Source organism: Globicephala melas, chromosome 12, assembly GCF_963455315.2.
Source record: "Globicephala melas chromosome 12, mGloMel1.2, whole genome shotgun sequence".
Taxonomy (NCBI): domain Eukaryota; kingdom Metazoa; phylum Chordata; class Mammalia; order Artiodactyla; family Delphinidae; genus Globicephala; species Globicephala melas.
In genome coordinates, this window is record NC_083325.1 from 44,448,493 (window position 1) to 44,732,152 (window position 283,660).

Consider the following 283,660-nt stretch of genomic DNA (forward strand, 5'->3'; position numbering starts at 1 on the left):
CGTCATGGTGAGATAAATGGCCTTGGGTGCTTGGGGGGGTGGGGTGCAGGTGGGGGTAGGGGGAATAAACAGTGAGGTCTCAGTTCACCTGAGGGCAACAAAAAGCCCTGATGCTAGTCAGCTGTGAGGCCCAGGACTGATGTCATGGTAGGCATGTCCTCTGCGGAATAAACTACTGAAAAGTCTATAATACTGGCACGTGTTGCTCCTTTATGTAAGAAAACATGCAAGTGGTATGGAGTCGATACACACAGATAAACTAGGACGAGTACAACACACGTATCTAACCCACGATCCTACGCTGGCATCAGCAAACTGGCCCACGGGCCACACCTGGCCTGTCATCTGTTTTTGTACAATCTGTGTAAAACTGATTTTACATTTTAAATGTTTTTAAAAAATCAAAAAAGAATATGGTGTGGCACATGAAAATTATACGAAATTCAAATCTGTGTCCACACATGAAGTTTTACCGGAACACAGCCGCGCCCACTGGTTACACATCATCGATGGCTGCCTCTGTATTACACAATGGCAGAGTTTCAACAAACAGAATACGGCCTACAGAGCCTAAAACATTTACTCATCTCTGGCCACTTACTGAAAACGTTTTCTAACCCTTGCCTCAGAGCTCAGGTTTAGCGAGCTCTCTGGTAACTTTTTTATACATAGAAGATAAAATCTGGATGTAGAGCTGCAAAACATTCCATATTTATTACTCCGTTTATTGTAACTTTCAAAGCTGGGGTACCAGACACGCACAAGAATGCAAAATAGGAACCCAGATGGACGGTCTAATGTTTCCCGTTTGCTATTTCTCACTTTGCAAATTCCCTACATGGCGTGCACGCAAGGAGAGAAAAAACAACAATTACCCACCGTGCTAGATTTAAAAGCTTTTAATGACATAGCATATATTTAACAGATAGGGCAAAAGTCGAGAGGTACAGGTCATAACAACTGAGCACCGGGCCTGAGTGACCACCTCCCTGCTCAGGCCCAGCCTCTGGAGTTCATTCCTATCAATGCCATTTTGATTGTGCAGTAAGATGAAAATTTGTCATTACAATCGTTACAGTGACAGAGAAATGCACACTATGTATCAAATAGCAAGGTAATGAAGCAAATTATAACACAGTGTGGCAACGCACAAGCAAGTAACCATTAGGGTAACAGGACTTTGTCCAGTAAATGCTTCAGTTCCACTTGTACACTTACCAATGATTTAAAGGGTTTATTATACATCTAGTTTTATTATACTTTGTACTAGAATTATCTCAAACATACAATATAATGTATTTCAGCAAAAAAAAAAAAAAATTGAAGTTGAAATTACAGATTATTTAAAACAGTATCAGTTTTCTATTCCTTCTTGGATCCTGACATTCTTAACCGTCGTCCAGGCTGATGCAGAAGAGCCGCATGTCGTGTGTTAGTAAGTGATGCCAGATACAAACGGTTTGGTCTGTAGAGTTAACAATGGGGCTGCACTGTGGCTGCAGCGAGATCATAATACACAATCTGTTTATTCCAGGTTAGACCCAGCACTTCTAATAGTCAAGACTCAAGGTAACCACTGGAAGTAAATGGAAGAGAATGGTGTTGGGAAGTTGGTACATTTTGTCTGTGGTGAGCACAGGACGTACTGTTTAAGCACCGCTGCCTTGCATACCAACAGCACTAGAGGCGGGTTATTTCCAACACAGCCTCACAAAATTGAGGAACCGTTTAAATATTGAGATCTAATCTATATAATTTCGTTAAAAAAAATCTGGTCTTCCCTCTGCACCTCAAGCTTTTTTGTAACTTGGAGATAAAGTGTTTAGGTGTATTTTCCCCTTCCCACCCCCCGAGAAATGCTCTATAAATTAAAAGAAAAAAATCAACCACATTGAGGAACATTTAGGCACAGAGAGTAATGTGTTGGTTCTGAGCTTGCATGCTGGAATTTCACTGAAAAGGTTAAGAGAAGGGCAGGAGGTGACGGAAAGGAGTTCACTTCTTTTTGCCAAAAAGGCTGAACCTCTTTTCTTTGTCTTTCTCTTTGTCCTTCTCCCGTTTGCCGGGACTGGACTCGCTGGTGATGGTGACAACGCTGGTGGGCAAGGTCTGAGCCCGGCTGGATGCTGGCGTGCTCTGGGTGCTGGCAGACACCTCGTGTTTATCGGAGGAGATGGCAGAGGAGATGGCCTGGATCCATGTGTTCATTTCCTCCTGGATGAAGGAGGGGACACAGGTGAGACTCAACTAGGAGGGACGGGCATGAGATGCTCTCGGTCCACCTGGGTGACCGTGTGAGCCTCTGTGGGCTGGAAGGCTTGGGAACAGTGTGTCTGCCTGAGAGGGGAAAGCAGTTCCCAAACGAACCTCTGCTTTGTCAGGACAGTAGTGAACATGATTGAACGCTCACCAGAATTCGGTTTACGGTACCTGAAGGTCCCCACTCTAGTATGTGGCCCTACAAACGTGGACGAGCTGGAAAGACTGGTCTACAGTAGGGTGTCAGGTCCCACCCTAGAAGATGCTTTTTCTTTTCCTTTTTTAAACTGAAATATATTTGACACATAACATTGTATAAATTTAACAGAAGTTGCTTTTTTCGAATTTAAAGCCCTGCATACGTGTTGTTTTCCCATCGGCTGACCCTCTCTCCTCTCAAGGAGGAGCACAGCCATGCAATGGTTGGTTAAAGGCAGTGGGGTGCAGTGGGTACAACGGGGAGGCTCCTGACTGGGCTGCAGGATCCACACCCAGTCCTGGGACCTGCTCCCTGTGCTTCACCCACAGTTCTCCTCCGCGGACTTCAAGGGACCCTGCACTAGGTCTCCTGCTGCGGCGGGAGGGCAGTGAGATGACATTCACCGCCTCTGAGAGATACAGGAGAACTGAACACCTGCCAGCGTTCATGACCGTGGAGGCCAGAGGCCAGAAGCCACCACTGGATCATGACTTATGTGAAGAACATCGTAAATAAAGCTCATCGGGCCACCAACACTTGCAAACGTCTAAGTATCTGAAAAAATGAAACTTAGAAACTTACATCGTCTTTGGCTTGGAAGAGGTACTCATTGCCGTCATTTAGTCTGTAATTTGAAGGAAGAAACTCAGTCACGATATAACTTAAGGAAGAAAAAAGAAAAAAAATCCCCCAACTCTCACGTGGGATACAAGCAGGCCGCGGGAATCACACCAGAAATGCCTGTGGGAACCCTGCACACGTCGCCCACTGTGCCGGGGGCCTGCACAGGCCCAGCAGCCGCGCCCCGGGGCATCAAGAAGTCATATAATTGGGCCAATATGCACAGGTAATGTGGGTGTTTCAATCACTGGAAGGATTCAAAAAGCTCCGAACATGTCAACACCTGGATCTGTTGTGGCAAAGACCACTGGGGATGACTGATCACTGCTCTAAACTGAACGCAGAAGAAAGCTCTTTAAAACCCACGGGCCCTCCTGAAATTCTGCCACTGGACTTACATCCCCCACATTAACAAACACCAGGCTTTCTGAACTGACACCTAGAAAAGTTCTTCTAGACTTCTCTTCTCATACACCTCTCAGAACAAAAGAAACTGCCCTGGCCGGGCTATCGCTGTGACACGGAGAGGACGCTGGCTGGGAGGGCCCCTCCTTCTCTGCTGCATCGAGAGGAAGCTGGTGTTGCCGGTGCAGAGGAGGTAAATGCCCTCTGCCGATATCCCGACGCTCTGAAGCTGCATCAAGGAAGTACAAAGTGGGCGTGCAGCCAGGGTGGGTGCCAGGCTGGCCACGCCTGGTCTTACAGCGTGTAAAGCGTCCCAGGTCCCTGGGGCCTGCCTCCAGTGCCCGTCCAGGCTCAAGGAATCACCCCATTTGAACTGCTCTCGTTTGTGGTCCTTGGCCTCGTCCAGCTGGCATGAGGCTCACGTGTAACTGAGGACCAAAGTTTGCTTTTCAAATCCCAAAGCAACAGATGAAGTTAGTATCAGACTAAGTATCGTCCTAACCACTAACATGTTTACTTTTCATGCTTTTAAAAGAAAAACAGGTTTTTCCTGCCCATTTCCAAGTACAAGCCGAACTTCAGAGCTTGGATCCACTCTGTTGGGAGTCGTATGTGTTGTACAGGGTAGAGACATTTGGAACTGAATGGTTCCAGAGGCATCTGGAACATCCGCCGGGTGAGTCAGGGGAGCACAGGGCCCCTCCCGCCCCTTCCTGTTTGTCTCCACCTGGCTCCGGGATGACTCACTTGACCCATCTCCAGATAAGTCATGAGCTAAGAACAGCATCTCCTGCGTCTGGATTAGCTGCAAAGACGGGGAAACTATTTTTCTAAGCTCCCCTTAAACTGTGAAATGTGACTAGCTCACCTTGTCTCAGGAAACACTAAGTTCCAGCTTATAAAAAGGAAAGTTCCTTTTCTTCCATGTTCAGTTGTGCCGTTAATCGGCCACAGAGCCCAGAGATCCTAACCAAGACGTGTGCCTATCCAGTTTGTCACTTTGTTGGTGATTTTTTAAACAGCAGAGGAGGGGAATCAACCGATCACAGCATCTATCTAAGAGAACCAACCCCCAGAGTGAAAATAAACACACACCCACTCTCTGGCAACGCTCACCTTAGCTTGAACACGTGTTTCTTCTTTTTGTAATCAAGGGCCACTTCACAGATGGCTTCTTTCAAACTCACAGGGACCTCGCTGTGGTAGGGAATTCCGGAAGCAGCTGTCTTTGCATCTTTGTAGAAACCCATTTCTTGGTTATTTATGACACAGTAAACATTGTGCCAGGACCTGAGTAGTAAAGAAAGGAGTTTCAAGTTTCTGCCCCACACTCCCTTCAAGAACTAAGGGTCTGATTAACACGAAAATGATCCTCGCACAACACGGCATGATCCCCTGTTAAAAAAGCCCTTCCTAAATCCTGCTAAAAATACGCAATGGAACAAAATTCCTCTGTGGACTCCCAAGACAAGACACGTACTGCTAGTGGCAGGTTTTTTGTTTTGTTCTGTTTTGTTTCGCGGTACGCGGGCCTCTCACTGTTGTGGCCTCTCCCGTTGCGGAGCACAGGCTCCGGACGCACAGGCTCAGCGGCCATGGCTCACGGGCCCAGCCGGTCTGCGGCATGTGGGATCTTCCCGGACCGGGGCACGAACCCGCGTCCCCTGCATCGGCAGGCGGACTCTCAACCACTGCGCCACCAGGGAAGCCCTAGTGGCAGGTTTTTGAGGGCCACTTCTCACTCTGAGTTTGAAGAAAACCACAGTGCCCTCTTTCATTACATAAAGGTACTCTTGGCTCTGACGGGAAAGACTTTTGCTGGTGTTTGGTACACTCTTGTGGTAACAGGGTACAGGCCAAGCTCCCTACTGGAAACATGCCTGTCCTTAGGCAGCTCTTCCACCTCAGCTTCATTCTGTAATGAAGTGGCCTGGCAACGTGACAGGGAGGGGGAGGCAGACCCAGGGCCACTAGCACTTACGGTACACTGGCTGAATTAGAATAAGGTAGCCTTTCCCCCCAGGGTACAGCAAACTGTCCTAATATACCGCTTTTATTAGAACAAGACACTTTACTGCCACCTGCCTGTATTAACAAATAAATCTATAATGTCCCCAATGTGGATGGCAGCTCTTAGATGGGATTCCCTTGTACAGTGTACAACCTGTACAACCGTACATGGTGGTCCCAGGCAGTTTAGTTTACTGGTTAAGCACACGGGCTGTGGCATCAGATGAGTTTTACCCTAGCTGTGCCATTTACTAGGAAGCTACACTGAGTGAGCTTTCTTAACCTCCCAGAGCCTCAGTTTCTTCATTTGTAAAATGGAGATAATACAAGTAGGGCTACTGAGAGATAATGAATATAAAGACTGATATGGAGATAAGGTAGGGGAAATGGTGAATGTCTTAAAACATCCCACAGGAGGGAAACCACAGTGAAATCATTTCACTCTAGGGAAGACTCCCCCACCTCAATCTAGCGATATTCCTTCTCAGGAGGAACTACTAAGGCCTCTTTTGGCTGTTCCCACACACACACACGTAACTCTTCCTTCTCTCGGTGAATAAAAAAGCACTCTACTGCCGCTTCCCAACGTCAGTCCCGAGAAGGATATAACGCCTGGGAAGCTACAGAACAAATCAACCACATAAACACACACTCCCCTTTCGATCAGGAGTGGCCCACCCCCAGCTCTTAATGGGCCGGCTCCCCCCCGGGACCGCCTCAGCCTCTGTGCTGTTACCTGCTTGAGGCCTTCTTATTGTGGGCCTCCCACTCGTGCTTCCGATTCAGGAAGCCTTCCATCTGGGCCAAAGGCGTCTCCTGGGTCCTGGCCGGCAAGGTGGCAGCACTCTGGGCCGGGAGGGCAGTCTTGGCTTTGCGCTCGGAGGTGGGAGAGGGGATGGGGCTGGACTCTTTCGAGCTTGTCCTCTGTTCTGCAGCGCCATTGACCATTTCGCTCGTGTCCACCGTTTCTGCCATCTAGGGACAGTGGAGAGGCCGTTCAGCTAACCCTGTGAGCCCCCGGGGTGACCACATACGCTCTGACTCGCACACGTGGCTGTGTATAAATGCCTGGCACAGATCGAGGCAGTACAGTAAAACCGTTGCACATCCCACAAAGCCAGCGGGACACCAAGGACATTAGAAGGTGGGAATGGATTAATACCCGCCCGTTTCCGGGGAAATGAGAAAAGCGAAATGCCAGGATGAGTTTTACTGCACTCTGTTCCTCTGATCAATCCATTTTCTCTAATAGAACTCAGATCATTTCCTCTTATGGTTACTTTAAAACAAAAGGACAACAGTTAACAATCACACATATTAAATATGAGAGAGTGGACGTTATACAGCAGCCACCTTACAACCAAGGACGCCACCAGAAGGGCTGGAAGTTGAAGCGAAAGGGCATTCACAAACAGATGGATAGACAACTCTATCAGAACTACACGGCATTCCCCCAAAGTCAGACAAGAAAGACCTTTGGTTTCTGAAAATGCTCTCCGGCTCTCCTCCCACCACCCCTCGACACATCGTCATAAACACATGCAGAAATTAGGACGGCAATCATGCATTTCACATCTACCATCCCCGTTAGACTTTGGAACTTAAGAGCTGGAAGGAAATGAGGCAAGTCAACGAACATCAATTTAACCACATCTGCCGAAGTTGTATCGTGAGTGGGTTGTAGTTTGTGTTAAAGGAGCTGGAAAAGCCAATCACAGTCACTCAACACCACACGGCTATTTACCCCCAAACAAAGACAGAACCAGGGCCTTCCCCATCACGTGTTGGTTGATCACGGTGCCTTGCTGCACTGAGACGAGAAAGCCCAGACAGCCAGGCTTCCAGCGGCTCTGACCCTTCAGGCTGGAGACGTCTTCGGGAGCTGTTCCTTCCCAAGCTCACTTATACTGTAACCCTCATGGCTTTCCGGCTTGGGAAATGCAGTAGGGTCTCCATTCATTATCGCTTTCAGCCTGTGTGCCATCAACTGTGTACCATGAACTGAAGCGGCCCCTGGCTTGGTACACCCAGGGCGTGGGATTAGCGAGTTACTAAAGCTGGGTGTGGCTGACGCTTTAGTGGATTACAGACAACCTGCACCCTTCGTACACGGACAAACACGGAGGTGTCAACGGCACGCTCATTAGATACGTCCCCCACCTCTGCTGCCCAGAACCACGTGACAGCAAAATTAGCAGCGACAGCCTCAACAGGATCAGTGGGAGACTGGCCACCACCACTTGAACATCCGATATGTCAACTCTCAGGAACTGGGATGTCTCCGTTGGGCCTTATCTAAGTGGTGGGCTGGGAGTCAACTTTATACTCTGTCTATACAAACTATTACTGTCAGCAGCGGGGTTTAAGGTAAGACTAGAGGCTATGCACTTGAAGGGTGTTTGTGATTAGAACCCTTTATCCACACAGCAACGTGGAAAAAGGATTCTTAGGGCAGAATGGCCTAGGGAGGAGATGCATGGTGATTATCCTGGCCTTGCAAGTGACGGCCTGTCGACCAGTGCTTATAAGGAGTAGGCCACTTAAATATCTCTCTTGCCTTTCCCTTTGAAAGGAGAGACAAAGGGGAAATAGTAACCAAAAAAACAAAGCCCCCGAGTCAAAAGTGAGTGAGTGGATTTTAAGGCTGACACATCTGTTCTAGTGTGAGATTTCAGGAAACTTCTGGTTGGGAGGAAGTATGAGATCGGTCTGGAAGGCCTGTGCCAGGCATGAGTCCAGGGAGACATGGGGTTAGTGTCTATAGAAACCAGGTTAAACAAAAAAAAATTAGTGCTGCAGGTGTGACTCAAAAACTGCTAGTGACAGCAGTGACCTGGATAGAGGAACGTTTACTGGAAAAAGGCTAAAATTTATCATACTTGGTCCAACTTCAAGGTAGGTGACAGCCAGGGGAAGCCCCTTCTGGGGGACATTCTGCAGCAAAAATTTTTTTCTTTAGAGTTAGAAGGAAAGAGAAAACCCCAAACCAGTAGGCAGAGATAATTAATGTTTATGCAAATGAATCACTAACCAAGAAAACAAGGAAAATAAAAGGAACAAAATGAATTTTAATGGACATGTGCTTAAGCATGCCAACAGACAACACGCCACTAGAGACAAACATCAAAAGCAAATCGTAGTGCTGTGACCAAACAGTGGGTACATGTGGATACACCCCTACCCCCACCCCACGTTGCTTCTCTTTAGCGATTAGTGGCTGCGTACACCTGAGATACTTCAGTCAGGAGGTGAACGTAAATGCAACGTGACAACTAGTAGCACAAGGAACACCTGATTGGTTTTCTAAGTGCAAGAAGCAACACTACCTTCAAGTTCATTAACTTGAGTCTCTGCACCGTAACTCAGAAGAACGAAAAGAACTTTTCTTCTTCTGATACAATCCAATTTCAATTAAAACTCTGTCTGGCAAGCTACAATTAAAAAATCTAGATAAAAATAGGCATGAGAACAAACGCCGAAAGCATCACAGCACTCCTTTCTTTCCTGTGTGCTTATGTGGCTTTGTTTTGTTTTGTTTTGTTTTTGGTCTTCTGAATACGAAAGGCATAAAATTGGGTATTAGCCCTCATGATACAAAATTTAAACATATATATATGGACACATCACATATATACATATAGATCAATGACACATATCATTTGGAGCCAGTTAACACATGTCAGGGCTCCCTAATCACCAAAGATGAAGCAGTAGTTTCTTTTCTAAAATGAATTTTGGTGAGTTTGAAGGCAGAGACCCAATAATGGTGCATACTACTCCCAGAACATAAGAAGCTTGGCATCTATCTATATACCCATCTACGGTCGCAAGTAGATAGATATGTACATAGAAATGAGGAAAAAACAAACAAGATGCTATATGATGTTATCCTGACAAAAGAAAAAAAAAAGACATGCATCATGAAAAGACAAATTAGACTTAACTCATGGAGAACACATATCAAAACAGGTTTTCTGATTCCACTAACATCTAAATATGGCAAATGAGCAAGTGAATGTCTCACAAGGCTTTGATGTAATATGGACTTGGTTTGGTGAATAGAATTTCATTAAAACATTTTCAAATCCCTGCTGGTGGTCTGATAAATGTCACCCTAAACGACTCTTTATTAGAGAGCTTCACAGAAGGACTTAGGAAAACGAAAAATGAATCAGAAGATCTATACGAGACATACTACAGAGACGCTGAAGGACTTCTGGAGCCTGGAGGCAGGCAACAGCTCCTGGGGGGGTTCCCCCAAGTGCGTCGTTCAAGTAATCAGGGTGAACCAGAATGGCTTTTGTTCCATTTGTTTGCAAAATTTAAACAGTTTGACACCCTGAAGTCATCAACTGAACGGAGAGGCGTGGAGAAGTCTGGTAGGCAGGCTTCCCCAACGGGCCGAGAAGCGCTGCCACACTTGCCACATCCCATGTTCCGGCGGTGCCGACAGTGACCCAGACAGAGGCGGTGGCAGCAGTCAGTGGGCCCCTGACTCCTGAGGCCGGCTGCATTATCTGCTGCAAGCGAGCCTACAATTCTCGGTTCAGGACTTGGCAGAAAAAAATAAAGAGAGGACCTGGTTTGTAAAAAAGTAATAAATGATCTGAGGGTCTCAAAACTGTTCAGATTCTGCACCTAAAGTTTAAAAAAAACCTTCCCAAGTAGATTCAACCTTTTTTTTTTTTTATCATTTTCAATAAATGAATGTATCCTTCATGGAATGTTACACAGCTGACTCTAGGTTTTAATCTTAGTACTGGAAGTCTCCCTCCTCAATTCCTAGTAAACTACTGCAGGTTAATAACTCTGTAAAGGGGGCTACGTATAGTGCAGGACTGCACCCTGTTAGTATAGCTGGATGTGTCATACCTGTCAGATTCTAGTTTTCTTCTTCATTTTGCTGTAATCTCATTTAATTTCAATTACTCACGTAAGGCTTTCGCTGCAAAATCTTAATAAAGTAAAAAGCTCACGATAAATAAACAAAAAATACGTATGTTGCTTTCAGGCAACTGAGCATCCATCAGTTAAAAAACTCAAATAAACATGAATTAAACGCAAACAAATAGGAAACCAAGGAAGGCTATGAATTAAGTAAAATTTTTAACACTGTGGGTGAAGTGGAAGCCAAAAGGTCAAACCAACAGGATTTGGAAAGAGTGGTTCTTGACAAATGGTAGTGAACTTCACAGTCCAGACCACGGCTGGTCACTGGCTGTCCGTCTGCTATTAAAGTTTTTGTAGTTTTGGTAGGTTTGAGAGCGGTAACTAACCCGTGGAGATCCCTGTTCAGCCGGCAAACCATTCTGGGAAACTTGCTCTCCTTTTGAAGCATCCCTGTTGGGGAAGGGGGAGAAAGAAGACAGAGGAGAGAAGAGGAGGAAAGGGGGAAGGAGGGAGGGGAGAGGGGAAGAAAAGAGGAGGAGAGAGAGAAGAAGATGGGGGAGAACACAAGTCAACTTCATTAGAGCCCTTCTCTCAGGAAAACATATGCAGCCCTCTTTCACATGACGTGATTTCTTTCTAAAAACTCTTTGTTTCAAATTGACTCTAGATAGAGAGAGTAAGACCACAGGCATCCCTACCCATAAAGGTGGCATTCAGGGTTGTCATGGAGCTTGGACCCCAGCAAAATAATCAGCCTTTCAGAAATACAGAGTAATTTCTGCCCTTCGTGTCAAAGTCACCCAGAACTTTCAGAAAGCATCACCACCCAGTCACTGGCCTGAAATCTGGGTAGTTCACTCCATCCATTTACTCATGTGGAAATTCTAAGTGTGTGTGTGTGTGTGTGTGTGTGTGTGTGTACACACACGTGTGCACAGCAGAGATGGTTGCTGTCGACATTCCACTCCCGCTGCCAACATTGCAGTGTGACTGTGGACAAGTCACTCTCCTCAAATGTTACCCAGGGGTGACCGTACGGAGTCTCAGTAGTCTTCAGAAGTGACTAACAGGAAGGGCACATCAGCAGGGGCTTAGAAAGTGTGCTCCCTAAACCTCTCTTGTCACTGAAGCTGAGACTGAAGTGGGCGGGCTGCCCGTGACTCACCACTGCTGCTGGGACTCGGTCTCCTCGGAAACCTTCGAGCTCGGCTCAGGAGAAGGCGGCCGCCTCTTCCTCTCCTCTTCCTCTTGCTGTCTGCGCACTTCCAGTAGCTCCAACTGAGGGAGAACACGCTGATGTGTGGCAGAACCCCAAACTCTACCTCTTTTAAGGAGAGGGCTCCAGGCAAACCCTCCCGTCTGAGTGGTCTACGCTGGATCACGCGGGACAACCAGAAGCTCTGACATCCTAAGCAAAATCTCGTTAAGGTGACAGGAACTGCAGCTACAACCCAGAACCACAGGAAACAGAGGCCTGAGTGATGAAACAGATCCATTCTACGGGATGGCAGAAGCCCTGCGAGTTGTGTGTGCCCCTGGGATAGCGGGTTTAGTTTCTAAACGAACTCTGCAGCTCTCAACTTTGCTGAGGAAGAAAGCACCTGAGCATGAGGGTCTGTGCTGGACTTCTCATCAGAGGTCAGACCAACACCACTGAGTCAGAGCTGCAATAATTCCCACAGAGGCTTCTTATGCTGTGGTAGGGATTCAGGTTCAGCCAAACCTCAATAACACGTTAATAAAAGCCAGGAGACAAAAAAAAAAAAAAAGCCAGGAGACAGACTAACTGGAACTAAGCCATTTCATGAGCAATGTATGCATGTACCCAAAGTATTCCGTTTTAACACACATGTGTCCAGGTACATTTCAGATGCCCACGACTGTAGAAATCGGGAAGCACACCATAAAGAATCAGCTTTCCACCAGGAGTGCAAGTGTCTTGGGAGAGAAAAGACCAGTTGAGCAAGGCCTGTCCTGAGGCCTTTATTTTGGCAGAAGAGATTATCAGGACTGGGGAGAGTTTTCAGTGGTCTAAGATCGAGCTACTAGTGCTTGACGGGAATTCTAATCCTGAAATCGGAAGAAAACTGTAAGGCTATGCTCCCTAGAAACCACGGCTTCTATGAGGTACAGGAAGAAAAGCAGATCAAAAGAGAAAAGCAAATCCCAATCGATCAATCCCCAGACAGGAAGTGACCACAGACCTAGGTGCCCAGGAAGTGGTGGTTGAGGGGGCAGGAGCCCCGGACCATCTCCCCACGTTCTGTACCAAGAGAAACACCAACTCCAGGAAGATCCTTACTGCTTTTAAAATCAGAGCGATGGCCTGAGCTCCCTAGCCTAGGAGGTGAGCAGGAAGGAGAGGCTGCCCACGGGAACCAAGGCAGAGCACCCCGGCTCCCAGGGCCCACTTACTGTCGTCAGCCTTTCCAGGGCGGAGAACCTCTCGTCCCAGGTCGCTGCAGACTTTTCAAAAGCCTCGTGGCGCTTGATGAGCTTCTCCACCTCGTCCACGCTCTGGCCTATTTCTCGGCTGGACAGGTAGGGCTCCTGTCCGAGCAGCCAGGCCTCGGCCACACTGGCGTCCCTTGAGAACTGATGGACCTCCAAGACTGCACAGGGAGCCAAGAGTGAGTGTGGGGGCAGGGTGACTCGGGAGCTCAGGGAGGTGCTGCCCTCTGCTGGCAGCTGCCGGCACAACCAGCTTACAGTCCAGTCTAGATCTGCGCTGTGCCCATAAACGTCATGTGAGCCTCACGTGTACAGCTGTAACCTTCCCAGCAGCCACATTCAAAACAGGTGAAGCTGATTTCGAATGCATAATTTAGACAACCTGATATAGCTGTTATTTCAACACCTAATCAGTATAAAAATTAACTGAGTTGTGTTACATCTTTTTTTTTCTCCTGTCTTTGAAACCTGACACGTGTTTTATAGTTGGAGCACATCTTAATTTCGACCAGCCATGTTGCAAGTTCTGAAGAGCCCCATGTGGGCCGTGGCTACTATATGGCCATGCAGGGCCAGGAGGTATGCTCTGCTCACTCAGCCCTACTTCAGTGAGGTAAGCCCCAGAGCCCTGAAGAATTCACAATTTACATATAACCAGGTTACTCTGATGGGACAGCCATTCACCAATCACCCTCTCTGGGGTGGCAGTGCCATGTTTTACTTTGGGGGGTTGAGAGGCAGGGAAGGATCTGGAAGCAGTAGGGAAAGTAGGGACAGTATGGGCTAAGGCTTCTGCTTTATTCATTCTATTCCTCCACACGTGAGGAAACGCAGCATGACCTCCACCCACTGCAGCTGTGAGAAGGCAGGCCAGACCTCAGCTCTGCCTGCGCTGTGGCTGGCATTTTCATTATACCTTAAGCAGCAAAGGTTGGGGTCATTCAGGTAAGAAGACAACTGCGGGCAGCACTGGTGTCACCCTGGTGGCCTCCAACACGGCACAAGGAGATGCCCCCGCTGCTCGAGAAACTTGTCACCTCATCAGGAATGCCCAGCATGCAACCTGGTGCCTAGCTCACAGTGGAGTGTAATCTGGGTTTTGCTGAACTGAACTGAACTGAACCTGCCCTGGGGGCTGGCAAAATTTACAGACCAAACCCTCATCCAAAGGATGATCAAAAGTGGGATTTCTTTTTCAGAAGAATTGAGATGCCTCCACTAGGTCTCTTATACACCGTTCAGAAAAGGCCCCTTGGATTCTGCTTCTAGAAAGCACTCCTGGTGCCTGAGAATAAGGTTATAATATAATATAAGGACAGAGCCCGGAGCCCCAAACACAGAATGGCAAAGTACGGTAAATAATGCTTCAGTTGGGCTACCCCTGCAGTTCATACCAATCATAAATGCTCTTCCTGATACTGTATATTATGGACTCTGTGTTAGCTCACATATTCCTTTATAAAATGAGATTAAAAATAGGATCTACCTCAGAGGGTTATTGTGGGAAGTCAATAAAGAAAAACATATAAAACACTTAGAATAATGCCCGGTTCACTGCAAAATCTTTATGGTTGTAAACTTTCATAAGACCTAACAAGCAAACTTTCCATCTTCTTGACTCCACAGTAACAATTCTCCTTAAAGATAACTGGCGGAGAAGGGGCTCCTGTCTGCACTCTCCCAGAGGGATGCCACATCCTGTCGTCCCCATACTGTTCCTACACACTCAGACCCCACTCACAACACTGAGGCCAATCATGAGATGAAAGATAATGACTATGTCACAGGGAACTACTTAAAAATACTTATTAGCATGAAATGGTGAAACAGGATATTAAAAAAGCAGCATTCAGAAAGACTCCAAAAATCATTAAGGGATAACATCATATCAAGTCAATTAAAGCAGGTAAATAAACTGGCTTGCTTTCAGTGGGGACCCAAAAAGAACAGAGAGATTAGGTACATCCTTACTCAGTCTTAACCATTCCCATCGGTCTTCCCACTTGTCAATCATTTCTTTCCTCTTTTCCGTCAACTGCAGTAACTTCTCCTTGATCTGTGAGAAAAGAGGACCCCAAGGACATCTTAATAGAGTAGATCACATCCTCCTAGTCTGACCCTTGATGGGCCACATTGCGGTACGCGGGCCTCTCACTGTTGTGGCCTCTCCCGCCGCGGAGCACAGGCTCCGGACGTGCAGGCCCAGCGCCCACGGCTCACGGGCCCAGCCGCTCCGCAGCATGTGGGACCCTCCCGGACCGGGGCACGAACCCGTGTCCGCTGCATCGGCAGGTGGACTCTCAACCACTGCGCCACCAGGGAAGCCCAAGAAAAACACTTTTTATGTAGAGACCACCACTAAGGCAGGAAAGCTCTAAGGACTGCTCAGTTTATCTGCGTACTGGGAGAGGAGAGAAAAGCATGGCGACGTTCCTTCCAGAAGGGGCTGGGAGGAAGGCCGGGCTCCACCCAAAGCTGCTCTGTCGTGAGGAGGCCAACAATGCACTGAGCCCCCTCCAGACTCCGGGGCTCCCTGTGGCGAACACACTCAAGTTAAGAGCGGGGGCCGGCGAGAGGGGCAAAGCCCTGAGCTCTCGGAGGCCTCACACTGATAACCACTCCCCTCTGTGTCACCAGCATCCCAACTCGACTTAGCAACCACCCACTAAAGAGCAAACAGATCTAGGGCACAGGTGACAGAGAAGGGGTGACACCTTCTAGAACTGATGGAGGAGGTGAGAAAGGACGAACCCTTGACCAGAGGCCCTCAAAAATTGTCTTCGGTGCCATGGATTGATTGGCTCTATACCTAGAGACTTGCCTGTCTCATTCTACACATACAGGAAAGAAGCAAGGAGTTCTGAAACACAGGTAAGTGTGTGCGTACGTGTGTGTGAATGTAAGCATAGATTTCTCTGTGTGTGTGTCTATATATGCCCCCCCACACATACACACACGCTCACAAGAGTGAGTCACTTTACATCTGAACACCAGCTGCGCTCACCACAGGGGCCCCAAAGCGTAAGCGGCATCCTACCTCCTCTGATGCATAGTGCTTCCTCGCCAGCAGCGATTTCCCAAGTTCAATGCAGGTAGTGAAACTGTCATTACGAGCATCGATTTCTGCTTTGATACCTTGATGATTATTCATTAATAGTTCAACAGAGGACACATCCCTAAAATTACACAAATAATACTTCCTTTAGGAGACCAAGCTTTTCAAACAAATGTGTAGGTTTCAAAACACGTAATTAATTTGAAGGAAACTGGCGGCACAGTATCTGATTCACAGTTTGAGCGCAGGCTGGGTCACTGAGCTGCAGCGCAACGATGGTGTAACTCAGGCACAGCTTCACAACCTAACACTGAGAATAAGGCTACTTTTATTTTTGTGTGTGCGCTGAAACAATTTTTCTAGGTGGAGACTAGAAAAACCACTGGATCTCTGTTCAACCTTTTACTCTGAAATGCACCTCAGACTCTTCAAGAAGGTACAGAGGCAGTCACAGGTGTCCCCAGTTGTACCCCAGTGAGTTAGCTGCCGAAGGTTCAGGACATGTGTGTTTTAAAGAGCAGCAAATACTGTCTCCTTATTTAGACATGAAGACACACAGAGCAGGAACCAGCCAAGCAATCAGCGACTGGCAGAGCTGTGAGAACGTCTCATCCATCAAAACCGACTGACTGGAGAGTCCGGACCTAAGGAAACACAACTGCTTCATGTATGTAACAACCGTATTTCTTCTTTTGGAGCACAGCCCATCTCTCAGGTACGGTGAGGGCTGGAGCCGGCAGGGGTGAACAGGAGGCTGTCTATGTGCCTGCTTGTGCACCCACGAGCTCCTCTTCACCGCTTTGCATGAAACGTGGCCAAAGAGAAGACACAGAACAAATACTAAATACGAATCCCGAGACGCCATTAAAGCAGATGCTAGTGTAAGAGGCACCTTTGGTAATATGTCTGAAAAGGGATAGAGTGGGTTTTGATCTGACAGACATAGAAAAAGAACTCAGAAAAGCCATCTCATTCCAGCGGTGAGGTAGAGCTAGTCCGGTCCCAGGTATGCGGCTGCTTTGAGGCATGAGGCCCACAGATGAGAGCAGGAGGGCCTGGGTGAGCGTGGACCCAGGGGGACAGGGTCGGGGAGAAATGGCGAGGGCTCCACAGGGCTCGACTACACCGGGCCCCTCGTTCCCTGACAACCGTGTGCAGGAGACAAGTGGCTCCCCCCAAAACCCCTCCCCGCCCCCGCTCTGGCCTCAAAGCTCTGGGGCAGGGCCCAGCCGGGAGGCCGGCAGCATTACCGTGGCTTCTCCTGGGCTTCGATCTGCCGGATGACATCCTCCATCCACAGCATGAGGTCGCGCACCATGCTGAAGAAGCGGAACTTGTCCCCCGTGTCCACCAGCCGCACCCTGCGGCCCTCGCAGGCGTCCAGCAGGGCCTTCCAGGCTTCCAGGACCTCGTTCTCCCGCTTCTGGATGTCCTCGGCCTTGTCGCCCGCATAGGCTGCCTGGAGGCGGGCTGCATCCTCCTGCAGCTGTCTCACCTGTGAAGCCGCCAGGAGACGAGACGGGTCGGAGCTGGGCCTCTGCGCCACCACCCGGCCTCCCACTCCCCCTCTGCACACTATTCTGCCTTCGCGCTGATGGGAGCCCTGGTCGGGAAAGGTCCCCGGAGGTGGCCCAGGATGTGAAGACGGCACAGAAACACACGGTATGCACCCAGATACAGTAAAGGATAAACACCTAATCTGCTCCTGCATGGTACCGACGGTGTCTCTGTAAAATCAGGAATGAGAGACTGCCATCAGGAACTCCTGTGGAAACACCTTTTCCATTAGCTACGTGATGCTGCTGCTGAAAACAATGTACGCATCACCGGTAAGAGCTCCCACAACGGCACTTTCCAACGTGAAAAACAAAAAGCAGCATTTAATGCAGTTGAAAATGCTGATGCCAAAGAAGGGAAAATCTTAACCAGCCAAACACTTCAATAAAAACTCTGGAGAGCAAGAAATGCCCGTGAGCCTTATGAAAATATGCTACGTGGAGATACTGTAATTTGTCATCTCCTAGTTGGCAAAAATTCAAGCTTGATGATGTATATATGTCAGTGAGCTGATTCACTGCTGACGGGACAAAAGGTTACAGCTCCTGCAGAAAGGTGCAGGCAGTACCCACCAAACTCATAAATGCATGTGCCTTTTGATTTCATGATTCCACTTGGGGGAATTTATCCTACATATACGCTTGCACTTTTAGGAAATGAAATACACATAAGGTCATTTATTGCACCAATGTCTGTAAGTGCAGAAGACTGAAAATAAAAATATCTGTTCGTCCAGGAGGGACTGGTTAAATTACACTGGCACAGTCATACAGGAGGCTCCCATGCAGTCATGAAAAAGAATGCGGAAGGGCTCTGTGTACTCATATGAGAAGTACGCCAAGATGACGGCTATGTAGAGAAGGCAAAGCACAGAGAGTGTACATAATATCAATACTTTCTGTGTAAAAAGAGGGAAAAAAACAAGAAAAGGCTTTCACCCTCTTGTTGGGGGCGAGGGTGGTGGTGGAGGGCAGATACACCTTTACAAGAGAAACTAATAACCGTGGCTTATTTTGTATTCAAAAATTTCCATCTCTTATGTTTTATATAAAGTACGTGTTAGTAATGCCATACTCGTGCACAACATCTAATTTAAAATATACGTGTATGGGGAGCGCACACTCAATCTTCATTTACTGATCAAAGTCTGAAGACAATAGACATCCTGAATGATAGCAGCCTTCAGATGTCCGTGAGGGGAGTTATGTGGAGAAACATCACGGTGGGGGGGATGGACACTGGGGCTTGCGGGGAGGTGTACCGACCCCGATCACTCAAAAGGCTCTAGGTGGTGGTAGGTAAGGAAAACAGATTTCTGCAAGAGATGCAAAGAAGAATCAATGGGGTTTGGTTTCCCTGGTGATTTGATTTCCGTATCCTAAGAGACTTTTGGAAACATTCTTTAAATATGGCTCAGGTATTAACTCAAATCACGATAAGCAAGTTCCTAGGAAATTATTTGAAAAGCTTATCTCCTATATGACTAACCAAATCTTTCCAAACAAGTTAAAAAAAAAAAAAAGTTTCCTGGATCTCTAGCTGTTTTTAATTTGTTCTCACAACAACAAACAAGGTAGACGAGGAGAGCGAAAGCAGAAATTCCCGCTAGAATTAACTACTGCTTTGAGGAGTCACTGCAGACCATCATCAGGTTCCCTCATGTCCACTGTTCCCGCACTGAATAGAGGATGGCGGCGGGTCAGGCTGGCATTAAGAGTAAAGCAGCCAAGGAGGAAACGCCATCGGCTTCTGGAGCCTGCACCGAGAGCCCTCCCTTCTGCTCTAACTGCAGGAGGGGCATGCATACTTTTGTGGCTGAAATGGCCTGGCCCAGCGGGTATGGTGAGGTGCAGACTATCAGGCTTGATGGAACAGATTCCTGCCCTGGACGTTCCTGGACTCTCAGTGGGCTCTCCTGCATCTCTCTGAGCCTCACAAAGTGAAGGGATTTAATGAATCAAAAAATGAAGGAGCAACTCTACCATCTCTGGAGTCTCCTGAAGTTCTAAAAGTAAATGATTTTACAGGTGCAGAGGAAAGACCTGCTGCTAATAAGGCTTCCAGGCATTCCAGAAGTTCTCTCAAGCTTTTTAAAAACTGTAACAATACACACTGCAATCCTTAAAGCATCAGGGAACCGAAGCTTAGGAAGGAAATTAAAACTTGCAGCGATACAGCGTGACAGGCTCAATTCAAGCCAGGGTCGGCCCTTCTCTGGTGGCCACGCTCTAACTGCACGTGCATGTCAGATTGCATGGTTCAGGATCCTTACACGCTCACCTGGTGCTCCAGGACCTTACACGCAGTGAGAGCCACTGAACAGGAAGCTGACAAGCTTTGGAATGGAGAATCCGCCAGCCGTGGAGGAAAGGCCGGAAACCCGCACAATGCATGGGGGGCGCTTTTAAATTCTGCCTGATGCAGACCCTCAGCCACTCCACAAATCTCTTACATATTCCCTCCACACCTTCTACCTCCAAGGATGGAAAAGGGGAAGCCACTTAACGTGAATGGAGCCCCAGCTGTGCGCTACCTTTGCTTTTAGAAGGGGCAAATTCAGGGGAAAACAACAGCAGTAAAGGTGGTCCTTCCACAGAACAAACCCCAAAGCACACCAAAGAAGGCTGGCACACTAGATCGGGGCGGGCCCACGGCAAACCTGGGCTCCCTGTTTTTATAAAGCTTTGCTGGCACACAGCCACGCCCTTCGCTTTCGGATTGTCCGTGGCTGCTTCATGCTACGATGGCGGAGATGAGTAGTTGTAACGGACTGTATGTCCCACAACACCAAAACTCTGTACTGTCTGGGCTTCTACAGAAGAAGTCTGCCAACCCCTGCAGTAGATCACTGACGTGCTTCTAAAAGGTAAAAACAAACCTCCTGATATCCTGAGGGCTGATATGTTTAAGAAAACGGACTTCTTCTCTAAGATCTTGAAATTTAAGGGAAAAGACAGATACAATTTATTTTTCATCTAACAGGCATAAGACTAAGCAGTAAACTGTGCAGGAATGAGAGTGTGAATTAGAGAGTGATTATACTACAGATCGTTACTGTTATATTGTTATCACTTTGCCAGGCAGCTCTTAAACAAAGCCTTAGTGTTAACTACTTCATAGCGGGGAGGGCAAGAGCGGGCATAGTAAAACGGTAGAGTCTTGTTTTCTCTCTTCTCCGATACATAACTCAGACTCTGGTTGATGGAAAATAATGAGGTATCATTTTGGAAATTATTCCGGATGGATATGCCAACGTAATTCAAATTCTTGTTGAGAAGGCCTAAAACTTGTAAATGTCTGTGTACGTGTCTGGGTTGTTTATTTTAATCATAAGTACTGTTCATCCAACAGTGTCTGCAAAATGTGGCACACTGAGAATGTTACGGATTGGTAAGTTCTCCCAGATGGAGCGTTACAACAGTGTGTGTGATACACGTGTGTGCACACGCATGTCCGTTTGATTTGGGCAATTCTCTGAGGCATGTTTTGCGGAGCCAAGGAATGGAGAGAGGTGCTCCGAGAGGCATAGAGACACTACGGAAAGAAGCCCTCCCACCACCGCTGGGCAGCGCCTCACCCACCTGAGTGCCCAGAGCCTGGATGTCGTGCTCAAACGTGGTGTGCATTCTCTGTAAGGTCTCTACTGTGTTCTGATCTCTCCCGAGCTCCTCGGGGAGTTTCTTGTGCTTGTCCTGGATGCGCCCAAAGATCTCCTTGGCATCATGGTAAAACTTGTGCAGTTCATAGGAGGCAGCGAGGATCTGCGTCCTCGTGTCGATGAGCTCCAGGAGGTCAGCCCAGGCTTCGTTGAGCCCGTCCTTCCACTCGGCGATGGTGGCGGCATCCGAGTGTCCAGAGTTGATGAGTTCATCTGCCATGTGATTGACCGTGTCCACGCGCTCCTGCCCAATGTTCCCTGTGTCCCGGGCGAATTCCCGGAATCGTTCTTGTAGCATCTGAAACAGGGATGCGCACCAAGAAATCAGTGAGACTACTGTGAACACTTTATTTCTTGATCACACGAATGTCCTTTGGAGAGAAATGCCTGACTTAACAGATCTCAGCTCCAAAGCCTCTTTATCAATCAGGCTTCCTCCTTGCTCACTGCCGCCGAGTAAGGCCCGGGCTCCATCTCCTCTGACCAGAGGAGGACAGGGCGCAGCAGAGAAGTTCAACAACCCCCAAGTCACCCGGTGACCAAAGTGTCAAGCTGAAACGAAACCCCGCCATCTTTGGCTCGAGTCTGGGGTGCGTTCTCTGCTCGCAGAGAGGCGCGCAAGGGGCCTTCCGCAGCCCGCGTGCGCCGCGCGGCCGCCCGGGCCCTGCCCACGGTACTTGCCGTGACGTGCTCGTAGTCCTGCCCCAGCTCGTGTGACCCTGCGACCACCTCCCTCTCGGCGATCCACTGCTCCAGGTCGTCGACCTCCCGGTTGAGCTGGAACAGCCGGTGCCTCTCGTCCAGCTTGCCCCTCCTCTCCTCAGCCAGGTCCTTGAGGCCCGCATACAGCTTGTCCACCTTGGACTGCCGCATGCTGATGCGCTCACTGTGGGGGGGGGGGGCGAGACGAGGGGGACATGTTCTTCAGGGAGCCAGTAAATGAGGGGAAATGCCAGGAGATCACGTTTTACAACATTTCTCAAAGGAAACCTCAAGTTAACCTATTTAGCCTAAAAAATAAAACTCTGAACTTTGACCTCAAGTAATGAAGAGCCAACGTGTAACAAAACACAGTGATTGAGGACAAAGGCCATCCTGGCCGTGATGACGGAGGGAGGGGAGAGAAATCAAAACACTGCACTGCTGGCTCCATATGTCAGGACTTCCTCTGACATTAGAAGTCAACCCAGGATCCGTTCTCAGGTGCCATGCTGTCGAAGGGACAGATAACATCCCCATCTGTGCACACCTTGACCTTCTCTGGGCTGCATGCTCTTCCCTGCCAGGAGGGCGGGCCCTGCGGCTCCCCTTTCCTGGGTCCTGGGGGTGCAGCATCCACCCCCTCCCTCCAGCTTCTCCCAGAATGACAGTCTTCCAGCATGAAAGCAGTTAGACAAGGACTTCTTGATGCCTGTCCTTGGGAGACGAGGAAGGCCACTTTCCTGGGAGTCCTGATCACGGACCCCTGAAGGACCCCCTGTACCAACCCAGCCACTGACCTCATCTCCAACTGGCCTCGGTTAATGCACAAAGCCGATTCTTGTCTGTCTGAGCCGTAACAGGCAGTTCCAGAGAAAGCCAAAAATGACTGCCACTGAAGTGAGCGTGTGAGCCTGGTATGTAACAGTGCAGGAGTACCACACACACTCCTTTTTCTTATTCCCGAGACATTCTCAGGACTCAATGTATAAGAGTTCAGAGGCGGCATCATTTTCTTCTCGGTACAGGCCCAATTATCCTTATCCATTGTTCTATTAAAACTAGTAATTACTTTCCTAAACTGGGTGACTTTTTAAACCCAAGGGTAGGTGCTTTTATCACCTGTATATCCATGCAAGTCAATCGGTACTTCTGACGCACGACACCAATAATCTTCTCTCAATAGGGCTTGGCCAGCAGGAGATAATCAGCCCGCAAGAGTGAGCTCCTGTAATGCAACCGTTCACCCTTCCTGTTCAGCACAGGCCTACTTGGGTCTGTTTTAAAAATGCTTCCCAAAGATCTACATTACCAGTTACTCGAAAAAGAGGCCCTGACTGGGGAGGAACTGACAAACCAGTCTCATCTTCACGGAATGGCACTCACCTTTCGGGATGGCTGTCAGCCACCAGGGCCCGGCTGGTCTTGGAGAGCTGATGCACCGTCTCCGCGTAGTCCTCCACGGCTTGTTCCAGAATCTGGTGCTTCTTCAACATGGAGACGGCGCTCTGCTCATCCTGCTTAGAGAGGGGGACGTCACAACCACAGCCGTCCCCCCGCCCCTTGACCCAAAACCCCCCGGAAGAGGTGGTGTGGCCGGAGGAAGACTTGGCAGAAAGAAAAAAAAGCCACAGGTGTGATATGGGCGCTGGAATACGGAGAGCTCCACGAGCTTCAATGTGGACTGGACTGTGGGAGCCTCTGAAAGACGGACATGAGGATGACGCAGGGTGACGAGCACCCGCTGGAGTATGAGGTAAAGCCCAGGCCAAACCAAGCGTGTCCTGGCTGGCTGAAAACCTCTCCACGGTCTAGCAGATGTAGATAACAGCATCCTGGTGAGAATACTTTCAAATGCTGCCAGACTGTCTCAAAACAAAAGCATCTAGTATATACTGTAAAAGGCAGACTTCGGAAAATTTCTATTTAAAAAAGCAGAGGGCATGGCGAATCCGGTCTTAACGACAATACCGGTATTCAGACAAGAAAACTCTGCGTCGAGGGGCAAAGAGCCAGGTTCCAGCCACCGGTATGCACCACGCTGCCCCCACGACCAAGGCGACAACGAAACGTTTCACAAGGACGTCGCCCCCAGCGGTGCACAAGCTCAGGCTCTGTGTCTGAGGCTCTCCGGCGGCAGGGGTGGGGGTAGGGGGCTCGGTCTCCCTGCCTCACCTTGGCCTTCTCCTCGGACATCATGTACAGCTCCTGCTCGCTCATCCACGCCTCGGCCTCGGCCGCGTCGAAGTAGTACTGCTGGGCCTTGTGCGCCTCCTCCAGCCGCCGGTGCCGCTTCTCCGTCTCCTCGATGAGGAGGCCCCACAGCTGCTTCAGGTCGGCCAGCCTCTGCCGGATGGCCTCGGCGTTCAGGCTGCTGTCCGTGACGATGTTCTGGCTCCTCTCAAAGATGTCGTCGATGCGGGGCTGGTGGCCCTGGATCTCCTTCTGCAGGGTCTGTGGGAGCCGGGCATACACGCCGGAGGCTCGCTAAGCCGCGGCAGCTCGCTGCTTGCGCCGCGCCTCGGGGGCCGAGGGGAAGCCGCCAGCCCTCAGGGCTGCCCCGCTCACCGCCCTGCCGCGTGGCGCCGATTTGGCGGGAGGAGCCAGCCCCCCAGCAGACACGCTTACCTGATTTTTCTTTATTAACAGCTGCACGGTCTGGAGGTTGTGGCCGTGATCCGTGGAAGTTGCCAAAGGCATCCTCTCTCCAACCCACAACTGGAAGGAAGTGTAAATAGGTGGTCAGGGCCACTCAAAGAGAACAAATATTGGATGCAAACGAGGGCAGGAGGGGAGAGCAGGGAGGCCAGCGTGAGAGAGGAAGTGTGTTCAACCCCACTGGGGGATAAACGACAAGGGCCTGCTGTACAGCACAGTGAACCATATTCAATATCCTGTGATACACCGTAATGGAAAAGAATATGAAAAAGGACATAGACACGTATAACTGAGTCACTCTGCTGTACAGCGGAAATTAACACAACATTATAAATCAACTATACTTTAATACAATTTAGAAAAAGAAAAAGAATCCCACTGGGAAGGGCGGCCTGGGGAGTCTGCCCTTCTTCTCTGATACAGGGCACGGGCCAGTCTTCCAGACCTTACTTCATCCTCAATACCGGACTCCCCGTGAGTCCTCATTATTTGTTTTTAAAACTACGGTTCGAGGGGCATTAAACCCTTGAGTTATGCTTAGAAAACCCGACAGAAAAACAGAGTTACATTTTGTGTGGATACACAGAGCAGGGCTGGGACGGCTCAGCCCACTGACGTGACCAAGGTGGGTCGGGCCCAGCAGTGAGAACACGGGCACCAGGCTGGCCAGGCAGGGAGGTACTCACGATCTCGTCCTCCACGTCCCTGTTGAACTGATGGATCTCTCTGGAGGCCAGCAGGTTCTGCTTCCTCTCATTCAGGGGCTCCAGCAGCGCCATGAACTTGGTCTGCACGGTGAGGCGCTTGCTGTCCACCTCGTCCGTGCTCTTCCCCTCCTGGCTCAGGGCCTGCGCCTGGCTCTGGAGCTCTTCGATCTCCTTCTTCCGCACCTCCATCTGATTCTCCAGCATCTGAGGGCGAAGACAGACCCACCTTCACACCCGAGACGAGGGACACACGGAGGGTGCTGTAAAATGTTCCCCTGTGGCACTGGCCACAACGGAAGACCCAAGAATATTCACTGATACAGGGGAGAGCCCAAGAAATGGTTCCGCACGGCCAGCGAACCAGCAATTAGCGCTCCACTTCGTCAGCTGATCTTTCAAAAAAAAATCCCTAGAAAGATTTTTTTTCAACTTGGGAGCAACTGTCAAGTTTACCCAGGAACTTAGGAGGCAAATGACAGGGGAAACAAGAATTAATTATGGGGAAAGGAAAGGACAGCCTTCATCTGCCTGTTCAGAAGCCATAACGACGTTGGAAACCAGCTGAACCCCCAGGAAGGAGTCAGGTCTTCTGCTTCCAGTTCTTTTAGGCCAGAAGGACGGCCAATGTTACCATCTCCTCTTGATTTCTGCAGTCAGAAAGCTGATTATTCTTTTTTAAAACACTGGATAATGGCTAAAAACATCCTAACTGTGTATTTACATGAGGAAAACGAGCAAAAGCAGAAGCAGAGGTCTCTCACTCAGGAAAGACCACCCCGGGAAGCCCACACACTGCCGGCTTAGAGACAAGGGCTGGCATCTGAGAATAAACCGACTCTTTTCTTAGGTAGGGGAGGACTCGGCCACACACTGCAAACCTGGCCCAGGGAGCCCCTGCCAGGTTCTGCCGCCAACCTGCTTGCTCAACCTCACCAGAGCTGCTTCCTCCTCGATTCAGAGTAAATTCATTGGCCCTTAGATGGGCTTTACTGTGACGCAAAAAAACCCAAATTTCTTTTATTATTTATCAAGTGCCCTGAACAACTCAGGTAACTATCACATACCTAGACGTTATACAGCCAAGTATGCAAACACAATGACCTTCCTTCATGTAAACTGCAGACTAAATGAAATGAATATTTACTCAACTGTTAAGTGGTGATACTATCCATCAACCAAGATGATAATGAAAGAATATTTCCATGCATGGACACCCAGCACTGCTACTGTGTCTTTCCAGGTGATTCTGGAAATGTCCCACAATGCTGTCAGAGCCCGCTGTGCTGGGTTAAAATCCCTTCACACACCAAGGGGATGTCTGAGAACACGGTGGGCGAGTTAAGACTATCAGGACCACGGCAGGGAAACAGCCACTTGCCTGTTGCTTTTTCAGCAGGATGTTGACACTGGTGAGGTCTTTGCCATAGTCGTCAGATTGAATCTGACTCTCCAGGCCGTGCAGCCATTTGTCCAGATCTGCACAGCTCTGGGTGAAGAGTTCAGCTCTGTTTGCGTCGAAGAGCCGCTGGGCCTTGGTCTGCGTGGTAGACTCAAGGACTTCCCACATTTTATGTAAACCTGTGAGTTTCTCCTTCACCACGGCTTCCGTCTCTGGCTTTTCTGAAATGAGCTGCATTCCTTCCTGGAAAACACACATACATGCAGTTTGCAGGAGAATAGGTGCCACTGTGAAAAACAAACCTGAGATATTTGATCTGTGAGTTTCTTATTCATTCAACACACACACACGTACGTACGCACGCACGCGCAGCCTTTCCACATAGAGTTAACTGCTCAACAAAATTGACAATGGCCTGGCCTACTGTGGTTTTCACAGGCGTGGAGCACCAAGTGATTGCTGGGGCTTAGGGACACTTGAGGCCAATAACCTAAAACTCCATCCCCTCCACATCACCCCCAAGAGACCGTAATACATTATTTTAACCGTTAAGAGTTTGAAACAATATAGAGTGTGAAGGAAGAGAAGGGTGGGTGGGGAATGTCACATTCATGTTCTGTTGTGCTGCAGAGAACCTCCCTGTGCCAAAGCAACACATTTTAGATTATTTAAAATACATAATATTTCTAAGTTCCATGGATCCGCTCAGTCTCTATCGCAGTCCAGCACACATAACATGATCAACAGAGTGAGGACGCCGCCCCAGGGGCTTGCGGTCCATCAGGGGCAGCAGATGAGACACGGGACTGCTCCCGGCTGTGTCACTTCTGTATGTGGTCAGATATGACTCAAATATGCTGGAAAACGTGCTAAATACAAAGGAGCTCATTTCCACCCAGTTCGTTTACTCACCACGGCCACACCGACAGAGCCCCATCAAACATCTTAACTCACCTTCTCAATTTTGTCAAGCCATTCTTTGTTGGATGCGAGTTCTGCCATAAAGGCTTGATGTTTTAACCATTTACTGTGCAGATTTCTGGCTTCATCATAAGACATGTCCTGGGCTGTAAGCATCTTTTCATTGATCCAGAGAGACAGCTAGGAAAGAAAAAAAAAAATCAGGAACGTTTCAGAGACTGTAATCACAGTGACATCAGCCTTTCTTCTGCCCGGAAGGAGCCATCAGGTCGTACTACACACACTCCACGTTTCCACGTCAACAGACAACCAAACGTTCACTTTACAACTCTGACCCGTCACAGCAGGTATCTCCACCGTACGGACACTGTACCGGAGCCTTGCTCCCGACTATGTATCTAACATTAAATCCAGGAGTACAAAAGTGCTCCGAGCCAGCTTTCAAACTGCTTGGCACCCTTAACCAGCTATTCCCCCAAAGGCTTGTTTAAAATTCTGCCCTAACCAGGCTAAGTCACAACCTTCTTTCTCCTTCAAAGAGCCGTGCCAGCTATACCGTGTTAAGCATGATTAAGTGTCTTCTACTCTGTTCGGTAATCCTTTTACTTTTAGTTCTTTTATTTAAAAAAGCCAAAGCCCCTACTCTTTTATCCCTCCCTTTTCCTTCACAGGCCTATCTATGGGGATGCCAAAAAGCGTAAGTAACTTGCTCACTATAGGCGTAAGGCAGCAACGATGCCCTCTCAACGCTCCCTTCAGGTCTGAGTCACCTGCGCCTTTTCCTCCTCTGTCTGTGAAGAACCTTCCATTCAGACCAAGAAACACTTCACAGGACTTGATTTTGAGGCCCAACATGTCTTGCTTGGATCTGAACTCTAGGAAGCCTCTTCACAGAGCCTGCCAGCCACTGACAGACAGATCTGAGAAGCCTGGGGCAGGAGTCAGCCCAGTCTGGCTCCTGGACACACTTCTCCTGCTGGCTCTCATCCTGATTTGCCTGGCTCCTCACTGCCTGCCTGTAGTTGGCCACACCAGGGTCCTAATTCCTACCCCATCTCAGCACTAACCAGGAGAGCTTTTGTTTGCCTAGGCGAAAGATACGCAAACAAACGCAGGATCAGCCTGGAACCAGAAGCAAACGTCTTCAGGGGCTGTGCCCTTCCTCCTAATGTGACCACAAGGAGCCACGCTTACACCAGCTGCTGCCACGACGAATCTGCACCCAAACTGCTTCATGGTCCCATCACCAAAGGTTTAGAAATGGTGCATAAAACCAACAGAAACGCTTACAGAATCAACAATTCCGAGGCCATTCACTTGCACCCTGGGCTGCTGCTAGGAAAGGCTTCCCCGTAAATTTGCTTCAACAATACAAAGTCTGTTCTTTGAAAACAATGTCAAGGAGGGTGATGCGGGTCATGGGAGCACCCCGGCTCTGCACATGGGTGAACCCCCAGGCACCATCTCTACTTTCCTCAGGATACTCACCCACCACACAGGAGGGAGTGGGGTTGAAAACAAAAGGTCGTGAGATCTTTGATGTCACGCTTTATTAAGGGAAAAAACCCCAGTAAATCTCATAACGCCCTTTGTAAGCAAGAAGCATAGATCTGTTACACAGCAGCCGAGACACTAAATTTCCTACTTTAAAAGCATTACCTATTTTCCTTCCAGTTACCTGAGTAACTAAGATCTGAAATGCTATGGCCGTCCAATCTAAGGAGAAAAGAGGTTAAAAGGAAACCAAATGGTAAAGCTTTCCCCTGTACTCTGTACACACACACTAAACACAATAAAAGGCATTTATCCGAAGTGCAAAGGACATTCACATATTTGCGCTATTCATAAACACCTACCCAAGAGAGATTTTTAAAAAAAGAGCTACATAAAAATCAGAGGCTTATAAACAAATCTGCTCTTTGCTGAACACATCATCCTACAGATAAAGCAGCGTGCAATGCAGCACAATGAAATGGAGCTTTGGAACTTGCTAGTTTATCAGCCCTCCATCAGCATTCTGGAATCAGAACCACAGTTATTATTTGTGGGCATTTGCAAAGGTCATTTAAGAATATACTCATTCTCTGCAGAACAGAACACTGTGCAGACTGGAAAAGGATAGGAAAAAATGCTTTGATCACTGGATTAAGCTCAAAGCAAAGCACTGAACTCGCTATCCCTGTGCCACCGCGTCTAGTTATACTGTCCTCCTGGGGAAAAAAAAAAAATCAATCTCAGAAAACAGGAGGTATGGTGGGAGGGAACACAACAGAAAAGCAGTACCTTTTAAATCATTCATTTTTCAGGATATCACATTAAAATAACGGTACAAAAATTATGATGCTCTTTGTGTCGCTATCTATAACTGGGACTAGGTGGGCCCTGCTCATTCTCGCGGCACTGCTGCGATAAATTTCCCCATCCAGGAAGTGTTTCTCGGCGGGTAGCAATGATGGCAGAATTCACAACCCAGCCCCCTCTAGCCTCTAACCCACGAGGAAGGGAGCGTGACAGCGAGACAACCTGGATTCTCCAGACCCTGAACAATACCAACAGCCAGCAATGGTATTAAATCTGACCTCCGGGTGCTCTGTAAAACTCCACCAGCACAAGAATAGATAGGTTTTCAAATGCTGGGCTGGTGCACACACAAGCTCCATTCTCAGAGGTTCTGGCTTAAAAGGGGGTGTATTTTAATGAGGCTGAATTATGGAAAGTTTACAGTCAAAGAATAGTATCTCTTAATAATAATATCACCCCTTTGCTTGTACTGCTACACTGAGGGTTTTGGAGCCCCAAACCTGACCTAAATTCCGTCACTATGCGGAAACTATATATGCTGATGTGGTACCCCCAGCAGATCCTATGGCTGTACTAACTCTTAATGAGGTTCAAGGAGAGAAAGATAAACCAGGGAGACTTGGCCGAGCAGACACAAGAGACCTGCGAACCATCTCCAGGACAACAAAGCCCAGGCAAAACCTCTCTGCCTACTTTGAGGGGAAATCGTGCAGGGCGGAGCCCTCTGGGCGTGCCTAACAGTCGCTGGTGTGTGTTAAGGAGGGAACTCCTTGTAACTAAGGATGCTCGTTTGGAACAAGCGTTAACAAGATCTAAAACTCTACGAAAACTATTTCCTGTGATTCAACTTGGAAGGACTATCGTTTTATCTGCTTAGTTTTCCCACACATTTCTATTCGAATCCACACGTATGCAAATGGAAAATGGGGGCTGGAAATTTCAACGGAGCTTCTCTCAAAGGTTCCTCCGTCCTCTCACTTCCTGCTCACTTCCTGGCATTCTTTTCCCCAAATTTAGTCCAGGTTTCACCACGCTCAGGTCAATGAATTTCATCTCAGTAACTTGTCCTTTAAGCAAGGGTATGGAATCCCACTGATTTCCCCAGCACAACACTTCCAATATGTCTTGAGGTTAAAACAAGTCACTGGTGGTGCTTCAAGGCAAACATCAAGGTACTTCAGGGACCTTCGATCTGGGGAAGGCACAGCCCAGGCTGCAAACGTCTCCCGACAACTTTCACTCCCTCCAGTGCTGAAGGGCCACTTGGTATTCACTGCAGCACATCATGCAACTCTACGCAGCTAACCTTGGAGCCCATTACTCTTCCCTATGCCTTGTCTGGGGACGCGGATGCCTCTTTAAATGAGCATCCTATTCAAATAGGTTATTAATGCTCAGGTGTCACTTGAAGAGGCACTCCTGTCCTCAGCCTGTCTGGCTCTAGGCAAACCCCGAGAGACCTAGGTCCATCAGTGTGGCCCTGAAAGCCAACAGACCCTAAGCCACACAGTTGAGGGGCTTTCTTCCCTTCTCAAGGTTTAGCTACTAGAGCATATTTTAAGATTCACAGTAAGACAGCAGTTTAATGGACATGAAGGATCGCTTCTGTCACCGACTCTCTGACTCAGCTGTTATTAGAGCCACATTTCTTTTAACACATAGCTATAAGTTTGCACGTGAGGGATTCGTGGTGAGTCCAGTCATATTTTTAGCACATGACCTCGATCCTCTCCCCACCCCTCGAACTCCCCGTCCCCAAGGTCCCTGCAGCTTCACTTGGATATTCTTCATCCCATGTCTGCCTCCAATGGAATTTAAAGTCTAATAAACCAGAGAGGACCGGGTCTCACTGTGGTTCTCTGGCAGACAGTGAAATACGACAATGTGCTCGTGATCTCACCCATGTGAAGTCAGCTAGATGCTCTTTTCCAACTAGCTTGCAGAGAGAGTGCATTTTTCTGGCGAACTTTAGTTTCCCCAGTTTGTTTACGCACGTATCAGGGGAGCATGAAACAGTTTGAGAATCCTCAGATTCATACCACATGCTAAAACTCAAGAGTTTGAAATCAGGATTACTGCTGCTCTTGGCGTATCAGACAGACACCTGAGGAGCCTGAAAGGTAGATATGTCACGGTCTTCAGTGAACAAGAAAGTCAGTTTCTATGTTCTTAAATCCTTCTTCTTACCTGGGTAGCCAACTGCAGTTCCTTTTACTTCTTTCCTTCTGTACTATTCAATGTGCGTCATTGTAAATAGTTTAAAATATACTATCAGATGCTTTTAGGTTACAGAATACTTGAGAACATCACTGTCTTTGACGATGGAAATGTTCTAACATCTGCATTGTTCATGTGATACGGCAGCCATGAATCACAGGTGGTTGGCTTCTGAGCACTTAAAATACAGTGATGATGGAGGAACCACACTCTTAATTTCATTTGATTTAAAATGAGACAGGCACATGTAGCTAGTGTCTACTGCATTGGACAGCACAGTTGTAGCCTACAATATTCTAGATCGTAATAATCTGGTTACTCTAAGTGGTAGCTTGTAGGCTGGAGAACTGACACTGCCCCACCTGCAAATTATATACGTGATATGAATTTCTGGCCTCAGTTAGTTCTATAATCCCAAGGGCTCTTATGCCAAATGCTCGGCTGCTCTTGTGAGAAGAGAGGAAAGGAGGAGTTAAAAGGAGACGCACCTCCTGACAATCTTGCAGGAATTTCTGAAGATCCCTGTTGTCCTTCAGTCTCATCAGAAGCTCACTGGCTGCCTCACGATTCTTCCTGTGTCTGTTACAAAGATAATAAAAATAATTTTAAGAAGAGGAAGCAGGGAATCTTGAAATGCAGAATTTACAACTCAGCTTCTTTCCTGGGTCTCAACATACGCTGAAAACAGTTTGCTAACAGTTCTCAATCATGTCAAGGAGACAAGATAACCCGACCCAGAGAGTTTGGCATCCTCCAAATGAGTAAGTCATGGTACAAGAGACCATCACACCTGTCCCAGCCACACAACAGGCCAGGATGCAGGCAAAAGAGCTTCATAAATCTGGTGTTAGGGGAGAAAAACCCTGAGCATGTGCTGAGTGAGGCTCTCCATTTTAGGAACTATGTGAGAATATGAAATTGATCTCTAAGAAACTCATACCTGGGTGACAGGCCATGTACATGGCTAAGAAAATGCATAAAACCATGTAACTGGCTTAAAGGAACCTTCCCTGATGACGAGATTCTCGTCAGGAGAAAAACTCACCCAAATCAACAATAAACCAAGAATGAAAATTTTCAGACCTGTGACATCACACACCTAACTCAATCCCACTCTTCATTAACAGATAAGGGTCACCAAGGTTTAAAGAAGTTAAAGCACAAAACCGTAACCGAAAAACTGAAAAGAACTGGAAGGAGCTGCTGAACTTGGGGGACGACAAGGCGCGTGGATGCTGGGCACAGGGCTTCCTGGCACACGCTGTGGAGGTGCCAGAGCTCCCCTGCGAGCCTCCTTTACGCGCCCAGGGGCTTCTCCACCAGACTGTGAAGAAGGGCCACGTGAATGCTGTGAGTGCCATGAGTGCCACGGAAAGGGCTACCTCCACGTGGTCCTACTGCCATGGGGCAGAGCCGTACCACACTGAGCATTGAGAAGCATCGCCGTAACACAGCTCTCCCATCTTCCCAAGGAGCCCAAGCGGCAGCCAGCCAAAGCGAAGGGTGCGAAGAAGGGCAAAGGAAGGGTGCAGATGGGGAGGTTTGGTTTTTCATTCCAATTCCCAAAGCGATTTCTTGCTGCAGTGCCTGGGCAAGGTCTCTCAACCAGCCCTGCCTGCCCCCATGGCAGGGAGGAAGAACACGACCTCTGATTCTCTACAACACCAAGAAAGGGCAGCTCAGGGAGCACCTCATGCCAACTGGCTTTTAAAGAACCTTCTTCAAGGGCAAGAAAGACCTTACAGTGAAGCATGTGTCACACGGGCCTGCAGTGGCTGCTGGCAACAAGGGACAGTGGCAGCACTGTAGCTACCATCTTGCCTGGGGACCAAAGGGAAATGCCCTCTGTTCCTACGGGTACCGGCGACTACAGAACACAGCAATAGCATGAATGGAAATAATGCCGTCAGGTATTATTGTTTATTACGATATGTTTATACCACTTAGGCAAAATACAACAACAGAAAAGTACTTCTCATATAATGCTAAATGAAGAGAGTTTATGCACAGCCAATGATACAAAACTCCAAGGCACAAATTGGAAAAGCAAAAACTAAAATGGCATGTGCTGAGGGTGAGATTAAAAAGTAGTAGTTTCCACCTCCCCTCCGAATTTTTAACATTGTGGCTTTTATAATAAAAAATAAAAGGCCAAAGCCCCTTCACTTCATTGCTATCCTTTCTCAAAGATCAAAAATTTTAAAAAAATGTGTTTTAAAGATTGTTAGTGATCTCGGACTAAAGCAATTAGTCATCTAAAAATGTGGGTGGGGAAGGAATGTCAAGAAAAGTTCTTCAAGTTCCCAATCCTCAAATTCCAGTCACTATTTGTAGGGGGGGTTTAAGAGAAAGAGAGCAAATAAAGCAAACCTTCAGGAGGAAGGTAATTTGAGTTGGAGTTAAGTCACAAAATGCAAGAGTCCTGCCTTTAGCCAAAGGCCTTGGATGTAAGTTCCCGTTCCCTTCCCCGGCGTCACACAAAAATGCTACGATGGCAAGGAGAAAACAGAGACATGGGCAGTTAAACCAGGACATGCGACTTTGAAGCTCGTAGAAATAATAGGAGTAAAAATAACTTCAAACGCTGGGAAAATTTACTAAGAGAGAAATACCACCGGACGGAATCTTGAATGTCTCTCTTACATAATCAAGACTCACACGTGCCCGGTGGACTTCTGCCTGGACAATTTTCCTCTTTCGGTGGGTGCATGAAGGAGGGAAAGGCCAAATGGCGATTTAAGGCCTCAGGTCCAAACAACACAGATCAGGGGGGCATGAGGACGGCCTCTGAGCGATGTGCTCTGCGGGATGAAAAACAGCTACACAGGCAGCTGAGGTGGTCGCTGCTTCAGAAAACCCTCGAGAGAAGTGAGCACGGCTTAACTGTGCACTAGTGGTCACCAACGGTATTCACGGGAAGCGAAACTTGGGAAGGTCTTTCAAGGGGTGATTGTGGATTTAATTAGAGGGAAGGACCTTCTTAAACTTGGCCGTAGCTTCCCACACTCCTAAGAGTGCTCTTTGGGGCAAGGTTAAATGTCTTGCTTTCTTTCCATCTCTCACCACCTACCCCTATAATGAGACTCAAAGGCTCCTCACCACATGAGGCAGATATTGGGCTTAACTGTGGTTCTTACGGAAAATAAAGAACCACAGGTACCTAAGTAAAGTGGGTTGGTGATTTTTAAGCTTTTTCTCCCATGTGAGATCAGGTCTGGCTTTATGAAACTGGACACTTTTCCTTTTCTCCCAGGACTGCACTGGGGCTGGAATTTGCCTCTGAGCCAGGAAGCTCACCCGTTCACACCCCCCTGAGCAGGCTTGGACAGCAGGCTCCTTTCCACCCAGTCACAAGCCCTTTAAAGGCCACTCATGCCCCACCCACATCTGTTAAGAGTCAGCGTCTCTGTTCTAGTACTTCTTCTTCTCAACAAACTTCAGTGGTAATCGACGAGATTTCCAGAATGTAAGCAGGTTATGATGATTCTGCTTTCTACAAAAATAGCTTCACGGGAGCGTCAGAATGTTTCTGGACGGGGATCAGATCCGAAGAGTTAAGATATTTACTTAGCATGTGCCCTGACACCACCTGGAACTCAGATTTGTATATTTTTTATAACAGACCAGTGTCCTCTGGGGTCAAGTTTCAGATCTTGAGGCCTCTGGGGATATTAAAGTGAAACCAGAATTCGGTTAACACGTGCTGAGGAAAATAAGAAAATGTAGTCCTCCTGAGGGCAGATCACCGGAAAGCCCCGTCCCCCTTCCATCTCTCTTACGCTTACGGATAGCAGGGAATCTTCTTCCCAATGCTTTTTTAACAACAGAAATCCCCAGGAGGCCTTGGAACCCCACGGGCCCAGGCTCTCAGTCAAGGACAAAAGGAAGGTTAAGCCGCACTTGAGAGCTGCTGAAGCATTCCCTCACATCCAGGAGCCTCCGGTCTTGACAGAGTCACCTGCTTCCAACAAGCCCTTGCAGCTGCAGCATCAGGGGACGGATAAACACACTGAGGAAGCTGCCAGGCAGCTGCACGCCTGCCTGAACACAAGTGTCCTCAGCGGCCCGGCCTGCCTTCAGGAAACCAGCTGTGTGCACCTAACATGGAAGAACATGGTGTATCATGTTTACAAAACAACATGAGATTTAGCATTAAGAGAAAAGAAATTCCTTCTCCTCCAGGTTAAGCCTGTCTTGCCCAATCCTTGTTTCTCACACTTATTGAAGAAGGGCTTGGTGGAGGGATTTTTTTCTTTTTCTTTTTCGTAGCTGTTTTAAAAGCAACAGATACAAAATTATAATTAATATACCTTACATCCTATTCCATAGTACCAGCCTGAGAGCATACGGTTTAGGATCCGAATCAGTGCAAAGCACAGACTGGTTAAAGGCAGGAGCTCAGTCTTTACAGGGCAAGAGTAATTCCCCTCTCCACTGCACACTGTAAAACGTTCATCTGGCCCAGGGTCCCAGGAGACCCTCTCAGACATGGTAAGAAGGTAAGTAAGGAAACGCTCTCAGCAAGAAGTTCTTCCTCTTCACTGCACTTGAAGGCCGGAGAACCCTTGAGGAAGAGGCTGTTTCTCGGTGACATCAGTCTCACAACGAGCCCTTAAATCTGGCCCAGGGCTCCCTGGCACCGGGGAAGATCAGCTGCAGCAGAGGCCAGTGACTGACCCAGATGGGCCACACCCAGACAGAAGTGGCCAGTCCAGAACCAAGCCAGATCTGCCCAGACCTCCTACTTCAGTAATAACCAAGGCAGAGTTAAGAGGCAGGCGTGAAGGTCTAACAGAGAACACTGGCCAGGGAGAAAAATCTTTTGGAACGGCAAATAAATAAATAAATAAAAATACAACAAGAGCATCTCATCTTGGAGAGGCCTTGGCAGAAAAGGAGGAAAAGTCTTTTTTCTTATTATGAAAAAGATCCTATTACAGCATCACCCAAGTCAATTTTCTAAGAAAGGCCTGATGGTGTTCACTTTTGCCTCTGCCAGGTACTCGGGACAAGCCAACTTTGCCCTTCCTCCCTGTCCCCTCCTGAAAGGCCTCAGAGGAGTCTTGTGTGGATGAAGGCGAATGTGGGCTTGGCTGGGGAAGCGTCTGGCTTTCGGGGTCCCACTGGGTGACACGCTACGTGTCACCTCTCACAGGGCAAGGCTCACACCCCACCGCTACTCAGCACTCTGGCTCTCCTAAGTCTTTGGTTAAGAATTAGTCTGGCGTCTCAGGCTTTCTTTCTTTTGTAGATTAAATTTTGCTAGGTGCCCACGTCCTGCCCACTGGGGGAATTTATACCCACAGCCCCAAAGACGTTGGCCAGTGACTCAGAGGCTTGACAGCCCCAGGGTGTATGACTCCCTTGAGAACCTCAGGACACCGCACCTGTCATCGATAGAGTCCACCTTCTCCTGGATGCGGTCCGAACTGATGTTCCCATCGCTCACCAGCCTCCGGCCCGTCTCCACGACCGCATTGATCTTCTCCTCGTTGGCGTCCATGGTGGTCATGAAGTCCTCTTGTTTTTTAATAGCTGCTTCAGCTCCTTCCAAGGTGGTGGGCATTTCAGTATGGGCCAAAACATACTCCTTATTTAAAAAGGGAAAAACAAAATCAGAGCACGACGAGAAATCACGAAATACAACTTGCTTTCAGAACAACAACAAAAAAGCACTCTTTCCTACATTCTGCACTTCCACGCAACATACTTTGCAACAACTGCTTCGTCACACTTATATGAAATTATCTATGGAGTCAGTTAACACAAAAAGTTGGGCAGGGGAAAAAAATCCCAGTGGGACACTGCAAGTGACTAAATTTCCCTAAGTGGTTAAATGCTCCTATTTTTTTCCCGAAGAGTGAGGGAGGGAACAAAGGTCTGTGCATCAGCCACAAGGGTCCACTCATGTGCCCATAAGGTGACAGCAGCAGACGTTCAAACCCAATCTTTTAAGAAGGATTATCAACCACAATGTTGGCGACCATCCTTAGCTCTTTCTCTTTTTCTAATCACTGCCCTTGGGTCATTGGGTCAAGTCCCTGACCTTTCTAGAGCAACGAAGACAGAACCATTCAGAAAAAAAAAGAAAGAAAGAAAGAAAAGAAAAAAATCCCCTAAAATACTGGGTTGGCCAAAAAGTTCGTTCGGATTTTTCCATAAGATTACGAGAAAACCCGAACGAACTTTTTGGCCAACCCAATACTTTTGAGATTGAATTAACACCTCTCAGAATGTCGCTAATTTAACGAACTACTATGAGGACATACGTACTATGAACACACTAAGAGGTCCTCGACCGTCACTGCAGTGGAACTGTACTCTGCAAGGCAAGAGAGCCCCTGTGGACATCTTCAGCTCTATCCCCTACTACGTTGTGATGGGTTTCAGTGCCTTAGATGTCAGGAAAAAACAAGTGTCTTTGCATTATTCTTCTCACTTCCCACAGGTGAGGTTGAAACCGGCAGCCCTGGCAGAAGTGCCTCCAAAGGCAGCCAGGGCCCCTGCTCCGACAGGAAGGGAGCCAAGGCAAGGAGGGACGTTACCTGGTTGTTCAGGAAGGCTTCGGCCTGCTTCGTGTCCCGCAGGAACTGCTGGTAGGCGTGGGACTGGGAGAGAAGGTTCTGCCTGTTCTCCCACATCTTGTGGAGCTCATTCCACCCAGTGTCCAGGGCCTGCAGGCGCTGCCGCAAGAACATGTACTGGGCGTCGGTCTGGCCCTGGGTGACCATCTCGCCCATGTCCCTCATCTTCTGGTAGTCCTCCTCATAGTTGTCGATCTCGTTTTTGATGTTCTCGTGCTGCGTGAGGAGCTTCTCAGCCTCGGTCAGGGTGTTGGGCATGTCCTCCGAGGCAATGGCCGTCTGGGTCCTGGAGAGCCAGGACTGGAAGTCGTCCAGGTCCCGCAGGAACTGCTGCAGCTTGCTGGCCTCTCCCAAGGAGGCCTCGCGGTTCTTCAGCGTGGTCTTCATCTCCTCCCACACGTCGCTGATCTCGGCCAGCCGAGACAGGATGGCCTGGGCCTGGTCGGGGTGCTCCGACTCCAGCTTCTCGGCCTCCTTCTGCAGGTCGCTCAGCTTTGCCTCGATGGCCACCAGGTCCCGCTCCATGCCGGTCAGCTTGCGCTGCAGGGCCATGACTCCTGCCAGGTCGTTGCCCAGGTCCTGGGTGGATTCGATGACCTTGGTCTTTTCCCGAATCCAGGACTTGGTTTCGTTGCACTCGAGGTGGTAGTTCTGGATGCTCAGGGCGGAGAGGAGAGCGTCCTTCTTCCGGTCCACCAGCTCCCTGAACTGACTCCACCTGTGGGTGCAGGGGCGGAGGAGAGAGCAGAATGGGAGAGAGGCCGGAAGCTCACGGCTGGACGAGGAAATTAACAGTGACGGTCGAAGCTGCGACTCCCCCTCCAACTTTGCTTTGACTACATGCGTTTTGGAAAATCATCTCCCTCAGTATATGGACACCTAATATCACCATCGAAACAGCTCAGAGACACACTATAATCGGGAAAGAGCCTGACAAGAGGGGGGACTTGTCAAAGGAGCTGCAAAGTCAGCAGTGACAACACACCCGTCCCCCAAAGAGTCACTTAATTCATGTCTGCGATGCACATTTTACTCATCTCCGAGCGGCACCTAATGAACGTTTCCCACACCCAAGGCCTCAGAACCAAGGCCAGCTTGCCACCACGACCTACTCAAACGTATTTATTCAACAGAAAGATAAGACCAGGACAAAGGTCCACCTTGATAATCAGGACTTTCGTCCACCAATTACATCTCATACATGCTAAAACCCTGTTCCAGAAATCATTTTAAAAGACACAGGACAGGTGCCGCCTTGATGCCGTGATCCAGCAGGCTGGGCACAGGTCTCACACCCAGGCCCTCGCTTCCCACATCGGGAGGGGCTGCCCCGAATGATGTCACTCCCCCCCCCCCCCGCCTCTTTCTCAGGGACACTTCTTGAAAAACCAGGGTGTGTCGAAAGGCAGATGCCGACATCATGACATCAGCGCCACAGTGTCAGTGACCCTGTGCAGGAAATTCCTGACCGCAAGGCTCAGCAGGCGGCCTGGCCATTCCGGCCTGGCTCACAGGGAGCTGGCCCGCCCCCTGTCTCACGCTTACCTCGTGTTGAGCTTGTCCTGCTGGGCCTTGATCTCCTTCTCGCTCGGGTGGCCGCTGTGCATCAGCTGCCGGGCGATCTGGTTCACCACCGCCACCCGGGAAGCCTGGTTGTTCATCTCTGGCTCTAGGCTCTCGAATCTGCAAAGGCAATTCAAGAGGGAGGTCACCTGCTCGGTCACCTCGGCTGCGAGGGGCGGGAGGGCCGGTGTCCCCGCGGCACCCGCTCACCTGTGCTGGATGACCTCCAGGTCCTCCAGCTTCTCTGGGATCTGCATGTTGTCGAGCCACTGCTCCTTCTCGTCGATCCAGAGCTCGCAGGCGCCGGCCTCGCTGAACATCTTGTACAGGGCCAGGGTGTCCTGCAGCGCCTGCTTCCGCAGCCGCGTCAGCTCGGCCACCTCCTTGTAGCGCTCCTCGATGCCCGCCAGTCGGCCCTGCACGTCGGGAGACTCGGCATGCTCCTGGGGGAGGGCGCCGGCCTGCTCGTGCAGCGAGTCGATGGTGGGCCGGTAGTTGGCGATCTCCTCTGCCACGTCCTTGTGCTTCTTGACCAGGGACTGGGTGGAGTACTCGTCGTGGCCCACGTCGCTGCTGGAGACGATCTTGAGGATGTCCAGCATCCAGGCGTCGATGTCGTCGGCGTCCGCCTGGAACTGGTGCAGCAGCGAGGCCTCCTCCAGGCGCTTCTTGCGGATGGCCGAGAGCTGCTCCAGGTGGGCCCACTGCTCGCGAATGTAGGCGATCCGCTCCCGGATCTTCTCCGACCCGAAGTGCTCCTCGGCGATCATGTCTTCGCCCTCCTTGATGGCCTGCTCGAAGTGGCCGCTGCGGCCGCTCATCTCGTCCTCAAACGCCCGGTGCTTGCTGAGCAGCCGCACGACACTGGTGAGGTCCTTGCCGTAGTCGTCGGAGGACAGGATCTTCTCCTTCTCCCGGATCCAGCCTTCCTCCTCGGCCATCTCCCAGAAGAACTTCCAGAGGCGGCGGGACTCTTCCAGGCGGGCCCGGCGCTCGGCCGCCAGCTGGCAAAGCTCTTGATAACAGAACTCCATGTGGGCCACGCGGTCTCGGATCACCTGGGGGTCGCAGGGCTTGTAACCTGTTTAACACCAAGGCGGGCACGTGGGTGTGACAGCGGCAGCACAGGCTCCTGCGCGTCTGCAGGCAGTCGGCTACACCCCCGTTCTCCCTCCTAGATCACCAGTTTACGCTAAGGGCAGGGCCACGTTATGGGGCAATGGAGTACCTTCTAAAACCTTGACTGGATGAGGAGGGAGAGGCAAGGATAACTGCTACTTTTTTTTTTTTTTTTTGCCCCAAGCATTATTTTTTTTGATCACTTAGGAACCAAAAATAGCAGGTAAATTGTAAGAAAGAAGGCAGCTGCATTTAATTGTTTCTAAAACAGAACAAAACCAAATGCTTCCAAACATCCTTTAAACAAAGATATGCACAGCCAGGTGTGAAAGCCATGAGGTGTCTGAGAGACACACCAGGCTATCGGTGTGCAGAGTGTGGTCTGGCAGATTTCAGTGGCCAACATCAAGCCACTAAAAACCAACCAGCACTCGAGTATGGAAGGAAAAGACAGGTCCATTTCAGAATGGCAAGACAGAGTTAAAACGTAATGGAAGGCCACCCTACTGCATCTCATTATACCCACGACACGGCCCACTGGGAACCCACGATAGCAAGGTAACTTTAAAGGTCCCACTGCCACACATAACCCATCTACATCTCTGGAGATGGACTTCTGGTGACCAGGGGGTAACATCTGGAACGGTCTGTCTTTACCTTCCCCGTCTGTTGCAAACTTCTGGGCGGAGGCATTGACACCTCTCACCCGCTCTGCCTGGATGCCAATGTCCGCTTCAACCAGGGCGTGCTTCTGTAACAGGTCTTCCACGCCGAGCAAGTGTTTGCCATAGTCTTGAGACAATAATAGCACCTGCGCGCAAGAGGCAACAAAAAAGGCATCCATGAGTACAACCTTGATGTCAGCGTCTCATAATCTTTGGATGGGATGGGAGCCACCAACCAAGCTGCACCCTCCCTCCAGCCGGCCATCCTCCCCATACCTTTAGGGGGAGATGATGGCATGCAAACCAGAGCAAAACAAACCCAGAAGACTGTAGCAGGAGAGAGGTTATAAACTAATGACCAATCTACCTTGGAATAAGAAGTCAAACCTATACTAAAAAGTAAAGAACAGAAAAAAGAAAAAAAAAAAAGAGAGGAGAAACCAGTATGAAATATAAACTGAGCCTCCAAGAAGGAAGTGCCTGCAATAACAACCATTCAAGAAGATAAGATAAAGGTAACAGAGCTGTTTCATGTCAGAGTTTAAAGACGTCTCCTAGAAGTTGCTGACCCCTCAACTGGATGCTCTCCTCACCTGCGAGCTCATTGGTACACCTCTGCCATACTTACACAATCCACGGGAGAAACACCTAGTTGAAAAGCTTACAAACTACATCTCTAACCAAATAAGAACAGGGTCAGGTGACTGTCATGCTTAGGAGGTCCCGAGCAACATCTCTGGTTTAAGTTTGGACCCACTAATAGTTTCTTTCATTTTTTTCCATCAGCCCAATTTGGGGCCCTCATCACACATCCTCTCCAGATGGAATTTCTACTTCATTCTTACTTATGAGGAAGTCTCTGGCCCAATTGGAATTATAAAGTGCATGACGAATTCTAAAATGAAAAGCACATCTCTGCTAGATTTTATGAACATTTCTATTTTAAGAGCTCAAGACAGACCATACATGAGAACATCATAAACCTGGGACAATAAGAGGGGAAACTCATGGTATGAAGTGACCTTGCTCCCCCTGCCAGGAAGAGCTCAACAGGTAAGCAAAGGACAAGGGCTTACATCCCAGGAAGGAAATCCCTCGCATGAGGTCAAGGCAGGGAACACGGCGTGTTGAGATAAAGGAGGCTTCACGGTACGGCCTGAAATCGGCCCTGTTCTGTCCTAGCTATGTGGCTAAAGGCCTGCCAGCTGGAGAACTGCTTGACACGGATGAGCTTCCATCAGAGGCTTGCATCAGAGGACACGGACAGGCACAGGACTACGGCACAACGGCAGGCCTCTTCCTGGGTTGGGGGAAAGCTGGGAACACCATGCCCAGAGCTGCCAGTAAAGGAAGGGGAGGCACAAATCGGCACTGGCAGCCCTCTCCAACCAGCGCGCCGTCCTGTGATACACACACACATCTTGCACTTAATTCTCGCTATAACCGGATGAGGTAGATGCGGCAGATGGTAAGTAAGCTCTCCGCTTACAGGTGAAGGAAGGAGGCTCAAGGAGATCGGGAAGCTCCGGCGCTCACCATCTGAACGCTGGCTGCCTGGTTCCCGGGATGCGCTCTGTTCACACTGCCTACTACTCTTCCGTACCACCCGCCTGGCCTCTCCCCAAAGCAGAGCCACTCACACATAGACCAACGAGACGGAAAGGTAGCCCCAACTCTAAAAAGTTAAAACCACAGAAGACCACAATTTGATTGACCCCCTACCACGGGATATTCCTAAATCAGACCTGAGTCACAGCAGCAGCCCTCCAGCTATGGAACTGACCTTCGTCACAACTTCTTCTCACTTCACGTCTCATTTAACTTGTGAGCTAACAACCTTTCCGTGGGTGACATGGCCCTTCTCCGGCTATAAGTGGGCGATCAGACCAGGGGCATGGCTGTGTGTTGGGGGGTTAGTGGGCGGATCCCAGACGAGAGAGGCCTGACTGGATGGGCTCGGGCCTCCATGCAGGCACGTTTTACCTTCATTTCATCCATCCAGTCCATAATGTAGAGCATTTCCTGGAATATCTTCTGCAGCCCCAGGTTCATCTCGAGGCGCTGCCGCCGGGCCCTGAGCAGCTCCAGCAGGTACTCCCAGAGCCGGATGACGTTGTCCTTCCTCGCCGCGATGCGCTTGATGTCGTGGTAGTTCTCCGCTTCCAGCTCCCTGGCCACGGCCACCACGGCCTGCACGCGCTCCTCGTACGCGGCAATGTCCGTCTCAATGGCCTCGTGCTTTTTCGTGGCAGCCTCGACTGCGGGAAGGTCAAATCCAAAGTTGTCCTAAGAGAAAAGGGAACGAAAAGAAAAGAAGCACAAAATTCAAAAGCCATCCAATTTGGAACAAAGAAACAGAAAACGGAGGTGGATTCCTGGGCACACCCCTTAATCTTTGGCGGGGGGGGGTCCCAAAGCCAAACGCCGACTCCCGAGTCCCGACCCCCGCTGATCTCCGCCTTCCTGAGGGCCCTTAGAACTGTGCTTGGGCTCAAATGCTGTCCCCAAAGCAAACCAGCAACTTCTCACTTTACAGAGGGGTGCAGCACATAGGTAGCACCCGACTTACAAGACTGGAGCAGGAGATGGCTTTGGTTAAGCCAAGTAGAAAAGAAGCCACTTACTTATTTCACGGCCAGTCTAGCTGCCTTGAAGGCCAAAGACTGGGAGAAAGAGAGAAATTTTTAAATATGAACGGTTCACACACACTCACTGGCTCTAAACAAACTCTGAGCTACTTCCAGATCTATAAAAAGTTAGGTAAATAGAAGAGAAAATGTATTAGAAATTATAAACATCCTCTTCATGGGAAGTGGGTGAGATGACTTGACAGCTGCTTCAGGATACTGGATGTTGACAAACAGCTGTCCTAGGGCCCCTGAGTGTGGTCTAGGTTCTAGCGGACCCTGGGAGCAGTCTTCTTGAACACTGTTCTAGAGCAGTACCTGGGACACCAGACGCTGGTTCTCGCTCAGCCAGGTTTCCCTCATAGCTGCCTTGCGGTCAAATCTGCGGGCGAGCTGTTCCAGTTTCTCCTGTCTTATGAGCTCGTTCCGCAGGGCCAGTTCTCGCTCATGTTCCGCTTTTTCCAGTCTTTCCCAGGCCTACAGAAATGAAAGAGAACAGTTTCCTGCTACGTTCAAGGAACAATCCTAGGCTGCAGTTAACAGCCAGTGCTTCTCAAAAAGACGTGAGAACTTAAAAGGGAAATCCCATTCCCAACCTCACTGACTCTTAAGCCTTGGGAAAAAAATCATTTTCTCTCAGTTGAGCCCCATGGGAACACTCTCCCCTATCTAAATCTAAAGATCCTATGTCACATCTGGGAAACAAAACAGTGTAGATATGGAGCAATGTAACTAAGTTACAAAGCCCTTAACTTTAATTGAGAGGAAGCAAAGTATCTTCAACTGCTCTGATGTAAAAAAGATAAATGACATCTTCTAAAAAATCCTATTATGAATCTCTCATTCACCCCACTCTGAAGTAACTTTTTTATTTTTTTGCGGTACGCGGGCCTCTCACTATTGTGGCCTCTCCCGTTGCGGAGCACAGGCTCCGGATGCGCAGGCTCAGCGGCCATGGCTCACGGGCCCAGCCGCTCCGCGGCATGTGGGATCCTCCCGGAATGGGGCACGAACCCGTGTCCCCTGCGTCGGCAGGTGGACTCTCAACCACTGCGCCACCAGGGAAGCCCTGCAGTCACTTATTTTATTTTTTTTTTTTTCGGTACGCGGGCCTCTCACTGTTGTGGTCTCTCCCGTTGCGGAGCACAGGCTCTGGACGCACAGGCTTGGCGGCCATGGCTCACGGGCCCAGCTGCTCCGCGGCATGCGGGATCCTCCCAGACCGGGGCACGAACGCGTGTCCCCTGCGTCGTCAGGCGGACTCTCAACCACTGCGCCACCAGGGAAGCCCGAAGTCACTTATTTTTAATTCACGTATCGGAGTATTTTTTTCCAAAATACTCACCAATTAATAAATTCATTCCTATGAAATATATCTTACTTCACATTAAAAAAAAATTCCACTTAAAAGAATCTAAATGTGTACAACTGACCACAGTTCTAGATTTTTCAGATTTCTGCTTGGAAATAATGCCCACCATGAAATTCTGTAATTGCAGATGTAACAGGCATGGAAACAAATTTTTTGACAGCTTCTTGACGGAAGGAGTCAAAATCCTAAGACCTAACCTCTAGGGATTCCAGATACAGGAAATAAGGTTTTGAATTCTCCCTTCTGCAATTTAAAGATGTTTGAGCCAATTGCCTGAGACAAATGACAGGTAAACTGATTATGTATCTGAGTGACAAGGTACACAGGCTGAACCTGGTTTGATAAAATCTAACACACACACACACACACACACCACCAGCCACCTGCCCCCAAACCACCACAAGCACTCCCTTGACCCTCAACACTATGTGAGCAATGACTGCCGCTTATCAACTCAGCAGGCCAGGATCTCTTAGCAATCAAGACCCACTGATAGAACCTGAAAACCTACAGGAGGCTGGTGCCCACACAGGAGGGCAGGGACCATGAAGGAGGCCAGATGGATCGGTTTTACCTTGTTAATGTCAGAGATGAGCTTCCCCTCCCGGGGCATGTAGACCTTCTGGTTATTGGCCCTCATCTTGCTCTGAATAGTGAAAAGCAGGACTTCCAAGTTCCCCTTCTCAGTAAATCTAAGCAGAGAAAACCAGCCATAAACATTATACTATATTTTGTCCTTTCAAAAGGAAAAATGCATCTACTTCTAGAGAAAAAAATAAAATAAAATAAAATAAACACACTTCGTGCAGCCTCACAATTTTAAAAGGCATTTATCTCCGGTCTGACTCTTATGTGAAACGCGTGTGTGTCAGAGAAACAGCAGTGGGTTAGTTTTTGGGTACTGAAGACCTCAGTATGTGCCAAACTGTGGGGTTTTTCTTGTGGTTCGTTGTTGTTGCTGAGATTTACAGTCGGGGGCACAGAATGCTACTCTTTTGTTAATCAACTCAATCAAGATTTAGACCCCAAGCCGCGGATGATGAACTTGCTTCATTTGGAGAGCACAGCTGAATGCATTCAACAAGGATCATTTCAAATGACCACCTAGGGTCACTGTCAATGGGTTGTGGAGACCTCAGCCAGGAATTCACAACTGAGTGGAGTTTTCAGAAAAAGGAGGGATGACTCTTGTCATAATAAGCAAGAGATAAGGGCCACAATCTTTACTGGACAACTACGTATCTTTAAAATATGTGAAAAATCAGACTTCTGGGGGCAGCAAAACCTGATCTGAACGGATATGAAACTATTGTTTTTTTAATTCACACAGTGTGAATAATTACATGTTTTGCTACAGATATGTGAGGAGGCTTGATATGAGTTAACTGCCTCAGAGCCACCTGGCATGTACCCTGTTACTTCTCTAAAATCCAGAAACGATGGAATTCTGAAACACATTAGGCACAAGAGCTTTGGATAAGGAACTGGGGACCTGCACCGTTTCTTGGGATTCTCACGTATCACACATACCAGTGGCACATTTCTGCTAGAAAGGGCTCACAGAGGGTATAATCTGGAATACATCTTGGCAACACAGGCTCAGATTAAAAGGAGTAGGACAGGCCGCTGGCGAGAGGCATTCATTGAGAGATGAGACCATGCAAGTCAGAAAACAGTGGTCTGCGGCTGCAATCACCTCTCTCCCCACAAGAAGGGCAAGGCATTACACTCTGCATCTTACTTGGGCGGCTTCTCCACAGTGCGGTAGGTGTTGAAGGCCTGGAGCTGTTGTTGAACCCCAACCAGCGAGTTGGCAAATTTGCGGTTGTTCAAAATAATGATGGTTTGTTCAATCCACTCCAGAAGGTCAGAGGCGAGGGATTCATACTTTTCAATCATTTTTTCTGTTTCAATAGCATTGTCGAGCACCTGTAAACAAGAGTCAGAAAAATGGAAAAACAAGATCGTATCCCTACGTAAGGGAGACATGACTGCAGCCCTACGGGAGCCCGCACACACTTCAGCACTGGCTCTGAAAACGGTTCTATGAGACTTTGGCACAACAGTTTTTAAAACTCCGAGAACCATGTGCTAATAAGCACTCAGACCGTGGCTATCATTTGTGAGCAATGACAGCTTAACTCAACTGTAATTGGTTCTGTAACCTCCCAACCCCCAGGCAAGGGTTTCAGATCCTGTATGACTCCTGATGCCTCAGCTCCGAAATTCCTAGAGGAACAAAAACGGCTCTATTTTGCTTGGTCCTGTCCCATGAACGCCCACGGATTTTCTATTCCATTGCACTGAGAAGACAATGTCATCTGATCTGCGGTGTTCTGAAATATATGGCAGGGGAACGTCAGCCAAACAAAAAAATGAAAAAAGCGTGACACTGATGAGGCCTTTCCAAGCGTGGTAAGTAGGACTTCCACGTCCATGACATCAGGCAACTCAATCAGATCTTCAATACCCAATTTTCTGGCAAGGTTGAGGGGAGGGGTGTTTCCAGGTCTGAGATCCCCCTGAAATCCCTTCCTGAGTATTTTAGCCACCCACCACTCCTGCCTCCTAGTACTCTTTGGGATCCAGAGGCTGCTGCCCACTTCCCTGCCGTGTGGCGAACCTGCCACGAACTCCCAGTAGCTAAACGTCTGAGTGCATGGTGGCGGCATATTAAGATGTGAACCTTAATTATGTCTCACAACTTACAAAAGTGGTGTGAGCTAACCTTTCCAATTCGTTTTCCTTCAACAGCCAAGGCCTTCATCTTTGAGAAGTAGTGGTAATAAGTCACCACATAAGTGATAATGGACTTCTCATCGGGGTGGTCCACACTGATATCTGCAACCCAGAGAAGATTCTGTTCAGTACTCTGCTCACGGCACCGCCAACCAGGCAGCAGGAACAACCTGGAACAGCTGCTCAGCACTGCACAGGCCCGTATCTTCATTTTTTTGGGCTTGAGAGTTCTGTCATCGATGTGTTAATTATAAAGTTAACTAACAGGGATGAAATCACCTCCCTGGCTCTTTTATTATATGAACATTCATAAGTGCCTTCTACTGCAATAAGAAAATAAAAGTCTTTTTTTCTTTTAACATCTTTATTGAAGTATAATTGCTTTACAATGGTGTGTTAGTTGCTGCTGTATAACAAAGTGAATCAACTACACATATACATATATCCCCATATCTCCTCCCTCTTGCGTCTCCCTCCCACCCTCCCTATCCCACCCCTCTAGATGGACACAAAGCACCGAGCTGATCTCCCTGTGCTATGCGGCTGCTTCCCACCAGCTATCTATTCTACATTTGGTAATGTATATATGTCCATGCCACTCTCTCACTTCATCCCAGCTTACCCTTCCCCCTCCCCGTGTCCTCAAGTCCATTCTCTACATCTGCGTCTTTATTCCTGTCCTGCCCCTAGGTTCATCAGAACCACTTTTTTTTTTTTTAGATTCCATATATATGTGTTAGCATACAGTATCTGTTTTTCTCTTTCGGACTTACTTCACTCTGTATGACAGAAGGACAAAAAAGTCTTAATAGACATGATCTTTTCTCTAGAGGACCCCAGGCCACCGAGATGACAAAATATATACAAAAGTACTAAGCAGAAATGAAGAACATAGTAAGAATTGAGTCAGATATCTCACTGATGTGGCTACCACCCAGACACACCACATCCACCTCCCTGCCTCCCCGACCCCTAAGCTGGTCTGTGTTTCTCTGTGGTCCTTATTTCTGCCAGTGGCACCAGAATCTTTCCCGGCCACTAAGTCCATGGACATCTTTATCTCCTTGTTACCCATATATCTGGTTAGTCACCGGGTCTGAGACCTGATGATTCTATTTATGGAATCCTTATTGTCACTCTCGGGTCCAGCTCTCACGGTCACATAACCAGACCTGAAGCAATGGCTTCCTCACTGGGTCTCCCTGCTACTCGATTCACTTTACACACCTTGCCTAGCTGATCTTCCAGAAGCACAGCTGTGAAGCACAGCTTCCTCCCAAGCCCAAATTACTCAGAAGTGCCCTGCAGTCTGAAAAATAAAAGTATAAACCCCAAAGGCCTCTACAATTTGCCCTAACTTTCTTTCCCTCCCTCCCTTCCTTCCATCTATCCATCGAATATTTATCACACTTCCTCTAAGTGCCAAGTGCCATTCTAGACATTTCTCATTCTGCAGCCTACTGGTTCTTCTAAGGCACTATAGATCTAAACCAAACTGGACTATTTACCACCCCTCAATTCCCAATATTCCTTCCAGTTACAGCCTCCCTTTGTCTGAAAGGGCCTTCCCCAGCACATCACCTTCTTCCTACCCTTCAGGTCCAGCTCAGAAGCCACCACTCCAACACAGCCATTTCCGATCCCTACAGCTGGAATGACTATCTCCTCGGGCTTTGTTTATCGTTTGCTTTCTGCCAGGTCCTATGATTACTTATGCACATTTCATTAGTCTTACAAGACTGAGTTTCCAAGGCAGGAACCCAGTCTTGGGAAGCCCTGTGCCACCGTGCCTCCCCACCTCCTAACGCACTGTCTATATACAGGGTGGGTGGTCAATAAATATTTATCGAGGGAGGGAGCAAATGAATGAAGGTGGTCAGTCTTCAGGGTATGGCAATGTTGAGGGAAGTACTCAACTCGGGATAGACGGAGGAGAGAACACAGATGGCTCTCTGATGACGTATGGGGCTCTTTTTTCAATGTGCCTCCGCACACGCGCCTTCACTTCTATCCTTCCTGGCAGCCCTGTGTGAGGCAGGTTGCCTCTCTTGTTTTAAAGACTTGACTACCAGGGCACAGGGCGGGAAAGCTCCCTGCCCAGAGTCACTGAGGCAGCTGATGGCAGAGGGGGCCACCGCTACTGTTCCCACCCCAGGGCCCCTGTGGCCAACTCCTGTGTCTGTTTGGCCCCATCAAAGTGGGCCCCGTGGATACAGAATTGCAGGAAGGCCAGGAAAAAATGCCATCCCTGTATGCAATTTAATAAACATAAAATGTCGACATAACTGGGAAGGAGTGAGCAAGCAAAACCTTTTCTAACTTGTTTACAATTTTATTGTAACTGATGCTCTCTGGGGCACCGGACAACTAATAGCAGCTAAGGACAACTAATCATCAAGATCAAACCCACAGAATAAGTGACATCGACTGCTTCTTTTAGCTCCTTGTCTTCGAATGACCTGGGGAACATCAATCCCCTTTTCGTAGTGGGTGGTGATTAGAAAGATTAACTAATGAGCAACTTATTAAATTCCTTTTTGTCATAGTGATTAAAAAAAAAAAGAAGATTCTTTATCTAAGCACAAAGAGCTCGGGCTCAGGGAGGATGCCTTTCCAGAGTAAGGCAGGGGTTAAGCACAAAGATTTATCACAGTCCAAGGAATTTTAGTTTCGTGTTTATATTGAGAAATCGTTTAATGGGCTAGCACAAAGATAACTTTATCTCAGCTTCCTGTAGTGAAACTATCAGTGCATCTGATGCACTGGAAAATAGCAAGACGCCTGCCTGGTAGCCTCCTGACCTCGATCTGCCCTTGGGGAGTTCAACTTCCTGTTCTATATTTATAAGAACTTTAAACTTTCACTCGCATACAGTTTTTTCTCTCTAATATCTGCTAACAGCTGAGACGGTCTAAAAGGCTCCAGCCCTACAAACAAATCCTCTTACGTCTTCAATGCTTCTCGACATCAGAAGACGTTCCTGTGATAGCTCATGCTAAGATGAAGCCTACAGTTAGGATTCTGGTAAGCAAGGGATTTACAACCTATGGGACTGTCCCACACAGGTCTGCTCCACGTCACCCGCAGTCAGTCTGCAGGGTCCTGCTGCAGGGATCCGCAGAGCAGAGAGGTTGGTTCCGTGCAGAGACTGGGCCGCCAAGCAGCCAGCCACGAGGAGGGGCTGCGCGTGCTACTCCTCTGCCACCCACACGTTCCGGGTGCACCTTCCTCACTGAAGCTCTTCATGCTCAGGAACAAACACCGCACAGCCTCCTAAGGAGGCCCCTGCCCCTATCTCTACCCAGGCCAGACCACGCTCTTGCCACCGTGGGATGAACGTCAGTCAACAAGCATGTATGGAGAGCCTAAGGCAGGTTCGCTTCCTTGAGCACACAGGCTAAGAGGCTTCAATGACTCCCCAGTGCCTGCTGAATAACCTCTAAAGACTGTAACCTGTTGGGCCCCCACCCACCTTTCCAGTTGTATGTTTCCCAACAACACGCTAACACCACTCCCAATAAACTGTTAGTCCCCGGTCACACCTTCCTCTTTCGCAGCTCCTTTGCTCACACAGATCCCTCTGCCTGCCACGCCCTCTCCTCTGGCACATGTGTAAATCATACTCATCTCTCAAGGCCTTTTCAGACATAATCCTTTACACAAATCCTCAAGTAACTCCCACACCAAAATTAAACTCCTCTTCCTTAGATAATTCCCAAAGCACACTGTACAAATGAAACAAACTGACACAAAGCAGATTTTATATTTACTCCGCAGTGCTAGAGATGCCGAAGGTCCCACCTCTTACCCCTGGAGTCCTTACCTTCGGGGTCCAACAGTTTAGTGAGGCCGAGGTGCTGCTCTGCAAGGTTAAATGCATTCTGCAGATTGTAGTGTGCATTGGATTTCTTTAGCTTGTCAAAATCTATCAGGTCAGGCCTGTGTAGAACAACAATGGAAAAAAGATTTATCACAGTGGCTTGAAAACACACCGTGTGACCAGTGGGACTCGATTACTACTCCAAAAGTGTCCACTTAGCAGAGTAAAAGCCTATAATATTAGTTAATCATCAAACAATGAAACCCGATTTTTGAATAAACAACCTCAAAGTTTATGAAGACAATGGGTTAAGTCGTTTCTCTGGTTTGGGAGAATTTACACATTCTCTCTCACCTTCCTCACGGGGAAGGCAGGAATTTCCACCATGATGCAACAGCGAGGGCAACGGACATGAGGACCGAAAGTCACCCAGATCTGCTACACAAGGATGTCAACATTCCACCCCCAAATTGTTAGCATGACCTCTAAGGACTCACCGGTGTTTGTGTATCAGCGCATTGAAGGCCATGCCGTCCCTCCAGCTAGTGGTGAAATTGTGAATGTTGACGTTGGGGTACCTAACAAACACGAGGCACAAGACAAGAGCGACACAATCATCAAACAAAGGTCTGTGCTTTTGCTAAACACAGTGTTTAAAAAAAAAAAAAGTCTGTAGGCACTGCGAAAATGTCGGGCAGTGAATGTCAATAAGGACAATCAAATCCAAGCTAAGATCCGCCTCAACTTCTCCTTGTTGGAAAATAAGAATAAAACACACATCCACATGGCTTTTCTTTCTTGGTAATTCGATCTGTGATCTGCGTCCTTGACTGAAAACACCAGGCTTACTGAGAAAAAAGTGACCACAACTAGATGCCTCTGAGGCCTCCTTGCTTCACTGGCTTTCCACGCCCCCAGCACAGCTATCAGAACCCTGCAGACACCAAGACCCGAGTTCACACGGCACTCCGGGCGAGGAAGTAGCTGGGATTACCTGTTCAAACACTCAGCTCTCCTTCTTCCTTATCCCACTGAACTGGATGAAGTTTTGTAAATCTAGTACCTCCCTGAAACACTTCCCTATGTTTGAAACTTACCCGCAGTCAATCAGCTACTCTACACCACATTGATTATTAATAACTTTCTACCTGTGGTTGATTAAAAGTTCATTCCTAACTTGATCCCCTTACTAAGCCTTACACTCTTCATGGTTTCCATAGTTACCACTGACTGATCACGTCCATTACAACGACAGCTGTCCTCCAAGTAGTCCTGACTTGGTGCAAAATTAACCCTGTACAAAACCAATTCTCAGTACCTAGGAGCTCCGAAGTTTCAGTGAGCAATAAGCAAGATGCAATTCTCTAAAAAATATCTTGACTGAAATTTCAAGGAAAGAATAAAAGAGAGGGAAACTGAGATAATGTACAAAGACCACCCACCCTTAAGTTTACTGCACAGAGCTTCCCAAAGCAACAGAAATTAAAGAGAGGAGAAAACCCACAACATTTTACAAATATCCTGGATGAGATTCTTAAACATGGTTTCAGGGTTTTAAAATTCAAGATTAACTTCTCTCTGGAACTTCCTTCATAAACAGAGGGAAACTGACTGTGCAAATGACAGGTCCAGGATATAAATCAACTCCTGTTCTGAGAGCTAGCTGAAATGCCAGTGCATCCACTGCTTGCGAGTCAACAAGACGTCTCAGTGAAGTGGTGGAGAAGATACTCGTCAACACCTTGTAAGTGATGACTCTGGTAGAACGTAGTCCTGGGAGAAGCAGCCCCTAACCCCCGAGCTTGTGCTCACCCAGCTGTCTTCATCTGGCACCACAACAGCAACGCATCCTTGGCAGATTTCTTCTCTTTGTTGTCTTCAGTTTCCACGCTGATATCCTGGATCTAAGATTTACGAAGAAATATTAGACCAATAGATGCATTAGCTTCCTAATAAGAGCCACAGAAGAACAGGTCTGCATATACATAAAGAGTAAACTTTAGATCAACAGCTAGCCCTGCAGACTGCCTACACCAAGGGTCAATGAGAACTGCTTTCTGAAGCCAGGGTTCACTTCTTAGAAACACCAACCAGAACTAGGTTCTCTACTTTGCACAAAGATAAGACTGAAGTGAAGACTAGTTACCTGCCTGACTTCCAAGAAACGATTAGGGGTCTTTTCTACCCCCAACATAGCCCGTCCTCTCCAACTACAAGCTAGAACGGTGGTTCATACGGCTTGAACCTCAGCAGACTCTAGAAAAATGCCGTTTGTTTTCTCACAACCAAAGATTTTTTTACACCAGGGTGAGTGAGTCCTTCGTTGATGAGGACAGTGCGTGCACCATTTCCTGAAAACGGACCCAAACTCTCAGAGAAAGAGTGCCCTTAAATGCTGTGCTTCCATGGTCTGAATGCTTGTCTCCCACACCCGCACCAATTCTTACGCTGAAATCCTAAGCCCCACAGGTGATGCTGTTAAGAGGTAGGGCCTCTGGGAGATGCTTAAGTTATGAGGGTAGCACCCTCATAAATGGGATTTGTGCCTTATAAAAGAGGCTCCAGAGAGATCCCTAGCGCCTTCCACCATGTGAGGACACAATGAGAAGTATGCAACCCGGAAGAGGTCCCTCACCTGACCATGCTAGCACCCTGATCTCAGACTTACAGCCTCCAGAACCGTAAGCAATAAATTTCTACTGTATGGAAGCCACCCAATCTGTGGTACTTTGTTTTAGCAGCCTGAATGGACTATGAGAGCCTGTGTTCATCAGCTACTCAGGCCGCTGATTCTCAACAGGACACAGAGCCTGGTCTACTGGCACCAAAGTCAGACTCTCTGGGTCCGAATCCAGGCTCCCCCACCTATCGCGTGTCCTTGGGCGAGTTCCTCGGCTTCCCCTCTGAGGGGTGGCTATCTCGTGCTGTACACTTGAACAAATGCAAAGTACGAAGGGCTGGGCTCTTAGTAAGGATCCATACATGTCAGCTCTTTGGCTCACGGGCTGCCTACCAGTTACGTGATTTTAAACAAATGCTCTAAATACCCCTTTGCCTTTAGTTCCTTGATTATAATGATAAAATGTGGAATGGAGTCAGGGGAAAGGGTGTTGGCCTCTCTTTCAGCTCTAACCATTCCAAGCTTCCCTGTCCTGGCCCCTGTCAAAGGTCTTTCCATTTAATCTAGAAACACGCCCCAGAATTCTTTTTAAGAGAAAGTGGTAGGAGGAGGATAAAATACATACATGTAAGATTAAAAAGTTAGAAACTTTCAACTAGGAAAAACACCTAGAAATTGAAATAATTACACTTCTAAAAAAAATTCTCCATTTTTAACTGTTGTAAGTGAAGTCTGAGTTTGCATAAACTCCAAAGAGTGTGTAAGAATAACCTTCGCTCAAGGAGTAAGACACAGACCCACCAGGAAAGGCAGGTGGAATTTTACACATTAACCCCCATCAGCTTTCCTATGCCTCAGTGTGAAGGGAATCTGTTTCCAGACTTGTTCTTTCAGAAACAATATCTACCCTTCTGAAATGAAGACAGCTCCCTATGTGGACCAGGCAAACTCGACGACTTTCATTCCAGTTTCCTCACACCATCTTTTACTCTCTTTTAAGGGAAAGCGGCATAAAACCTGTCTGTCATCATCGGTATTTAATGCACACCTGCTACACACATCAGGGCAGGCCACGTCTTGGGGACTCTGGACACACACACACACACACACACAAAATGTAAGACAAGGTTGCACATTCAGGAGCTGGGGGGCGGTGGGGAGAGAGATCTTTGTAGATACATGGGATGCTTCACAGAGGACGCAGAATGTGAGCTGGGCCTTGGCTGGTGCAGAATCGATACATGTTTGTGGAGCGGGGGATGATTTGATAAAACTGCTGTGGGAGGCGGGGTCATGTCAGACACCAACCCTGCAGGCCATGCAGTGACATCAGCCTCAAAGGAAAGGGAGAAACTACGTATCAGCATTTACAGGTTCAAGCACAGAAAAAGGCAAGCTGGCAGGAAGCAAATTAGTCAATGATGCAACCCAATTCATGCCGAGAATCCTGGAAAGGGCTGTGTGTGCCAGCTCCCCGTCATGGGCACAAGACCCGCTGTCAAGAGAGGCCACTGTCAGGATGCCCTTCCACGCTCTGATTACTACAGGCCAAAGGCAAGAGAAATAGGACTTTTTACTCTACAGAACTGAGGCGATGCTCCAGGAGAGTCCTGTTGGCCTAAGGCCCAGAGCAATAGTTAGTGAACACAATGGTATTCACTCTGTTTTCAAATCATTCAGGAACTAAATGACAGAAACGTGCAGAAGAGTTCTGTGTGCAAAATAAAGTCACTGATTGTTGCAATTAAATCTCCACTAACATGTCACCTTCACAGTGGTTCCCAGCCTCAGACCTATTTAATTAGAAGCGCTGGGGCTGGGACCAGGGAACCTGAATGAGTAAACGGCTTTCCCAAGGCAGGTCCAGGCTTAGGAACCCCCCATGCAGGGAGTGTCTCTGTACAGCTCTGCTTTGGTCCCCTACCCCCTCCCTACTCCCACATACCCACCCAGACCACTAAACTAGAGCTGCCCGATCCCGAGGGGAGCACAAGGGAAATGATTGGTTAGAGGTTGATTTCGGCATTTTAGTAAGAATACAAAGAGAGCTATAATTTGATTTCTGACATGACCCTTTGTTGGTGAGATTTTTATTTACCTAGGGAAAAAAAAAATCAATCAAACTTCATCAAAGGGGCTTAACAGGAAGGGAAGACACAGAGAACACAGCCACGGTGGAGACAGGACGGTTCGGACTTTTGTCTGCAGAGTAACCTGACACTATGGTAAGAAGTGTTTCCTGAATTTCAGATTTTAACTGAAAAGCAGGAGCATGAAGCAACAGCCTGGAGAAAGAACCAGGAATCAGGCCGGAGCTGCTTCACAGACAAGAAAGGCTGCGCTCTCTTCCAAGGGGCCGGAAGCATGCGCAGCAGCCCTGACTGGCTGTGTGATCCCTGGCAAGGCTCCTCCCTTCCCTCAGAAAGTGAAGGAACTGGACAAAATGACCTTGAGAGGACCTTCTGGCTTACAGTATTTCTATACTTAGAACCTTTCGCTCGGGTATAACAAACCCATAAAATCGTCACCAAGTCAAACAAGCATAAGGCTCTTTTGCACACCCCCCTGAAAACTGTTTCCTCACATCCAAAGGAGAAGGAGAAGGTGAAAACAGAGCCCACACATGTGTCACGATCCTAAGCAGCTTCGCCGAAAAATATTCTATGACGCATGCCACAACCTGGCGAAGTTCAAACAGCCCGGTGGTAGTCACCTAGCATCGACCACATCCTTACACCTCTGCTCCTGAGAGCTGAGCAGCAGACACCAGACGTTTACAGTAGGTGTCGGTGAAGTGGTGGGCCGAGACGCAGCCCAGGAAACCCTCTTATTTGCCAGGAGAGTCAAGACTTTCAGGGGCTGGCAGAACTGAAGGAGGATGTGATTAGCTGCCACATGCCTACAGGGCAGCCAAATGTGACCCGCCGCTCTGCACACCTGACTCTGAGACGACATTTCAACCTGGTCTTCCTAGTCCCTCTGGAATGGGGGGGCCAGTTTCACAGGGATGCTCACCTCCAGGAGGGAGGCCGAATTGCCGGGCCAAGTCCCTTACCTGGAAGCGCAGGATGATGGTCCAGATAAGGCCGAGGGTCAGCCGGTGGTTCCCATCCACGATGTCGTGGGACCCCATGTTCTCAAGATGGACTCTCTGCTCCTTCAGGAACTGAAGGGCCTTGTCCACGTTCTCCAGACAGTGGATGCGCATTCGTCCCTTGGTGGGTTTAGGCTAAAACAGATGAGCAGAAGGTGGAAACACATCATCCAAGAGGGCAGAAACCAGCTCAGAACTACAGCCCAGAAAGTGCACACGTGCCCATTCATGCAGCGCTTTCCGACCCATACCAAAACGTTAAAAAAACGTGCTCATTCAGTCCAAGGACAGAGTTTATCTAACAGCCTTAGAAAAGTTTACTTAAGGGATGGTAACCGATCACTCTTCAGAGGTTTTTGTTTAATCACGGAAGTGACACAATTTACAAATGAGCACAGAAGCTGGAAGCTTAGAGAAAAAGGAACCCAATTTTCATAAAGAATTTCAGAGCTACTACTGCCACCCATATAATTTTTGCAGATGCACAGAGAAACACCTCTGAGGATTTTCTAGCTGCTTTAAACGTAAAAACAGGCTTGCCACCTGCTGGTTCGGGTTGTTTCCCAAGGTTGGCTCAAAATGAAAAAGGGGGGACACTCCACCAAATCCGCAGAATTTTCAAGTGCTGGTTTTGTGAGGGTGATGGAGGGGGGTTGAGTAAAAGGGTGTGACTTACTGGAAAGAAAGGATAAAGTAAGAAGAATATGAGAGTAGTCTAATTTGACTACCTCAAATGTCTATTCCTTTTAATCAATTATATCTAAATCAAAAAAAGGCGTTTTCAAGGTGAGCATTTTAAATAAACAAAGCAATAGGTAAAGATACACACACACACACACACACACACACACTCGAAATTTTCAACGGGTCTCTATCATCTCCTGTGTCAAGAACAAGCTCATGCCTCCATCGCCCGCCTCCATCCTTCCCACCCTCCTCTCTATCGCCCGTTACTCCCCCTTCTAGCTGAGGGTGCACCTCCGGCTGATCTCATTACTCCACAAAGCTGCCACCAGGTTGCCCACACCCCCCTGGCCAGAAGATGAACCTGGCCTGGCTGCCATCCTACCTCCTCAGCCAACTCATTGTAACCCACCCACCTTTCAAGGTTCAGGTCAAGGTACATCTTTCCTTCTAGGCGTCATTTCCAACCATTCCAGTTCTCACAGGTCTCCCCTTCCCCCCCAAACGTATACATCTGTGGTCTCTGTCTGGACCACAGAGTTCAGGAACTAATCACATATCTTATATTTTTGCTGTTATTTCATATGTGTTGTTCTTATTACTTCCAACTTGACTACTGGCTTGAGAGCAGGGATAATGCTTTATATTCCTGCTATATTCTCGGTGGCCTCTGGTTCGGTTCAGAGCCCAAGGCCTACATGGAGTGACCTGAACGCCCACAGATGGACTGGGCAACGGTGTGTGCTATGAGCCGGCCTCACAGAGGAAAGGCAGCCCGGTGTGCAGCAACCTGAGCACACGCAGGTGTGGGCGTAGCTAGTCCTACGGTAAGGTCTTGCCTGCTTCCCACTTTACCCTCTGTAGCCGAGATCCTCAGTTAAGTGCTAGACGGAAAACATTTAAAGAGAAGATAACTTGGCTAACAAGTGACCACTTTAAGTACCCAGTCTCAGATTACGTTATTTTTTTTCTTGACTTTCTCTTCTACAAGAAAGGACTGGCAAGCATACAAGAATGTGCCTTGACCCCGAGGAAATAAGATTATGGCCAGAGGCCTTACCACAAGTGGCAGATTTTTTCAAATAATAGCAATGGAAAAAGAAATGTCTCTAAAAGTCAAGCTTTTCATGCTCCAGTCGGCCCTCCGCACCCGCGGCAAGTCCTGGAACCAATCCGTCTTCGGGCATCGAGGGAAGTCTGCACTGTAAGAGTTTACTTACAACCTCCCCCAACCCCCACCCCCCGCAAAAAGGCATCGTCTCTCAGAAACGTCACAACTAATACATTTCAGGTATGTCAGAAATGCTAGGATTTGTTATTCATGTTAGGTCAAGTGATAACATGACATCAAAATCAAGCAATATGGCGAGGTAAGAAAAAGGCCAGATATTTAAAACAGAAAGCGGTGGACTCCATCTAAGATTCCGTGAGCGACTGCGTAGACACAGCCTGAGGCCGACACTGGAGCCGCCTTCTTCCAAGGCGCGCCCAGCAGCCTCCTCCCATGGGTCCCCTCCTAACAGGGGAGATGGCCCTGATGGAGGGGGGTGTGCCCAGAGCCCTCAGGGGAGAAGTCCCCGGACTCGGCACCTGGTTCTCGCGGGCCAGCTTTCGGTTCTCATTTTCTCTGGATCGGCGGTCATTTCTTGAGGTTGACAAAGTGACCACCACAGCGGTTCCTTCTTCTTGTGTCCAGGTGGCTCCTGCTGAAACTCTGTTCAGAGTCGAGGGGTGGGGATTAACTGCCTCTAAGGAAGCATGTGAATTCTGGGGCAGGGGCTCCTGACATTTCTCATTGCTCTACAGAGGCTTCTTCCTCTTGTCTCTTTAATGCCTGTGCCCTGACCAGCGAGCCTGTGAGCAAACAGCGTGTGTCAGGCACCATACGCCCAGGACTGCAGAGCAACAGGGATGGAAGCGTTCTCCTAATGGCAGCAGGTATCTGCGAGGCCAGAAAGGGTTTTGTCCTAACTGAGTGTGAGAGGAACAGTGTGGATGGAATTAAAATTGGTAAAGTTAATTTGAGTACCAGGACCCACAAAAGAGAGGCCACCCCAGGGGCTCGGCCCACGTCACAAACCTAAGTCAGACTGCCCTTGAGGGAAACAGCTGTCAAGGAGCCCCAACACACACCCATCACAGTCCTCCAGCTCACCGCGCCCCAGAAAACAGGACCCGCTCGCCTCCCAAGGAAACCTCCAACCTCCTAGCCAGTCACGCCCTGTTCCCGCGCTGCCCCTTTTCTAACCTCTCGCCCCAAATCCCTAGGGAAGCATCCTCCACCACTTGTGAGGCACTGCACGCCTCTGTCCACGGACTGTGTCCCCTTGAATAAAGGACATCAAACTCTTCACTAAATTGTTTAGTTCTGTCATCTGACAGAAGGGCCTGAGCAACAGGAGAACAAGGAATAGGCTGAGGGCTGCCAGGACCTTCCCAGGTTGCAGCAGGCATAACTCTACAGTTGGTCCTCGTAGACTTTATCTTGAAAAACTCAACTTCAAACGCACGTGAGACACCGCTCAAGCCTCTGTTCTCTCGTTACAAAATCCCAGCCGACTGTGTGTTCATTTCCACGTGAGTATGGGGTGCAAGGGTGTGGGAGGGGGAGGACTGTGAGAGGGGTCCAAACGCTGTCCTGCAGGCTGGAAAAGCCCAACGCCACGTGGCAGGGGCGCCGTGCTGATGCTGACTGGCCATGCCAGGTGGGATCTGAGGATGGCTCACCCCAGACCTGGACACAACGTTAAGTCCCCTCCAGCACCAGCCAACAGAAACACTAGTGCATGGGAACACAAAGGAAGGAACTAAAATAAAAACGGCAAAGAAACATCTCTGGGTAAATGATCAGACTTTTCAAATGGTTACAAAACAAACCTCACCAATTTCCAAAAGTCAGAGGAAATGGCAAACTTTCAGGAGACCCCCTCACCCCACTTGGGTTTTTTTTGCAATTCTCCCAAAAATCAAACCAAGATTTGGGGGGATGATACTCTGCTCTTCTCTCCCTAAAGTTTTTTTATTTTTAATTTTCCTACTGCTCCCGGCCTTTATATCTTTTAAAACATAAAACGTGAACAAACTGGATCTCTGCATATACTTTTGTTGGGCAATTCAGTGTAGAAGATGACGTTAATGTTAAAATGCCCACATTTAAGTTACAATTTCCCCACTTTCTAGCAAATCAGTGCCTTACTTCTCAAATGTCTGTTTATCCATAACATGGGGATAATATGAATAATTATCTCAAAGGGCCGCTACATAAATGAAATGGTGAACTAATGATTATGGTGTTCTCAAAGCCACAAAGTGTGTCTACCAACAGGGGTGCCTCAAGGATTTTCCTCCCAACGATTCTACTTAAAAGAGGGGGCTCCCCCTCTCCATGCCACTTGGGCTTCAAACTGTTTAGAAATAGGGCTTCCCTGGTGGCGCAGTGGTTGAGAGTCCACCTGCCGATGCAGAGGACACGGGTTCGTGCCCCGGTCCGGGAGGAGCCCACATGCCGCGGAGCGGCTGGGCCCGTGAGCCGTGGTCGCTGAGCCTGCGCGTCCGGAGCCTGTGCTCTGCAATGGGAAAGGCCACAACAGTGAGAGGCCCGCGTATCACAAAAACAAACAAACAAACAAAAAAAACTGTTTAGAAATAACACACCTCTCTGTTAGACAACAGGAAATGTTCAGGGTCTAGATAGAACTCTCCCACTGAGAGGCAGAGAAGTTGGTATACGTCAGCTGAAAGGCAAATTTAATACCAGAAGGGAATGTGCCCCCAAATAATGGTAATGGTATTACTCTTCTAATCCTGACACCCCAAATTAAACTCTGGACAGAAATAAAAGGAAAAGGTGGTAGAGAAAATTTATGACTGGCTGGTGCCTGGAGGGAGGGGAGATAGGAGGAGAGAGCGGAAAGGATGTGAAAACACCCAAATCTCAACACTTAAGGCCTCTATACACAGTAAGACCTCTATGACTCAGAGCTTACTAGGAAACAAGGCTGGAAAGCATGATTTACAGAGATATTTTAAACATTACTGTTATGCTGCGCAGCTAGTAATTCAAACTAGGCTAAATGTTGTGCAGTGAAAGTTGCTTCACTGCCTCACTATACCTCTCCTCTCTCTGTTTTTCAAACACTTTCCCACATTTCATCTCAATTGAAGCTCACTCATCTTCGGTGGCATATTAACCCCTTTTTAAGCCAAAAGAATAAACCAGACGTGGCGTGATTAGATGATGTACGGGCAGCACAAGGAGGGGGAGTAAGAATCAAGACTAAAACTCAAGAATACCAACTCCTGGAACTCATGTTGTATCTGCTTCAGAGAGGGCTTCCAAAGTGTTTTAAGGCACGGTACCTCGGCAAGTTTAGGGGGCAATCACTACAGGGAATTTATTTTAGAAGGGTTAATGACTGCACAGAACTATATACACTGAAACACACTGGGTCATCTAAATGGCAAAACTCCCAAGATCTAAAAATTCTTAGCTGCCATTTCCTGTGCCACTGTGTTAACCTGTTAGGTGGTTTACATTTAGTCCTCACACTAACACTGCACAGCAATAATTATTACTATTCTTGTCATTTTGCAGATGAGAACATGCCGGTTTAGAGGGGTGAGGTGATGGCGCACGGCTGGCTGGTGTGCGGTGAGCCGGGATTCCAGAGCGCGTCCTCTTCCTGCTACACCGGGAACCGAGGGCAGTACACACACGTCTACGTGAAAGGAAATTACGAGGCTGGGTTCCCATCTGGCAGACAGTTTTCCCTTTTTTTTAAAAGAGCTATTTTTATTTTACTCAACTTCCATCTTCTCAAGAGGAAGAAGAGATAACAATGGAGAGAACGGAACACAGTGCACCTGGGGGAGGGGTGCGTCGCTCAGGGATAAACACAAGCCACGCCCCAAGAGTGGCTCGCTCTGCCAAGAAAAGGAACCTTCCCCGTCTCGTCTCCACGAATTACTGTCAAGTTCCTAGTACGACACAGGTCCGTTCCCACGGTAACATGAGCATTTCTGTCCTCTGGGTCCTTTCTGATGGGGCAGTTTGAGATGCCACTTAGGAGGCAAAGATCAATACCAGACTCGTGTGCAACTCAAGCAAGGGGGGCTCTGCAGGCGTGGGCTCCTCTGAGGAAATGCCAATTTTTACGGATCCTCCTTCAAATCAATCTAACAAGTGTCCCTGCTCTTCCGCACCAGGGCCTGTGGGCCTGTGTTTTGCGGGTGCTTTTCCTGTTTCCCCTTCCCAAGGTCCCTTCTAGTCCCAAATCTTTTATCAACCACAGCTCTAACCCATCTGGGCCTTACTCCAGACCCATCTTCTTTCCAACTCCAAAGGAAGAGTGGGAATTACAGGGCTAACTAACCAACCTCCAGAAGCTGACAATATAATCCTGATTGCTTATTAGAGCAGCTAGTCCAAGCCCTGCCCCTGAGAAGCGATGTGGTCCTGGGCAAATTCGCCAAGTGGGCCCAAGGCCCTTAGAAAGGAAGGAGGGAGCTGGATGCTGTCCCACCCCCACCCCCCCACGGCTCTGCCGCAACTGTCACTCAGCCTGGAGTCTGGATCGATTACACGCTGTGGGGCATCAGGATTTGCAGAACTGTGGAGTACTCACGATGGCAGGCTTTTTGCCAGAGTCTAGAGATGGAAAAGAAAAAGCAAATGTTTCCTGGAGCCATTTTTAGCCTCCTTGAATAGAAGAGGAAGACATAAGGGAGGATTCCTGGCAGGGTATTTTGGGGGGACCCTGGGGAGCTGGGCCACTCTTCTACCCTGGTAAGCCCCACTCCTTCTGATTTTCTTCATGGGTATCCAAAGCCACCCTGAAGCCACCTGGAGCAACAGCTCTCCAAGGGTTGCAGGGTAGACAGAACACCAATCCTGGGAACTGGGAGAGGCCGACTGCCATATGCCAACTGGATGGCCTTGATGGCCTACAGGACCTATGAAATAAAGGGATCTAACTTAGTGGCCACTCAAGTCCCTTCCAGCTATGAAATACAACCTATGTGTTGCAGGGTGAAAGACTCACTAGCATGCCAGGTGAATTCTAAAGTGCCTCCTGATCTCTCGTTTAGGTGAAGAAGAAATAGAGAAAAGACACTACTGGTCTCAGTATATCAGAGCAATGGATACTTGCTTATATTTTTGTCTTTTAATAAAAAATCAGTGTTTGCTACACACACACACACACACACGCCTCTACTTAATACAGAGGGTAGGATGGGATAGGGATTTGGGGATAGGAACTCCAAAATCTCCTCTGATACAACAGCCAAACTCATTTCACATTATGTCCCCAAACACCTCCCTACATATCACACTTTGAGCTTTAAGAATAGTATAAACGATTCTTGCCCAATTAAAATTAAACAGGAAACAACATACTTTGTTCCATTAATTCCTGCCCGTCTCCTTCCTGTTTGGGACCCACCCCCAAGGAGAATCTTCTCCTTTAGCAGGGCTCAATGAGAAAGGAGGGGACCAACAGACAGGAGAGTAGGCTGCAGTCCAAGTTATATTCCTCAGTAGTGATACTGGCCTTGGGCGAGGCCCTGGTCACTCACTGCCTGTTTCTCCTATAAAGTGTAAGTTGTCCCCGTGATTAGACTGTGAGAACTAAACACATTATGCGTGTGACAGAAAACACTAAAAGTGACTGACCATCATCACTCCTTCCAAAAACAAACTCCAATTCAGCCAGAATGCTTTCCCTACGCCTGTTCCCTCCTGCCACCCACCCCCAAGCGCTCTCTTCACTCTTCCTCACGGCTGACACGCGGCCCCTCCTTGACACCCCATCCAGAAGGCCCGTTTCCCCTTCTGAACTCTAGGGCTTTGGAGCCATTCATTCAGTACTTTATCACATGGTATTACTATTACCTGTTACTATTAATTCACTTTTAGTATTTGTGCAACTAGACCTGAATTTAACAGGGGCATTCTTCTGTGTCTGGTTGTTTAGAACAAAAGCAAATTCTCCCACACAAGAGACATTACAAACAACAGGAAGGTTCTGTGGCCAGTTCATAAAACCCCGTTTCTACAACAATACATGCCAGCATGTTCTCCTAACAAAGGCTCTAGGTAAAACGCACTCAGGGTAGTTCAACGTAGGATTTACTTAAGGCTTAGCAAATCTCATGGTAAATCTATCGTCTCCACCTAGCTCAGCCTGTTTTGGAATTAACGGTGGTAAAAAAAAAAAAAAAAAAAAAAAATCCTCTTTTTGTTGCACTGTCTTCTTTGAGATTGATTAACAGAATAAGAAGACAGAATATCAGGAAAACATCAAGCAACCCCAAATTAGTGATACCTGCTATTGGAAATGGCAGGGGCTGGGGGGAGGGTAGAAGTGTTCAGAAAACCTTGTCCTCTCGGTCAGAGGCGAGGGCTCGGTCTGGCAGGAGCAAGGCAGTAAACTGTCTTATTCAGACCCATCCTTCATGCTGAGGCCCACAGAGGGAAGGGGGCAGGCACTGGCCAACTTCGAACCTGGATGAGGAGCCGTGGGCTCCACTTCACCCCCGAAGTCCAGAGGCCCCACTCCCTCCAAATGTCAGTGGGTTGTGCAGGACTTTACCCCTCAAGTCCCGTTTCTCATCTGGCCCTGGGGCCTAGGACAAAGGGACCAGCACAGTGACCGCTTTTACCTGGTCAGTCGATGCTGTAAAGGGTAGTCTATATTCTTTTTTCTTCTTCTTTTTTTTTTTTTTTGCGGTACGCGGGCCTCTCACTGTTGTGGCCTCTCCCGTTGTGGAGCACAGGCTCGGACGCGCAGGCTCAGCGGCCATGGCTCACGGGCCCAGCCGCTCCACGGCATGTGGGATCTTCCCGGACCGGGGCACGAACCCGTGTCCCCCGCATCGGCAGGCGGACTCTCAACCACTGCGCCACCAGGGAAGCCCCGGTCTATATTCTTTATGGAACTTTAAAGCAAGACATTTATGAACTTATAGTACATGGTAATTTCAGAGTAACACATTGGAAAGGAAAGGTTTTCTCTGTCATCAACCCAATCCCGATTAGCAGCAGCTTCCGGGCTCAGCCAAAGAGTTTCCTCACTGCTCCAGGATCTGACATACCTTGCGGCAAAGAGAGCGACAACTTCCGGACACAGATTCCGCCCAAGTCAGGACCAGACGTGAGGATTCCTGCTCTCTCATGTTCCCCAGTACATTGGAATCAAGTGCCTTGATAACCCAAAATGCCTACCCAAAACCTGCTCAAATCTAACTCAAATTTTATTAAGCCGAAATGCAGGGCGGGGTTAGGGTGGAATGCTCTGGATCATTAAGCTAATGTATTTCTTTGAACTTCACTCAGTAAAAATAAGACAAATTTCCCCCTCTGTAAAGAGGGATGAGCTGCCTCCAAGAATCTATTAATAAAATAAATTTAGATACTGCAGTCCCTCAAACATTTATCTACTACCTACTGTCAAGCTGGTGGTAAATGCTGGCGCTGAAATGCCGATGGAGACATGGCTCCAGATGGAGTGCAAGTGTTTATGTGACCCAGGGCTTTGGATCACTGGTGCAGAAAGCCCAGCGCTGACTGAACGTTATCTGATGACACAACCGTTTAGCTGTGGACATTAATTTACCCAGGCCTGGAAGCTCTAGCAACCTCATTTGTTTTAGAATCTGAAGATGCAAGAATCCTTTGGGGCAAGCCCTCATGGATGGATGTCCTCTCCTGCAGGGAGGGTCTCTTAACGTTGAGTCCCTGGCAGCCTCTGCAGCCAACAGCAGAGTGTGGTCTGTGTCCCTTCCAGAAGGCTCCATGAACCAAATAAACCACGGGGCCAAAGAGGCCGAAAATCTCCAGGACAAATGAACAAGAGCTGTAGCTCACTCTATCTATGGTATCCTTACTTTTGGAGTAAGAAAGATTAATCAGACTGCCCAAAGTATAGTCACAAGTTGGCTGTGAGGAAAGGATAATAAAAGAAGTCAAGGCTCTTGGGGTTTTACAAAGTGGTAAGTCATGGCTAAACACAGCTTCTGCCACTGACTGCCTGAGAGGATGGAGATGGCAGCCCTCTCATGTTTCTCCATCTCTACTCTCCCAGGCCTCTGGGTCACTGCAAAAAAAAAAAAAATATATATATATATATATATATATATATATATATATAAAAAAATAAATATACAGACCACTGGCAGCAAATAAACAGAGGAGTGGGAGGTATCTGCAAACAACCAAGAATTATGCTTTGCTGGTTGCTTTTTTTCTCCCTAATGCTTTTTTTGCTGCCCTTTCCAGAATAAAGGGCAAAGGGTCTGATCCTGTTTATTATGTGGACATTATCAAGGACACAATCTCCTTGGTATGAAAGAATTATGGACCTTCCAGGGTGAACAATTTACTCCCCACAGCCCTGAAGACGGGACCCTGTTGGGACAAAAATTAATGTTCAAACTAATTTCTAGTTTCAGGTGACCTTTAATGATTTTTTTTTTTTTTTAGCTACTTTCAAAACATCATTCAAAAAAAAATCAATAGACAATCATACTAGGTTAAACATTAAAAGGGAAAAAAATGTGGGGCGGTTGAGAAAGTCTGGTTACCAAAATTGTATTTAAAGATGAATATCACAATAATTCTGGCCTAGACTCACGTCAAAAAACAAAACAAAATGACCGGCCCTCCCCATGTGGATCCACTGTTCCCACTTCCACCTTACAAACCGCCTTCAGGGAGGCATCACAGTCGTGGAGGCAGAAGCCTCCTTTGTTTATCCAGTGTGTCTAGCTTGACCCACAGCCTCTCAAGAAGACGAGGCAACAAAACGTGCACGTTCAGGGAACAAAGAGCATGTGGACAAAAGGCACTGAGGATGAGACGGGGCTTCACTGTCTCTTAGAGGAGGCTGTTCTTGAACGGAGGGGCAGGGAAAGGGAAACCTGACTGTTCTTACCCGGGTTCAAAGGGGCCATTCTGTCTGTGGGCTAATGACAGGACAGGGTACAACTGCAGCCCCTTGCCTGTGGTCGGAGGTGTGTGGGTTGGTCTGCATGCAGACCCACCGCGGTTGTCAAGTTACAGGGTGGAGCTCGAGTTAAAAGTAAGGCTTTCTGGCAGCCCTGCCAACCACCAGCATCATGTTTTCCCGGTGATGTCACTGCAGATGCGGGCTCGATCCCTGGGCGTCAGCCTGCCTTTGGCTGGGCCCCCACCAGCACCTATGGAACTGCCTGTGCTCCGGCAGATGACAGCACCCATTTCCACACCAAGGCGAGACAAAACCTGTTGGGTCAGTTACAATGACTGGTTTAAGATTCCTCAGTTTAAGGTCCACAGACAAAAGCCACATCAGAGACAGCCACGGCAGCTCTGGGAAACAGAATGGGGAGAACGGTTTCAGTGGAGGCTGACAACTCCCCTGCCCAAAAAGGCTTGGAGGAATTCATCAAAGCTCCAAGTCTCCAAGGAGACACAGCACCAGCCCCTCCCTCCACCCTCAAAACAAAAAGTGTGCACGGAAGAAACCAAAAATACACCAGGGACCACTGAAGTCAGTTCCTGCCACCTTAAAACAGCAGCTCAGATTTTCCAGAGGATCAGTAAGACACAAATTTAAAATTACTCCGTGATCTCAAGGGATACAGGTACACCCTGGAGCCAGCACCCAAGGCCGGCCCTTAAATTCCCAGCACCATGCCCTGTTCAGCCAAGATCTTTCCGACCAAAGGCAGTGACCTTGCAAATAACCAGAATGAAGCCTCTTCATTACAGCTCAGGAAAACCACCCAGACTCAGAATGTCACCCTGGAGCTTCCCCCAGCGTACTCATCTCACTTATCAAGAGTCTCCTCCTCAAAAATATCAACCATTAACCGCAGAAATCAACAGGAGACAGGTCCACACGTGATTTTTCAAAAAAACATTTTCCCGCCCACAGCGCCCCACACTTCACATCCCCTCTTACCAGTCTCTCTCCGGAGAGGACCTCCAGCAGCTTGATGAGCATCCGTCCATCCCGGAGGTCAGTGTACAGGTCTGTGATCCGGCAGGACACCCGGGCGAGGTGGGAGTTGACCCACTTGGTGAAGGTCTTCTTCTGCACGGCTTCACGTTCATCTGCAAGCAGAGGAGAGCTCGCTTTACCACCAACCACAGCCTGGGCAGTGGTGGGCGTGTGCCAGCGGGGGCATGAGACCCTGGCCAAAGGAAGAAGAGCAAAAGTCAACTGTAATGAACCTTAGCTCCTCTAAAGCACGGTCAACAACTCGCGAACAGAGGAACCATACAATCCCTGAACGCTGGAGCCCCTGAAGCACAACCACCAGCAGAGCATCCTTTGCTCACACTCATCTCATTTCCTCCCACCTCTGCTGAAGAGGCAACACGACGGAGAAGGTCACGGTGGGGTCCTTTGCAGCCCTGCCCAATAGTATAATACTTGACTGGTAAAGTTTCTAACGTGGGTGTCAGCTATTATTCCTCCCCAGTGTGGGGGACGCACACAGTACACAGAAGGACCTGGGGCAGAAGAGCTCAGGAGACAGCCAGAAATTGCTTCCCTCAGGTACAAAGGATCAGGCAACACCTGATGAGATAAATTCACTCATGACCTTGATCTGCTGAGTGGGATGTTCAGTGAACAGCAGAGAAAATGGTGGGCAGCATAGCAGAGTACAAGGAGGCCTGGCCAGGCACCGGGAGAGCAGGGCCTGGGCCCGAGGTTGAGGTTTCGTCAAAAACGTGCTGAGACGCTGGGCTCAGTATCCCCTTCCGTAAAGTGAGTGGACGACTATCATCTCCAAACTTCAACCGTTCCTTGAAAAGGCAACTGCTGGTTTATGGTCCAAAGTGGGGTAGTTGCACGTCTAAATCATCCAGGAAACAGTATTAAGTTTTCCAAGCCTCAGGGATCAAGTTCTGTCCAATTCAAAGCACAAAACTCTAGACACATGTGCCTAGAACCGGCCCTTCACATTTCATACAAATAGGCTTCCCATCTTCTTGCCTCTGCAGAATGTTCTAAATGCAGGCTGTTGAAGGTCTTCGACAGGGATCCACCGAATGTGCCCTGGACCCACCGACTCACACTCCCTGACTGTCCTCTACTGAGCTACCCTTTGGTCACATACTCACCCCACTTCCAGTTCCATCAGCATAAATCTGTCCTAAAAAGGACCCAAGACTTCCTCCTTTCAGCGTTAGGCCCAAACCCACCAAGATGTTTATGAGCCAATCTACAAAAAAGGGAGCAGACTCCAACAACTTTTTGTGTATTTCAGCCACTGAGTGACAACTAAAAAGCCACCCTTGCTGATGGGGCACGAACTTGGTGGCCTGGGTGTACTGGGTTCCCAGGCTGGCCAGGGTATCCTGGGAATATCTGCCTGGAAGGCTCTGCTGAGGCCTCCACCCACCACAGAGAGGGAATGAGGCAGAGGCAACAAGAGATGAGCCTTTACCGCTGCCAACCTGGCAGGTGAGGCCACCGGGCCACCTGCCAAGACAGCCGCCCACCTTCGAAGCCAGCAGCTCCTCCTGGCCCAGCCTTCCCCTGAGGGAACAGCCCGCCGGAGGGAAAGAGGGCCTTGCCTTGCAACAAAGGCCAACTGAAAGCAAGGGATCAGAAAGGGCAGAATAGGGGGAACAAGGAAAAAGGCAGTGAGGGGCACAGTGCAGACTGAAAAACGACCTGCACCAATAACATCATGATCGGTCGCAGAGAAAAGATCCCATGCATTATTCATCACACAATCATCATGATGGACGGTAACTTTATGACAGCGACACAGAAGCTGTATTTTTTGGCCGAAGGTTGGCTGTTTTGAAAGAGCAGGTCCAGAGCAGAGTACACAGAGACACATGAAGCTTCTCCTAGGGACAAGTCACAGATGGCGAGTAACTCGAGGTTCAGGTGCATTTAGGGTCAACTAATTTTTTTCTAAATTATAATATCTTTTTTGTGCTACCCAGTTGGAAATGTCTCTAATAAAGCCCTTGATGGGTATCCTAGGTTGTTATTAAAGGGTCTGGGGCTCCAAATCACTACCACACCCAGCCTATCACGGGAACAAGGTCCAAATGAAAACCTGCTTGGATTAAGTTATTTAAACAAGTACCAAATGTGTCCCCAGCCAACTGTCACTGCTTCGGGTGAATCTCACATTACAGAAACACCCCCGGCTTCTTTCAGGTTCTGAATTAACAGGTTCCTTTACGAGGAGATTCGAGGATCTCCTCCTAAAGACAGTGCGCTCCCACAGCACCCTGTCCTGAAGAGCTGGAGGCTAACTCCAACCCTCCTCCCCATGAAGACGCAAGCAAACAAAGAGGTTACGGGCGGAGCAGAGGGAACTGAGTGGAAATAGGACACGCTGAGGATCTGTGAGGGGACGGCTCCCCAAGGCTGCTGGGGTCCTCAGAACCTCCTGGAAGAAGAGAGGAAAGAAGAGAAGGAAGAGAAGTTCAAAACTAAACTTAAACAAGGAATGAGAGCTTGCTCTCCTGCTCCCCAGCTCTCTACTCTGCCCCCGGCCTCAGGAGCAGGCTCCAGGTAGCGTGAGCATGCTAGAAAAATCACGGAGGGCTCAAGTTCCTCGGGCTTACTGGAAAAGGCATGGAAGATTCCATCCAGGGACTGGACCAGAATCAACACCCTTACGACACACAAGGGGCAGGAAATGGGCTCAGTCGAGAGACACAAAGCCCGGCCAACGCAACGTGTCCTCTTACAATGGAGCACTTGGTGGACAACAAACACTTCTGAAACCGGAAGGAGGGAAAGGGAGGGAAAAAACCTACCCAGCGGGCCAGCTGAGGATGAGGCTGCCTGTCCTTGGGGACTCTGTCCTTTGTTCCACCCTTCCTGGGAAGGCGCAGTGACATCACCCCTGCCCTCCCAACCCAGGGAGGCCAGGCCAGACGCCTGCCCGAGGAGCTGGAGGCCCTTGACGCAGACAATGGAAGACAGTCCAGAGGCATGTTCCCAACTTCAAGCTGCTGTCACTGTGCCCGAGCTATGTGAGGAGGTGGTGGGAGCAGCTGAGGGAAGAGCGCCCACTTCTAGTTCTACAAGTATGAGCAGCTCTGGGAGCCCTTACAGGCTCCACGTGATCGGGTTATTTAGACCAGTGGTTCCCAACTGGGGGCAATTCTGCTCCCCAGGGGACACTGGGCAATGTCTGGAGACATTTTTGATTGACTGTCACAAGTGGGGGGCAGGTGCCACGGGCACATAGTGGGTAGGAGCCAGGGATGCTGCCAAACACCCGACAGCGCAAAGGGCGGCCCCTCCAACAAAGGGTTAGGCGGCCCCTCCAACAAAGGGTTATCCAGCCCCAGACGTCAGCAGTGCCTGCGCTGGGCTGGGAAACCCTGGTTGAGACGTCCTGGGCTGACGCCAACTGGAGTTGACATCAGGACACCCGCGTTGGGGTACTGTACATTCATTCCTCCCTATGCCTGCATCAAAGGCTTTTTGATCCGGATGGTGTGCTAGTGGGCTGACGGCAGCAGAAACTCCCTGCCCTCAGGCCCACTCGATTCCACAAAGAGCTGGCTCCTTCCTTGCAAGGCGGAAGGACAACCGCAGGGGTGGGCTCCGTGTGACACGGGCGTTTCTGTCCCCCGTGCCATTTCTGTCCTCCTTTTCCCTTTCGGGGCCTTGTAGTGCTGTTAATCAAGCCAAAGCACGCCCGCATCTCCTCCCGAGAATTCACCTGGATGAGTCTGATGCTGTGGCAGGTTCCCACCCGTCTCTGCCCCAAACTCAGCAGCGGTGCCTCCAAGGAACAGGGACCCCACCGCTGCTCCCTGTGCGCACCCTTCAGCTGTACTTATGTGGAGGGACTCACCTAAAGCTTGCTCTGGCGTTCAATGCGAGGACATCGAAGCGCCCGGCGTGTTGTAACTCTCATACCTTGGTTCCCTCTCCCTTTGCCCAGCAAAGCAGCCCTTTCAACAACTCAAACTGTTCAAGACACTTACGAGGGATCATGGAATCATATCATCTCGGGGTGGAACAAGGCTTTACAAGTCATCGGAATCAACTTTCTTTCAAAAGCAAAACCTCCCTTCTACTGTACCTGGACCAGCTATTTTAAAATTCCAAAAAAGGAGGGGGGGGATCTGTGTGTGTACACAGCAGGAGGTTAATAGTTGTATGGAAAGAAAACGACTTGTTCTTCCTTATTAAAATAATAATAGCACACACAGCGTACTTGCTACGTCCCTGGTACTGATCCGTGTGCTTTACACTCCTAACTGCTCCATTAGTTAGGATCTGTTAACTCTCCAGGGCAGGCTGGCTCCAAAGCCCAGGTTCTCAGTCACTATGCAATAATGTCTCTACCACAACATTAAAAAAAAAAAAAAAAGTTTCAATGACACAACATATAGAATCACCCGTAATCTCACCATCCTAACCCAAGTCTTTATTTTGTGAAAGGGTCCACTCCATCACTGGGTAGCTCCAATTGTTGGGATGCTGTCTCCATCGAGACGAGATCTGGCTCTGTGGCCTGCCGAGGAAGCTTGCTCCACCTTTGAAGCTACAGAGAATAGGTCTCCTCGCTCCTCCACGTAAAGGCCTTCAGGTGTGAACACTCCTCACCGACCCCTCTTTGCACGACTGTCACAATGTGGTGGGCAGCGTGGAATCCAAGATGGTACCTGAAGACACAGCCACCTCTTGGGGGCCTACCGATACAAGCCTACCTACTGCACACCTCACCGATACAAGCCAGGACTTGCAGCAGCCGTAGCAGCAGCAGTCCGGAGGCAACAAAAGTGGGGAATCACGTGAGGAAAGGGCAAAAAGAACCCAGCAGCCCTCTGCGGGAGGGAGCCTGGGGAGGCAGTCTGTGTGTCAGTGCAGGGGTGGTAGTCAGGAAGGGCTCTTAAAGCAGCTCTCAAAAATAAGTTTGCCAGAACCACAATTTCTACCAGAATGTCCGTGGAACCCCAAGAACCTAGGAACCAGCGTGGTTCCAAGTGTGAAGACCCAGCCAATGAAGTCTTCTTAGCTCCACAGCCTCAGACATGAACTAGCCAACCACCTGGTCAACGAGGACCACTGGGAAGCAAACAAGAAACCCAACCTTGAATGGGTGACAACATCTGCGTTGGCTTCTCCTTGGAAGGACTGAATTATAAATGGCTTTCTATTATGGTGCTCTTTCCCGAAAACAGAATTTTACAAGATGATGTGCCTGCAATGCACCATCATGCATCTGAAGAGCAATTTACACCTTCTCAAAGCTCACTAGATCTGCACACCAACCCCATCAGGGAGGTGGGACACCAGTGTGACCTCCAGCAGAGCCCAAGGCTTAGTGAGGCGGTGGGCTGCTCAGTGTCACCAGCCAGCAGTGACACTGGGAGTGCTGGCTGGATGTCTTTGGGTGTTCTGTCTCTTCCACTGTTTAGGTTAAGCAGGATTAGGATCCTTTCCTCTGAGTATCTAGACTCACTGCCTTTTGTTTGTGACACATAACTTGAAATTTTCAGAAGACGTCTTACAGAAAGAGGAGGAGGTATTCAGAACAGAGAACCGTACTTGCTTAGTATCAACCAAAGGGCTGTGAATATCCTCTCCATCCTCCCCTTCTAGAAGCACATAATCAGCTTCCTTTCTTTTTAGGGAATGACTATGGTCAATATTGGAAGGCTGGAACACTTCAAAACTTCCTTACTCTGGAGAATTGGCTGTAACTGGAAAAATGAACATTGTGTTAGCATGAGTTAAGCTACAGGATATAGAAATAGCACTGATGAACAGAAGGGCATTGTGTTATGGAAATGATTGTACAGTATCTTTCTGCAACACCCTCTGTACAGAATGCTAAACATAACCACATTCACCATATGCCACAGCTCCAGCTATGGAAAGGGACGGGGGCCAGGGATGAAGAAAGGCCTGAAGGCATGTAACCATCTCTGGATGGAAAATAAGGGAAATACAGAAACGGGAACTGACCAATGACCCCATTTATTATTCCCTCAAAGACGGAATTTATACCTGGCAGAAGAGAGCAAATCTTCTTCTACTTTTCAAACAGTCTGAACCTGCTGACATAACCCAATAATGTTTTCTCTCAGGATCTTCCTCAATTGTGCTAAGGTAAATGGCCTATCTTAAGTAAGGGCTGGCAATCCCTTACTTTTTTCTCCACATAAACACATAGCTAAATTAGGTACAGAGTTGGGTTCATAGAAGGAAAGGAGGTACAAGGATGGAAGCGGAAAAGACATCAAAAGGAGATGACAAAGCAAGTGTCCCATGAACACATCCCCACAAGTGGCTATTTAAATCAACAATATTCCAACATTTTACAGAGCGCATGCTGCATGCAGAACTCTCTATGTAAGACAAGCTCTCCTGCACTCAATGAACTAGAAGTCTAGCTGGGGAAACTTTCTACATGGAAAGTTAAAGAAATAACAAAAGATATTACAAAGCAGTACAGGATTAGGTGCCAAGAGAATGATTTCAACAATGTATTTTTGGGTGTTTGGAAGAAAAAACTCACTACAATTAGGATGGTTTCAGGTCCCGTCATCCAACAGTTACTAAAATCCCCGGCCTTGTGCCTTTCCCATTCTTACTCTGCTGAAACATCACTGCCATAGTCGTCCTCCCCCAAACAGTGGTTTTTCAAAGTTATACCACTGAACCAATACCTTCAAAGGACCCCAGCCATCTACAAGAGGGTCCAAATCTGAGCCTGGTGTTCAAGGTTCCTCAGCAGCCTCCTCCAGGGCACCTGCTATCGTCTGGGATCTTCCCTGACACCCACCCACCTCTGTGTTCCAATCCAACCCAACAGATCTTCTTATTCATCGTGTTCTCAACTCTCACCTTGCACATTCCTTCTTCCCACCTTTGCTTACACCATTCTCCTAATCTGGAACGTACTGTACTTGCTCTTCTTTCGCCCTTCTTTTAAGACCCAGGCCAAGAGTTGTTCTTCCAAGAGGATTTCACTTGGTGGAATGAGGTCTCTGTCCCTCTAATCTTTTTATTATGTATCCTGTGTCCTATCTCCTCAGCTAGCCTGTAACCGCCTCCAATTCTATATCCATTTAGGGCCTCAGCATGTGCCTGGGGACTGTGGGGCGGGGGGCGGGTGCACAACACAACACACGTTTGTTGAATGAATAAACAAACCTCCAGTGCCCAACAAACAGGCTCTCAATAAGTCTTGCTGCTGATGGTGGCCCCCATTGCTAACGAAGAAAGACATTTTCCAAATCACAGAGACAGGCCCTAAGCAGTTAAACGTTATCACTGCATGTCACTAAAAACTTTTAACACCTGAACTGTAATTGCTCTTCAGGGTCTGATAAATGATAAAAATGCAATTTTGTGGTACTGTCTTTCAGATTCAACGGGGTCCAAAGCTAACCTGAAAAGTTTCACAAAATTTTGTTTGTTTTTATTTTGTTTTGGGGGCAATTGCCACCACAGGCCCATACAGTAAGAGTGAAGCTGCAAAACATATAAGGGTGTAATTATAACATTATTTTAACATGACCCAAACAAGCCAATAGTCACAAGACTTAATTTATTCTAATTTTAACAATTTATCCATTAAAGCTCAATTCTTGAGTTGTTAAAAAAAAAAAGAATTCTAATTCAAAACAAAAGAATACAGTAGGGTGGAGTCCCCATATGTGCCTTGGCTTGAAAAAATAAATACATCATTTCCCAAGAGCAACATGCAAAACACACAGAACAGGAAACCGGAAACAGGCAACTGGCTGTACTGATAATAGAGAATCAAACTGTTATCCTGAGGCAGCAAAAGGAAGGAAACTAATCTTTTGACTGAAGGCCCTGTGACGGATTAGTCTGGGGGCCTTTAATTTATGTTTGCTGATTTGTATATAAATAGAACTTGAGTTGAAATACTTTTCCTAACAGTTTAGCCAGCTTCATGGACAAAACACATGTAAACATCTGTTCTAAATGCATGTGTAGCAAGTATGCAATTCTCTGCTAGTACTTAGCACTCTGATGTGCAGACTATAAAACAACCATGAACTCCCTGTAACCCGGCACCCACGGCTTACGTCAGTTGAGCAGGCCCGGCTCACAGCTTCCAGAGGGTCTTTCTTCTGAGCAGCACAGCCCCTGCTTTGCCAGTGTGGAAACCAAGGCACTGCATGGGGAAGCTCTGGAGGAGAGCCTGCAGTGATGAACTGAGAAAGCAAGCCACGTTCCAGGGCCCCCGCCGCCCCTGCCACGGTTATCTCCTCAAGGTCACAAACCACCAACGCCGAGGCCGTGGAGGGGGTGTAGGTAACGACGGGGGCCAGCTCCCAAAGCACACGGAAGAGCAACAGCACTGAGCCCTCTGCGATGAGAACGAGGCTGAAGGAGGTAGCGCACAATGCCAAGACCAGGAGGGGAGACTAAGCGCCTTGAAACCCGGAGTCAGGACCCCAGGAAGAAATATTCAGAAACCGCCCGCTCCATTTGCCTGAAAATGGGTGGCATGCTTCAAAATGCCTTCACAGACAGGAAACCATGCCATGAGCCCGCTGCCCTGCTACTCTCCACCGCTGTTGCACAGGCCAGCAGGAACCAGCCTGAAAACGCAGCCAAGGAGAATCAGGAGGACGAAGGATGATGTCAGTCCTCCTCTGCTCCTACGCACTGGTGGAGGCCGTCAGTTCTAACTAGACAAGGCCCAGAAAGGTTCTAGGGATTCTCCTGAGGGCGTACAGCCAGCAAAGGCCCACCCGGGAGCCGAACCCTGCAGGATCCCGAAGCTCCTACGCACATCCCATCCCACAGTGCCTGCGGAATACAGGATGCCACCTCCCCACACAGCACAGAAATCACAGCCATCCATCTCAGCCCAGTTTCTTCATGACTGAAATTTAAAACAGGCATCAGCAAACTCGGGCGTTACAGTCTGTTTCTGTACAGGCTGGGGGCTAGAGGGTTCTTCCTTCTTTTGAGGGTCGGGCATGAGGAGATAAGATAGAGAGCCCCACGTGGCCCGCAGAGCCTAACACAGTTACTATCTGGCCCTTTACAGAAAAAGTTTGTCAAGTCCTTGCTTAAAACGTAATGTCATTGGTCCCACATCCTATTTCTTAGCTTCCATTTTCAAGGACATGAGGCCAGGGTGACGTGCTATAGCCACATGCGCTTTTCTTTAAGTTATTTCACTAGGACGTTGCCCACGTGTCAGGTCAGTAGGGGCAGGGGGTGGTGTGGGGGACAGCTCAGGGCCCTCTCAGCTGAGGGGTATTTATCTGGTTACCACGACACAACAGGATTAACAGCGCTACCCCAGCTGTCAGGAGGGACAAAGCATGATGAGCACCACAGGCTCCTGCAAGGCCACACCTTCTCTTCCCTTTCAAAGGATGAGGGAGAGCCAGGAGGCTGGAGACCAGATTCCCCACCCGCCTCTCCAGGTACACAAGCTTCAGGTCCTCAGTTCTTACCCTGAAGGACATTTTATTCACCACCACCTCTCCTCCCCAGTCCTCCCTGGAAGGAAGACTGCGAACTATTAAGTCAAGGTAGACTGAGGGTTATTTGTCATATCCTCAAAAGATGGAAAAGGCTTGGCCCTAAACAGATACCATATCCTTAATTACTAAACTTATATGGCAGAATGCTCACATTAATACAGACTAGGACAGAATTTTTTAAGGGACAACGAATATAATAGGTACACTAAAAGTAAGACTTTATGAAAGTACTTTCATTGTTAACATATGAAGGTGTGTGTCTGTGTGGTATTACTTTTTCTAAGCAACAACTAAAAAAGCAGTAAATAATACATTCTAAACCAGACTATTATGTGGCACCCAAATTCACTGGTAAAGACAAAATCCTGTATTTCATTTTCAAGGGCTTAAAGGTAGGTTTTTATTATAGGAGTCTTGGGATTAAGAGCAGGTGGTGAGGTGAGAGAGAAGTTTACTATGCCTCTTTTTTCGTGCAATGAACAAAAAAGGGAGCATTCTGTTCTGTGGACTGTATGTAGTTGGTCTAAACCAGTACACTAAAAATCAAAGAGTGTGTGCCCTGGCCCTTGTTTATGATTCTTCTATCTTTTCCAGTTTTCCAGAATTCTTAAGGTCAACAGTGCAGGGAGGAAAACAGAACTCTCTTTCATACGCTAGAGTCACATTACTGTCAGACACTCAAGATACAAGAGGACACTTACTACTCAATGTTTTCAAAGAGGCTGAGGCGGCCAACAAGATGACTGCACCAACGGCAGCCACTCAGGACAGTTCCTGATGACTCTCCTGTATAATGAGGCTGTCCAAATTAACTGTAATTCACGGAGTCCAAAAAGCTCAGATCCAAGGGACTCTTTTTTTAAACTAGAAAGACACACAAACAAGAAGGAAGGAGCAGTCAAAGATCTAAAAAAAAGTCACCCTAAAGCTGTCTGCTTTTCATGGATAGTGTTTACTAAAATAATCATTTCTGAATGAATGGATTATGGAAGCACCTATGTAAGAAAATCTAAGATATCATGGAAGTCCTCCAAATAAGGCTATGTGTGTAAATTTAATCTACAAAGGATTGGCATTTTGGAACAAAGAAAGCCACGGTGATGCCCAGTTATCACTTGGATCTATATAATGATGACAAGGTTCCACTTAATGAGAAGAGAAATTATATTTAAAAACAAATGAAACAAAAGAATTTTAAAACTGGCTTCTGCCCTAGAGAGCATTACAAATTAGTCACCTAAACCCTTCTTGCCAATAACCATGATGCACCACAAAAACTATGAGGGTTGAAATGGCAGAATAAATTAGGTAAGACTGTCTCTCAGTTTCAGTGCCAAACTCCAAAATTAAATGAGCCCAAGCTTTCATGTGTGTTCGGGAGAAAGGTGTCCAAACTCCACTTGGATTTCAGAAATAACTAGCAGTTGTGCCAAGATGAAAATACAAAATGCACAATGTTATAAAGATGAGCTGCCCTCTGGACTGAACTAAATAATGTTAGAGCTTAGCACTACTTTCTAAATGATATCACAATGCACCAAACCAAAATTTCACTTCTCACGATGCATATCCTTCATCCAAGAAGTCATTACTGAATGATAAATTCGGACCCAATCCTCGATTATATATGTAACTCAGCCAACTGCTTCACTGGAAATTGATTCCATACAGAAGAGCACATGGTCTACACACTAGTATTTGACATTCAGCCACACAGGTCTACTGTCCTTTTCTTCATCTTGGATCAATCTATCAACCAATGAGCAACCATTTATTGAGTAAATGGTATGAAGGCATTGGAAAGAGCACCTAAAAGCATTAAGAGTTCTTACCTTACGGTGATCATTTCATAATATACCCAAATGTCAAATCATTATGTAGTACACCCAAAACTAACAATACTGTACATCAACTGCATTTCAGTTTTAAGAAGTTCACCAGCAATTTTCAATTCCTTGAAAATTCACAGCAGTAGATAATTGATACCCATACTCAACTACTGTTTAGTTATTTTTAAGGTGTCAAAATGAAGAGAAAGTTATCACTCAGAGCATCAAATACGCAACAATTCTGCTAACTTCCTCTGTGGCTTTCCTCAACCCCACACATAGAATAAATGGTTTCTTACAAAGCCAAACGGCACAGAGTTTTGGCGGGCAGATTCTGTAAGTACACAATGTACAGTACCTTGTTTTAACAAAGGAGGACAGAAAAACTGGAGGAGGAAACGACCTCAGAGTCAACCCCTGTAATGACCTAGTCAACAGGTGGGTGGCCCCGAAGGAGCCCTCACACTAATCTAAGGAGGGCAGGACAATTAACAGTTGATACTAGCTTTTTCTTTTTTTTTTTTTAAATCAGTACCTATTTCTCATTGATGGGAACCCTCATCAAAGATTTAAGCATAGCTTTACAGAAGCTAATGCACAAGGTGTGCCCTGTATCACACTGAATCTTCCTAGCTTACAGCTGGTCATCTACCTTAATTTAATTTTTTCAAGTGAAAAAGCAAAAAGGGGGCGTAAATGGGGAGATCAGTTTTTCTGCTGTTCTGTTTGATTTAGAAACTTAAACCTGCTGCACAGTGCCGCTTAATTTAAACGTAAGTGTCTTCCCACAGAACCTTTATAATGTCCCAAAGCACAAAGCCCCCCGTGCAGGCCCCCATCCCCACTAACAAGGCATTAACTCTCACTCCACAAAACTGGGAGCTTTCAACAGGTGTGCGGAACTTGGCTGCTGCAGGGTTCTTTTTGTTGTTTTTTTTTTAAAGATTTTTTTTTTTTTTTTGATGTGGACCATTTTTAAGCTCTTTATTGAATTTGTTACAATACTGCTTCTGTTTTATGTTTTGGTTTTTTGGCCCTGAGGCATGTGGGATCTCAGCTCCCCGACCAGGGACCAAACCCATACTCCCCGGCATTGGAAGGCAAAGTATTAACCACTGGGCTGCCAGGGAAGTCCCTGGCTGCTATAGTTTTGCCCGTCTGTAGGGAAATGGGCCTGTCACAGGGTTAAGTATTACTCCTATTACCTGGACATGGCCTGGGAAGCCTACTGCTATAGCTGATTTGTTCTTTGGGACATTTTATTGCTTCATAAAGTCCTTGGCAGTTCCTCCTCAACAGCCTCTATGAAGATAATAATCTTGGAACTGAGCGGGAAGGGCTAGAGGCCCAGAGGGGTTCTGTTGGGGCATCTGACAGCAGAAGTTCCACTTCCAGGACTAGGTGAAAGTAGGTGAAAATAAACTCTGTTCCTTGAATTTGAAAAACTATTTTGTCTGAAGACACAGAGAAATGGACACACTAGTATGTAGCTGGTGGGAGGGTAAGTGGGCAATATCAAAATTATTAAAATGCATTTTCTCCACCTACCAATCACACCTTAGATACTTTCTAGAAATACTTGCACATAAAGATGTACAGGATATGAAGGGAGATAGGTTCAAGATGGAGGAGTAGAGGGACATGCACTCATTCCCTCTTGCGAGATCACCAGAATCACAACTAACTGCTGAACAATCCTCGAGGGGAAGACACTGGAACTCACCAAAAAAGATACCCCTCATCCAAAGACAAAGAAGAAGCCACAATGAGATGGTAGGAGGGGCGCAATCACAGTAAAATCAAATCCCTTAACTGCTGGGTGGGTGACTCACAAACTGGAGAACACTTATACCACAGAAATCCACCCACTGCAGTGAAGGTTCTGAGCCCGAGGTCGGGCTTCCAGGCCTGGGGGGTCTGGCAACGGGAGGAGGAATTCCCAGAGAATCAGACTTGGAAGCCTAGCGGGATTTGATTGCAGGGCTTCAACAGGACTGGGGGAAGCAGAGACCTCACTCTTGGAGGGCACACACAAGGCAGTGTGAGCATCAGAGCCCAGGGGAAAGGAGCAGTGACCCCATAGGAGACTGGGCAAGACCTACCTGCTGGTGTTAGAGGGTCTCCTGTGGAGGCGGGAATTGGCTGTGGCTCACCGTGGGGATGGGGACACTGGCAGCAGAAGTTCTGGGAGGTGCTCCTTGGTGTGAGACCTCCCAGAGTCCACCACCAGCCCCACCAAAGAGCCTGTAACCTCCAGTGCTGGGTCGCCTCAGGCCAAACAACCAAGAGGGAGGGAATGCAACCCCACCCATCAGCAGACAAGCGGATTAAAGTTTTACTGAGTACTGTCCACCAGAGCAACACCTAGCTCTACCCACCACCATTCCCTCCCATCAGGAAACTTGCACAAGCCTCTCAGACAGCCTCATCCACCAGAGGCCAGAGAGCAGAAGCAAGAAGAAAGACAATCCTGCAGCCTGTATAACAAAAACCACGTTCACAGAAAGAAAGACAAAATGCAAAGGCAGAGGACTATGTACCAGATGAAGGAACCAGATAAAACCCCAGAAAAACAACTAAATGAAGTGGAGATAGGCAACCTTCCAGAAAAGGAATTCAGAATAATGATGGTGAAGATGATCCAGGACCTCGGAAAAAGAATGCAGGCAAAGATCGAGAAGATTCAAGAAATGTTTAACAAAGACCTAGAAGAATTAAAGAACAAACAACTAAAAGAATTAAAGAACAAACAAACAGAGATGAACAATACAATAACTGAAATGAAAAATACATTAGAAGGAATCAATAGCAGAATAAAGGAGGCAAAAGAACAGATAAGTGACCTGGAAGACAGAATGGTGGAATTCACTGCCACGGAACAGAATAAAGAGAAAAGAAATGAAGACAGCCTAAGAGGCCTCTGGGAAAACATTAAACGTAACAACATTCGCATTATAGGGGTCCCAGAAGGAGAAGACAGAGAGAAAGGACCCGAGAAAATATTTGAAGAGATTATGAAGTGATTACAGCCCAAAACTTCCCTAACATGTGAAAAGAAATAGCCACCCAAGTCCAGGAAGCGCAGAGAGCCCCAGGCAGGATAAACCCAAGGAGAAACACACCAAGACACATAGTAATCAAACTGACAAAAATTAAAGACAAAGAAAACTTATTAAAAGCAACAAGGGAAAAACAACAAATAACATACAAGGGAAGTCCCATAATGTTAACGGCTGGTTTCTCAGCAGAAACTCTACAAGCCAGAAGGGAGTGGCACAATATATTTCAAGTTATGAAAGGGAAGAACCTACAACCAAGATTACTCTACCTGGCAAGGATCTCATTCAGATTCGATGGAGAAAGCAAAAGCTTTAAAGACAAGCAAAAGCTAAGAGAATTCAGCACCACCAAACCAGCTCTACAACAAATGCTAAAGGAACTTCTCCAAGTGGGAAACACAAGAGAAGAAAAGGATGTACGAAAACAAACCCATAACAATTAAGAAAATGGTAACAGGAACATACATATCGATAATTACCTTAAACGTGAATGGACTAAATGCTCCAACCAAAAGACACAGGCTCGCTGAATGGATACAAGAACAAGACCCATATAAATGCTGTCCACAAGAGACCTATGTCAGACCTAGGGACACATACAGACTGAAAGTGAGGGGATGGAAAAAGATATTCCATGCAAATGGAAATCAAAAGAAAGCTGGAACAGCAATACTTATATAAGATAAAATAAACACTAAAATAAAGAATGTTACAAGAGACAAGGAAGGACACTGCATAATGATCAAGGGATCAATCCAAGAAGAAGATATAACAATTATAAATATATATGCACCCTACACAGGAGCACCTCGATACATAAGGTAAATGCTAACAGCAATAAAAGAGGAAACCGACACAATAATAGTGCAGGACTTTAACACCTCACTTACACCGATGGACACATCATCCAGAAAGAAAATTAATAAGGAAACACAACCTTTAAATGACAAAATAGACCAGCTAGATTTAATTGATATTTACAGGACATTCCACCCAAAAACAGCAGATTACACTTTCTTCTCAAGTACGCATGGAACATTCTCCAGGATAGATCACATCTTGGGTCACAAACCAAGCCTCAGTAAATTTAAGAAAACTGAAATCATATAAAGCATCTTCTTCGACCACAACGCTATGAGATTAGAAATCAATTACAGTGGGGGAAAAAACATAAAAAACACAAACACATAGAGGCTAAACAATACATTACTAAATAATCAAGAGATCACTAGGGATCAAAGAGAAATCAAAAAATACCTAGAGACCAATGCCAACGAAAACATGATGATCCAAAATCTATGGGATGCAGCAAATGCAGTTCTAAGAGGGAAGTTTATAGTAATACAATCCTCCCTCAAGAAACAAGAAAAATCTCAAATGAAAAACCTAACCTTACACCTAAAGGAACTAGAGAAAGAAGAAAAAACAAAACCCAAAGTTAGCAGAAGGAAAGAAATCATAAAGATCAGAGCAGAAATAAATGAAATAGAAACAAAAAAAAAACAATAGCAAAGATCAATAAAACTAAAAGCTTGTTCTCGGAGAAGATAAACAAAATTGATAAACCTTTAGCCAGACTCATCAAGAAAAAGAGTGAGAGGACTCAAATCAGTAAAATTAGAAATGAAAAAGGAGAAGTTACAATGGACACCTCAGAAATACAAAGCATCATAAGAGACTACTACAAGCAACTCGTATGCCAATAAAATGGACAATCTGGAAGAAATCCATAAATTCTTAGAAAGGTATAACCTTCCAAGACTGGACCAGGAAGAAACAGAAAATATGAACAGACCAATCACAAGTAATGAAATTGAAACTGTGATTAAAAATCTTCCAACAAACTAGAGTCCAGGACCAGAGGGCTTCACAGGTGAATTCTATCACACATTTAGAGAAGAGTTAACACCCATTCTTCTCAAACTTTTCCAAAAAATTGCAGAGGAAGGAACACTCCCAAACTCATTCTATGAGGCCACCATCACCATGATACCAAAACCAGACAAAGATACTACAAAAAAAAAGAAAATTACAGACCAATATTACTGACAAATATAGATGCAAAAATCCTCAACAAAATACTAGCAAACAGAATCCAACAACACATTAAAAGGATCATACACCATGATCAAGTGGGATTTATCCTAGGGATGCAAGGATTCTTCAGTATACACAAATCAGTCAATGGGATACACCATATTAACTAACTGAAGAATAAAAACCATATGATCATCTCAACAGATGCAGAAAAAGCTTTTGACAAAATTCAACACCCATTTATGATAAAAACTCTCCAGAAACTGGGCATCGAGGGAAACTACCTCAACATAATAAAGGCCATTTATGACAAACCCACAGCAAACATCATTCTCAATGGTGAAAAACTGAAAGCATTTCCCCTAAGATCAGGAACAAGACAAGGATGTCCACTCTCGCCACTATTATTCAACATAGTTTTGGAAGTCCTAGCCATGGCAATCAGAGAGGAAAAAGAAATAAAAGGAATACAAATTGGAAAAGAAGAAGTAAAACTGTCTCCGTTTGCAGATGACATGATACTATACATAGAGAATCCTAAAGATGCCACCAGAAAACTACTAGAGCTGATCAGTGAATTTGGTAAAGTTGCAGGGTACAAAATTAATGCACAGAAATCTCTTACATTCCTATACACTAACAATGAAAGATCAGAAAGAGAAGTTAAGGAAACAATCCCCTTTACCACTGCAACAAAAAGAATAAAATACCTAGGAATAAACCTACCCAAGGAAGTAAAAGACTTGTACTCAGAAAACTATAAGACACTGATGAAAGAAATCAAAGATAACACAAGCAGATGGAGAGATATTCTTGGACTGGAAGAATCAATATTGTGAAAATGACTATACTACCCAAAGCAATCTACGGATTCAGTGCAATCCCTATCAAATCACCAATGGCATTTTTTACAGAACTAGAACAAAAAAATCTTAAAATCTGTATGGAGACACAAAAGACCCTGAATAGCCAAAGCAATCTTGAGGGAAAAAAACAGAGCTGGAGGAATCACACTCCCAGACTTCAGACTATACTACAGAGCTGCAGTAATCAAGACAATATGGTACTGGCACAAAAACAGAAATATAGATCAATGGAATAGTGCAGGAAGCCCAGAGATAAACCCATGCACCTATGGTCAACTAATCTATGACAAAGGAGGCAAGGATATACAATGGAGAAAAGACAGTCTCTTCAACAAGTGGTGCTGGGAAAACTGGACAGCTACATGTAAAAGACTGAAATTAGAACACTCCCTAACACCATCCTTACACAAAAAATAAACTCCAAATGGATTAAAGACCTAAATGTAAGACCAGACACTATAAAACTCTTAGAGGAAAATATAGGAAAAACACTCTTTGACATAAATCACAGGAAGATCTTTTTTGACCCACCTCCTAGAGTAATGGAAGTAAAAACAAAAATAAACAAATGGGACCTAATGAAATGTAAAAGCTTTTGCACAACAAAGGACACCATAAGCAAGACAAAAAGACCACCCTCAGAATGGGAGAAAATATTTGCAAACAAATCAATGGACAAAGGATTAATCTCCAAAATATATAAACAGCTCATGCAGCTCAATATTAAAAAAACAAACAACCCAATCCAAAAATGCACAGAAGATCTAAATAGACATTTCTCCAAAGAAGACATACAGATGGCCAAGAGGCACATGAAAAGCTGCTCAAGATCACTCATTATTAGAGAAATGCAAATCAAAACTACAATGAGGTATCACCTCACACCAGTCAGAATGGGCATCATCAGAAAACCTATAAACAACAAATGCTGGAGAGGGTGTGGACAAAAGGGAACCTTCTTGCACTGTGGTGGGAATGTAAATTGATACAACCACTATGGAGAACAGTATGGAGGTTCCTTAAAAAACTAAAAATAGAATTACCATATGACCCAGCAATCCCACTACTGGGCATATACCCAGAGAAAACTGTAATTCAAAAAGACACATGCACCCCAATGTTCATTGCAGCACTGTTTACGATACCCAGGTCATGGAAGCAACCTAGATGCCCATTGACAGACAAATGGATAAAGAAGATGTGGTACATATATACAATGGAATATTCCTCAGCCATAAAAAGGAATGAAATTGTGTCATTTATAGAGACATGGATGGATCTAGAGACTGTCATACAGAGTGAAGTAAGTCAGAAAGAAAAAAACAAATATCGGGGCTTCCCTGGTGGCGCAGTGGTTGAGAGTCCGCCTGCCAATGCAGGGGACACGGGTTCGTGCCCTGGTCCGGGAAGATCCCACATGCCGCGGAGAGGCTGGGCCCGTGAGCCATGGCCACTGAGCCTGCGCGTCCGGAGCCTGTGCTCCGCAATGGGATAGGCCACAACAGTGAGAGGCCCGCATACCGCAAAAAAACACAAATATCGTATATTAACGCATATACGTGGAATCTAGAAAAATGGTACAGATGGACCAGGTTGCACGGCAGAAGTAGAGACAGAGATGTGGAGAGCAGGTGTGCGGACACCAGGGGGGGAGGGCGGGAGGGTGGTGGTGGGATGAATTAGGAGATTGGGATTGACATATATATACTAATATGTATAAAATGGATAACTAATGAGAATCTGCTGTATAAAAAATAAAATAAAATCCAAGGGAAAAAAAACCAATGAGGTATCACCTGAAAAAGTAAAAAAAATTTTTTAAAAAATTGAATTATAACTCACATTCAATAAAATGCACCAAATCTTAAAAAAAAAATGTACAGAATATGAAGTGCAGATTTTTAAAATAATTGTAAAAAATGGATAGCAAAAACAACATAAAAAGACTGGAAATGAGTAAATATATTAATATGCTGATTTATTAAAATATGATGCATTCAGGCACTTCTCTGGCAGTCCAGTGGTTAAGACTCCACGCTTCCACTGCAGGGGGCACAGGTTTGATCCCGGGTCAGGGAACTAAGATCCCACATGCTATGCAGAGCAGCAGGAAAAAAAAAAAAAAGATGCATTCATATGAAAGAACAGTGTGTACACTCTAAAAAGAGTAAGGGAAATGAATAAAGAGTTACTTACAGAATAGTGTGTGTGTATATATATATATATTTAGTATGATCCTATGAATATTTATTTATTTATTTAAATGTAAGTAATCGCATAAAAAAGTACAGGAGGCTACTTTCCAAACTATAAACTCTAATTGTCCCAAGGGAGTAGGAGCAGAGGCAGAAGGCATTTCCGCTTCTGTATTTCTGCACTGTTTACTGTTTTTTTTCCTTTAATGAGCACATACCATTTTTTAAATATGTAAAGGGCATTTCTATTTGAAGGGAAAACACACAATTCCTTTTTATTTGATAAGAGAACTAAGGTTCACCAGTGGGTCTGAGATTGATGAGCACGAATAAAAAGGGCACTCACTGGAGGAAAACAAAGTCTCCCAGGGCACCACAAGAGGTCATATGTGAAATGCTGTCTTCAATGAGTACTCTAAAATAAATAAAATGTCACCCTGAATTTTCATGTCTTTCTTCTGGAGAATACTAAATCAGTATTTAACCTTATACAACACTTATAAGCAAAATAAGGCAAACGACTATTAATACTTCCTTTCAATAGACGTGGAACTGAGGATATTAATACAAAAATAAGTGACAATCACTGAAGAAACACTGAGGTCTAGGGAAGCAGTTTTCAAACCAGATTCCTGGAGGTCAGGCTCCAAGTACCACCTTGTCACCTGTACTTTGGTCAGAAACACTTCATTTTACACCCTGTATTTACTGGAATCCCACCTCAGATTTAATCTAGGGGAAAAACAAATTCCATTTTCAAAACATGTTTGTAAAATCGCTGTACTAAGCGATGGGAAATAGAGAGATGCTGAAGCAGTTTACAGTTTAATGACGCGCCACCCTCGACGACAGGTAATTATATTGCGTGGTAATGAGGAACAAGCCAAGCACAGACGGATCGACCAAGCGGAGGTGAGTCAAGCGGTCAAAGCTTCACAGCTGAGATTTGACTCAAGAAGACATCATGGATCAGCAGCAAGGAGAGGATCAGAGCCTACTGGGGTTGGTCCACCAGTACTCCAGCTACACAAAGTGGCAAGTTCCACGGACGGGACCCTGAATCATGGGGAATTCCAGCGTCATCTCCCATACCCACCCGCATACTTAAGAGTTTATGGAGTGGGCTTCCCTGGTGGCGCAGTGGTTAAGAATCCACCTGCTAATGCAGGGGACACGGGTTAGAGCCCTGGTCCAGGAAGATCCTACATGCCACGGAGCAACTAAGCCCATGCGTCACAACTACTGAGCCTGCGCTCTAGAGCCCGCGAGCCACAACTACTGAAGCCCGCGTGCCTCAAGCCCGTGCTCCTCAACAAGAGAAGCCACCGCAATGAGAAGCCCGAGCACCACAACGAGGAGTAGCCCCCGCTCACCGCAACTAGAGAAAGCCCGCGCGCAGCAACAAAGACCCAACGCAGCCAAAAATTAATTAATTAATTAATTTAAAAAAAAAGAGTTTATGGAGCACTTACTAGAAGGGGCCAACACCCTTCTAAGCACTTCACCCAAACTTATTTAATTCCCACAACTGCGCTGTGCAGCAGGCACTCTTGCCGTCACACGTATCTTGCCTAAGAGTAAATGGTAAGGCTCCAAGATGTTCTGTGGCTTGCCATGGCCACAAGGCAAGCGCGGCCCCAGAAGTCTAACCCAAGGTCTGACGCCACAGCCCCTACTGCTCCAAACAGAATTCTACACTGGCACGGACCTTGCGGTGCAACTGATATGAAACGGGGCTCAAGCCTGAACAGGGAGCACGTGGAACTAAGTCTCTTAGTTCCAAGCACCTTAATTCCTGACAATTCCAAAACCAAGAGTTTTACTTATAATTCAGTGATAGCAGAAGGCCTCATCAGAAAGCCCTCCAGCTTTTCAACTGTTCTTTCAATTCCATCAGGGTCTCTCTGCAAGTCCCACCGAGGGAGGTGCTCCTCTCCCCTGCCTCACACCGGGGAGAAGTGTAATTCACCTTGCTCCCAGTCACCACCAGTTCAAACCCAAGATCAACACTTTCCTTCTCAGACATCACCTTTAGCCACAGCATAGAAATGTCCATGACTCTCTCCTATCCTGACCCCCGTTTAGATTATTTTTTAGACTCTGGAACCATTGAGGCAAGAAAACTAGCTTTGTAATTGTTTCACCATCACGTATTTTAACGAACAGATGAGATCATTTAAGATTGTACCTATTTATAAAAAAGCATCAATATCAATTGAAAACTTTGAACAAGCCTAGGTTATACACAGCCAGACTGCCAGGTATGTTTTTCTTTTACCTTGGTTTCCAGAGCCACCCTATCCTTGGCCCTGATAATTACAGGCACTCCATGTACCAAACCACAGAGCAGCGCCTCTGCAGCCAGGGGTGAGTGAAATGCCTGTTGTCTGGCATGGGGAAAAATCTTCATTCAGATTTGAAAGTAAGTAGAGCAATTAATTAATAAAATATATATATATAGCTTGGGGTAATTAGCAGCACCAAAAATGTTTAGCTGAGTGTCCCCTTTTTATCTTGAGGCAGTTCCAATAGACAGATGATGCTCAGGATTAATGAAGTGTAATGAGACCTGCAGCAGCTGGCTAATTAGTCAGTGAAGAGGAAGCAGTAATGACAAGGGAAAAAGGGTTTTACTCTTGTTATGAGCTCAGGCCTTGGACAGTTCTCCTAAACGGTGGGGCTGTGCCCCCAGGAAAATTCCTGAAAAGCCTCCAAGTGGTCCCAGGGCAAATAAAATTTTTTTTAAAAAGGCAAAGAAACCAACGCATGAACGCTGGCTTCCAGCTGAGCAGGAGTAACTGTGGGGGCGCAGAGGCTGTGGCAGCTCAGCGCCAGTACGGTTCCCTGGGGAGCAACACCAAATTCTGTTGGCATCAAAGGATGACCACATCCTGGGCAAGGTGGACAGTCACCATCTTGTGTCTCACTGAAGACCTTACTGAGAATTCTCAGCTCTGAGCATCTCTTCCTCCCCAATACTAAGAATATTTAGAAGGTTATGAATTATGAAGGAGAAGCACTTAATGACAAAGGACAACTCTTTTTGCTCTACATCCTGCACTTGGATCATCATTTAAGAACTGCACGGTAGGAACCCAAATTCTTTCAGAATTAACTAGTTACTGGCAGCAAATTTCTCATTCTGTCAAGAAACCGTGAGGGAGGGAAGTTTGTCTGTTCAAAGAGAAAGCTGACGATACTGGGATTATAATCTCTCCCCTCCACACAAACACACAAATAAGCAGCTGATGGCAATAATATTGATCTTCCCAACTGACAAGGCCTGTGCTTCAAATTACTTTCCCAATAATGTGGATGAATCTGCTCTGTGCGTATTCAAGAAATAGGCTGTGAAGAGCCAGTGTAGGCCTTAAAAGTGAAAAGTGCCCAGCCAAAGTGGGCCAGAAGCCTCCAGATGTTGCCGGTTTTCTAAAAGTTTCAGGTGCCTTGTAGTTCCACACAAAGTTCTACCTTTAACCTCCACCACTCAGCACACCAGCAAGAGACAAAAATCTACTCCTTAAGTAACAATAAAGTCACCCTAGAATAACCTTCACACGCTGGGTTTTTACTTCAAAGAAAAGAAGCCTTGCAGCCATCATTGCCATGAAGAGGATATTCTAGGGGGAAGCCTGCAATTTTTTCAGCATTAGCTTCCTTTCCCCTTGGGCCAGAGGCTGTCAGAACCAGCCTGGAAACCACTTTCATATATGGCCGTCACGTAAATGAAAATATTCCACTGTTAATTATTGACATGAAGAAGGTCACACAGGCTTGTCCTAGCGACACCAGAGAGCAGGTCTCGCCAGCAGCTTTTACTCCGGCCCGGAAAGAAGAAAGAAACTCTCATTCGTTCAGCAGAGCTTTGGGTTTATAACCTGTTTCCAAACTAAATACAGTTAAACTGCTTGAGGCTATTTACTTTTCCAGTTTTAGGATCTCTGTCACATTGTATTTTCTCAAAAGCTCTAACACACAATACAGTCATTAAGTCTCCATGCAGTGGCCAGAAATGGTCCCGACATTCTCATCAATCCTCCCAGACTGACACTCTATCTACACCCAAAGGTCAACAGTCAGGAGTTAGAGAGACTCACAAAGGTGCGTTTCAGAACCCCACACAGCAGATACGTGTTCCCAATTCAAAAGCAGAACTGGGCAGCAGCCCTCAACTCCCCTGATGTGACCCAGCCAGTGAGGATCTGCTCCATCCAGAGTGTTGGTATTAAGAGAGCAGTAGTTTCCTGTCTACCGTGCTGTTCCTACTGTAAAGAGAAGCAGCAACCCTCCTTGGGTGCTACAGACCCTCCGTGTGAAACGTGAAAGATGGCGGGTTAGGTGTTTTCAGAAACTCTGGTTTGTGATAATATGATATGGTCTACCCATACAGCATATAATATCACAAACACAATCACAATCACAATCACAAACACACTGGCTGTCAACTCCACAGAATCAATCTCAAAAAATGGTAACTGATAATCCTGTATTCTCTCCCTCTGGGTGACATTCTTATAGCTGTGAGGCACCCCATGCTGAATGGAAGCTATGAAAATTCATTCTGACTGCAAGCTCCTTCTACATTTTAAGTACACTGCAGCTCAAAGAGAAGGTGAAAGAGATCAGTCGAACTATAAAAATCATAAAAAAAGCTTTACTCTCAAAAGAGATCAGAATGGGAGTTTACAACATACACACTCACCATGAAGGAAGGTTCTTCTACAGTACCCTCTACAGAAAATTTCTTGGGGAAAACACGTAGCAGTGACATGGCACCTTTCAGTCTCATAATGTCAGACCTTCCCAAGAAAGATGAAAGACATTCACATTTCTCTAGATAGAGGCGCCCAGGGAGAGAACAAAGCTAGAGTTCACCAACCCAACGATCCCATGACAAGTCTTGTGATTCCAGACTCTGCCGCAGCAGAATTATCATCACACACACAAGCACAACACACACACATGCACACAAAACCATCAGGAGACACTTGCCTATGCCAAATTAAATCATTTCTCGAACGAGATGGGATATAAACAAACATAAATTACTTGCTTCTCTGATGCCAAATTCACAACACAATAGATGGCAAACAAAATCAAGCTTGTGTTTTTTAGGGTATAACAACAAGTAAGGATGAACAGGTGCCCCTCTTAAAACCTATTTTTCTATCTATCTGCCACGGGTAAACTCAAAAGGTGGCCTGGAAAAAAATTTGAATAGCAGCTGGAAGTCTTCACATGTTCTTGGCAGCAGCCAAACCAGGAACACGGATTATCTACTTTATTCACACGTTGGATATCACAGAACAAAAGGCAACTTGGCCTAAATACAGCAGCAAATGCTCCAGCAGCTGAAAATGTTTAAAGTCAAGAAAAATCAGCAAATTCCAGCAATGTGAACTTAAAACGTGGGTTTGGGCTCAACTCCATGCTCCTAGGTAATGCCATCGCTGTTGAAAATTGCTCCAGGGTTGCCTTCTGTATAGCCTGTACCAAGGAGTCAAGATCAGACTTCTAACTCCAAAATTCTACTTCAGGGCTGGTCCCCTTCATTCCACATTCTCAAAGTTCCTTTACAGATAATTTTATACACTAGCAAGATACCAGGCAAATACAAACAAAAACACCACGACCAAAACCAAAATATCTAAACAACAAAAAACTCAATACTGCGAGAACAGAAATGGTGAGTTTACAATACGGTGACAAATAACTTGTACCACTGGGGAAAAAAATCAGAGTCTGCACTGTCAGTTCAGTCCCTTATTCTGCCAGAATTGCCAAAGTAAACTACCATCAAAGAAAAGGAAACAAAGCCTTCCAAGATTAAGCAAGGCTTGAATTTTACAGCGCATCTACCATGCTGCCCCTCACCATGGCTGCCAATTAAGAGCAAAAGTCAACAAATCCATTACAGTTGGAATAGGACCAGGAATTTCCACTTCTCGGCAATGGCTTTCACCAAACCAAGGTTTCCCAGGTCCTAACAAAATGCTAATCCAAGATCTACAAACACCCAGGCCGCCATCATCCTGTGGGAAATACTCTTGAGAGGCAGCACAGCAAAGTGGTTAAGGATTCAGAGTCCAGAAGCAGCCTGCCTGGGTTGGGATCCAAGACTCTACCACTTACTAGCTATGTGTTCTTGGGCAAAGCATCCCTTGTATCTCAGTTTCCTCACCTCCACAATGGAAATAATTCTTATTTCACAGGGATGTTGTGAGGAGCATTAGAACAGCACTGGCCCAGGGTTAAGTATCAAGAAGTTTCAGCTGTATTACTATTACAGCCACTACCACTTCTGGGCTAGAGTTTAAGGAGGGACCTACTTTCCTTCTCTGTTTGCATGAGGACATGCTTCTCTTTTGCTTTCCCTCTCCTTGCTAGCCTGTTAGTTCCACCGCAGGACTGGTTCTGTGAGCCCAGAGACCAGAGGAGCCATTTTTTTTAGCAGTGGGCATCTACCCAGCAGAATCTCATAGAAGCGTTTGGTGAAATGAAAGTTACCGAAGATGGCCAGTAGTACCCTCCATGCATTTATTTGAAGAGGTCCTTAAATCTGCAACCAATGATGATCTAAAAACCCTTCGTAACAGGTAACAGAAGTGATATACAAGGTGCTTGTGCAAGGTCATTTCACCAACATCAGCTGCTCAGCACCTGACTCCCTGTACCTATGCCAACACTAGCTGAATGCTGGCTAACAAAAAGGAGGCAAAAACCCCAACTAATAATAATAAGCATTAATAATTGAAATGGAAGGGAAAAAATATACATCATATCCTAGCCAAAGTCTAGCCGTTCCCCCAGCGTCCCTCACGGTTCAGCAGCCCCCTCTGGTCATATCCCATCCCCACCCCCAGGCACCCACCATATCATTACCTAATCCTGGTCGCACTTATTAAAGTTGCAGCTCAAATGTCAACTCCTCCAAAAAGCCTCTCTCACATCCCACAACCCAGGAATGTTATGTGCATGTCTTAGAACACCTGCCACTTTCTACCTAGTATTCTCTCTTAGAACGTAACTTCAGACAGTGGCTGCCTGTTACACCTCTGTGTTTCTGATGTGCTTATTAGCATTGCAACTTGCTCACCTGTGCTTGTTGAACGACTGCATGGGTGGACACATTTGATGGCTCCTTTAGAGATCTTAGAGCTATGAAGATATTCTAAACACATACCCTGCCTTCACCCACAGCACTTATTCTTCATTACTGAGGAGGTGCAGGCTATTCTAGTCCAACAGCCAATATGAACTGGGAAATCAACTACAGCATATTATAAGCAACTGACTTCCAGATTTTTTGACAGTTGAGTTTTTAAAAATTTATTTATTTTTGGTTGTGTTGAGTCTTCATTGCTGCGCATGGGCTTTCTCTAGTTTCAGCAAGCGGGGGCTACTCTTCGTTGTGGTGGGCGGGCTTCTCATTGTGGTGGCTTGTCTTGTTGCGGAGCACGGGCTCTAGGCATGCGGGCTTCAGTAGTTGTGGCGCACAGGCTCAGTAGTTGTGGCTCACGGGCTCTAGAACGCAGACTCAGTAGTTGTGGCGCATGGGCTTAGTTGCTCCACGGCATGTGGGATCTTCCCGGACCGGGGCTCGAACCCATGTCCCCTGCACTGGCAGGTAGGTGGATTCTTAACCACTGTGCCACCAAGGAAGTCCCCCGACAGTTGAGTTTTGAAGACAAGTTCTAGATAACAATATTTATCACCAAAGTGAAGAAACTAGAACCAACAGTGAAGAAACTGGGCCTACGTACACCTCCCATCAACGTTGTAGCTTTAAGTCATTACTTGAGCCACGGGAGCAGCAGAAGTAAGAGACAGATCTGGGTGATGACAGGAATTAACACAGACCATCACCGTACCCACCTTTCCCTCTAACTGTGCTGCCATAAACTAAACTGAAGCAGATTCTAGAGGCTGCCCTAAGCACCCACCCAAACATGTTTCTTTTGTGCTACAGGTTAATTCCTGTCTCACCCAGGATAAAGGAAAAAAGACAAGGTTTTCATGATGGCCTAAGCAGAGGTGTGTTGGGACCCAGTTTTCCAAATGTAGGTAAGCACATTTTCCCTCTCCTTTTGGTTCAGAGGCTTGAGGGCACGTTCAAATGAGTCGTTGGTACCTAGAAGCCGAGCAGTCTGGCTGTCACTGAGTCACCACCACATCACTGCATCAAGAGATGCTCGGGGCTTCCCTGGTGGCACAGTGGTTGAGAGTCCGCCTGCCGATGCAGGGGACACGGGTTCATACCCTGGTCCGGGAAGATCCCACATGCCGCGGAGCGGCTGGGCCCGTGAGCCATGGCTGCTGAGCCTGCGCGTCCAGAGCCTGTGCTCCACAATGGGAGAGGCCACGACAGTGAGAGGCCCGCGTACAGCAAAAAAAAAAAAAAAAAAAAAGAGAGAGATGCTTGGCTGCAGGTATTTCATATCTCCAACAATTTGGGATCCAGCACCCTCACAGTATTAGCAGTGGATCTATATCCATGTCTGTTAACTACGTTCCAAAGGATCCTGATATGCCAAGGCTCAAAATCACCTGAATTTAGGCTATTACACGGCTCAACATCCCCCAAATAGCCTAACTGCATTTACCAAACACTGTATCTACATGTGGGTGAACGTCTGCTCTGTCCTTTAAGGTACGCAGATACGTTACCCATCCCCACAATATTATGCCCCTTGCAATATCAAAGATAAGCAAATAAGCAGATTGCATTGTTTTTAATGGAAGGATTTCCTCAGCAATACCAACAGTCTTATCAGAAATTGGCACGTGAGAAACCTATTGGTGAGCCTTCCATTTTCAAGCCGTGTATTCAATTTGTTGCTAGGTTAGATGGTACACTTTTTTTTTTTTTAATTAATTAACATTGATTTTTGGCTGTGTTGGGTTTTTGTTGCTGCACACGGGCTTTCTCTAGTTGCGGTGAGCGGGATCCACTCTTCCTTGTGGTGCACGGGCTTCTCATTGCGGTGGCTTCTCTTTGTTGTGGAGCACGGGCTCTAGGTGCGCAGGCTCAGTCAGTAGTTGTGGCTCACGGGCTTAGTTGCTCCGCGGCATGTGGGATCTTCCTAGACCAGGGCTTGAACCTGTGTCCTCTGCATTGCCAGGCAGACTCTTAACCACTGCATCACCAGGGAAGTCCCTAGATGGTACACTTTTAAACACCTGTGAATTTGGCTAGACGTCAAATAAGAATAATTAAATACACGTTTTAAACAAAATTTAAAACAAAAATTAAAATCAACGCAATCCACACATGTGCTGACAGACACGTACACTACATGCCTCCACCTATTTAGAAAAAGCACATGCTCTAAGTTCAAAGAAGTGTTGAAAAAGGCCCCTCCCTGCTGCAGAGTTTCACAAAGTCACCCATTTTGTCACATGCTGGCTAAGAACCTTGCCACCTTACTTCACCTTTCTGATCCTCAGGTTTCTCAATCCACAGAGCAGACGTTATACCACCTACCTCACAGGGCTACTGAGTGGATAAATCATATGTAGGTGAAGGTACCTGACTTATACCTAGAGCTCAGGCTGGAAAGCCCACAAAAACTTTTTTAAAAGTCACGCTCAGGCCAAGAGAAAGCAGCTTGTGGTTTCACTTTTAGACACAGGCATCAGTAGCTTCCTGAGCAGTGTGGTGGAAAGGGTGTGACCTGCAATTCCAAACCAGACCGCATTGATCCGGCCCTCACAGCACCCCCGGCTTACCGCGTGGTGACACAAGCATGACCTACCCTGAACACAGGGCGGGCAGCAACTCCAGCAGGGCCGGCTACCAGCAACCAAGGGGCTTTCTGACCCTGGGGGAGAAGAGCTGACCTCCAGAGGGAGGAGGAAGGAAACCACATCATAAATCTCACCCCCAGAGGGGAGGATGCTTTCTGAGGAGCTAGGGCTGAGGGAGATGCTTCAAAGCAGACAAGACACTGCGCAGGCTGCTGCTAGCAGATGTGGTCCAACTGCTCCCTCCACACCCAGCCACACCTAGATCCTCCCAGGAAGATAAGCATCTAGGAGAGGCAGTGTGGAGCAGGGCTCGGTGAACACAGCCAGGCGCGACTGCCAGGCCCGGCCCACCGCTTACTAGCTGCCTGCCACTGAGCAAGTTGCTTCATCTCTCCAAGGCTTAGTTTCCTCATCTGTAAACAGATCTGTGCCCATCTCTAGCATTCTCCCGAGTATGCAGTGAGGTAATGCATCTAATAAATGGCACAGAGTCGGGTACTGAAGAATAAACGTTGGCTATTGTTATTGAAAGGTCTCTGCTTCCTTCCTCAGTGAACACCATACCAGCTGAGTGTACCTGAGCACAACCACAGCCTCGCCATTTGTTTCCCCAACAAAAACTTCTTAGAATCGATCATGAATTTGTATTTTTCATAGGGCTTTCACGAATCATGATGTAACCGACTGTCACAGCAAACCAGGAAGAGAGGCGAGAGCCGGCGTTCTTCACTGTGCAGGTGTATAAAGCAGCCCCCCGCCTCATATATACCCATCCAAATCCTATTACAAAAACTGTTTTCCTGTCTCTTGACTTGTTTGTGAGCTTCTTGAGGCAGGTAAAGAAACTGTATCCCAGTGCCTAGCAAAGAGCTACAGACAGAGGCCCTCCGTCAGGCAGAATGTTCAACAGGGGTTGAGTAACACCATTCATTATTCCAATGATCAGGGCTCCTACTCCAATAGGAGTTTTGTTTGTGGGTTTTTAAGGCAGGGAACCTTAGAAGATGAGTTACAGTGTGAATTCCCACTGGGGGAGGGGGAACAAAGACAGAAGATCCCAAATCAACTGCTGCATCACAGAATGACCTGGGCCTCGCTTTACTCTCCCAAAAAAGCACTGAGCAGAAGAGCGGCTCCTGATCAAACAAAGAGGGAGCCAGGACCCAGGACACAATTTATGTGTGCAGACAATTATGAGCTCGTAGGAAAACGAGGTAAGAAAGGTCATTTCAGAATCCCTGGAATGACAATGGCTGAGATGAACATCGGGGTCCGCCCTCCCATCTGACCCCCCAGCACGCCAGGGGCAAACCCTCACAGAGACAGCCAGCGCCAGATCTGGCCCAGCTCTAGTGCCCCTCCCTCAACTCCAACCCTCTCCCTTCCCCAAAAGCCATCAGAATTTACTACCCTGATAAACAGTGCATGTGGTTCTGTGGCCAAGAACTCCTAGTCAAGTCCAGCTACAGGCAAGCCCACTGCGGAATGAGTATGACTTTAAAAAACTGTTTCCTTGTGTTTCAAGCGAAAAAATAACCTCCCGTCTCAAAATTGAAATCATATACATTTGCAGAGGAAACCCAGAGATTTTTTTTAAAGCGGGGGGGGGGGGGGCGGGGCGGGGCGGGTGTTGGGGTTGGAGACTGTAAGGCACTGAGGGCTGGTAAGTAGTAGTTCTTGAGCCAAAATTAGTTTTCTCCATGGCTGTTTCTTCAGTTTAAAAGACCAAGCTTGCACATTTAGCTGGTATCTAAACTTCTGAGCCTGTGCCTTTATTTGCTCAGAGTATTATTAACTGCCTGGCTTCCAGAAAAGCATTACTCATGCGGCATCACTCCGAGTAAACGCATATTCACATTAGAGAAATCTCATTCATTTTATTCACAGCCACACAATATAAAGCTCTGAATGGCTACCACACCTAGAAGAATGGATTGCAGTTTCACGGGGTACACTTTTACCTCTTTAGCTATGTCCTAGTGTCACCCTTAAACTTTTCTCCTGGTCCAACTACTCTTGCCCACCCACTCAAAGGACAAAGAAAAGCAACAAAAATGAAGAGACAACCCGGGCCTAATTAACTTCCAAGGACCGGTTCCTCTCTCTGCAAGTACCGTAATGCCGTGGGCTCCCCTCTCCTCTCCTTTCCACCAAAGTGAAGTCAATTCCCCAGTGCCCTGTAGGGTACAGGGACTACATGAGGGAGGTCCCTAGGGTCCTATCAAAATTTCATGTTATCAAAAAAGGAGACAGACTCAGATAAGCTCTTCCTGAAGTTAAAGTTTAGCCACATCATAAAGCCAAAATCATTATCATGAGTGATTCATTCTTTCATTCAGCACATTATTTACCATGTGGCTTGTGAGGCCACCTCTTCTCAGGGAATGAGAGCCAACAAGGAAGAAGAGGCGCTAAGTCACCTTAAAACAACTCTGTATGTGTTACTACTGCCTTCACTACTTTACTCATTCATTCATACACTCCTTTATTTATGAGACTTTTATTTATGTGCCAAGCACTAGGAAGGAATGCAGGGGTGAACTAACACATACAGACATCATCTCCGTCCTCTATACACAGTAACAGGTGCTTTCATATATAATTAGGGTGACCTAGCGCCCAGCTTGCCTGGTACTCTAAGAGAGATTCTCTCTCTCCTAGAATCTGGGAGATTCCCTGGATGTGGGACAACCAGTGCTAAACTGGGGAAGTCTCTGTCAAACCAGGATGAGTTGGTCACCCTATTTATACAACATACGAATTTAAGCTTCCCAACCACTCCCCAAGGGCTATTTATCCTTCCCAGTTCGTACAGATGAAGAAAATGGGGCTCAGTGAGGTCAATGGTGGAGCCAGGATTTGAATGCTGGCTTATATGAATCCACAGCCCATGAACTTTCCACCACCGTTGAGTTTCTAAAATGAGAGATAAAATATCCTAATTCTGAATACAGCCCTTCTCACGACCGCCTGCTGCTTCCCTGCTCCCCTGGTCACTGCCACCCACTCTCCACCACAAACTCTGTGCAGCTGGAATTTCATCTGCTTGGCAGTTGTTCGCAGATAATACACAATCTCCCTCTACCACTGCAAGACTGAATTTTTTTGATAGCAAGTCGTTTAAACCTCTGTAGGAATAAATGTCTTCCTCAATAGAAATCAGGGCACCGTTTTCAAGCACCAGAAACACACTTTGCACTAGACTTGTATTCACCTCTCAACTACTATACAATCAAGCTAGCAATCTACAGAAACTCACTGGCACTTAACAGTTCAAACAGACTAGGCAGATTTTCAAAGGCTCTATCCACTTTAAACCAGACCTTCAAAGTTTCTCTTTAAAAAACAAACCTAATTCAAAATGCCAAGGCCACATTCCAAGGGATAACCACCATTTGCTTGTCAGTGTGGCCAAAATAATGTCTATGGTTTGTATAAGGATTTCAGGCAACACACACACACACACACACACACACACACACACACACACACACACACACACACACACACACCACTCCTGCAACTAGTCGTGCTTAAACCCACAGCTCTCACTTCAAAATTCCAACACAACTGCACTCTCAGCGGGGGCGGGGGGGGGGTAAAATTCACCCAAATAATGACACAGCCTATGTAATTTCCTTGCCACCAGAGAAGAACAGAGCCTCCAGACGTTTTATGTTTTGCTCACATTCTTCATGAATGAAGCGTGCCTCAGTGATCCTCAGATTAACTCTCCACCTGCATCATTTAAGCATTAAAAAAAGACTTTAAGGCCAGCTCGTTCACAAGGCCTTTGTGAGACCGAATATAGGCCAGCCTGTGTCTCCATGCTACTGTGTGTGATTACTGGATTTGCTACTCAAAGGTCCTGTGCCTCTTGAAAACAAGGTTGGGGGAGAGAGAGAGAGAGAAAGGCTAAGAGAGGCCTTTCAAAAGCAAACACAGTAGAGGCATTCTACAGAGGGCAGCTAATGTGAGTCTGGCTACAGTAGTCTCTTCTGACGACGTGCTGGACGCTGTGGCTGCAGCACTAAGTGCTCCGCACGCTTTTTGTGAACTTGGGAGAGGCACCACCACTGTGTCCTCAACCAACATCAAAAGGCACCAGGCTCAAGTGACTGCTGCCAACCCTGTGTACTTTCTAAAGCGCAACATAAAAGGGGGTGTTTTCGGCTGGGTGCATTTTCAGGCAAACTCAACGCTCTTCTACACATGCTGAAGGAAGCCACACCCAGAACAGGTTTCGGGGGCGGGGGCGCGGTTGAGGCATTCAACTCAAGTTCAAAAGACTTGCCGCCGCAGGGTACTGCTTTGCCTTTTAACCAGGACCTGTAATAATAAAGGCTGCTGTTGACTACTGAGGGCCCACCGTGTGCCGGAACAATTTCCACGGAGAATCTCGCTTACTCTTCCAACAATCTTATTACACAGAAGTTGTATTACCCCCATCCCACAGAAGAGACAGCAGGTTCAGGTTGGTAAATAAATTGCCCGGATCTGGAAAGCCATTTGACAAGAGGCACAGAAAATAACCACATGTGAAATGTTTGTCATATAACGTTAAGTGAAAAATAAAAACAACATGCCAAGACAAAACTGAATCTATATAATGACTATAACACTGTTAAACTGTATATAAACAAGAACTATCAGAGAGTTAAGATTTGTGGGGACTGCGGGATTTTACATGAATTATTCTTTCATTTTTATTTATTCTGGAGATGACCTGATACGGCTGTGAAATAATAAATATAAAAAATGTTGGAGTAATACAAAGAACAGCTGGAAATTTAATTCTTGTCTATTAATAACCTTCAACCTTGCCTTTGAAAGAACACCATCTGAATACTACTGCTTTCATTACCCACACCCCTTCCCCTGTCAGAAAGGTTCTGGACTGATGCCAGTCAGAACAGAAGTCACTTATCTCCCCACCCCTTTTCTTTCTTCTAAGGGGCCAAAAATTCTGGCCAACAAGTTTCAGCAGGTGCTTTTCCTCCCCTACCTAATCAATAACCAGTAATTTTAAAGCTTCACCTGCAGACTCACAGGAAATGAGCGCTTATCAAGTAACAGATATTTAATGTATTTCAAATCCAGCTTTAACACCAAAACCTGAAGGCACTTGCTGGGTAAGTTTGATATATATGAAACCGGACTGAAGTCTAACCAACTGCAAGAACACCAACATTCATTTAATTAGGATCATTTTAGTAAGATGGAGTGTGGGGAGGAGGGGGTATTTTTGCTTTAAAAAATAGTTTAAAAGTATATCAAAGGTTTAAGTCACGAAGCAAGTATGGACTTAATAAGCCTCTACTTCCCAGAACACCATGTTGAAATTCTGGAAGAACTTAAGAGAAAGTAGCCCAGAGTATTTTTGTAATTCTCCATTAATACCAAATGGATAGATGAAAAGAAACTGTGTTTTTTTAACTTCACAAATTTCTAGAACTGCAGGATTAGCAAGTAAGAGAATCCTAGCCAAACTCTACAAAGATTTATAAAGCTAGGAATTAACCAAACATGCTTTAAAGCCCTTGTAATCTCCTAGGGTAACGCTAAACTTTCTTTAATTAACTATTACTCATTTGGATACTATATTATTTTTACAGTTAAAATGATCCAGTTTACTTCACACACACACACACACACACACACACACACACACACACACACCTCCTTCCTTTAAAGCAGACTCTATATGAAACACAAACGTTAAACCTCAGAAAGGTCATAGCCTCTTTAGGACTATTTCCTTCTCGGCTCAAGGGGTAGGGGAGCAGGCAGAGATTATTTCCAAGGCAGCACTTCTTAGACTTGTCTGTGCATACAAACCACTTGGGGATCTTGCTAAAAGGAAGTTATGACTTAGTGGGTTCGGGGCGAGCCTGAGATTCTGCATTTCTAACAAACTCCCAGGTCATCTACAGACCACACTGAGTAATAAGCTTCTAAGTACCTTGCAGTTCCGAATTCAAGGAGCTTATGCTGTTTCTGTTTTTCATCACAACAAATGCAACAGCCTCCTAAGTGGTCTCCTGCCTCTTCTCTTGACCAGCACCCACCTTCCAAAACAATCATTATACTCAGGAATCAGACTGGCCCTTCCTTAAGGAGAAAAAAATCAGAACAAGTCACTCCCATACTTAAAATCCTTCAGTAGCCTCCCACTGCCTTCCCAACTCCTTAACTTGATTTACAGGACTGTGCATCCTCTGGCCTTTGTTTACTCTCTCTTCTAGTACCCCTCCTACCGACACTTCCTCACTCTGGACTCTAAGCTCCGGCCACCCTGGCCCTGCTTCAGTTCCCCTACCTGGGTCCCCACCTGGAACAAGTTTATTTCTCCACTTGCTTCTACTCATCAGTCAGCTCGGCAGCATAGCGGAGCCACGCTTACTCACACACTTCCTAACCAGAGGACAGCTTGCTTACTGAAAAGCAGGCGACCAATAAATATGTGTTAATAAACAAAGAGGACAAGAAAGCATGTCCTATACTGCTTAAAACACTTTTATCATTTTATTTCTTAGGAGTCCTCTCGCTTTAAAATAGCCTAGATTAGTAACCAACTACTGAGCTTTTGAATGCCAAGTCCTTTGCACCCATGATATACAAACAACTGCCAGATTTTTAAGTAAGCCAATCAAGCAAAGAATACTGAAGTCAGAGGAAGGCTTTACGACGCCCCCATCATTTATTTCCCCCTGTCATTAGTTTTTCATGGCTGGGGCTTCTAAGAGTTGATAGAAACTTGTCAGGCAAAAGGGAGAAGAGGCACTAAGATCTAAAAATGGCTGGGATCTACCTGGCGTATTTTTGATAACATGCACAAGTATGATTCCAGTAGGAACGGATGAATGGCTGTGAAGCTCTGGTTCACTGGAAACTTGAAGCTCTGACAGATTATTGACCCCATTTGGCAGTCAGGAGTTGGCTGAGGCCTGCAGATGTTAAATGGCTCCTCTAGTTTAGCAGGGTAGAGCTCATTCCTGACTGGCTAAATACCTTTTCCACTACTACACAATTTTGTTCTAAAACATACTTTTCCCTATCTCTTCATTCTTCAGTAAGAAATCAGATACAATATCTGCTCCTATCTGGGAGCAATTCACGCAATCTGTTCTTCCCAAATCCTCCCACCCCCAAATTGCAAAGAGGGTACAAATGATCCAATAAGGGAGCGTTTCTCAAACTTGAGTGTACATCACAGTCACCAGGCATGCTAGTTAAAAACCTGTGGCTAGGCCTCACCCGGAGAGTTTCTGATTCAGTAGGTCAGAAGCAGCGCCCGAGAATTTACACTTAGAGCAAGTTCCCAGGTCAGGATGCTGCTACTGGTCTAGGAACCTCATTCTGAGAACCACTGAAACAAAGTATTCCATAATACTACTTCATTCATTTACTCCTTAATAAATGCTTAGTGACTTCTATGGGTAAGACAGGCTGTATCAGATTTTTGTCTTTATGCTCCCAGACTTTGTGAAATGTAAGGAAAGCAGAGAGGCAGATACTCAAACTCTAACCAAAGGCAGGATGTGAAAATCACAGGAGATTGACCAAGGGCTTAAACTTTAAATCTTAAAGGAAAAGAATCCAAGCAGAGATTCTGATCACCTCTCCCTTGAATTAAGTGGCATCTGAACTGAACCTCAAAAAAAAAAAAAAAAAAAAGATCCTGACACAAGAAATAATTCCCAGGGGGAAGAAAACAGGAGAGCAGGAAAATGCAGGGTAGGTTTAGGGACTCATGAGTACCGTGGAGTAAGGGATAGCAGGAGCTGGAGGTGGGCAGGTCAGCTGGAGTCAAATCCCAAGTTTTTGCAGGGAGATCTCTTATCAGAGCCTGCATTTAGGGAGGCTGGGGCAGCTGCATGCGGGGGAGGGGGGCATTAGGAAACCACGGAGAGAGACTAACACAGAGGAGGCAGCAGTGGGGCTGTGAACAGACCCCTTTCTAGGCCCAAGGCACGAGAAGAGATGAAAATTGGGAACACAATCATCTAGAAAGCTTCCTCAGTAGCCAGGACGGTTTAGAGTCCCATTCTTTCACTACCGTTAAGTGGTATCTTTTGCTCAAACGGAGTAACTATCTCCCTCCTCTTCTTCCTAACTGGTCTCCAAGAGTCCTTTTTACAGTCATCCCAGTCAAACATTGGACTTAAGCTAAAAGAATCAGTGTTCCCTTGACTGTCGGTGCTCCAGACCACCAAACACTGAGGGCACCGCATGTCCAGAAATCTGAGCAGTTCTGCGCTCGTTAATTTTCCATGCCGCCAGAATGTATTCATGATATCTGGGTAAGGGGTATGATGGCTCATACCTAACCTACACTTTGTGGTCCTATAGGAGAAGATCAAGTTTGGAGTCAGAAAACCTGGATTCTGGAGAGGAAGCCTCATACTGGTTGATCTTAATCCAATGATCTATTTCTTTATAAAAAAGGAAGAGAATATTCCACAGGATTATTATTAGTACTAAGGAAATGCCCACTTATTTAGAACCTACTGAGTACTGGCTCCCATGCTGGGTACTCTGGATAATCTCATGTAGTTAATCAAGCAAGATGGTACATATTCAAGTTAAGTGTTATAAATATTAATAATAATAATTAATAGTAGCACATCACTCAAAAAAGATTCTAATTCACAAATCTGCTTGGAAGTTCTAAATTTTGAGCTGAAACTGTGGTAAACTGGTGAAAAGAGTTTTTTTTTAAATTGGTGACTTATCCCACAAAGTTATCTGCGCTTAGAAAAATCTATAGTATCATAGTACAGCATTGGCAGGTATCCAGACCAGAACCCAGAAAATGTTCTTATAAATCTTGGCCACCCCAAGAAAACCAGGGTTATCATTTGTCACCAACTCTTTTCACTGCCACAGTGGGAAACATTTGAAGGCTATTACTTTATATCTAAGAACTTAAAGTTTTCTTCATGACAAGCAGGTGTAAACCCAGCAATTTTCTCTCTCTGTGGTTTATGAAATTACACAAGACAAACATCTAGGTACCATAACAAACTGGAAAGTTCTTTTTAAACACTTAAGAATGCATTTTCCCCATGATCTGTGGGTATAAATCCAGCAAAATTCTTTCCCTAACAGTTTAGAAATCAAAACCAAAAAAATGAAGAAATTCAAGGAGGCAACCCTGAGAGAGCACGTAATAAACTTGAGTGTAACACATTCCCACAGCCTGCAAATCTTTAGTCTCCTTCTATGTCCCAATGAAGACAGGTGACTCCATGATTCCAGAACTGAGCCAGAACAGCTAAGAGAAAGCACCTTCTCCAGAAACACCAGGTGCTAGATGTCAGGGTCAGGCTGCAAAGAAGGCAGAGAAAGTTCATGTTGGTGTATTTCAACTAGATTCTGTCTTCATTATAACTCCACTGCCAGAACTGATAGAATCAGTGCTGTGAGGGGGCAGGTAGGAAGAAGAGAGAAGCAGGTTGGGGCTGGCATTTCACAAGGTCACCTTCTCTCTCTTTTTTGCAGAAATAAAATAATATTAATATCTAGAAGTCTTGGAGGAGACAGTTCGAGAACAACAATGTTCAACCTGAGCTCAACACAGTGCCTGGGACCTGAAACAAGCTATTTGACTCTCTACCGTTTCATCTTTAAAACCTCGGGGTGGGGGGCAATATAGGGGCAAGGGATTAAGAGGTACAAACTACTATATGTAAAATAAGCTACAAAATAAGCTACACAGGAAATAAGCCAATATTTTATAGTAGTTATAAATGGAGTATAACCTTTGAAACTGTGAATCACTATATTGTTCACCTGTAACGTATATTGTACATCAATTATACTTCAATTAAAAAAAAAATCTCCTAAGTGTGCTATGAACACAAGATGAGATATAGACAAAGCTCCCACTAACACGTCTGGTGCATGGTGAGCACTCCATGAAATCTTTCTCCCACTACCAAACAGAGGAGACAAGGAGAAGCTTTCTGGAATAATGGAATGTAAGCACAGTCTTAAAAAAAAATTGTTGGGGGCTTCCCTGGTGGCGCAGTGGTTGAGAGTCCACCTGCCGATGCAGGGGACACGGATTCGTGCCCTGGTCCGGGAAGATCCCACATGCCGCGGAGCGGCTGGGCCCGTGAGCCATGGCCGCTGAGCCTGCACGTCCGGAGCCTGTGCTCCGCAACGGGAGAGGCCACAACAGTGAGAGGCCCGCGTACCGCAAAAAAAAAAAAAAAAAAATTGTAGGAAGGATTCCTATTGGTGAAATGGAAGGGCAGAGCCTTTGAGGCATGAGGTAGACAATGAAGGAAAAACCCAGGGCTGGGTTTCATGAGGAGCTGCAGGCCTGCCCACCTGGAAGATTTATTTGGTTGGAATGTAAAGAGCTGGAATAGGAATTTCGTGTCTGGGGCCATTTGGGGGAGGGTCCTGAATGCCAGGCTAAGGAGCCTGGAATTTAATTTACGCAAGAGGCAGGCACAACAGCCTCTGAGTAGAGGAGGGGCAGGAGTACCGTCTGATAAGGGGTGGAGCTGGCTGAGGTGAAACTGGAGAAAAGGTATCATCATGAACTTCTCCGTTACTACAAGCACATTTTTTAAAAACATGTGAGGTTGAGTTTTGTTGTGTTTCAGCAGTCCTCTCTTATTTAAAAAAGAAAAACAAAACAACAAATCTAACTGTGTAAGATACACGAACAGATTCTGAGGAAGGTGGTAACTTAATCTTGCAGGTGAAATTCGAAAGAGATCTCGAGCGCGCAGTGGATATGCCTGTCAGGTGTGTGCCTGTCAGGTGTGTGCTGGGCGTCAGTGGTTAATGTCTGAAGCCATCAGAGGTGGAAGGTCCTATCTCTTACACCAGGAGCATCAGTGTGAAAGACATCACGCTGCACCTCGGCCCCTCAGTGAGGTTTTGTTTCTAATCACACTTATTTACTTACTGATAAATCTCTATAAACTATTTTATCTAAAAGACCAGACTCACTTTAACATTGTATTTCCCTTAAGTAGAACATTAAAACTCTGCCCCCTCCTGAGATTTTTAGGATCCAGGGTGAAAATATTTGAAACCAAGAAAACTGCAGAAATATCTCCTAAAAATCACAGTACTCTCAGACTCTAAGGTGTAGACGCTAAATAAATAAGTTCATATTAGAGGCACTAAAAAAAAAATCGATACAGATTCAGAGGTGTCGTTTGCCAGTATTGGGTTATAAGTACTAGGAAGGATTAAAAAGAGGAAAAAGGCAGCTTAGTAGGCATGTACGAAATTAAATCAGCAGACAATCTATATGTTATCAAAGATGTGATGACTGCAAGCACTACAAATACTAAACAGTAAGTAACAAATACCAGACGGGGGTCGGGGGTAGGTGGGGATGGGAAAAGGTTTTATCAAAAATATTCCTCAAGTTTTTTAAAATGCAATCAATTCCATGTGTAACTAAGGATGAGGCCAACTGTTTGTAATTCTCCTGGGATCCACCATACTTGAGACTTAATTCACCCTGGCTCAGTTCCCCAACACGGGTGGTTTTCTGTTATAGAAGAAATACCAACACTAAACTTGTGCAACTTCTAAACCGCAATATTTAGAAATAAGAAAGTTATCTGCAACTAAATTAGGGGACAAAGGTCATTTAAGAAAATCACCACACAAAATGTGCAGCTCACTCCTTTTGAAGGAATTTCCTTGGGAAACACGAGGTAAAATATCAAAGGCACGCAGTGATTTTTTTTAATTTAAATTTTACTTTTCCAGAGAGGACAGTTTAAGACATTTCCTGTGTGTAAGCTCCACCCTCCTCAGTGAGCAGTTTTACAACCGTCCTCAAACCTTTCAGAGTAACAGCCTTTTGTTATGGGTGGGCCTGTGGGCACACTGCTCCCCACACCTTCTGGTATTTTCTCCTTGGTTTTCATTTCTTCTGAGACTACAGGAGGGGGCTGACTGGACCTCAGTAATAGGTTTTCAGATCAAGGATCCTCCTTGGTGCTTTCTCCTTGGCAGTATGATACAATGAGGTGAGGAGCCTGGGTCATTTGAAGAAGAGGTGCATTCTGAATTCTCAGAACCTCAAACCTCAAACTGTGGGCCTTTGACCACACACCCAGAAGATAATGGACACACCCCACTCCTCTATTTACCATCTTCAAGTCCCCACCCTGCCACCAGCTCTGGCCCCCCCTAAGTTTTCCATAAAAGCAAATTCTACCTTCGAAGAGCTCAAGAGGGATGAAGCAGACACACAACCATTCCCTAGAGAGAATGGAGCTTCCTCTTAGCTAACTGCCCGAGGAATGCAGCACAGCCTAGCAAATGTTTAAAATCATGTCCTGTTCTGCCTCTTGTTTTCCAGAAAAGTGTCATTACTGTCAACTATTTCACAAGACAAATAAACCTGTGAATGAAATATAGCCTCCCCGTCTCCCCAGTGAAAACATTCTAAGACTGAGCTGCTTCCTTCCTTCCTCCTCCTCCTCCCAGGATCCACATTTGCGGCACCAAGAAGAGTTAAAATAAGAAACATACACCGTCTGCAAAGGCTACTTTTTCACAGCACTACAATCATTCCCAGCCTATTACCGATTCCAGGGGCTTCCTAACGGAAGGAGTTCTGTTTTCAGTTACAAATCCTTTTTCGTGTATAAGCTCCAAGACACCACCGGCCAGGCTTGCTGGCTGGGCAGGGACAGCCAAGCGAAGGGGGCTGCAGGGGCCACTTCGGCCGCAGGCTGCAGGCCCATCACCCCACACACTGCTCTCCATAAAAATATTAGATTCGTTCAACTGTTTGAGATTAATACAGACTCCAAGAAACCTGTAATTGATCCAACTAATCTAACCCAATAGCACTGGAATGACAATAACTGGTTTTCATTATAAATTACACAGCTCACTAAATTGATGGCAAGGCTCTATCCCAACACAATACATCAAAAGGGTTAAAACGAAGCTTCGGAATCAAAACCGTAATTTACCCAAGGCTTAGGAACAAAAAGCCACTCCCTCCTTCCCTTTGCTATTGTTCTACAGGGTGTCCAGCAGTGCACTTTACACCTTTAGGCTTCCCAGAGGTAAAAGGCTGGGTGCTGGGAGACGGAGGCGACCCGGAATCAAATACTTGCATACTAATAGGTCTATTATCATTGATCTACTAAAATGCAAAGACAGCTAAAAAGAGAGAAAATGTGTGTGCAGTGGGCAGCAGATACCTGACAACCAAGAGAGCCCAAGGGAAACTGGAGATAGAGACTCCAAATGGTGGCTTTTCTGGAGTGAAGAGTGAGAAACTGTCTCCTTTAAGTAGTGAATGGGGTGCTCGCAGCCAACCAGAGGCTTTGGGGCCGGGCGCGCGGCCGCCGGTCTTCATTAGGGTCACGTACCATATGGCACAAATAAACCCTCAGAACCACTGGAGGCAGCACGGCCCCCGGGCAGGCCCGGCCTTTGAGACGGGAGTTTACCTTGTAGCTGCTTGAATCTCCCTTCCAGCTGGTTGTAGTTGTAAGGCACCTGCCCCGTGTAAGCCGGCGACAGCGGCCCGGAGATGCTAGCCGTCCTCTGCAATTCCATTATGCCCAGCGTAACGCCCCGGCGGGCTGCACGGTGGAAATCCCGCTCCAGCCCCCTCCTACCCCCATCCAACACGCAGCAGCTTCCGCAACGCTTGGCTCCCGGCCCCGGCTAAAAGGGCTGGACCTTAGGCAAGCCCCATCCCGGTGTGAAAGTCCAGCAGGCAGATCTGATAGGAAGTTGGCCGCAGGAGAGTCCACCTTAGCCCGGCCACTCACGCATCTAATTCCTTGTGGCTTTCCTTCCTTTTGTGGCCCTTGGCTCTAGGCTTGAAATAAATTACCGAGGAGGGGCGGGAGGGCGGAGGGAGGGAGGAGCAGTCCTACTTAAAATTTTTTAAAAATATGGCCAATCCTAAACACGCCTCGGTCGCCGAGCCCGGGAGCTCGCGGGCACAGCGCGCACACCTCCTCCCGGCTGCCCTTGGCGGCCGCCGGTTTGTAATTTAATCGGGAGCCACTCGCCGTGCGCTGGGCGGTGATGTCACCTGATTAGCATAACCGCATTGTAGAGGAAACGCAGGCTGTACCACAAGGGGCGCGGGGGAGGCCGGCCGGCCGCGGCCCCCACCCACCGGCCGCCGCGGGGCCGCCGACCCCCGGGTCGGGCCCAGGATGCGCCTGCCGCGGTGGTACCTTCCCAAACAAAGCTGCTGGAATTACAATCTTTTGTTGAGAGCCTCACGTAACGGAAAAGTCTCCGATTACTATCTCATGAAAAGGAGGCGGCCCAGTAGGGTAAGGCGCCCCGCAGGTCCCTGGCCGGGGCGGCTCCTCCACTATTTAGCTTCAGGAGCTCACGCAGCCATGCGGGCCGCGCACCTGGGCGCTCAGCGTCCTCACCGCGCGGGCACCGACCAAGCGGAGGCGGCCCGGCCGTGCCAGCGGGTCAAAGTAAAAGTCCCCCTGGGCGTTGGGCAAGGCCACAGCGAGGGGGGCGGGGGGGAGCATGTAAGTTCAGGCTCACGGAAGGATATTCTCAGCCGACCTGCCGCTGCCAGTACGAGACGTTAAACGGCGGTTTTCCGGGATAACACCGGCCCTATAACAGTAACTCAATGCAAGCTTTACGGGAGCACTGACTTGCAAGGCATTGTGGGAGAAAGGTACACAGGTAAACACCTCCAGGATCCCTGACCTGGATGACTTCAGGAACCAATGAGGAGAGAAAAGAAATCACCCTGAAATCCTACTGTGATTTGTAAAACAAAGCCTTTAAACTTGAGTTCTTCAAAAATTTAAAACTCTCCTCCCTAACTTCTCCCACCAGCCTCAACCAAAAACAAAATCCTCTACATAGACAATAACAGTGATCAAAATGTGTTCTTGGGAAATAACTGACCCTAGCTACCCACCCACCCACCCATCCTCTTTCTCAGTAACTACAGGCAGACAACAAATTACAAATTTAGCGTTTCAAGTGTGTAGCCTTGCAGCCATACTCACTGAAGAAGGTAATTTCATTCCTAAGGGATTCCAATCTGCCCTGAAGAGATGGGCCTCCACCACAGGTTTACTTTAGTCCCCAGGGCACTTGTAATTCAAGCAACTGCATCCTGTTCGGGGCTAAAGTTAAAACAAACCCAGAGTCTAGCTAACTGCTCAACTCGGAACAACCCCACTCCTTCCATCCACACCGCTGGGTTTTTTAATGCATCCAGTGTCAACCTTGAGCTTTCTAAAGCCAGGCCCAGGATTCGAAGATATTTCTCCACTTCCAAGATGTAGAGCACTTTCTAAAGCCCCTCTACTGCAATTCAAAACACTGACAGCAAGGTGGCAAAATGCAGGGTCTTGGAAGAAGCACTTGACTAGGATTCCCAAGACCTGGCTTTCTAGTCCTGGCCAAGCCTCTTAATCACTTATGACCTTAGAAGAAACCCTGGATTCTTTCTAAACCTCTGCTGTCAGACAGGGATAATTCATGCCTACCTACAAGATTACTGAGGGGATGATGTGAAAATGCCCTAAAAATGGTCATACTATCCAAAATTAGAAGTATGTTTTGCAAAATGCACCTCTTCTTGATTTTTCCCCCACATATCACATCAAGGCTACAAAGAGGAGAATGGAGAATTTTCTCATTTGAGATCTTTTTAACGGGCCCCCTTCACTATTAAATATACTGGTGATATGTAAGTCTCTAAGTGTCTAGCTATGGGCACACAAAATGAGACTGCAAAGTGCTTGACAATTTACAACACATTTTTAATCTTTAAGCCACTGAGTGAACAGAGTATGAGTCACCACTCTTAGTCTCCCTTTCAGTTCCCTCTGGTACAGGAAAGTTGGTAAAATAAGCTTTCTAATTCACCAGGTTACATGCGATGTGATGGAGGGAGAGGCTGGGGCTCATGTAGCCACGTTGGATACTCAAGAGCACACTTAGAACAAGCCAGGTGAAGTGGACACATGTAAATATGAGAAAGAAAGGTTTTGAGGCTAGGAAAGGGTTTAATAACCCCACAGGGGCAGGGGGTGAGACGTGGGAATGCTGTGGTGTGATGGGGCCAGGGAAGAAGAGGACCCAACCCTGATGGCTCACGTGACCACCTCCACCTCAGCAGCGGGAGGAGGTAAAGGACGGCCAGAGCGCTCATGCTTTGTTCCACACAGTATTTCCTGGATGCCAACTGTATGCAGGGCACACTGCCTGGTGTTTTGGAGGAGTCAAAGATAACTGGGAGAGATGGTAGCCAAAGGAGATGGGACAGATACGCCAATAGTCCAAAACCAGAACAGAGTGAGGAGTAGGTAGGGGAGCTGCACAGGCAGGCAGGAAGAACAACCCCAGGAGGGAGTGGCATTTGACCAGACCTTGAAGCACAGGTAGACTATCAACAGTCTGGGATGAGGGGGAAGCTCTTCTCCTCGTTGGGGGAAAGCAGCCCAAGTAAAGGCACCAACTGGACTGTCGGGAGAAGAGTACCAGCGGGTGCTACCGTTTGACTGAAACGTAAGGAACTAGGGTCAGGCGGGAGGAAAGCCGAGAGAGGCAGGCTTGGAACCACTGGAGATTTTTGAGCCAGAGGAGGACGGGTTCTGGGTTGGGCTCTAGGGACGATTAATCTGGCAGTGGTAGATTAGAATGGGTTGAAAGGAGAGAGACATTGAAGGCAGCAAGGTGGTCACTGCAGTTGTCCAGGTCAAAGGGCTAGTCAGGGTATGGCAATAGGAGCAGAAAGGAATGGGATGATGCAAGAGTTAATCCATAGGACTTTGGTAACCAATTCAAGTCCTGTGGGACTTCAAAGTCTTTGGGAGGTTCAAAGGCTAGGGGTGAGCTTCAGACTCTGGGGTTTTTAGAGCCAGCTGTAGGGTACGGGAGGGAATGAACATTTTCTTCCAGACAGGCTGCAACTCCACAGGGTGACATGTCCAGAAGCAGTCAGGGACGTGGAAACAGAGCTCAAGGCTGAAGATACAGCCCGTGCACAGACTGAGAGTTGAGACTGCAGTGGGCTGAAGCCTAGGAAGGGATGTAGGAGGCAAGCGGCCGAGCAGAGAGCCCTAGGGAAGGCCAGCATCTGGGAGGAAGGAGAAACAACAGTGGAGACACCAAGGGATTCATAGAATGAAAGTTCAAGAGAGGGGAGAGACAGTCAAGCAGGGAAGGTGGTAGCCGGATGGCAGCACGTGCTGCAGAAAGAACAGGGAACAGAGAACAATCAGAGAACAGGTGATCCAGTGTGTGAATTAGGAGGTCACGGGGATAATACAAGCTCAAGTGAGGTCACAGGGAGTTGGAGAACGAGAAAACAGAAGATGGAGGACAAGAAGGTAGAGGTGGTGAAGGCCAGATGAGGGAAGGGAGCTACAGGACCAGGGAAGGGTTCGCGGGGCGGGCCGAGCCGGCATGTCCTCCGCGCACAGGCTTCAGCCCCGAGGTGGCACGGGCAGGAAAAGGCCGGTGGGCAATGGCTCACCGGTGTGGCTGGCACAGGCAGCTTCAACCAAGAGGAGGCCCACTAACCTTCAGAGGCAGGCGGGCAAGGACGGAGACGTGCTGAGGAGGAAAGGAGGAATTGAAAGGAGCCTGCCCAGCTCTAACTCAATAGGGCAAGAGGCCAGGGGTCCGAGGCACAGTTTTATTTCTAGTGATCTGAGAAAGAGAATCCTGAAGACACCTATGACAGAAACACGCAGCGTGTGAATGGGAACATTAATGCGGGGGGCGGGGCTCAGAATGCTCAACACTCAAGCTTCCCCCAGAAACAGACCCTGCCATCTCGGATATCAACACACGTGGCCAACCCTGCTAAGTGGCTGTGCCTGCCTTCAAGCTGCATTCCAAGGCGTGAGAATTCCCTGGCAATCCAGTGGGCAGGACTTGGTGCTCTCACTGACAAGGGCGCCGGGTTCAATCCCTGGTCAGGGAACTAAGATTCCACCAGCCGCACGACACAGCCCCCAAAAAATAGAAAATGATTCCAAGGCGTAACGAAAGATGGCCACGATTGACTGCTCAAGTCAGCGATGGGACTGAAGCAACTGAAGCCCAAGTAACATGTATCTGCTATCCTTGTGATGCCAGAAAGGTAAAGCCAGGTTGCTATGGTTATCTGTAGACAGCACAAATCAGAAGTGCTGTGGTGTGGTGGAAAGACTCAAGACCACAGTCAGGTTCTCAGGCTCACCCCAACTCCTGAGGGCCACCAAGGAGCTAAGTAACTGCACAGGTGCCTTACCTCCCTGGGCCTTGCAATCCTCGCCCACAAATCAAACAGGTTGGAATCTCTGGTCATAAAAACTCCTTCTGGTTCTAAATGTATGAGTGATTTGAGTTTTTGAGTGATTTGAGTTCATCTCCACATAAACTGAATGGCCACAATAACAACATCACATTATTACAGCACCCTGTAGCTTTCGTATACATTTTCTCAAGTGAGGTAGGTATTGTGTCCATTTTGCAGACAAGGCAACAGAGGTTCAGAGAGATACAGTGTCTTGCCCAGGGCCGCACAGCCGCTGAGGCAGAGACACACCTGGACGGCAGACCTACCGGTCTAGCGATGTTTCTCCTATGTACTCAGAGTATACTATCAGCTTACTAATGGTGTCTACGCTTTTCAGAAAAACCCTAAGACTCGATAAATGGTATCAAGGTAAACCTAAAACCCAAGCAAGCCTCCACACGAACCTAGACAACACTGAGTTTGGGTCAGGATCAGGCATGTTCTCTGCTGGTTCACACAGAAGTTGCTACGTGGAGGGTTCCCTTGTTGTGAATGGGTTTTGTCTGGTCTTGTCTTGTTCCTTTTGTCATACTTGGTGGACCTGTAACTAAGATTCTGTATGATTTAGCATGTAGCACGTGAAGGGGAACACTAAGGGAGCGAGATTAAACCTCTGTTTGTTCCAAGAGGCTTTATGTAGTCTGGGAGGTCAAAAGAAGAAAAAAAAAAGATTGCTTTTCCTGCATTACAGCAAGCTTGAAAGGGTAAACCGTGGGGTGTTCATTTCCTGAACATCTGAACATTAGCAAGACTGAAATGTCTGGGAGAGGATGGCCAAAATGCTAAGATGCGATGGGATTTGTACACATTCGAGGACTTGACAAGCCAACCCAAAGAGCTGGGAAGGAAGTTGTAGGAACAGGGAGTGAAACGACAAGGTTTCACATACAAACTATCTTGCCAAATTCTCTGCCGCTTTCTACTGCTGTTTCCACATCTGCCTTTCGTGTTCATCGCGGTCAAATCCCTTGACAGTTGGACGACCACAGCCAATTTCTCCTGAGCCTTTCTTTATAGGAAGCCAAAATGCTACTACTAAAATAATCCTCTTCCACCCATGTGGCCAAATAGACAAGCGGGCTCCAAACCGTACTGCTGCGTTCATGCTCCCTGCAGCTGAAACTTACATTATCCTTCTGTCTCGTCTCCCCAGTTTTCCTTGTCTTCCCTCTCTGGCCCACCCATTCCCTCCTCCAGGAGCCTCCTGCCCACCTCCCCCAGTCTTGAACCTTAACTGTGATCATTCTCCTTCTACTTCTACTATACATAATGCCTGGAGAGCCTCCCACCCGATAACTGCCTAGTTACTGCTGGCCTTACTCCCCAAAGCCTGCCTCAGGATGCATCTTCTCTTAGAATCCATCCCTTTTTCAATGGAAACGGCCCCACTTACCAGAAAACCCAACCAACCAAGCATACAACCACGAAATCCAGCCAAAACCAGAAAACAAGAAATTCTCTGAAACCTCCTTTTCCCACCCCGAAGAACAATTTTCACAATGTCCCACTGGCAGACACATCTGTGACACGGGCATTTCTGTGCCTGCCAAGCTCTCCAGAATGTCTCCGTTCTCAGGGCCTACGGCCTGGGCGGTTGGAAGCAGTCGGCAGTACTTCCCCTCCCCTCACAACCCACAGGACTCCTAGATCAGGGCTGAGACCACCCCCATATTTTCCCCTAGAGCACTGCCCACTGAGTGTCTGGGTCAGGGTTTGGAAATGCAAAGCTAGAGGAGGAAAGGTGGTTACAAAACAGACTTGGAATCTAGGAAGCTGGCTCTGCCACTTTCTAGAAAACTTTGTGATTCTGAGCCTGAAACACTGGCCCAGTAATGCGACCAACCTCAAAGAGTTTTTCTATAATTGACTTAAATGTTTAGAAAGATCTTAGCACCATCATAGCCGCTATGATTACTAGTCTTTAAACTTCTCATAGAGGAAATCTCAAAAACGAATTCTGCCCCACCTCTTCCCCAAGGAGGCTACCAGCTGGAGGGTGTTATAGGTTCCACGTGGAACCACTGTCCTCAGGCTGGGAGCCCCTTTGGATTTTGGGACAAGGACAGTTCGGAATAGCAAGACCAGTCCTCCACCTGGGAAGTACTCACAAACCCCATTCCCTCTCTGTAACTCACCCCGTTATGCACTGGGAAAGGCATATTCAAAATCGTATTTTATAGTCATAAAAGTAATAATATCTCAGAGATAGCAAGAACACAATACTCACTATGAAACAAGTTATAAAAGGCCTATGTTTTTAGAGAGGCCAATGTTTGTTTGAGGTGGGGGTATCAGATTTGATACTTTGGGACTCAGAGTAAGTAGAACAAAGATTAAAGGGAAGGCTAAAGGTATTCTCCATCCACAACAGCCACCACAGAGGTGCCCTGGAGGATATGGATGGATGGATGGACGGACAAATGGATCTCTCTCTCTTTACACACACACACACACACACACACACACACTCTCTCTCTCTCTCTCTCTCTCTCACCCCTCCCACAAAATCTTATAGTTTTATGGCTGAAATACTGGGGCAAATCTAATTTTTATTCATATCCTTTTCCTGTTTCTTGTTCCACTGGTCACAGCAGAACTGAATACAAAGCACTGACATCTCTGCTGAGAAGGAGAAAAAATGGCAAGTTACACTCAGTAACAAGCACCCAAGGTCCCAGGGGAAGGAAGGAATGCAGTTTATTGAACCTTCTACCCCAGCCAAACCTTATCCTGCATTCTTATCTCATCTGTTATCTGCACATGCAAAGCTTCCCCACAGAGGCAAAAGAAATGCTCCAGTCCAGAGGCCCCACCTTTGGCAAACAGGTGTTGCTATGCCTGTGAATATGTAACACCAGCCACAGCCAAGGCTGGGCTCCTCCACACAGGTAGAATGGTTCAAAGGAAAGAACATCTGAGGAATGCAGCTGGGGCCAGGTCTGCTCTTGCCCAGGAGTTTTGATTCCGCTCCCCACCTCCAACTTGGAGGGAAAAGGCTGACACACACAGGGATTCAGAGCCATCGGGCCAGCGTTTTACAAAGGGGCAGATGGAACAGTGACAAGACGCTGTTTCCTGGTAGCACGGCTCATGGGAAAGAAATGGGAAAAGAGGAAATACAAACCTATTCTTTGTGAAAATAGGCCTTTGGACCCTGCCCACAGGTATCCACACCCAGGTTATCTTTTCCAGGGGCTTAACACAGACCGGCTGTAATGAGAAAGGGTGAAAAGAGCCAGGTTCAACAGGCACCTGGAGAGGAAAGGAAGAAAAGGAAGGGAGTGAGGGATGCAAACCTCATCATCAAGACACAGGCCCCACCGCTCCTGGTTTGCACAGAGCAAAAGCCAACCCACCCAACAAGTTCTCAGCCCTACCGTGTTCTCAGCTCAGGCCATCTGAGGGACCCACAGCGTCATAAGAGGTGATTTCTTCTCTGCAGGCACTTTCGGCCCAGAGGAGGAAACAGGACACACAAACGCACACAGGCATGTACACACAAATGCAAAGATGTGGTAACGCATGACAAGTGAGGTTAGTGAGAGCTGGTGTGAGTACCACTCTGCATGGATCAACAACAGCATTCTTCTCCTTGGCTGAGAAAAACACAGAGCAGAGTGGGGTTCCTTCCACCCGGATGCTCTCTGTTGCCATACCATCCTATCTGCAATTTTAATGCGGCTTCTCACCAAATCCCTGACAACACGTGCCATGCTAACACAAGTGTGTAGCTTACTGCACGTATTAATTGCGCGTGGGGGACGTGATTTCTCACTCTGAAAAACAGGCCCCGATTACCCAGCTGCAGGGCCATGGAACAGTGCACGCAGCCCCGGCATGTTAAAGCGTGAAATATTTTAAGGGTGCAGTCATTTCTTCATCCTCTGCACCTGAGCCTCTGCTGATCCCTCAATGATATAGCACAGGGCTTGGCCAGGCAGCCACTCGTTGGGTACAGGCCCTGAATAATTCATGGTCAGCCCAGTCACTCAGGAGCGCCGAGGCCCGCCAGCTGCCATTAACTGGGAGGCAGCCTCCAGGCTTACAGTAGGAGAATGAAATACTATCAACGGTCTCAGAGACTTCTTTACAGAACCTGACAATCCTTCCCCGTTTTCTTTTTCTCCCCATTTGAAACCAGGTACTTTCCCACCAGATCAAAGTGTAACCGACTTTTACTCTAAGAAGGACAGGTCCCAAGTACAGATGGGGAGGGGAGAAAGTGACGTCCTCAGGTGAGCGCTTGGTCAGGATGTCAGTCCCCCACTCAGCATGCTGAGACGACACAGGTGAAGGGCCAGACATTATGCCTGACGCCAGACACATGCTCAATAAATGTCAGTCCTCGTCCCCTCCTCCTTCCTGTCTCTCCGCCCCAGCCAAACTGATCCCCACCTCCTGTCTCGGGCTTTCTCATCTCCACGCCTCTGCTCGTGGAGCTCCCCTCTCCTCTCCCTCTCCGGCTAGAGTCCACCCATCCTTCAAGCCCAGCTCAAAACTTCCCTCCTCAAGGAAGGCTTCCCAGATTATCCCAGCTGGAATGATTGCTCCTTTTCAGAAACCCTATACCCATACTGTCAGCCCCGCATCGTCTGGCACCTTTTGTGTGCTGCCTTGGAGTACTGCTTATCTCTTCTTGGGCACCAGTCTTATCTACCTAATTAAAATAATGGAGAATGCACCCCTTACAGACTCAAGAGAAGTGAAAAGTGGACTCCAGCCTCAGCTTCTGACACTGACTGGCTTTGCTGACCCAGAGCCCGGCCCTTGGCTTCTCAAAATGCTCTCCCTAAAAACGAAGAGATCTAAAATAGAAAACCTCCAGGGTCCTCTGGATATAATGCTCTTGGAAATACATCATGATCTGTTTTAGGGCAGATGCAAGTCTTACATAACCTTCACCCCACACCTAGCCCAGTATCCTCTAAGAAACAACTGTTCAAAAGCGACTTAGGCATTTCAGAAGCCTGCACACTGAACAGAAGCCTGAACACAGCAGGGGCTCTGTGAGATAGTTGACACCATATGGTAAACCGCAGGGCCTGTTCCACCTTATGTAACACCCCCCATCCATACCTTAATCCTTCACAAGGTGATGAGAGCTAGAACTCTGAACAGGTGTCAAGAAGGTCCTTTTCAAAATTCACCCACCTGAGCCAGCCATCTCATTTACAGAGAACGAAAATGAAGCACAGAGCGGCATGCCCACAGACACAGAGTAAGTTACTGCACACCAGCAATCAGAAAGCAGGCCTTCTGAATTCCTGCTGCCTCTTTCATTTCCAGGGAAAACCTGAAGGTATCGCGGGCTGAGGACAAAGGCAGTGGCATGCATTTCTTGAGCCCTTCGGTCAGTGAAGCGGGCCCAGGGCTTGAAATCAGAGAAAGGGCATCCTCATCCCCTCTCCCGCCTCCCTTCCAGGATCCAACACCAAGTTGGAGCCGACAGGCTTGTACTAAGTGGCAGATGACCCATATCTTTCTGTGTGTTCTCTGACATCCAACTTGTACCAGCTGAGAGACCCCGGACTGTGGTACTGGCCCCTTTGATCTCACCCTCCCAGCCCAGCAGAGACGCAAACACACAGTCAGCCCCAAACAAACTGAATCCCAAGGTCTGCTGTTCAAAGACCCCCTTTCTCTTGGTTTTCTTCACTGGATTTTTCTCTATTATTCTTTTTTTTTGGCTGCATTGGGTCTTCGTTGCTGTGCACGGGCTTCTCATTGCAGTGGCTTCACTTGTTGCAGAGCACGGGCTCTAGGTGTGTGGACTTCAGTAGTTGCAGCACGTGGGCTCAGTAGTTGCAGCGCACAGGCTCAATAGTTGTGGCTCACGGGCTCTAGAGCGCAGGCTCAGTAGTCATGGTGCATGGGCTTAGTTGCTCCACGGCATGTGGGATCTTCCCCAGACCAGGGATCGAACCTGTGTCCCCTGCATTGGCAGACAGATTCTTAACCACTGTGCCACCAGGGCAGTCCTCTATTATTCTTATGATGTTCAGAGGGAATAGTTTACTCAGGAGGCATTTTTTAAAACACATCTGATGTATGAATCTATTCATTATAACTAGCACTTTAACGACAGGTAAAGAATGAAGTGAGAGGGCTTCCCTGGTGGCGCAGTGGTTGAGAGTCCGCCTGACGATGCAGGGGACACGGGTTCGTGTCCCGGTCTGGGGAGATCCCACATGCCGCGGAGCGGCTGGGCCCGTGAGCCATGGCCGCTGAGCCTGCGCTCCACAACGGGAGAGGCCACAACAGTGAGAGGCCCGCATTCCGCAAAAAAAAAAAAAAAAAGAATGAAGTGAGAGACTAAGCGTTTTTCTAAAACTTGCCATGCTCACCTATAACCACCTCTCCACTTACCTTTTATTACCATTTCTATCACCCTTTTAAATTACCATCCACCAGGAAAACCACAAATTGTGACCACGATGGTATCTTTTTCCACTACATCTTATCTTAATAACAATAAAAGTTTCAGTAAAGGATAGGGAGAAATTGGAACCCTTGTGCACCGTTGGTTGGAATGTAAAATGGTGAAGCTGCTGTGAAAAACAGTATGATGGTTTCTCAAAGAATTAAAAATAGAATTACATATGATCCAGCAACCCCAGTTCTGGGCTTATCCAAAAGAACTGAAAGCAGAATCTCAAAGACATATCTGCACACCCATGTTCACTGCAGCATTATTCACAAGAGCCAAGAGGTGGAAGTAATCCTAATGTCTACGAATGAATGAATGGATAAAGAAAATGTGGTACATACATACAATGGGATACTATTCAGCCTTAAAAAAGAAGGAAATCCTGTCACATGCTTCAAGATGGATGAACCTTGAGGACATTCTGCTAAGTCATTATGAGGACACGATGAAATAAGCCACTTATAAAATGACGGGTACTGTATGATTCCACTTACGCAAGACGCGAGGTATCTAGTAGTTAAACTAAAGGAAACAGAAAGTAGAATGGAGGTTGCCAGGAGCTGGGGGAGGGGGAATTGGGGAGTTGTTGTTTAATGGGTATTGAGTTTCAGTTTTGCAAGATGAAAAAGTTCTAGAGATTTGCTACGTAACAATGTCGATATAGTTAACACTATTGAACTGTACACTTAAAAATGGTTAACATGGTAAATTTTATGTGTTTTTTTACCACAATTAAAAATAAAGTTAAATGAAATTTAAAAGCTTTGGTACTGACTCTGTGGGAATCCACTACTGGGTATGGGAAGGAAAGCTGATCTTAGGCCATGTTATGCATCTATGACTCCAAACTCAAACAAGACATTCTCAAATGCTATCAACCAACACACTGATCACTCCAAGTCCTCTCTTCAACTCTTAAGGAAAAAAAAAAAACTGTATTGGAATCCTGCCAACTCTCATTTTTTACAACAAAAGTCCCAATAAAGTACTTATTGACTCCAAATTGCCTCCAAGCCTCGCGTCTGTGTACAGAGTGCTGTAGAGTAACCTCCATGTACTGCAGTTACCCCTAGGGTCAGGCCTTCTGACCTCTGCAAGTCCACCCTTCATGAAATTGTTCAAAAGCTGTTTTTTCCGTCAGCCTCTTTGAGACTGAATCCCCAAAACACAAATCTGTAGTAGTAGTTTTTGGTCGTTTAGGAAGACTCAGTAGCAACACATCATAGTTAAGCAGGCATGCACACATCTATACAATTTGGATGCGGGTGTGGTGTGTGCGTCCACGAGCAGGTGCACATGTGCACAGGATCACCTTGGCCGATATTAACAGAGGAGTTTTCTGTACTCCTAAGGTTCTGTGATACTGCATCAACTCTCATGAAATATTCAGACTTGCTGATATCCTCTTAATGTGTGCACATAGTTTTCTGTTAATAATTTTAGTGTAATGAGGGCTCATGAAGCAACAGATCACAGTTCTTACTGATCAAAGCGTCCTTCTATCCTGCCTATGTAAGATTATGGAAAGGCAAATGGCAAAAATCATTACACAGGAGAAGGGCCTGCAATTTGAAGCGATTATAATCAAAGTCTTGTTAACACTCTACAAGAGCCTGCATTTCTGACTCATCAAACATAAAAAGTTTACAAAAAATTAACAAGAGACTAGGACTTGAGTCAGAGTCACATGGCATTTATCATTTCCTGGAGAAGGACAAAGTTTGCTATCATCCCTAAACACAGTTTGCATCTCACTGTGTACACAGAAACCACTGGGAAAAGAGGCCAAAAACTCACCTTGGTAACCACAGGAAGGCAGCCTGCTAACTCCTCAGGAGCCCACACACACTCTCTGGAGGCCTATGGGACCTTAGAATACCTAACCATCCCGTCCCTCGTCCCTCGTTTTTCAAATGAAAGTGAAGCTGAGAGAGGCTGCATGATTTCTCTAAAGTCTCAACCAGCCAAGCCCAGCAGCACCTCAATCGATCTCCTGACTGCAGAAACAATACTGACAACAGCCTCCCAGCTGAAGCCCTTTTGTCAATGCCGTGAAAAGCTTTGGGACCTAAAAAAAGTTTTCCCTAGAATATAATGCCCATCTTTAATGCCTGGCTTTTCTCTAACAGTAGAAGAGCAATGCAATAGTAGGCACGTTAAATAAAGTGCCCAGGTATCCCAGGATACCTTCACTTATTTAATTTCATCCTTCCTTAAATATAAACATACCCCTTTTCTAAAAATGTTTTTCAAGTTGTTTCTACAATCTACCAACAGTCATATCTAGGATATCTTTTATACCTCCATGCCTTATAAGGTAATTCATACCACCATAACTTTTTAGTATACTATTTAACACAGATTGTTTGACCTTTTTTAAAAATAAGTCACATAGGCCTCCCTTTTTAAACTGGTCACGTTTCTCTTGAGCGTGACAATCAGAAGAAAGAACTCTGTAAAATATCTGATTCTTGATTCAGCTGTCCTGTTAAACATAGGTAACGTTTGGCTCTATGAGAAAAGGTTTTAAAATAAGCTCAATCACCACTGATGTCATAAAATGAGTATTCATTACTTAAAAAAAAAAAAAACTCTAAAAACTTTGCTCTAATTTCTGTTCCTCCAGCAGTTCTAATCTTCTAAGTTTATGCAAGGTATCTCAGAGTCTTACTCATAATTCTCTGATATGGAGTAACTGTAGGAAGAGGTACAAGTTTTTTTTTCATGAATTAAAAGGCATTCAGATACCTACAAATACTTAGGCGAAGGAGGGCAATTTACAAGAGAGTTGGAGAAGATAGGTCAAAGATAGGCATCAGAGGCTTTCAATTACCGCCCTGGAACGCAGGGGCCTCTGATTTATATTACTACTAAAGTAGGAAGGCTGGGGCAAATAACAACCTAATTCAGAAAATCTCAGACTGAAATCTGTGAAATGGGGGCTAATGCCCCCTACTGAAGACTGCTCTTAATATTTAAGTAATATTTTTATAATCTTCCCCAAGATGAAAATGATACACAAATTTTAAGTATTACAAATAATCCCCCTGAAAATCTAGCAATATTTCTTCTTTATTATCCCTTGATACCAAACTACAGCTGTCTCAACAAGAAGGAAAGAGCACCAAACCTAATAACCCCCATGAAGGATCAACCCTCTCCCAGCAAGTGCTGGCCTACTCGACTTGGTTGTTCTACACTGAGCTCGCCCCGCCCCCTCCAAGCAACACAGGTCTCTCACTCCCATCTCCATCACTCCCTCCCTCCAATCTTGGTTATTTGCAGGGAAAAAAACAAATAAATTTCTCAACCTCCACTCCAAGAAAAGTTTTTAAATGTTTTTATGGAACTTTTCCCCTAAATCATTCTCTCAATGAATGTTTAGGGTTCTGATCATTTTAATGTGCACTGAGTACAAACCCAAAACAGGAAAATGCAGCAAGAGAAGATGCAAATGCGAAGAACATATTAGGGGTTTTTTTTAGTTAAAAAGGAGGCTTTTCCGATGCTTTTCCTACTCCCCAGAAGAAGGCGTGGAATCACAAATGCCCGCTAAACACCACAGCAAACAAAGCCACAGGTCGGCACTATCTTTAGGCCATCAGACAGGCATCCTTTGAATGTTCTTGCTTTCCCACCTTGACTTCTGATCTTCCGACCATGTATTAATGTAGCATTTCTTAATATGGAAGGCCTCCTTGCAGGAGGAGAGAGGAGACCTCTCTTCAGAAGATTTATCTTCCTAGTGCAATGTTATAATTAGCACCTCCCACGCATGCCTACCTTGTGCAGACGCTGAGCTTCCACATTAAAGTTCCCGCAACAATCCCACAGGGAGGATATTATGATTCTCATCCTATAGAAGTGACTTTGCCCCACTACCTTACAGCTAGTAAGTAGCAGAGCAGGGATTTAATCTCAGACCCCAGGCCTCGAAAGCCACTCTTCCTTTCTCAGCATCAGCCCTGTGACGGATGGTCCTGGATGCCTGAATCCAAGCCTAGGAACAGCCGGGTGCTCAGGTCCTAGGAGGACCCGCACATGGGCATGTGGAGAGGCAGACGAGCAAGCTCGGGGCCCATGTGTTTTCCAAAGGCTGGGGAGAATATAGGCAAATACAAGCTAAGGAAAACGTGGTATAATCCTGAAAACTAGAGGCCACGTGATAGAGCAAAAACAAAAACAAAATACTGAACAGTGGCCTGCCTTGCACATTTGTGACCAAAATACCCCATACAGCTCTCAAGACACCCCAAGCATCTGGAACCCAGAAGAAAAAACGTAGCATGAGGTTTCATATAACCAAAACCAAATTCATGCTCCTCCCGCCTTCCTTTCCCATCCCCTCCACAGCCCACTGGAGAGCAAGTCCTAGGGATTCTGATTAACGGCTTAAGTCTTTGCTCTCTCAAACCCTTGGCGACCGCCCCAGTTTCAGGGCCTCCTACTCATCTCCTCCAGACAAACAGGACAGTCTCCCCAAATGGCTTCCCTCTATCTAGCTTTCCTCCTAGGCCTTCCTCCATGGTGTCCCCAGAGGGCTCCTGCTGACACCCAAGTGCCATCCTACCAAAGGGTTCTGAGGTTAAGTCACCAGAAGGCTCAGAACCCCTGGGGGTAGAAATCCAGGTGAGGCCACTCTGTTTCATCCAGAGTGGCTCCAAGTTTGCCATTTTACATATTGAGGTAGCAAATACAACTCTACTTAAAAATAAAAATTCTCGCAAACTCAATGTTGAAAACCACAGGCTAAATTTAAGGATAAAGACAGCTCCTTGGCAGGGCATTCGAGGCCCTCCTCGCGCACTTCTAGGGTTCTCCCTCTAGTTCCTTCTGTACTTCCGTATGGCTGCCCAAGACAGCCGGGTACTGTCGTGCCATTCTGGGCACCACCTGTTCAGCCTGTAACTCCCTTCCATCTACTGATATTGCCTCTCCTCTGCGAGAACTGAAAATCTTTTCTGCTGGCCACAAGCTTGTTTTCACTTCATAACCTATCTCTATACAGTTGACCCTTGAACAACGTCGGTTTGAACTGTGCAGGTCCACTTTTATGTGTATTTTTTTCAACAGTAGATACTACACTACAGTGTTACATGATCCACGGTTGGTTGAATCCAGCAGATGCAAAACCACACATACAGAGGAACCATGATACAGAGGGCTAACTGCCAAGTTATACAGTACTCGGATTTCTCACTGACACAGAGGGTCGGCATCACTAACCCCCACATTGTTCAAGGGTCAACTGCATTTCTAATGTTAACCACAGTGCCTGGTACATAGTAGGTGCTCAATAAAGATTTCATTTATTCATTCACTCACTAATAAATGAATGAAAAAAAATCAAATAATCACTCTAATAATCATGATTCATAAAGCTTAAAAACAGAGAGACCACTTAGATGTTCTTTCAAATGGACCTGTTATCACAGGGTTTTCCAACACTGTTGGTTATAAACTCTAATTAGCGGATCAATACTAGCATTTTAAAAAAATAGAACGAAAAATATCAGAGCATCTCATGAAATACACGTAAACACTACTTTGTGAAATTGAAATGTGGGTGCACACACACACACACACATACCCACATACAGACAGTTCCTTACGATGGTTCAACTCGATTTTGCAAAAGCAATACATGTTCAGTAGAAACCATACTTGGAATTGTGAATTTTGATCTTTTCCTGGGCTAGCAATATGCTGTATGGTACTGTCTCGTGATGCTGGGCAGCAGCTCTAGTCAACCAGGCAGTCACAGGGGTGAATAACCAATACACTTGGAACCATTCTCATTTTCACTTTTAGTACAGCATAAACAATACATTACATGAGATGGACAACACTTCATTATAAAATAGGCTTTGTTAGATTCAGGCTAATGTAAGTGTTCTGAGCACGTTTAAGGTAGGCAAGGCTAAGCTATGGTGTTCAGTAGGTTAGGTGTATTAAATGCATTTTTTTTGGACTTACGACATTTTCAACTTGCTGATGGGTTTATCAGGACATAACCTTATCGTAAGTCAATGAAGATCTGGACATAAATTTATGTGTGTACTAGATTGCCATGTAAACTATATTTCTTACTGATATTTTGCTCAAATTTCTTTCTTTCAAAATCTTAAGTCAGTTATAGATTAGATCAACGTGATTACTCTAAAGTCCTCCATTCAGTTTAAAAAACATAGAAAACTTCATCCTTCATGACAAAATTCAGTTCAGATAATAACGGTGTTGGGTGTGCCAATTAAAATGGCTCCCTGAATGTGAGGGAATCAAAAAGAAAAAGGAAAAACCTACATGTGGGCACACCTGAAGATTACAGCTGATTAAATGCACAAAGAAAGCACAAGCACACCTGTTAATTCAGTGTCAGGGGTTTTGGGTTTCAAATTAGTATCAAGTGCCTTCTCCAGCCTTGCCTCCTCTCCATCCCATAATTCTCAAGGCAGTCTTAAATACCTCTCCATTATTTACAAGCATCCCTACTAATACCAGCCTTCCCTCAAATGCATGGAGACAGCTCCACGGACGGTGCGTTTAGGGGCTCAGGGCAAAAGCAAGAGGTACACACTGATCCTCTGCAGGACGACCAGTTCCAGGTACAAAACTTTGTATTTTCACAGTAGAGACACACAAAGGGCTAAAAGATGTGGTCTGTAAACTTATTTCTCCAACATCAGTATATAACACAGCTTCAGGACTATCAATCCATGGAACTGTCAAACCCACATCCTGGCTAGAGAAAAGGTAAAAACTGACCACGGGTCCAAGCTGGATAAATGACAGGCCGCTAGCCCCATGGATTCAGAAAGTTACTAGATTGTTTCTGTTGTTGTTAGCCACAGAAGAAAAGGCTTAAATTATACATCAGTGAAAACAACCATCATGACAACAGCACTCGAGTCCACTTGGAGCCTAGTCTAGGGGACAGATGAGGGAAACAGATTTGGCTGTTGAAGCAAAATGGAAATATTCTAGGAACCATGTACTACAATGATAGCAATTCCTTCTCTGTCGTGTGTGGCCACCATATTCGCCAAATTCCCTATGTCCTTAAAGTCACAATATGGTATTCCAGGAGGAAAACTGTGGCCAGCATTTACAAATTTGTGATGAACCCTTAAATTATCAAACTCCAACTTCCGGCACCCACTTGAGGCTAATGTGACACATAGGAGAACACAGGCAAACTGTAGGCCCACCCAGGAGTGACTGCCTCTTTAGAGATGCCCGCCCCCATTGAGCACCTCTAGTATCCCAGAAACATGGAAGGCAAAGAGACAACGAGAGAAGAGGTCCAGAAACACTGCAGTGACATGAAAGAGGAGAAGACAAATCAAGAAATCTTTAGCTTTAGCTCTTCTGGCCAAAAAGCAATAAAACCCTAGGGGCAGACGTGTGCAGCACAAAAGGGGGCAGGTGCCACCCTGAGAGCATCGTGGAAGGATGTCTGATCCACTGTAGAATGGTTTGTACCAGCTTCCAAACAATGCCCCAAACTTCCAAAAGCCTCTCTTCAGGTGACAATGCAGTACGGAGATCGGCTCCTGCCAAGAACGAAAATCTAAGACAGTCCCCTCTTTGGTGGGGAAAAGACTAAACTCCAGATTCTAACAATCAACTGGTCCTGCTACTGTTTATAATAATTTTACATGGAAAATATCCCAAAAGATATACATCAAACTTTTAAAAGGAATTATCTTTAGGGATGGAGACAGGTTTGGGGAAGGGGAAACATTTACTGTCTACTTCCGTAGTGTTTGGACTTTTCTTTCTTTCTTTTTTTTTAACAATGCATGCGTTGTAACATACAATATACAATGCAAGGCATTATTTTATAATATATTTTAATGTAAAATTCTTAAATATGTAGAACTAATTTTTCAATGGTATTACAGAAATTAGGGAGAAATTTTCCCCAAATGAAGTGATACTTAGTAGTTCTGATCATGAATCAGTTCTTCAGTCTGACAAATAAAAGTACATAATCGGGGCTTCCCTGGTGGTGCAGTGGTTGGGAGTCCGCCTGCCGATGCAGGGGACACGGGTTCGTGCCCCGGTCCGGGAAGATCCCACATGCCGCGGAGCGGCTGGACCCGTGAGCCATGGCCGCTGAGCCTGCGCGTCCGGAGCCTGTGCTCCGCAACGGGAGAGGCCACAACAGTGAGAGGCCCGCATAAGGCAAAAAAAAAAAAAAAAAAAAGTACATAATCGCATTCTGACTTATGTGAGGAATGCCGAAAGAAAACATTACTCGTTGTCACTGGCTTTGAGGAGTTTAGCAGTCAGCCAGAGAGACAAAGTATGGATACATCCACCTTGAGCACACACACAAAATCAATAAGGCTCAGGCTGGAGCCAGTGGAGAGGGCTTGGGTTTGCTGAAGACTTACAGGGTGATCCAAACGGTAACATGCAAGGCAGGGAGGGTCCAGGGACCTGGCAAATGGCCCAGCATCTCCCTGACTTCAGTCCTTCCTTATGATGCCTACGGACACAATGATGTGGCTGATAAAACAATTTCACATGCATGTTCAAGAAATCAAAGGAGTCTGCAGAAATTTAAACCTATGTGACAAAATTTTTATCAGCCTCACCCAGTAACATGTGCCCATCACCCAATTATGTCACTACCTTAGGGTTCTGAAAATTCACAGGTGTGCAAGAAAGAGATTAAAACTTCCCTTGAAAATTACCTAATGAGACTCTAGAAGAGATAAGAATTGTGGAAAATGGACATCTCTAACAACCAGAAAATGAAGAGACCAAGATTCAGGTTTGGGGGAAGTGTCACAACACTTTTGTGTAATACTGTCGCATGCACTGACTGTTTTATACATACAGTCTATTTTCCCGAAATAGATTACATGTCGGTGAGGAACATGCTAATACTGTACTTACGTCACTCTACTGCTAAAATATCTGGAATGACATTCTATTACTGGGCACCTGTCATACTCTAAGAATGTGCTGGTCCTTGAGGCCCCAGAAGAAAGAATGGGATAGACTGTTTCCAAGTCACTAAATCACCAAGCAAATTCACAAATTAACTTAGGTACAGACTGAACAGCTTATTCTAATAAGACATTTTCTAAAGACTGACACGCTAATGTTCATTTCTCTTTGTTTACTTCTTCCAAGATCTTAAAGGAAGCTGTAAGGTTATTGGTTGCTTTGTTTTAAGGAAGCTATTAGTCAGTGGTGATGGTCATCTTGCCATTTTTATAAAACAGTGTTCCCTCTGAATCAAGGACATCTATCTATCTGAAAACATGCCATGAACATTTACTGTTATGTACTGCCATCTGCCCAACACCCACTCCCTTTTCCAGGAGGACCTCCATGCGGTTCCAGGGAGAGCTACTGTGTTCTTACGTGCCTCTACACCCTACACCACAGTGCACCAGTTCAGGAGTCACCCCGTGACCAAAGCCTCATAAATTACATCCTCCTTAGCAAACAGCCCCAACGTTTCCAACTGGAACTAGAAAAATGGGACAAGTGGTGGATAGCAAAGTCCAGGGGCACATGGCAACCACACCTCCTGCTACCTGGAAGACCACCTGCAGGGGCAGAGACAGAAGCTAAAATCAAGAGATTGAGAGACGGAAAGCCTTAATTTCTGTTGTTCCAGGGCCTGTCTGCACTTTGCCTTTCCTTCAGACTGGCTGCTTAGCTCTTCCCTTGATCACACAAGATATACCAATATCTTTCCCCAAAAGTCCTAATATAAAATACCTTCCCCCACCGCACCACAATTCTGCATTAGAAATGCCAACCACAGCCTCCGACTGCCAGCCAAATCCCCTCTAATCCGTGGATGAATGCAGCCAGTATGTTTTAGACATGTGACTTCCTGCTCTTCACCAATGTTCTCTTTTAAAGGTAATCATTCGTAAGTAACCAGTGGGTCATGACCTGGTATAAAAATATTATCCGGGGTCTTCCCTGGTGGCACAGTGGTTGAGAGTCCGCCAGCCGATGCAGGGAACGCGGGTTCGTGCCCCGGTCCGGGAAGATCCCACATGCCACGGAGCGGCTGGGCCCGTGAGCCATGGCCGCTGAGCCTGCACGTCCGGAGCCTGTGCTCTGCAATGGGAGAGGCCACAGCAGTGAGAGGCCCGCGTACCACAAAAAAAAAAAAAAAAAAAAAATTATCCGGGCCAATCAGAGCCCCAACTCTATACTCAAGCTCATAGAGATCTGAACCAGAGAAGGCCAGAATTTTGAGTCGTTTAGCAGTGACGTCAGAAAAGAAAGATGGGCAGGAGGTAGAGTTGGAACCATAACATACCAAAGCCGTCAGTGAGCTGAGTTATGATGAGCAGATACCAGCACTATGCAGGGGGCTCCCATCCACGAGGTACCTGCCCTACCTGAAAGATGAAGATCACCTCCAGCCCTACAGCAGCCTCCGTCACTAATGGATTCCTGGGGTTCATGCACCTGAAACTTTGCAGTAACCTCCCCACCCCCACTCCACCACACACTATCTTTATTCAGACACTCAAGTGAATCCCTGTTCCTGAAAACCAGAAAGGACTAACCCCAGATAACTGTGAATGCAGAATTCTTTCCAGAGAAGCCAATCAGCAGACACAAACCACCTTGTTACCTTCTTACCCAGAACCCTCCCACTGGGTTACTATTTATGTGATCGTGTCAAAACTACCGACAAATACGCAGTTTAATAATCAAAGTCATCTTCTTTAATCAACTTGGTGTCAAACATCAAAACATAATTTAAGAAACTATTTAACATCTACCCAGCATCAATTTTCTCTACAAATTAGAAAATTAAATTGAATGTTACTGCCGCAGATGGTGGTTAAATAAAAACCTTAGCTATATGAATTGTCATTGTTAATATAAAACCTACTTCATGACACTTTTAGCTTGTTCTCATTGTGGGACATTGTTTTTAAAGGGGACAGGACTTTATAAATGCCCTGTATGTAAATGATGTATTTTCTTTTTACCTTCTTATATTTTCTTCTTTACCTGCTCACAGGTCCACTTTGATAGAAAACTGGCAAAAGAGTTAAACGGTAGAAGTGAATTTAACAGATGGAACAAAGACGACCATATGAGATGACCGAACACCCGCCAGGAGGCTTATCTGATGACCACATCCAGGTAAATGAAGAAGTACTTAACTCTACAGTACTTTCAGATGCCTACGAGGTATTTGCCATCTATTCCCAGGCAACTGCCGGCTAAAATCATAGTATTATCCTGTCAGTAACTTTCATAGAATTTTTTCTGTTCTTCCTCACTAATCTACCACTATTACTCACATAAGAGAACAGAGGGAAAAAATCAGAGAGGTACTGATAACATGCTATACAACACGGATGAACCTTGAAAATGTTTTGCTAAGTAAAAGAAACCAGTCACAAACGGCCACATGTTGTATGATTCCATTTAGATAAAATGTCCAGAATAGACAACTCCACAGTCAGAAACTAGATCAGTGGCGGCCTGGAGCTGGGGAGGAGTGAAAACGGGAAGCGACTGCTAATATGTATGCGACTTCTCTGGGGGGTGATAAAAATGTTCTGGGATTAGTGGTGATAGTTGCACAACTCTGTGAGTACCTTAAAAATCACTGAATTGTACACTTCTCAGGGGTGAATTTTATGGTATGTAAATAACATCTCAAGAAAGCTGATATTTAAAAGACAGACAGATGGCGGCGGGTGGAGGGTACACATATGCAGAGAGGGCCAGGAAAAGTAGAAGAGAGGAGAAAAATCATGAATTCTTCCTCTTTTGCTTACCTAGGCAGTCTCCAACAAAAGACAGGTCACATTCCCTAAGTTCAATCACAAATCAAGCATAAAGTATATGGGATTTTCCCCTAGAAATGGTGACTGGAGCTCCTCAAAAGTCAGGGACTGACTTAAGGAAAATATTCTGGTGGGGTGAGAAGTTAAGACAAAGGCTAAGGTGCAGTAAGAGATGAGTAAAGGGATGAGGATTGAGAAGTTCTCTGACCTAAGGAATGAAACTTGAAAGAGACTGAAGGGCAGGAATGGGGGCTGGGTTAGGAAGAGGAATGGTGTGTGGTTAAGAGGTTTGATGAAGGCGAGGAATAGTAGGCTGTTTCTCCCAGCCAGGATCATTCATCTCAGCTGCTATGGAGTTTCAGCCATTGCTGAGATGAGAAGAAAGTCTGAAGAATATAAGGCACAGGAGCGGAAATCCAAGCTGATTTCAAAAGTCAGGAGGGCGTCATCTACAGCAGTAAGAAGAAAGAGAGGGGAGGGAACTCTGAGGAAGCTCTACCCAAAAAAGAAAGAAAAGATTCCTGCAGTCCTACAGTCAGGAAACTACTGAAGCCTTATGTATATAGAAAATAAATTGAGGGTATAATCCAGGACTACTTGTAATGACCTAAACAGACCTTCTCTTCACTAGCCTGCATGAACCTCTTTGATATGAAATGCTCCTTCAGATTCAGATTTCACAACTAATGGGTGGTGTATTTAGTGGCACTAGGGACCATGCCTGTTCTCACAAATAATCCCAAATAATGCATAATTTAGGCAAACAGCCTCAAGAGTAGATGGGGAAAAAGATGGGGTAGCTATTGAATCTGTTAATCCTAACTATAAAAATCCACTCCATCATGCAAGAAGCCTTTCCCTTGGGGCATAAAAGTGTTCCATCTGAAAGGGTGATGAGTATGCACATAAGAAAAGCTCTAGCTTAAAATTTTCAAGGAACGAATCCAAGCTCAAGGTGGTGTATCATCTTGAGAAGCCAAAAGCACTTTCTGTTTTAGTGAAAGGCCTCCTCTGTTTTGCTGCAGTGGAAACGGAAGCAGCCACGCCAAGGTTCAGGCTCCACGCTCTCTCTCCAAGTTCCAATGTTCTTTACATTACTTGACTCGTCCTCTTAAAATGACTTTGTTTTTTCCCTCTTGCGATCAATCCTTCTCTAAATTACTACAGCACTACTTTCTTGGCACTTGCATACAAGTTTAGTTCGTGTTTCATGTAAATAGGTTTTATCTTCCTAATTAGATCATTCCAGACCATGTTTTATAGATCTCTTTGCATGTTCAATAGCAAGGTGGCACCCTACTTCCACTAGAAGGAAGTAAAATATTTTACATCTATTTGTGTATTCAGTCTTGGCAGGGGGGGTTGATTGTGAATTAACAGTCGTATTCTGGGAAGTTTCTAAGTAAAACCACCGTAGCACAGGGGATCTTAAAAAATATGAAGCCAATATCTAAACCACCTAATTAAAAATTCATGATTTTAGGTAGAAAAGACAATAAGACATCTCTCAAAAAAGGTAAACTAAAACAGCTTTTACAGTTTTAAAATAAGTTTCCACCATATATGCACAGGTCTATTTGGGGATTAAGTCAATAATTTAAGTATATAACCTTAATGACAGCTTGAAATTTGCAGTCAACTGGCAGAAAGTAGATGGCAAGTTCTGCTTTAATTCTCAGTGTATGGAATCCAAGTCTTTTCCTCCTGAGAAAACCCTGTGCCTGAATTTTTTTATCTATAACTTTTGAAGAGTCCCCACTAATTTTAATTAGCACTAGAGAGCTAATTTAGGCCCCCAAGAAATGTTCTGCCCTCCTGGAGACTACAAATTAAAAGGCCCAAACAACTCTAGGGGCTGGGGTTAGATGGGAGAACCTCCATCACCTCCTGCAGGAAGACGCACCCAGACAGGGGCTATAATGAGGGCAGGGATTACAGCAAGAATGTGTTCCTCCTGCCACGAGACAGCTCTCTACTCAGTTCAGGCAGAACATTAAGCCTTCTTAGGTGCTGAGATATCAAAACATAACTGTGACCTACTTACTGGAGGGAAAGGGCAGACTAATATTTTAAAGGAGAGATGAAAAGTTGATTTTCACTTTGGTGAGAATACTCAAGGATAATAAGATTTGAATATTAAGTGAGAACACTTTAGACCATGTCACAGGAAAGTGTTTCTCAAAGAGTACTGTATGCATTAAAAATGCAGATTACTGTGCTCCCTCCCACTGAAGTGAATCTCAATTTTTTGGAGGGAGCGTGGACACCTGGAATATGCATGTTTACACAAGTCTGCTATTGAGTCTTCTGCATCCAAAAATAGTGTTCGAGCTCAAGAACAACGCCAAAGTTTTCAGCGGAAACGGCAGTGTGGAGGACCTTTGTTGCTACTTTGCATCCATTTAATAAAAGTTTAGAAGTGGAAGGCACACACACATATATAAAGAGTGATTATTTTAAAAATAATGATTCGGGCTTCCCTGGTGGCGCAGTGGTTGAGAGTCCGCCTGCCAATGAAGGGAGCGCAGGTTCGTGCCCCAGTCTGGGAGGATCCCACATGCCGCAGAGCGGCTAGGCCCGTGAGCCATGGCCACTGAGCCTGCGCGTCCGGAGCCTGCGCTCCGCAACGGGAGAGGCCACAACAGTGAGAGGCCCGCGTACCGCAAAATAATAATAATAATAATAATGATTCAATTGATGGGTTATTCCTCATCAGAATTTAAATTCACATTTAGCCAAGTGGCCAACTACTCATGGCTTCACAACTATACTCGAGACCAAATTCGTGGTAGGGATTTTAAAGCCCACATTTGTTCAGCAGGATCTATAAAGTTTTCACCAATAAAAGCATCTACGTGAAGGCACTAGAGATGCACTGTCCAAACCCGCAGCCACTGGCCAAGTGACCATGTGAAACATGGGAAATAAAATATATACTGGATTTCGAAGACTTAGTATAAAAAATGTACAGTATCTCATTTATAATAAGTTTTTTACACTGATTACATGTTGATACAATATTTTGGATTGTCTGATTAAGTGAAATATCTTACTTAGAACATTTAAAATCACATGTGTAGTATTATATTTCTTTCAGACAGCACTGATCTGGACATTTAAAGTACATCACTGCTTTAGCTGATTAAATGCTCCACCAAAATTCTTGGTCACTCAAATAAATACTTACGTTTAAAAGGAATCTGGCTTACACATACAGCCACTAATATGTGTTATTTACTCTATCCATGTAATGTAAAAGAAACAATTAGGTGCTTTCACCTCATTTTCCTATGTTTCTCAGCTGTTCTTAATTCCCCATAACCACATAATCTCAAGGTCAATTTCTTTTCCCATGTCAGTACCTTAGCAGAAAGGCTCTCCTGCAAAATTTTATCTCATAAATGCTGATAAGTGACAACTCCCAAAGTAATCTTGTTTTTAATTTCTGTCATTTTTTTAAATGTTCATTCATACACAGGCTTTCTCCTACTACTTCTCTATGCCATTATTTTGGGAGAAAAATTAATCAAAACTTTTGAATGTGATATTAGATGTTAAGATGTTTTTATGTTGTTTTTTTCCTTAATTACAAAACTGTTCATATTTATTTCAGGAAAAAGTTCAAATACAAATAAGAAATAAGTTACTCAGAAAGAAACATGGAATATTTTGGTACATAGCCTCCTAATTTTTTAAATTCACTATTTATGAGTGTTGATATAAAGATATTAATTTTAATTACTTTATCAATATTTTCAAGCTAAATGTTGCACTTTTAAAAAGACTACTTTTCCTACTTCCCCTAATTTGTGTTGATTCCACAAAATATAACCCTAAACCATAAACACCCATCACTTGTAAAAAGAAAATGTTTAGCTTTTACCTTTCTTTAAAAGATTAAAGGGTTTCTTTAATATGTAAGTTTCAGGTTTACAGCAATAGAATTCCTCATCTGTATACACTATGAAGTGATCACCAGCACAATTCTACTTACCATCCATTCACCATGCAGTCGACCCCCCTTCACCTCTTTCACCCATACCCACCCCACTTTCCCTGTGGTAACCACTAATAAGATCTCTGTATCTGTGAGTTTGGTTTCGGTTTGTTTGTTCATTTGTTTTGTTTCTAGATGAAATGGCCTCAGACACCCAAGGAAGTAGACCAGATGACCATCGATACTCTACACCAGTCTCAAAATGGGATTCCCCAGACCAGCCACATCAGCATCACCTGGGAACCTGTCAGAAACGTAAATTATCAAGTACCATCTCGGACTTAACTGAATCAGAAACTCTGGTGGTGGGCCCACAATCTGTGCTGTGATTCTGAAGACCACTCAAATTCTAAAACCACAGTTCTAGATGGTGCTGGTCTGATCTGTTACTCCCGCTATCAGCTTATAAGGCTTCTTAGAGAGCTCAGAGACTTTTCTGTCCCACAGAGCTGGGAAGTCAGATAATAAAGCAAGATAATTTCTTCCATGAACAGGTGGTTTTCCTGGTATCTTCTGGATTCACTAAAAGCAATTCTTTTTTTGTTTTTCTTTTCTTCCCCCCACCCCACATTATTTATCCTGGAGGCGGCATGTTTTCTTTTCAGTAACTTCTCGTGGTTACTCACGGCTTCCTCAAGCCACAGGATGCATTTCTGAGCCTTCTGAAGATCTTTTTAACATGTCTGCATTACCCATCATCAATTCTCTACACCAGTGAGCTTTGAACCGTTTTGCATTTTACTGAATAGCAAAAAAATAGTAGCATATACACTTTGGAGTCAGTCTGCCTTCAGTCACTTATCAGTGGTGTGACCTTGGGCAAGCTACTTAATCTCTTTGTGCCTCAGCTGCCTCATCTATACATTGTAGATAACAATCTCTCTCATAGTTGTTATGGGATTAACTGTTAATATATGCAATGCATTTAAAACAGTGCCTGACACACTGTAAGTATGCTTACTATTATTAGCATTTGTTCAAGGACCTGGATAACACAGAGGGAAAGACATCTTAGGAAGTGTAGGGACAACTGATTAATCCTAAGGACAGCTGGGGATCTCCTCTGGAACTAAAGAAAAGAACAAAGCAAGGAACTGCTCTGCAGTTTGCGAGTAAAATTCTTAAAAGGGCGATACTACAGCTGACCCTTGAACAACACAGGGGTGAGGGACACCAATCCTCCACACAGTTCAAACCCCCGTTGTTTAAGGGTCAACTGTACCTGGTAGTCTGGAACCAGAAAGTAAATGACTCATGATCAAAGATAACTGGCCACTAATATCATACTGGTCTAACAGCTCCAATGAAACCTCAAGAAAATGAGGTAAGGCATTAAAGTACAAATCGATCCACTAGCACGAGACAAGATCATGGTTTCCATAAGGTTCCATGTTAATGAATAAGCTAGAAACTAAAGCTCTAATTCTAGAGTGACTATCTGGTTAATCATTTATGCCCTCGAATCAGGCAAGCTCAAGAAAGACCTACAAATCACCACCACTCAACAAACAAATTATCCTAAGGCAGCTGAACAATTTTTCCATAGCATTTAGTTGCCTGCACCCTCAACATCCATTTCCCTCTTCCTCCTTCCTGTTGTATTCTAAAGTTTCTAGCCAAGCTGTTTGGGTGGGACTGACCCCTCGCCACTCCCAACCCTGCAATTCCCTGCACCCCAAGATGCATTCCGATTAGCTGATGTCAATCAGCATATCCTCTTCTGACTCCAGTGGAGAGAGGTTCTGAGAGAGGCACGTGACCCAAGCACAGTCAAGCCAGTGAGACTGATTCCACGGCCATAGTGGAAGTACAGTACTGGGCAAGCAGAGGTGCTCTTTTCTACTGGATGTCCTTACAAACAGATCTGGGACCCAGGGCAGCCATCCTGGGACTCCAGGGACCCAAGAGCCTACCTGAGAATGAAGTCCACACCAGCAAGGAAAGCCAAAAAGTGGAAAGAAACTGGATCCTGGTCATACCATCTAAGCCCAGGAGCAAATCTGGCTTAAATGCTAAATTTGTCTACTATTCTCTGTCATGTCTCTTTGTCATTTAAACCACTTTGGGCTAGGTTTCCTTTTGCTTACAATCAAGAGAACTCCAAACGACACATGCCTCATAAACAGATTACACTGTAAAGGTAATAAAAAAGTCAGCTATCTTCACAATTAACAGGAAACTCACTTGTTTAAGTCATGACTTTTGTTTACTTGTCATAATTAAAGATATTAGGAAAAAATACATAAACCCACTTTTCTCATTTGGAAATCATTTTATTTGGGGTCTCAAAGTACAGAGGCAAGATTTTGAATAAACTCCACATTGGCCCCTTGGTTTACACATATTCAATACTGCTGAGTTTTCATTGTGACTGAACCCCCTTCCTGATTTTCAGGGCAATTCCACCCCATCTAGGGCCCTGGTAAAAGTGTGCCCTAAGTATTCAACAGCAACAAAGGAGTGAGAAATCATGAAGTAAGGGATGTGTGCCTGTTAACTTTATCAATGGCAGACTTACCTGTTATAGCATTAAATGTGCCTTCACCAGATTAAGCTATTGCTTTTCAGATCCAAAACCTTTGCACGTGATACTAACTAACCTTGGTCACTCAAAGCAAGTACTGTAACAGGTCAAGTTAATTTATATATCACAGGCCCTAAGTAAACAGGTTAATTTGTATACAGTTGACCCTTGAAAAACAAGCGTTTGAACTGTGCAGGTACACTTACACTTACATTGACACATTTATTTTCAATAAATATACAGATGTAGAGTAAATGTATTTTCCCTTCCTTATGATTTTCTTAATAACGTTTTCTTTTCTCCAGCTTACTTTACAGTAAGAATACAGTATATCATATATATAACTTACAAATTATGTGTTAATCGACTGTTTATGTTATGGATAAGGCTTCAGGTCAACAGTGGGCTATTAGTAGCTAAGTTCTGGGGGAGTCAAATACATGGATTTTCGACCGTGCAGCAGGTTGGTGTCCCTAACCCCCATGTTGTTCCAGGGTCAAACTGTATTTTTGTGTTTAAGGTATAGTATACTTCAATATACTGAAATGTAAGATGTGTTAAAAATAAAAGATTTCTGACAAGCCTAGGGCATCTCTTTCTGAACGGCTATAAAAACCACCCTGGGCTCTGAATCACTTGGGCTGTGGGACTGACAGTCCCCCAGATAGGAAACTGGCCACCTTATGAAACAGTCGGCTTGCTCTGGTGGGACGTGTTCAAGTAGAGCTGAGCTGATCTTGAGAGGGGGACAGGGTGGATGATTTCAAAGGGACCTGTAAGGCATCCCAGGCCTCTGTGACAGGACATAAGGGCACCCTACCTGCCAGAGCCTTGATGCGGGACCGCTCAAAGAGCCGCGCGGAGCTGTTCTCGTTGTCCCAGTCGTCCACGTCCCAGCGGTTGTTGACATCGCTGTACTGCTGTTGGATCTCGATGTTGTCGTAGTCTGTGGCTACTGTGGTCGTCATCCTGGACCGCCTCAGCTGCTTCTCCACATCAGCTCCTTCTCAGAGGTCTGTGAGAAACAGAAGGGAAACCCTAGTCAGGAGTCTAAGCTGTCGATCCCCACAAAACCTACTGGGGAAAGGTGAGCAGAAGGTAACACAACTCCTACGTGCTGAGAGCAGGTCTCTGGAGTCAACCGAAGCTGGTTGGGAACTGCAGCACTGCCTCGTAACATGTGTGTGACCTTGGCCAAGGCACGTAACACCTCTGAGCCTCCGTTTCCGCAGACGTGAAGGAGGGAAGATACTCTACAAGTTGTTGAGAAGACTGAATGAGATGACAGATACCCAACAAAGGGTGGGTTTCTTCCTCCTTTCTAAAGTTTAGACTTTGCAATTTTAAAGTTTTATTAGAGCTGGATGAATACCTACCTTGGGTAGGTATTCTGAACGAACTCATCTGTTTCTATTGTGTGTCACCATAAACTATAATCTCTTAGCTTCTCCTAGAAATTCATATAATGTGATATAAGAGAACTAACAGATCATTTTATCTAAACATATCATTTACATATTAGAAAACTGATGCCTAAGATTAAATGACATAGTAAATATACAGCAGCAAGGACAGTACTAGTGTTTAACAGATACCAAAAAATGACTGAATAATGACTGAAATTATGTATATGACTGTGTTATTACAAATTCTACTACCCACCCCAATACCCACGTCTCAGGGACCCACCAGGGCCACAATGTTTTACAGGGATAAATGGGAAACAAGAACTTCAGCCTCAACGTTTGGCCCACTGCCATCTTTATCACAGTGCCCTCAGAGAATTAAGAGAGATACATTTAGCTTTAAATATATAGCTTCTCCCCTCAATACAGCTATTATTCATTCATGGAACCAAAATGTTCCGGGGACCTAGTACATGCTCAGCACTGTTCCAGATGCTGGGTTAACGGTAAACAAGATAAGGACCTGGCTCTAGTGAAGCTTACATCCTACTAGGAAGAGCTGGACCAAAAAAGCACAAAAGACAAGACAAGATAGTTGAAAAGAAAATAAAATGAAACTGGAGTGATGTGACACAGAGTGAGTAATCAGTCATACTGTCTTATAAACTTCAAAGCTGCTAAGAGACTAGACTTAATCATCCTCACCACAAAAAGAAATGATAATTATGTGAAATGATAGAGGTGTTAGCTAATGCTACAGTGGTAATCATACTGCAATATATAAACATATCAAATCAACATACCTTACACCTTAAAACTTACAAAGTATTATGTGTCTGTTATATCTTAATTTAAAAGTAAAAGAGAGAAAAGGAATGAATGGCTCTTTTAGAGCTGGTGGTCAGGGAAAGTCTGAGTCGGTATTTAAACTGAGCTCTCAATGGTCTTGTCACACCCAGATCAAGAGGAATGACATTCCAGGCAAAGGAGTAAAGGCCCTAAGGTGAGAACAGCAGGGCTTGTTGGAGGAATGAAGAGCTCAGTGTGGCCCAAGTCTGGTAGGCAGGGAGAGATACAAGGGGATGAGGTTGGGAAGGTAGGTGGAGCCAGTCCACAAAGGGCTGTTTGTGAGGGAAGCCAGGGCAGGATTTTAACCTAATAACTGACATCACTGGATGTATGTTTTTAAAAGATCAATCCTGGTGCTGTGTGAAAAACAGATTCTAGGAGGCAAGGATATGTGCTTAATTCCTACGGGTGTGGTTAACTTCCTGCACATTTTATATACAAGCCTATCTAAGTAAATTAAAAAGAGAGGGAGGAAGAAAGATGCACCCCCCCACTTAGTTTTAGGAAGATATCCCAAGGGAAAAGATGTTTGTCATCTCCCCCTCCCATCCCTTCCCCCAGGCCCCATATTAAGACTCAAAAATTAATTATAAGATTTTGTACCTGGATGCTCGTTTCATGGAAACCTCATTCAGCGTGCCCCAAGAATGCACGCACAGACCAGAGTTAGCAAGCCTAATCACTGGAGCTCATGCACGAATCAAACCAGACACCACCCGGCAACCACAAATGGACCACTCGAGCTCACATTTTTCCCCACACATGGCACCAAACAAAGAAAATAAACAAAGCCACATACGCAGAAAAGAAACATTCCTCTTATTGTGCTTCAAAAGGCAGCTTTTTCTCAAGTTCTAGCACAGAACCACACGAGGCACACGCAACCAGGGGTCCGTGGACAATAAATTAAGCTGAAACAAATGAACTGCGCCTCAAGTAGTGTAGTAATTGGGGGCAAAAGCACAGACCTGCCCCCTCTTTTGTCATTAGCTGTTTTCTCACAAGATATCCAAGAATATCCCCAACACATCCTCCGTGTCCCCCTCACAACTGAATCACCATCTGTAACTCAGAGTCACCCACCTCTGCTCAAACAGAAACATCTCGGATGGGAGTAAAATCCTGGATTCCCATCAGGCAGACATTATCAAGGTCAAAAATATAAATTTATCAAAAAATATATATATATAAATTTATCAGTAGATCAATTTTAACACCTCCATTAGCAACATACTGAAAAGATTTCATAAAAACACGAAAAAGTTCAGACACCTAAGCCAGTAAATATATTCTACAGAAGGATCTTACAGTTGGCTTTTAGCATTCAGTCATAACCCCTCCAAAAAAAAGAAAATCAATATTGTTATGTACCATTTGACCTTGGAGATGGTTACGTTTTATGACTCTATTAAAACCAAAGACTTCTACAAAATTCAGCCTTGGAGGATGCCATCTCTAGGGGGAAAAAAACGTGAGAGTGCTATTAACTCCAAAATGTTTAACCCAACCCAAGGTGAAATCGAAACACCACATACCTCTCTCCAGATTCGTCCTGGCTATTTGGTGCCACCTGCTGACCAATGAGAACAAGCCACACCGAGGCCACCAGCGCAGCAACCAACCTGTGCTCCAGCTCCCGTCACCCGACTCCAGAGTCAGCCCAACTACATCCCATGAATCTCTCCCTACCACTGACTTATCCAAAAATTTCTCGACAAGCAGACATTGAGTCCTTGATTTAAGTTTAAGATAAGTCATTCAGAGAATGTCAGCACATGTTTCCTAAGTATTCTTCTTTAATAACGCCATCGTTCCTCAAAACAAAGGGGTGACTGGGGAGCAAAAGTTCCTACGAGTCTGTATACAAAAGAAATACCGAGGGGCTTCCCTGGTGGTGCAGTGCTTGGGAGTCCGCCTGTCGATGCAGGGGACGCGGGTTCGTGCCCTGGTCTGGGAAGATCCCATATGCCGCGGAGCGGCTGGGCCCGTGAGCCATGGCCACTGAGCCTGCGCGTCCGGAGCCTGTGCTCCGCAACGGGAGAGTCCACAACAGTGAGAGGCCCGCGTACCGCAAAAAAAAAAAAAAAAAAAAAAGAAATACCGACTACAAGTTACTCTTTTTATTCGACTGTTTCACTCGAGCATCTAAGAACTTGGATATCAGGGGCATTTTTGTCTGCAACGTTCTCTGTCCTAAGGCAATATCCTCACCAAACAGTAGAGTTTGCATAATGATAGAATATATATATTTTTTTAATTTTCAGGGATATGTCAAAGCAAAAAAATCCCACATCCCCACCAGGGCCATAGTGGAACGGTGCTTCCAGATATTCAGCGGCAACAACGCAGGAACCTGAAGGTGAAGGAACGGTCGGAGTCAAGGCAAGAGCATGGACGAGAGCGTGGCCATAGCACAGGGATCCCAGAAAGCCCAGCAAGCTACTACCATCATTATCCCCTAACCCACCTCAACAAAGGATGGTGCCAGCTGCGGGGGCAGCTTACATCGCACCTACAGGTGTCCCCAGGCGGTTATCTATAAAGGGCTAGATTTTCCCAAGGTGCTAGCTATCAGCCATGTGTCCCAAAGGCCAGTGAAGCAATCTGTACTTCGATGGCTGTGGGAAGATTAGGAGGAGACAAGAGAGGAGGGCTGGCCATCTTGGAACTGGGCCTGGTGGTGCGGCTGCCATTAGGAAAGCTTGAGAGAACTGCGTAAGGGTGGTGGGAGGTAAGACAATCTCCGCTCCAGAGAAGGGCTCTCACTGTCCCAGCTGGCTCGGTGCGGCCCGAATTCTGACTTGATCACCAGGGCAGGAACCCATTAAATAATCCTTGAGTGAATACAAATCACTAATATCCCAGATGTGATATGAATAATACTCATGTCTTCTGTGGCCAGACATTGGGAAGATGATTAAAACTGCTTCCCTGCTCTTCTCTATCCTAACTGTGTGTGTGTGTGTGTGTGTGTGTGCGCGCGCGCACACGCGCGTATAAAAATAAGGAGTACGTAAAAAAGCCAAGCCCCCTCCACAAATTACTCTTCTCTAATCCTCTGCCCTCTCTAATTCCTATGAACTGTAATTCTCCAAAAATAACAAAGACATTCCAAAAGCTTTATCATTTTCTGCTTCATTAAGAAGACAATTTTATTTATTCAAACTGACAGACAAAGACAGAAATAGATGAGGAAGCTATTATCATAGACCCAAAGAGGCAAAGAGGTTCCTCCAGCTCTGGCACATGCTACCACAAGGTCATAACCATTGGGAAAAAAACTGGAGCTTCACCGCTCCCAGCTTTAGGAGTTATTATTGACAGTTCTCTTCATTGACTAAAATTCTGAAAGTCAACACCTGGCCAAGTCCAGAGGGAAAACACTTGATCTGTTTATTTTCCAAGGTACCGTATCTGTTTTCCCTGTCACATGGCTATTAGATCAACACACAGGGTTTTGTTCTTTATAGTTTATCTCCAGGCTTCCTTCCACTGCCCTCTTCCGTCTGCCTGGATGATGTTACCCACTACCCTATGCTGACAACCACTCCCTGGACAGCTAAGGGCAGCGTCTCCTAAGGATCAACAAGTCCGTGTCTACAACTAAACTCCTAATTCCTCCCTCCAAACCTTGTTTTCCCTCTGTCACTCCCTCACTGAACAGCACTCTCATTTCTCCCACTGACCTCAGCTAGAAACCTTGCGGTCATCCTTCATTTCTCTCTCTCCTCCCATATTCAGGCCCCAAGGTTGCCTGCACCTCCTGAAAATCTCATAAATCAGCTCAAGCAATACTTTCTTATTCCAGTGCCTCACCTCTCATTTTAATCCGCAACCCTACATTGCCACCAGAGGGACCTTTCTAAAATGTAATTCTAATCACTTTATTCCCATGACTAAAATCCACCAATGCCCACGCCTTCAGAACAATAAATCCCCATTGCCTTCAGAATAATGCCCAGAACCCTTTGAAGAGAAATGAGTGCCTTCATGAGGGGCCTGCCCAGCTCTCCAGCCTGGTTTCAATATTCTTGTCTTTAACTCTTGTAGCTCCTGAAGGAAAAGTCATGTTCCGGTCTCACCTCCAAAACTACTACCTAGAACAGCTCTCTCCTATTCCAACAAATCCTAGCTGATGTATCACCTCATGCAAGAAGCCACCCCTGATCCCTCCACCACCACCACTACCACCACCTAGTCTGAGTTAGATGACCCACATATGTCTTCCCTCCTTATATACCTCTGCCCTATCACTTATCATCGTAAGGCTGTTTCATAATTACAAAACTTCTATTTACTAATCATCAGTAGGACACAGGCTCTTAAGGTCATGTCCCCATCATACTGTGTTTATATTTCTCAACTCGTAGCAAGGTGCCTGGAAACATTAAGTGCTTGTTAATTATTTATGGACTGGTTGAGAGGGTGGGAGACTGGATGGAGGATGGGAAGGTGAGGCCACAGGAGCAATGACAATTCAAGCTGCCACGGGGGTACCGTCGCCATCAGTCATAAAGCCCAGAACACACACCCTTTTAAGTTCCACAGATCTGCTGGGCTCTCTGCCTTCCATTTCAAGGCAGTCACATTTTTAGACTAGGCTGCTAACGAACACGAACTTATATTTAATAAGGTACTTCTCTACGTACTTATTAAAATGTATGTTTTCCTTTTTAATTTAGTTTTTACCCATGAAAATAATTTATTTTTTGTCCAAACTAGAGAACAAAGCAACAAAGAGAAAATAAATGGAATTTTCACTGGCGCTACACACGTGCAGAAACACACACTTCGTTAATACCCAATATTAATTAAAGGCTCAAATAAATTAAAGAAAAAGGTGACAACATTTGCCAACCCTCCTCAAGGAGGAAAAACATATGCCAACAATTACTTCGACAGAATTCACAAACCCAAATGTTCTGCAGACGCTTAAAAACCCTCCCACTTCACTGATGAAAAAAAAAACTTGAAAAAGCATACACTGGACTGCTGGTGTGCCACCTTAAAAAAGAAGAAAAAACAACAAAAAAGATCCTGCTCAGGGACTCTGGAGAGACCAAACTATGTCTGAGAGTTTCCAGGAAGGGACCTCTGAGAGTTCTGCCTCAATCCTCTCAACTCTTCAGTAGCCAGAAAGCAAGAGAGTCACACCCCGCTTACAGTTTGCCACCGAGGCAACCTGCAGCACGTGTAAATGGCCAATAAAGAGGAGTCTCTGCAAGAAACCACATCTAGAACCACTGTGATGAATAAATCTGTCTAACCGACCGTTACTCAGGTTCACGGACCCAGTTCCATAAAAAGGCTCAAGTCGGGGCTTCCCTGGTGGCGCAGTGGTTGGGAGTCCGCCTGCCGATGCAGGGGACACGGGTTCGTGCCCCGGTCCGGGAAGATCCCACATGCCACGGAGCGGCTGGGCCCATGAGCCATGGCCGCTGAGCCTGCACGTCCGGAGCCTGTGCTCCGCAACGGGAGAGGCCACAACAGTGAGAGGCCCACATATCACAAAAAAAAAAAAAAAAAAAAAAAAAAGGCTCAAGAGTCTAACCTAAACACTCAAAGTTCTCTGCTCACAAACACCAGAACACACAGAAAAAGTTCTAGCGTGAGAGCTGACAACGTAAGAAAAACACACACGCATACAAAGTCCTTTAGAAAAGTTTCCTTTAGAAAAGTTTATCATTCACTTTTACAATTATCTAGTTTACTTGGAGCTTTACAGGAACACATCTACCGTACAAAGAGCATTATATGGCTGCATAAACCAGCCAAAATTCATAGACTCAGACCATTTTGCCAGGGAACGGTACTCAGAGACTTGTTTAAAATGAAACCTCGTTAATAAAGGTGGTCTTCAAATACTGTATATTCATACTAACTTTTGTCTGTTTTATTTATCAGTGACAGAGTATGTTAAAATCTACCACTATGACTGTGGTTTTCACAGATTTCCCTTGTAACGCCCTGGATACATGCAAAATCATAATTATTTTGTCTTTTTGGTGGGTTGTTAACATGAACAATTCTATTTCCTCCATATTCATATATTAATTCTATTTTTATTGATAGCAATATTTGCCTGTCCCTCCCCACCCCCTTTCTGTTCTTTAAACCTTCTAGAGTCATTCTGTCTTAGGTATGTCTCTTATTTTTTAATTCAATCCAAGAGTCTGTCATTTAGTGGGCAAATATAACCCACGTACATTTATTAGGATTACTGCTATATTTGAAGTTTCAACCAACTTACCTTGCTTTCTATCTTAACAAAATGTGGAAACTGGGGCGTGAAGATTTAAACAACTGGATCAAGTCATACAGCTATGAACCCAACACCTATAATAACTTTATCACCACTGAACCCAGAGCCGTAATAACTTGTCTAATCTTTAAAATGCAGACAGTTGATGAGTCTAACAACCAAAGAAAACTCTAGTACTATTAAAAATAACTTCATTTTTTTGCTGGCTTACTTTATGCCAAGCATGGTGCTTTACTCGCTTTTTCAGTCTTCCCCAGCAACCTTTTGAGGTAGATACTATTATTGCCTACAGTGAATAAACTAAGGCTTTGCCCATGGTGGCACAGCAAGGAAATGAGGAAGCCAGGAGGGTTTGAAACAAGTGTGTATGACTCCATGAATGAATAAAGAGCTTGTGCTTTGAGGAACCACCCTTTAACAGCGGTCCATATCAGAAAATTGTCTAATGGACTCAAGGTTCTTAAATAAATAATAGATTAGCCTCCTTCAAAGCCTAATTACTAGGTAGGGCACAACCCACCCAGCCAGGTATCCTAGCCCATGTATTCTCAATGGGGGCAATACTGGTCCCAAAGGATGAAAATTCATTTGGGCGTTGGGGCAAAAAAACTTTCTTTTATGTAAGCACAGATACAGTATATCTGTAGTATTAAAATTTCATGGGTATTAAAATTTCAAACTGTCTAAAAGACTTCTGGTGGAAGAAGAGAACAGTGGAAAATGGGTTAAGAAACATTGACCAAGCTAAAGGAAAGATGTGTACCACCTTTAGGTAAATTAAGACTTGAAGGCAGGCCTTAGAAGACAGAAACATGAAGAGCACATTTCCCTGTACTAAAGAACTGGAATTTCATACACCATGGGTCCCATTTATCATGCCTCTGATATAAAAACTCACATTAGGCTACTCCTCCCTAGCACTAACGTATGTACTTCAGGGAAGCAGTGATGATTTAGCCATCTTCTGCCTACAACACTCAAAGACTAAAGCACTCATTACAAGCCTGCTGCTACCGACTGAATGTTTGTGTCTCCCTCCCCCATAAAATTCACATGTTAATTCCTAACGCCCAACGTGCCAGCACTTGGAGTTGGCACTTTCGGGAGGTGATTAGATCATGACAGCAGAGCCCTCATGAATGGAATTATAAGAGAAACCCCAGAGTGTAACCTCACCCCTTCCATCATGTGAGGACACAGCAGGATGACGGCAGTCTATGAACCAGGCCCTCACCAGACACCAAATCTGCCAGCACCTTGTTCGTGGACTTTCCAGCCTCTAGAACTATGAGAAATAAATGTTGTTTATATGCCACCCAGTCTATGATGTTTTGTAACAGCAGTTCACACAGACTAAGACACCTTCATTCCCAATATTCGGAAGTAACCTCTTTCCTACCCAGATCAAAGATGCCACTGGAAGGCCAGTTCTAATTTTATGAATAAAGTTGTAGGGACGAATTTTATTTTTTTTAACATGGGCAGGTTAAACCAGGTTCTACTACTTGCAGTAGCAAAATTACCCTAACTATAAAGAAAATTACTTATTTTAAAAGATTCACTATCAGAAAATACACTGACTATGATTCGTTTTATTTTAAAACAATCTGTTTAAAAGATTACATCAGGGTGGCTTAAGAACTTACCATTATACAGTATGACCAAGAATACATTTCTTCTACAAGGAAAAGTAGAACGTAGGGGGAATAACAAGGCATCTCCCTGACCCTCTACTTTACAGAGTGAACTGCACAATGAACAGTAAAATTATAAACAGATTTATTATTTGCGTGCCTTAAACAAAAGAAAAATTCTTAATACATGGCATAGACATTTATCCTTATGTACTATTTGTACTTGAAAATTTTAAACAAAGTACTTTATTTATTTTCTGTGCCTACATATGATACTATCTAGATTCTAAATATAAATTTGTAAGCCCTAGAATTTTTTAACACTAGCTTTATTTTGAAAATAGATCAAGAAAGTAAGGTCAGCTTTTCCAGTACTTATCTATAAGCCTCAAAATCACCTAATTTGAACCAAACAAAAACGTTTAAAAATAATTCCTATTAAAATACAAGGCTTCGTCATATACTTGGCAGTTAAAGGCTATCCTTGCTTTTGTTCTATTAACAGAGAAAAGCAATTAAAAGTGAAATCATTAACTCAATGCAGACCTAACACCATGGTCTTACGGCCAGCGTGGGGTTTCTGAGCTGCTATAAATCACCACTTTGGTCTTCCCTTTACTTCCAGAATAGTTTTAAATTACATTAGGGTGTAGGTCTAATGTTACTGCTGCCAAAACGCCAGTCCTGACTTTCAGTGAGTTTGGCACTTCATGGCCTTACTCTTTGGGAAATTTTATAAGGCCTGAGTGCCTGAACAACAGAGGAGCAATAACATGCTATCTGGAAGCAGACTTTTACTCCTAGAACAGCCCAGTGCCTAAATTCTCTGCAAATCTTACCAAGCGAAAATACGTATCACAATTCCCTGGAATAATGATCACATGACAGAAATATGTAAAACCACAATGAAAAGCAACACTACAGGAAACGATGAACGAGGCACACACGCTAAGCTCCACGAGGGCCAGGATCCTCGCTGTCCCGCTCATCTTTATGTCCCCAGCACCAGCACTTAAGCCACCGCAGAGGCTCAGAAACAATCGTGAAAGAAAATGGCAGGTGGCAGGGGCAGCGTCACCAACAGAGCATTCTAATGCTGAAGCACAATGCTTCTTTCTGCGTAAATAATAATGTGTCCTGGATCAGGATAAATTGTAATTGTTATGTAAGGGGCAACAGTCTCCTCACCCAGATTCATTTAGCGAAGGATAAATTGTTATAAGAAATTTATTTTCAACCAACAAAATATGAAGGGTCATATTTGGATAGGAATGGAATAATCACAAATTTCACAATCTCATTTGGGATAAACAAACATACTTATTTTAATATGTCATATTTTGAGAATCATTCTCCTTTGGAAAATGACTTAAATCCTAGGCTTGTCTAATAGTAGCCAAATTTCCAAAGGTCTAAATATTATTAGTTAAATTGTCTCAAAGAGCAGTTCAAACAACCCTCACTGCTTGGACTTACACGTCAGCAGCAAGCCTTCCCCCTCTGCATGGTTGGCAAATGATTCCCAAACTATTTAGAAATCTGTAACCTTTCAAATAAACCAAATGAGTGAAGGTTGGCCTATGATACTTGAAAAGAAGTGACATCAATCCCAGAAAAAACATTCAAATAATTACCATTTTAACATGATCAAACATGATCAAATTACTAAAATTTGTTTAAACCTATCAATTTGGGAAAAAAAGGTGTTTTTTTTTAAAAAAAAAAAACACTGTTAACAACATCTACAAGCCGAAATCCATTAGAATTCCACACATTACTTTTTAAAAACTTGACTACATAGGTGTTCGGTATGAAGCTTGGTAACAAAGGTCAGTTAAGGCAAATGTGGAGATTCACTTTGGCTCTCAATAATATTTCAACACTGCCATGCGAGAAAAATGAGCCACAGTGGTTAAAATACTGCCTATGTTTAGAATCACAGAGGAGCTCTCTGATACAGAACCATGAGCATACATTCACCATAGGTGACCAGACACAAGCACACACATCCACCACAGGGCCAGGCCATAATCCAACCCTGCCCAGCAGCCCAGCACTCCAAGCTTGGAAGAAAGGCAAAGGCTCAAGCACGGCCTTTCCAAAGCTACAGGGGCAGGGGCCTGCAATTCAAATTTGCTGGGCTCCCCCTCTACTGCTCAAATTACTTCAAAATGAAAATGAGGTCTTAGCTGGCAAAGTCCTCAATCAGGTTCAAGAGCAAAGGAACAACAACGATATACTGTGCAGCACAGGGAATTACAGCCATTATCTTGTAATAACCTAAAATGGAGTATAATCTGCAAAAATACTGAATCACTATGCTACATACCTGAAACTAACATAATATTGTAAATTAACTATACTTGAATAAAAATAAATAATTTTTTAAATTAAAAAGAGAGAGAGAGAGAGAGAGAACGCGAGAGCAAAAGAAACCAGCAACCTTCCTTGTCTCCGCAACAGGGGGATATAGGCTTTAAAGAACAAGAACCAGAACACCCAGACTGCTCTGACTTTCCTTCTTTAAAAGCTCCCTCGTGATGGGATTTTGGAAACTGTATTTTTGAAGTCCTTGCCTGACCAAAATCAAGCCTGCGTTTTCATCTCCTTGAAATATGTTATTAATAAACTAGTTTTCTACTTCCCAAAATATCTACAACGTAACACGTACTTTGTTTTTCCTTCCTCCAAACACTTTCAAAGAAGTTAGCTGTTTCTTTTGTCAGACTCAGCAAGAGTGAAGAATGAACAGGACAGTGGGGCAATTTAGAGAACTGGAGGGAATCAAATTATGTTAGCATCCCATGATTCTGTAGAGAGAGAAAATCAAGGGGTGGGCACCCCAGCAGTGGCTGGATTTTTAGTGGTGTCTGAGTGAACCCTAAAGCTGTCTTTCGTGCCATTAAATGCCAATTCCAACCCAAAAAGTATCAATTAGGAAGGCTTTCTATTCTCATTAGCAGTGGAGCTGCTCCCTCTCAATAATTTGTGAGTTTTAAAGATAGGGACAACAGATAAACAAGAAACAGGTCAGCCTAAACATTACTTTCTCCAGGAAGGCTCTTCTGAAGCTCCCAGCCCAGGGCCTCCTGCTATACGCTCTTGTTGCAATCTTTTCTCGTGGCATGTACCGAGAGTGTTTAAAAAATTACCTGTGTAATTGTTAACTGACTATCTCACTTTATATACCATACTCTCCATGAATTATTAGATATTTCTTTTTCAGCAATATATCCCTAGGTATAATGCCTAGCACATGGCAGGCAATAGGTAAACATTTAATGAATAAACTTTATACTCAACAATTTTAATCTTCCAAGGGTATGATAGGCACTTTCCCTACCAAAGCAGCTGTATCAAGAAGAAAAATTTTCCAGTTTATCCAATGGTAAGTTTGTTCAAATTAAAGCTAGAAACAGTCAAAATCAAACAAACAAAACTGAAATAAACCCCTAAATGATAATGGATTATCTATATCTTAATTCTTCTACTCTACTTACCACCTCAGAATTTTTGATTTCCCATAGTCACCAAAGTAAAAACTTCAAATGGCAACCTCAAATTTCTATCTAAATTACAGAGGCTGATTTCCCAAATCAAATCTTTATTGCTGGCTGAACAGCCATACTCAAAGGGTGCTGACTTGAAGATTAAAGAGTGGTGGGACAAATTCATAACCCAGGGCCCAAGCTAGTCAACACCTTCCTTACGATCTCAGAAAGCACACTGAGTACCCACGGAGGGCCCTGGACCAAGAAGAGACTAAGAATACATCAAGTCCTACATTTAGAATTTTCAAGTACCCAAGGTTAGAAGTCGTGAAAACTGACAGCAGTGCAAAGAAAACGTGGTCAGCTCAATACAAAGGACCAGCAGAAGGCAGTGCAATTGTTAGACATGAAGTAACCACCCATGGTACTGAGCAACTTGAGTGTGTCCAGAAGGGGGCAGCCAGGCTGTAAGACACCTGGGAGTCCCGGCCAGGACTTAGGACCCTCTGGGGGAAAAAGTCTTAAAGAGACACCAGACAACTATCTTTAAGTAGCTTTAGGAGCCCTCATGTCGGCACTGGCACAGACTCCTTGGCAGGCAGTGAGTAACAAATTCGTAGTAACTCAGGGTTAGAAGGAGCTTTCTGAACAACTAGAGCTCTCCAAAAATGCAGAGGGCTGACCCGAGAGCAAGCGAGTTCACCAGCACCACCAGAGGCTCACTCTGGGTGGGAAAGTATCATTTGACAGGGCAGCCACAGTAGGACAGAGCACTGGGTGCGAAGCTGGGCTTCAGGAATTCCAAGATCCCTTCCAACGAACAGGCCTCTGTGATTTGGTTAACCAGAAAATGTTCACCATTCTTCTGATCAGCACACTGTAGTAATACTACAGTACTCACAACTTGGTTCCCAAGGTATACACCACGCTCTCTTCCATGGGGCTGATGATACGCCAAAAGAAGGGGTTTTTTTCTATTTTTAACTGAATATCTATTACTTTAATTACAACCATTCTTTGTTGGGGTGTTTTCGTATTAAGAGAACATTTGCATTCTCTTTAAAACAAAAGTACTCTTCTGCAAACATTTATAAACATTTACATTGGGTTTCACAACCCCACTGAAAAAAATGGGCAAAAAGTTTTGAAAACAGCTTTTACATTTTGATGAAAATTTTAAGTGTACCACAGGAAATATTTATTATCAAAACAATTATTCTCTCAGGTAAGTTTATACTTTTTAATATCATAAGGTAGCAAATAAAACATCTGTTTATTAAAAAACTTTTCATTGGAAAACACTGACTATGCTGATGTGACATATTTTTGAGGGCATATTACTGAGCCTGGGGTTTTGTCCTTCACAAAAAGTAGAGACATTCCTGCTATCTAAATAGATGTGAAACTGTAAAAAGTTTTTTATCTAAGAAAGTCATAGAATATCAGAATATAAAACAGTTAGTGCTTCACAAGTCTTCTGTACCTCTCTTTGCTTCTTCAGTTTGGGGAGAAGGGGACCGCATTTCAAGTTTCCCTAAGAAATTTCTCTGTGGGGCTTCCCTGGTGGCGCAGTGGTTGAGAGTCCGCCTGCCGATGCAGGGGACGCGGGTTCGTGCCCCGGTCCGGGAAGATCCCACATGCCGCGGAGAGGCCCGCGTACCACAAAAAAAAAAAAAAAGAAAGAAAGAAAAGAAAAGAAATTTCTCTGTGATTCTCCTGATCAAATTTTTGCTCTAACAGAGGGGACTGGACCACATCAGTCCCACCTAGTGCACTTAAAGGTCAATGCTCACATATCCAGCATCAGTCATTTTACAGTTTAGTCCTGGCATAACTACGGGGTTACTCAGAAGATGAGTTGGTGACAAACCAAATCAAATAAACAAGGTACCACACCGGCTGCAGAATTTGTTTTATTATGGCTATTTTAAATGCAGTTCCCAGAAGTGTCCTTATCTCGCTCACTTTCTATAGGCAGATCATGGTATCACCAAAACACGTCTGCAAAAAGTGAACATCAGTTCACTTTTGGAAGCATCAAGAAAATACAGGAAAGCCATTCTTTGTAACCACACTCAGCGATGGGATGATGAAGAGTCAGGCATTTAGCCGTTTCTCAGCCAGAAGTTGGCTGGTGTTGCCTTATGGCAATGGGCCTATGCTTTCTGTATTGATGTGCTGCTCAAAAAGAACTGATTGATCCGTTCGAAGACGAGAAAGAGAAGGCCTGTTTGTAAGACCAGTGATGAGAGCATGGATCAAAACGGTGACCTATAAGGATGGTCATTTTCATGCTTATGGAGACACTTCTTGCCTTGGATCCTTTTAAATCCCTCAGATTCTCCAAGGGAGGGAGGAGGGAGCCAGTGTCAAAGAGATTTCTCTAAAATGCATCTTGCCCCACAATGGCCTGTAGAAGGATGACAGGAAGGGTTTTGCTCTGACTGCAAAAGCCCTAAGCAGGTGAGCAAAGAAACCCCTCACACTGTGCCTAGTGTTCCGAGCAGAGGAAGGCAGCCGTTGGCTTACACCGTGTGCTGAAAAGCCCGGCCAAGTTCCTGCGAGATCATTCTCATATCTCCAGATGGAAAGAAATCGAGTAAACTACATCAGAATGGAGACTCCAGTCTTGGGGGCAGGTTGAGACTGTATGACCAGGGTCCCAAAATTCTTTTTTTCCTTTTTTCTTCTTTTTTTTTAATTAATAGGCTCAGTAGAGTAAGCTCCACACAGGAAAAGGATTTTTTTTTTTAAACTTAGGGATCGCTACTAGAAGACTAAGAACGTACCCAGTTGTTAAAACCCCTCTTAGTGTAAAATCCAGAATGACTGCCGTGCCGGGAAGGACTCCAGCTACGCAGGCCGGGAGGATCAGCTCTCCTTCCTCGTGACCACAGAGGGAACCGCAGGGGTGTCAAGCGCGCTCCTCTGAGGTGAGGTGGCTGCTGTGTTACCCCAGGAGTCTGTGCAGGGCTCGCGGCTGGCTCTGAATGAGGGACAGCCCCTCCTCATCCCCACTGCTCACGACTCACACACTCTCCGGCAACCTCCCTCTAGAAGTTCCAGAAAGTTCCTGCTAACCAGTCCAACAGGCTTTATAGTGAGGGATGAGGAGCCCCCTCCCCCTTGCTTTCAGTGTACATTCCAAACAGAAGAAGAAGGAAAAAAAGGCCAGCAAAGCCAGCGCTTGCCCTTGGTTTCGCATTGAGATAAATTTTTCATTAACACATCTCTGACGGACTTCAGGCTAAACCCGTTAATCTTTACATCCAGAACCGTGGGCAGGAAAAGGCAGCAGGGAGCTGTCACCCATGCATACACATGCAGGCCTCAAGACGCATTCTCTGAAGTGAATATTTATCTGACTTCCTCTACACGGCAGGCAGTCTCTTCCATCTCTGCTGTGCCTCTGTTGCCAGAAATAGCGATGTCAGGAGCAGCCTTCTCTGATGTAAACCAGCTCCTCCCAGAGCAGCGGGTAAGCAGGTAAAGCCAGACCACTCTGTCAGCCTGACCATCCCGCAGGGCTCAGTTCATGCCCTCTGCCCACCGCGGCCTACATTCCTCAGGTCCTTGTTACCGGCTCCTGACAAGAGTAACAAACCTTCGCCATCAGCTTCCAGATGAGAGCAGGGGTTAGGCCTTCGGGGCCAGAAAGCAGAAAATCACCAGCTTCCCCATCACAGCCACAGTCTCCCTCTTGGGGGTGGCGATGGAGGGTCATTTCAGAGACCAGTGAGTATTTTAGATAAAGGATGAGCGAATTCTCTGATTGACATCCTGAGAAGAAAAACAGGAACATTTTTCTTTTCTTCGTTTCTCCGAGTTTCACATTTGGAAACGGATGCTGTCATATTACAAGAATAAACGGCAGGTCTGGAAATGAACCAAAGCCCTTTAATCCAGTCTTGCTTTACAATGCAAATGTTTTTCTACCAAACGCTCCAAAATATGCTAATCATCACCTGCAGCACAAATTTTCAGGGAGCTATAAACACTTACCAAAATTTCTTCCAACTTTTCTCAAGGAAAGTGTCTGTGCACATAAATTGCTCCACGTCCTGGCTTCCTCTCCTCTCACAACTCCCTAGGCCCCTGCTTTGTGATCTCCTCTCCTAGAGGCTTCTTCCCCCAGGTGGGGTGCGCCACAGGTGCCCAGTGCGAGGAGAGGGGGCGAGCTGGGTTATCACCCTCAGTACCACTGTCCAGTGCGCAGCGAGCTGCAGCACCCACCTGCCCAAGCAGGAAGCAGCGGAAGTACAGGTAAGGAGGGCATCGTAGACCAAGCCTCGGACATAAGAAGGGCTGGGAATGACCAATGCAGAGTGCACCCGGTCCAGCCCCTCTTTTTGGATAACACATACCTGCACCTTGCTATCCAGCTAAGTTAGCACTTAATTGGCTTAAGTTATCCCTAATAGACAAACACAGCATTAGTAATTGTCAGTTACACCAAACACTGTGCCTAATTAATATATACTGCTCCCTAAAAGGGGAGAAGGAAGCCTCTAAGAGATGCAGGAGGGGACCAGCTGTTCAAAAGGCTCTTTGGTGATAAACGGCAAGTGGTCTGGAAGCTGCCATCTCATTTAGCTAATTACAAACCTATTTGTTTCCAGGGGAGGAAAAAAAAAAAAAAGGAGCACCTGAGACAGTTTATCTCCCCTGTCACTGAGGAAGGTAGATAGCTCTAGTGGGAAAACAGAGGGCGGTTTCTACCTGGGTGAAAGGAGTGGGGACCTCAACGCTTCATCCTGTGCACTGGGTCCTGCTCCCTGCAGCCTCCTGGCCTGACTCCGTCCACAGGCCTCTGGGGAGAAGATCACCAGAGATCTACATTCATAGCCGCTGACATCCCTTCCAGAAAACGATGACCCCATATTCAGCTCAGTCCCAGAGGAGGCCTTGGGACAAGTCACCGAGAGGCTCAGGGCCTCAGTTTCCTCGTCTGTAAAGAGAGAGGACTGGAGCGGAACAGCGGTTCCCAGCCCTGGGTACACATCACCATCATTTTTGGTGATTCTGTGATTTAATTAGGGTCAGGTGTGGGTGGGCAGCAGGATCTGTAAAAGGGTTGAGAACAACTGATCAACTAGAGCCCTTTCTACCTTAAACAAAACAAAAATTTCCTAAGCCCCCAAAATCTGTGAAATCATCTGCACCCCTCCCCCTAAAGGGTGATGGATGGGAATGAAAAAAGTGAGCTCATCACCGAGTAGGGCCAACCTGGCCCTGAAAATGCTTGATGAGCACTGAAGCTGCAGCCTACCTGAAGGATCTCGAAGTTTCCAGTCAGCTCTAAAATTTGGACAACGTACTTGGAATTTAGATTTTCTTCCCTCTGCTGCCTGAAACGTGAGTCTCACAATAAACTTATCTTAAAAGAAAATGTTGCGGTTGTTTTAAATACGTCTTCGGCTAACAAATGAGACTGCGTGCCATTGTTCTTTTGGTTTTTTTTTTAAACAAAGAATGAAAAACTATTTAAGCATTCGTTCATTCCTTCACTTTCAGTTGATTATAGGCCACAGAAAAAAACATAAAACAAGTCCTAAGAAATGAACAATTAACATAACAAAAAGTGAAAAGAATTATAATACCAAGATGCCAAAAATATTGATTACATTTCAATTACTATTTGCACTTTCATCTGGAAAACATATCCTCCATTGGAAAGTACCCAGTATAACAGCTGCATTGCTTTTTCAACTTTCACAAACACTCTAAAAGTTGGCCAGAACTCTGGGCTGGCCGACATCCAGGGTTTTATTATTACGTACTATTAGTTAATAGTGAGAAATGTGGGCTAAGGAAGGCAGAAAGGGAAGTAACAACAGGGTCTTCATAATCGTGTGCAGATGTGAAAGTTTCTGAAGCTTTATCTGCCAGAAAATGCCTCCTATATCACTTCTATTACCTATTAGCCTTTATTAATTTAATTAGGTAATTACAAATGTTATGTTTTTAGGGCATCGTTTAGAGACTTAACGTTAAACAATTTTTTGTATGTCAGTGGCTGGTCCATGCTGACATTTTAGTATTTTTCATATGTAAAGCAAACTGGTCAATCTTCTCCCCTTCTCACTCTTTTTAGCAAGTGTGGAAAGCAAATCAACAGGCCAACAACCAGTCCCCTTCCTTCATTATATCCATTTCTTGTCAAATCAATTACGGCTCAAAAGCCTCCCACTTTTAGTACTTCATAAACGTTGGGGCTTACATTATTTTCTTTAAATGTTCATATAAACCAAACGGAGTGGTATGGTCCAGTACAGACTTTTCAATCTCGCAAACCTCTAAAAGGCAAAAATAAATTGGAGGGACCAACATGGGTTTCTAACTTTTATTAAGTAAGGAGTAAAAGTTAAAACAAACACGAAAAACTACGATCCGGTACCTCCACTATTGTATAAAGAAGACTCAAAATAGGAGAAGGATCATCATCATAATCTGAGAATTGAAAGATCAATCCTTTGCAGAAGAGAACAAATGGTGATTTTACATCAAGGCTTCTAAAGTGGGCAGGGAGCGCCCCAGGACACACCTGGCCCCACAGGTGCAAAGGGAAGCGTGAGTCAGTAGCCAGACGATGAAAGCTGAAACCAGCTAGCTGACCAGGAACAGGCACAAAGCCTCTCCAGGCTTCTGCATCTATACCTGGATATTTACCCTACTTCTGAATTACCTTCCTGTTCTAAAGTCCCATAACCACTAGGTGAGAACACTCTGCTACTCTGTTACCTATTTTATTAGGATGAGGGATAAGAACCAAGTCTCTTATGCCCCACGATGTGTATCTCCAGCACAGCACTGGGCACAAAGTCAGGGCTCCATAAATATTTACTGAATAAACGACTTTTCTGATCTCCACAGTGTTGAAGGATTTTCAGAAAAATGCTTCCTGAGAGAAAATATAACATGGATCTGGCTTTAATTTTTAGTTTTATGGATGTATGTACATTTGCATTATTTAACAAACACACAGCTCTATGTGCCAGGCCTCAGAGCTTTACAAATACTAACTCACTTAATCCTCAAAATATCCTTTTCGTGGTAGCCACTCTTATCTTTCTCATTTTATAGATGAGAAAATCGTGACACAGAGTGGTTAAGGAATTGCCTAAGGTCAGAAAGGTAAAGTTAGTGGAGTTGGCATTTGAAACCAAGTGGTCTGGTTTCTGAGTGTATCCTGCGCTGCCTAATAATGGTTGCCACGAGTCACATGAGGCTACTTAAATTCAAATGAATGAAAATTAAATAAAAATTAAATATCAGCCCTCCAATGTACTAGCCATGGGCACTCAGAAGCCACATACAGATCAGGACGACAGTACTGAAAAACGAAGATGGGGAACAATTCCACCATGGCAGAAAGCCCCACTGGAAGCACGGCAATGCTCAACTGCTGCCTCTCCATCTGGCTGTGGCTCCAGACCCTGCACTCCCATCTCCATGCTGTGCCCCCAACCTAATAAAACATAACACAAAGGGGCTTTCCAACTGGGACTCTCTAATGCCCATTCTTTAAGCAGAAGTATAGAAAAACAAGTCAACAGCAGCTTGGTTCTCGATAAACGTCCTCAACAAGAAAGCTTGGCTTGGTTTTTTCCTTTGTTATGTTCTATTCTTCTCCTGACAGAATGTCTGCAGAAATGGTCTCTGGCTGTTAGGTCACTGGTGCACACTTGCACCTGTCCTGCTGTGAAGGGCAGAAACCCTGATTTATGGATTTTTTAAGTAGAGTTCAGCCAGAGGGTAGCCCTTCCCGAAATTCAGCTCCCAAAATATTTGCGGACATTCTTTCAAAATGCAGAAAGCACAGCACAAAAGGTTCTTTCTGTAACATGGAAACAAAGTTTTTGGTATCAATGCAGCCTTTAAATTCTCTGTCTCAGAGGAGGATTCAGGGTGAGCTGCCACTGAGGGGTGGGATGGGGGTGGGTGTTACGATTTCTGCAACTCCTAAAATAGCTACACCTTTGAGAAAAGGCAGTTGTGAAAGTTTAATTGCCTAAGAAGGGTAACACATCAAGTCATTGTTCAACATAACATCTGAATCCAAAAGAACTTGAGGGGAAATGAGACACAGGACAGCTAAACTTTGGTAGGAAAAAAAGTCAAGTCCCAGAACTGAGTGCAAGGACAATAAAGAAGTAAAGAGGGAAACTCTTTGGGTGGAGTATCAAGGGAAAAAAAACGAAAGTAGGAAGACTGGAAAAACAAAATTAATTCATAGTTCTGCTGTGGCTGGACTTCCCAGTTGTAAAATTCTATTTCTGCGTTTGTTAAATGAAGTCAATAAAAGATCTATAACAAAATATACTCATTCCTTCTCTCCCTCTTCTGATCAAGGCATTTTTATGATGCTTACTTTCAGAGAACCCCAGAGGTTCCCCACAGAAACCCTAGGGGTTCCTTGACCAGACACGCATCGTATGGGTCAACAGATGACAAGAGTCTCTGGCAGTAAACAGAGGCGGGATCCGAGTATGCTGGCTTCCTGCTGGGGGGCTGAATACCTATAACCAGGAGCTCAGACTGTGGACAGACGTTGGATCTTCATGTTCCACGCTGTATGTTTCTCCCCGTTTACACGTGGCCCTCCGCACCCATGAGCGCATCCATGAATACGGAGGGCCGCCTGTACTATGCCATTTTATATAAGGGACTTGAGCATCTGCAGATTTTTGTATGGGGTAGGAGAGTGTTCCTGGAACCAACGCCCTCCGGATACCGAGAGATGAGAATACAATTTCCCGAACAACTATTTCCATAACCGTATGCCCAAATCATTGTCCGCAATTGCTGCTGAGCACTGCTGTACATTATGGACGTACCATAACTTTATTTAACTGAGTCCCTACTATAAGATACATAATTGTTCACTATTCTCAATAATATTTTCATGAATGTGGTAGCATCTCTGTAACCTTGTCCATTATTTTGTTAGGGTAAATTTCTAGATCAGAAACTTACTGCCCTACAAAAATGGTTCCTCCCACCAGCACTGCAGGAGAAGGCCTGGTTCCCCTCCACCATGATCACACCAAGTAGGTTAAGATCACTACAAAAAAAAGAGATATCTCTAAAGTGACATCTCACTGTTATTTTAATTGCACACCTTTGCTTACTAGTGATGTGACCTTCAATATGTTTTCATAATCTAAATTGATCACTTATTTGGGCAAATTACCAACCTCTCTGTGCTTCAGTTTATTTATCTGTAAAACAGGAATAATAATTGAACCTATATCTCATAGCATTGTTTTGAGAATTAAATGAGTTAATGCATGTAAAATGCTTAAAACAATTCATGGAACATTCAAAAAAGTTTATTATTATTATTATTTATACTTTTTAACTTATTTCTGGTAAGGAAGAAATCTTCCTTTGAAACAATAAAGTTCACCTTGGTGGTTACTTTTTCTGAACAGCACAGATGAAATTATTATCACTGGGTAACAAAGAACCACTGTATGTACCCACGTGTAATTCTATAGAAGTAGACCTCCGTCTCCTTCATTTAGTTATAATATCCACTAGACCAAGACTATTTTTCTGTAATATAAACAAAAGTACATTTGAATTAACTTTTAATAAGTTGTACATTCTTGGATTTACTTTTAATAAAATTCTGATTTTTCCAGAATTTTTAAAATTTTATAACAAAATTTTATAACAACAAAGAAATCCCAAAACAGAGCTGTTAAATAAATCACAATATATATATAATATGCAGACTCTCAAACATCAATAAAAACAATGATATTTTATATGTACATGTAAAACAGGATGATGCTCAGATGAAATAACAGGTAACAAAATAAGCATATGACAATTCTATTTCTTTTGAAAACATACTTTTATCTGGAATAATACATATACCAAAATGTTAAAAGTAGTTATTAGCACTGTGTGGTGCTATTAAAGGCAATTTAAATTTTCTTATTTTCTAAAGAAAACCATGTTTCCCTTAGTTTCTACAAAGAACACTTTATTTTTGAAATGAGAAATTTTAAGTATTAGTACAGGTGGGATTCCAGTGCAGTGTGCAGTTTCCTGGACAGAGCAGAGCTGTCTGGCAAGACAAGTCCCTCTTGGATAACAAGGTTCTCTCCAGCAGGAACATTCTGTGGACAGACTGAGGAGTGGCGTCTCATCAGGGCTCCTTGAGCTCCGAACCTGAGATTGCCACCTCCCCACATCCTCCTGGACATGGGCAAAGGGCCCGAGTTGATTTTGTCTTTCTCCTGCTTACCACCCACCAATGATGCCCCAAGGCTTTCAGAACAAAGCTTCAAACTATCTGATAAGCACACAAGGCCCCTGCTTTTCCCCAGTGTCATCCCAAACCCACACACCCTTAGTTCCAGGCAGCTCAACGCTCTCGCAGTTCCCAGACTCTGCACACACACTGAGTGTAAACCCTAGTTTACACTCAGCTCAACCTCATCTCCTGCAGGGGGGGCTTCACGGTACCCCTGGCCCCATATCTAGACAGCATTCTGCACACTGGACCACAATCGTTGGCCCATTCCTGCCCACCTTCTTGACTGTGAGTGGATTGGGTAGGTTACAGCAGAGTGGTGGAGCCAGTAGACAAGTGGAGAGAGGGCTCCTTGAGGGAGAGTTGCCATGTAATAACTATAATGAAGTGCACATATATAAATTACACAATTTGATAAGTTTTGATATATGTATACCCCTGTGAAACCATCACCACCATCAAGAACATGAGCATATCCATCACTCCAAAGAGTTTCCTCACGCCCCTCTGTAGTCCACTCCTCTTGGCCCACATCAACTTATCGCCATCCCTGACCCCCAGACAACCACGGATTTGCTTTCTGTCAGTATAGATTAGTTTGTAACTTCTATATACATGGAATCACTCAGTATGAACTCTCTTTCTGTCTGACTTCTTCACTCGGGGTGATTAGTTTGCGATTCACCCATGTTGCTGCATATAACAATAGCTGATTCTTTTTTTATCGCTGAGTAGTATTCAATTGTATGGATACAACTCAGTTTATGTATCCATTTACCTGTGATGGACATTTGAGCTGTTTACAGTTTAGGGCTACCACAAATAGGTCTGCTGTGAACATTTGTGTCCAAGTTGCTGTGTGGATACGTGCTTTCATTTCTCTTGGGTAAATGCCTAGGAACACCTGGGTCATATCATAGGTCATACGGTAATTCTTTTTAAGAAACGGAACCATGGGACATCCTAATAAAATTTTAAAAAAAAACAAAAAACAATGAGCAGACAAGTACCCAAATGCACCAGGGGAATATCCTTTTTAAAGAAACATAAGAAATCCTTTTATAAGGGATGAGTCATTTTACAGTGTGAATAATCATTCTCTGTGACTTTTAAAATTCAATCTTCACATACCAAGTTTTTTTAACATCAAATGAGTCATGCCTATATTAATTACAGTTACATAAAAATTTGTACTCCCTCCACTGCCCAATTCCCCTACGGTGAGCCTTGTTCTTCTCAGGATTTGGACGGTACCACTTAACTGCTTCTCTCTCTGGCATTCTCTACAGTGGTGTTGTGAGAAAGAGCATGATGTTGTGATTATATCAGTCTTGAAGAAGGATCCTTTCTTTGTGTGTGCTCCAAGAAAAGACAGTAACCCGCTCATGTGACTTCGGGGGAGTTATATTCACTTTCCGTGTCTTTTGATAGCCACCCTATCAGCACCCGAAATTAGAGGTGAGATTGAAAAGGCCTTCTGTTTAAGAGGTCTATTCAGCAGTAAATACGACATGGGCTGAAAAAAGAAAGCAATTCTACATGGAAATATTCTATCTTGACACTTAGGCTGGGACCCTCACCTCCAACTTAAACCTATTTAAATTCAGAACACATAAAAGCATACAGTTTACAGAATATGAGTAATCTGGGACATCGGGGAGATTATGAGAAAAGTGCTCTTTGGTTCTGTCTAAACTTCAAAGGATTGGGCTTTCTGGTAAATACCGTATTCAATATTCTTGTACATTAAACTGCACATGATTTTCTAAACATAGTTTTAAAAGAATCTGTGTATAAAAGCATAAAAGAGCTAAACAGAGTCTGACAGCTCTTACTATTTCTATTAACTTTTCTGCTCTAGTTTATACAAGCCAATAAATCTCATTCTTATTCCACATGAAAAGAAAGGAAATCTACCCAGTAGTCAATTACATTTCTACTGTAGGCTAGGAGTATCTTTGCTTGAGACATAAGACACATGTCCATGTGTCCTCAGCTTGAAGACTGCTGTGATTTACATAAATGTTCCAGAAGCAAACCTTTTAAGTAACAAAAACCAAATCCCATATAAAATGTTACCAGCCTAAGTCTGAAGACATCTGCCACAGGAGTCAGTCAGCCAACACAAGGCAGTTAAGTAAGACACCTGGCAAGGAGGTCACTGGAATGCACAGCCTTAGAAACAGGTGTTAAATGAAACTCCTTAGATCCAGCAGCTCCCCTCTTAGAAATCTACGGGAAAAGGTGACTTCGGATAAAAATTTGAATTCAATAATGCTCTCATCATTGTACTTTTTATAGCAGCAAAAATACTGAAGACAACTTAAATGCCCAGTAATAAGGGACTATATGGGTACTTTACACAGCCACAAAAAAAGTTTTCAAAAAACATTTTTAACATGAATACAACACATAATGTAACAAAGTGAGGACAATTATATTAAAAAGTGTAATGTAAGGATGTGAGTGTATGTGTGTGTGCAACTGCAAATAAGCAAGACCAGGAAGAAGTATATCAAAATGTTAACAAGAGTTACCCTGGGATTACAGGACTGTATTACTCTCATAATCAGGAGTTATTTTCTTTAAGGGCCTATAAACAAAGGCTAATAGGAAAATCTGGATTTAGACAAGAGAAAAAAAAGAAGTAAATTACATAAAAGTGATTCTTCAAACCACAGACGTTTCAGAAAGATTAATTTAAACGATGCATATGGTTAGAAGGCCCTTAAAATACAATGTTCAAAATTTTACTTCACATGCAACTCTTCAGGAATATACTGACTCCAAAAAATTATTCTTACATAATATGACCAGTAATTTCTGACCAGTCCTTCACCACGAATGTTGACTACCAAAACAGTTCAAATCATAATATCCAGTGGGTAATGAAAAATTTTTTCTACCAAATTGTAATCAAAAGAGAACACATTTGAAAATTATACAGTCCTGTTGATAACGTGGGCAAATCTTCAACCTCTGAATATGGATTTGGAGACTCTTCACAATATATGACTATGTGGGAGAAAAAGTAAATCCTCACAGTGGTGGACCATGATGCCCTAGGATGCAGTGTTTCCTGTCAGTCAGGTATATTATTAGCAATTTCTCTGGATCCCCCCCAAAATTATGAACTATAAACTTGACTTTGGTTATAGCGTTTCTTGACTTAATTATTGCTTACTCTGCCATCACTATGCCCTACTGAAATTCACTCTCTTCCATACTGGAGCTCAAGTGAGCTTTGAAAAACACACAAACTCTCCTAAAATCTTTCACCACCCTCCCCCCTTCATCTTTTGGGTAAGACTTCCTTTGAAGGGGTACACGCCATTACGCCTTGTTTCATTTCCCTTCATCCTCAACATGCTCCCTCTGTTCTGGCCATAACAGAACGCTTCCCCCAAAGCACACCATCTTGTTCTCTCTCCCTGGCTTTGTACCAGTTGTTCACTCTACTTGGGACACTCCCACTCCCTAATCTTTCCAGCTAACACCATTCATTCTTCAAGAGTCATCTCAGGCATCATCCTTCTTCAGAAAGGTGTTCCTATCCCCTTGCAACCATCATCTATCTACCTGCCCACAGTTTACAGTAATTGTGACAAGGACTTGTCACTGGTTCCCTGTTTCCTCCTCTGAACGCTAGCCCAGCGAGGGCAGAACTGTCTCATTTCTGTGCCCTGGTGCCCGCAGAGAGCTCAGCAATGGGAAGCACTTGACATTCTGACTGAAGCTCCACACCCATCGATGCTAGTGAGGCAGTGGTCCTACTTATTAGTCCAATAAAACACATCCGCTACTCAGGGGAAACCCAGACATGGTCATTCATCAAAGTATCCAGTTATTTTAAAATAACTTATTCTTAATCCAAAATTTCTGGAGAGACTGCTTTTTGAGAGAATGCTCTTTTCACCATTTCAGTGTTGATTTCAAGATTGCTCGAATGTCCTATTTTCCCTTTTTGGTGGACCCTTCCTGAACTTAGGACCCTACCTAAAGCATTACCAGAAAAGACCCTTTAAATACTTTCAGAATTAAAAAGATCTGTTTATAAAATCTCCAAAAAGTTGTTTTCTATCCTCTGCATCATCAACCCAGCAAAATTAAACAGACTTGGGGTGGCTCTGCGAGATCAGCATGAATGATTAAGGCTCAGGTGCTCTCCTATTCCTATGGAAACACACAGCTAGGATTAAAAATATTTTAGGCTCAAAGAATAGACCACAGGTCCTCTCCTTGATCCAGAAAAATCCAACTAATTAAAAATCACAGTGAAAAGATCATTTCAAAGAACATTCTCTATAAATAACCCAGATATATACTCAGTAATATTTTGCAAAACATTCCCAATTAGGGATTTCTGTATGCATGCTCTTTGCAAAAGCTCTTAATCATCTGAAACTGATCAGCTCTCAAGTCAGAACTGTGATTTTAAAAATGAGTAACTTAGATCTGTACAGTGCCATGTATTTTTCAAAGTACTTTCAATTACATCACTTTATTTGATCGCATTTTCAGCACTCACTTCTCATGTCAAATCCAAGGATTAAAAGTTCTTTTTCTAAATTTTCTAAATCTAGAAAATTGGATTGTTATTTTAACATCTGGTGTTGAAGATGTAAAAGAATAACAAATGATGTAAAGATGTAAGAGTAACAATTCTCTTAATTGTTAACAGTGGAATTAAATATTGTACACAACTGTGTTTGTTCAGTGCTTAGTCTCTTTACAAAATGAGTCCTTTGTAAGATTAATAGCTTCATTAAAGTTGAAAGTAGGAAAATAATTCATGGGAAAATGTGAAAAATTCTGTTATTTTTTTCCCTATACAAAATGTACCATCTGGAGTTATTCTGCAGCCAAAAATACATCAGGAGATAGGACTTCTTTTTTTTTAATGGTGAGAGGAAGAAAGAAACTGTAAATCACAAAGAAGCCACTAGGATGAGACAACACACAACACTGAAATCTGAGAAAAGAGGTCCCACAGATCACCCTCAAAGCTCACACAAGCTAGTGTGACCACGCAGGACCTGTGACATGCCACCCTTTAAAATGAAGCAAAAAAAAAAAAAAAGGACTCTGGGAATGAAATGGGAGAAGTCAACAGAGCCAAAATTAAAAAATAAAATGATGTCAATTTCAGAAAGAAGACTAAAGAGTGAGGTAGACATCACATCTGTCTAAGGTGAAACCAGAGAGTCACTGATTCTCGAGGGGAGTGGGGAGGTGTGGACGACTTAGGCAGGTCCCTGGTCTAGTCCTCCTCTGGCTACCTTTAACGGTACCTCCCTAGTCCTCAGTTCTCATCTGAAAACTGAAGCAAGTAGTTCTCAAACTTGGCTACTCACCAAAATCACCCAGGAATTTTAAATACAGATTCCTGGACCCCGTGCCTAGAAATTCTAATCCAACAGGGGTGTGATGTGGCTGGAACCTGTAATTCTAAAAATGTCCCTCAGGTGGTTCTGATGTACATGTCTGGAAACCACCAAACAAGATGATCTCTAAAGTACCACCTCATCCTTTTCATTGCAATTTAACCTCACCGCCAAGAATCCAGGTCTATTTATTTCTAGAGGATTTCTCTGTGTACTATACTAAAAACTGAAAGCTTATGGTATTTCAGAACACAGATTTTCAATGGCTTGAGGGTACGTTTTCTACTCGCCCTTTAAAATTCAATTCTATAAAGACCTCCGAAATCCACAAGCAATAGAGGACCAGCTGCACTCAAGTTACCAGGATTGCTCCCTACTACACAAGATATTGATGAGTCAATGCTTGCTTTCATATTATTCTCCTTAGCATTTCTTTTTGGCCTTTCCAATCTTCCAATTTCCTGCTTTTTAAAAAAAGTTAACATTTCCTATCTAGATCTCTGAGCTTGAGAAAAGAGAATATACAAAATCAGGCAAAATGAAAGTGTTCAACGTAATTCAATAAAGACGGGTATTAACAAAATGTATAAAATTTATTGACAATAGGAAGAAAAGAAAATATGCCTCTTCTCCAACAGTCAAAAGCAGAGTAGACACATGCACCACAATGTTCACTGCAGCACCATCTGCAATAGCGAAGACATGGAAGCAACCTAAATGTCCACGGATGGAGGAAGGGATAAAGATGATGTGGTATATACTACACACACACACACACACACACACACACACACACACACAAAATGGAATGTTACTCAGCCATAAAAAAGAATGAAAACATGCCATTTGCAGCAACATGGATGGACCTAGAGATTATCATAAAAAGTGAAGTAAGCCAAAGACAAATATCATATGATATCACTTATATGTGGAATATACTAAAAAAACGATACAAATGAACTTATGTATAAAACAGGAACAGACTCACAGACACAGAGAACAAACTTATGCTAATCAAATAGGAATGGGTGAGGAGGGATAAATTAGGATTTGGGGATTAAAATATGCACACTACTATATACAAAACAGATAACCAACAAGGATAGCACAGGGATACTGTATAGCACAAGGAACTAAAATCAATATTTTGTAATAACCTATAAGGGAAAAAAACCTGAGAAGAATATATACATAATATATATGTACATATATATGTAACTGAATCACTTTGCCATACATCTGAAACTAACACAACACTGTAAATCAACTATACTTCTATAAAAATTAAAAAATTTTTTAAATTAAAAATATTAGGGAATTCCCTGGTGGTCCAGTGCTTAGGGCTCTGTGCTTCCACTGCTGGGAGCCTGGGTTCGAACCCTGGTTGGGGAACTAAGATCCTGCAAGCCGCACTGTGCAGCCAAAAAAATTAATTACTTTTTAAAAATAACAAAATAAAATATTACCCCCCCCCAAAAAAAGCAGACTGGAAGTGATGCGGGGAGGTCCTGATCACCTACTCCTCAGGGCAAAGCAGGCAGTGCTGCGTGATTATTATTTGTCAGTACAGATATTTAGATACTACCCTGTTGAGAACACTTACTGGCCAAAAGGGTACCAAAATGAGAAAATGAGGCCTGCAACAGGCATTTACACTTCACCCAATTTAACAGCAGACAATGACAAAATAGGAAAAACCTCAAGTGACTCACAGACCCTGTTAAGCTGCTGGGACACACACCCCTGGACCACTTACATGCTTTTGACTCACGCACTGTCAGAGCTCTTCCCGCGCTCTCCTTGTGCCCATGAACACTTCACGTTTTCTTTTTGGTGGGCTCAGAGAAACCAATGGAAATCTCTCCTGGGGAGGTGCTAATGTCCAGTGAAATGCGAGAGAGGGGGTTCAGCCTGGAGGGTACAGACTCAAGTGCCAGCCTCATGACAGCCTCTCCACCTGCGGGTTTCTCACTCCTGCAGAGGACCTGCCTGAGGAGAGTGTCCTTTGGAAAAGCCACATCCTTTAGCATACTTCATTTTTCCTCTATCCTTCCTCTTTTCCATGACCCTACCCGCTTGGCTGCCTAAGTGAGATGTCTGAATAAAAATGATTTAGGGGCTTCCCTGGTGGCGCAGTGGTTGAGAATCTGCCTGCCAATGCACGGGACACGGATTCGAGCCCTGGTCTGGAAGGATCCCACATGCCGCGGAGCAACTAGGCCCGTGAGCCACAACTACTGAGCCCGCGCGTCTGGAGCCTGTGCTCCGCAACAAGAGAGGCCCACGCACCGCGATGAAGAGTGGCCCCCGCTTGCCGCAACTAGAGACAGCCCTCGCACAGAAATGAAAACCCAACACAGCAAAAATAAATAAATAAATTAATAAACTCCTACCCCCAACATCTTTAAAAAAAAAAAGATTTCGTTTGTTCCCATCCTCTCAACCCTATCTGCTCAATGCCCCAAGAACATAGGGGCCTACATGGAACTTTATTTCACTAGAACTACGTGCCGGCACCATCCTTCTCTCCCACACACTAGAGATGAGCCAGGAGAGGCAAATGACTGAGGCAGGTGTCTCTTCAACAGAAGGGACAGAATCTGCTCTACCTAGTTTCATCCCAAATCTCATGCTTCAGTCCCTAGAAGGGCATTCCTCAGCTCTGCAAGAATAAAGCTTAATTCTCCCCTTCGCTGGCCCTGGACTCCCGGGGTTCACATTCTCCTGCCCTCAGAGTTTACCACACCCCCTTCAGGCTGGCCTGCTTTAAACGGCGCCTTTCAACAAGATGCGACACCTAATCCATCGCACCAGCTGCGGCAGAGCTTCTGGGGCCAAAAGACCATTGACAAAGAGGCTGCTAGAAATGTATGTGGCAATTTGGTACTGGCAAGTCCCATTGGATTAGCTCTATTCCAAGCCTGTCCTTCCTGTGTCAGACTTCTCAAATGTTCACGGCTCCCCACGCTGTTCTGTGGACATCCTACAGTCAGCCGAGATGTAGGCTGTCCACCAGAACTTTCTGCCATGTTGCAAACATTCTGTGTCTGCAAAATCCAATACAGTGGCCATGAGTCTTATGTGAGAACTGAGTATTTGAAATGTGGCTAGTGTCACTGAGGATCTCAGGTTTTAGTTTTCCTTAATTAATTTCAATATTAGTAGCCACATGGGGCTCCTAGCTTCCCTACCGAACAGCACAGGCTACAGCCATAGTTCTGAGTACACCAAAGGATAACGTGCAAACTTGGTTAGAATCACCTGGGGAGCTCTTCAAAGTCTCAGTGCCCATTTGGTACCCCAGATAATTAAACCAAATTCTCTGGGGGTGGGACCCATGTATCTGCATTTTTTAAATCTCTTCAAGTGCTGCCAAGATAGAGAATCACTGCTCTAAAAGGTGAAAATTTCCACCATGAATAAATAGCCAATCCTCATCCAACCAGACACCTCCAAGTACTAAGCCATTTAAACAACTAGGCCACATGTTCCACCCACCAGGCAAATCAATTCTACAACACTATGATAAACCTCAGGCTTGTGACAGCCTGAGGAGCAATTCACGTCCAAAGGCAAAGGGCCACCAAAGGAAGCAATGAGGAGACAAGGAGACCGCTCAGAAAGGAAAGGAAGAGTTTTTTGAAATAACTATCGGCACCCAAAGCCTGGCTAGCATAAGCCCTCACATAGAAATGAGTTATTTTCTGGAAAGCCACCAGTTAACAACAAAATACACCTCAAAATCAGATACTCTGAACAAACAGCTCTAACCGGATTTTTTCCTTTGGCTAATCCACTCACACACTATCTGTGCCTCAGAGTAAGCTCTCACCATGCCCATTTTTCTTCAAAGGATAATCTGAAACCTGTGCTTTTTCAGCTGGGTACACTAAACTTCTTAAATGGCAGCAATTAAAAAGCCAGCATTGGTCCAAAACCCGCTCTCTCTGGCTCACTCTTCTCCAGCAGGCACAATGGCAACCTTCACTTGCCATTAGTAATTTCCCCAAGTGTATCATTAACGGGGTGAAGCTTTTTCTCCAAGACTTGGCTCAACCGAGGCATCATACCCAGAGTGTAAGAAATGCAAACAGACACTCAGGTTTCCGTGGCCTCTAATCTTCCAATCAGCATTTCCCAAAGGCATGCAGTGCCCTTCAGGCTGAATGCTGACAGAGTTCCAAGACTGAGGCAAAAACTTCACCAGCATTTTCTAAGCAGCACTACTGAAAGTCCAAAACAGGAAGAAGAGATTTTAATGGGAAGAGTATGTGAAGGTCACTCTTAATGACAGTAAAAGCCGTTGCCTCTATGTTGACAAGTGAAATATAAATCATCCAAATTTCAATCCCCTTCCCCAAATTATTACTAAAGTAATTCAATCTCAAACCGAGTCAGCCAAGACTTCAATAAGTCACCTTAACCAACAGACTCCCGTTCAGAGAGAAAGAGCTGGCTTGAGTCCATCCACACTCACAGACAAGAGGTTCTCATGGAGCAAATGTAAGCTCTGCTGCTGTGGCAACTGAAGACTGAAGCCCATTTTGTGTTGGCCTCAGTGGGTACCCAGGAGCAGCTGCACAGTAACAACTTCTCAACTGTCCATTGCAATGGTGGATAAAAAGCGTGGACTTTTTAACAGGTAACACAGTACTTACAACAGGAACTGGACTATACTTTTGTATATACATCTGAATGTGGGTTATAGGATAAAAAGTCTCTTTCGACTATATAACTGAATCGCCAGATAAATACAAGATGCCAACTTAAAGCTGAATGTCAGATAAACAAACTTTTAGCAAAAGTACACGCCAAGTACTGCATGAGACATACTTCCACTAAAAAAGAGATGCTAAATTTCAGATTAAGTATCTGAAATTCAAATTTAATGGAGTATTCTGGTTTCTTTGTTCTTCCTAAATCTGGCAACCCTCCATATCAGTATGCTAGGAAAATCCAATTTGAGAGAGGCAAGGAAGAAGTCTAGCAACCACCCAACCATTCCTGTATCTCAAGGTCAACTGTGAAAACTCTTCCCTCTAGTGTGGCTACTAATTAGCCACCATCTGATAAACAACAGCCCCAATGCCCATCCTTCTCTGGACCACAGATGCTAATTACATAACTCAGTGCCAGGGGTAAAGGGCTCAGATAAAGCAAGTAATTAAGTATGAGTAGGTACCCTAAACAGAAGTCATTAGTAAATGTTATTATTTATTCAATAAAATTAAAAGCAAAATTTGCTATGGAGAAACAATATGAAGACAACAGACAGTAAACTGAATATGTAAGGGGTTATCATGTGAACTAAGCATCCTAAATAGTATTTTTTAAAAGAGTTAACTCTATTGAACAGTTACTATGCGCCAAATGACATTCCAAACACTTTACATGTTTCATTGCACTTAATCCTAATCCCCTAAGAAGTGAGTACTACCATCATGCCCATTTTACAACTAGAAGAAACTGAGACACAGAGATTAGGTAATCTGATAAGACTAGGGGGACCATATTTCCTGGTTTGCCTCGGACAGTCCCAGTTGATGCCTGTTGTCCTGGTACAATTATTAAAAGCACCCCCTATCATCATGCTCATGAATTACCCAGCTTGGATGATAAATTACATGGTCACCTACCAAGGACCCACAGTCAATAACTAGCAGAGGCAGGGCTCCATCCAGGTAGTGTGGTTCCAGAAACAGAAGCCAGTCACTGAAACATACTCCCTCCCAAGTCCTACATTCCAGGAAGAGGATTCCAAAAGGAGATGAGATTAACCTTTTTACTAGACATCCCGCAGGGTTACAAATCAAAGTGGGTTGAAGGCAGGGGGTAGGTGAGGGTCATGTTTTTCCGAACTGTCCTTTATCTCCCTTTAAATCATTGATAACACACAGCACAAGTCATCTGTGAGCAGAGAGAATTCCTCAGCCAACCTATATCCACATCACTGGATCTAAAAATTTTTAAACTTACTAGACTAATCAGAGTAATATTTAACTAGATCCTTTTCTATTTTGGAATGACCTTCATCTTCCTTCAGCCTGCTCTGGGCAGCCAGGGCTTGGTTGTTGCTATTTATATTAAAACAAAGGTGGGCATGCTGTATGTGCTGGTTTTTAGTTCCATACACAATGAGCTTTCCTTCTTTCCCTATAATAAAAACCTCTCTCCTTTTTAAAAAAAATCTTTGGCAAAACACTGTTTTCCCAGTAAATGTTTCCCAATAAACATTAATGCTAGTTTGATAGCAATGAAGACAGAGAACATGAGCATTAACTTGTAGGCTCTCCTCATATACATAATTATGAAATGCATCACAAGTGGTCCAAGAAGTAAGATGCCTCTCGAGGTTCAGCACAAGGAACTGGTCACAAGCAGACTAAGTGTTCCCACATATCTGCAAATGCTTCAGAAGGAAGTGTCACCCACTTAACATGGTAATTTCAGCCCTTAACACTTGAGGCTGTGTGACTTTACCTGGTCTCTCTTAGCTTATCTCCTCCTTATACGATGGAGTGGACGGACTAAGGTCTACAGGGTCCTGCCTGGCCCTGAAACTTCCAATTCTACATCCTCCCTACAGTCCTCCTGACCACGCACTGCAGCCTACAATGTGAAAACTCGGCTCCCCCACAAACCCTCCTAACATCTGGCTTCTCAGCTGGTTGGTCCACAAGGGTGGTCCCCGGAAGGACACCACTACAGGTCCCCAAAGGTGAGGAAATCAATGCTCCTCTCTCAAAAGCAGACTTACACCAAAGCTACCTTTACTGAAAGCCAACACAAGCATCTGAGGTGGTCAAACACCTGAAAGACCTTTGAAAGACAACAGTCCTGTGACCTGGCCCAGAAGCAGCCCTGTGGTGAACAGTGATATCCTCATGTCTGTCATACTCCTTGATATACTAAGTTTGACTCCTGTCATCCCCAGGCCATGTGAAAAATGTTTTTTACTGTTTATTTTTGTTATGGGTCATGAATGCTTCTTCTACAATGACACTAAAATCAACAAAAAGGACAAAACTAGGAACCATGGCTCCAAAGAAGGTTTTTTCCTGCCTCAAATCCTCACAAGTCACCTTCACAAGGCAAGTTTACTGCTGGTCAGGTCCTGATTATAAAAGCAGTGGGAAAGGGGCGGGATTGGGGCTGCTGATTTAACCGATAGTTTAAAAGTATGTTTCCTGTCACGTAACAGCAATGGCCCTTCACGTCTTTTCGCTCACAAAGGAAAAAAACAAGACAGAAAATGAAAACTGAATTCTCAGCCTGGATTTCACATGATTTTTCACAGAAACTGAATTCATCACTTAACAAAAAAAGCCGTAAGCTCAAAGGTCTGGGAGTTAGTCATGATAAAGTTCTACTCATGCATAGTTATGAAACAGGAGAAGCACTTACCTTCTCACCTAAAGCTTTACTGCATGAAGTTTACAGCCACATTTCAGTGAAAACTTCCATATTGAGATTTGTTACATATGCAGGCATAAATCCCTGGCAACAAACATCACGTTTAAATCCAAAGCCTTCTGGCAGAGAAATAAGTAATACCTCTTGACAAAAGTTGTCCCTCTGCTCCTTACCAGAGCCCTCATTTCAGTAACGTCAAAACTTCTAGAAAATTTGTTATGGAAGGTCAGAGAGAATCAAGAAAAATGCAGAAACCAATAAACAATTATATGTGTTTGGGCCATCTGCTCAAACCAATTTAGTCTTTTATCACCACAAAGATGTGCGGTCCTGGTTTGTTTACCTCTCTCTTTTCAGTGGTTAGTTTAGAACACAAAAGGGACTAAATGAAGACAAAATCCCATGGATTCAACACAGGCATGTAACCAATGACTAAAATTTTAAAACAACATTGCCTGCAATTTGATTCATAATCGCAGAAACCAGACTCTTCAAATAATCAATTCTTCTAGCAAACAATAAAAACAAAGCTTCTTCCCAGCATATGTAATAATTAAAACGTGATTCTAATAGTTTTGCTTTGTATGAGAACAGACTAGACTAGGGCATCCCAAAGCATATTCTATGAAACCCTGGCCTAAGAGAGGCTATGAAAAAAAAAAAAGAATTCCAAAGTCAGCTAAATTTGGGAAATGACATACATCACTCTCCCCTCTACAATGCCTATCGGTTTACAAAGGCTCTGAGAAGTCCCTCACTAAAGAGACCTATTACATTTTACTTCACCTAGCATTCTTTTAAATAACACATGTTAACATACTGCAAAACTAGTACTTCAAAAAACTTGAGAAGAAATGCCAAGTTAGACCATATTACCTATACCATCATCTACGTTTGGTCAGAAACTTCTAATGCTCATAATAGCCAGTCTCTTCTCTTTCTGGTCACATGGGTAGATTACACTTGCCTGCTCCCCGCTGCAGCTGGGCAAGGTCGTGTGACTAGTTCTGGCCACTGACTTATATCAGCCAGAGTTCCTAAGGGAGAAAATCATGGGGGAGAGCCCCCTGCCATCCTATGATGGACATAAAATATGAATGAGGAATGCACTTCTGTGGGTTTAAGCCACTGAGATTTTGGAGATGTTTGTTACTGCAGCACCAGCTTAACCTGCTCGATATGCTATGGAGATAAATTTTCTTAAATAAATCAATACAAATTGACTAAAGTGACAATATAAATTGAAGTGACAAAATAAATATAGAGATAGAAACATTTGAAGGACGGGGAGATGGATAGCAGAATAAGCATACAAGAATGCATCTTTAAGAAGGCCACTTTGGTCTACAGAATCTTAAAGATCTAGAGATGAGTGAGCTAAAACTAAAATGCCATGGTATCGACTATTTGAAGTGGCCAAGCTTAGCCTGTTTGCAGTTTAGTTTGTTGGCACGGGTGGGCAGCGAGGGTAGCAACAACACTTACCGAGCGCCTATAATGTGCCAGACCCTGAGAAACAAAGTGTACAGATTGCTGCTTTTAATCTTGACACTGTGATAGTTGGTAGATGATAACTGTTGGCATCATCTCCCTTTCACATGAGAAAACCAAAATTCTATTACATAATTTGTGTAAGATCATACCACTAATAAACAGCTTTCATATAACTATACCTGTCTACATTCTTTTTATTACACCATTAGTCTGAATTAGTAGAAACACCTGAACTATGAAATTTTTTTAAAAATAGTTTGGAGTGTCATTACTCTAATGCACTTTGTAAGAATATGAAAGTATTGTAGAATCAAAAGGGGGCAAACTTTGGCCAAATGGAAGACCTGGAGCTTTTAAAGAATAAACAGGATGTTCTTATAATTAACATACTAATTGCTTGCAAAGGATAATATTCACTTTTCCAAAAAAAGTTTATCTTTTCAAATTATAAAAGTAAGACGTACTGATTGTAGAACACTGGAAAATACAAAAAAGCATGGAGACAAAAATAAAAATCACAAGTAATCCTACCACTCTCTCCCAAAATTAATATTTGGAGTATTTTCTTATCTCTTTTTCTTTGTTTTTGTACATAGTCGAGATCATACCATTTATATAATCCTGTGTTCTGCTTTTTTCCCCTTATATTAAAAACTTTTCTATGTTATTAGGTTTTCAATAATAATAATATTTTTATCAGTATAATAATAACTAATAGTTATATATTTGCCAGGTATTAGACTAATCACTTTACTTACATTAACATATTTAATCCCGACAATAACTCTCTAAGGCCTGTTTTACAATTGTGCCCATCTTACAGATGAGGAAACTGAGACAGAGTAGGGTTAATGACTTGCCCAAGGTCACAAAGTGAATCCATGGGAGAGTCGGGATCCAGACCCAGGCAGCCCCTGGGTGAGCACTCTTAACCACTATATTGTACTGCCTCCATAATGTTCCCTCCTCTAACCTACCAACGATGGACATTTGGGTTATTATCAATTTTTTTTGTGTTATAATAATAATGTTAACAATAGACATCTTTATAGGCATCTGAGGCAATATTTTATCTAAACCTATTCAGACAGCAAAACTCTTACCATTTTAACAAGTTCAATTTATTTTCAGCTAGCTGACAACAGCTGTAGAAACATCTAAGACAGCTAGCATTTCATAAACCAACTCACTGCTCCACCTACCCCTGGTATGAACTTCCATGTGGTCCTGACCAGTCTACCCCACTGCCATCTGCAGCAGATTTCTGTAACGTTTCCATCTGCCTTCACCCGGCACAAAGAGCCAATTAAAACCCTGGGTCTGTTCTGTGTGTCCCCCAACATATATAAGCAAATTCCGTAAATTTTTATGTCTGGAATATTTTAAATGCTAACCTTATTTGTTCCTAGTCTTATAAGTTTGTGGCAATACAAGGCATACAAACAGAGATACTATGCTGTATGCATGTATAAAATTAAAATGAATGATTTTCTAATTTAGACAATAATCCAGAAAAGGGATATTCAAATATTTTACTTTTTGCCTGCTTTTCACTGCTTACACTGAATGACTGAACTCTCTTGCAAGATTAAAAGAATGGTCTGAGATGAAAATAACCCCAAATCAAGTTTCACAAGCAGATCAGATAATGGTGTGTTAAGTAAAAAGGGAACTGGTTGGTGGCTCTGGCTCACAGTTCACACCTTCTGAATTCAACTTACCAACATGGCTATCCAAGAGTATGTTTTAAAAAACAGGGAATGTGTAAAAGAAGGGAAAGGCAGAAGCGTAATTTTAAAAGTTTAGGAAATCATAAAGAAATTTTCCAATACATCAACCATACCACATAGAGAAGTCATTTGCCATTTAAGAATGAAAAAGATCAATACTTCTGAGAAGCTAAGTATCTCCACATTTTCTACAAAATATTTTTCATGTTGTAAAAAAAAAACAAAATTTTTTTACAGATTCTGAAAACACACCTAGAAAAGTAACCTTAACTTTACTGGCCAAAGACCTAATAATTATAAACTATAAATCTCTGTATGAGGCACTTACATAGAGCCAGAAATAATGTTTCCATACAAGGAGAAGCCCTCTGAAACATATGTAAGATACAAAAAGTGGCAAAGCAAAATTCAAAATATTATAGATCTGCAGACAGCAAAACAAAAGAAACAAAGCCATTTGCGGGGCACTCTAAAAAGCTATAAAATTATTGCAATTAGTCCAAGTCCAAACTTCTAACAGACTTTAAATTAGAGGATAATTAAGATATCCGTTAATACCAACTTTCAGAAAATTCTTACTAGCAACTTGGTTTGTATATAAGCACTTTAAGATAAAGGTTCACTCACTGTTTTCCTGTTATAGTTAATATCTAAATCCTCTGTTCTTATTCGAGTTCCACTCAGTAATCCAAATACTGCATTTTTAAAGATTTCATCTTCACAGAACCCAAACTCTTTGTATTATCCCCACAGGCAGCCCCTGCCTCCACCCAGCCACCCAACCCACCAACCCCACCGGCGCTGTTCATGTCCCCATCAGGCTGCCAGCGCCCCGCACAGGACTCCTCCTAAAGACTGCACAGCCCCGCCCCCCCTTGTTTCTACCATGCTGACTTAAAAAAACAAGCCTTGCAATTAAAAACACTTTTGAAAGACCACAGTCAGGAAGTAAACACACAATTACACACAAGAATCAAGTACTGCAGACAAATGGCCAATGACACGAAGTCAAAAAGTGAGTAAGCAAAGAAAAAAATAAGATTTTGCATGACAGTAACCAAATGCCTTTTATTCTGCTTCTACAATGTTTGGGCATCCAACCATCAATAATTCATATACAAATGACAGTCAGATATATAAAATATAGGACTTTTTTTTTTAAACCTTCAGGGCCCCAATTTTCATTCAAACCACAAAGACTGCATATTTTGCAGTGAGTGGAGTAGGTGGGGCAGGGGAACCTCCACGTGAAGTCTGGGAGAACGCGTTACTCATTAGTCCAGGTAAAACCATGCAAGATTTGATATTACACAGAAGTGTTTTCCTCCATATAGTCACAAGATTTAAGATTACTGGAACAAAAAGATAAATAAATAAAAATAAACCTTGCTAAAGAGGAAAGCCACCACCTCTATTCCAATTCTTTGCTCAAGTGAAATGACAAGTTTCAAGATATTTTGTTAAACTGTAGCTATTTTAAGACAGGACAAAGCTGCATCAGTGCTTGTCACACAGCTTGCTCCCAATCTCTTGGCAGTTCTCCAACACATTCTAATTTTTTTATGCACAGCCTTGCTGGAATCTCACCCCACTTATCTCTAAAGACACACTAAGTAAGATGTTGCCACATTACACAACCAACCTGCCATTTATTCCCATCCGTTCACTTTGAACAATGTCTGACTAAAAAAAAAAAAATCAGAGCACCATCTGTGTGGATGCAGCTTAATCCAAATGATCCAATTCACATGGGTCCCCAAAACAAGTATCAGAATACCGTTCAAACTGGGAGGAAATGCTGTGTGTCAGTGCCCAGAGAAAGGCTGAATACTCACCAACCAAGGAAGGAGAACTGATACAGAGGGAAAAAAACAAGATCAAATCCCGACTACAGATGCTAGACCCTAGTCATGCAGCCACTGCCTACATTTTGAGGCAGATTATTAATCAGGGTGTATTTTAAAGGATAATCTCAGGGTTTAATGAGTCCCATTACCTCCGTGAAAAGAACGATTTAACATAGCATTACGTCCTCTAAGTCAATGTACTCTCTAATTGTTAATAATTGGCCAAAAAAAAAAAGTCCTCTTCAAAAACAAACTGGAATGGTTAACCACATGCTGTTACATTCCATTCTTGCTAAAAAAATATATTTAATTAGCACATTTGCGCCTCATGGTCTGCACAGCTGCACAACATTCCAGTGATGGGCCAGCTATCGATACACTCTTTACATTAAAAAACTATTGACTTCAAAAGTTGAGAGGACTGAGAAGCAGTTCTCAAGCATGACCCACTAAAGATATATCTATTTCATGTGAACAAGTTTCCTTTAACAAGGGTATAGTAAAAAGGAAGATATATTATAATTAAGAATAAAATATTCATGCAAACATACACTAACAAAATCATTCTTCAGAACTGGAAATATATATATATATATTTATATATATCAATATATATAAAATTCAACCGACAGACAAGAACAGTCTTCCTCAGGAACAAGACAATAAATTAGCCTGCTGTCTAAACTTTCACCCTTTCTGAATCAAAGATTTTTAGAACTAGGATGAAAGCTGATGTTCTTAATGTCCAGGAACACATACTTAAAAAGCAAAACAAGCCTTTCAAAATGAGAAATCATCCTGATTATCAGGGAAATTCAGGAATTCTTCTGGCAGTGGGTGTTGATTTAAAAACAAACAGACCAAAAAACGCCCCCCCAAAACAAAAAAACCTACCTTAAAGAATAAAACACAAAGTGTGCACTGGTTTCTCTTCTGCTCAAATGGCACACAAATGTCTCTGCTCCAGGATCAGGGTGCTTCTTCGACTCCGCCCCAGGAGATAAGTCAGGTATTTAAGGACAGCTGGCAGCACAGAGTTGTCAACCTCGCTGTGAGAAGGACCAGGCCCCTTTCAGAGAAGTTACCCGGCTGATACCTCTAACCACTCGCCTCCTAAAATAGAGACAGGTGTGCTCATCCAGTCAAAGGTCCAGATAAGGCTACGTTCAAGCCTCCTGCTCTTCCTAACCTGGGGCACCGGGACCAGACGCTGGGCACTGCCTCAGCTCAGTGCCTCCCCCGGTGCCAAGACTCAACGTTTGCAGCTGCCTGTAGGTCAAGCTGAGATCCCTCCCTACTCCAGGCTTCAGTCAGCCCAGGCACATTAACCATCAAACATTTCCCTTGATGGGTTTTGGCCACCCTCAAAGAGAATGACTCCCACCAGGTTGGGAGTTTCTGAACAATCCCTCATTTGGAGAGAGGAAGTCCACATAGTGTACCTGAGCTCCATCACCCAGCCCTGCTCCATCCATCACCCAGCCCAGCTCCATCCATCACCAGGCCCAGCTCAGATTTCCCCTCTAAACTGTGCAAGGAGCCACCACTGGCCTTAGTGTTTAAACCTGGGAAGAAGGTCATTTGCCATTTTTCCTTGTGGCCAACCAACCCAAGTGAGACCAGTAACAACCACTAAGTACCTCACAGAAATTGCTGGCAAGGGCTTTCTTTCTCTTCCAATGAAAGGGTATTTCTCCCCTCTTGCCACTCCCTCTTTCCCTCAACACATGAAGAAACCATTTTAGCACCTTCTTCAGGAAGAGGCCAACTATACTAGAATTAAGGCAACAAAGACGTGCCAGCAAGTCACCTGCATCCCATCCAACCATCTGAGGTCCCACGGCGTAAGAAACTGGTTTGCATAATCGAACATGTATATTGCTTTTTCTCCTTGAAATAGATCCCGGATCCGAAGACAGAATTTTAAAGAGTTCAGCTGATACAAATACCCTAGGAAAGCTGAGCTATACTGTATGCTTTCAACAATTACAACCAAACCCAGCCCAGTAAAATTTATTACATTTAAAACCAAGATTATAATAACCACATCCATTCCATTTGCAACACTTTATAGGGTAGCTGGTTCCAAAGACTCTGAAATCTGAAGACAAAAGTAAAATCAGATGTTGTCCGAAGCATACGGAGATGTCTCTCAAGGGAATTAATGCAACTCTGACGGGAATTCCTCTCAAAACAAATAGAAAACACACATTATCTAATGATAGCTTAATTTCTGGTACTTTTCCACTATAAAACAATTTTTTTAAAGAAGAGAAGTATCTACAATAAGCAAATTTGGGGTTCTCTCAATCTTTGCCTTTTCCTTAACACCCCGCCACTGAAACAACTCAGGGAAACCGACAGTATCCATAAGCCACGGTTTTAAATATGGCCAGTAGTAATAAGATATTATGTTCCGTCATGCTACGTGTACCAACTGGAAGGGTGATAAACATTGAGGGATTATTCAGACTATGAAAACTTTACATCTTTAGCTTGAGATTTGAGGACTGACCCTTATTCATGAGACGAACAAATATGTACAGAGGGAAAAAAGGTTTAAAAGACAAACATCAAAATGATAACTGCATGTCTCTGGGGTCACTGAATGGGGTCAGTGACTTTAATTTTCTTCTTTGTGTTCATTTTTATTTTCCATATGCTCTACAATATTTATTATTTTGGTAATAAATATTATTTTGAAATTGTTACATTATGATGATTTTATGCTAATTTATACCTTTCTGAAAGTATATATTCTACATAAACTATTCAGAAAAAACCTGATATAGTGTATATAGTAGCAGACACTGTCAAAAATTCAGGGATTCTAAAAGGTGAAGAAAATGAACATTTTTAACTTTTAAGATGATTGTTCTCCCTATAAAAGCACTCCTATGCTACAGGTTAAAAAATACAATGGAAAATGTTTAAACATCACAGAGAAAAATAATAAGTATTGTCTTGGGGAATAATCTAGGTTTTTCTTCCCCTTTAAATAAGATAAAAGGTGGGGGGGGAAAGCCCTAGACCGTGATAAAAATATGCATTATCCCACCCCAAAGACTCTGTACAGCTGGTGAAGAACATTCCGGAAAAATGTGTAGCCCTTGAACATTTAGATTTGGCCTTGAAGCAAACACACCAGGACAAAAATTATCCCTGAAACAGCCATCCAAGAGGGTAGGGAAACAACAAGAGATTTCATCCAGAACCGAAGGCAGTAGCCATTTGAGGCTGGTCTCCGCCCGGATGATGCTTCTGTCAGGCTCCCTTGTGGCCCAGTTTCTACATCTTTTCCCACACTCCACGGAAATGGCAAGGCTCTAACAAACTGCACATTTAAATGAGGAATGGAAAAATCTTTTCAAAACTTCGGCGTTCTTTACACCTTCAGTACTATTAATGCTGCCTTTCTGAAAGCCCTGGTAGAAAAAAAATTGAACAGCAGAGGGTATATTTAGCTGATTAATCATTTCACTCATTAGTTTTTATCCAGCTAAAATGACGTTTGTTATGGTGAGTGTTAGAATATTTTTAATAAAGATCAAAAGTTTATTGGTAAGTATTTTCAAAAAATTTGGAATATATGGAGAGATGAAATTAGAACTCCTCCACAATCCCATCACCCAGAGATAAACCACTGTTAGGCTAATGAACTTACTAAGCAGAGACATATTTAACTATACAAATTAAACACTGAACATATATATTTCAAAAGAATAAATTCTATTTATATGTCATTCTAAATTTCATCCTATTTCATCTGTTGAGTAAACGATTCGTAGTTATATTCTCATACAGATTTTACTGCCTAAGTAACGGCTTCAAGTTTATATGTTAAAGATCAGAACCAGCAAGGAGCTGTCAAATGGCTCTTTAGAGTTCACTAAGAATCGAATTATGATGCCTATATACAAGGGCCAATTTTAAAGCAATCTTGAAGTTATAACATCTTACTTTCATATTTCAAAGCACACTTCACCTGAACCCCTTCTCAATCAACCATTTAAAGTTCATGGCAGAAAAAATACAAAATTCCTGAAAGTAAATTAGTTCATTTTTATAAGCTACATTTTACAAAGTACCAATACAGTTGAGGACGTGGACCATAAAACAGAAAGTACTATTTCCTCTCAAGCATTTCCCTCACCGGCTAAGGACAAAGTGACTCATTCCTGGGATTCACCTTCCTTCAAAATACTATCTCTATAAAATTCCCCACTTAAAAAGTCTTAAAATAGCCCTTTGTCTCCCTTCATGGTGGAGCTTTCTCAATCACACACATCTCTCTTTCTCATTTATGTAATAGATAAAATAGATATCATTATATGCATACATAAATGTCATATATAACATATAAGAATTTTTCATAAGAAATTAAAATTCATTCCTCCCACTCTTAGCCTGAATATTCCCAAATGCTGAGAAACCATTAATTGGAAGTAATCTAAATCTGGAGTCATTTTTATTTTAAAATTTTCACTCAGAATTTTTTTTTAACATCTTCATTGGAGTATAATTGCTTTACAATGCTGTGTTAGTTTCTGCTGTATAACAAAGTGAATCAGTTATACATATACATATGTTCCCATATCTCTTCCCTCTTGCGTCTCCCTCCCTCGCACCCTCCCTATCCCACCCCTCTAGGTGGTCACAAAGCACCGAGCTGATCTCCCTGTGCTATGCGGCTGCTTCCCACTAGCTATCTATTTTACATTTGGTAGTGTATATATGTCCATGCCACTCTCTAACTTCGTCCCAGCTTACCCTTCCCGCTCTCCGTGTCCTCAAGTCCATTCTCTACATCTGAGTCTTCATTCCTGTCCTGCCCCTAGGTTCTTTAGAACCCTTTTTTTTTTTTTTTTAGATTCCATATATATGTGTTAGCATATGGTATTTCACTTGTAATTTTATCTACATTTCTGACCAATACCAATGAAACCTGATGGTCTAATGGTTACAAAATTAGTTCCAGCAGCAGTGTTTGGGCTTCTACAAGTGAGAACTAATACGTCACAGAATTCCACTGCTCTCATCACACAAGTGTGCAGTTTGGAAACAATAAAGAAACCTCTTCTTCCCCACTCTTTAAGCTGACCCAGATTAGTGGTGTCAAGCTATCATTCCATTACATCTGAATGCTCTACCCCTCTCAGATCCACACCCTTCAGAAGGTGACTTACAGATGCTGATGTTTTCCCACTGCTCTAGATAAGTGCAGAGGACAGATATGACAACCCTTGGGAATCTTAAACCATCCCCTAACGATAATCTACAATTGGCCAGGCTTACTTTTCTCATTTCTTTTTTAAAAACTAAATGGTTGATTGCTTTTTTTATTACTTAAAAAATGATCCTCATAGTAGTCTATTATATTATTTACTGTACTCTTCTCTATTTGTAAAATATTTCAAAACTCCAAATGAGAAACATTAAGTCATAGGAATTTCCTTTCATATAAGAAAGGAAATCACCCATCAACCCACCATCCAAAGCAAACCATTAATATTTTAATGTATTTCCTTCCAGTCTTTAATATAACAAAACTGGAGTTATACCATATTGTACAGCTTTGCATACAGATACTTCCACTGAATATTATATTGTTAGCTTTTTCCCTTTTCAGTAATACTCTAACCGTTATTTTAAGCAGTACATTGAATTCCATACTATGCCTGTGCCATGATTTATTTGACTATGCCACATTTGCTTTTCCACTGTTAATATTGCTAAGAAAATCCCTGCCTAAAAGTCTGTCCTTACTTTTAATTCTTTCTTTAGATTACAGAACTACAAGGGGAATTTCAGCCCAAAAGGCATAAACATTTAAGTTTTCTGTTATATATACAGGACCCCCTGTTTTCCACTCAGTTTGTATTAATCAAATATTCTCCCAACAGGTGATGCAGAGGCCCAAACCCACAGCATCCCAGAGAGCATTACCTACCAATTTAAGTGGAAAGTTAATCTAATTGTTTTAGTTCTTATTTCATATTACTGGTGGGTTTGAACAACTGAATACAGTTATTGGCTTCTATGCTATCTTCTTTTACAAACTGTTCCTATCCTTTCCCTAAGCACTAGGGTTTTGGCGTTTTCTCATTTATTAAAAATAAGTATTAATCATGTTTGCTTTTCCTACTAATTAGACATAGGGACAAGTTTAATATAGACTTAGCATTATTTATCTGCATGATGGTATTGTTTACTGGAATGTATCTTTTCTGAATAAATCAAATTATTTGAAAGGAAGCATAAAAGTGAGACACACTAAGCAAAAATTCCACGTTTTATGATAGTTAAAACGTATTGTGATGGCACTGGATTATCCCACTTAGCTTTCATAATCCTTTGTGACAGAAACTGTCATACCACCATTTTGCAGATGAAGATACTGAGGCTCACAGAGAGGTCAACGCAGCTTGCCCAAGGTCAATCAGCCAGTGCATGGAGTGACAAGGTGGAGTAATTCCAGAGCCTAAGGCTCAGGACTCCTGCACCCAACAGCCTCTCCTCAGCCACCCTAGCCCTGACCTGTCTCCTTCAACTTCTTGAGTATTATCTCCACGAAGGGTTCTGCCAGAACCTCAAATTCAACATGTTTAAACACAAAACTGATTCTCTTCCCAACCAGATATCCACTCTTCCCCTTAACCTGTCTACTTCCGTCATCATGGTGACAACCATGCTCTTTGTCATTATTCAAACCTGAACCCTTTATTTTAGCTCCTCATCCACTCAGGACCACTCCCATCCAGTCACCATGCAAACTGTCAGCAAAGGATTGGGTCTTCACCACCTTTCTCCCATCTCTCCCCTCCTCCTCATTCTCTCAGCCTCCACCATCACTTGCTCCCTTAATCTCTGGACCTTCACCATCACCTCTTTCCTGTCTCCTTGCTTCTAGTTTCTTCCTGTTCCACTGTGTTTTGAACAACTGCCGAAGCGCTGTGTTACTCAAATACCACCACAGAATTTTAGGTGTACGGGATCTTGAAACCTAAGATCCGATCAGTTGGCAGTTCCTGACTCAAACACTGTATTGAGGGTGTTCCTGGGGCCCCATCTCAGCTCTGCAGAAAGAGTGCCCTGATTGATTTTCTATGCCTCCCAGGGACACAGGGAGTGGTGCCCATGTGCCAGGTTTTAACCCCCACTAGGGTTTCATCTAAGTTTTTCATTTGATAAATTTAGATCTGAGACCAGAAAGATTAATGGCTTGCTGAAGTCACACACCTGGTCAGTAAAAGATCTTTATCTTCCGTGTACATATAGAGTATATTCTATACATTAGGAGTATAAAGTCCTTGGATTCAGGAGCTAATTCTTATTCAGCTTTAAGCCAGCCCACACCACCATCATCCTAACCCAATGACAAGCCTTGGCTACAGGAGGTACCCAATAGTTATTTACTACATTAAAAACCATATTGCAAAGTAATCTTAGAGTAGCAGCAAAGGAATAACGTTCATATAAATGTTTCTTGGTAAAAGAACTATAATTATACTACGTTCAAAAACGGGAAAATGAACTGACAAAGGGTCTCCACTAAGTGGTCTTGAGCAGCCTCTGTTAATCAATATAAAAATTCCATTGGTAACACAGAATTTTTAAAAATAAAAGAATAACAGCTCTTTTGACATAAAAATGTTAAGGTAGTTTTAAGAAAGCACTCCAAGAGGGGTCAGTGGCTTGTATAGCTTGGGTAGTCCAAAGAGAAAGGAATGGAACTGTTATCAGCTGAACGCCTACTATGTGCCTAGCACTGTACACTGCTATCTCACAACTGTATGAGGAAGTATTATTATTTCAACTTTACTGATGAGGAAATCATGATTCCAAGAGTAATGAACTAACCCAAGGACCTAGACGTGACCACATCGCTGGTATACAATAGCATTAGGATTTGAGCCCAGATCTGTTTGACTCTAAAACCCAAGCTCTTTCCAAACCAAGGAAAAATTTTCTACAACATAATCATCCTTACAGACCTTAAAGGACAAAAACTTGATTATGACTCTACTGAAATTACGAGTGACTGTTGATCAAAATAAATCACAAAGAGTTTAAAAAAAAAAAACCACAAACTGGGAGGTAGTTTTTGCAACACATATAATCCACAAGGGATTATTAGGCAATCTACATTAAATCAATCAATAAGAAAAATATCTAAAAGACATACAGACAAAAGACTAAACAAGGACTTAACAGAAGAGGGAACCCAAAAGGTCAATACTATAAATATATACTTAATCTCAATAATCAGGGAAATTGCAAATAAAAAGCACAATGAGATAACATTTCACAAATATGACTGGACAACATTTTGAAGTTTGGCAAGGTTGTGGAAAAACTATAACATCTGTACACTTCTAGTAGGAATATAATCAATACAATCTCTTTGGCATTATCTATAAGGTTTGGCATTATCTAGTATGGTTGTTGATGCATATACCCTATGAGCCAGCAAATTTCATTCCTGAGAGAGAGAAAAACAAATAATATGTTTGTGTGCATGTGCATGTATCCCCACATACATAATAAAAGACATGTAGAAGACCCATTCATAGCAGCCCTTTTATAATAGCAAAAGAAAAACAAAAAACTAAAATCAATCCAAATCTCCATCTACAGTAGAAAGAATAACTAAGCCATGGTGGAATACTACACAGCAGTGAAAATGAATGAACTACAGCAACAAAATGAATGAGTCTCAGGAATATGTTAATCTGAAAGGACAAGTCACAGAAAAATATGTAAAGTGTAATTTCATTTATATAAAGTTCTGAAACATATAAAATAAATAAGAATTTTTAAAAGGATAGCCCATAAAGAAGAGCAAGGGAATGATAAACACAAAATTCAGGACCGTGGTTGCTTCAGATGGGATGACAGAGGGGCACAGAGGAGACTCTGAATGTATAATAGGCTCTTCTTCTTGAACTAAGTGGTGGCTGCCTGAGTGTTCATTGGTTTGTGATTCTGTAACATATCTTTTATGAGCATTGTTTTGTATATACAAATCACTTAATAAAAAACAACTTTAAGGGGAAAAAAGGGACCAGAAGGTCAGGATATTGAATACACCAGCAAAAATAGCTGATGACAGAGAACAAGATGCCAGAGGAGAGCAGAGGTAGTAGAGGGGACCCTATGCTCAGGGGTTTAGCTTCCTGGACTCCAGTTCTGCTATCTGAAAACTAATGCCTTCTTCTGGGGGGTGGGGGGAGATTGTTTTTTCAACTTTAGAGGTGTTTTAGCAAAGATCATAAAAAAATGATTAATCTAAATAAACACAGTAAATAAAGCTCTTCCACCTAAAGGTTATAGAACTTTAAATTAAATATTTATTTAATATTTCTGTATTAAATAACTTACAATGCACGCATCAATTTCTTAGTGATGTAAGGGGAAAAAATATGCTGATACTTCCGCAAAAGACAAAAGATACTAGTAAGAACATTTTGATATGGAGGTCTTTTAGCTGAAAGAGTACAGCAGTTTCTCAGTTTAATGTCCATACAGACCACTTAGGGGTCATGTTAAAATGCAAATTTTGATTGGAAAGGACTCAGCCTCTAAGAATTTACATATACAACAAGCTCCCACTTGGTAAGTGATCCTGTCCTGATGTTGCTGGTCCACGAACCTCACCTCACTATGGTAGCAAGAGACATCATGAAAATGCCTTCTCTGGTGATGTTTAAAAATAGAAATATGAGAGTATCTAATTGAGACCGTTTCATTTTCCCCCAAAGTAGAGATTGATGACGTTATTCCTACACTATAAAAACTTGGATACAGGACACTTGTTATCAGAAAAAAATCAAGAGTACTAAACTAGGTCTTTTGCAAAGAAAAGGTGCTTTGAGAAACAGCAAAGACTGAAAACTTACAAGAGAACTCCAGGAGAGGTTTTACTCACCTGCACAGACCTAGAGAAATAGCTTTTCCAGCAGGGGGATTAGCCCTTTCCTTATGGAAGAACGGTTTACATTCCCAAAAGTCTCAAAGGAAGAAACCAGGACTACCATAAAGATATTCACAAAACATTAATTAAGGCCTGATTATCATGCAGATGTTGGTGGGGGGGGCCCACATAATTAAAGGAGCATCCCATCACTGCATGTAAAAAATATATATGTTGGGCTTTAAAATTCTAAGAATATGCTGTTAAAACGAAAAGCTTATTATCTCAACAAAAACCACACCGAATAATTTCCACTCATCAGGCCTATGTTTGTTTAGAAGTAGTAAAATCCTCCCATCTCAAAATAGTACTTCTACATGTAAAGTCATACTTTCATACAGCAAGACAAAATAACCACTCACATACTCTTCCAAGGAAACTCTGCCAATGCCAAGTCTCTGCTAAGGATGTGTCACTAGTAGAGTGAGGTCTTGTCGCTTGCTCCCGCAACATCACAGACAGTTGTTACTACTCTCATCTGAGAGATGCTCTTTACCGAAAGCCTGCACATCAGAAGACATCCAAGTGACAGCAGTTTCTGCCCTGCCCCAGTACTTCTTATTCATTCTCTCTGATGAAGGTTTTGGTCCATCCAGAGAAAACAGAGTTACAAAGAGCTTAACCTAACAGAATTCTGCACCTGGTAAGTCAGAACAGCTAAACCTCCTGTGACATCAACACAGGGTATTTTCTTACAACACAATAAATCCAAAATGTCTGGATAATCCATGGAAGGAATACTCCCAAACATCAGAATGCAACATGATTTTATACAACCAGCACAAAGGTTTAGCCCAAATCTAAACAATTCTACATTTTAATGGCCCTCCATTACTGAAAATAATGCACATAAACCACACACTCTGCAGCCAATTCTATCCTGCAGAGCCACATAAAATCAAATGCCACTAACTTGGGCTCATTAGAGATTTAAAAAATAAAAGCAGACACACCTTGCTTTGAAACACTGATCTTCCCTTCCAGTTAACACACTGAAATCCCCTTTTTCACCTATACATTCTAGAAGAGCCTGGGGTGAAATCTGAAATGTATCCCATTTACCATCCCACATTGAATTGTAGAAGTGGCATTTAGAAGGGAAATTCCTCGGGTACTACCCCAGACTAAATAGATGAAGATGTTGGAACATCTCCTTCTGACCAGATACCAGCTACACAGGCCCTGGTGGTCTGCCCTTCACAATCCCCTCCCCAGCCACATCTGCAAAATATATGTATATAAAAACTATACATACATATAAACAAACAAATGCAGTCAGTTACCACCACAATCCCATTATTCATGACTGGAGACTTAACTTGGCTATCAAAGCCAATCTGAATACCAATTTACCATCAACCACGACACATTTACCAAATAATCCTTAATAAAGAGTCCGAATATGTAATTGTATTCTATTACAGAAAACGCAAACAATGAAAACAAAGCAAATACAGGTTAAAGAAATCATTTACCAGCCATCAAAAACATATATAAGTTCTTTTTAAAACAATTTACTGAATGTTAATATTTTTTAAAATGTCTCAGGGACATATGAACTAAAATATATCAATGGTTTCATTTCAAAAAATGGTTTCCTACAGGAAAAATTCATACTCTTAGTATTGATCAAAGACAGAGGTACCGTAATGTCGTAGCTGTAAAGCACCAAATAATAAACATCAACTTTCACACATGATGAAATAGATGGAGAGTTGGGCTGTGGTTTACGGATTACGGGTGAAAAGACGCTGCGACTCCCAGTACAGACTGCACCACTGCCTCCGCACACCACTGGGCCCGGTCCTCCCGCCAGCCCCTCCCTACGGCTCAGGTCCCTCGGTCGGAGATCAGATTCCGGTCCGCAGCCGCAGGCCGACTCCCTCTGCCCGCATTAGCACTGCAGGACACCCCTTCACCCCAGCAGGGCCCAACAGACTAGGCAGGAGGGGGTTACCCAAAGAGAAGACTCCCCCACCTCACAACTAGGTGACCTGGTCCTCCCGACGCCACATCCCGCTGAAGCTGCATGACAAGGTAGAAGTAGCTCCGGGTCTCGGCCAAGGGCAGCCCTGGGCCTGGGTGGGGCCCGGCGGGGGCCGCAGGCGCCGAGTGGCCTTGCCAAGCCCCGCCAGCGAGAACCAGGGGAGGCTGCGATACTGCTGCATTGTGCTGCATCACGGCGAGGGCACCGTGAGCCATCCATCTTGCCAAAAAAATCACATCCCCGTCCAGATAAACCCCGCCGAATCCATTTTTCTCCTTCGCCGAAGCACCCCCATACTCGCCCTCTCCTCACTTACTATCTAGCCCAGCTTTTGACTGGAAAAATAACGGACACGGTTTGTGTACCGATGCCCACAACACTCCCCCTCCCCATCTGACGGCAGGCACTTGGCATCTTTCCTATCACAAAAACAAAGGGAAGGCTCCCCCCAAAAAGAGGGCCGCGGGCGTGGTGTGAGGGCTGATGACCAGAGGGGCTTCCAGCCCACTACCCCAAAGGCAAGCCCGGAGGGTCCCCGCGCTGGCACAAACCTGTTGAAGAGAGGGTGGCAGGAGCTGAAGAGCGGGCGCAGCGGCGGCTCCGCGACCCGAGGCGGCTCCCGCCCAGCCCTGGGAGAGCGGGGACGGCAGGGAGGGCGGGGGGCGGGCGCGAGGATGGGCGGGGGTGGGGGCGCCGGGACACCGCCTCCGTTTCAGCTGCAGCGCGGCGCAGCCGGGACCACGCCTGGCCGCATCCCCCGTACCGTTACGCGCAGAGCCCGGCCCTGTCAACACCGCCCCCGCTCGCCACCAGCCGGGGCTAGAGAGAGGGCACCCGAAAATACACCCTCCCGTCTGCCCACTTCGCAACCACCCTCGCGCCGGGGGCCGCTGCGCCCGGCTGGAGGGAGGAGGCGGCGGAGGCGGGGAAGGAATCGGCCCCAATGCGTCCACGGATGAGGCTGGGCGGCCGCGGTGCGCACGGCTGCTCTGCGACCGCCTCACTGCGGAGCCCACCGCCCGCCGCCCCCCGCCCCGCACAGCCCGCGTACTCAGAAGCCACTGGAGACCCGGCTCCCCGCGACGCCACTGCCCGGGCTGTACAGCTTCCCCGCCCCCACCCCGCTCCCCGGGCGCAGGGCAAAGGCGGGACAGCCGCGTCCTCCCGGCCTGTGCCCGCGCCCCTCCTCCCGCCGCCCAGGAGCCAGCCCGGGAGACAGCCCCAGTGAGTTGGCATCTTCCTGCCTCAGGCCCCCTACCTACCTCCCGCGGATAGGGGGGTGGGGGCGCCGGGGTCCCGTCCTCCTCCCGCTCCTCGGCGGCCGGGCGGGTGGGCCGGGAGGCGACTCCGCGGGGCTGTCCGCGGCTGGGGCCGGGGCTCACAGGACGGGACCGGTGGGCGCTGCTGCGCGGGGCTGCGCGCTCGCTCCGGGCGGAGAGGCGGCAGAGGGAGGGACTGGAGGAATCCGCAGCCTGCTCGGCAACAGCTGCACTGATTCCGGGGGTTGGGCGGGAGCGCGGGGCGGGGGGAGGAGGGGAGGGAGCTGCAGGGAGGGGGCGAGGGGCGGGGAGAGGGAGCGCGCGGACGCGGGCAGGCGCCGGGTGCGCGCATACGCGCGCGCGCACACACGCTTTCTCCCGCACACCCTCCTCTGCTCTGCCGCGCTCCTCCCTCCTCGGTTTCCCACTCCCGCCAGCCCTCCGCGCTCGCCGCGAGTCCCGCAGCCGCCCACCCGGCGCCTGCTCCGCGCGCGACCCGAACCTCGGGCGCGTCCACGCTTTCCCCGCGCAGCCTCTGCCCTGGCCCAGCGCCGACCTTGTCCCCTGCCGCGGGGACTGGCCGGGGCTGGCCTGGGCAGGGTGGGCACCGCCGCCGCGCTGTCCGAGCCAAGGGACAATGGGGGCTTTGTCCCCACGGCCGGCAAGGGCCAATTTCATGTTTAATTTGAGGCTAATTCGATTATCGCCATGGAAAAGGGCAGCCTAATTTTCTACGTGACTCGTGCAGCCTCCTTTTGCCCCCGATGTTTGCGTTTGGAACGCAATGGAGAGAGCGTGTTGAGGGAGGCTTTGGAGAGTCGTTTGGTGGTTTAGTTTTAGTTCTAGGTGGTGATGCCTTATAGGTTCTGCCCAGCCTGATGAAGACCGGTGGTGACCTCTCCATGGGAAACCTGGGCGATGGAGGGAAGGCGGTTGTTCCTCGGCGAAGTCAAGATTTTCCTCCTTTATGAGTGATTTTTCACCCTTTCCCTCGGGGTAGCTGGTAATAGGCCCTACAAGTGGTTCGCGCAACTCTTGCCTCTCTCGCCCTAACGCCGGCTCACTTTAGCCTGATTCGGGTGCCCTTCCCGAGCCACTCCTAGGAAGTGGGGACGCGATGGCCTGAGGGCTTGAGTTCTCCCCCTACCTGTGTACCGTGAGATGGACACGGGACGTTTCCTGGAGACTTGGCAAGTGCTAGAGCCGATTCTCAACCAGCTTGCCTACCCTGGCAATACCCGAAGCTATGTAGAAATTAATTCTGGAACTGCCACTGTTGAGGAGAAAAGATGGTGTCATCACCAGGACCACGAATAGAAACGCTCTTTTAAACAGCCTGGAGAAACTGACTTTCTCCGTGCTCTGTAAGTGCCCAAAGCGGCACTGTAAGCCTTCAGAGGGAAGAGGGGCCTTCTCCGTTGTTTAAAAAAAAAAAAAAAGCCCTAAGGCTTTTCTCCTAAAGATCTGACCCTCAATACCTGAATAAAAATTTTTTCAAAAAATAAATAATGATGATGATAATAGTCAAATAGCTAGGATCGTGCTTATGTCTCAAATCAGTAGACATGATGGATTTATATTTTTGTATGTATTTTTCATGAATAGTTTAAAATAAAACTAAACAAAATCGTCTCCGCAAAGTGAAGATGATTCTTCCTTTTAGGCTTTCGCCATCAGTTTGAATGTTTGACCAAAGTTTATATTTGATCTATATGAAAAAAATTGAGGAAGGCAAATGATTTAACATTTTTCTCACAAGGTTGATCAACACAGCCTGGTGAACTCTCAAAAGGCAGGGTTCTCTGTTCACTGCTAGTACATAGCAGGCATTTAAAAGATACTCAAAAAATATTTGTTGAACAGAATCAACATGTATGTGGCTGCCCTTGTTAGGTAATGCTGGAAACCCACTAGAAATAAAAGTTGTTTCCCTTTCACTTATTTTGTGCCAGAGCCCCCAGCACCTCCCCACCTACAGTGTTAATGAAATACCAAAGAAAACAATGGCAGTACTGAGAAATGCCTGTTTAAATTCTTCCAATGTTATTCTGCAATTGTGACTCTTAACTGCTTCCTTTATCACAGATAACAGTACTGGAATAAATCTGCATTTGATGCATGAGTCACCTCCCCTACCCCATTCCACTCCCACTTAGTTTTAAAATTTTCCTTCAAAAAGGAAAGCCACACATAACCTTAGCAATATACTTTAGTAAAGTGGCAGTAAGTATTCCAAACATGTGAAAGACAAGGATTCAGAGTTTCACTATAAATACCTGACTAGCAATTCAAATTCTTACCTTTTGGCGGGGGAGCAGGGGGCCGGGGGAAGCATCACCCAGGAGACCCCAGTGTATCACTGACCAAGAAAAATTAACAAGTCAAAAAAAAAAAAAAAGTCTAAATCTGGAGAGATTATTGGAGAAGACACATATCTCTGTGGAAAGAAAGAATCTAGAAAAAGAAAAAACTTTAGGCAATAATGATGGTAACTCAAGAGGATTATTCCCAAATATCTCAGAAGCAACTTTGCTGAAGTTTATCCTCACATTAGAATCAAGGTTGATTTAAAGGAACGTTAAACTCCTTGGTTTCCTGTCTGTAACATTCTACTCTCCATTTTTAAAACCATGTGAGTATATATGGCTTTGTCTCCCATAGAAATAATACTTTATTACAAAATTTTAGAGATATAAATAGTTATTTTAACTTTCCATTCAAAATTTAGGGGAAAATCTTGTCAACATGCATTAGTCACTATAGACTGTTATGATAACACCATAGACTGTGTTACGATAACACCTAGTTCCCAAATCTCAGTATAATATGCACTTTCCAAATCAACAAAAACTAATTTGTTGCTTATACAAAGCAACTGTGGTTCCAAGAGACTCTCCGGGGAACCTGTCTTCCAAGTGTCAGCTCAACATTCCAGAATACTTTAATACTATGGTACCTTCATGTCAATGGGTACTCCCACGATATCCATTGCAAGGGAAGAATGTAATGGAGGGTTAAGTACCAGCAACTAAATACTTCTGCCCAGAAATGACACAAGGTTTCCTCCACTCACATTTCATTTGCCAAAGCAAGTCATGTGGCTACACTTGAAATCAGATATGAATGAGCAATAGTGTTGTCTGCCACTACCTGTTTTATTTAGAAAAGAGAGAATGGTACCTTAACTATTTCCTTGGTTATATTAACACAATTAATACCCATATACATACAAACTATTATGTATAAAATAAGCTAAGGATATATTGTAGAACGTGGGGAATATAGCCAATATTTTATAACTAAAATAATAATTCAGATTATAAATGCTAAGTTATATATATTTAAAAATTAAGAAAAAAAAAGAAAGCCCATCTTTTATTATAATAATAGTATTCTAAAATTTTAAAATCAGGACACATTTTGAAAACTTGAATAATGTTTTTCATTTCTAATATTCTTAAACCTGACTTCCTTTTAACCTTGAACTAGTCTGGGAAGTCTCCTCATATTAGAAATGTTCCATTTGGTGATTTACACATATTAATTTTGCACTGGGGACACCTAAAGACTTACATGTCTAAACTGTCATTACCATGAATGAATACTTTTTGAGCACCAATAACACACTTACTGCTGAATAAAATAATTCATTCTTTCAATTATTCAAGAAATATGTATGCCTTAATCTGTTCTAGGCTCTGAAATAGAGTAGTGGGCAAAACAGTAAAAAATCACTGCCTTCATGAATCTTCCATCGTAGTAGGGGGTACAGTCAATCAATAAGCAAGTAAAACATATGTATGATGATCAATCTGACTATATGGTAATGTAAATATTTAGAAATAATATTTGTAACATGATCAGAATAGTCTCAGCTTTCTATAAAGTTTCTTCAAATTTTTCTGTTAACAATAATAATGATCATAAGTAGCAACTATAAAATGCTTAACAGTTTTTAAAGTGCTTTAGCAAATGCCATACTATCTTGTCCTTTTGTGAGTTCTGTGAGGTAGATATCAACCCCATTTTACAAACGATAAAACTGAGACATGGGTAGGTTGAGTTGTCCAAGTTTACACAGCTACTAAGTGCCAATGATATCTACTTGGAAGCTAGTATATCAGAGCTGTATGCCTGGGCATTGCATGTTAATTATTAAAAAGTAATTCTCTTTGCAAGATGAAAAAAAGTTCTAGGGATGGGTGGCGGTGATGGTTGCACAACAGTGTGACTGAACTAATGCCATTGAACTGTACATTTTAAAATGGTTAAAATGGTAAATATTATGTATATGTTACCACAGGTTTTTTAAAGTTCTTAAAGTAATTCTGAATGTAGACCTCTGGAATAGTAGAGTAGACGTTCTCTTAATGATTCTTCACTTAGCCCACTTGTTGGATGACACTGTTCACTCGCTCTGTGTTGTAAGCACACTGATGTCTAAGGCACAACAAACATACTCTGCTGGTAGACTATACTCTTCTACATCTGTGTATTTCAGCTCCTACCAGTTGTGTTATATATTTCCCAAGGCAGATGTGTTTGTCCCCAAATTTGTTTATGCCAGTTATACTTATTATACCTAATAATTATGCTTATTATAATTAAGCATTACATACACCAATTAAATATGAGTATTTTTGAAATGTCTCAAGAAAGGCTAAAAATATTGCCATCAAATTATGCATGGTCAAGCTAACAGTAAAAAATTAGAAAGGGTGGAAATTATAAAAACCTTGAACTATTAGGAGACAGGTTGCTTTGCAGGTGTCTCTAAGTTCTTAATCAACTTAAAAGAAGACAAAAATGTGTATCAAATAGCTGTGGCTTTTGCAAAAGAGAAGTGACCTTTCACTCAGTAAACATGTTCAGAGAAACACTTTGTTTTTCAACAGAGTAACAGGTGAATATAAATTTATGTTTCAAGTAAAACAAAACTTTGTCTTTTTCCAGATATACAGCTATAATTTTATTTTTCTTTTGAAATGTGCTCCAAGGATTAGGCAATGAATCATTAGATATGACACCAAAAACATGAACAACAACAACAAAAATAGACAAATTGGACTTCATCAAAATTTAAAACTTTTGTCCATCAAAAGACAGTATCAAGAAAGTGAAAAAATACACAGAATAGGAGAAAATATTTGCAAATCATACATCTGATAAGGGTCTAGTATTCAGAATATATAAAGAACTCACAACTCACCAACAAAAAGACAACCCCATTCAAAAATAAGCAAAAGAGTTGAATAGAATTTTCTCCAAAGAAGATATTCAAGTGATCAACAAACACGTGAAAATATGTTCAATATCATTAGTCATTAGGGAAATGCAACCCACTAGGGTAGCTTTAATTAAAAAAAAAAAAAGTAAAACAAGAAAATGGAAGAGATCAGATTTGTGGTTACCAGAGATGTTGGGGGTGGAGGAGAGGGTGGACAACATAGTCAAGAGGTACAAATTTCCAGTTATAAGATAAATAATGTACAACACAAAGACAACAGTTAACACTGCTGTATGATATATGTGAAAGTTGCTGAGACAGTAAATCCTAAGAGTTCTTATCATAAGGAAAAAAAATTGTTTTTCTTTTATTTTGTATCTATAGGAGATGATGGATGTTAACTAAACTTGTAATCATTTCACAATAAATGTAAGTCAAATCATTATGCTGTATACCTTAAACCTATACAGTGCTGTATGTCAATTATATGTCAACAAAACTGGGGGAACAGCAGAAAATAACTAGTATTGGCAAGAATGTGGAGGAATTGGAATCCTCATGCACTGTTGGTGGGAATACAAAGTGGTACAGCTGCTGTGGAAAACAGTTTGGCAGTCCTTCAAAAAGTTAAATAGAATTACCATACAATACAGCAATTCCACTCCTAGCTATATTCCCCAAAGAACTGAAAACAGATACTCAAAACACGTGCACAAATGTTCATAGTAGCACTCTTCACAATAACCAAAAGGCAGAAACAACGCAAATGTCCATCCATTGATGGATAAACAAACTGTGATAGATATATACAATGGAATACTACTCAGCCATGAAAGGAACGAAGCACTGATACATTCTACAATGTATGAGTACATTGTACACTTAGCATATGTACACAGCATAATGTGAAAAAAGCCAAACACAAAAGTCACATATTGTATGATTCCATTTATATGAAGTATCCAGAATGGGTAGATCCATAGAGATAGAAAACAGATTGTGGTTGCCAGGGGCTGGAGTGAGGGGCTGTGTGAGAATGGGGTATAACTGCTTAATGAGTATGGGGTTTTATTTTGGAGTCATGAAAATGTTTTGATAGAGGCGGTAATTGCATAACATATTGAATATATTAAATACCACTGAAATGGTTGCTTTAAAATGGATAACTTTATGTTATGTGAATTTCATCTCAATTTAAAAAATGCAATTCAAGATTGAAAATCTTTTTTTTATTAGTTTGTCATTTAACATCATTTTTTCATAACCAACCAACCACTTGTCACATCAGGTAAACGGACTTTTGCATGTTCTTTAAAACTTTCCAGGACTTCCCTGGTGGTCCAATGGTAAAGAATCCACCTTTCAATGCAGGGGACTCGGGTTCAATCCCTGTTCAGGGAACTAAGATCCCACATGCCGTGAGGCAACTAAGCCCGTGCGCCACAACTACTGAGATTGCGAGCCTCAATGAGAGAGCCCACGTGCCGCAAACTACAGAGCCCATGTGTCCTGGAGCCCGCACTCCACAACTAGAGAGAAGCCCCAGCGCCTCAATGAAGAGACTGTGCACCGCAACGAAAGACCCCTTGTGCCTCAGTAAAGATCCCGTGTGCCGTAACTAAGACCCAGTGCGGCCAAAAAAATAAAGAAAATAATGTTAAAAAAAAAAACTTTCCTACATGCTCCTCTTGCGAAAGGGTTTATCACAATTTACCTCTCAGATATAAGCTAATTATTCCACTTGCATATTTTCAGGCAGCTTGATTCTCATTATTCCACTACAGAAATATAAAAGTGATCTGAGTTCTTATTGTTGAAACCAAAGTAGAAATTTTTTAAAAGAATTTTCTGGAATCTCCCTTTGGTAAGTAGCAATTGAGAATGAGGAGGGGAAAAGCTCAGAGTGTGATGGCTCTCCGTATAACAACGTGCACTTTTCTTCATTGTTCCAACCTGCATTGTCCAATACAGTAGCCACCAGGCCACATCTGGTAGTGAGCAGTTGAAATGTGGCTGGAGTGACAGAAAACCTGAATTTTTAATTTTAATTAACAAATTTTAACATTGATCTTGGTTTAGTTATTAGACAATTTTTAAGTATGTTTAGAACAACTTGGGTATTTGAAACTACTTGTTCTAACTGTAAATTTTATGAACTCTATATGCACACCAAATTCAAAGACTTAGTTTAGAAAAAAAGAATGTGAAATACCTCAATTTGTAAAATGTCAATTATACATTGCAATGATATTATCTTGGGTATAATGGATTAAATAAAACATTTTAAAAATTATTTTCACCATTTCTATTTTATTTTTTTCAAGTAAAACTATTGCAAAATTTTAAAATTATGTATGTGGCTCACCTTACAATTCTATTGGACAACCCTGTTTCTGACATTGTCAATGGGGACCTCAGTCATTGGCATTCTGACTATTTAGGTTTGGGAAAACAGAAGAAAAGCACCTAGAATTTGGAAAATGTCACAAAGCAAGAACTCCAAGGTGAGGTCATTTCCAACCCCAGGCTTCCCATAGTGCCTCCATCACAATGGCCTCGGTATCTGTGGGCAGCAAGCCAGATGCTTTTTGAGAGCAGAAGGCAGGCATGGCTAATGTTTTCATGACTGGTATCATTCTTTTGGAAGTCCAAAGACGACCTTGGCAATGACATCTTGCCATTGCCTCAAGATAAACCACCCACCCACCCCAGTTTGACATACTTTGCTGGCCTATGTAAAGGATTCCAGAAGTGGGCTAGATTCATGCCTAGAATTCATTCAAGAAATTGCAAAAATTCATAGGCTGATGGGTGAGGAACAAAGAGAAACAGAGAGAAAAACCACTCCCTCACAGAGGTCAGAGAAGTTGAACATGTAGCTGGTCTGAAGGGAAACTCTTCTGTCTGGATTGAGTGATTGGATCTTGTCTTCTAATCATACTTCTGACATTGGGGTTTCCTCATTTCCCATCCTCTGTCCTCAGATACTGAGTGGGTGGGGATGTGTGGTCACAGCCAAAACTTTACACCTCATTCTCAGAGGATGACAAAAACACTAAGACTATTTGAACATTTGCCATAGAGGCGATGAAATTCTGTCCTTGCTTGCTTCTCATGGTTTGCAGGCTGGTCTCTTCTCTTGTGTTCTTTCTTTTACACACAGGTTAGAGGAAGCAAGAGTTCAATTTTAATAATAAGCCTTTGTTTAAGACTGAAATGTGGGCCCTTAAAGACTCACAAAAATGAGGAAATATTTGCTAAATTTCAGTTAATAAGCATTTTCCCCCAATGAGATGCAATGTATAATAATTTTTGGTTATTGTTTTGATATTATTATTTTTACTACATATATATGTAGGCACTCTAAGTGCTTTACATGTATTTATTTAATCCTCACAGCTAATCTGTGTGGTACGTACCATAATTATCACCATTTTATTGATGAGGAAACTGAGGCAAAGAGATTGGGTCAGTTGCCTGAGGTCTTACAGGTCTTGAATTCTGATGAAAACAGAATTCAAACTCAGGTCCATCTGACACCAAAGCTGTTTCCAAAAGTTTGAAAAGGGAAATAGGATTTTAGTCATTTTACTACAAGCTTTAAAAGCAAACGTAATGACTCGAGATGTGGTCAAAGGCACCCTTTTTTTTTAAAACTGACATAGTTTTAATAAAACTTTAAAAAGATACTTTTCAGGGCTGTAAGGATGTGTCTAAGTTTGAAAAAATTTTAAGCACCTGGATTCTTATGTGCTTATGTTTCAAAGTTCACCCAACTTGAAAGTCATCTGCTCCTTAATAAGTGCTGCCAATATGGAATAAGAAAAAATACTTTAAACAGAAAATCCCCCTGTGTTTGGTGAACAGAGCAGTATTGTTTGTTTTTCGAAAGGGACAGGAGATGGGGGTAGAGGTGGGAGTGTTTGTTTTTATGAAGTCTGCTTTGAAAATCTCTTCTGAGGCCTTCCCAGGAGCAGCTGAGTGGGAGTGCTGGGGTTTGATACAATACCTGCTGGGTAAGTATGGGCCTGTCTCAGCTGCAAGTAATTTACACTCTCAGGATTCTCTCCAAAGAGGACCTTAGACCAAAGCAAGCTGAGAAAATCATATATTGGATTTCTAATTGCTACAGGGCTCTGGTAGGAACAAAAATATTTTTAGGTCTAAGTTTCTTAAGGCAGTGGGCTAACTGAATCTGAGAAGAACTGGGGATTTTACCCATTTGGTGGGAAGATTTATGCTATCTGAGGGGTAGATTCTAGGGAAGGCTGGGAAAATTATCCGAATGCATTCTCTGAATTGTGTCTTAGCTGTTGGCAATGTAGGTGCTAATCAGAGCCTTCTCCAGTCATTCTTCTGTTAATTTGCCCTCCAAGAGGATCTGAGAATTTGCTAGGCTGCCCCTGTCCTCCTCCTCAACTGAATTCTCCCAGATCCTCCAGAAAGAATAAGGATGCTGATGCTGTAGTTGGGGGCCTTTCACACAATCACTGGCCACATCCCAGACAGATGGAGGCCTCTGGTTTCTGAGCACCTGTATCAGGTGGTATGAACTGGAGAATCAATGTGGCTGGCTTGAGAAGAAAACTCCAGGAATATCTCAACTGCCAGAGTTTCACCTTTCCAATGACAATGTTGCCACAGGGATTCATACCCCAGTACAAAGCTGCAGCAATCAATTAGTAAATCATTCCTTAGTTCTTCCCTAGCCTCACTGAAAACTGAAAATCAACAAGATAAATATATGTTTTTGTTTAAAAATACTGTCACCGGGCTTCCCTGGTGGCGCAGTGGTTGAGAGTCTGCCTGCCGATGCAGGGGACGCGGGTTCGTGCCCCGGTCCGGGAAGATCCCACATGCCGCGGAGCAGCTGGGCCCGTGAGCCATGGCCACTGAGCCTGTGCGTCCAGAGCCTGTGCTCCGCGACGGGAGAGGCCACAACGGTGAAAGGCCCCCGTACCGCAAAAAAAAAAAAAAAAAAAAAATACTGTCACCATCAGAGGTTTCTCTTTTAACTTTAGCTTTTTCTTTGCGTAGGCAATACATTCACATTCGTAAATAATCAAAATGGTATTGAAAGGTATGCATTGAAATTCTCACTCTCACCCTGTCCCCACTCACCTCATAGCCCCACCTCCATTCCCCATAGGTAACCACTTTTTAAATTTCTATGTGCTCTAACGGGGCACTTCTCTAAAAGAGATACCTGTCCAGTGTCTCTTTAGGCATGTATAAACAAAATCAAATACATAGTTTTATTACTTCTCTCCCTTTATTATACAACACGTAGCATACTACAAACACTGTTCTGTATCTTGCCTTTTTTTTCACTTAATGCATCCTAAAGCTTTCTCCTTCTCAGCACATGGTAAGCTTCCTTATTCTATGTTGTTGCTGTTACAGCCGCTTACTATTCCATTATATGCCACACTTTATTTATTTGGATTGTTCAGTCTTTTGCTTTTAAAAACAATGCAATCAAGGGTTTGTGACCAGATATTTCTGGATCAAACTTTGTTCCTCTATTCACTGGAAATCCCACAGGCATGTATATGGCAGTCCAAGGAGTGTACACTAGACTTACAGAAGGGTAGAGATAGAAGAGGCTTCGGATCTCATCTAATCCAACCCACTGTTTTAAGAAAGAGGAAACCAAATCTCAATGAAGTGACTTACCCAAGATTATAGAGTGGTTGGTCTGGGACCAGAGCCCAGGTTTCCTGGTTCCCAGCCTGAAGTTTTCCCTGCTCGATCACACTGCTGGGTGTTGCGTGTGTGTGTGTGTGTGTGTGTGTGTGTGTGTGCGTGTGTGTGTGTATTGCTCCTCCAGGAGTATAAAACTCATTGGATACAAAGTTGAACATGATAAGAGCCAGGAGAGAGCTACAAAGCCCTGAGGGGATTCCTTCAAAGAGGAAGATACCGGGCTTCCCTGGTGGCACAGTGGTTGAGAGTCCGCCTGCCGATGCAGGGGACGCGGGTTCGTGCCCCGGTCCGGGAAGATCCCACATGCCGCGGAGCGGCTGGGCCCGTGAGCCATGGCCGCTGAGCCTGCGCGTCCGGAGCCTGTGCTCCGCAACGGGAGAGGAGAGGCCACAACAGTGAGAGGCCCGCGTACTGCAAAATAAATAAATAAATAAAAGAGGAAGCTACCAGGTTAGGGGAAATCTGGAAAGCCTTCATCAAGAAGGTGGCCTTCATCAAGAAGGTAGCATTCATGGTTGGGCCTGGAATAATACATAGGATTTTACCAGGTTGAACAGGTGAAGAAGGACACTCCAGGTGAAGAGGTCAGCAAGAGCAAAGACATGGACATGGGAAAGCATCAGGTATCTTTGTGTAGCCAAGAGCCAAGTGTGTCTGGAGTATAGTGTATGATTAGAAAATAAAACTACTAGTAGCTTTAATGAGATTATTGAGCACTTACCTAGTCCAGATGTTATTCTGAGTGCTTTATCAATATTAACCTTTAATCTTCACAACCCTATGAAGCAGTTACCATTATTAGCCCCATTTTCCAGGTGGGAACACTTGGGCACAGAGAAGGTAGGTAACTGGGCTTAAGTCCCACAGCTAGTAAGTTTACATTCTAGAGAGTCTGGCTTTAAAAGAGCGTTAGCACTTCTCCCTGTTACTGGGAGATGAGACTGGAAAAAGCAAGTGGTCACATTAGAGAGGACGTTGGAACACTTGGTGCGACACAGAAAGATTTATACTACCATGGATTGCGAAGGGAAGGAGGCAAGTCTTTACTGAGTACATACTATGTCTTCAAAATATGATGAGAGATAGATTTATTTTCTTTTTTTAATTAAATTTTTTATTAATTTAAAAAAAGGAAAGATTGTAGGCAGCCAGCAATGCTACAGAAACATAGGGTTAGAGGCCTACCTAGAGAAAGACCCTGGTATTGGCAGAGACATATTGAGGCACTGTGAGTTTAAAGTCTGAGATCTAAAGAGAAAGAGTAAACTAGCCAGGGGTCACCCTCCCAGTCCCTGCTTGACATCTGCTTCAGTTCATTCCAGGAGGAAAGAGAAGGGCAGGGAGGTAGGCAGCATCTCAGCAAAGCCAGCTTCAGCTTTGGTCATCTCACCTACCGACCATAATTAAGGAGTTCCAGGTTAAGAGTTTAAAAGCATATGGCACCTAGGCTGTCATTCAGGAGAAGGGATCACATTCCAAGTCCAAGAAAACTCCTCCCTCAGATCTGAGCGTGTTCAGGGCTTCAGCTGAGCTTCTCTGGCTAACGAGTAGTCACTTGGTCAGTCCTGCTGCCTTGATCCCATCTCCAGGAGGGGCTACAGCCAGAGGGAGAAGAGGGAGTCCAGCGCCCAAGCCTTTTGAGGCACTATTAGATAGAGAAAAGAGGGGCCCTGGGGTCACTGATTCTAGGAGGGAAACTGGTAGGGGCAGCATGTCTTCTGGGCTGGACAGAGTGAAGCTTGGACATACAGCAGAACCATTCCTATTGGAGCTACAAGCCCCTAGAATTGCTCCACAACCTGTCTTGCTCTCCCTTGAATCTGATCTGCTCCTGAACTGCACCTGTCATGGCCAGTCCATCTCCAACCCCCATCTCCCTAGAGCCAATGTGAGTCAGGTGGACAAAATTCATTGGTTCCTCAATCATGGCCCAGTCAAGCCACCTCCTCTTCTTCTTCAGCTGGGGGTTCCCTACCATGCAGCAGCCCAGTTTGTGCCAAAATTCACTCATCCCCTGCTGGTTACAGTTTCACTCTGCCTGAGGCCCCAGAGGGCTCTGACTCTGGTGCCCTGACCGCCCACTCCTCACTCCCCTCAGGTGTAACAGCATCCTAGGTTTACTTAGCTGGACACGTATAGAGAAAGTAGAGTCTCTGGAGCCCTTAGCTGAGCAGTGAAGGTCAGCATCTCAGACCCTGAGAGACTAGCAAGGTCAGAGAGTGGGGTGGGCAGGCAGGCACAAGATGACATCTTCCACAGACTTGGAACCCTGCTCTACTCCGGCATTGAGGCGACTGGCGGCAGCTGGTGGGGGGAGTGTCCCGCTTGGGGCCCACCAGTGTAGGTTTTTCAGACTCGCTCCTTGGCGGGGTGGTGAAGCCAAGGGCCGGCTGGCAGAGCTAGATTTCTTTTCTACATAATTCAGATGAGGAAACCAGGACTCTGAGAGGGTAAGTGACTTACCCAAATTCTCAAAGCTGTCAAGTGGCAGAGAAAGCCTTTGAGGACCTGTGTCTGAGCTAGTGTTCTTGCTTATCTAAATGTAGCCCACAGAATGCACGGCCTAGAGGGGAATGGAGTTCCGTGGTGAAGCTGTCTTGGGAAATGCTCAGATAATCCAAAACAGACCTGAATTTAATTGCAGATTTTCTCAGACTTTAATAGGCTACCATGCTTCATAAGGTGGACGTCTCACATTTCCAAAGCTAGTTGTACCACGATACCCTCCTTTCCCACCACCCCCAAGCCCTTTGTTCAAGTCACATTCAGTGGAGAGAGTGCTGGGAGGATACTAGTTTGGGAAAGCCTACAAGACCATACTGGAGAAAGGAAGGAAAGGTGTGTTTCCTGATCACCTGGGTGTGTGGCCACTCTTTACAAATACAAACAAAGGGCACTTGAATCTTACTTCCTGAGAACTACACAGAAAAGGCGTTATCTAAACTTCCACATCTCGGAAAGCTGGTGTGTTTTGTTTTTTGTCTTTGTTTAATTTTTGATCCCTAAAACAAATAAATTGTCTTCGTTTGTTTTAGGGATCAGAATGGAAAAACCTGATTTGATTTCTATGGTACAATCTCCCAATTCCTAGTCCAGTTCTTTCATACCCTAAGGTTAAGATGTTGGGATGTCAAAACCCAAAAATATATGTAGGTCATGCTTGATTGGATTATGCCTGTGAACTTAATTTATATTTAGCTGGTGGTTTAATATATAATCCAGTGTTGCTATCATATCACTATAAAAGACAGCATGTCCAAAAAAGAATACCTTTACCCTCTCCCTTCCAAAAATCGTCATAAAGTGTAAAACTTATACCCAGCATGACTGGACCAAGTAAAACCTTAGGCATTAAGAAAGGATTCTGGGGCTTCCCTGGTGGTGCAGTGGTTAAGAATCTGCCTGCCAATGCAGGCGACACGGGTTCAATCCCTGCCCCAGGAAGATCCCACATGCCGCAGAGCAACTAAGCTCGTGACCCACAGCTACTGAGCCCACGTGCCACAACTACTGAAGAGCCAGAGCTCCACAACAAGAGAAGCCACTGCAATGAAGAGTAGCCCCTGCTCGCCGCAACTAGAGAAAGCCCGCGTGCAGCAACGAAGACCCAACGCAGCCAAAAAATTAAATAAATTTTAAAAAAAGAAAGGATTCTGTAAATCTTAAACACTGTGTGAAAATAATATTCTTTGACTGGCTACGAATTCTGCCTGTCAAAGGACTTTTCTCAGGCAGTTTTTATTACATTTGGTAAGTTGGGTGGAACTTCCTTTTCAACTCTGGTAGTATTTTAAGAATTTGGGGGAGGATTATTGGAATGACCAGAAATGCTATTGGTGGTGGTTTTAATTACTCAATAAGATGACCTAATTTTAAGAATGAAAGGGCTACTTAATAACACTTGTTCTTATTTAGAGCGCCAGTGTGTGGGTGAAGCCTCCAAATTTTGCAAAAACTTCTAGAATCACTTGTAGTGTTATTTAGTCTGGGGAATGTTCGGTAGTGATCCCTTTTAAGCATATTGGAAAATAGAATAGGAACATTGAGGATAATGCTAATTGCAACAAAATACAGATCCATCCCTCAACTAATCAATTACCAATATAAATATCTTCTTTCTTTTGGACACCATATAACGTGTACTTACGCAATGGAATGTTTCTCAAGTATAGGAAATTGGGATCCCCAGCCCCCAAGAAACATGCCTGCCTTGTGAAAAGCTCCTCGTCTTAGGAATCATGGGAATTGGAATTCAGTCCAATTCTGGTGACTTCTCAGTTTATGGAGATGGGTAGGAATTCTGTTTTCAAGATCTTGGGTGAAAGGAAACTTGCAATGGGCATCCTGAATTGTAACCTTGGCACCCCCCTCCCTGTGAGCTCAGACAAATGGCTTCATCTCTTGTGCCTGTTTTTTTTTTTTTTAATCTCCCAATTTCTATTCTCGTTCTTTTGTATCCAGAGGTACATGTCATCTGAAGCCTTACGCACTTTGCATAGTAAATCAGGAACAAATCCAGGAGGGAGAATGAGACAGAGAGACAATTACCTGGTTAGTAGCACTAAGTTTCTGCATAAATTTTGTGCTAGGCTTGATGAACCTATGGTAATGTATGATGTTTCATGTGCTGCATCGTGTCTTACACATTTATATATTTTCTCCTGGCCCTTGGGAAACTGAAGTCTCTGTGGAACATTCCATGAATGATCATCAGCGTTACATTCTACTAAAATAACTGGGACCTATTTATAAACCACGGGAAATTGTTGTTGCTCAGGATACAGTCTGAATAAGTAATTTAGAAAATGGAAAACACTGTGAGTCATCCATATGTTTTCTCTATCTACTATTTTCCAAACAGGCCTTTCCAAACAGGCCCTATACCTTTGCTCATGCTGTTCTCAAAGCTAAGAATACCCTCCCCACTTTTCCAAATCCTCTTCTCCTTTAAGGTTCAACTCAAATGCCACTTTTTTGGGTAGAAATTTCCGTACCTTTTTGACATGGCCCCTCACCGCCATAACCCAGGGATCTCTCTTTCCTTGCAATTGTGATTCACTTCTAGCCCCTAACACTTAGCACTTAAGTGCTACCCTATTGTTCTCTCCTTTTTTAAAAAATAAATTTATATATTTATTGATTGATTTTTGGCTACGTTGGGTCTTCATTGCTGCATGTGGGCTTTCTCTAGTTGCGGCGAGTGGGGGTTACTTCTGGTTGCGGTGCACGGGCTTCTCACTGTGGTGGCTTCTCTTGTTGCAGAGCACAGGTTCTAGGCGTGCGGGCTTCAGTAGTTGTGGCACTCGGGCTCAGCAGTTGTGGCTCGTGGACTTAGTTGCTCTGCAGCATGTAGGATCTTCCTGGACCAGGGCTCGAACCATGTCCCCTGCACTGGCAGGCGGATTCTTAACCACAGTGCCACCAGGGAAGTCCTGTTCTCTCCTTTTTGCCATTAGATAAAACTGGGATTTTCAGAGAGACTGTAAACTCCTTGAGAAGAGGGTCCTACATGAATAACCAAGAAAGCATCTAACACAGAGGTGAGAACACGGACAGCACTCAGTGCTGTTGGTATAAGGTGGTGGTTTTCAAGTGATCTAAAGCCAAGTGAAAGAAAATTACAGAAATCCTATGTGCAAAATAAAGGTTGGCCTACTGTGGTAGAAGTTGTGGTAAAGGTAGGTACACTGGCATCCCGTCAGCTGGACCCTACGCTCTACCCTCTTCTGAGCAGGCCCTGGAGCACCCTCAGGGTGCAGGCTCCCTTTGTTCCCTGCCCTGCTGGTGCCCTATGTCCTCAGGTTTCCATGCTGGGAACCTCACCTTCCCTAGAACCCAAGGTTCCTCCGTTCCATTCTCTCCAGGCTTAAGCATAAATGTCTATTAGCTGAGCAGTTAAAATGTTTCATTAGCTGAGTGTGTGCTAATGTTACCCACTCTCTCCAAAACAAGTGCATTCTCACAGTTTTTCTAAACAGAACACCTTGGCCTGACCCATGGATCCCCAACCAGTCAGTTGGAGAACTCGGTGTAGCTGATCATGGTGCAGTCCCTGTGGCCATATTCCCCCCTTCCTACTGCTCCAGCAAATTCCAGTAGAAATGCCTGCAGGATTGAAATTCTGGGGTTCCTTTTAACTCAAACTTCCTGGGCTTCCCTGGTGGCACAGTGGTTGAGAGTCCACCTGCCGATGCAGGGGACACGGGTTCATGCCCCGGTCCGGGAAGATCCCACATGCCGCGGAGCAGCTGGGCCCGTGAGCCATGGTCGCTGAGCCTGCCCATCCGGAGCCTGTGCTCCGCAACGGGAGAAGCCACAACAGTGAGAGGCCCGCATACTGCCAAAAAAAAAACAACAACAACAAACTTCCTGTCAACATAAACACACTCTTCCCCATAAGCAAACATTTCCTTGTTCCTTCATACTCCCAGTTAATTGCAAGGAAACAGAGTAAACAAATTTTTTGATGGAACCTTGGATGGCACAAGACACATCCCATTCAGAGCAGTAGGAACAGAATGCAAAGTGGCTGTACCACCCACTCTTTGACCCTGGCATCACTCCAGCCCATCCCACCTCAGCACTGCATGGACTCCTCCAAGACTGACCTTGGCTGCCTGCTATCTTGGGCTTCATGCTTGCATTCTGGCTCCTCCCTTGATTAGATTACTGGGGCAACAATGCGTTTATCCTTGACTTTACATCCTGCTGACCTCCTTTTACGTGGGGATCCACTTTTTACTCCAGACCCTAATGCAGGCCCTGGTGCTCTTACTATTGTTCACTGACCAGTGGCTCTTCTGGGTCCACATGATCCTGGTTGCTTCAAGACACCAGGCCCTGACAGCCACAAATGGTGAGCTGTATCTGCCAGCTAGAATCTGGGACCGTTTTCCAAGAGACCTTGCCTGGCTCTAAACTGTCTGTCCTACGAGCCCATTTCCATTCAGTCCCAAACTGAGCAACCCCAGTCTCAGTAGCCTCCTGACTTGACATCGTATGTGTTCTTCCAGCTATTTGACTTGGGCTTCCCTCTGCAAACATTAGCCTTGTTCACCTTTGTGCTCTGTGTCCTCTACAGCCCTTTGCCGGCCCCACCCCCAGTACCTGCCCCACTACAAGAAGTCACACTCTCACTGTCACCACTATAGGACATTCCACTGGCCCCTGAGGAATCAGCATGAACCAGTCAGAGAAATCATTTTACAAACAGGGGGTTTTGATTTCCTTAAATTCACCGTGTAGGGCAGGAGTTATCCTCAGAAGGAAATATAAAATAGGGGATGTAAATCTGGACTCCTGGTCAAGAAGGAGGTACAGAACTTTTATAAAGGATAAAAGATTTACTGTCTCTCCTACCATTCTACCACATGGGGTGAGGCCTGCTGGGAACGTTGTGAGGGAGATGTTTATCAGGAGGATAGTAAAGGACTTAGGACTCTTGTTATCTACCTTCCATAAGCGGGCACTTTTCTCTTTTGTATTTCTTAGGGAGAAAAAAAGTGTCGGCTTGAACTCCTCGTGCTTTTTTTTTTTGTGGTACGCGGGCCTCTCACTGCTGTGGCCTCTCCTGTCGCAGAGCACAGGCTCCGGACGCGCAGGCTCAGCGGCCATGGCTCACGGGCCCAGCCGCTCCGCGTCACGTGGGTTCCTCCCGTACGGGGGCACGAACCCACGTCCCCTGCATCGGCAGGTGGACTCTCAACCACTACGCCACCAGGGAATACCCCCTCGTGATTTTTAAAAATTTTTTAATTAATTAATTTATTTTTGGCTGCATTGGATCTTTGCAAAGATCTTTCTCTAGTTGCAGTGAGCAGGGGCTACTCTTCATTGCAGTGTGTGGGCTTCTCATTGCAGTGGCTTCTCTTGTTGCAGAGCTCAGGCTCTAGGCAAGTGGGCTTCAGTAGTTGTGGCACTGGGGTCAGTAGTTGTGGTTCGCGGGCTCTAGAGTGCAGGCTCAGTAGTTGTGACACAGAGGCTTAGTTGCTCCGCGGCATGTGGGATCTTCCCAGACCAGGGATCGAACCCGTGTCCCCTGCATTGGCAGGCGGATTCTCAACCACCGCACTACCAGGGATGTCCCCCTCATGCTTTCTTATGTAATTAAAAAAAGTCAAGCAAATGGCATGTCTTTGTTCGACCTGGACTCACAGCCTGCCTGCATTATCACAAGTGCTAAGAGGTGGAGGCTCTGTGTGCCTTGAGGATTATCACGCATTTTTTTCCCCAAGTGTTAAGCCTTTTTCCATGCAGAAGGGGCCCATCTCAGGGCAGGCCATTATGATGCGTAGTCCCTTGCTGATGTTTCAGCTAGTGTTAAATAAGTCTTTAGGGTTTTATTGTAAGAGTACTAAATTTGAAGTCAAGATTTCCAAAACCAGTTTTCCTTTTAACTGACTATGGGTACATCATAGCCCAACGGGGTCCCTTTTGCTCATCTGTAAAATCATGAGGGTTGAGCCCATGCAACCTGAAAGAAACCCTCCAGCTCTGAAATTCCCCAACTTCATAATAAATCCTAGTTGGCATCTAGGCACTCATTGGAAATCTATAAACCAAAGATACTCTAGAATTGAATCTCTTGGTATCCCTCAGCGATAATAGTAATAATTAGAGTTTTAGCTACAATAAGAAGTCATCTTCCTTTTTTATGAGGTAATATATCCATGGGACCACCTAGCATCGATAGGCCATCAATACATTTCAGTTAAAGAGGCATTTCCTATACTAATATTTCCCAAAATATAATTCTAGAAATCCTATTCTTTCACCTAGATCCACCAAGGCAATTGCGTGCTACAAAGTCCTTTATAATGTTTTTTATGTGTGCAGGATCCAAAGATCACACATTGCTAGTTATTAGTTCTCTTTAGTTATTCTTAATCTAGAACAGTCTCTTCCCATTTTTCATAACATTGATAAATTTGAGGAGTCTGGGTTGATTGTACTGTAGGATATTATATAATCTGAATTTACGGGATTGTTTCCTCATGTTGAGATTCAGATCCAATATGTTTGTCAGAAAAACGACTTCAGTGATGTTCATGCTGTTATATTTTAAAACTATTTTTTATTTTACCTTTAATATGTGATCAAATATTACAGAAATACATAGGGAGAAATGGAAGGTTCTCCAAAATGTCACCCCCAGAAATAACTGGTATTTACATTTTAGTATATATGCCATCAGATTTTTTTCATTTGCATATAACAAAAATGGAACCATTTTCTATATCACTTTTGTAACTTGCTGTTTTCACTTGTTGCCGTATCTTAGAACACTTTCTGTGTGAGTACACATAGATCTACCTCATGTTTTTTAGTGGTTTGTTTCCAGTTTCTGGCTATTAGGAACTATGCTGCAATCATGATCTATGTAAATTTGCCTTTGTGTACTTATGTGTTTCTGGTTACCTTCCGGAGTAAAATTCCTGGATCAACTTTGGTATTACAAACTTGCCACCACAAAAACATTACATCAATCAATACCTTCACCAACAATGCGTGAGAGTGACTGTTTCCTCACATCTTATCCTGGTATTACTACTCTTTTTAATCTTTGCCAACTGGAAGTGAAAATTGCTATCTCATCATCATTTGAATTTTTAAACTACGAGCGAAGTTGAGTATATTTTTGTATGTCTATTTCCTGTTTTTGTTCCTTTTTCTGAGCTCTCTGTATATATCCTTTGCCTATTTTCCTACAGGATTATCCTTTACTTACTGATTTTTAAGACTCATTTTTATGCTAAAGAAATTAACCATTTATTTTATTTTATTTATTTATTTATTTATTTTTTTGCGGTACGCGGGCCTCTCACTGTCGTGGCCTCTCCCGTTGCGGAGCACAGGCTCCGGACACACAGGCTCAGCGGCCATGGCTCACGGGCCCAGCCACTCCGTGGCATGTGGGATCCTCCCGGACCGGGGCACGAACCCGTGTCCCCTGCATCGGCAAGCGGACTCTCAACCACTGCGCCACCAGGGTAGCCCTACCATTTATTTTTTGTACTTGTAATTATTATTTTGTCCAGCTAATTAGAGCACCTAAGTAACATCCTGTGAAATGTGCTCCAAAGAATCTGCCTAACTTAGGAAGAAGCCATGTTTAGATCCTCCTCTTTGAACTTTCCATATAGGGAAAAGAGCCAGAACACCTGCTTGACTTAAATCTCTAGTGTGAATAAAATATATGTATTCATACATATACATACACTGTATGTATAATTTGAAAGTGGTTGTTTTAAAAAATGTTTTCTCTGTGGTCATTTTCTTTCAAAAAAATAAACCACATTAAGATTCTTGAAAATTGGGCTGTGGTGGGTTATAAGGTAGAAGCAGAAATTGTTCTGAGGCTGGAAATAGGCTGTAGATTATTAAACCCAGTGTCTACAGGTGGCCAAATCTCCCCTCTCCCCCTCCGCAATGACTGGACATAATGTGGAACCCATCACTCTGGAAGGTCTCAGGAAGCTCTGACAAAAAGAGCATCTTCGGAAGGTAGACTCTGTCCACTTAATTTTCTCCCACCTTGAGCTGCTGGGTTTGGTTGCGTGGTGGCCCGCTAGCAGCCTGCAGATCGCGCTGTTAGGTGTACTGCAGGCCTAAGTTCACTCTTTAGAAATCTTTCCAAACAGAAAGGACTTGTGGGCCAAAGTTTCGTTGTTTTCGTTTTTCCTTTCCTATCCCAACCAAGTTGGATTCCTTTTCTCACAATTTGGACCATGTCCTTGCATTTCCTATGAATAAGATTGTCAGCTTCAGAGACGTCTATATTTGGTGATAGGGAATTACGTTCAGCAGTTTTACAACGTTCTCCCTAGTCATCTCTCCTGGTCCCTGGATGTGCTGGCTCTGTGCCCAGTACAAAAATGAAAGATTAGTTAACTGGATGCACTAGGTACATGGCCGCCAGCTGCATTTAGGACGCATGATTAACTCTCTTACTTCTCCTAAGTGCTGCCCACACTCCTCTGCCCTAAAAATAATGCAGTTCTTTCTTGTTTAATACTATTGACTCCTCTATAGAAAGAAACAGAGAGAAAAAAGTCTCTAACTTTTGATAGCTCAGAGCTGGATCTGTCAGCAATCTGAAATACATTCAGTCTCTGATCATAAAACATTTTCGTATGTCGCTCCGAGGGGGTTAGAAGACATTACCGCCGAATCTGATTTCACATATATGAAATCATGAGGTTCATGAGGGCAAAAGTAAGATGTCAACACCCAGCCCCCAAAACAGCCACGAAATAGGAAATAAACACATACAGCCAAGAAATAGGAAATAAGGAAACAAGCATACTTTCTGAGTGATAAACTCTGAAATCAACGCTTAATGGCACTGGGCAGAGATATGTAAAATCTCCTTAAAGGGGCAGAAATCAATCATCTAGCCTATGCCTTTAAGGCTTGACTGCTGTCCACTCAAGCATAAACGTGTATTTAAAGAAAAAAATGCACATTATTTGTAAAAGAAAACATAGAAATGTTACATGGCGGCTTTTTGGGTTGTTATATAATATGGATATATTAATTTTGTCTCGTCACTGCTATTCTTTCCATCTGTCTTTTTTCCCATGGGAGATACTCACTGGAATAAAAATATTTTTCCCTATATATTTTTTTACTTGCTAACATAGTGGATCTGCTTGAGAGCTGTTATTAAACACACTCATCTGACTTGGTTGGGATAGAGCCACCAATACCTTCTGAATTTAAGCTACAGCTGAAATATTTTGATAAGAAAAACAGGAAATTGCTCTACAAATAAACCAAGGTACACTCAGGATTGAATCAAAACTTTTCCTTCATGGGAAATAACCTAGCGATATCTCTGTTTTCTTTTGAACAGAAAAGAGCTGGCACAGTATATGGCTTATTGTACCACTGTTAAATTCGTTCAAATTAGGTCTTATGGATGAAACATACTGACGATCATATCCTTTGGGTGGACTCCTCAGCAGCTGTCCAATGAACTAGGCTTCATAAATAGAACATTGAGAAAAATATTTCTGCTGCTTCATGGACACACCCGTAACACATTCATACAATGGTCTCCCCATGCCCTGGACTTACACACACTCTGTAGTACACAGCGAACAGTTAGCATTCAAAAATTATACATGTTGATTTGATGTACCACAAGGATATTCATCCTAGCTAGTCATCTGTCAGGGATATGTATCTCCTAAAAACTTTTAATTGCTAGAGATTTTGACTCAATTTTGACAATCAGATTTGATGTTCCCCTACCACCTCACCAGTTAGAAGAAAGAAAAAAAAACAAAACAAAACTACTGCACTCCTCAGCCTTCTGATTTGAGTGATTGTGCCATGATGACTTAATTTGCTTTTCATACTTTGCGGAGGAATTTAAATAGCTCAGATGCTTAACTCTTGAAAAAGTGGTTACTAGTCACATCACACATAGCAACTACTTCCTTTAAGAAATGTCACAAGGATGTTTATAATTTATTGCTGGGCTTGTTCAGCATAGCGTACAAATCAACTTACATATTTACATCCAGCATCAAATAGGATCTTAAAGGCACTGCTCAAGCCAATCAAAGTAGGCACCCTTACTGGCAACCCCATGGCTCTGCTTTTCCTCACGCTAGCATTTTTCTAGACGTTAAAATAATCCCATTCCTATGATGTAGGAGTGCATATATGTGGTCAGAACCACAAAACACAAGTAAAAGTTGGCACAGGCACCATTCCATGAGTGTCCGTAGCACTCAAAGCTGTTGACCATAGGAGAAGGGAACTCCAAAGCAAAGGCTTCGCTGGAAACCACGGCCACATGGATTTAGTGGTCACTGTTCATAGGCCCTGGGGAATAGTTGTATGACTGGCCCCAAACCACAGTGATGTCAGTGACCTTGTGGAGTTGATCCCTAATATCATACCTAAAAGCACAGGTAGCAAATTGTCTAGGCTGAGTAAATGGATCCTGAGATGAGAAGGACTTTGGAATAGGCCTACGGTTCCCGGGACTACCATCCTGATAAAACCCTCTCTAACTGCTAAATGCTGTCTGAAATTGCCTTATTTCTTTGGCTTAGGGCTTTGATACGCCTTTTTAAAATGAAAATATTTGAGAGAGGTATAATACTGTATGCTGTTCTTAGTTACCCGCGTCTTAATATGAATAAGGAATAGCATGTTCCTAAGATAAAGTATCCACAGAGCTTGGAGATGTAGGAAGAACCTGCCTGCCATGAACCCTTGGGTAAAGGATGCTCCTGAAGGTGAGGAGCTAAGGGCTTGATGCTTGATGTTTTGCTAATGGCCTCCCTCGGAACCCTCGTAAGTTTCATTCCCATGGAGAGCACTGGTGTCTAAGCTGCCTGCTGGTGACCCCGTACAAAGCTGCAGCAAACCGAGTGAGCTGCCTGGGTCCTGAGCAGAAAGAAGAACTGCTGCTCCACAGAGGCAGTGTTGTGTAGCAGAAGGAAATGCGACTTGTGGATGGCAAACCCTTTTGTAGCTTTCTGTGGCTTATTCCTATATGATCAAGTCTCCTCCTATGGAACATCAGCCCACTCTAGATATTTACAAAATTAACATTTCAAGTTAATTCCCAAACCCAGCCCAGCCCTGAGAGCCTGCCAGTGCACAGGGCTGCAGAAACCCTTCCACAGCAAGGAATGACAATCAGTGGATCTCAAGAGAAGGGCCAATGCCCCATCTGCATTCTTAACTCGTTGCCACCATTGTGTCTCTGCCCAGAGATTTAAGATTTATTTTGTACCTTTCTGAGTGAATCTCAAAGCCCTTTACAGGCAAGAATAAGGGTTATCCCAGGACAGGACTCTTAGTCTGTATTCATCAGATTATACTTGGCCAAAGCAACAGTCGCAGTTGGAAGCAGGAACAGCCTTCATGTTTCCTAAGAAGTCTGGTAGGGATTTTGAAATCACAGGTTGAGTCTGGAGTATGAGACAAGTCTCAAAGTGACTAAAATATGTGGCAGGGGTGTGTTTCACTGTGACCTACACATAGCATATGCTGTTTCCTTTAATCCAATTGGCCAGGTGGTGATAGTGGGCAGTGGATAATAATAACAACAGCAACAACTAACATTTACATAGCATTTACTATGCACCAGACACTGTTCTAAGACTTGCACATGCATTAACTGATAACATCCTATAAGACAGGTACTATTTGTATCCTCCCACTTGACAGATGAAAAAACTGAGGCACAGAGAGTTTAAGTAACTTGCAAAGGGCATATAACAATAATTGAATTAATTACATTTTAAATTCTCAAAATAACTACTACTGATATTACCTTCATTTTGCAGAGAAGGAAGTTGAGGCTCAGAGGCAAGTAATATATCGAAGGTCACACAGTGTTGAAGTGGTGGCATGGCCCACCCCTAACATTTGGGGGAGCTGGAGCAAGAGTACAGAGACCCATAGTCCATGGCAAAACTTTTACATCAAGCTCAAGTTAAACAAAATGTGCTCTCTTCCGTTGTTTTGAAGAATATACCTTCAAAACAACCTGGAAGACCAGATTCACATTTAGAATTTTCCGACTTCTTGGTCTGAGCCAGAAGAGGTGGGGCACAGAGAGTCATACCCCAGTCCCTGGCCCAGTACCCTTCTCTTCTCACCCCTGAAACTCACATCCAGAAACTCTAGTGTGCATGACCTACTCCTGTCCATACTCTCTACAAATAGCTGCCCTAAGCCACCCTGAAACCTAGGGTATGCATATCCCGGGGAGGACACACCTGGGAGTGGCCTGCACAGGTCCTGGAAGCAGGCTCAGGGCTACTGACAGGGGAATTCTGGTGTCTTATTATGGTCTAGGGGGAGGGATATGGGCTCTGGTGGGCATGTTTTTTGACCTGGTTTTGTTTTTGTTTTGTTTTTGCGGTACGCGGGCCTCTCACTGTTGTGGCCTCTCCCGTTGTAGAGCACAGGCTCCGGACGCGCAGGCTCAGTGGTCATGGCTCATGGGCCCAGCCGCTCCGCGGCATGTGGGATCTTCCCCGACCGGGGCACGAACTCGTGTCCCCTGCATCGGCAGGCGGACTCTCAACCACTGCGCCACTAGGGAAGCCCTGACCTGGTTTTTGACCTTCACTCCATGGGGTGGAGCACGCCTTGAAGAGGGCCGCAGTGGGACCCTCTGGAGCTCATGGCCCAGGGCAGAGGGCCCAGTTGCCTGGCTCTGAGAGTGGCACTGGTCACAGTACCAGGGCTTCAAACATGTCTGCCTGACTCCAATGTCCTTGCCCTACTCAACCACCATTAATGTCACCCCTCTGCCTCTGACCCCAATTTGGAAATTGAAGCTGAAGAGGAATGCTGTGGGAAGGAAGGAACCCTATGAGGAGGGGGCACAGAGATTTCCCCTCACCCACTCTCACACTTTCCCTTTTCCACTGGGTCCTGCCTCTAGCAGCTGGCCAGGCTGCATAAACACGGCCCAGAGCAAATCCAAATCCTGACCACACCCTTCCTTGTTTACGAACACAAAGCAGGGAAAGAAAGATTAGGCACTGCCTCGAAAATATTTCGTTTAAAAAATCTGTTAATTCTCTCTAACCCTGGAAGATAACACTTCTGAAAAAATAATTTACCTAGAGAAAGCCCTTTTTCTTTCTTCAGACTTTAGCACAGCCAAAAGGCCTGCCTAGCCAGTCCCTCTACTGCAGTTACTTCCTGGCACCTGGCATGGGCTATTTACAGGGTTTTAGGAAGGAGCCTGTCAATCTGTCCAGGCTTCTAAATTTAGTTTCCATACATAAAAGCAATTTCCTGTGTTGGTTATCATAATTAAAATTTTCCACAGGCTTAATTTTGTATTGTTGACACTCAAATATCATCATTCACGGTGTCTTGCTGCCTTTTTAAAGAACCACTTTAACACCCTGACACACCAGCAGCTTGCAAGCCCCGGCACTCAGAGCTGAAACTCCAGTGGGCAATGCCCGTGGATTCGGATTGCTGCAGGGTGTTCCCACTCATCCGAGGGCTGGGCTCATTAGCACCCTCTCTCCTTTTCCAAAGGCACTGGGGGAGTGAAGACAGACGTGCCCAAATACCAGAGCCCTTGTGTCCTAGTCCTGGAACCTCAGAAATCCACCCAAAGCAACATGAACAAAACATGGTGTTTTGTCATAAAGAGCAGGCCAGACTTGACAGGGAATGTATCAGATCTTTCCAAAGGATTGGAAACAGAATTATGAAAGGCACCAGTAACTGATCTTTCTTCTTGCCAACCCCTATCCCGCCACGATAGTTTATTGTATCTCTTCTTTCTCCCTGCAATCCACTTTTCTCTGCTTCCCCACTCCTCTGCACCCCAAATAGCTGGGCAGGCAGCACTGCATGTCCTCTGGTTTGGAGCTCCGGTTTAACTGCAGCTCAGTTCCAAATCCAGAGCATCTGATTGGTCCAGCCTGAGTCAGGCGCCCATGTCTGGTCCAATTGGCTGTGGCTAAAGAGGATGGATAGATTCTGGGACAGTACAAACAAACCTGCAGGTCACATCCTTGGGGTGGAGTGGGTGAGAAGTCCTCATGAAGAGGGGGTGGGCAAATGCTCTAAAGTAGTGGCCCCCAACCTTTTGGGCACCAGGGACTGGTTTCGTGGAAGACAATTTTTCTACGGATGGTGGGTGGGGTAGGGGAATGGTTTGGGGATGATTCAAGTGCATTACATTTATTGTGCACTTTATTTCTATTATTATTACATTGTAATATATAATGAAATAATTATACAACTCACCATAATGCCTGAGCTTGTTTTCCTGCAACTAGATGGTCCCATCTGGGGGTGACGGGAGACAGTGACAGCCGAAGTGCGTGGCTTATGTCCAGTCTACTCCGTAATCTCGTTTTGGTTGCTGTCACTGCAGAAAACCATGCTTCTCAAAGATAGGATGCTGGAAATGGAAGCAGGCTTTTCGGTGCTTTTGTGGCAATCTCAGGATATTCCACCTTGACTTTAATCCAGAACGTATGGAGATCTGAAGTTGTCTCAAACATAGTTTTAAGGCCACTGTCATTTGTGATCTCAAGCAGTTGATCCTCTTCTAGCATGGACAAAGTCGATTCACCTGGCTTATTCACGAACGGGTCGTGGATCCATTCCTTCCCCATCTGGGGGTCTTTTGTGGTTGGGAAGTAATGCTCAAACTCTTTTGAAAGCTGAGACAGGTGATCATGCCCCAGCTGGGAGAAAGAAGGCCCTGGCTCTTTCAAAATCTCTGCTAATGTTTGAAACATGTCAAAAATCCCAATGTTCACTCGTCGCCCCCATAATTCCAGTTTGGCTTTGAATGCAGCCACTTTATCTGCCGACTTGAACACAGTTGTCTTTCTCCCCTGAAGTGACAAATTGAGTTCGCTGAGCAGGTTGAATATGTCACACAAGTAAGCAAGTTTGCGGCCCTTCCTGTGTTACTGAAATGTGCTGTCAGTGGTGACTGTTTTTCTAAAAGAAATCTCTAGAGCGGCTCTCGTAACTCAAAAACCCTGGCCAGTGATCTACCTTTAGAAAGCCATCTCACTTCTGTGTATGAGAGAAGACGTGTGTGCTCTGGGTCCATCTCCTCACAGAGCTGCACGAACAGATGTGAGTTAAGGGCATCTACTTTAATGTGGTTCATTATATCAATCACATCCCGCAAAACGTTATTAAGTTCAGGTGACGCTTATCGGCTAGCCAGCATTTCTCTATGGATGACACAGTGCATAGACTCACATTCAGAAACGACCTCTTTGACCTGAGTAGTGAAACCAGAAAGCCATCCAGTCATGGCAGCTGCTCTGTCCATGCATATACTGACACAAAATGACCAATTCAGTTTTCCTGATATGTAATCATCCAAAGACTTGAATAGTTCTGCAGCTGTGGTGTTGGTTGACAACAAAAGTGCACATAACATATCCTCATGCACATCCTCCTGAAAAATATATCGCACAAACACAAGCATTTTTGCCTTGCTGTCAACATCGGTAGACTCGTCAACCTGGATTGTGTACCACGGTGACTCATTAATCCTCTCTAATAATTGTGCCTCAATATCTTCTGCTATTTCATCAATTCATGTAGTTATGGTGCTAGCTGAAAGAGGAACACGTGCCACCTTTTGAACTGCAGCCTCTCCTAAAAGTTCATGACAAATGTTCTTAGCAGCAGGCAGCATCAACTCTTCACCCATAGTAAAGGGCTTCTTAGCTTTAGCAATGGGGTTGGCCACTAAGAATGATGCTCTCAGTGCAGACACATTTGATGAAGTGGTGGCCTTCAATAATTGCTTCTGTTCTTTGTGTTTACATTTTTTTTCTTTTGCAGAACTCCAGAGGCTTGTCTTTTAATGCAGGGTGCTTTGTCTCCACGTGGCAAAGCAGTTTTGAAGGTTTCGTGGTTTCATTGGATAACTGCTAGCCACATGTTATACAAAGTGGGTTTGGAGGATGTGAATCACCTGTTGCAATGAACCTGTAATTTAAGTAGGACTCTTGGTATTTTCTTTTAAATGCAGCCTTTTTTTGTTGGCAGCCTTAGAATCTTCTGCTGCCTCATCATTGGGTCTATCCTCCTTTTCAAAGAAGCTCTCAAGTGACATTTGTTTTTTTACTCATTTTGGCTAGGGTTAGCATGTGGGCTTAGCAAAACTGTGACTGAGGCAAGTGTGCAGTGCAGAAAAGAGGCAGAGATGGAAGTGGTAAATAAAATAATGGGCGGGCCACTCGCAGAATAAAATAAGTGTCGGATTCTGACTTAATGCCTGCTACCAGATGCAGCTGTACAATTGAAGTACATCAACTCACTTGCCACTATAAAGTCTGCCACCAGATGCAGCTGAATTATCAGTTGCCACTCACGGATAGGGTTTTGGTATGAGTCTGCAAGCAACTGGTCTCTGTGCAGTCAAACCTCTCTGCTAATGATAATCTGTATTTGCAGCCGCTTCCCAGTGCTAGCATCACTGCCTCAGCTCCACCTCAGACCATCAGGCACTAGATTCTCATAAGGAGCACGCAACCTAGATCCCTCGCATGTGCAGTTCACAGCAAGGTTCGCGCTCCGATGAGAATCTAATGCTGCTGCAGATCTGACAGGAGGTGGAGCTCAGGCGGTAATGAGAACGATGGGAGTGGCTGTAAATACAGATGAAGCTTCACTCGCTCGCCCACTGCTCACCTCCTGCTGGGCAGCCCGTTTCCTAACAGGCCACGGACTGGTAGTGGTCCGTGGCCCAGGGGGTAGGGACCCCTGTTCCAAAGGTAGGCATAGGTTCACGACCCAGGTTGTACACATATTTAAAATAGTTAGACTACTACCTTAGCTTTAGCAACTACCTTTGCCTTAACATTTTTGGATGATAAGCAGTTTGAGGTCAGGTTTCACATCTGTGCTTGTTCTGTTGCATGTTGTGTACCCTTATTTACCATGAATCATCATCATGGCAATATCCTCATCATCCCACCTTTCATCATTAATACCTTTTCTGGCTTTCTATTATGGAGCCATATCTCTCACCCAAACTCAAAGTAGGAAGAAACATTGTTGAGAATTCAATATGATGACTGCTTAGCATTTTGCCTGGTATAAGCCTACTTGAAACTTGCACAGAAAATGACTATTGTCAACTTGGTTCATTTTTTGGGCCCCCAGCCAAATCACAGCTTTTGCTGCATTTACTTGACTTGTCTAATATGTAAAACAATAGCCTATTCTACACTCTAAAATATCATAAACGTCTAAGTCCATAAATCCCAGACTGGGATATCTGAGGAATTTTTGGCAGGTTCACCAAGAAACATGGCCAATCTAGATGTCAGAAGAATTTCTTGAGTTTCAAGTGAACCAAGAACAATAACACTTCACCCATATTCCAGAGGAATGCAATCATTTTGTACAGTTGGATAGTCTTTAGGGAATGGGCAATATTACTATTACATATTTTAAGAAATGTGTATTTGCTTTTCCAGACATTAATGTTCAGGGGGAACAAAACACTCATTGCAAACTAAATTTTGGGTAAGGTATAATCTGTGCTGCCAAATTAGTTTCTCTCTCTCTCTCTCTTTTTTTTTTTTTTGTTAGAATGACTAAAGAAAAATTCTGTGCCAAAATCAAGATGCAAGCTGAATTTCATTAATCCCTTTATTAATTCATTTGCTGTTCACTGGGGATGTACTATGTGCTGGACACTACGTTAGATGATGCAAAAGCAGAGGTAAAGGATACAGTCCTTGTCCTTATCACACTCACAGTCCAGCAGTGAAAACAGATGTATCAACCAAAAATAGTGTGATATACTAAGGGTATAAATACAATACATAGACTGTTGAAGGAGGACAGAGCAGGGACTCCTAACTCAGCCTGGGTTGAGTGGGGTGAGGAGAAACTTCCTGATGGAGAATGAGGTCTGAGCAGACTTTTACAGTTGAGAAAGGAGTTAAGCAGGTAGATGAAGTGAGGAGGGTATGCAGGCAGGGGAAGAGCATGAAAAGAGCAAAAGAGCATGATGCATTGTGAGTATTGGTGATGGCTTGTTTTGGCTGGAGTTTAGGCCAGGAGTAGTACAGATAGGGCTGGAGAGGTTGGCTTGGGAATAGGTCACAAAGGACTTTAGGCCAGGCTAAAGTATTGAAACTTTATTCTGGGTTGATATGGAGTCTTCAGAATATTTAAGAAAAATTTTTATTGAAGTATAAAATATATGCAGGAATGTGCACATATGATAAGTGTTCAGCCGGATGAATATTTATGACCTGATCATAGCTGTGTAGCTAGAAACTAGGTTATACTGTAACCAAAACCCCTGAAGACCCCTCTTGTTCCCTTCCAGTCACTACTTCCCTCTCCAAGGGGGACCACTGGCCTGACTTCTAACATGATAGATTTGTTTTGCCTGTTTTGAACATTATTCAAGTGGAATTGTAAAACAGGTAGTCTTCTGTGTCTTCTACCAGGCAGCACTATGTTTCTGAGCGCCGTCTATTCTGTCTTATGGAGATGTGGCTCATTCAATCTCACTGTTGTACAATATCCCATTGTATGAATTTGCCATAATTTATTTATCCTTTCTATTATGTATTAACATTTGAGTTCTTCCCAGTTTGAGGCTATAATGAATACTGCTGCTGTGAATATTCTTGAACCTGTCTTTTGGTAAGTATATGTGTACATTTCCACTGGCTAAAATACCCAGGTGTGAAATCTCTGGGTCATAAGCTGAGTATATATTCAGCTTTATTGGATTCTGCCAGTTTTACAAAGTGATTGGACTAATTTATTTATTTATTTATTTATTTATTTATTTATTTTGCGCTACGCGGGCCTCTCACTGCTGCGGCCTCTCCCGTTGTGGAGCACAGGCTCCGGACGCGCAGGCTCAGCGGCCATGGCTCACGGGCCCAGCCGCTCCGCGGCACGTGGGATCTTCCCGGACCGGGGCACGAACCCGTATCCCCTGCATCAGCAGGCGGACTCTCAACCACTGCGCCACCAGGGAAGCCCAGATTGGACTAATTTAAAACCCCAGCAGCAGTGTATAAGAGTACCAGCTGTTCCAGTTTCCAACAATTGATATTGTCCTTTTCATTTTAGCCGTTCCAGTTTGTGTGTGTGTGTGTGTGTGTGTGTGTGTGTGTGTGTGTGTCTTTGTACGTAATTGTTATGGACTGAATTTTGCCTCACCCTCAAATTCATATACTGAAGCCCTAATCCCCCATTCTGACTGTATTTGGAGTTAGAAACTTTACAGAGGTAATTAAGGTTAAATTGGGTCATAAGAGTGGGCCCCTAATCTATAATAGGAGTAGTGTCCATATAAGAAGAGGAAGAGACACCAGAGACCTCTCTCTTTCTCTGCACACACACACACACACACACACACACACACACACACACAGGAAAAGCCATGTGAAGACACAGTGAGAAGGCAGCTGACTGCAAGCCAGGAACAGAGCCCTCATAAGAAACAAACACTGCTGGAACCTTGATCTTGAACTTCCAGTCTCCTGAACTGGGAGGAAGCAAATGTCTGTTGTTGAAGCCACCCAGTCTGTGGTATCTTGTTACGGCAGGGCAAGCTGACTAATAGAGTTGTGGAATCACATTCCAGTTTTAATTTGTGTGTTATTCCTCATAGTCTTTTAAATAAGAGAGGGAAGTTATCAGATTTGTACTTTAGCTGCAGGACTAGAAATAAGGAAACTAATCAGAAAGCTAAAGGAATAATCTAGGCAAGAGTTTAAGAAAGCCTGAACAAATTCAGGGCCAGTGGGTTGGATAGGAGGGGTTAGGTCAATAAGTGAGAAAGAGGTAGAATTGGCAGATCAATGGGGAGTAAAGACAGGGAGGTGCCAATTTAGCATTTCGTCTGAGAGGCACTGGAGTCAGACTATGTGAACTCAAACACTGACCCCATCATTTACTAGCTGTGTGACCTTGAGTTTCACATTTTACCATACTAAATAAACTTCTATTACTTCAACTATAAATTAAAGAATTGACAAAAATAATAACTTCCTTCTAGAGTTACTGTAAGGACAAAATGAGATAATGAAAAGTACCTATTTTGAAAAAACTTAATCTAAATCTCAAATATATTTGATTTAGCCTTGATTAAAGTTGAAACCGGAGGCTACAATTTCTTTATTATTAAAATGTATTTGTTTATTATTATTAAACTTGCAAGAATGAGGACATTTAAAAAAAGTCTGAGCACTTATTTTCCATTATTTTCTTTGAGAATACATATAGTTGTGCAATACATATAAATTTTGCATCCTATTCTAAATGTAATATTTTAGCAAATATGAAAATGTACTTTATTGAAGATGACAACAAGATTACATCTTTCAGCTTTACTTGCCCATATTTAGCTGATGAAAAGTATAGGTGAAAATACCCAGAAAGTCTTTAAAGCTATAGTTAGTCCAGTCCAGGACAAGGAATCAGTAAATCAAAAGTACCATTAAATGACAAGTATTTTGTTTTGATTTAATCCTTATGAAATAATTTGACTAAATGTACGTGTATCCTATATCATATCATAAAGTTGAGATTTTTCTGGGGCTTCCCTGGTGGTGCAGCGGTTGAGAGTCCGCCTGCCGATGCAGGGGACATGGGTTCGTGCCCCAGTCCGGGAAGATCCCACATGCCGTGGAGCGGCTAAGCCCGTGAGCCATGGCCACTGAGCTTGTGTGTCCGGAGCCTGTGCTCCGCAATGGGAGAAAAAAAAAGTTGAGATTTTCTTTTATAAATAAAATGAAAGTTTATTTTAATGAATAACTTTGAACACAATGCAGGATTTGTCTTTTCCTTGACATTAGCTCAGAGCAAGGTACGTGCTAGGCACTCAGTAAACCTTGGCTGCCATCATCACCACCCCCACCAGCAGCACATTATCATTATGGAGGTATTTGGGATTACTTCTGTGGTAGATTGCAAAAATCACTGCACTGCTCCATCACCCTGCGTATACACACCACTTACAATTTGACTTTGCAGCTTCTTCAATCAAGAGCTGGTGTGTATTTCTCCATCCATCGAGCTTGGGCTGGCTTTGTGACTTCTGGCCAATAGAATATAATGAAAGTGATAGTGTATTCATTCCCATCTTAGTCTTCCAGAAGTCTTGAATGGTTTCTGCTTTCTTTCTTGGAACTCTGCCCCTCTGCCACGTGAATAAACCTAGGCTAACTTGGTGGAGGGTGAGAGACCATATGTGCCCAGTTAGCCCAGTTGTCCCACCTGAGGCTCAGACATGAAGAGCGCCCAGCCAGGATCAGCTGAGTCTGGCTCAGGTCAGCAGAAATGCCCAGCTGACCCATAGACGTGTGAGCAATAAAAAATGACTGTTATATTAAGCCACTATTTGAGGGTGATTTGTTAGGCAGCAGTAAATAACTGATACAACTTCCAAACAGAGACATAGACTGGGGGAGAGAATATAGGAGGGAAAGCCCATCTGAAGGTGGGAGACCTCTGTTTCAGACATATGGAGTTTAATATAACTAAGAGACAGAGCGTAGAGGTGTTGAGAAGTACAGTCTGATCTGGAGGCAAAGATTTAAGAGAATTCAGTATTAGGTGGAAGCAGATGCCCCAGAAATGAGTTTCATTTTCCAGGAAGAGAGAAAAAAGATCTGAGGAAAGAAACCTGGGGAAAATCAACACTTAAGGGATGGGTAGAGGAAGAAGAATGTGAGAAGGAACAACCAGGGATGTAAGAAGAAAGCCAGAGAGAGTGGTATAATGGAAGAAAGCATGAGAGTTTTGCCCTCATTTTTTTTCAATTTTTTAAAATTGAGGTAACATTGGTTTATAACATTATATGTTTCACATGTACAACACTATATTTCTACTTCCGAAATACACACCAGCTCTTGATTGAAGAAGCTGCAAAGTCAAATTGTAAGTGGTGTGTATACTCTACAGTGTGCTCACCACCAAAAATTTCATTTCCATCTGTCACCATACAGTTGATCCCCTTCACCCTCCCACTCACCACCCCTTCCCCTCTGGTAACCACTACTCTGTTCTCTGTATCTTCATGTTTGTTTTTGTTTGGTTTGATTTGTTCATTTATTTTGTTTTGTTTGTTTTTTATATTCCATGAGTGAAATCCCATAGTATTTGTCTTTCTCCAACTGACCTATTTCGCTTAGCATAATACCCTTAAGGTCCATCCATGTTGTTGCAAATGGCAAGATTTCATCTTTTTATGGCATATGTATATACTCCACATCTTTATCCATTCATGTGTTGATGGGCACTTAGGTTGCTTCTGTATCTTGGCTATTGTAAATAATGCTGCAATGAACATAGGGGTGCCTATATCTTTTCGTATTAGTGTCTTGTGTTCTTTGGATAAATATCCAGAAGTGAGATCGCTGGATCATATGGTAGTTCTATTTTTAAGTTTTTGAGAATCTCCATGCTATTTTCGATAGTGGCTGTACCAATGTGCATTCCCACCAACAATAAAAAGCATGAGAGTTTAAAACCACGTTATTAAGATAAAAAAAGAGGTAGGGAAAAGATTCAAAGCATCCTCCCATACCTAGCTGACTCTGTGTATTGGAGGTAAGAAGAGGGGAGAATGAGTTGAACTTAGAAAGATCATGAAGGATCTCATATACCATCCCGAGGGGTCTGGATTTCATCCTGAAGGATTTTTAGCAAAGGAGTGACTTGAACAAGTTTTTGTTTGAAGATCACACTGTAGGAATGTGGTAGGTGGGCTGGTTGCAGGAAGCAAGGCAGAAACTGGGGAGAATAGTTGGGAGGCTCTCAGAGAAATCCACATGAGAAAGGATGAAGGCCTGAATCGAAGGAATGACTGTAAGCATGAAAAGAAAAAAATGGATTCAAGAAAACGTGGGTGATGGCACTGACAGTGCTGTGTGACTGATTATCCAGGGTAGGTCAGGTAATACAGAATGACTCCTCGTACTCAGGCTTAGGCATTGGGGTAAATGGTCTGATCTAGATGGAAATACGTGTAATCCAGATGGAATACCCTGGGCCCACTAGCCTGTGACTACGACAGAAAGTGATTCTTCCCTAGTCTATCTAAATTCTTAAGCACAGAGCCTGCACTGGAACTACTTGCTGGAAACCAGCTCCTGTCAGTGTGTGGTTTGTTAATTCTGACTGTATCTTAGAGCGCCTGCGTCTCCGTTGAGTTACAGAGCAAGTTCCTTGGGTTCTTCCCCTCTAACCTAATCTTGCTGCTTCGTTGCTGCTGCTACTGTTAATGCCATCTGAGATCCCTGCTCTTGGGGATCAGATGACTTACGGGTATTGCTGCCTCTGGACCCCCATTCCAGCCTCTGAAACGGGATGTGCCCTCTAGGGACTAACCAGGTCCACATTTGCTGCCTCAGTTTGGCATCTGAAGAGCTGCTTCCCACCCCCCACTCTAACCCCCACCCTTTCTTTCTCTTTTGGCCTTGCTTTTCCAGCCACCACGTTGCTGCTAGATCAGAAACTTGGTGTTACCATTCACTGCCTCCATGTGATAGAAGCAGTTACTCTGCTAGTAGAACGATTCTAGGCTCCTCTGTATCTGAGGTTCAGACTCAGTTGGTCTTAGGCCCTAGATCTTTCTGTCCTCCTCCTGTTTAGAGCATTCTCCCTCCGCCCCCCAATTTCTGTCCCAGGAGAAACCACATCACAGGACGACAGAGCAGAAATATCCATTCTCTGCTGGGAAAAACTCTATATCCACCCACCAGCCTGTAGTCTTATTCTATTGCTCAGAAGATGCATTCACACAGTAGTTCAAGGTTAGCATATTTCCCACAGGCTGGGTAGATCACTCTTATCCATGGTTACCGTAAGAAACTGGGAATACAGGAAAAGGTATATGGGGAGATCATGTGTCCATTTTGCCTTTGATGATGTTGAGAAGATATGACATTCAAGTAGATTTGAGTTTGGTGCAAAGAGAGAGAGAGAGAGAGAGAGAGAGAGAGAGAGAGAGAGAGGGAGGGAGGGAGGGAGAGGGAGGAGGAATTTCAGCCTGTAGGTGGTAGTAGCAGTGGTGGGTGCACTGGTGTGCTGGTGTGGGCTCCTACAGCTGGTAAGGGCTGATTTTGTGCATCAATTCCCAACTCCACAAGGATTGGTAGCTTGAAATCAACAGTGGTGAGAACATTACACCACAGAAATCAGCAAGCACTACAAATCTGGGCTTTTTAATCCCCCTGGAAGAGCTGTTTGTTAACATTTACCACACACTTTTTGTGGGTTGAGGGTGAAATCATCCAAAGAAGGCAAATACAGTAAGAGGAAAATTTCTGAGGAGTGCTAAGGAAGTAACATTTAGGGAGTGGGCAGAGAAAGACAAGTTGTAAAATAGAACAAGAAGAAGCATCCAGGATGCAGCAAAAATGTGCTATAGGGGAGAGTTTACAAAATAACCCTGTGGGATATATGTCTCAAGATATCCAAAAACAAGATCAGAGACCAAAGGATGGATGGCTATTCTTATTTTTTAAAGCTATTTTAAGCAACCAAAAGGATTGCTTCATGGTCAAGCCAGTGTTAAGGTTGCCGAAATAATTAGCCAAGCAATTATTTTAATCTAGTTATCTTGGTCACTTCAAATAACTGAATGGTATCACCAGTTTATTCTTGGGCAACAGACCTATTCAAACTTTGTGTCCAATCACACTGAGTTATAAATATCGAATCATATTATTTTGGAACTAGAAAGAAACTTAAAGATCATCAACACCCTAATTATCCAGCCAAGGAAATGAAAGTGCAGAGAAGGTAAGTGACCACCGCGTGACCACCACCAACACGCAGCTGGCGGTCGGAAGGTCTCGCGACACCTCCTCTCTCCTGCCATCCCCACCTCCCCACAGAGACTCTTCCTGAGAGTGAAAGACTAACCTGAGTTCAGCTGAGATGAATCTTGAAGCAAAAAACGATAGGAGTCTTTGCAAACTTTTTATTAATATTCAAATAAATCAGGGTCCCTGGGTCTCTTCTCTTCTGCTTGGGAATATATCTCCAACAGGTCGCAGGATTTCAGCCCATGAAGGGCTCTGACTGCCGTAACCAAGGGAAACCGGAGGGTCTGGGAGCCATTTTGCTTTCAAGATGGTTCCAAGATGAGCGTGTCGGGTGGACATTGTCTGGTCCGGGAAACTTGGTACCAAGTTTGTCCAGAGTACCAGTAAAAGGCTTGCCTGCTTGTTGCATCAAAAGGTAAGTTTTTTTTTTTTGTTTTTTTTTTTGCGGTACGCAGGCCTCTCACCGCTGCGGCCTCTCCCGTTGCGGAGCACAGGCTCCGGACGCGCAGGCTCAGCGGCCATGGCTCATGGGCCCAGCCACTCCGTGGCATGTGGGATCTTCGCGGATCGGGGCACGAACCCGTGTCCCCTGCCTCGGCAGGCGGAGTCTCAACCACTGCGCCACCAGGGAAGCCCAAAAAGGTAAGTTTGAATTTGATTCTAAATCACAAATGTAGTGCAGTGCTTATTTAAAATATGACAATTTCTACTAGAACTAAGTAGGAAGAATAGCTTTGGTTTTACTGGGAATTTGAATCTATCTACTAGTATTATTTTCCACGTAATCTCTTCAGGGGACCTGTGGTTCACAGTATCAACTTACTGAACAGCCTCTTTTCCTGTGTGGTTCAGAAGCTCAAAAGACACCCCTACAGCTTAGAGAGTGTGTGGGAGAAAATTTTACTCCTTTCCCTTATCAGAGGGGGTGGGGAGAGAGCTGCTAATTGAGTTTTCCTGCTTCTTGACTTGAGTGGATTATGTGGCTGCCCCCTGCAGAGCTAGAGTTCCAAATTGGAACCTTTATTCCTCTTATTATTGGTTCCTCTTATTATTGTTGTTTATCTAGAGAGCCAGACACCGAGTCCCTGTTTACTGCCCTCCAGGAGTCCGTAGGTCGCTGAAATGACCAGAGCACTTTGTCCTTATTGTTATTTACATATATGGATGACTACAGTCACCCAATGCTCCCCCTGAGCCCTGAATTATTAATTTCTTAAAGTGGCATCTAATGGGCGGTGAAGCCTGTCTCAGCCACCCCTGCTTCTTTGACATACAGGCTGGCTGATGCCTCCTCTGCCCAGATCTTTCTCTCCTCCCTTTACAATTTGTTTCTACTCACTGTCACTTGTGTTCTGCGTATTCTCTGCAAGCAGATTTTTCTCTTTTCATATGAAGTAAGTCATCTGAGGAAATTATTCCCATTTCCATTTTCAAAATATATTCCCCTTCTCATGTGGGTGTTATTCCTGAAGAAATCGGTTCAGCAGTCACTGTGAATAACCCTTGATGTCATCCACCTCACGTGGTTTTGTTTCTTAGTTTCCCCAAGAGACTACACATTTTTTTTCAGTTGTCTCTGTTATGTGTACCTTTTAATCTTATTCTTTTAAAAAATATTTATTTTTAAAACAATTTATAGTAAAATGAAAGGAAATTCTATTTTGTATTTTATGTAATGTAACCATGATACGAGATATGTTGGTCATTATTTTCAGTAGGTACTACCGATCTTTTTTACATAATACAACTCTATTGAATATCCACCACCAGTTTCTTCCTTAGTGCATTATACATACACATGCACACTCACACACCCATGCACGCAAGCACAAGTATTCATTTATTTATTTCAGATATCTTACCTTTTTTTGTATGCCTGGCCTTATCATTGGTTAATGTATGAGAAAAATTCTAAATAACATTTCAAAGTCAAGTTTCTGAGGACACATGTGCATTACAATACCCTAGAAGAGAATATTTATCAGAGAGCTTTACTTGGCCATAGACATGTTGAGAAGTACAGAGTTGGGAGACTTCCCAGTGATTGCCCATTGACCTTGAACTGTCATTTAAGTCAATGGTTTCTCACAGTGTCAGTGGTGACACTTCCAAAGGACCATAGAGCAATGAGAGAAATAAAGTCAATATAGGAAGTTTACATCAAACCAAGTTTATTCAGTTTGAAAACACTGTGAAATTTACATCTTTTCTACTTTTTGGAAATTAAATGTTCTTTGTTTTATGATGGTGATGGTGACAGTAGGTGATAACTTTTCCCCTTAGTATTTTTACTTGGCAAAATAAAAATAAAATGATTATTCTATGTCAACCTCTTAGTTTTTCTGGACATTTAGGAATTATTGGAATCTCAAAGTCTGGAAGGTAAACAATTCACTTCCTTGTGTTCTTCTGTTTGCTCCCCCCTCCTCCCCCCACCCCTCCAAACCCCTACACACATCCTCTGTTCTCCTCACCATCCCAATGGCATTCGCTAACCCTGAATCAATTTAGAAATTCAAGGTCATGCCTGCACTGGTATCTTCTTCCTTCCCAGTCATCATGCATGCTTTTTGTGATAATTACCCTTGGGTTATACAGGAAAACAGACCTCCAGAGATGCATTTGTGCATGTATGTACACATTCAATAACAATTTGCTGAGCGCCTAGGTGTTGATGGAATAGCAGAGACTAAGACATATGGTCCCAGCTCCTGCGAGGCTCATTTTCTGTTGGGGTGGGGGGCAGAACTGCGGGGTGGGGGTGACAGGAAACAGGTGAACACTTAAGTAATAGAATTCCATATAGTGGATAAATATAGTGATAAATATGAGGTTATGGAGCAGTTTCCAGGTTATCTCCAAGACTGGGGGTGCTGGGGAAGGGAGAGGCTGCTTCAGATGGGGGCTCAGGGGCAGCTCCATGAAGGAAGCATTGTTTGGACAAGATCTGAATGACAGTGAGGGGCCTTCCATGAAATGACTGGGCAAAGAGTGTTCCAGGCCCAGGGAAGAGCTTGTGCAAAGGCCCTAACCTGGAATTTGTTCTTTTAGGGGACAGAATCAAAACTCTATTCTGAACATATTAATTTTAAGTTGATCATTGGCATCGGATGGGGATTTCACATGTGCAACAGAATGTATTAGTTCGAAGTTCAGGCAAGAGGTTGAGGCTGTAGATAACACTTGGGGAGCGTCAGTCTGTGGATGACTTTTAAATCAGGCAGGGATGAGAAGATAGGGCCAAGGAAGGAATGACTCTTGTGTGAATTGACATTGAGGAATTAAGGGTGAACAATCAGGAGACTGAGAAGAAACAGCTAGAGAGATAGGAGGAAATCCAGGGAAATTTGAAGACAAAAGAATTGCACAAGTGAGCGGCCAACTGTGCCAAAATGCTGTGTTGGTAGAATTTTTAAAATACCAAAACCCCTCTTCATTTATATAATTTAAATAAACCCCCAGTTGTAGTAAATGTACAGAGAGCTCCTTTCACTCGATTCAGGCACTGCTTCATTTAAATTAACCCTGGTTCCACAGTCACCTGCCTACTGTTCTGCTCCGCTTGCTGCTTCTGCCTCACAGAATGTCCTGCTGGATTCTGAGCACCATGCTAGGTTTGGTTACTTTCCGCATTAAGGGCTTTACAGCAAGTTCAGCCCACTGGAACAGGGATCACTATTAATTATCCCCTAATTCTGAAAGCTTACTTTCCTCTCATGCTGAGAAAAGAGAATATAAAATTTTCAGAGATGCTGAGTCTGCTCAAATTCCAAGATAGATTCAACCCAGTCTCCCTCTACCTAATCAATATAGATTAAGTTTATTTTGCATAGAATAGTTTTGATTTCCCATTAACTAGGTTAGTGAACTATTGGATTCCCCACCTCATCCCTTTTCTAGACCATTGCTGTCTTTACAGAGGGTTCGTTTCCCCTATGTGTTTGAAAAATATTTAGAGAAGCAGAACATTTTCAAAGCATCCCCACGTGACGTTTCTCCCATTCCTCTCTGAGTGATGGCTGTGTAGATAGCTGGGAAACTGCTGAAGCCTAAGAGAAGAGGAGGCCTTATATTCTTTTTGTTTTTTCTTTTGTGGTACGCAGGCCTCTCACTGTTGTGGCCTCTCCCGTTGCGGAGCACAGGCTCTGGACGCGCAGGCTCAGCGGCCATGGCTCACGAGCCCACCCGCTCCGCGGCATGTGGGATCCTCCCGGACCGGGGCACGAACCCACGTCCCCTGCATCAGCAGGCAGACTCTCAACCACTGCGCCACCAGGGAAGCCCTGGCCTTAGGTTCTTTATTGTTATTGTTCCATTTTCGTATATCATTTGCGCAAAGGCGTAAGGTAGAATAAAAAATATGGGACTGGAATTTGAGAAATCCAATTTCTATTCCTAACTCTGGGCAACTTGAAATCTCTTTGAGTTTCAGAGTTCCTCAGGTAAATGGGGCAAGCCTATCTGTACTAGCTAATATGTTACAATATAAAAGGGTAAAATCACATCTCTCTGGCAAATATAATATGAATACATGTCAAAGATTTTATTTATTGGGGGGAACATCAAGATGTTAAAACTGGCCCAAAGAGCATTAGAGATGTGTGTATATGCAATTCAATTAAAAAAAAATAAGATTGCCAAGTTAGATACAAAACTGGTTAATGTCCCACAGGACAATAGACTGTAATCTTTGTGCTTCTCTGTTCTATTAAACAGAAATTATTTGCATCTTCACCAGACAAAAAGTTTCAAGTTAGCCTCTGCACAGTAGAAAATCAATCCCATTACTGCACTGAAAGAAGGCCCAGTAATCTTCTCTGCCTATTTTCAAATATCAGATAATTTCTCTGACAAACGTGTATAACAATAATACTTGGCTAGGGGCTTCCCTGGTGGCGTAGTGGTTGAGAGTCCGCCTGCCGATGCAGGGGACACGGGTTTGTGCCCCAGTCCGGGAAGATCCCACATGCCGCGGAGCGGCTGGGCCCGTGAGCCATGGCCGCTGAGCCTGCGTGTCCGGAGCCTGTGCTCCGCAACGGGAGAGGCCACAACAGTGAGAGGCCCGCGTACCGCAAAAAAAAAAAAAAAAAAAGTTGGCTAGCGTTTCTTAAGCACTGACACTGCTGAGCAACCCTTGACATGTATTATCTCTTTGGAGGCTAACCACAACCCTGTGAGATAGGCACTTTTATTATTCCATATGATAGGAGAGAAGATTGAGGCACAGAATGGTTAATTAATCAGCCTATGGTCACACAGCTCACAAGTTTCAGGGATGACAATCAAACTGAGGTCTTATTCCAAAAATAGGTCTTCTGCCTATTATAATTATTATTATGTTAAGGGTCAAAAGGAGTAATAAATGTGAAAGTGTTTTAAAGATTCTGAATTTGCTGTAAAATGAAAAGCATTATTGTTAAATCAAGATTACTATTAAAGAATAGGCAGTAAGAGTTATTGCCAGCCCAGTGCAGAGGGAGACGTATTAATTATGGAAAAAGTCTGTTGTCCCAGGAATGCCTCTGAGACTTTATCTTAAATCTGTTCCCTTGAATTGAATAGAATTTACTAGCCTACTCTTTCCTTCCTCCTTTTTTTTGAGGGTGGATTTTATTGAGAGGGCTTCTTAGCTCATTTCTTATTACGTGCATGGAGAGGTATCTACTCTGAAACCTTTCCTCACTTCTCTTTGTGTTTTCTTTTCTCAGCCTAGTAGAGTGGAAAGAGCAATGTCTCAGAACTGGATTAGACCTGAGTCTGAATTCCAGCATCAGTGTAAGACTTTGGGCAAATTACTTAGCCCATCTTGTCGCAGAGCCTGTCCAATTGCACTGAAATCTCTTGGAGGAGAGGGGTATTGCTCATCCAACATACAGGAGAGGGTACCGAAGAATTTGAAATTTCAGGTCCTCATTAGTGAAAGAGCAGTGTCAGCATTCTACCTCGGAGGTGATTTTGAGAAGTGATATCTAATAGGACATCAGAAATGTTAGTTCCGTTCTTCCCATCTTCTCTCCAACGAAGTCTCATTCATTTGCCATTCTTCTCTCCTCCTGTCCCCTCCATATTTCTGCTCCCTCCCCTCCATTCCCTTCCTCTCCCCTCCTGTCCATCTGTCCCCTTCCCTCGTTTCCTTTCTCCTCTCATCCCCACCTGTTCCCTTCCCCCCTCCTTTTGTTCCCTCCCTCCCTCCCTCCCCTCCCCTCCCTTCCCTTCTGTCCTTCCCCATCCCCTCTTGTCCCCTTCCCCTCCATCACCTCCTGAACTTCCCCTCCCTTCCGTAGGTCCCCTCCTCTCTTGTTTCTTGCCCCCTACTCTCCTTCCCTTCCCCATTTTTTCTCTCACAAGGCCCTGAGACTAGACATCTCCTAAACAATGAGACCTGGTTCTTACCTTACTAATTTAGAGAAACTATGGAATTTCTATTTAGTGGCAAGTGCTGGGGCCTCTTTCTATTCCAACCCTCACTTTATCAATGAAGGAACCAAGAGCAGAGAGGTTAATCCCAAACCCACCTGACTCCTGGTCAGTGCTCCTCCTAACACATCACCAGGCTGCCTCTGTGTTTGCACTTGCGACACGATGTTTTAGTTCAATCCCATCTTCACTTCATAGTTATCAGGAGGCCGGGAGAAATGGGGTGATAAATTATTACTGTTATTTGTTTGTGAAGAGTAAGGTCTTCTAACCCCTGAGAGCACCAAAGAAAATGTGCTGTGGTGACAAAAAAGTCAAACTTCACCATCAAATGTGCAGTATCCTCTTTAACTGGTCAGGAAAACACGGCAAACACAAATTGCAAGGAAACTCACCTGCGGTCATTTCCATAGAGAACTAGAGCTTTTACAGTCAATGTCCCCAAGAAAGGAATAAAACAGTGTCCTGCAGTAGATAAGGCTGGAGAAGAGAGTTAATCAACTTGGTGAAGGCAGCCAGAGGCCAAGTCACCACGTGAACCACGCCTCCTGCAAGCGTCATAGTAGAAAAGTGAAAATTCACCCCCAGGTTTCCTTTGCATGTGTTAGCCCAGGACGGTGTGCTTCCTGCCTTGCCCTAATTTTCTCCTCACGCTGGATTTCACTGGTCCTGCTCTCTCGGCTCTCAATATATAAGAGGGAAGCTGCGGGGTGGGGGCCAAGACAGTGCTCACCTCAGGGAGGTGGGCCTCAAGTTAGCATGACTTTGAGAGCCTCACAGAGCAAGTTACCTGTTCTGTAGCAGAGTCTCCAGTTTCACTTGAGTCTATGCTGAATTCTCTTGTGTTCTCTCTGAGCCTTTAATGGGTGGTGTTTACTTGAATTCAGTCAGCTACACTCTGGGGAGGGCCAGTAGCTACGCTGGGGCCAGAGCATCGAATAGGTGTTGCCCCCACCTACCCAGGCCTGGGGAGGACAGCAGAGGTTTGGGACGCTTCTCAAAGGGCAAGGTGTGAGGTATAGGCAAGTTTACAGACACAGGAGGTAGGTTAGTGGTCGCCGAAGTCTGGGAGGAATGAGGAGTAACTGCTAATGCGTTCCTTTTTTCAGGTGATGATAATGTTCTGGAATTAGTGGTGAGTTTTGCACAACTTCGTGAATATATTATTAAAAGCACTGGCTTGTATGCTTTGAGTGAATTTTATAGCATGTGAATTATAGTTCAGTTTAAAAAAATTGAGGGAAAAAGGGAGAAAGGGGAATTTTGGAGCAATGCTCAGGGTTGTTAAGGTCAGCTGCTCTTCCTCCAGGTATCCTGCCCGCATATCATAATTTTTTTTTTTTTTTTTTTTTTTTTTTTTTGCGGTACGTGGGCCTCTCACCGTTGCAGCCTCTCCCCTCGTGGAGCACAGGCTCCAGACGCACAGGCTCAGCGGCCATGGCTCACGGGCCCAGCCGCTCCGCGGCACGTGGGATCTTCCCGGACCGGGGCACGAACCCGCGTCCCCTGCATCGGCAGGCGGACTCTCAACCACTGCGCCACCAGGGAAGCCCCATAAATGTTTTTAAGTGTCATATTCTGTTTTTTTAAATTAATTAATTTATTGGCTGAGTTGGGTCTTTGTTGCCTCCTGCAGGCTTGCGGCGAGTGGGGGCTACTCTTCATTACGGTGCGTGGGCTTCTTTTGTTATGGAGCACCGGCTCTAGGCACAGGTTTCAGTAGTTGTGACACGTGGGCTCAGTAGTTGTGACACGTGGGCTCAGTAGTTGTGGCACATGGGCTTAGTTGCTCCATGGCATGTGCGATCTTCCCAGACCAGGACTCGAACCCATGTCCCCTGCACTGGCAGGCGGATTCTTAACCACTGCGCCACCAGGGAAGCATACACTTTTCATAATTTTCATTCTTATGGTGGAATAATGGTCCACTGTGTATCATAATTCATAAAGAGGTATTTCCAATGTTGGTGATTTAAGAATGTTCCATTTTTTTGCTATTATAGATGTCAAACAACGGCAATAAAATTCTTTTTCCACTCTGCCACAAATCTTGGTTTTCCACAGCTTCCTCCTGGAATCCCTGTTCCCACAGTACCGGACACTCATTGTCCCTGTTTTAACTCTCTGTGCCTCTTCAACTACAGTTTCACCTTGTCCCCTTCGTAAGCCTCCTGTCAACCTGCCTGCTCTCGGTTCACCTACCCACCCCCCCATCATAAAAGTCGAACTCATCTGACTGCATCTGTGGTTTTCTTGCTGAACTTACTGAACAATTCTGTAATGCGTTTATTTACCTACCTGACTCCTCTGCCAGACTGTGAGGCCCCTGAGGTCAGATACAGTGTCTTACTAATTTCTGAGTCCCTGTTACCCCTGCTTGGCCAGTGGAAGGTGTAAAATATATGCTAAGTGCATTTCATTGAATCGGCCAAGGCTCTGAAGAATGGTGCTGTGTCTCTTTGCTTCTGTCAAATTATTCTCCTTAGTGCTAATTACAAAAACTGGAATTACTGGGTCAAAAGGCATGAATGCTTCTCCATGTTGCCTAGTGCTTTCTCAAAGGCAGTACTAGTTTGCCGTGCCACCTGAAATAAATGAGTGTGCCAATATCACCGTCACCTTGCCAGCCCCTCATTTTTTAAAATGCTAATTTAGTAGGTGTCAAATGACGTTTCAAGGTTGTTTTAATTTGCATTTCTTTGATTACTACCAGGGCCAAACATTTTCTCAGGTGTTTATTTACTGTTTCTTTTTCTCCTTGGGGGAATTGCTGCTTCATGTTCTTTGCCCATTCATCTATCAGAGTGAAGAAATACAGCTCATAAATTTAAATAAGCTCCTTTTATATTTTATTTATGACCCAGTAGTCTGTAACATATGATATAGATTGTTTTCATATTCTGTTTTTGTTTTTTATGTTTTTGCTATTTTTTATTGTATAGAAGTTTAAAATTTAATTTATCTATCTTTTTCTTTCTTTACCATTCCTCATAAAGTTTTAAGGAAAAAAGTTCTTCCTCACAGGTTTGCCAATCTTTGTTGAAATGAACTTTAAGTTGTAGATCTGGGACTTGCCTGCCTACTTGTTGATCTAATCTCAGCTGTGTCCGTTAGGCTGGCTTTGATTGCAGGTAGAAGAAAACTCAAGCCAAAACTGCCCTACACAAGAGAGGCTCACAACACTGAGGTTAGTTGGGCAGCTCTACCAGGTAACGAAGGGTTTAATCTCTTTTTAGCTCTTCACTCTGCTGGGCCACATAGCCTTCCTGCTGAGGCTGGTGGTCCTTGTAGTGATCAGAGGGCCGACTGTAATGATTAAGCCTATGCATTTCCTTATTTATGTCCGTTAAAGATACTGTTTCTTTTCTAGACCTTCCCGCATTTCTCCCCTTCTCTTTTCCTCAACCTCTTTTTTCAGTCTTATTGGCTAAGCTTAGGTCCTCGCTCGCCCCTGAACCAACTGTGGCAAGGTCAGGTGGGCGGAGATGAAATTATGCTATTTAGCTTAGACTTGGGTGGGGGTTTGGAATTGTTCCCCCCAAGGCTTGTGGGCTTCATGTAGGAGGTACAAGTGTCCCTCCACTCCAATTTCTACCACCAAATTAGAGCAGTTACCAAGGGTTGAACAACTGATGTTGAGAAGGCAACCATACGTCCACCACACTATAAATTTATTTATTTTATTTATTTATTTTTGGCTGCACTGGGTCTCAGCCGCTGCGTGCGGGCTTCCTCCAGTTGCTGCGAGCAGATGCGGGCTTCTCATTGCGGTGGCCTCTCCCGCTGCAGAGCACGGGCTCCAGGCATGCGGGCCTCAGCAGTTGTGGCACACGGACTCAGTAGTTATGGCTCATGGGCTCCAGAGCGCAGGCTCAGCAGCCACGGCGCACAGGCCCAGTTGCTTCATGGCAGGTGGGATCCTCCCGGACCAGGGCCCGAACCCGCGTCCCCTGCATTGGCAGGCGGACTCCCAACCACTGTGCCACCAGGGAAGCCCCGTCCACCACACTTTAGATGTTACTTTTCCCAGGGCTCCTGAACGGCTTTCCTAAGTCCAAGTTCCAAGACCGTCTTTGTGATCCTCTAACACAGGGGATTATACCACAGTAGATCTGCCTGTTTACTTGTGGGACCAGAAAAAAATAATGTATTTGTAACGCCCTGGCCATCTTATAAGGAAGTTTATCTTGCTAATGAGAGGACCTGTATTTGTACCTGAGATGTAAGACAAATAGTCTGCATAAGGAAGGAAGAGCCATAGAATGGCCTGCAGGGTGACCCTGGGCCAGGGGCCTGTCCCTGGGCTGGGAGCCTGGGGGTAGAGTAGGGTTGGGTGAGGAGGTTAAGGATTGAGCTGGTGGGAAAAACAAAGAGTTTATGGGGGACTTATGGATAGAAATTATGTGGTTTTTTTTTTTTTTTTTTCCGGTACGCGGGCCTCTCACTGCTGTGGCCTCTCCCGTTGCAGAGCACAGGCTCCGGACGCGCAGGCTCAGCGGCCATGGCTCACGGGCCCAGCCGCTCCGCGGCATGTGGGTTCTTCCCGGACCGGGGCACGAACCCGCGTCCCCTGCATCGGCAGGCGGACTCTCAACCACTGCGCCACCAGGGAAGCCCCAGAAATTATGTGTTTTGAAGTGTAAATTCCTTCCCCTTTGCATTCTTCAGTAAAACATCCTTTTCTTCCTTGCCTAATAGAATAGGACGAAGAGAAGGGCAGAGATTTACATTCAAGGTGGCAGAGCAAGAATGGGGGTGGGCATTGGGACATGATGACACTGGGTTTCACCTGACTGTACTCCTCCCTATGCTCCATGTCCTGTGAGGACAGCACCAGGTCTGTCTTGTTCACTTCCTTGCCTAGCTCAGAGCCTGGTACACAGTAGCTTAGTTAGTATTTGTTAATGAATGAATGAATGAATGAATAAGCTTGCTAAAATCAGAGAAACCTTTGTCAGATCCCAAGTCTGCAACTTTCTGATCTGTGGAATGGGAAAAATGATAATCACCTTGTAACCTTGTTGTGAAATTTAAGTCTATTTTAATAAATGGCAACCATGATTATGATTATCAGCTCTTCCCAAATTCTACCAGCTAACCTACAAATACTAATAGTAACAACTGTTAACATCTGTTGAACATTTTCTTTCAGCAAGACCCTTTAGTAAGCACTTTACATGTGTTATCTCCTTTAATGTTAATCCTTTCAACCACCTTGTAATTATCCATATGTCATCTCTTCCTCCAGAACTTTCCACATGCCCAATATCTCTCGTCACTCACAGGCACCAAAATCTAAATAGGCAGAGAAGGGATCCTTTGCTGGTCTGTTATTTGCTATCCACTCTAGAGATGCTCAGCTCTGTTGCTCTCACAAGACTGGACAGAATGTAACTGGCAGTTTACCTGTAATAGTGAAATGTGGTGGATTCATGGTTGTTGTAGCAGCAGAGACCCCACGACCTCAGAGGCAGGCAGAGGCTGAGCCTGAGGTCACTAGCGATGGGGAAAGTCGAGGTTGGATTTGTGAGCACCAGGAATCAGTGGGCTTTATTTTCTGACAGGGTCTATTCCTGGAACAGCTGAAAATTCTGAGGGCTAAATTCAGACTCCTGGATGAGACTCAAAGATTGCCTGGTGAGAAGGCGAAGGGAGAAAGGGACTTTGTTCTTGTTCATATAGGTCCTCTGGGCCTGTTAACATTTGAGGATGTTAGTTTTCTCATTTCTAGAACAGGAATAGTAATATCTGATTCCTCATCCCTCATAGGAGTATTTAGGTGTTAAATGAAGTGATATTCAGAATTTCTCTACAGAAAAATGCTACAGAGACACAAATTCTTTCAATAACTAAATATATATGAGCTTCATGCGTACTCTGAAAAACTGAAGGAACGATAACACAGACTCATTTAAGATTAATTTCTCTCTGAGTTTCAGATCTGTGTTGTGCACTGAAATCTCCGTAATAATACACTTACAATTCTACATGCATATATTGAATATAATATTTTAAAATGTACTCATAATCATGGATCCTCTTAGATGCAGTCATGTGCTGCTTTCTGTTCTTAACTTCTTAGATTTCTGTCTTTTCAGAAAATACCAAGTGATCAATCTGACAATATTGTAACACTATCGTATGAAGTCACTTGCTTTACAAGTCAAAGGGATTGCGCAAAGCTTAAAGCAGCTGGTAAAGAAATGAGGTAACAAGAAAAGCTGCCTTTCAGGATTTCAAACCTTTTAGACTAAAATAACTCCATTGTGCTGAAGTGTTTTAATCAAAGGCAGTAGAAGATTTTAATTAAGAGTGATAATGATCATGCTAATGACTGTTGGTAAGTTTCAGCGGTTAAAAAGAACAAGCTTCAGTTACCTGAGAGATATTCCCTGGAATGGAATGTTCAGTTCTCTAATGGTGAACTTTACTCTAATTCTCAAGGATTTGCCATTTGGAGACCTGTGTTCTGGTCTGAGTCTTGCCACAAATTTGGTAGGTGACCTTGAGAAAGTCACCTAATCTTGCTGGATCTCTGTTTTCTCATCTATCAAGTGAAGAGAATGGAGCAATTAATCCATACACTCCTTTCAGCTGTAAGGCATTGTGATTACTTTAAGTTGTTTCCAGAACACATAGTGTTTATCTTTGGAACACTGCTAAGCAACAGCCTGAAATTAGAGCTAAACATTAAATGAGACTCACTAGGGTTACAATAAGAGCTCACGCTGTTGTTGTTGAGTAATTACAATGTGCCAGACCTGTGCCTCATACTTTGCATTGATTGCCCATTTAATCTTCTCAGAATAACTTCAGATATACCCGAGCATTCATCTCCAACAAGGAATTACAACAACTTGTGGAACTTCCAGCTACCAGCTGACTGTTCCTTACATAAAGACAGATCCAAATCCTGCCGGTGTCACTTTGGAAGCATCCACAGAGAGATCGTTGCTGGGATTGCTTGACATGCTTTTGATCCACCTTGGTCATGTGGAAGATTACCAAGCGCCAGAGCATAAGTGCAGATCAGTGCTTAGTCTTCATCTTACTAGACTTTTTGGTAGCATTTGGCATGATTAATTGAAACAGTTCTTGAAACAATGTCTTCATCTGGCTTCCAGGACCCTGAACCCACCTGGTTCTCATCCCACATCTCTGGCTACTCCTTAGTGACCTTGGCTGGATCCTCTTCAACTTCCCAGTCCCCACCTGACAAAGAGCTGCTTCTCTTCCCCACCTGTAATCACTCCCTTGGTGATCACATCCAGACTCTTGGCTTTAAAGACCACCTATACCTGAGGCTTCTAAAATTAAACCTCCAATCCCGATTTCTGCCCTGGACACCAAATAAATATATTCAGTTGCCAACTCAGCATCTTTACTTGAATACCTAATCTCAAACTTAAGAGAGCTGAACTTCTGATTTTCTCCTCTAAAACCAGCCCTTTCCCCAGTGTTCCAAAATGCAGTACAAAGGACTACAGATTCACCTAGCCAAGAATCTAGAAGTCACACTGGGTTCCTCCTTTTCTCTCACAGGCCACATTTACTCCATCAGCAAATTCTGGCAACTCCATCCTGAAAAACTCTCCAGAATCTGACAGCTGTTCACTAGCTCCATCGCCTCCACCTCAGTCCAAACCCCTAGACTATCGCAATAAGTCTCAGGTTTCACTCTTGCCCTCACCATGCCCCACCCCCAATCTAGTCTCCAAACAACAAGGTGTGGTTCCTTTAAAATGTAACTCTTTGCAAACCCAGCTACTTTTCTCATACTGGGAACACAATCTCAGATTCTTACCTTGGCCTATGAAAGCCTCTGGGATGTGGCTTCTGGGTTTCTCTCCAGTCACATCTCTTAACACTTTCTCCCTCACTTTACCCACCAGCCATACTGAACTTGTTCTTTTTTTGAACACTTCCAGTACGCTCAGGTCTTAGGACCTCTTTACTTTCTGTTTTCTCAATCTGGAAAACCATTTGCTCAGATATTTGCATATCTTATTTCCTCCTTTCATCCAGGTCCTATTCAAACGTCACCTCATCAGAGATGTCTTCTTGGACCTGCTACATGAGAGAGGTCCCCTCTTCTCCCAGACACTCTCTATACCCTTATCCTTCTTTTCTTTTCTTTGTGACAGTTAATCTTCCTCTGTGGTTAGGGACTTTGTCTACTGCGTTTAATACTGCATCCCAGTGCTTACCACAATGCTTGGTAACATATTTATTGAGTGGGTGTTCAATAAATATTTGTGGAATGAATGACCATTATAATTACAAAGGCATGTTTTAGGATGTGAATAGACAAATTCACTCAAGAACAGTTAACAGTAAGAAGACACCTTGGCAGTAATCACAGATACAATCTGCTCTTTTTTCCACTGTCTAAAGGTCTGGTCTGTCTCCTGCTTTGCTTCAGGGGCTCATGAGAAGCAGCTGTCCCTAAGCCCTTGTTTTAGCTTCCTGACTGCTCAGTTGGCATGCTGCTCCAGACTCCAGTCTCCGTGGACTCCCCAAGCCTTGGCTGTATATCCATCTGTGTATGCTTTTCTTAGGTTCTCCATGTTCCGATGACCTGTTTGGACCCTTTTCTTTACTAACACACCTATGCCAGTACTATCAAAGTTCAACTCGTTGAAAGTAAAATAATATATTGTAATTGCTTTAGACTCATTATCAAAGTAATACCTATTCAATATATGTATATATAATTAGAAGAAAACAAGGCAGAAAATAAAAATCAGACAAAATCTCCCTCACATACTTTTCTGAAAGATTCAAAAGATTATTAGCATTTTGGTTTAACTTAGCTCTGCATAAGAAACTATCCAGCCCCAACTGTAGTCATCGAAGATCCTCCCTGGCTGGTTTAGTCCTCTGGTCTCCTTGCCAGGACAAAGGAAAATAATGGAAATAAAATATAATGCAACGGTATATCGTTGGTGAATCAGCAAACAAGCAGACAAACGAACAAAAAAGCGTCTAAATAATGATGGCACCATGCTAGTGAGGTTGTGATGAAATTTGCATATATATGAGTAGTAGTAGTTTAAACTGCAACTGTCATTCTGATTGTGTGAGATTATGACAATATTTTAAAAGTTATAAAAATATTCATAGTTTTTTTGAGGTACAATTGACATATACCATTAGTTTCTGGTGTACAACATAGTAATTCTGTACTTGTATGTACTGCAGAATAATCACCACAGTAAGTCTACTTAACGTCTGTTTCCACACATAGTTAAAACTTTTTCTTCATGTGATGAGCACTTTTAAGATCTACTCTCTTAGCAGCTTTCAAATTTGCACTACAGTGTTATTAACTATAGTCACCATGCCGTACCTTACATCCCTATGACTTCATAGTTTTTTTTGCACTTAATCTACTTGCACAGAAAACTTCCACACACAAAGATGTTATTGTAGTATAATCTATTTTAGCCAAAAAATGGAAAATCAACTGAGTTCCCTAATAATAGGGAAATGGTTAATTAAATTGTGATATATAAATCTTAATAAAAAATTATTTTTACATTAAAAGTTATAATTATGAAAAATATATAGAAAAATAGGAAAATAATTATGTGACGTTAAGTGAAAAAATATAAAATTAATTTGTAAATAGGTAAAAAGTGTTTATGAATATGGACTACGGACAGTGAATAGAAAACAATACACAAAAAAGAAATCTTTGTAATGGGGTGGAATTACAGGTGATTTTTTTTCTTTTTTCACAGTACCGTTTGAATATATTCACTGTTATTATTGTTTTGATTTTTTTTTGTTTTTACAAAAGGACACAGAGAGCAAATAAAAATATGGAATTGGTGATCTCTAAAAGTTTATATCTGTGGTAGATATTCATGGCCTACTCAGCAGCTCTTCCCAACGCCCTTCTACTTTGCCTGTCTCCTACGCACAAGGTTGAAAATGCCATATTGGATTTCCCCGCCCCCTTTGCAGCCAGTGTTTGCCATGTGACCCATTCCTGGCCAGTGAAATCCAATAGCAAGCCTGTTGGGGTGCTGTTGTGAAGTTTCCTCCTTGATAAAGAAGTGAGACCTGTAAAGAAAATCCTTTTTGCCTTTGTCTTTTTGCTCTGTCTTTTTGCTCGTGAGGACTGATTCTGGAAGCTGTGGCAGCCATTTTGAGTCATCACCAACTCTTTGAGGAGGGCGGAGTTGGATGATAGAAGGAGCCTTAGTGCATGATGTTGTCTACAATGTCACCGAGTCACTGGACAAACTCCAGGACAGACTGTCTCAAGACTTCTTGATAAGTAAACAGTAAATGTCCTTGTGGTTTGCACCACTATTAGGTTTTCTGTTACTTGAAGCTCGGCGCATTCTAACTGATGCAGCCAGACAAAAATAAAACTTATTGGAGCTTCCCTGGTGGCACAGTGGTTAAGAATCCACCTGCCAATGCAGGGGACACAGGTTCAATCCGTGGTCTGGGAAGATCCCACATGCTGCAGAGCAACTAAGCCCATGCGCCACAACTACTGAGCCTGCACTCTAGATCCCGCGAGCCACAACTACTGAGGCTGCGTACTACAACTGCTGAAGCCTGTGTGCCTAGAGCCCGTGCTCCGCAACAAGGGAAGCCACTGCAATGAGAAGCCTGTGCACCGCAACGAAGAGTAGCCCCCGCTCGCTGCAACTAGAGAAAGCCCACGTTCAGCAGCGAGGACCCAATACAGCTAAAAATAAATAAATAAAATAAATTCATAAACAAAACAAACCCAAAACTTATTGGCACACAAGACCTATCTAATGTATAGAAACCACAAAGTGACAGGAAACATCACAACAAATATACAGATTAATTTGAAAAGTGTTTTACAGAAGAAAGTGAAAAACCAATAACCCAGTAAGAATTTATTTGTTGCACGGCTCCTTGGATCTGTTAATATTTCCTGGTAGAAAAAAATATTACTTTATATTTCTGACTAAAATAAAACAAGCATCCAGACACTTTTGGCTTGTAATCTTTTTCAAGTTTGTATGTGTCAGGAAGCAGCTTATGAGGGTATGATATGGTGGTGGTTTTTCTCCCTCCCTATATACTCCGACCTCTTTGACTAGCATAGAATACTACTCAACTGTGTAAGATGGAGCTCCCTGGGATTTGAGAATGTACCATCTAGGGGATGAGATATGATTTCTCTATTGATCTAGTATCGGGAATCTCTTCGACTCAGCCTGTCTCTACTCAGTACAAATCTGGTTTTGAAGATAATAAGTTTTGGGGTTGGCTGAGAAAGGAATTGATTGTCTAAAAGCTGGAGACATTGGTGACAAAATAGCTTGTTATAAATGGACTCTTTATTAGAAACACATTTCTAACTTATATTTTCTTTAATTTTTTTTCTATTTTTTCTAAATGGTAGATGACTTAGCAAGTTAACTGACCTTTAGATTAAACAAAAAAGCCAGGAGAATGGACTCTGTGATTATTGTCAGTGAGGTGGTGGCTTGGTATAGGCAGTGAGAGTGGAATTTAAATAGCACATGGGTGATAAGAGTGAAGAAATTGGCTCTGCCCCACAGTGTATTTAAATGAGGATTGGGTAGGGGTGAAATGGCCATAACATGTTTCATCCCTGTGGTCTCCCGTGTTGGTTTGGGTGCTATGGCTGGCTGAGCGGTAGCAGGGAAGCGTGAGGAGCCTCCTTCCTCCTTTACTGCTTCACAAAATTCCTTCCTGAAGAAGCTGCCTGGGGAAACAGAGTTGCTATCAGTTCAGACTGCAATTATCTGCAAGTAACAGAAAACCCATCTCAGAGTGTCTTATACAAATGTCTTTCTATTTTGATTTTGTTTTCCCACATAACAAGAAACCCAGAAGTAGTCTGATGCTTGTTTAGCTCAGCTGATCAAAGTACCACCAGGCACCTAGTCTCTTTCTATGTATCTGTTGCACCATGCTTAATGCGCCAGTTTTCCTCCTCATCCTTGACTCTTCGTGATTGCAAGATGGCTATAAATCCATCATTTCCAATCCAAGGAAGATGGGAGTGGGAGGGGAGGATACTACTACCTATATGTATTTTTAAAATATGAAATATTTCACAGAAAAATTTAGGAGACTTCTGTTAATGTCATTGGTCCAAATTGTGTCACATGGCCACCCCTTGATGCAAAGGGGCTGGGGAAGAAAATAGTTATCTTGCTACTTTGCCAACCTGAGCAAGATTGGGATTCTGTTAGCAAGACGCTGCCACTGAAGTATAAAAAGTATGGATATATTCTCTCCTGCTTTGCTAAAGATTGTTGGGTTCCTTGACAGCTCCAGAAGCCAGGGTGGAACCTGGTAGGAGACAGCAGCAGAGCTCAGGGAGGGCAGCAATGTCCAAGTGGAGGAACTTCCCCAGAACAACATCTTGATCTCTCTCCCCTACCCTTACTCCATTTTCTGTATGAGAGGAGTAATGATTTCTCTGATGGGGGATTTTGGTGGCAGGAACTGGGCATGCTCAGCTCATTCCTTTCCTCCCTCCCACTCCCTTGGGGTCTCCTGACTCATCTGTTCCTGATCATGCAGGAAGCTTAGTGGACAGCCCTTGACCCTGTGCTTGAGGATGGAGGTTATCCAGCTGTGCCTGTGACCGGGGCAGCATGGAATAAGCCTACTGTTGCACAACTCAGCTGTGTCCTCTAACTTAGCCTTTCTCAGTTACAAAGCTGATAATTTTGATTGTTATTGTTCTGACAGCTCTGTCTAGCTCTTAATTTTTATTGAACTCAGATGGGTAAAGATAGGTAGTATGTATGAACATCCTAATATCCCTAAATGCATGAACCCCTGTGTATCCTCAGCCTGGTATGGCCGGAGGACACTCAAGTTTCTAATGATCCACGCTGTAAACTTGACTATGGAAGATAGCATCAAAAGCTGTAGTCTCTTTTGTTTGGGTAATGTTTGACTTCCATTTATGACAGGATCATGTAGTTGAACATGTATATGCCCAGCTGGACTGCCAGGGTCATGTAGTTGAACATGTATATGCCCAGCTGGACTGATTTTAGTCTTTTTTTTCAATATCATAAACAATTTAATTTATTTTTTATTGAATTATAGTTCATTTACAATATTATATTAGTTTCAGGTATACAGCATAGTGATTCAGTATTTTTGCAGATTAGACTCCATTATAGGTTGTTACAAGATACTGTCTATAGTTCCCTGTGCTCTACAGTATATCCTTGTTACTTATCTGTTTTGTACATAGTAGTTTGTATCTGTTAATCCCATACCCCTAATTTCTCCCTCCCCACTTCCCTCTCCCCTTTGGTAACCACAAGTGGGTTTTCTGTATCTTTGAGTCTGTTCCTGTTTTGCATATAATTCATCTGCATTATTTTTTAGATTCCGCATGTAAGTGATATCATACAGCATTTGTCTTTCTCTTTCTGACTTACTTAGCTAAACATGATATGATTTTAATCTTTTTGCTTGAACTTGTACAAAATGAATCCAGCATAATTTAGGTAAGGTGTAAAGATGATTAAGGCAGTAAAGCCACCCCCAAATTACTTCAAGGATGGATATTTGGAGTTAACAAAAAAATAAGTCTTCATTCTTGAATTGAGTGAAAAACAAACTCCAGGAGGAAAGAAAACAGATTTCTGAAAATATCTTTTCCTTCCCTTCATAAAAAGAACATTGGCAAGCAGCTGTGTTTGGAAACTGCTCTTATTCATCTAGATTTGGGATTAGTTAAGATCCTGTACAAGTTATGACCCATATACTTAAGCAGATCCAAAAGAAACTCTCATGTTTATAAAAGAAGAAAAAAAAAAAGGCATTATATTCAAGAAAGTTCAGCCATGGGAACAATACTGAGAGTTTCCTAAAGTGTTCTCCAGATCCCACCAGCTCTCTGTGCATAAACATGCGTATAACCAAAATGTACTTTTGTGGCTTTGGGGTAAGTCTCATAATTTAAAACATATCCTTTAAAATCAACAGACCCACCCATGTAGAAGAGTCAAATAAATTCTCACGGCTTGGCTACCCAAGAAGATTACTTTTTTCCCTAAGAAGTCCTCTTCTTAACACATCCTGTAATGTGGGGAGGCTGACTGGGCAGATCAGAGGACCTCAGGGTGCCCTGAACTGCCCAGCCTCGGTGGAAGATTGGCAGCAGGACGCTTCCAAAGGTGAAGATTATACCCTGGCCACTCAGTACTCCACTTACCCATCCTGGGGTTGTTCATGTCAGAGAACCTAAAGTAAAGCTGCTGACAAAAACCTTAAAATGCTCTGAGTACTAGAATGGAAGCTGATGGCACTGTTGGTTCAAATTCCAGGTGTTTGACCCAAATAGAAATGTTTAAGTGTGACTGGGGATTTCCCAACCAGGTGAGGCTAAGGGACAGGTAACCTTGTCCTTAAGAGCTGTAGTCTGAGTCCTTTTTCCTTTATTCGCCAAAATACACCCAAGCAAGTAAAGTTAGTGTATACATCAAGGTTTTATCAGAGAAGCACAACAACTAGGGGTGGCATAATAATAAGGGATTCATTTTAGGGATTTGACTTTATTCAGTTGTGGAAGCTGGTTAAAATGTCTCTGTGAGGCTTTACTTCGGGGCTACTAGAACTTGAAGTTCGGGAAGGAAATAGGGGTGTGAAGTAAGGGAAGCACAGACACACTGGAACATGTGAGCATGAGGCAGAAACCATGAGAATGGCTGGACCTCGAATTGGACTCTCAACTACCTACAAGGCTCCAACTCTAGGATACGGGGGACCTGCAGGATAGGTTGGTACCTCTCTCCCACAAAGAAGCGTGGACCTGGCCCTGGAGTCAGAGAAGTTGAACCAGGAGACTTAGTGGGATCTGGAGGAGCTGTGGGCCAGGCTGCTGCCCCACACCAACCAGTGGAACCAGCAAATCCGCGATGACACCTGTGAGGGGCGTCCACACCCCACACCAGCATCAATCTGCTGAGCACAGAAAGAATATGGCTGCTTCATTCCTGCCTTCTGAATCACAAACAAAATTTCTCCTCCGACCCAAGCCAGCTGTGTAAGGAGGAGAATTCTGGGAAATGTAGTCCAAGCTTAGCTAAATTGACACAATACACATTCACCACAGAGAAGAAAAAGGCAGCTGGGTAGACTAAAAATATTAGCATCTCGCTTGTGTTTCTGAATGGAACACTGAAGGTGCTTTACAGTCAAGTAGTCAGATCAATTAATTGATGGTGGGAAAATGTGAGCATTTTCACATCACATGATAAAAAGAGTCTGAGATGGAGCATATAAAAACTAAAAGCCCAGCATAAGTTTTTTGAAATATAAAAAGATATAGAGAAAATTAATAGACACCTTGAGTAGAATAAGAGTGCTAAAGGCATATGAACTGCCCGAGGGGAAAAAGAAGTTTCCTTCAGGGGCCAAGAGCAATAAGAGCTGCAGCTGAAAGGACACTTAGGTCTTCACTGACTTCTTTCTGAGTGAGGAGCAGGGATGTGCAGGACAGAAAACCAAGGAGTTCCTCTGCTTTAAAACTCCTGCTGAAGGAAAGTTCCCTATTGATAAGCAGTCCTGGGTCAGTTCTCAATATCTCTAGAGAAGGTGCCTCTGCTGAATCATCCTAAGGGGTCAGGGGAAGTAATACACCATGATATGTGACCTGCCAGTATTAGCAACTTGGGGGTCCCAATGGTGGGTTTATGATTGGGTTCCTGGAATTCTTGTCTGCCTCTCTCTCTCTCACACACACATTTTTCAACCCCATGATTTTCTCTAATGGGAAACTACAGCCTTGAGTCACATCCAGCCACTCGTGCAGAGATGTGGCAGTTCTTTAAAACCATCACTGTGATCACTGCTAATGACAGACATTCTGAAATGTTTTAGAGACATTTGGAAGATGTATATTTAGCTAGAGAGGCTTATGTTATTTGTAACTGTCACTTTTTCTATATATCATTAGGCTGTGCATCCTGCTAACTGCATACATACAATCACCCTCAAGTGCATTTACCCTTTACCTGCCCACGTTGTAAGTATTTGAGATCCATACGCTCTTCTCGTCTGAGATGACTATGATTCATCCTCTCCTCCCTGAATTGCACACCAGGTTGCTCCTCACAAATTGAACAGAAAGCCAGAGAGCATTATATCTGATAATATTTTAAGGGGAGGAGAATGTTAACTAACATGAATGACATAAAATATAAATAATGACTACACATTTGAAAGGGAAATTAATGTCTTGAAAATTTAAACTAAGAGGAAAAAAATAAAGAAATACATGTTTTAATTGGTAAAAAGGACTCTTGTTGACCCTATAAAGAAACAAAATCTCTCCCTGGATATCGTGCATTACCTTCAGAATGTTTTTTTTTGTTTTTGTTTTTTTGCGGTTCGTGGGCCTCTCACCATTGCGGCCTCTGCCGTTGTGGAGCACAGGCTCCGGATGCGCAGGCTCAGTGGCCATGGCTCACGGGCCCAGCCGCTCCGCGGCATGTGGGATCTTCCCGGACCGGGGCATGAACCCGTGTCCCCTGCATCGGCAGGCGGACTCTCAACCACTGCGCCACCAGGGAAGACCCAGAATGTTATTTTTAATGTTTGATAGAAGCTAGGCCTCTACACTTATAAGGTGTAAGTGCAACTTATACTGTCTGTGAGTTCTGTAACTTCTGACCCCGGTGAACTGGAAACATCTTTGGAGCACAGAACATGTATTGATTATGGAACATCCCAGTTACAGAAAAAATATTGAAATAACATTAATATATGGATTGTAGTGCTTAACCAAAGTATTCCATGGATTATTTCAGGATCTATATAGTTCAAATCAATTTCTACCCAGAGACACATATAGTGACCCTTCTAAGGTTTAAAAGTTTTGACACTAAAAATAGAATTTTAAATAAGAGCTCATAAGAAACAGAGCCTTAACTGCTTAAGGTTTCTAAATTGAAAGGGATTAAAATGTGGTGCATTTCATCCAAAATGAAAGGTCCCTGACAAGGTCCAAAGAGCCAGAAGACCTGCCGTTTGGTATGGACGGCCCTCTCTTTAAGGACAGCTTCCTTTCAGGAGTCGAATGCTCACAGCCCCCGTGGTATGGAGGAGCCTAAAACACAGGTCAGCTTCAGAAAGAATCACTACCCAAAGGCTTCATTAAAGTAAGTCAGTGGATAGGGGGACAGGTAAAGGCTGTAGGGAGCGGACATGGTCAGATGAGGGGATTACCCTTTCTCCAGAGGTAACTTGCTGGTGAACTTCTGTCTTAAAAAATTTTCTTTTTATTAGAACAGGCACGTCTTCCTTCCCCTCCACTCTTGTCCTTCCTCCCTACAACCAAACAACAAAAAAGCTATTGGAGGACTTCCCTGGTGGCGCAGTGGTTGAGAGTCCGCCTGCTGATGCAGGGGACACGGGTTCGTGCCCCGGTCTGGGAAGATCCCACATGCCGCGGAGCGGCTGGACCCGTGAGCCATGGCCGCTGGGCCTGCGCGTCTGGAGCCTGTGCTCCGCAACGGGAGAGGCCACAACGGTGACAGGAGCGCGTACCGCTAAAAAAAAAAAAAAAAAAGCTATTGGAATGAAGGCTTTGAACACTTCCTCTCTCCCCGTTAGACATTACCACCTGGATGGATGAGGCCCATTGTTCTTCCCCTCTTTTCCTAACTCCTCACTGAAAAAACATTGATACAGGTGCTGATAAATTACTCATGAGGATTCAATGGCCAGTCCTTAGTTTAACAGATTAGAACAGACTCCTCTCAGGGTAAAAGCAAGGCCTTTTCTGAGTTTGAGAGGGACTCAGCCTCTTTCTGGCAGCTACACTGAATCAGGAAAGGCATCTTGATGCCTCTGTGGGCTTGGATGGCCGTGGAGCCCAGAAAATCCATGCATGTATAGCTGGTATTCTCCAGCAATCTGCTCTCTGAGCTACCCTTGGCCTTGAAGGGCTTGACTGAAGACCCTGGACTATTCCTGTGGCTGCCTTAGAGATGGTGGGAATAAAACATCCCCACCACCCCAGAAGGTTTCCTGGGGGCACCTGTTTCTCATTGGCTTAGGCACCATATGGATTCTTGGTGGCCCTGAAATTACCAGAGGCCTCTAGTTTCAGAGAGATTCACAACAAAACAGTGTGACACCAGCGGCCCCCATCCCCAACAGAGGACAAGTAGCCACAGAAGCACGTTTCTTAAGCTTCCCCTGTCCCTCTCAAAAGCCCCCAACAAGTAAGCTAGGGCCTGAGAAGCAAGGGGCTGGCAGTGTCAGAGCCAAGTCCTATCCCCCAGGCCCAGTACGTACACATACACACACACAAGCACACACACACTCCAAGCCTACCCTGGGGAAGGAGAGAAGAACTTTGAATCCCTTATGAGATTAGTTTGGACAAATTTTAATAACTAAAAGTGACCTGAGAGATACCAAATCTGCCTACAATGACACTAAGTGATAGAAAGGACGGTTTGACAGGACACAGTTGAAAGCAATGATAGAAGTATGTATAAAGCCACTTTCTTATATATCCTTCTTCAGTTTAAGGCTCTTCAAATAAACTGGTTACCTAAAACGTTTAGCACATGGTTTCTGTAAATTTTAAGTGTAGAAATAAAATAACACCACGCAGAGAAAAACAGGCAAGAAGTTTCAACTTTTTCTAGTTTTCTCATCTGAGGATGTCTCACCTGTCCATAAAAAGGACAGCTTCGCAGCCTGGGGTCTCAGAGCACTGTGCAGGGGGTCATGGACCCGGGGGCCTTGGCTGCAGCAGTGGCACAGCTGCAGGCTCTGCGAAGCCCCACTGTTTCTCTAGTCTCGGTTCCCTTGTCCATCCGATGCTCCGCAGCACTGGTGCCTCAGCTGCTCCCAATACCCCCTCAAATTGCTCATCAATAACTCATAACCTGATCTTTGTAGGGACCAGGGTATTTGAAACACATCACACGTAGGTTAAATACAAGACAGTTTCCCCTCATAAAACACCAATTATGTAAGTAAGGAGGGTCCTTCGCTCCAGGGTTTGTGAGTCCCTCTAGAAGTCAGATTAAATCTCTCCCGCGTTCCAAAGTGGAGTTACTGAAGGGACATTGATGATGCAGCAAGAGCCTGGTGGGGTGACTATGGAGTGGGCCACCTGGGAGCCCTGAATTCTCTGTCCCCACCAGCCAATGGGTCCTGGCAGCCAGCTGCAGGTTCCTTACCACAGCTGTTTTGCCATCTCACTAAAAGAAGAGAGAGTAAACACACCAAAACTCCTATTGAAGGAGATACTCATGGCTTCTTTATCTTCCCCTTAGAAAGTCTTTTAAAAGTTAATTATTAGAAGAAAACTAATAAAGAAAAAAATTTAAGTTAATTATTATATATGTCAAATGTATATTAAGATAGAAATAAAACTATAACAGCACACATTTACCTATACCCAGGTTTTTGAATTAACATTTGGCCACATTTGCTTCAAATTAAAAAACAACAATAAGAAAACGCAGGCAGGAAGGGAGGGAGGGAGAGAAGGAAGGAAGGAAGAAAGAGAAGGGAAACATCTTAGTGGCAGTTGAAATGCCTTGCCAATCTCAAGGGAGGAGATATTACCTCTCCCCAAAGATAATAACTGTTTTTTTGTTTGCGGTACGCGGGCCTCTCACTGTTGCGGCCTCTCCCGTTGCGGAGCACAGGCTCCGGACGCTCAGGCTCAGCGGCCATGGCTCACGGGCCCAGCCGGTCCGTGGCATGTGGGATCTTCCCGGACCGGGACACGAACCCGTGTCCGCTGCATCAGCAGGCGGACTCTCAACCACTGCGCCACCAGGGAAGCCCCCAAAGGTAATAACTTTTCTGATTTATTTTTCATGCACATTTTTCCTGCTCATGCTTTTATACTCTTTCTACATATTTGTTCATGAGTAGATATATTATTGTTTCTGTGTTTTAATATTTTACATAAAGGGTATCACACTGAAAATTACTTTGTGTAGCTTGTACTTTTCATTCAACATTACTTTTTAGATTAGTCTGTGTTGGAATATGTAACTGTTATTTATTCATTGTAACTGAGTATACTATTTCATCGTATAGTGATGAAACCACAGTTGTCTGTTCCACTCTTGGAGGGTATTAACCCTTCCAACCTATTCACGTTACAAAGAATGCTGCAATGGACACCTTATGCTGTATCTCCTTCTGCATCTGTCTGAGCAGCAAAAACCTGAAAGGGAAATTGATTTCTTGAAGGGTATGAGCATCTTCTACATTGTTATTTAACAGATATTGAAAAACTGCTCTTCTAAGTTGTGCAGATTTATACCCCAACAAGTAATATAGCAGAGCTCTTGTTCCTCATCATGCCTGCTAACCTTTGGTATTACCAAACGTTTGCATTTTAGTCATTCTGGTAAGTGTAAAGTGGTATCGATCTCATTTGTTATTATCATTGGCATTTCCCTGATTACTAATGAGATTGAAGATCTTTTCATATATTTATTAGTTTTTCAAGGCTCCTCTTTTATTAGCTGTGTATACCCGTTGCTCACTTTTCCATTGGGCTGTTGCCTTTTTCTTATTGATTTGTGTTTCCTTCTATTTCGAGATATGAATCCTTTCTTCATGGAAAATATGAGTTGCAAATATGTTGTGCTTATTTTGCTTCTTGCTGGTGGATGTGGCTGTCCGTCTTGTTGTAGTGGTAACAACTCAGACTTGGGTTTGGATGTGGGGATGGAGAGCAGGAGTTAGCTTTTCATCTGGCTTTGGTTTTTGGCTATTCACTGTGTGGCACAGCATTCTTCACTAGCTCCAGCCCAGCTCACTGCAGTGCTGCAGTGAGATTTGGGGCCCAAGCTGCTGGTAAAGGGTTACTTGGTTTGTTTTTTTCTCTGTGTACCTCATAGGAAGGGGAGCGTTGTTTAGAAGAGCTTAGGATCCCAATGATCCTACACCTGTTTTTCATGGCTTCCTGCACATTCAAATCACCTGGTGAGATTCTAAAAATAATATAGATAACCTGGCCTTACCACAGAACAATTAAATCAGAATTTCTGAGGGTAGATTCCGGGAATCAATGTTTTAAAACTCTCCATGTGATTCTAACGTGCAGCCAGGGTGCTGAACCATGGCCTTCGACAAATACCATCTTCACCATGTCCCATGAGTATTTCCAACACTTTGAAGTTAAAATCAAGACACTTGACCTCATTAAGAATTATTAATTAGCTATGGGGAGAGGAGTTCTCTATGCAGATTTAGAATAACTATTAACACTTTTTTTTTTTGCGGTACGCGGGCCTCTCACTGTTGTGGCCTCTCCCGTTGCGGAGCACAGGCTCCGGACGCGCAGGCTCAGCGGCCATGGCTCACGGGCCCAGCCGCTCTGAGGCATGTGGGATCTTCCCGGACCGGGGCACAAACCCGCTTCCCCTGCATCAGCAGGTGGACTCTCAAACACTGCGCCACCGGGGAAGCCCTAACACATGCATTTTTAAAAGGCCTAAGAGACCGATTATTATGTGATCCAAAAAAGCTTCCAAATCATATGCAGTGTCAAGGTCAGCGAACTGCCGGGGTCTGTATTCTCACTCCCCACTCCCTCCATTATTTGATGTTTGTTTTGGTCTTCTTGAAAGACAAAGATGCTCAGTCTGTAACATTTTTGCAGGTGAAAGGGTGGTCCCTGGAGCCTGAAGCCTTCATTTTATTCTGAGGTTTGCAATCGTGACCCCGAAGGATTTACAGTGTTTTTCTGTCCTGATTGCTACCTTCTGTATTTTCCAGTTGATCCCTGGACTCAAAATCCTCTCCACTATGTTGTGCTATGTTTTGGTTCCACAAAGGATTCTTTGGCTCTGACCACTTGAGATCCCATTCTCCAGGGCACCTGTGAACTTCCCTCAGCTGCAAAGCCTTTTTGAAGGTCAGGCCAAGATGCCTTCTGCACACATCACAGGGGAGAAGGAGGGCTCTTGGGAGATGCTGGGTCTAAGTGCACAAACTTTTCCAGATTTGCCTTTTAGGCCTTTGCATTCCTCTTTCCAGGGAAGAGGGACGAGATTTCCTTTTTGCATTGCCATACTGTTCAAATGCAAACCCAGGGCTCCTTGGGGTAACTGGATTGTTTTGAAAAGGACACGTGCCTAAACTCTTGAAAGGAAATACCTGCTGCAAGGGACTACTAGGCACTCTCTCTGTACCATTAGAAGCTCCCGGATCAATTATGGGAGGCCTGCATTGTCCCCTCCACCCACCTCCCAGGTCTGCTGACTTATGGTCCATTCTTCACTATTCCTCCCTCAACAGCATTAATTTAAAATTTCTTTTTTTTTTTGAATTTTATTTTATTTTTTTATACAGCAGGTTCTTACTAGTTATCCATTTTATACATATTAGTGTATATATGTCAATCCCAATCTCCCAATTCATCCCACCACCACCCCACTCCACCCCCACCACTTCCCCCCTTGGTGTCCATATGTTTATTCTCTACATGTGTGTCTCTATTTCTGCCCTGCAGACTGGCTCATCTGTACCATTTTCTAGGTTCCACATATATGTGTTAACATACGATATTTGTTTTGCTCTTTCTGACTTACTTCACTCTGTATGACAGTCTCTATATCCACCCATGTCTCTACAAATGACCCAATTTCATTCCTTTTCATGGCTGAGTAATATTCCACTGTATACATGTGCCACATCTTCTTTATCCATTCGTCTCAGCTACGCTATTGAGCCTCTTTCCATGCTGGGAGCGTTTTCCTTTACCTTGTGTTCCACTTCATCTCTTAATTCTTTTCTTAACTTAAAAAAATGTCATTCTTTATCTCATGCTAATTGTTTGCTTTGAGACTTGGGTTTCCTTCAAAAGCTCTTTCTCGTACCCCTTTTGGAAGGCTTATCCCACTCTAACCATTGGTGTTATCTCGGAAGGATGGATCTAGAAGGGGACAACAAGATTTTTCACTTTTTCTTCATAAAACTTTCTTATCTTTACTTTCTTAAAATGGGCACATATTGCTTCAGCAATTAAAAATATTTAAAAAATAAATTCAGTCACAAATAAAACTTTAAAAAGTGCATCCTTTGTTGGAATTTATGCAACCCCACGATATGTACATTTTATGATAAATGTACATGTACATATATAAATACATATAAATATGTTCATGTTTATAAAGCACTTAGGACACCTCTGAGCACACAGTAAATAAAAACAAATCCGTGTGCCACCATTTAACAAAACAAAGGGTTTGCATTAAATCTGTAAGTGAAAGGAAATTCTGAGTTAGGGGTGAAAATACAGTGCTTAGCCCAGTGTGGAGCCTATCGTGCTGCTGATGGATACATTCTCATGTTTTCTTTGTTCTCATTTGAGAAACTGGAATGAGTTAAAAGTCACAGGAGCATGCTGAGGTTTAACTCATTCCATAGTTCCAAAGTGACACAAGCCATGATTTAAAGCCAGACAGCCTGCCCAGGTTTTTAGTTCTTAGTGGAAGTTGTCTGTCTTTGATTGATTACACGGGACTGGGGGTTCTGAACACCTATCGTGACTGACCCAGAGGGCTGAATGCAGCCAGACAGATGGTTTGCTGCATTCCCCATATTTTTTCTGGTTCCAGTCAAAATGCTTGGATTTGAGTAGCTATGAGGTTGATCCAGGACTGCTTGGCTCATCCTGGACCCAGCATCCACTGCTGTGGCCCCAAACGATCTAGGCTACTTCCAGGCCAGACCGGGACATCCTGAACTTTGAGAATGACAGTAGGCTTTGGACCCTGACCAGAGCTTTGGTCGTTTACAGAACTAGAGTTGGGCTCCAAGCTAAGATCCATTGGGGGTGGGAGGCAGGGTTAATCAGAAGCAGTAACAGGCGAGGTGATCTGAGACAGAGAGAATCCTACTCAGACTCCTGCCCAGCAGGGAGGTCAGGCTGGACCTGCTCTGCCCTCAGCTTGGTGGGCTCACCCGACTCTGGGTCAGCTATTGTTTTGACCCAGTTGAATTGGTGTCGCTGCTGCTCTTCTATCTTAAAGTTTTCCTTAAAGGTAACCAAAAATAGGATAAAATTGTATTTGCAATATATATTTTGCAAATAGATTTTTTCTGATCTTAATACCTTTTAGCTGCATTTCTTTTTTATTATAAAAAATTTCTGAATTGTAAGTAGCCAAAAACCTATATTAAGTGGTTACTTGGGTTGGAAATAGTGCTCTTGCTAAATTAACAAAAAAAGTGTAACTTGCTTTTATTGGAATGAGAAATGCTACAGGGACTTGTGAAAAAATACAGCGTCTTCTTTTGTGTTCTTAGGCACAAATTCAAAGAATTCAATTGTTCATGGATCAATAATGCTACAACTATTATGACTTCTGAGAGAATTCATCCTGCTGGGGTTTCTTTAAGGGAGAATATTTTTATGAGGCTTACTTTTTTGTGTGTGTGGTACGCGGGCCTCTCACTGTTGTGGCCTTTCCCGTTGTGGAGCACAGGCTCCGGACACGCAGGCTCAGCGGCCATGGCTCACGGGCCCAGCCACTCTGCGGCATGTGGGATCTTCCCGGACCGGGGCACGAACCCGTGTCCTCTGCATCAGCAGGCGGACTCTCAACCACTGCGCCACCAGGGAAGCCCTATGAGGCTTACTTTGATGGGGGAGAAATAAGTGTGGATTTATGATTGCTTAGGGAGGCATAGTTCAGGAACTTTCCTAATGACTCCATTCAGAGTGAGGAGACAAGTCCAGCCCCTGGGACCACACGGTCATGTCCTTCTGGCTCTTCTAGCTGCAGAGGGCAGTCCAGGAGCACCGCCTGTACAACTGGTTAGGGTGGGGACCAGTCAGAAATACAAAGCGAAAGTACCAGAAGCTCCTGCCATCCATGTCTCAGGCTTAAATTCTTACTTGGCTTGTTCAGCCTATTTTAGCCTCCCTGAATTGGTGCCTTTTGAGGATCTGGCTTTTCTAAAGGAATAGGAGTTTATTTTTAATGACTGCAAGACAAAATCAGCCGTGCTGGAAATTAATCGTATGCACGTTTAATATATAAGATATTTAAGCATGTCAGTTTCATTCTCATTTCATTTCAGTTCTTCAAAGACATATCTTGGCCAAAATATTGATTGTAATATTTTGACATGGCCTGGGTACTTCTAGATTTTATTAAGAACAGATGCACTCCTAGTTGGAGTGTGATTTCCCTTATAAGCTGTGTCTACCTGATAGCATAGCAGAGATTCAACAAATATTTGTTAAATAAATGAATAAAGAACAAAGGATAGATTCAGTTCTGTTTTGAAGAATTTATCAAGTGGCTTGTATGTGCATTTACTGAGTGCCTTTATCAGACACAAACAGCTGCCCCTAACTCTGGTCAGTCTCAACCTCACACTTGGTGTGTCATCCAAACAGGAGATCACCATCCTCCCCACCCCAATCTAATCAGTTATTCTGTGAGCACGTTAGGGTGAATTTCTACATATTAAACAGTGGAGTCATCATACCTATATCAGGGTTTCTCAACCTGGGCACGATTGACATATTGGACCAGATGGTTCTCAGTTGTGAGGACTGTCCAGAGCACTGTGGGATATTAGCAGCCTCCCTGGCCTCTATCTACCAGCTGCCGGTAGGACACACTTCCCTAGTTACAACAACAAAAACTGTTTCTAGATTGCCAAATGTCCTCTGGGGAAAAATCACGCTGAGTTGGAAACCATGAATCTGTATAAAAGAGTAATATATATTTATGCCACCTTAAGCAATACTAAAATGACAGAAAACCCAATAACCACTTTTTGTTGTTGTTGTTCAGTGAAGGTGTTCTGTAACATTCTGCTGCAAGAAACACAGACTGAAGGGACTTTTCTCTGAGAAGCAAGGCTTCTGTTTATGGGTATAATAAGTGTTGTTTTTGGGCAGAGGTTTGTGGTTATAAAACTTACACGAAAGCCTATTTGACTTCTTTTGAAACAAAGTAATAAAAAAATGAAGACCCAAAAGGTCATAATCCTAACTCTGATGAAGTCTAACAGTAATAAAATAAATAATTAATACAATAAAGAAAGGAATACCAGAAGGTAAAAATAGAAAACAAATATCTCCCTCTTTCTGTTCCCCTCTCCCTTTCTCCTCCCAGAGCCTACCACTTTCAAGATTTTTCATTTCAGGAAAAAAAAAAAGAAGTTTACAGTAGGAAAATTTAAGCTTTGCTTTGGGAGAATTGGAATAGACAAAAGTTGCAACTAGTAGTGGAAACAGCGGGGGGTGACTTGAAGCTAAAGCCACTTCCGAACAAATCAGAAAGGAAGGCCTGGGCTTTGCTTTCATTAAAAGAGTTTGAGACTGTTTATTACTTACCCTCCCTAGGAATGGATAGTCTTCTTTTTCTCATGGTGCACTGGCTGCAGAGTTTGGAAATTCAGCTGGTTTTAGTTTAAATCTGATCAAGTCTTCTCTCAGAGAGCGAGCTAGCTGAGATGGGATTGTTGGCGAAGGGCTCTGTCCCGTCTTTGTCAAGGCTGACCTGCTGTGGCAGTGCCAGGGGCTCATTTACTGCCTTTTTCCTCAGTACACAGGGCGCCCACTCTTCCACTGCACTATCGGGTTGTTCTGGAGAGAACAATCCGGACTTTGTCCTGCTGCTGAGGTCCGTGAATGGACGCGGGTTTCTGGTGAAATGGGGGCCCAGCTGTTCAGTAGTTCCTGTCCTCTCCTTAAGACGTGCCTGTGGATTTCAGCCACTTTCCTTAATGAGTCTGCTCTTCAGAAAAGTCCTGAATGTCTTTGATGTCCTGAGCACTTGTGGCTCTTTATCTGAAAATGTAGACATTACGAAGAATTTCTTATCATTCTCTAAAGCATACTTTTCATCCAGTGAATGAATCTCTTTATGTGTCCCAGCCACTAACACCCTGAAGTTCAGAGGCATACAAGCAAAAAGAGACATTTGTATGAGGAACAAAATATTTCAGGACAGCAGAATTTTTTATTATTTGTGAACTTGCATGACATTTCCCCTCTTAACATATTACCAATTTTTTATTGACTTACTCATGCAGCTGCAGACATTAACTAAGCAACAACGGTATGCAAGAGACTTTGTTGGGCACAGTGTGAGATCCAGGGGTCCCTGGGAGGGAGATCAGAGTGGTTAAGAGTTCAAATTTGGCAATCCGAACACTTGTCCGCTTTGCCCTTCTGGGCTATGTGATCTTCAGCAAGTCAGTTAGCTTCTCCCAGCCTCAGAGTCCACATCTGAAAAATCAGAATAATAACAGAATCTACTTTATGGGGCTATTGTGAGAATTAGTTGAGATATGCTGGCAAAGCACATACTACCAAGCGTAAGCATCTTCTCATTGCTCATTTGATGTTCATTTAAAAAAGAAAGCAATTTGTAGACCAGAATGGAAAAAAGACATTTATGCTCATAATTATATCATAGGTGGTAAAGAGCCACACATGCTAGGAGAAGTAGAAAGGAGGGTGTATCCTCAGAATAAGTAATGCTAGCTATTGTAACACACAAGCCCCAAGCCTGTGGTTTAACATGGTAGGGATGACTTTTGAGTTTACCTCTCCTCCAAGTGCCTCAGGGATCCTTGCTCCTTCCATCTTGTAGCCTTCTAGAGCTTCAGTATCATTCACTTCAAAGTATGTAGGAAAAAGGACAAAGAAAGTAGGAAGGTGAGTAGGAAAAAGGAGGATGTGTGTGTGAAATACTGCTTGGGATGTTTTGTAGCTAGGCTTGTCTATTAGTTATCTATTGTTGTGTGACAAATTGCTCCAAACTTAAACAGCTTAAAACAACTCATAATCTCATTGGTCAGGAATTCTAGAGCAGCTTACCTGGGTGGTTCTAGCTTTGGGTCTCTCATGAGGCTGCAGTCAAGATTTGTCTGGGCTGCAGTCATCAGAAGACTTGAATGAGGTTGGAGGATCCTGTTCCGAGACAGCTTACTCACATGGCTGTTGGCAGAATGTCTCAGTTCCTTGCCATGTGGACCTTTCCATTGGGCTGTCAGAGTGTTCTTACAACATGGCTGCTGGCTTCCCCCAGAGCCCGGGATCTGAGAGAGAACAAAAGGAAGCCCTAATGCTTGTTATGATCTAGTCACAGGAGTCTCATGCTGCCATTTTTGCAATATTTGTTCACTAGAAGAGAATCACTCCGTCCAACCCACACTCAAGGGGAGAGGAATTAAGCTCCAGTTCTTGAAAGGAGGAGTATTGAAGAATTTGTGGACCAAATATATATAGAGCACAGAGCTCCTGAAACCCTTGGAATTTCCTAAGTGATGAGAGCAGAGGAAAGTGAAAGGAGTGTCTTTTGTTATTTATAAGAAACCCCTTTCAACCACACCTGAGCTTATTTTAATTTTTAATGTGGTGTTTTTTTGAAAGCCACTAAGGATGAGGGGTTGGTTGCCAGGGGAACCAACTTTCAGCCCCATTCCTTACAACCTCCAGTTAAGGGAGAAGGGCTAGAGGTTGCGTTAATCACCAATCATGCCTATATGATAGAAGCCTCCATAAAAGTCCCTAAAGTATGGGGTTCAGAGAACTTCCTGATTGGTGAACACATCCATGTACTAGGAGGGTGGTACTGCCCAACTCCATGGGGACAGAAACTCTTATGCTTGGGACCCTTCCAGACCTTGCTCTATGTATCTCTTGATCTGTCTATTCATCTATTTCATTTATAATATAATAAACTGGTAAATGTAAGTAAGTGTTTCCCTGAGTTCTATGAAGCATTCTAGCAAATTATCAAACCCGAGGAGGAGGTCATGAGAACCCCAATTTATAGCCAGTCCATCAGAAATGCAGGTGATAACTGGGGACATGCAATTGGTATCTGAAGTAAGAGGGCAGTTTGTGGGACTGAATGCTAACTCCAGGTGGATGGTGTCAGAACTGGTCAAATTGCACGATGCCCAGCTGTGTTGGAGAATTGGTTGGTGTGGGGATAAAACCCACACACATGGTCGCAGCTGTGAGTAAAGTAGAGGAAAACAAGTTTTCTAATTCTAAACAAGCTTCTAATTCCTTCTTTGCTCCTCAGTAGTTGTGTATCTTCAGGCAATTTACTTAGTCCCTTTCAGTCTCAGTTTCTTCATCTGTATAGTGGGAACAATTATATCCCTTTGAACGGGTATTAGGAGGATTTGAGAAAACATGCATAAAATATTTAGGGCAGCAAACGGTAGCTCCAAGGATCAATGGAGCCTCTTTATGGTGAAGGAAGAAAACAGGCTGAGAGAGTTTTTAACAACTTGCTCAAAATAACATAGGAAATTATTGGATTGGCCAAAAAGTTCGTTCGGGTTCTTCCGTGAAGATGTTATGGAAAAACTCAAATGAAATTTTCAGCCAACCCAATAGTTAGGAAATGGATTAGAAACTCACATTAGAACCTCACAGGGGCTTCCCTGGTGGTGCAGTGGTTAAGAATCCATCTGCCAATGCAGGGGACATGGGTTCAAGCCCTGGTCCAGGGAGATCCCATATGCCGTGGAGCAACTAAGCCCGTGAGCCACAACTACTGAGCTGGCGCTCTAGAGTCTCCGAGCCACAACTACTGAAGTCCATATGCCACAACTACTGAAGCCCACATGCCTAGAGCCCGTGCTCTGCAACGAGAAGCCACCACAATGAGAAGCCCATGCACTGCAACGAAGAGTAGCCCCCGCTTGCCACAACTAGAGAAAGCCTGTGCACAGCAACGAAGACCCAACACAGCCGCAAATAAATAGATAAATATAAAGAACCTCACATGAACAAAGGCATAGAGGTCAGAAATATCACCTGGGCCTGGACCAGAGGTGGCACAGGAGGGTTTGGGCAGAGCATGGCGGGGCAATAGCAGCCCTTGAAAGCAGGAGAGGAGCTTGAGATCGAAGCGCCTTAATTCTCGGGCAGCGTGGTGGTTTATGCAAACGTATTCTGAGATTTGGTTGCAAATAGGTGAATGATTAATACAATAGACTTTGAATCAGGACTAGGAATACGGTCATTCAGCCACCATGCTCAGTGGAGAAAGATCTACTAAAAAGCACCCGAGGATTTTCATCGTTCTCAATCTGTAGTCAGGGAAACAAGGAGACTAAAAAAGATATCACCAAAGAAACACTGTTTTGAAAATATCTATAAGGGAAAGAGGGGAACCAGCTACGTATTCTGTGCCCGCGTTCCCATGGCAGCACATGTCTATAGGGGTGATTACACCCAGAGGCATGGGCATAATCGTGTTGGGGGGGGCAGGTGTGGACGACCCACACCTAGTTCATATGATGTTGCAGTTGGGAGGGAGAGTATAAGAACATGGCCCCATGTAGTATCCACAGGTGGATGAGGACTCCCCAGGGGCTTTCTTTTTCTTCTGAAAACTCCCAAATTTACACACAAGCCCACACTTCTTTTCTGAGCTCCAGATCTAAATCTGACCTGCTTAGCAGACATTTTTATTTGGATGTCACACAGACACCTCAAACTTCACATCCAAATCCCAAATCATGATTAAGAACATTTTCCTTCTTAAACTGATTTTTTTAATTTTTATTTTTTATTGAAGTATAGTTGATTTACAGTGTTGTATTAATTACTGCTGTGCAGCAAGGTGATTCAGTTATACATATATATACACTTTTTTTAATATTCTTTTCCATTATGGTTTATCATAGGATATTGAATATAGTTCCCTGTGCTATACAGTAGGACCTTGTTGTTTATCCATTCTATATATAATAGCTTACATCTGCTAATCCCAACCTCCCACTCCACCCCTCTCCCAACCACCTTCCCCTTGGCAACCACGAGGCTGTTCTCTAAGTCTGTGATTCTCTTTCTGTTTCATAAATAGGTTCATTTGTGTCATATTTTAGATTCCACATGTAAGTGGTATCATATGATATTTGTTTTTCTCTTTCTGACTTCACTTAGTATGATAATCTCTAGTTGCATCCTTGTTGCTGCAAATGGCATAATTTCGTTCTTTTTTATGACTGAGTTTAAACCGATTTTTAATCGAATCTTCAGCATCTTAGTAAATGACACCACATCCATTCAGGTGTTCAGTCTAAAAACCTGGACATTGTTTATGTTCCTCCTTCTGCTTCACCAAGTCCTGTGTTCTCATACCCTGGATGGAAGCAGCAGTCCTTTTATAACCTAATCTCAGAGGTGACATACCATCCCTTCTGCTGTGTTCGATTTGTTAGAAGTGAGTCATTAAACCCAGACCACATTCAGGGAAAGGGGATTCCACATTTGGGGGCCATCTCAGAGGCTGCCCACAATGTCCACCACTGTTGGAGCAGGCTTGGTGGTGACTGCTCTGATCCTTCTGAGGTGCTCCACGCCCTGCCAAGGTCTTCTCTCCTCACATCCGCAAGGCCTAGTGGAATCCTGCTTCTTTTGGATTCCAGTGCTTGGCAGGCCTAACAATGACCTAATGAACTGAATTGAATTGTACTCTCTAAGCCATGGTCAGGATGTATAAACAGTGCTGATGGTTGGGACTAAACTGAGGAGCTTTTTGAGCTTTATCTCTTATGGCAAATGAGCTGTGGAGTAGCATCTCAGAGGTCATTTTGGGTCAATATAGGAAATAGCTGGACTCTGGGATCTTGAATGTGTGCGTATGGAAGGTGTCCTGGGTGGGGATGGGGTAGGCAGTGTGTTGTCATGGAAGGAACTGAGGACATGGGGTCAGATGGACTTTGGAATCCAGCCTTAGTACTAACTCACTGTGGGGCCTTTGGCCATTTGTCTCGTCAATACATTAGTGTCTGAGATTCATCACCAAAAGAAATGCTAAAATCTACCTTTAGTGGTGTTGCGAGAATCAAAGGAAGCATCTGGCATGTGGGAGACAGCACATTTATTTCCCTTCCCTCTCTTCTCTTGTCAATAAGAGAGTCTCAAACTTTAGAGTAACATACAAGCCACCTGGGAGATGCAGGCCTTGCCTTACCGGCAAGAATCTGAGCCAGGAGCCTGCAAACAGGACCCAGAAATCAGCATATTTAAATAGGGCCACAGGTGATCTGATGAGTTGATCAGACAACCACACATTGAAAAACATTGTCCTGGAGGACATTGAACTAGAGAAGAAAATAGATGGCAAAGGATAAGATCTCAGATGAATAGCAGGGGTCTTTTTCTGGCTATTTTATTATCCAGGTGGATGAGGAGGGGTTGTTATGAGCAGCCAGACTACTTTCCAGAGATGTCGGTCACAGTGGCCTGAGGCCAGTAAACCACATTTATAGCAAAAGCCTGCTTTTTCAGATGAATCAATGTAATCTTCTTGTGTAAGGCCAAGGAAACTGAGGACCATGGAAATTGTGCTTTACCCAAATCCATAGATGTTCCTTCATTTGTTGCTTGATTGGTTCATGTATTCATTCATGAAATGAATTGCCTGTTACATGAAGCTTACATCATGTACGTGTTCTCTGCACTCAAAAACAGACGTTAAATGTAACAATTTGAATCTCTACAAAGGATAACAGTACAGAATGCGAGGAAAGTATAAACTGGGCAGTAGAAGTAACAAGTTCTATAGCTGCAGGAATACAGGAGATGTGGGTCCAGAAAGGTTTACTGGAGCCCTTGGCAACCAGGTTGGGACTTGAAAAGGGGGTTTGATTTGAATTGACAGAGCAGGAGGAGGGCATTCCAGCTTTCTCCTTTCATTGAGTACCTCTTTTTTGTGTATTGTTTTGTGAGTTATCACATATCCTTTAGTCTGTTTTTAGACGTGTTACTACATTTTGTTGTTATTCAAACTTTATTGTTAATTATAATCTATTCTATTTTGGGGGAAAGCTGGGCACTCCTTTATTTCTTCTTTCTAGACAATTTTTTTGGTAATTTCACCTGCATATTTTCCCAAGTACATTTCAGAATGAATTTCTGATGTTCTAAAAAAAAAATCCATTAGCATGTATGAAGCATCTGATGTGATCAATTAATTAAGGAAGAATTAAAATTGCTCTAATACATAGTTTTCCTGTTTAAAAACTTTTTAAACTGCTTTCAGGCTTGGCTAGGTACAGGCCTAGCCTGCTGGATAAGCTTGTGCAGCCACAAAGCATGTGAGGCTGAGATTTTTCTCAAGAATGAGTCGCACTGTTTATCCAACCTTGGTGACCCAGAGGAATATTATCACCACAAAGCCAGGAGAGTTCTATCTCTAGAACTTTCTGCCCCACAATGACAACCCTAATTGACAGGATTAAACTACGGACTGTTACGAGGCACCAGAATGATAAAGTGTGTCTCCCAGCCTGATTCTCAAATCAGGTAAAAAGAAAAAGAGAGCCAAGTTCAGCCTGTCTGTGTCCTGAGGCTGCCTGGCTCTGCAGGTCTCCGGAAAGTGCTCTGGTCAATTACCTGGGTATCCGTGGAGACGCTTGTTAAAGAGAAAAAGGACTGACATGTATTTAGCTCCTGTTATGTGCCAAGTGTTTTACAAATGTCAGTCTTTAAACCTCACAGCTGCTCTGTGTTTAGGTATACTCTCTACCTCCTTTTCCTCTTTCTTCTTCCAACAATCCCATAGGTAATACGTATTATTAAATTAAGAGTTAAAGGTTAATTAAATTGCACATTGGCACAGAGCAGTCACTGATCTATTTGACTCCAATGTCTATGCCTTTCTTCATCTACTGCACTATTCAGCCCCAATACCAAGCCCAAGAAGGCACAAATACAGACACGCATCAGTGTACAAACACCTGTCTACATACAAACAGACGTATGTATTGTCCAAAACCCTGGGAGATCTGAGCTCTCATTAAGGAAATAATGACTGAGTTTTCCAGGAGAAAGAATATGCATAAAATCTTGCAACGTGGTGGTCTCAGGAGTGTGCTGGAGCCTTCTTGTACTGGCTTGCAAGCGTCGGTTGTTAAATTTTCAGGAATTTTGTGAGCTTGTTGTTAAGCCCAGCCATTATTAGAAATATATAAACTTACAATTAATTAAATTTTATTAAAACAAATGTCATTCTTACAACTCAGTGCTTACTAATATTTTATTACACTTTACTTTACACTTTGAGGTAGAAATACTGTATAACAGTATGCTGCTGTGTACACTGCCTTCCAACTGACATTCAGTGACATTTTGTTGGTAGTTTGAGTTTGGCCGTGGGAATTGTAGCCACACTGTGGAAATCAGTAAATATTACCAACCAGGGCATAGTTTCTCCAGGAACCAGTTGTTATACATTCACCAACACACCGCTGGGCAGTCCCCATACAGGTGTTGTCATGAAATAAACAATCTGCAAGGACTAATGAATATCTTCCGTAAGCCCACTAGTGCCAGCCACTCAATAGAGACTTGGTTGGGAAGTCAGAAAAAAACAGAAAGTCTGTTGGAATGTTGGTGGGCTGAGTAGTAAAGACTTGTTCTTTCACAAAATTGTGGCACAAAGCCTCTTGTGTGAGCTTGACAGTGACCCTGAAAGGTACAGCCTTTGCCCTCAAGGAAAACTAAGCCTAATTTCTTGTGCTTACAGTGACAGAAGCCCTGGATTGTGTCTAATGCTTTTTCCAGAATACTCTTCTTCCTGGGCCTCAGTGCTAATGGCCAAGAGAGGGCAGCCCGGGCTGGTGAGGTGTGTGGACACACACACACAGCAGGTTGTGGAACATGGTATCTGGCTGGCTTTCTTTAACTCACTCTGTGTGATTCCTGATTCTGAGCTCTGCCAGCCCATTGTCAGGGTGTGTACACTGTTTTATTCCAGGCAACCTTCACAAAAGGTCAGATTTACCTTCATGGGAATAAGGTATCTGGAAGTGAGTAATTCAGAATAATTGGGAAGAGGTTCAGAAACAAAACTCATGGCCTCAAACGTAAAATCATTCCTCTACTCTAGTGCCAAGAGAAGGAACCATAAAGTAAGTTTGAAATTTTAAGGTAAATATGGTCTTAGGGAATCTCAAACTTGGTGGGTCAATACCCATGACAGGAATATAGGTAAGATTTCTTTGGATATTATTTGTATTCTTCAATTATTTTTGTAAAAAAAAAAAAATTAGAAAGTGACTCATGTCACTGTAAAAATTTTAAACAATATTCAAGATTATAAAGCTAAAAAGGGAGTTGCTTCTTATCCCAACTTTCCTGGGATAATCACAATGATGTGTATCCTTCCAGAACTTTATCTACATACACATACGCACACGCACACGCACACACACACACACAAACCCATCTACATGATTTGAAAATTTTTAGGTAAAAATTTGGATCATACTATCTGTATAAATAGTTTGGTGCCTTGTTCAGTTCACAACATATCTTAGAGATCTAACCCATGCTTTGGGTGTACATTAGAGAATTCAATTGTGTCAACGTACCATAATGTATTTAAACAGCTCTCTATTGAAGAACATTGGCGTTTTCTTCAATGATTTGCAACTAAAATAATATAGTAAATAAGCATCCTTATAAATACGCTCCTGTGAACGTGTGTAGCTATGTCTGTAGGACAGCTACCAAGGAATGAAATTGTAGGGTCAGACTGTATGTGCATCTACACTTTCGATTCTGTCAAATTGCCCTTCCAAAGAGTTGTACCTGTTTATACTCCCACAACCTTATAGTAAAGTACCTTTCCTCCCCCATCCTTACCAACACTTTATATGAACAATCTTAAATTTTGGCCCAACTCAGGTGAAAACTTGTATCTTGTACTTATTTTATAATTATTTGACATTGTTTTCACATTTTTTTGTATTTCTTCTTTGAATTTCCTGTTCATGGCCTTTGCCCATTCTCCTCTTTATTTGAATGACTTTATTTTACTGATTTGTATGAGTTCTTTATATAGAACTTTTTAGATCTTTATATATTAGGGAATATATTAATGTTTCATTATACGTTACAAATATTTTCTCTCTTCCGTTTATCTTTTAACTTTATTAGAGCTATATTTTTGGCCATGTTAACATTCTTTTGTAGAAAAATCTGATCTGTTCCTTCTGGCTTCTGGGTTTGGGGGTCTTGTTTTGGATATTTTTTAAAGGCTGATAAGGTAAGGGAAAGCCTTAAGGAGAAGCCTTGAAAGTCTGACTAATTAATGTCAAAAAATAATAACTAGCATTTACTTAATACTTTACTAGATATTCTATTATATGCAGAAGCAAAACCTCAAAAACGATTTTCCAGTAAGATTAAGAAATGTATTTTCACAGATCAGGAAAGAAAATGATGCAGGGTAGAAAGCTGCTGTAAACATGTATGGGAATGGAGTAAGGGAGGTAAATGGGAAACGGAAAGGGTGCCTTGATGTACGCGTTTCATCGTTCGCTCTGGAGCCAAAATTTAGCACTGGCTTATTCTGCCTTTATTTGCCACATAAAAAGAAAAGAAAGAGAATTAGAAATCTGTCAAGTGCTCTGTGTTTGAAAAGTGACCACTATATTTAAGGCCAGGTCTATCCCAGTTTTCCCTTTCTAACACACGTTTAGAAAAATGTGTACGACATTCCTGTAAAGGGACCAAAATGGGAGCTGGTTGCGGCTTAAGTTCTTTAAATGGAAACAAACAATGCTGTTTTTCTGGAAGGAATTAGTCATTCTCTGAGAAACCTAGGGCATGTTTATTGGTTCTCTAAGCATTATTTTGTCTTTACTTAAAATATTTAAATCCGTATGCTCCTTTTGCCCTGAGATAGTTTTTCTTTTTACTTGAACTCCCATCAATGACCAAAGCAACCGTGAATGTACCAGCAATTATTAACTATCATTCCTCAACCAGATAACTCAAGTCTAATTATTCAGAATACCTTGTTTTAAATAGGACTCCCAGTACATGGGTATATAATTGCTTGAAATATCTCATAATAGAACGAGAAGAAAGAAAAGAAAAAAACATTCATTTTCAACATTTTAGGATCCCATCTGTAAGAATTACAGTGTAGAGCAACGAATGCTCAGACAAGACTGTAAAAGCAGTTACTACGGAGAGTATTGAGGGTAAGAAAAAAAGAGCATTGCAGGAGGCAGGCTGCATAGTAAAATACAAGGTAAGATAATTGGACAGGAAGCAAAAAAACCAATACTTCTGATGCCAGGTGTCTATATGCCATTGCCTAGACAATGGGCAATAAAGAAAGTGAACTTGCTGTCTGGCACCCAGAATTAAGTATGACCTCATGGGCATTCCTGAGACTTGATGTGGAGACTCGATGATAGGAATGGAAGGATAAACGTTGTCCAAGAGACAGAGACTATTAGGAAGATAAATATATGAGTAGAAATTCAAAAACTGAGGTCAGGACTGTGCTGGAGAATATCTGGGTACAGACAAGGGGAGAGAGGGTCAGAAACAGCCCAGAGGTGGGCACCACCCACCCAACTTAGTGGGCAACCTGAACTGTTTGACCATTATACTGAGTCTCCTCCAGCCCATAGACATAGGTGTAGGTCGCAGATGCCATACTAAGGAGTTCTGTCTCTACTCGGTGGAGAACCACCTAAATTTTTGAGGGGAAGGTGGCCTGTTGGGGGTTATATTTTAAGAAGACAGGGTGGAGATTATTCTCTGAACTAGGGCAGCAGCAGTGGATATCCTAGAAGCATTGATACATACATATTGTATGCCAGGCAGGCTGCACAGTGGGCCCTGGAGATGCAGAGTGTAGAGACAAACATCAAGTGCGTGCTACAAAGTGACATGCAAACTGGGAAACAATGGGATGTACAGGAAGGAACAGTTTGTTCTGCTGGGGGCTGGTTGAGGGGCCCCTTCAGAGAGAGTGATATCTGAGCTAGACCTTGGAAGAATAAAAATATGTTACCAAAAAAAAAAAAAAAAGTTACAGACGTGGGGGAGGTGTGAAGGTGTGGGCGGTCCAGGCAGAGGGAACAGTGTGGATAAAGGCACAGAAGCATGAACATGCCTGGCATATTCTGGAAAGAGTGAGTAGCTCCAGGTGTGAGCACAGGGCATTGGGCTGGGGCCTGGGTGGCTGGAGAGAGGTGGCCTGGCTGTGAAGATCCTGTAAGGCCTTCTGGCAGCAGTGGGGAGCTTTTAGAGGGTTTTCAGCAAGGCTGAGACTGCTCAGACTTAGGTGAATCTGCAAAGACCAAATCTGGCCAAAGTGCAGAGAGTGCATGGGGTATGAGAATTTAAAGGCAGGCAGGGCAGTTAAGAAAGCATAGCCTGTAGATGAGTGAGTGCTAAGTCCTGAGCTAAGTAAGGCAGAGGTAATGGAAATAGAAAACAGGAAACAGATGGATGAAATAGAACTTGGTGACTAACTAGAGATGGAACATGAAAGGTCCTGACCCATTGGGTAACCTATGATCCATTAACTTAAAGGCAGAAATAAGGGAGGGGGAACATAGGGGGCAGGGCTGAGTCTGATCTGGGACATGATGAGTGTTCCAGTTATCTATCGCAGCACAATAAATGACTCCAAACGTAGTGGCAAACGATAGTGATCATTTTATTATACTGTGGGCATGGCTCATGTCTGTTCCCTATCTGGGGCCTCCGCTGGAGACTGGGGATGACTCAGGACAGGAAGGCTGGGACACCCTCCAGATGGCTGGGACAGGAAGAGCTAGAGTGGCAGGAGCCGCTTCCAAGTTGAGTTTTTCATTCATGTATCTGGCACCTCAGTGGAGAAGACTGGAAGGCTGGGCTCAGCCCAGGCTGGTGGAATACCCGCATGCAGCCTTCCCTGCACAGCAGCCTTGGGGAAGTCAGACTTCTTACATGGTGGCTTACTGTGGACAGTGGCCTTTTATGACCTAGCCTTAGAAGCCTGAAGCATTCCACATGCGTCATCTCATTTATTCCTCACTAGGACCATCTGATGTAGCTGTTTGGTTATCATCATCTAACAGATGAAGGAATGAGAGGTTAGGTGACATTCTCAAGGTCACACAGCTGGAAGGTGACTGAGCTGGAACTCGGAAACCTGCTCTGCTTCTTCCCTAGACTCAGCTCTTCCCACGGCAGCCAGCACAGCTGCTCCCCAAGTAAGAGCTCACTCCTGCGCCCACCCACACTGTGGGATTAGCTTCCTGGCAAAGCCACTGTGTTTCTGGCACTGATGTCGTCCTCCCGGGAGACGCCGCCGTGGCTACCTCGGCCCTCGCCCACCACCGGCATGTCTGAAATTTACTAGAGGCGAGAAGCTGACAACTGTGACAGCAGGTGTGGCTCCTGCAGGCACCGGGCCTCCCTGCTTGAAACTCCCAGACTGTCGCATTTGCTCTGGCACGGGGGTGGGGTGAAGCCAATAGGAACTGGGGATTGGACGCATCAACGTACTCTCTGCTCCCTCCGGACCCAGCACCAGAGCAGATGCCAGGCCCAGGTGTCCCTGACCCCTTTCCAAGCATAGATGGCTGTGGAGGTTAGGGGTGCTGAATAAGATAGGCCTGCCTTTCCCCTAAAAACCCAACAGAAGCCAGCACCCTGGGGAAGTCTGGCAGCCCCCAGTGGTGGTCGCGGCTGGGTGGTACCTCTCACTCCCTGGGGGCTGCGGCCCAGCTTATACTTTTCCCAGTCTCAACCCACCCCATCTTCCTATTTGGAGGACTCAAAATCGGACAAGGAAATATTCAGAACAGTGAGGGGTTTTCTCTTCCTCCTTGAATAGCCTAAAACATGGATGCATCTGTGAGAAAATGAATCTCTCAGCCCAGCAGAGACCCTGAAACCGTGGGGAAAGGAATAACAATGTCCGCTGCTTTCTGTTAAAGGTCACTCTCTAGGCCCTGAGGAATTTTTCCTGAATTACAAAGGAGGAACAGATCAAATGCCTGTCATAACACACTTCGGAAAACAAGGAGCAACCAGAAGTTTCCATTCATCTAAGGAATCTTTGAAAATCCTGCCTTGGGTGGAGTGACATTTGGTAACAATAAAAACAGCTCCCTTGGCAGGCGGCCCTGGGTACGGCCAGAGCTGACCGGTGGACTGTCCCTCCAGGGATTGGGCCTCACCTCTCAAGGCTTTCAGGAAGTTCCCAAGAACGTCAGGAACCCTGTCTGGTCTTGCCGAGTCCCAGCCCAACCTCCACCCAGGCTTCCTCTCCACCCACATCACAAGGGAAAGGGCCTTTGAAACAGAACTTTTTTTCTTCTAAAGCCCAGTGGGGCTACTTCACCTTTCCCCACAGTTTAAGCTGCCTAGGAGGGGTCACCAGGCAGAACTCTCTCACAGATTGTGTGTTTCCAACAAGTTACTTGGGTTCCAGCCCACTTCAGATTCTGAGAGGTGGAATCCTGGATGGCAAACCCAGAAAACATCAGCTGTGCAGCAACAGGTCTGAGTTAATAAATTGCTGCTCTTCTTTACATGGTTTTTTTTTTACAAAGCACTAAAATAACAACTAATATTTTGAAAAGAAATAGGTACTTTTAAAGGACTATGCAAAGTTATTTTAATAATTAACCTCTCATGATTTCCACAACATTTTTGTACAGGTAGTAGGAAATTTTACCTCCTTTCCCTCTCCCTTCTCTGAAAATGTAATTTTGACTTTTTTTGATAGCTGGCAGCACTGAATTATAATATAGGACTAAAGGAGCAGAGAATTACCAGGTGTTTTTGTACTGTGTGAATTTACTGGTTATAATGTTAGAAGCAAGATGAAGAAAGGAACTTCCCACTCGACCATCCGGCAGCGGGACACCCTTCGTTGCTGTCACTGAATTCTTTTAGACTCTAGCAACTTAGGTGTGATTGGTGTGATGAGAAATGTCAGCATGACACTGACTTACAAACTACCCTGTGGCCTAGGAAGGAATGTATTTCATATATATATGAAAATAAGTGCATTCAGTAGTATTCTTTTTTCTCCTTTTAAAACAGTGCTTCACTGTAACCAAGGAATTGTCCTAGTTATTTAAACAACCATTTTTATTTGCCTATTAAAATTTTCATAGAATCATGACTTCAAAGATGTCATGAAACCTCACATCTGTCTGATGCTTTACGAATTTTTTTTTTTTTTTTTTTTTTTTTTTTTTGTGGTAGGCGGGCCTCTCACTGTTGTGGTCTCTCCCATTGCGGAGCACAGGCTCCCGACGCGCAAGCTCAGCGGCCATGGCTCACGGGCCCAGCTGCTCTGCGGCATGTGGTATCTTCCCGGACTGGGGCACGAACCCGTGTCCCCTGCATCGGCAGGCGGACTCTCAATCACTGAGCCACCAGGGAAGCCCGCTTTACGAATTTTAAAGCACTTTCCAATCAATTTTTGTTTCCAGTTTCATCCTCAAGATCACCTGTGACTTAGGCAGAGCTGAATATAATTGTTCTCACTTCATGGAATAGAAAACTGATGTTTATATAGATGAGATAACCTGCTCCAAGACCTGCCTTGGTTAGAAATCAGGTTTTTCGGCATTTGGTTCAGGTTTGGTCCAAGCTGCCTCCCCAGAAATGTTCAGGATTTTTTTTTTTTTTTAGCGTTCTGAGAAGGGATTACTGTCAGATGATTCTAGTCAAAGTGTCTGTAAGTCTAGGATCATTTCACTTCAGACACACACCACACAAATTCTTGAACATTTTGCCTGTGTCAATTTAATTTTAGTTTTTGGTAAACTGAAGATGTAAGTGCTTATTATGAGAGGAGCATTATTCTGCGAGCTGGTATGACAGTTGAAGTTTCTCGTGGCCAGTTGTGCTTCACGTGCCTGAGGTACGAGGCACCACAGGCCAATAAGGAACCTGAGAGTGATTGAGTAGCTCCTGAGGAAGCTGGGACTTGGTTTTGAGAGGGTTCAAGGTTTCCCAGAAGATTAGAAGGACGGTTGGGCTAGATTTGATTGAGCCACCCTGTTGGAGCTGGAATCAGTAATCCCAGGTGGGCAAGGGGGCAGCAAAGAAGGGAGTAACGTGACAGGGAGACA

At 44.3% G+C, this 283,660-nt stretch overlaps 1 protein-coding gene and 1 pseudogene across 2 annotated transcripts; both read right to left on the bottom strand.

Moving 5' to 3' along the window:
• Nucleotides 1–884: 884 nt before the first annotated feature.
• Nucleotides 885–197,351, bottom strand: SPTBN1 (spectrin beta, non-erythrocytic 1). 2 transcript variants are annotated; one of them, XM_030877218.3, is made up of 36 exons: nucleotides 197,135–197,351; nucleotides 142,956–143,150; nucleotides 69,838–69,989; nucleotides 58,172–58,345; nucleotides 54,309–54,400; nucleotides 52,994–53,074; nucleotides 52,500–52,615; nucleotides 48,666–48,778; nucleotides 47,679–47,866; nucleotides 46,512–46,629; nucleotides 44,884–45,042; nucleotides 43,922–44,224; nucleotides 41,931–42,084; nucleotides 40,365–41,235; nucleotides 40,137–40,274; nucleotides 38,553–39,309; nucleotides 37,395–37,597; nucleotides 32,496–32,586; nucleotides 27,523–27,669; nucleotides 26,548–26,811; nucleotides 25,149–25,373; nucleotides 24,433–24,522; nucleotides 23,980–24,258; nucleotides 23,191–23,321; nucleotides 21,787–21,991; nucleotides 21,029–21,403; nucleotides 17,141–17,385; nucleotides 15,873–16,011; nucleotides 14,807–14,891; nucleotides 12,800–12,996; nucleotides 11,550–11,662; nucleotides 10,771–10,834; nucleotides 6,231–6,469; nucleotides 4,601–4,774; nucleotides 3,041–3,083; nucleotides 885–2,214 (listed from the first exon to the last, which is right to left on the bottom strand). In XM_030877218.3, the coding sequence occupies exons 2-36, from the start codon at nucleotides 143,101–143,103 to the stop codon at nucleotides 1,996–1,998; spliced, it is 7,092 nt and encodes a 2,363-aa protein (XP_030733078.1). In that variant the 5' UTR covers nucleotides 143,104–143,150; nucleotides 197,135–197,351; the 3' UTR covers nucleotides 885–1,995. The 2 variants fall into 2 exon arrangements, with proteins under 2 accessions (XP_030733078.1, XP_030733080.1); XM_030877220.2 differs by lacking the exon at nucleotides 197,135–197,351 and adding an exon at nucleotides 196,424–196,570.
• Nucleotides 197,352–209,835: 12,484 nt separating this feature from the next.
• LOC115864191 (CDC42 small effector protein 1 pseudogene) lies at nucleotides 209,836–210,075 on the bottom strand (annotated as a pseudogene).
• Between the last annotated feature and the right edge of the window lie 73,585 nt (nucleotides 210,076–283,660).

Bases quoted from the DNA above. Each gene is read 5' to 3' on its own strand.
- SPTBN1 (XM_030877218.3), bottom strand. From the start codon at position 143,103: ATGACGACCACAGTAGCCACAGACTACGACAACATCGAGATCCAACAG. The intron at 42,085-43,921 runs GTAAAACGTGCC...TCTTGCGCGCAG, and splicing joins ACTGGATGGATGAAATGAAG to GTGCTATTATTGTCTCAAGA. The intron at 24,523-25,148 runs GTGAGTACCTCC...ACTTCCTTCCAG, and splicing joins GGGACGTGGAGGACGAGATC to TTGTGGGTTGGAGAGAGGAT.